At 44.0% G+C, this 244,901-nt stretch overlaps 1 protein-coding gene across 1 annotated transcript; it reads right to left on the bottom strand.

Moving 5' to 3' along the window:
* Positions 1–5,983: 5,983 nt before the first annotated feature.
* LRIG1 (leucine rich repeats and immunoglobulin like domains 1) lies at positions 5,984–128,526 on the bottom strand. The gene is made up of 19 exons (XM_033141261.1): positions 127,720–128,526; positions 72,873–72,944; positions 65,203–65,277; positions 41,352–41,489; positions 39,278–39,421; positions 37,135–37,278; positions 36,113–36,256; positions 34,160–34,303; positions 31,751–31,831; positions 23,752–23,823; positions 20,325–20,396; positions 18,209–18,372; positions 14,402–14,719; positions 13,019–13,300; positions 11,817–12,236; positions 10,106–10,231; positions 8,932–9,075; positions 7,245–7,547; positions 5,984–6,221 (listed from the first exon to the last, which is right to left on the bottom strand). Exons 1-19 carry the CDS (start codon positions 127,932–127,934, stop codon positions 6,037–6,039), a joined length of 3,243 nt encoding a protein of 1,080 aa, XP_032997152.1. The 5' UTR covers positions 127,935–128,526; the 3' UTR covers positions 5,984–6,036.
* Between the last annotated feature and the right edge of the window lie 116,375 nt (positions 128,527–244,901).

Raw genomic sequence — 244,901 nt, 5'->3', positions numbered from 1 at the left:
CAAAGGACTTCCAACTGCCCAAAGGGGCTTTCTCCCCTCTGTGCTGGGTGTCCGCGTGTCAGGAGAACTGCATGCTGGGGGATTGTACCCAGGGCCGGATTTAGGTTTGATGAGGCCCTAAGCTACTGAAGGTCATGGATCCCTTTATATGTCCAGCTGTCCTTTGTCAACAACAATTTGTCACTGTTTTTTGTGTTGACTAAATGCTATATGGTAATTTATGGGCCTAATAGGTATCTAAAGCCATTTGCACATGTTGCCCTGCAACCAGTCCATGCAGAATATAGGCACCCTATATATAGAAATGAGCAAACCAGAGATATTTCAGGGAGCAGGCTAGCAGGTGGGGCCCATTGCTTACATCGTAGGAGCCTACACAACACAAAACACTGTTGCTGTATGTAAGTTTTATTTTGTTTTTTTATCTTATATTTTGTAAATGTACTTCCAGTGTTTTTTTTTTCCTTTAATTTTTTTGGGGGCCCCCAAGAGAGTGGGGCCCTAAGCTATAGCTCAGGGACGTCCAACTCCCAACAGTCTGCAATCTACTCACAGTATAGAAAAACTGGCAGTGATCTACCCATTGTCGTAAAAAGACTGGCAGTGATCTACCCAAAGTTGTGGAGCTTTTTTTTAGGAAGCCAAAGTTGGTGGGGTTTTTTTTTGCTTTTTTGTAAGGAGATTGCTGAGGGGCCAGAGATCAACCAGGAACACCCTGTGATCTACCAGTAGATCACAATCTACCTGTTGGACATGCCTGCTATAGCTTGTTTAGCTTATACCTAAATCCGGCACTATCGTACCACTTGCCAATTGAAATGCTTGCTTGGGCAGAACATTCATCAGCGTGTCTCATTGAATTCTAGCCACTTACGGAAAAGCAAATAGAAATAGCGCAGATTGAAGGGCAAAATGTTCACCAGTTCTTTAAAGTTTAATATTTAAACAGTCTTGGCAGAGAATGGAAAGAAACCATTGAAGAATCATTTTTGTCACCTGCCCTTATCACAAAGCAATGATCTAGATAACATTTGTGGCATGTTCTACCCAGGCAGGAGATAATCTGAAGTTCCAGAGTTCCTGGGAGACACACCGCTTCCCCACATTATATAGATACTTAAGTTGGAGACATTAACTACTAATTAAGTTTTCTGGTAGACACAATATTGTGCCAATAATCTCGCTCAGCAAAGCAGGATCAGATTTTTAGATGGAACGTTCAAGAACTGCTTTGTTGGCTCAGAGTAAAAGCTTGTCTATTCCAGCTTTCCAACAGCCCTCTCTCTGTGTCTCCTGGAAAACATCCTGTTTTGTTCTCATCGTCTGATGCTTGGATTTACGCTGCCTCTCAAACATGGAGGTTCTAGTCGGCTCTCATGGGCAACAGCCATAGAACTCTTCTTCAGAGCCATGTAATTTTTAGAACCCTGTGACTTAAGCCATGTTGTCAACCTCCCCCAGCCACCCTTTGAATTATGTCTATTACAAATATGTTAAGTGAGCCTGTGTTGGATTTCAGTGATATCTACTGAGGGTTCAAGCATGCCTGGATACCAAAAATATGAAAGAAGAGCTCCTTTTTCTCCAATTTGCTTCATGCCCATTTGAAGCCATGGCTGCTAGTTATTTTCAGTCAAGCATTTCCTGACCTGTTCCCAGTTGGGTATGTGCTTTGTATGTCCTTTGTATCAACACAAGCCTGATATGAGTTTCTCTTGCCTTGTCACTAATGCTTTAAATGTGTTGCGTGTGCCTGCAAATTCTCCTTTTGCTCACAGTTCACATTTTTTACAAACCTTTATCTTGAGACACCCCCCTCATTACATAGCAGTTCTTCTGCAAAACAAAACAAACAAACAAAAACAAAAAACCAAAGCCAATAATTTAGCAGTTTCTTTTGAAAGTATTCCCAAATACTAGAGGGTGCTAGAACAATGTTTCTGATTGCTCTTCATAGCAAGTGAACATTCAGCCCAGTTTAAGAGCTAACATGTCATGGTCTGGAAGCCAAAGTAGGCTTTGTAGGGTGGCTTAGAATAAGTGTTGGATCTTTCATGGAAGAGGCTGAAGGGGAAGCTCCAAGCTGGGAGCGAACTGGTGAAGAAGGTACAGTAGAACCTTGGTTGTTGAACATAATCTGTTCCGGAAGACCGTTCAACTTCTGAAACATTCGACAACCGAGGCGCAATGGGTGGTTGGCAGTGTCAATGGAGAAAATGGAGAAATGATCCTCGGAAGGCATTTGACTTCCGAGGCGCGTTCAAAAACAGAAGCATTCACTTCTGGGTTTTTGGCGTTCGGCTTCCAAGATGCTCGAAAATTGAGATTCCACTTTCATATGGTGAGAGAGAATGAGAGAAAGCTGAGTAGGGCATGCCACATAACACTATTGATGGTGGCAAAATTGCCCTATGGTGACAGAAAGAGGTGTTAGCAGAACCACCTAAAAACTTATCAATGATAATGAAAGTACAACCCTCTGCCTATTTGCTCTTAAGCAAGTTCCACTTTGGCTCAGTGGGACTTGTTCTCTGGTTAATTGTGTTTAGGATGGACTGCATGTTAAAGAGGAGTCTTGCAAATTCCACTCACATAGCAATGTGGCATTTTCTCTTAACCCCACCCACCCAACAATAATCACAGACCCTAATCTAAACAAAAACTATTGATATTATAAATGGGCGTTTATTAAAGTCACTTCAATGCCATTTGTTAGGACACTTCCAATATTTTTACAATGTACTTTGTCAATGTACAACATTGTACTAAAATTTTCTAATAAATAAATAACTTTGTACACAAAAGTAATACTTCCTCTTTCACAATGCCTCTCAGAAGCAGCAGATTCACATATTTAGTGGAAGTAACAATATTATTTAAACAGGTAACAGTATGCAAAAATACAATATTTGTCAAAATGTCAGCGTGGCAAGTGTGCTTTGCATTTCCGATGATACCTCTCTCCCCCCCCCCCCCATGCATCTCTCTATCAACTTAGCCTTTATCAGTCTACCTCTTCTTAGAAAACATATAACCTATTCCCTTTCTGTACCACCAAGAGGGAAAATGCAGTCTGATCCCCACCTCCATTGGCTACTCTTTTCCTTTTAAATTCACTGACTAGCTACAAGTTGGCACTTCACATAATTAGCCACCTACCAGAAAGTGCAAGTGAATCTACCAGCAGGAAGTGATAGAGACAGGTAGCTGGCTAAGTTATGCATTGCTTCAAAACGGCCAGCTTCAGATAAAAAAAGCAGATGGCAAAACTCGTCTCGAGTCTCTTGTTTTTGTTACCTTTCTCCTTACACTCCTGGGTTCTGGGGGTCCTTGCTTGACAAAACCCATCATCTCCTCCAGATGGGTTGGGTGGAAAGTAGGACCTCTTTTATTGGAGGTGCAAAATAGCCAGATGTTTGCAGGCACTACCCAGGCTTTAAGAGAGCAGTGTGTGCGTTTCACTGGCTTTTCCATTTCGTGGAAAGCCCACAACACGCACAAACCTATATATAGTAAAATACCCACAGAAGCTAGGTCACAAACATCTAGTTGCTTCCTCTGGGGCTGCAGTAGAATAGGGTAACCTAAGTAGAATGAAGCAACGTTAACACAGGGGTGAGGAGCAACTTGCATGTTAATCTGGCCTTGCAACGCCACCTTCAATGGTATTTGTTGTTGAAAGATGCTGGTGAAAGAAAATAATGCAGTGCCTTCGTTAGAACGGTGAACAATCTGAGCAAGGAAACACCGGAACCAATCCAAAGACTCTGTATGTTTAGAGCTAGCTGAAGCCCACACTTGTCTCCTGCCCCATAGGCAGAATTGGGCCCAGAATCCTTACGTAAGCGCCTACAATAATCTAAATGTTCTTGCTTCCCACGTTTGCTCCTCTGAAACTGGCCTTCAAGTCATGGCTACGAATAATAAAAAAGAGAAAACACAAAATGTCATTCTGCCCCTCTCCATCTTAAGTCACAACCTAAATGTAACTTTATATTAGCAGAGCCTGAACTACAGAACTTGGGGGTGGAGAGGAGACATTTTATTCACCTAGGTGAATAAGCATCAGGAGAAGCAGCAGCACTTCTACAGACAAAAAGAACGCTCTCTATATTTAAGTTTTGAGTAGAACTTTTTCCTGCGTGTTCACATTGTTTTTTATGTTTACTTTTTAATAGTGCTTTAGGTAAATGACAGCTCTCAAAGCAGTGTTAATTTAAAAATGAAAGCAGTAGCCTAGTGCGGTTGCATCCTTTAAAAAAAAAAAAGCCCTGGAGGAGCTTAAAAAAGACCATACAAAATTCAGAGAAGTTTCTTCAAAAGCAGAAAGAGCAACTAACTAAATCTAGATTCAAAGCCAGAATCCAGAAAAAGAAAACTGGGTCTTTGTGTGCAAATGGATTATTCTGCGTGTCAGATTACTGCGTAAGAAAGCAACCAGGCCTTTTGAAATATCCATAGACAGTGCTAAAATGCCAGAAGGGAAAAAAAAATAGCAGCTTTCAGAGCAAAATATGGTCTGCCAACCACTCCTCTTCTTCCTTATGCTTGTTTTAATGCTGTTCCACTAGTGCAGGCATAGGCAAACTCGGCCTTCCAAGTTTTTGGACTACAATTCCCATCATCCCTGACCACTGGTCCTGTTAGCTAGGGATCATGGGAGTTGTAGTCCCAAAACAGCTGGAGGGCAGAGTTTGCCTATGTCTGCACTAGTGCAATGAACAGTTTGCATTTAGATAGGCACACAAACGTTGCAATCCTGCAGAGGGAAAGGGCTGTAGCTTGGCGGCAGAGGATCTGTTTTGCTTATAAGAAGGACCCAGGTTCCATCCCTGGCATCTTCAGGTAGGGCTGGGAGTGACCCTTTTCTGAAGTGCCGGGAAGCCACTCCCAGTCAGTGTAAACAGGACTGAGCTAGGTCTGCCTCAGGTAGGAGGCAGCTGCTTACATTCCTCCAAGGCTGTGTGCATGCTAACATTTGTTTGAAGTCAATGGGATGTGTGTGTCTGCATCCCGGCATTTACAACAGGAGCTAGGATGTAGAAAGAACTTGCAGCCCTCTTCTCCCTTCACAAGCCCGATTGCACGGCATGGGAACCGCACCAAAGTACATCTGTTTAATAATGGTACCCACACTCTTGTCTAACTCCCTTTTGTTTCAAGGAACGTATTCTTCGGACGTTCCCGGGGCACTTTTGCACCACCTCTGCCTAAGCAATGCTAAAGCAACAGAGCTGAGTTTAATAAAACATCTGAGGCAACAATCCTGCACATTTACCTGGGAGCAAGCCCCACTGAACTCAGTAGGGCTTGCTTCTGAGTAGACAAAGGATTGTGCTGTAAGTGCAATATTTCTAAGGGGGTATTTCAACTAGCAAACCAATTCAGTACTTGCTATTAAAAGGGGGGGGGGGATTTCACAAACAAGGTCTTGTTCCAGTAAGAAAAATGTATGAGTCTGTTCTTTTTTCACCTAAGGCACCAGAATGATTGGGGAATTTAAAAACAACACAAAACAGAACACAGAAACCTAACAGCAACCTTCTAAGCGAGAAAAACCTTGTATGTTGTCATTGTATAAGTTCACTCAGTTCCATCATGCACCAAGGAATAAAATAACCTCTGTTAAAAGATATAATATATATAGATTTTTATATATGAAAACTCTTATGTACAATTTTGTTATCAAATACTTTTCACTTTACACAAGAACCTTTTGCATTTCTGTGCTTTGTAATGCAAGCCAGCGTGTGAGCCACAGATATTTCCAGGAAAGTTCTGACACTATGTACAAGCGGGTGCTGCGTTGATAAGACTTCGTTCCCCCACGCAAGCTTGCTTCTTATACCTCATCTTGTTTCCTGTCTTTCTCTCCCCCCCCCCCCAATTCTTCGAGGAGCTATCAGTTCAGAACTTGAGGTAGAAGTAGCCTAGATAATTTCGTGCAAAAAAAGAAATTCTGTAGGGGTGTGTGTGTGTGTGTTGCTCCATTTTAATTTGCACATAGCAGTTTTTCCTCAGTCTGTTGCAATCTTTTCAGTGGCTCAATTCATGAAGGGAGTCGCGTGACCTTGGCAAGTGTCCGTTGGAGAGAAGCGCCTGCTTGGCTTCACTCTCTGATAACGATAGTTCAGCAGTTCCTTTCAGATGCCTCAGTGAGCCTTCAGAAGGCAGTAGAAAGCCACAAGGTTCCAAAGATTTCGCTAAAGGCTGTGAAGAACCTGTTAAAAAAAAAAAAAACCCTCCACTGTTAGCTCTCTCACACACATTCAGTACACGCATCAGCACATCTAGACCTAAACCAAACTTAATTTAAAAGTAATTTTTAGTAACAAACGCCCGTAAATCTCTAGTTTAGACTTTTTGCCTCCACAACTATTTGCATTTGTTGGGAGCTGTAAGCAGAGATTCAGCTTCATCTCTCGGCTTTCACGTGATGCAGGATGGTTTGCCAATTTAGAACACGCCCCACAATTCCCTGCAAGTGTTTCCGGGAAGCGAGCTCCGTTCCAGACTGGATGCTAGACTCAAAAAGGCCACCCTCGGTTCAGAATGCACCCCAGGTTCTTTGGTGACGTTGCAGGGACGCAGCCACTGTCTTCTTATTTTAGGCACTTCTCTCCCGTGCCTCCCAACCAGCAATGTTCTGGATGCTCCTCCACCCCGCAAGATTCCAAGCTACAAGACTGGAGTGTCCTGGTTTTGTGTCATGTTATATTTCCACAAAAGGTCCAGTGGAAATGTATTTGGGGCTGCTTGCCTGCCGGCCTGCATGACTCCACAACCCAAGTTGTATATAGGAACGCGACTCTTAAAAGTGAATCGTTTGCAAGAGCAGTATGGGCGTATAAGAATTAAGCCTAAAGAACCATTACATCCATTTTCCAAAACCTTAACAGGTAGGTGCAATTTACTAGAGGAGGGGTAGAGAACCTGTGGGCTTTCCAGATGTTGCTGGATACCAGTTCCCATCAATTCTGATTACTGGCCATGCTGACTAGGGCTGGAGTTCAACAACATCTGGAGGGTCACAGGTGTTTCCATCCCTTTACTGGAGCACCTGGAAAAGTATCAATAGAATTGTAAAATTGGAAGAGACAATGAGGGTCATCTGGCCCAACCCCATGCAATGCAGGAACCTTTTTGCCCAACGTGGGTTTGAACCCACGACCCTGAGATTAGGAGTCTCGTGCTCTACCGACTGTAATAGCAGGCATGTCGAAGAGATTAAAACATGCACGCACCTTTGCTGTCCAGCTGAGGCAGTGTGCCTGGGCTAGCAGCTGGCATCCTGTCGTGATTACTGGGGTAGATGGTACTGCTGCCATCTGATTTTCTGCTGCTTGCGCTCCCGTTGCACTTTAGAGGACCTTGGCGGTTAGCAGCAGGTATGCTGTCCTGCCTGCTGGACTCTTTGCTTTTGGAAGCATTTGGAGGCACAGTCTCTGTAGGCAGAGGGCCATAGTCTGGATCCTTGGGGTAAATTGTGACGCTCATGCCGTCAGTGCTCCCACTGCAATCAGTACACACCACTGGCAAGCTGTAGCCTGGAGGGAGAAAAGGCAGGTGGTTATTGTTTTCTTTAAAGCAACAATGACTTTGAATTTTGGGGTAATGATGCTTCAGACAGAATAGGCAATGGTGGCTTCACTGACTGACTTGTCTTATTATATGCCCTTTCGTTCCTCACCATAGCTAGGTTTAGGCATATGCTGTAATTCTGAAAGCTAAGCTTCTTAGGATGCTAAATTACTTTCAACAAAAAGCAAGCCTCTACCCCTCATGATGGCAAATGCTATGAAGTTACTGCTCTAGTAAAATATCAGAAGCCGGGGCGGGGGGGGGGGGGAGTTACTGAGTAAAATTTGCACAGTTCAAAGACGGGATTCGCAATACTCTGGACGGTTTCTTGCCTCTCCTTTTAAATTACAAAGAATAAACCATGTGTTGCACTTAATTTTCAAAACAGCACATGTTGCAGAACCCAGCTTTTTGTGAAGCAAAATGTGGATGGCCTTAATGCAAATGCATCATCTCCATCACAGCACAAGAAAGGAAATAGATGCTGATTCAGGAACTTGGTTCTCTGGTGGTCAGATAAAAAAAGTAGAGGAAGGGCATGATGTGAAGCAGGGAAACACCAGTCCTCCACCTGCCCGCTGCTTTTCCACTGCTCCTCTTCTTTTGCTGATTTTTCCCCCTCAAGGGGGAATTAAATATATGCGTTTAGAAGAGAAGGGACTGCAAGAGGGGAAATTTGTACGCAGGATAAGTCTTAAGCACCCTGCCTCCTACCCACAACTGCTCTGCCCATTTCTGCCATTTTGCTGCTCTTCAGAGGAGACCTAAATCTTTGCCAATATATAATGCATGTTTACATTTTTATTTGTTTGCAGTTCAACTGTGACCTATTTATTAGGTAGACAATCACGGGCCGATACAACCTTGTGTGCTGTTGTGGACAGCAAACTTGAGAATTACACTTAAAGAGTTCGGCACAGCCCAGAATCTGATTATCCTTGCCAAGGAGAAGTGAGTCAATAAAAGGTATTATTGAGCCATTCTGGATTACAGCCTTTACAGAGACTCTCTCATGCCACTGTCACTGAAAGGGGCAGGACCCACAAATAGGCATGAGGAATAATCTTATATAGCTCCTTACTCATTTTGGTGAGTAACTCCCTAAACAATTCATGCTCTCTAGATTCTACCCAGCATTCACAACTGCTACTTGTGAATGAAGGTGGCATGAAAATCTAGTTGGAAACCAGGAAAAGTGGGGTTTTAAATGAAGTGTGTATATAACTGTTTCAATAAATATAAAAAAAAAATTCCCTGAATGTCTAAGAAAAGGCTGCTTTGATGTGCTGGTGGTCTTTATTAAAGTGAATTTTCCAAAATGCTTTCGCAGATTCATAATAGGTTCCATACCTGTCTTATCTACAACGAGTGCCCTGTCAGCTATATCATCTCCTTTCCAAACTTCTTTACTGTAACCTAAGCAGAGCTTTGGCTGCCGGTAAACAGGGTGAGCATCGACTTCTGCATCTCGTGCTGCATCGGTCTGGCAAACCCCTGGAACAAAATGACCAGATATACAAATACTTGCAGATAAGAAAGATAAATACATTAGCTGTCCAAATCTATGGAAAGGGGAAACCAGAGGTCAACAAAACTGGTGTGGCTCCCTCAGTTTGCCTTTGTGTCCATGGGCCGAGGAGAGGATAAGTGGACACCCATCCCTGCCAGCAAAGCTGCTGTCATTTTTCATCTGTATTATTTACAAATAGTGATCCTCTCTAATATGTATACAGTTATGACAAATCAATCCCAAACTCCTTTTAAAAAAAAAAAACTCCCCTATAAGTAGACATGCTGGACCTGCAAACGTTTCAGTGGAACTAAATTTTTCCAATCTAGGGTCCAACAGAATACTCAGGTGTGAACTCCCGAAAGGTCAGTTTGGTGCTGAAACATCTCCATGAACGCAGAGTGAAAGCTAGTGTAGCTGGGAACATCTGCTTAGGAAGTCATAGTTTGGTCATCTTTATCTGTAACCTGAATTGTATGTTTATAAAAATTATAGGAGCTCTTCGATGTCTATACTACTACTAATGAAGTATGTCTTACGTGCTCCAATAGTTCTTCATGCAGAAAAGTAGCAGTTTTGAGAAAGGTTTTTAGCCTAGCTCTGCCCTTGGTATGTAGCTAGCTCTCTATGTGCAGGAATGTTTGTCGTACGAGAACACCCCAAAATTCACCCCCCAACCTTAAGTCTGAAATGGGACAGTCCAGGAAGGACTTGACCATGTAATTTCAGTTGAATGCGCAGATAGTCCCTTAAGACTACAATTCTATACCCGTTTACCCGAGATTAAATTCAATTAAACTCAGTGGGCTAAGTGGACAGACATATATCATAGGGGTGACAAACTTTTGGCCCACAAAAAGTGGTTAGACTCCAGCTCCCATCAGCCTCAGTCAGCATGGCCAATGGTCAGGGATGATGGAAGCTGTAATCCAGCAAATACTTGTAGGACCTCCCTGCGTTATAAGAGAAGCAAAAGGAGTACAGTGTTGCCAGACAGCGGAGTTCCTTCCATACCATTGCTCTGTATGTGTCCATTGGGCTGCTGGCCATTTTCCACCCTGGCCACCGCTTCTTGCCGTTCTGAAAGTGTCCCTTGGGAAGACAGATAGCTTGGCACATCAGGTGGCACAATGGTTTCATCTGGAAATACAGGGAAAGGAGACAAAAGCGAAGGGCCAGCGTTAGAGCACCAGATTGGCGTTGAAACTAGAGAAAAGACTAGATCTGGACACTGTTTGTGCACTTGGTTACACTCCATCTTAGAACCAGGCTATTCAGGAGCCGTCTGATCAAGTCTGGGAGACAACATAGGAGGACTTATTTTGCTCTTTGAATGAAAATTTGCCCTTGGTCCTCTTTAGAGATTTAGTATCTGCAGAGAACAGTATTCTAGAAACATATCTGGTACCCTGGTGCTCCCCCAAATCACTTTTATGCTCACACTTTTTTGCTCTTGTTAAATCTTCCAGCTGTTCTCTGACTGAACAGATTCTAACATTTCATCACAGGGAATATCTCCAAGCTCCTCAGCCTAATTTTTTTTTTTTTACTCAGCAATATCAGCACAAGCTAAGTATAGGAAACTTGTTTTGTTTTCAAGCTTCCCATAGGAATCTGACTAGCCATTGCTGGGAAAAGGATGCTGGTCTGGCAATGCCTTTGGTCTGATTCAGTAAGAGTCTCGTGTTCTTAAGTCACTGAGATATTCCCACTACTTTAGTTCAAAAGAGGGCATGCAGTTAGCTTTACCTGCTGGCTCAATCATAGCCCACAAAAACAGCTGACGAGCACTCGGCGAATATGTCAGAGAACAAGATGTGTCTCCCTTCAAAACCTAGCAGGCCTTCTTATGTGGGGATCGTGTTTCAAGAGCTGGAGCTCTTGCCAGAGCCAAAAAGTTTTATTACAGATCATGCAGCCAGCACCTTATTTCTGCTGATTTCATTCTAGAGTGTACCAGCACAGTTCTAAAATGTGTGTCATGTGTCATTGTTTCTCAAGTGGCTCCTGGATGGTGCAGCCTTCACTTCTGAGAAGCACCTCCCTTTCGGTTGACAGGCATGGCCTCCAGGAAGAGCTCCCAGAAGGGCCTTGCCCGGCTAGCTGACAGCAACTTTCTGGCAGTGCTTGTATCTGAGCTGTTGCAACACTGCTTTTGAGTTTTCACTTGAGCAGCTTGTTTCCTTGGTACCATTTCAGGCAGGAACTTGACCGCAGCTGCAGTTGTGCCACAACTCCAAAAAGCTGGCAGATAAGAACTTTGCATGTTTTATCATTCGCGTTTGCTTTTTTGCATTTATGATGCTAATTTTTGTTGGTGTGCCACCCAGAAACCCAACAAGATTAAAAGAAGTCTGAGCATGCTTTAATAAACAAACAAACAAACTGGGTGTTCTGGAGGAGAGACAGACACCCAAGAACATTTAGGGAAATGCTGGGCGTTTAGCCAAACGACAGGTAAAAAAAAGTAAAAAAATGCTGGCAGTACAAGGGACTATGTTCTGGGTTTGCAAAATTCCTGGGCAGTATAAAGAGGCGTGAGAACCAGGACCCTGCCTGTAAACCATGCAAACGGTGAACAATTCCACTTGGGATACCTGGAAGCACTCTCTGTATCTGCAGTAAAGTAAGCCAGCTATGAATGCTGGCTACATGACAGGGGGGACTTCAAAAACTAGCCCCTTTCGATATGTTTCTGGTTACCAAAAAAAGATTCCTGGCCTACCTGTGTTTGTGACACTGTATTCTTCGCTCTTCTTCCTGGTTTGATAGATGATGCACACCCAAACCAGAGACGTCAACACAATGCTGCAGACCACAGCAATAATGATGATCCCAACGGTGGTGCCGTCTTTTCGGCAGCCAAGCAAGGGCAGCACGCTCACTTGGCTGTGCGCCCGTTCAGTCCCAACAGTGTTCGATATCTCACAGGTGTATTTCCCGGCATCTTCCATCACAACGTTCCGGACAATAAGCAGCTGTTTGCCTGGGGTAAAGTGATGCCTTTCAGTGACCAACAGAGAATGATCGCCCTTCAGCCATGTAATGCGTGGAGGGGGACTTCCTGTCGCTTTGCACTGCAGGACCACAGTTTCGCCCACAGATACAACACGATCTTCCAGTGGGTGAACCAAGCTCGGAGTCTCTGTAGGGATCCATAGAGAGAGATGTCAAGCCTACAGAAGATTCATGCTACGGGGCTAAGCCTCTCGACTTAACAGCACAGTTATGAAACGAAGGCTTTGGGCAACACGATGTTCTTTAAGAAACCTGAACTCACTCAGTTCTGGGCTGCCTTTCTGCCTTTCCTTGCAACAAATAGTAACGGCTGAGGTATACCTCTCAATAAACTCTCCATGGTAAGGAAAGAGAGTTTCCACTTTCCCCCAATAAATATTCAGCTACAGGTGTATGTGTGCGCATCTAAGTATATGCAAACATGACAGATTCAAAAAGGCTGCAATAATAGCACCACAACTCTCTTCCCACCTAGCCCCAAAATAAAATAAAAGCACGATACTATACATCAGCCAGGTTACAAGCCTAACAGCAGGGAACTGGCAGTGATATAGCAGCGGAAACGTCCGAGACTTCTGGTATTGTAACTTTCAGGCTTCTGGTGTATTGATACATGTCTCCAAGGTTCTATATTCCAAGGAAACCAAACTTGTTTTCTGATAAATACTGTCCAAAACCCCCAGGCCCCAGCCTACAAATTCTTATAACCCTATTTTATCATCCTCTGCCCATCCCAAACAGAGTTAACTTGGGTCCTCTCTGCTGTCACTATCTACGCCCATCCATCATTGACAATGGTGTCTTAAAACAACAGAACTTTGAACTTTCTAAAGGGACATCAATATAAAATTAGTGCATCTGCAATGAATTGCCCAGACTTCCCCTCCCAAAGGAAGGAAATTTCCTTACCTAGCACAGTCAGGGTAGCATTTGCTGACACAGAACCAGCAGAATTCTGAGCAGTGCAGCTGTAAATCCCCATATCCTCTATCTTCACGTCCGTGATGAAGAAGACATCATCGTCAGGCATGACGTGCATCCGGCGCTCGCGAGCTGCAGGGAAGTCAGTGCCTCCATCTTTCTGCCAAGCAATCTCTGGGGTTGGGTGACCTTCGGCAGCGCATTCCAACCGGGCTGTTGTCCCTGTCCGGGCTGCAATGTCATGGGGAGTTTTGAGGAACGACGGCAACACTGTGAGGGACAGGAAGAATGAGAGTAGCAAAGATTCTTGGAAGAACAGCAGCCATCATGCTTCCAATGTTAGAATTTAAAATCTATCCAGCGTCGTTGTTGGCACCTGTCTGTCTCTATTGAGAGACAATGGAGTGCGCCTCCGGGAATGGAGTCAAACCACCGCGTTAGCAGTGCCGAAGCAACCTCCCCAGGGCGCAAGCCCAGACAGTGTGTATGGTGGTCCTAGGCTGCCCAGATGCCCAAACCACCCTTTCAACGTCGGTGATGTAATCCAAAGAAAAGCAGAGCAATAGGTTTGGCACCAGCTTGGCTGTAGGAGTTGCCAGAAGGAGGCGTAAAAAGCCCCATCCAACCATCTTAGAGCCTCCACTCTGGATTTGTGTAGGGTTTGCCTTTTCTTCTCCCCAAAATATCCTGTAAGGCAGTGGAGGCTTAGGATCAGAGTTTTCCTTCTCCTAGATCAGCTACCTGCCCAGGATGACAAGCCTCTCTCCCCCCCCCTCCAGCATGTGCAGAAACCACCACCTTAACCATGGCACCCATTATCGGACTCATCTGCACAATCCACCAGAGCCTGTCTTTGGATGCAGGGGAAGTCCCTAACTCACTGAGGGTTTGGGACCCATCGGTTACCCTCATTTGGTTTAGCTGGCCAGTCGAAACTGCTCCTGGGGTGTGGTCACTGTTGCATGCTGACAACTTCTAGGAGTCATGGGTGAGAGCTGAGTGCAGGGTGGGGACCAAAGGTGAACAAGCTACCTCCAAAAGGAATACGACATGTAATACTTGTCAGGGAAGGATGCAAACTATGGTTTATAGAAGCATCCTGATGCATTTTGAGTCATTGCCATAGCTGTCAAGTTTTCCCTTTTCTTGTGAGGAATCCTATTCGGCATAATGGAATTTCCCTTAAAAAAAGGGAGAACTTGACAGCTATGGTCATTGCTCTTCTTCGGGGCATTAGTTTTTTAAACAAAGGCTGACCTGCCCTTTGGGCATGTGTGCTCTCCCTCTTTTTTGTCACCATGCTTTAAAATTAATCTCCAAAATTTTAGATGGTTATGTAATTTTAGCCCTAGCTATGAAATTCTTACTCACCATTCACTGTGAGCTGAGCTTTGTGAGAATAGGTAGAACCAAAATGGTTGGTGATGATGCACTGGTAGCACCCCTTGTGGTTGAAAGAGACATGGCGCAGGTGCAGAATGGTGGTGAACCACACCACACCATCTCTGGTCCGGACATGGGCAAAGTTCTCCATCTCGGCATGGTGCAGAATTTCATTGTCCTTCTTCCAGGCAAAGGTCATGGGGGAACTACTGCTGCTGACTGCCGAGCAGGTGAAGCGGATGCTCTTGCCAAGAACGGCCATTGTAGTTTCCGGCTCAACGATAATTTTGGGCTTGGGGAAATCCTCTGAGAAAAGAAAACAGAACGCCAAAGCATTTTCGGTTTAGAAAGATGCCGTGGCCACGGGGCATTCAAATTTCAACATACTTCCCAAGGTGTTAGGAGTCAGTTTTCCTATGCAGAAGAGCGCTAAGGAAAGCTGTTCTTTATCCAATTCCTGGCCGTACGATTCAAATGCAGCAAAATGCTCTACACCTATAAATAATACGAGCCTGGGCGGTTGCATATTTAGTGTTTTCCGATTGTAGTCTCACTTTATCGTAATTATAAACTGAACAATTCTCGGGTTTATGGAAACCTGTGGATTGCCTGTTTGCATAAATGAAGAAATAGGCAGCACCCAAAATACCAGAAGGAATACCAAAGCAAATCTTCCGAATGCAGGGCTGGTGCATGGAATAACCTGGCGTGAGCTAGATATAATACCAAATGGGAGACATATGGCAAAAAGGATTGCCATAAATCCTTTGGGTGAAAGGAGAAACCAATGATTTCTACTGACTTACAACTGAACCATCTGGCCAATTTATTTTAGGAAGGGGGCGGGGAAATTCCAAGGTATGCAGAATATATATATATATATATATATATATATATATATATGCACCACCTTATTTCCATCTTCCGTCAGCTGGTCCCTGAGAGATGCCCTCCAAGTGCTGCTACCACAGACTGACAATGTTAATTTGTTAAGAGTTACAGCAACTGTTGCAATTAATGTCACCAGTGACAAGTGCTGACAGGCAGGATAGCATCCTGGCACAAAGACGTCGGAGGAATGGCAGATGTAGCTGGTTGTCACCCTTCCAAGGCAAAGAGGCTTCTGCTCTTGAGGCCTGACATTGAGGGCTATTTGGTTTAGCAGAGTTCCAAGCAGCTTAATTTATTAGTCACACAAAAGGCATCTCTGATTTCAACGTGGAACGTTTCCCCCCACCCCAAAAAACACAGCCATTACCAATGGAATGGAGAAACTCAATGGGCAGATTAAATCTGAATGGGATTCAGTGGCGAAGAAAGAAAGAGGTTTGGAATGCCAACGTATTGCATTATTAAAGGCAGCCTGAGAGCAATTCCGAAAGATGGAGAAAGCACATGGTACAGTTTCCCCCTTCCTAAACAGTAGGAGTGTGGACTCCAGCGCTCTTCCAAGATAGCCAGCATTCAAGAATGATGGGTGTTGCAGTCCAATATTGATAGGAAAGGCCAGTTTTCCCACTCCAGCTGCATTACTTCAGATTGCAAGTGGCTCTGCTGCATAGTGTGTGTGTGTGTGGAGGAGGGGACCCCCCCCCAAAGGCTGGCATGTCAGAAGGAAAGCCTTTCATCTAGCCTTCTCCATGACATAATCGATCACACAGTATTTTTTGTGCGTCCGAGTTTGCCCCGTGGGAACAATACAAAAGAAAATAAGATTACAGAGCTCACAATGACGTCGGCGTCCAAATACCTGAACAGGTGTGATAAAAGGTGATTTTAAGATTCACCAACACCAGTGGAAGAAAAGCAACAAGCCACTCATGTGAAGGGATGCAGAAAACTGGCATAGGGCGTGCTCTCTTTCTTGTTGCCTTCACCCCTAACTGTTGAGAACAGCTGGACAATGGAAGAGACTACTCAGATAATTTGTGGAATCTCCATCCAAGGATTCAATTTTTTTTTTTCTTTTTTAAGGCATTGCTGGATGAAGACCCGCTGAAATGGTTTGACTTGGGAGCCAAGGGAGGCGGGGAAGCCTGCTACTGAAGAGGGAGCAGATTGGGTTACTCTCAAAATCCCTCTCTACTTCGTAATTGAATTAACATCAGTCTGGCAAGTCGGGGGCAGATCAGCTATGAAATGCAGCAAATGCCACACGCAGACAGGCAAATGGTCAGTACAGTTCAATATAGTAACACTGACTTGTAATAGAAGCCTCAGGTGGAGTGGAGAAAAAAACCTGCCTGCCCATTCACCCTCTGGCATGTGGTCCCAGCTTCTTAGACTCTCTTAACACTATTTCCCAATTTATCTTCTCCCTCTCTCTCCCCCAGCTCCCACCAGTTAGAGCAATCCTGGCTGTTGCTGCTGAGCCAGGCATTGTGCCAGAACTACGTCGGTCTGGGTTTGCCAGGGCTGAGAGCATAAGGCTGCCTGTATTGTTGAGAAGTGGAGATCTATATTAACCCACATTCTCCAACCTGGTTCCCTTCAAATGTTTTCGACTACCAACTGCTACCAGCCCGACCTAGCACAGCCGTGCTGTTCTTAGTCCAAAACATGTGGAGGACACCAGCTTGGGAAAGGCTATGGCAGGACCTTTGCTCTTGGGTTTGGGAAGCATAACAGTAACATCTCATTTACGTTCTTATTCATGGCTTGGTTTCCTAATCCAAGTGCTGCTGCAGAGAGTGACCTTAACTTCATGCAGTAAACAAGGTGGGGCCACAGCCATTGGTTGCTATGGGTGGGTAGAACTGTAGCATTATCTGAGCTGCTGCCTATGGATTTCCTAATCAGCTTTAATACACACGCACAGCTGGAGGATGAGATCATCTGAGCAGATGAGATGTTCCTGTGTTCTGAGCAGGTGTCTGTGTATTTGCGCCTATCTGATTGCAGAGTACAATATGGACATACTCCAACAAGGATGATGAATGGGGCTTTCAACAAAAGTGGAGAGATCCTCCTGAAGCTGCTATTCTCCATGCAAAGCTAGAAATGCCCAACAAATCGCAACAGCTTGAATTCTACTTCAGTAAACAAGCTGAACAGAGGGAAATGTTTCGGGGAGAACGCATGACCCGTTCGGTTTAAGAGCAGGAAAGTATGAACAACTGCGACTTTGGCTGTGGCTCTACGCTTTTAAACTATTCCATTTTAAAAGACAAAAAAACACCAAGCACGTGTGTATTCAGCTGTTCTCTATTTGCCACGCTGGTTCGCAATCTTTCCCTGAAGCAGCAGCAGCAGCAATGAAAAGGCTCAGAGAAGGACTATTCAGGAGAAAAGTGTTAACACGACGTCAGCTAGCTTGAGTGAACATTCCTCCTACAGACACATTGAAGGTCTACTTGTGCTGCTGAAAGGGTGGGGTGGGGGGTTGGGGATGAAGGTAGTGCAAAATAATAATTCCCAAAGCTGAAGAGACACGATGAAAATTGTATGCCCAGGCAATTGCTGTCCCATGAAAACTAGATTGAAATGGAGGAGACACTCGGGAATGCCTAAAGTCGCTCTCTACCACTTCTACCAAAAACTTCCCCATGTCTTATTAATGCCCCCCCCCCCTTTGGGAATCGCTGCTCCAGATACATGCTGCTACACACTGCCATTTTAAGTGCAGTTCTGATATAAACCCAGCTCTGCCCAGTGAAGAATTTAAATCCTATGTATGCCCCACTCCACTGCATACAGAAGAACAAGCTAGCTGGCCACAAAATATACAAACATTCCTGCGTCAGGGCTTGCCCTCCAAAGCAACCTCAAGATTACCAAGCTACGGCCAAGACTTACCACACACAAAACTTTCTGCAGCCACATCGAAAATGCTTCTGCCCTTTAATGACTCTGGGTGGGCGCAGGTAGCTTCCACAAACGGCTGCAGTTCCTTGTTGGTTAACCACTGCGGCAACCATTTCAGCTGACAATCACACAGGAAGCTCTCGCTGTTTATGCGGCTAGAGGGAAGCAAACAAAATGCAAAAGGGGGGGGGGAGTCTCCTGTGAAACTTGAAAGGGAATTTTAATGCGAACGGCAACCCAGATACTGACAAACGAAATAATAACGGCTGCTAATAGGGCAGCCTTCCTGTCTTATATATACAGTGGTACCTCGAGTTACAAATGCCTCAGGTTACAAATGCCTCAGGTTACAAACTCCGCTAACCTAGAAGAGTTACCTCAAGTTCAGAACTTTGCCCCAGGGTGAAAACGGAACTCGTGTGCTGGCGGTGCAGCAGCAGCAAGAGGCCCCATTAGCGAAAGCACGCCTCTAGTTAAGAACAGTTTCAGGTTAAGAACGGACCTCCGGAATGAATTAAGTACTTAACTAGAGGTACCACTGTACACTGATCCCAAAGAAATCCCAGGCAACAGAATGGTGGAGAGTGTCTGTTGGTGGTATAGTAGACAAAACGTTGGCCTTGAGCTGAGCATTCAGGGTGAAGAGCAGGGGAATTATATGAGACATTAATCTGACCCCGCACATGACCTTTATAATAGCTGCTTGCCTTGTCACCCAGGGTGAGTATTAATTCCCCGCAGGTGATCAACCCTTTTTTAAACCGGAGAAGGAATTGTTATTTGTTTCTTTCAGGTCATTCTGTGCTGCAAAGGACTACATTAGTATACGTGAACTAGGGGGGGGGGAAGGCTAATAGCTTTTAACTTGCTTGCTAGCCCCCTATGAGAGGCAATATCTATCTGTGTAAGGCAGATATACCATCTGTCTTAATAGAGAGTAAGCGCATTGTAAAAGTCCTTTGTGGGGAGGGAGGAAGCTATCACCACATCTTGTGGCCGCAAATTCTGAAAGCTACGTTGCTTCTTTTCAGGTCTAGGGACATGGCGACATGGCTACTGCTATTTCGTCAAATGGAAGCAAGCAATTACCAGAATATCATGATGAGCGCCTCTCTAAACTATGTTATAAGTGAAATGACATCTAATGGAAAAGTTCTTGGTTGGTACAATTCACAAGATCTTGGACAGGTACTTTGGCCACCTCCAGTACTTTGGCCACCTCATGAGAAGAGAAGACTCCCTGGAAAAGACCCTGATGTTGGGAAAGATGGAGGGCACAAGGAGAAGGGGACGACAAAGGATGAGATGGTTGGACAGTATTCTCGAAGCTACTAACATGAGTTTGGCCAAACTGCGGGAGGCAGTGAAGGATAGGCGTGCCTGGCGTGCGCTGGTCCATGGGGTCACGAAGAGTCGGACACGACTGAACGACTGAACAACAACAACAACGGACAGGTGCATGCACCTCTCCCCCACATGTTCACCTGGAAAGTGAGCTAATAAATTTAGATCCTGGACAACTAATATTGCTTGAACATATGGTAGAGCATAAAGCAGCATATTAACATTGGAAGGGGGGAGCCGTTTTGGAGATTATCATGAGACAGGATGTTTGCCAATGTACTAAACAAGATCCCACTGATGCAGCTGAAGTGTTAGATCTGCTAACATAATTTTCCCATCCCTGAGAATAAGTGGGCACATGGATCAAATTTGAAACCTGCTTATCACTGAAATGTCAGCATACCCGAAATGTAGTTATAAAAGGAGAGACTGGTTTGCCACCAGAAATGAAGTAAGTCACTGAATGCTCTGTAAGGCCTGGGAAAAGGAGCCTAGATTTCCTGAACGGAGATGGATAAGGGCACAGATGCAGCCCAATGAAAGGACTGCTGAGAAGATCCTGTTTCACTCGTTACTGAATGTGAGACGAGTCTCTGACATCTGCTCTAGTGTAAAAATAGCTTGTGGGGGTGGCAAGTGGAAAGCAGCAATAGTGGGAGCGTAGTTGGGGAGGGGGAGAGCAGCCGCTGGGGGGGGGGCGTGTCACAACAATGGCCCAAAGACTACAGGATAAATATTAACAGCCCCCCACCCCATTACTTACAGCTCCTTCAGATTCTTCAACTTAGCAAATGCATCCTCCTGAACAGAACGTATTGCATTATTTCCAAGGTTCCTACAGAAAATAAAGCATTAAAAGAAACCAATACATATAAGTGTTAACAGTTTTTTTCACTCAACCAGATTTCATGTCAGTTTCCTTCCTGTCAAATGGTTTATAGGTCTGCGTTCCTTCATAATATTTCTACCCCTACTATAAATCAGGCAAGTGAACTAGCATAAGTAAACAATATTTATCATGACAGGAATCAGGGGCTCTGAGCTTTGGACTCCTGCCTGGCCATGATGAGATCTGAGGTTTTTGTTTCTGTTTACAATTAAGTGTGGTTTAGCATTACATCTAAACCATGGTTTGTTGAAATAAGCCAATGTGATACATGACACAAAGATTAACCACAGTTTGTTGGGTTCAGACGTAATGCTAAACTGTGCTTAATAAAAAAACAACAACAACAACCCACAAACGTTTCCAATATCCATCTTATGGCTATAACCAGAAAAAGTGGGAGTGCGCAGTGTCTGGCTGTGGCTCATTCAAATCAGTGGCTTAGTGGCTATGTCTGCGAATAATACTAAACTCTGAGGATTATCCACTGTGAGTCTAAGGATCACGCCCCCGCCTCTTCTAGTATGGCTGAGCAATGGGAGTTCAGAAGCTCTCTTTTCCGTTTTAGACTAACTGCAACTTGCCACGACACATAAACCCAATAAACTTTGGTAAGTCTTAACTTTGGAAACAAAACGACTCCAAGCCATAGCGTATGAAGCAGTCTTGCTTTCACTAAAAATAGTTAAGTGTTTGGGGACTGGACATAATGCTATACAGTTGTACCTTGGAAGTCGAACGCCTTGCGAGATGAATGTTTTGGCTCCCGAATGCCGCAAACCCGGAAGTGATTGTTCCGGTTTGCGAACGTTCTTTGGAACCCTAACGTCCGTCGCAGCTTCCGCGGTTCGCGAACGTTTTGAAAGTCGAACTGACTTCTGGAATGGATTCTGTTCGACTTCTGAGGTACGACTGTATACTAATTGCTGTAATTAGTGTAACGGTATAAATCTTCTCATGGCCATGGCTGAAGGAGCATAGGAAAGGAGTGTGTGAACCCAAGGCCTAATCACAATGTTAATGACTTCTTGTGGATAGTCGTTTTAAGTGTGTGCAATCGTGTTGTTCCCGAGTCGTAAGTGTTCATTAAAACAGCTGGCATCTATAAGACGTCTTTAAGATTTTATCTGACCAACGGTTGAAAGGCTACATTTAAGATAAGAAGCTTATGTGGCCATCTAAAACTCTCCTTATTTGAAGAAGAACCCCGATGAATCTAACTCCTGATGAAATTTGGGGATAAGAAAAGGAAGAGCTTCTTCCACCGCATCACCCCCCCCCCACCAAAAAAAATCCAGCATCTGCTCAAAGAAACAGAGTGCTTGCCATTTTCAGTAAGAAAACCAGCTCTGCTGATGCCCAATTAAAGAAATCTTAAATTCACCATGACCTTTAGCGGCTGACTATTATGGTTATGCTGGGTTCTTCTCACTGTATGGTTTATACCTGCTTTAAATAAACACTGTGAAGGGAACTGATGTTTTAAATGTTACTAATATGACGAGTTGCATCCAAAACATTCTGTGCCGAAATGAAACTGTCTTCACTTTCCTCTCTCTGCAGCACCCTGTGCATCTTCAAAATTTGGCCTCAAAGATCTCTGCCTGTGCAACATTGGATTTCATTCTATATTTTAATGATGTGCGAGATACATAGTTTGCACACAGCTTTAGGAGGCATTTTTTACCTGAAAAGTAGTATGTAAGTCCATAAAACAATATATATTAGCGTTTGAATAAAAATAGTAATTCTGCCACAAAGGGGCACATTTAGTTTTGGCACAATCCAGCCCACTTTAGGTGTGCAGAGAAGATTTCCACTGTCTCTGTAGCAGGGATGGGGAGCCTGCGACTATCCAGCTGTCGGATTCCAACTCCCATCCATCCCAGTCAGCATGGCCAATGGTCAGGGATGGTAGCAGCTGGAGTCTGGCAACATCTGCCCTTTGTCTTTAGAAGGCAAAATTATTTTTGCGTTGTCACCCAAGGCATAACCGTAGACAAATTCTCTTTTATGCATAAGTGAACTAAAATAGTGCTTGCCACTTGCAATATTTTTAAGTACAGTAGAACCTCAGGTTACACTACCCTTGGGTAACGTAAACTTCAGGTTGCAAAAGCAGCAAACCCGTAAGTGTTTCGCCGCATGCGCATGCGCAGTCTACCCCCCCCCCCCCGCACATGCGTATAACAGTGATCCTCAGGTTGCGAAAACCTCGGGATCCGGCCAGACCTCCGGAACGGATCCCGTTCACAACCGGAGGTACCATGGTACTTGCATTAAATAATAAGTATATATTATATTATATTATATTATATTATATTATATTATATTATATTATATTATATTATATTATATTATATTATATTATATTATATTATATTATATTATATTATATTATATTATATTATATTATGTAAAAAAAATCTGCTCTCCAATTAACTGGGAACATTTTGGCTTTTTTTAGTTCAAACAACTTATTGCAAATTTGTCATGTTCCCAATGCCAGGAAACAGAGAGGATGGGAAGACAAAAATAGGGGGCAGGGGCTGAACTTTAGAAATGTTTCAAGCCTGCAATATGGCAGTGTAAGGATCCATTATGCAGACATGGAGGCAATGCAGAAGATCATGCCACCCAGTCAATGTTAGCAGCTGATACTGCTTGCCATATTGAGAGTTCATTTCAAACAGAGAGAGGTTGTCTGTCAAAGCAAAAGCAACACACATGTGCACCATTTCCTTGCTGCTGGTTGCCTTACAGCTTGCTTGGCTTCACTAGCAAAATAAACGGAGAGGGGCTCCTGTGGAACTTGTTTCCCCCACTCCCTCTTGCATTTTAAACACAGAGACCCAGGTGGAGAGGAAGAACGGAGCGAAGGATACTACCCCAGGACATTAGCAAAGGCAAAACGGAGCGTGAGAGAGCAAAGGGAATAATAACAGGTCACATTTCCCAGTAGGTTAGAATTTTTGCTGTGCCTCTTGTCTGAATAAATAAGATATACTCCATTGTGCATTGTTTTTTTAAAAAAATAAAATAAAATAAAGTAATAGCATGCAAATTGGCTATGTGTTCTATAACTTTCTTCCTGGCAGGGAGAAGAAGAAAAAAAAGAGTCAACGTTGGAGCTGACTTATAATGAGAAGGAAGCAGCTGGCTCTCACAAACGGACTGGCTTCTCAGCTTACAAAGATGCTATTAAATTGCTCGCAGGCCTCTCCAGCAGCCACTTCTGGCAGGCTTTCCCTTCTCCCACCCAGCCACTTCTCTTCAAAACTGCAAAGCATTGTGGGTTACTCACAGGTGTTCCAGGGCCTCCAAGCCTGAGAATGCGTCTTTGGCCACAGACTTGATCTTGTTTCCAAACAGAGTTCTGCAGTTTCAAAACACCCAGCGTCAGATAAGCAGTTGGGGGGGGGGGTGAATGGGGGAGGGAGAGAGAAAAGAGAGAGAGAAAAAAAGAAAATAAAATGAAAAGACCCCAATTAGCGTGGCTCTATCTGATGAAACATCCCCATGTAAGGCACTGGAAATACGATCTGTGCAGATTAAGGAAGCCGAAGTATGCGTACTCTCTCTCCCCCCCCCTTCCCTGAAATTAAATACTTTTATCTTTATTAGAACTTAATAGTGATGATAGCTTTACACAGGGCACGCTGTGCTGAATTAAGAAACGCAGGTTCGCTCGGGTTGCTGGGGAAAGGGGAGTCAGAATATGAGTTGACCTTCAGTTATCAGAAAGAACACGGTTTAAACGAGACACTGGACTCGCCTCATTTCACTCCTGATCTTTTCGCAGCTGGTAATAAATGGCTCGCAATAGAGACCCATATAATCCTGTGACTTCCTTGCCACACATCAGGTGGGCAGGGATGGGGAGAAGCCCTGAGAACCTTCTGAAGAAACAGCTAAAACCATCACAGCAGATTTAGATGATGCTCCAAGGGACAAGGTATCTTCCTCCTGCACACGTCCTCCTCATCCCTCTAGAGGCTATTTATTATGCACCTAAAACAAACTAGGCACTTTAGAGCATTAAAAGATCTAAGATGTCTTAGAGCAGTGTTTTTCAACCTTTTTTGGGCAAAGGCACACTTGTTTCATGAAAAAAATCACGAGGCACACCACCATTAGAAAATGTTGAAAAATTTAACTCTGTGCCTATATTGACTATATATAAAGTAATTCTCTTGAATAGGAATCAAATAAACAATTTTTTCCCACGGCACACCAGGCAACATCTCGCGGCACACTAGTGTGCCGCGGAACAGTGGTTGAAAAACACTGTCTTAGAGCAATGCCCGCTGCCTAATAAAGCCCTTTATTTTAGGTTTTTTATTTAACAAAATGTACTACACCTTTTAATTGTCAGCAAAATCTCTAAACAGTTGATAAAAGAGCTCCTTCTATGCTTCCCATCTGGTGGTAAATAACTGACCCTAACCATTCCACATGCTTTTCCCCCATGAAGAATTGCATGCAGTAATTACATATTTTAATTAAAGAGGGGACACCTCAATTTGTTTGGCAGCTGAATATGGATTTCTGTGACCACACGACACACAATGTATTTTTAGGTAGATCATTTCTCCCCCGCTTTATCCCCATTAGTTTGTTTCCAAATAAAAGCACTTGAGCCTGTGACTGAGCCAGGGTGGGAGCCTGCACTTTTTATATATAGAAAACTCATTTCTGGCTACCTGAGTCCAGGCCAAAGAGCCATGATGACCAAAAGGCTTGGTATTGCTAGCTTCTGCTGTTCAAAACATTGAGTCATTATATCCCCAAATCCATGTGACTTGGCAAGTCACAGTCCCATTGCAGCATATCATGTGGGTTTAGTTTTTAGCCTTCTAACTCTCTGCAATATGCTGCTGCCACATCCTCAACCATCCTCCGCAGCATGAGAGCTAGCAGGTCTACTTTAAAAGTAAAAGTAAAAGATACTCAAGTTACATTAAGTTCCAAGAAGAAGCGTTTGCTGCTCTGTTCCACCCTCCTCATACATACAGAAATGCAGTATGGAGGCATTAGAACTGGCCTGGTCATGAAATCAAATCTGGATTCCCACAATCTGGGAAACGCTTTAGGGACTTTCTTATATCGCTTGGTGTCTTAATAGCTGGGACTAAATTGGCACAGAGGTATCCTGTTATTTATATCTGATTTGTAGTGTTTTCCTTGGGTTGTTTTTTTTTAATGCAATGTAGCCTCATCCTGATTCCTGATGACAGAAGAGATTAAAATTCTACAATAAATCAACTCAGGAGTATTATATGATGAGTCCTGGAATGTTGATTGCATTTCAATTTTCACTAAGAGTATCCTGGTAACTCTCTACCCTGAATAAAGATGTGATGAAGCATGACAGCATGCCCAAGAATATGGAAGACTATGGGAGTCAGGAAGACACCCCACCTTGTGAATCTATGACTGGAGCAATGGATAGATTCTGGGACAGGAATTCACCTGTGGGTGAACGGAGAATGTCAAAGCTGTCTTCTTTAGATATGCTGCTCTGTCTTGCTAGATTTCTCACACAGTATTCTTAGTTGCTCATATTCAGAACCTATACGGCTTCTGGCATTACTTTATCAAGTCCTGTATCTAGAAGTGGTGAGCAAACAGGTGGGAAAGGTTATGCAGCTCTCTTATTTCGGAACAAATCTGCACATGTGGCCATGTCCTGAAAACTGGAGGCAACAGGCTGAATCCAAACTGAGGGTGGAATTCAATGTTGTGCAGTTAAGACTGTTCCACTGGGCAAGCAGAAATTCTTGTGCCGATGGTGCAATCTCCCATCTCCCCTCCCTGTGTGTTCCATGCCCTCCTTAAACCTGTTCTAGGGGTTCCTCCAACCCTCCAGAACAGATTTAGGTGGCATGGGGGAAGAGACACGAGTAGACCTCATTCTGTGGATGCAACCACTTGGTTGAATTCCACCACATGTGCCTAGCTTGGAACAGATGTGAGAGAAAAGTTACCCTACTAAAGATCTTCCAGTCTGTAAAACCGAGACCCCACTGTTGGAACTGATTCTGGAAATAAAACATTGGGCAGTGTCACCGCATAGCAATTCAGTTTCCATAAGCAAACTGCATGTGGACAGACAGCTCTACCTGGACAAACTAAACATGTGGTGCTACTTGCAAATGGCCTGTTGTTTCCAGAGCTGGGAACAGCTGGTGTAATTGTCTTTGTAGTTTATGTAAGCGACTCACACATGTGGCCACTTCCACAAAGAACACACCCTGCAACTTTCAGATACGCCTTTCCTTGGCACACTGCTTCTCAGCCACACCTAGCCAAAGCTAGTGGATCAGACGAGAAGCTGGCAAACAGTACGTAGGAAACGGCATCTTGGCTGCATGAACTAACTATCCCACATATGCCAACCCAAGCCTTGTCAATGCTTCAGCTCCCATGCTTCTTCTCGGTTTAGTCCTTAAAAGCAGCATTTGGGTAAAAAGCTCATACGTCTGTTCTCCAAGACAGGTATGCACGCTATACGTAACCCAGTACTGCATGCTCACAAAACTTCAAACGTGTGTCTCAAGAGGGAAAATAATAATTCCAAATATATATTTATAGGATGACCAGAAGAGAGGAGCTAATTGCGGCTTGAACTTTTGAGGGGCTTGGCAAAGATGTTTGGGGAACTCCCCCCCTAAACAGTTTAGGGTTAGCCTGTGCTCTTCCTGATCTACTGTTGAGATGTGATGGAATTAGGTCATGTCCTCACTTCAAATCATAAGAAATGGATTTAGTTGCCATGGTTCCCTCAACGGAGCACTGGGAACTGCAGAGGTGTGCGAAAGCCAAATTTCTGACAAGAGTATTCTGAGCACTTTTTCCTGAGTATTTCCAGGAGTTCCTCTATCATTGGGGACTGAAAAGGGAACCAACGCCTCTTTTCAAGTCATTATGGTAGCCTGAATAATTAGACTGCCTTCTGTCTCTTTTTGTAATATATGGACTGATCGTCTGACATTGCATAAAGCAGCGTTCCTAGTTGGACAAGTCCTTCCCACGTAGCTGACCTATTTTCTGCCAGCCCTGGATTTCAAGCTTTAATTCTGGTTGCATGTTGGCTGCTTGCTAGCTTCTGCTGCTTCTTCTGCTCCAAAAAAAGGTAAACACAATAGCTATCTCATGGGAAAGAAGGAAACTAGTCCACCTAGCCGACTATGTGGAAGGACCCTGTTGCCTGGCTGCAGTCCAAACAGAAATGTGGTAGTCCAAAGCATTATGTGACTCGACTCAGACTCTCCTTCTTTGCTCTCAAGCCTGAACTTTATGCAAGGCTTTCTCTGAACTTGGCTGAGCCCCTACTGCACAGCCCTGTGTGGCCTAGTTGAGAGGTTAGACTGCATCCTCAGCTCAATACCAGATAAATGGAAGCTGGTTTTAGTTCCTCAGTGATGGCCGTCTCCTCCAGTGTGAGCCTGCCTTTTTATTGAGGTCATCATCCAAGGAACAGTATCTAATTACCAGGGACAGGAGCTTCTCAGTGGTGGCGCCCAAGTTGTAGAACAGCTTCCTGAGAGACAGTCACTTGGCACCATTCAGTTTGGCTCCCAAGTAAAAAAAATCTCTTATCTGGAGGACTTTTTAATGACAGGTAATTGAAGCAAAATAAAAAAATTCCTTCCAATAGCACCTTAGAGACCAACTAAGTCTAAGGTGCTACTGGAAGGATTTTTTTATTATTATTTTTTTTTACTATGGCAGACCAACACTGAAGGTTCTTCTGCTCTCCTTCAGAGTTTCCGATCGTTTGAATTTTAGTTCTTTCACTGTGTTCATAACATTATTTAAAAAAAATTAAATGAAAAACAAGATTTGCATTTCTTATGCTCGTTTTGGCCTGCTTTTCACTTGCCTTCTATTAAGAAGAGAGGTGGGTCTTTTGAATACGAAGTCTCAATAATCAGTAGGGGTGAGCAGAATTGTCTCTCACTCTTCTTCCAAGGCACTGTTGTAATGCAGGGCCCGCTTCCTCCCCCCCCCCCCCAGTGTGAAGGGCCTCATCCATAATGTAGGGAAGGCTAGCGACTTGGCCTGCCCCTTTCTCCCCGTTTAACACCTCCGATATGCTGAACAAGGCACTACAGGGCTCCTTGAGAAACCCTTTCAGAAGCTTATCCACAACAGATCAAAAGGGGAGCAGCTTTTAAAGCAATCTCCAAAGTGCTGAGGTAATTATTAATTCATTCGAAGGTTTCCTCCTAAGTGTCTGCCTACCCCATGCCTCCCCCTTATGCTAATCCATTTGGTTGACAGTTTAAACACAGGACCCTGCCTGACGGAAAAATAATGCTTCTCATACACCCAAGTTAATCTTTGATGACTTTTTAATGAATAGCTGCAAATAACCCACCAATAATCTAAGAATTGCGGTCTAAAATAAGTAGTGAGCCAAAGAGTGTGTGCGTGTTTCTTAAACTATACCACTTGACACCACGGACTCCTCTGAGCTTATCAGCTGCTGACAATTCACTGAAATCTTAAAATACTGTACTGCACATACATCAAAAGAGGGGGCAGGAAGAAGTGGGGTATGTGATTTTACTGGCATGGCTACGTAGCATAGCTACGGCTATGCATTTTCCCACAGAAGGAGAAAATGCCAAAGTCCGTTTATGGAGTTGGCAAAACCTGGGTTCTATGGCCTTTTGTGGTTGCTTGGCAACTGTTTTAAAGGGTTCCAACAACTTCCAATTTGTAGTGAGGGAATAAAGTCACCCAAACCTTTTAGCAACGGCAATACTTATTTCTAACGAAGTGTGCCAAGCTCTAGACTGTTCCAATGGGGTCTAAACCCTCTGAAGTAGGAAGCTGGTAGCTAGTTCACCAACCACCTCAGGCCCAGCTGCTAGGTTGCCACTGCAAGCCTCCCTTGCTTGTATGCAGGATGTGTGGGTTTTGGGACAAAAGGATGGAGAATTTTATCATATGTGGTGGACATGCGATAAGGTTAAAATGTTTTGGGAATTAATTTATAATGAACCAAAGAAGATGTTTAAATACACTTTCCCCAAAAAGCCAGAGGCTTTTTTGCTGGGCTTGATGGGTGATGAAATTGCTAAAAGGGACCAAAGATTGTTTATGTATGCAATAACTGCAGCGAGGATACTTCTTGCCCAAAAGTGGAAATTGCAGGAGTTACCAACGATTGAAGAGTGGCAGACGAAGATGATGGAGTATGCGAAGCTTGCAAAACTGACCGGCAAGGTCAGAAACCAGGACGATTCGAGGTTTCAAAGAGATTGGAGTAAATTTGTGGATTATTTAAGATTGAACCGAGGAAGTTTGAAAACACTAGTAGGGTTGGAATAATCCTTTGACAAAGCTTAATAGATAAAACGATGAACTGCGCGATAGGATTGGACTAGAAAACCTGCTGACGAGAGGGAGGGGAGTCACAGCTCAGCAGAGCAAAGATTTAAGTATGTATGTTTGTAGAAGTTTTATTAGATGTAATTTGTAACTAATTGGAACGTAATAAAATTGTTTATAAAATACAAAAACAAAGTCTTTTCGGTTCACTACCTGATCTTGGGTGAAACTCAACCTGTCCAGCCTCTTGCCACAGGCCCATCCTGCAACCATTTCAGAAGCTACTTCCTACCTACACATGAGGCCCTGTAAAACAGGACCATTGTTTTGGAGTCTCCATGTTGTCCTGGGGCTGTGCTGCTTTAAGAAGCACCTGAGCCTCACTCTGTTGCTACAGTACAATTCAAGAATCTTCCTATAAACTGACCCATTGCCTGCCTACTCCATAGCTGGAAGAATGGGTTAAGCAGTGGGAGTGATCCCTCTTCTTGCACTCTTTACCATCCTTATGTTACGGGGGGGGGGGGGGTGTTGTTGTTTGTTACTATTGCATGGTTTTGTTTTGTTTTATATTGTAAGCCACCCTGTGATCCTCAGATGAAGGGAGGTGTATAAATTTAATAAATAATAATTAACAATAATAATCTCAACACAAAGGAGAGGCTTGTGGCTTGCCCTGGATTCGGAACTGCAACATGAAAAAGAAAGAAAGAGAAAACTATTCATCCACTACCGTGTTGAGATTTCCACTAGCAAGCATGGGTGGAGTTGATACTGAATTTCACCATATCCTGGGCTTTGCTGTGGTGACATGGGCAGGGCAGTCATCAACACAGGGGTATTTGGGTTTTTTTTAATCCCACCTACCCTAAAGCTAGGACGCAGGTGGCGCTGTGGGTTAAACCACAGAGCCTAGGGCTTGCTGATCAGAAGGTCGGCGGTTTGAATCACCGTGACGGGGTGAGCTCCCATTGCTCGGTCCCTGCTCCTGCCCACCTAGCAGTTCGAAAGCACGTCAAAGTGCAAGTAGATAAATAGGTACCACTCCAGCAGGAAGGTAAACGGCGTTTCCGTGCGCAGCTCTGGTTCACCAGAAGCGGCTTAGTCATGCTGGCCACATGACCCGGAAGCTGTACGCCGGTTCCCTCGGCCAGTAACGTGAGATGAGCACCGCGACCCCAGAGTCGGACATGACTGGACCTAAGGGTCAGGGGTCCCTTTACCTTTTACCCTAAAGCTAAAAGGAGGGAAATGCTTTTCACTGGAGCTGGTGTAAAGTCAATGAGGGCATGGCCATAGAAGAGAGGAGCACAATTGTAACATGTCCTAAACCTCTTCAATCTATACTGCATACTGCAGAGGATGCAACGTAAGGATGCATCTCCCATGTGCTGCCGTGTTCCACTTACAAATACACCCATTTCAACAGTACAGGGCAGCTATACAGCCGGAAGTGATCCACCAGCGTATCCGAAACTTCTGCCAAACCCTATAGCCTCTTTACTAAGGGATCTCAAGTGTAGTGTTGTGCCTACAGTCTACAACCCAAGTACATTTCTGATAAAATCGGCACTGAACACTGAAAACAGAATTTCCACAAAGTCTACAGCATTCTCAGGTTTTTAGCACACTGGCAGAAGCTGAACAGCAGGAAATTAGAAATTTGGTAAGCGTATAAAGAGATATTGGGTTTTGTAACCAATTTACAGTTCAAGGTTGATATGAATAAAAGAACCGCGTGCAATTCTAAGAATCCCCAAATCATTCAGAGAAACGAAACCGTGACAAAGACATATGCTGCACAATGAAAACAGTTAATGAGCACCCAGGAACTACGTGCAACACGATCTTCAACAGATTCTTCCCCTTCTCCCCTTCCAGTGCTAAAAGATATGCTATGTGGTGTTCAACGCAAGAATAAAAAAGAACTGTACAAAAATAAAACGTCTTAAGACACTCACAGCATGCTTAAGTTTCCCAGCCCTGTAAAGGCCCCGCTGATGTCTTCTATTGTGCCTGAAATCTCGTTATGGTCCAGATCCCTGGAGAGAAGATGACAAAAGAAAACCTGCAATCAATTTCGCAGTTTGTGAGCAAAATGTTAAAAGAGCCTAAGGGTAACCTGTAGGAAGAATTTACCAAACGGCTCTTCTTTTGTCCCCAAGGCATAAGACTTTTATCAGGACAGCCCAGTACTTGCAGAAAAAGCAAAAATTAACCTTAGCTGGATAGGTCTAGCCTCTTCCATATCGTTTTATTTAATAATAATTTAAAAATTCCAAAGTGAAGCTGCTTCTTCCTGTCTCTCTGTGCTTCAAATAGATTTTGCTTTCTCTCCTTCTGGTGCCCAAGTTGGGTCCCCCCCCCGCCGCCGCCGCCCTTTCTTTTCTTTTTTCTTTTTTTTGCTGTCAGAGCAACAAAGGACTGGGGCTTTATTCCAAATTAGACAAAAATTAGGAAGAGAACAATCAAAGCCACAATCACTATGCCAGAACTGGCACGGAGATTGCATCCCAAGCATCAGGGTGTTTGCTGGGTGTGTCGACATAGATGTGGCTATTGGAAAGAATTCTGTGCAGATAGAAGCCAAAAGAATAAATAAATGATGTAATCAACGCACCTGGCTAGCGTATAAACAGTGGTGAAACAGTGAGAGGGAAAGAAGCAGCGCCTAAGCAAATATGGCAACGTCTTTAAAAAAAGTTCACTCAGTGAGAGACCTGGTTACATCAGCACAATTAGCAGCAAACTTTTATTTCTTTGAGCCACATTATCTTTGGTTCTACACGTGCCACAAAGGCAGTTTTACTCCAATCAAGTGTCCTCCCTATTCCCTCTACTTCTCTTTTTGAAAATTTATCTTTGGAGGAGTGGGAAAAGGCGCACTCTGGTAATGCCACATTGGCTAAGGACATTTTGGGAACCTTGCACATGAGTGAGATTTCTGCAGCAAACTTTTTTAGTTAGTTGGTTGGTTGGTTGGCCTCTACATTGCATTTTCTATAAAAGGAGAGAGAGAGAGAGAGAGAGAGAGAGAGAGAAGACATGGCTTGTTGCTATGCTGGTTCTTCCAAAGGAACCTGAAATGTCTTTTAATGCCAAGGGATGAAAAGTTTTTTGGGGGGGCCTACTTTCACACACAAAGTATAGGGATTCAGTATTCCGGCCCAGTTTTCCTTGCATTCAACTTTGCTTTCTCCCAGCCCCTGTTGCCAATTTCCTATTCTTTCTGGCTGGCTGGCCCTGAATGCACACTGCCTTGTTAATCATTCTGCTGTGAGGTCCCTGGGCCTGACCTCTATTTGAATAGCTTCGCATTTCAGCAGTTTCACACCCACCAAAGGCTTGTCAACAATAGGCCGTAATTAAAGCATGCCCGGCTCTTTTTCACCAGGTGCAGGACCCAATGGGCCTTCTTCTTGATTCAATTAGAACTTGCTCTCCCACCCTCGCTTTCTCTCTGGGCAGTGGACACAAAAGGCGACCCACGAATTAGCTGCAATCCAAAACAGCTTTTGTTTTTGTTTTTGCTTTGGGAAAGCCTTTGGTCCTTTTCGGTGCCAGCTGCCTAGGAGAAGGGCCTTTCTGAAAGCATGCATGGGACCAAAAAGTGGTTCTCAGAAAAGGCAAAGGAACATAAAGCGCTTCCTCCCTCTGCTCAATAAAAGGAATAGATGGCTGCACAGCGCGGTAGCTAAGGAGGGAAGTTCTTGCTTCCTTTCAAATAAGCCAGCGCCTCAACAAAGCTTAGAAAATATTATAATAATAATAATAACAACAACAACAACAACAACAACAACAACAACAGCAATGAGTGTTGTTCATTTGTCTCAAATAAAATGTGTCTGTGTTTCCTTTTGAAAAAAAGAAAATTAATCCCATTGATGCTGGCCACAGTGCAAAACCATGCCGGAAAACTGGCACGAAGTATTTCATGACACTGGGGGATTAATAATTATGCGTGCATAATCACAAGGCATTAAAAGCCAAGATAAATTGTGGGAAAGAAGCGGCCACACCATCGCTAGCTCCTATATATTCCAGCTGAGAATGAAGTATTCCATCAAAGACAGTAGTAGCGTAACAGGGTGTTTTGTTTTGTTTTTAATTTTTTAGTCACACTAAGCATGGGAAACTGGAAAGGGGACCCTTGCTCTCAGGCAGGAAAGCTGTACCAGAGACAAGTAATCTCCCATGCTACACCAAGCGGGCTTCAGATCAATGGCAATCCTCACTATTTACGCTTTGGCTTTGTGTCTTATTGAAACAGAAAAGAAGAAAAAGGACGCAAGCAAATATGAGAAGCAGTCCCTTTTGTTGCCCCAGGGGCCGATCTAACGGGGCAGAAAAAGTAAAACTGAAACACGTACAGAAGTCGCAAGCTTTTGAGTCCTTTGAACGCTCCCTCGGCAATGTGACTGATGTAGTTGTGGCTCAGCTGAAGTATCTGCAGGCCCCCCAGGTCTGCCAAGCTGCCCTCATCCAGCCTGGTTAGGTTGTTAAACGACAAGGACCTGAAAACAAGAAGCAGAATATTAGTGTAAGTTCTCATTTGTTTCTTTCCCACAGGCTCCACTCTGCTTCGCAGCACCTCTGTTCCGACAAGAATGGTCATGTAAATGATATCATCAACACTGCGGGGGAAAGGGTCCAAACTAACTCAAATAGGCAAAGTGTATCGCAACGGGGTCTTCCTTGGGGATGGCCCCACAAGAAATCAATCTGTTCTGGGGTTAAGAAGGCTCTCTTGTAGCCTCAAAGAGCTACATTTTCACTTAGGCCTTGGATGTATAATATAAGCTAGGGTCATACACTGGTGCTGCAAACAATGAGACCAACTGGGTTTTGCTGCTAGTCTTAAGGCTTTCCTTAAGCAGGAGGGGGACCTTTACATTTTGAGAGCAACATCTTATTTCTACAAAGCAACATAAGGAGCATTTTATTTTCATGAGCACGCTTTTACTTCGGAGTGTATTATTATTATTAAAAATAATCTTGCCTACTTCTAGATCTCTGCATTTCTCTTGCAGATTTGCCCCTCACCACCACTGGCGTGAAGAGAGAGAAAAAAAGTGTCTTGGGTGTGCATGAAAGTTAACAGCATATGCCAAAGCCTAAGTCAAAACAGACACATTTTTAAGTACTCAGAGTGTCATTCCTTGGCAAATAAGCTGTCTGTCTTTTGTAAGCATGAGCAAAGGCAGCAGTGGTGCAACGAAGAACACTGGTAGAAATTCAGGAGAGATTAATGGCTTTCAAGAAGGCATGGGACAACATACGTTTGGTTCCTAAAGAGGCTGAATTATGAAGAAATGGCAGCCAGTCAAAATTATTTCTTCACCTGCGATGAAAGAATGTTTCAAAGGGTGGGCAGGGGGAAGGGAGAAAAATAAATCCAATGCCAGCAGGTAATGCTAAACTTGATTTTTTTCGGGGGGGGGGGGACCCTTCCCTTTGATATTCTGCATAGGTGTTTCCTGTCAGAACTGGCAGAGGCATGTTTCTTTCCTGACGTCATCTGGAGATAGCCAAGAGCAAACTTCAGAATATCCATCATTATAGCTGTAGCCAACTGGAAAGATGCATGTGCCTAGCACACATTCTAACACTGCTTTCTCCACTCCTTCTGCATAACTGAAATGCAGCCAGAGCAGTGGACAAGGCAGCAGGTTCCTAAGCCAGGGGGAGATTTATTTAAAATATTTATATACTGCCTTTTTATCCAAAATTTCAAGGCGGTTAAAAATAAAATAAAAGGACAAGCAAAACCATTTTTTTAAAAAATCAGCAGACAATGAAAATTAAAAGGCAGAGATTTTAAAATACTTAAGGTGGTTTTTGTCTGGCAATTCAAGGACAGCAAAATTGGTGTCGGGCATACCACCTTGTAGAACGCCTGTCACACCATAAAGACATTTGCTAAAACAGCTATCATTTCTGATGAAGGGAACATATGGAGAAAGGCATCCGTTGATGATCTTCGAGTGCAAGCAGCATGGCATGGGAGACGGAAGCCCTTCACCTTCTTGAGTCCCAAACCATTTGGCACCAGCCCTTTGAACTGGGCCCAGAAATGAACAGGCAGTCAGTGAACTTCTTTCAATACTGGTGGGGCATGATGTGCCAGTCAAAACTATGGCTGCTGCCCGCATTCTGCACTAAATGAAGTTTCAGAAATGTTTTCACAGGCAGCCCAACACATACAGCGCACTGCAGGAATCCAAACAGGACATTACGAGAGCATGGACAAAAAGTGCTTTTGCCCATTAATAGCTGCTACTCTTTACGGCCGCCCGTTAGCAACTTCAGGAGAGACGACTCACAGTTCATTCAGCTTCTGGCAGAAGCGCCATCCAGCCGGGTTGATATGGGAAATCAAGTTGTTACGGAGATGGAAATGCTGGAGAGACCCAAGTCCATACAGGGAGCCGCTGTTCACCTCTGTGAGGGCGTTGTATTCCAGATTCCTGGAAGCACGGCCAGTTTAAATATATTACACACCGGTTCACATCTCACATACATGTACTTAAAGAAACAAAAAACGACCCATGTACAAAATGCCATATTTATTTTTTTAAAAAGACTCTTAATCCCCACCCCCCCACTCCGCCAGCCCACAATACCTCTTAAGACCAAGAACATGCCACCTTGGTCTTCCCCAAAGTCAGCTGCCAGCTGCCAGCTTTAATGTGCCATTATTTGGGTTTGGTCCCGGGTGTACAGTAATCTCCCATTAATGCCCTCCTTTCTAGGCTAATAGCTCAATCTCAGGCAGGTGCATTCAGAAGTAAGTTTCACTGTGTTCAATGGGCATGCATGCAAAAGCTTGTAGCTTTGGAGTAAAAGTCATAGAATAATAGAATCTTACGAGTTGGAATGGACCCAAGGGTGATCTAGTCCAACCCCCTGCAACCCAGGAATCTCAGCTAAAGCATCCATGACAGATGGCCATTCAACCTCTGCTTAAAAATCTCCAAGGAAGGAGAGTCCACCACCTCTTATGGGAGTCTGTTCTACTGCTGAACAGCTCTTACTGTCAGAAAGTTTTTCCGAATGTTTAGTCGGAATCTCCTTTCTTGCAACTTGAAGCCATGGTTTCAAGTCCTGCCCTCCAGAGCAGGAGAAAACAAGCACGCTCCCTGTCCCATGCAACAGTCCTTAAGATATTTGAAGATTGCTATCCTATCTTTGTAGGCAGAGGTGTACTTTGGCTATCAAGTCAAAGTGCATCTCTACAAAAGCCTTAGTGAAACCAATGCTATTGTAAGTTGCACGCCAGAATTACCCACCAGGCATCTGCAGCACATGCCTAGAACCTATTAGTAATAACCATCTTTTAACTTACAGAACTTGCATTTTGGCCAGACCCCAGAAAGCGCCATCGGTCAGCTTGCTTATGTTGTTTCGCTGGAGCTTCAGAACTTCTAATCTGTCCAGCCCTTGAAACGTCAGGCCATCTATCAGACGAATGCGATTCCGGTTCAGCTCCCTAAAATTGCCAACAGCACAGAACGGTGTTAAAAGACCATTGTTTTCCAGTGGGTTGAGGATGGGGAAACAAGAACCAAAAACCTCTGCTGCTTTTAACACGCGTCGTTTGAAGGACATGAAACGAAAAGTGCCTATACCTTGGATCTGAAGCATTGTATCCAAGTGCAAGGTATACACAGCCCTTTGATGAACAGAAGAGACTTCTGGGTCCAAATCTATCGAGACCAAGACCACTCTCCACATTACTTTGAGCTTTTGTATTAAGAGTCTCTGGACAGCTACAGAAATTATTTAATTGAGGTTGCCCAGAGAACAATATTTAATGTGCAACTATGAATCTAGCATGGGACGCAGGTGGTGCTGTGGGTTAAACCACAGAGCCTAGGGCTTGCTGATCAGAAGGTTGGCAGTTCAAATCCCCGTGACTGGGTGAGCTCCCGTTGTTCGGTCACAGCTCCTGCCCACCTAGCAGTTTGAAAGCATGTCAAAGAGCAAGTACATAAATAGGTACCACTCCGGCAGGAAGGTAAACACCGTTTCTGTGTGCTGCTCTGGTTCGCCAGAAGCGGCTTTGTCATGCTGGCCACATAACCAGGAAGCTGTACGCCGGCTCCCTCGGCCATTAACGTGAGATGAGCACTGCAACCCCAGAGTCACACACGACTGGACCTAATGGTCAGGGGTCCCTTTACCTTTATGAATCTAGCAGAAGAGGCTGGTGAAGGGGCACTGCTGATGAGGTGGCCTTCTGAGCAGTGAGCATTGCTGCTGGTTCTTGAAAAAGGGGTGGGAAGTAGCGAGCAATGGGGTGGCAGAAGAGTCAGGTTGGCTCCATCCCCAAGCCCTCTCCTTCTCAGGAACCAGCAGTAACGTTCACCTGTGTTCAAAAGGCAGGTGAACAATGCTGCCCCACCTGTGCTGCCCTACGGATCACTACTGCTACATACAGTAGCCCCTCTATAGCTGCACAGCATTAGAAGCTGTGTTGTTATCTTCGAATGCCCTAAAAATATTCAAAGAAGAAAGGTTATCACAGAGGGAAAATGAACTCCAACCCCTTTGTCTGCACAGGATTTGCAGTGAAGGAAGTAGGAATCTTCTATGAATTCACTGTTTGCACAGGTCACCAGTTACTTTCACCAGAGGGAAGTGCCTGACCGAAATCCTACTTGTTAGCTTGTTTAAAATTTAAAAGAGATTTCACAAGTTGTTTTGTCTCTTCATATAAAAATCTCCATTTTTTAAATTTTTAATGTCAATTGAAATCGCATACTAAATGGTACGCGATCCAGCCTTTGAGTCTGGTTCCAAACATCTAGAAAGCAGCAAGCAAATGTTGAAGCCAAAGGTCAATTATCTGCGCACAAAGCACCTTCGCAGATGCAGATGTGTATTTGTGATCAAATGCAGCCCACGCTACGCTCTGGGCTGCACAAACAACGATGTGTGTGCTAACTCATCAAAAGCACCATTTTGCCCATCTAAATGTCAACCGCACACTTTAACAGCCTCCCCTGTTTTATTACCAAATAAAAGACCCATGTGTGGTCTTGAAAACAGGGTTTCGAGAAAGCCCTCTGACCTAATTCGCTTTCACTGCCCTCTTGTGAAACAAAGGGAGTAACAAAAAGGAGCGAGGAAAATAAATGCACCGGCTGGATTGACTAGTGCAGGGGTCTCCAATGTATGTTCTAGGTAATTAATGCAATTATTATTATTATTATTATTATTGCTCTTTTCAGATTACTCTCCAACAGGGCTTTTTCCTTCTTTCTTTTTTAAAAAAGAAGAAGTCAAGGCCATGCAGGACCACCAGGAAAAAAACCCAACCTATTCCTAATTTGCTTTATTAGGTGTCACCATAGGGCCATTAAAATATAGTTTATTCAACATTTTATGGACGTGAAGGAGGATTGCATTTGGTGGGCATGTCCTCAGGGAACGTTTGTCTCCATAAAGTTTGGTTGCCCATAATTAAACTGCACATTTCTACTCACAGTTGTGTTAGCATGGGCAGCTTGAATGCTTTAGCAGGAAGCTGGGTGATCCTGTTTTTACTCAGGCGAAGCGTTAGAAGGGATCGTGACAGGCTATCAAAAGCCTTGGTCTCCAGGATGCTGATTCTGTTGCTCCCCAGGTGCCTGTAATAATTCATCACAGAACATTTAAACGGCTATGTCAGAGGTATTGGCTGTTCACTCTTTATCTGAGTGGCTGGTGACATTAGACACATCGTTTTTATTTTATTTTTTATTTTTTTAAAATCCAATGTTCCCCCCCCCCCTCCACAGACAAGCCAAGCCAATTTTTCCATTAGCACAATTTAGACAGCTGATGATAAAGAGATCCCCGGAGGTACCGTAGCACCTCTAACCTCCCGGAGGAATCAGTAGCTGACACATCCCATGTCAGAAGTGAAGGGGTACAGAGCAAACATATACTATAGCCTAGCAGGAAGAGTGCAATTATTGGAATTTAGCATCTATGTTCAATTCGACTTAAATACTGGCTCATACTACATACTGTTAGCTTCAGTTCTTGGATGCGTTTTTGTTTTTTGTTTTAATAGGACCCAATGTCCATCAAACAGAGCCAAGTGCAAAACGAGGGCTTGCAGGATGGCAGAGCAAGGTGCAAAAGGCTGACTCAGGAGGAACAGTCAATTACCTGTATAAACACTGACAACTGGGAAACACTGGCCTGTGAGCACTCCGGTTGGAGAATAGCCTTTACCAAAGGTGTCATGGACTTTGAAGACGCTCGAACTCAGGACGAAAGGGAGAAATGTGCTAAGAAGAAGGCACATTTGGAAAACCCTCATCATGACCAACTTCTGCCCAGAAACCTATGTGGAAGGACGTGCGGATCCAGAACTGGCCTTCACAGTCACTTACGGACTCTTTGTTAAGAACGCGTTCATGGAAGACAATCTTACTCAGCTACGAGTGATCGCCAAAGAAGAAGAAGAAGTAACCCATCAACTGGGATAACTAGGATAAACAAGTATAAATCTCCATCTGATTTGCTACACATCAGGTGATTCAAATAGCCTAGCCTGTATGTGTGTAAGGAGATGTGGGGAGAGAACAGCCTTTTGTTGTTGCTATTGCTGAACAACTGACAATCGGAATCCCTAGGAATTCACCCAGTAATCTAACCAGTGGTATTTCAATCTATGTTCTGTCCACCCCTACTCAATTTCAATAATGCATAGTGAAAAGTGCAAGATACAGTATTCTTAGCACTCAGTTTCATTTCACAGCATTAAACGTTGTACCTCTTGAGGGTCACATGAAGCAATGTTTACAAAAATATGTCTTTACCAGTACAAACGTTTGCCTCTGAGCTTCTGCTGCAGACCATTTTGTAGAAAATAAAAATCAGAAAACCGCCGCACATCAACGTTCAGTATAGTTCAGTTGTGACATAATCCAAGCCAGAAGTCACAATTTGTCTTGCTCCTTTCTTTATAAAAACAGACATTTACAACCGTGCACAACCCTGCAGCACGAACATTTTCATAATATGCGATGCAGTAAAAAGAGAGCAGAGAAGTTCTGATTAAAGATCCCATACAAGTAATTGGCACTTGGCCTCTCTCTTAGATTTTCATTAGCTATTCAGGGGTGCACAATCAAGCTTCTGTGGCTCATTCTCTTCCCCAACCTCTGCCCTCCACTGCCCCCCAACCCTGTTCTCTTTGCTACAGCAAGTGGGAATAAGAGAATGCAGCAGCCTAAGGACCAAAGACCCCTGCCATGGATTACTACTGTGTTCAGCTTTCTTGCTTCTTCATCTGACTGTTTAAAACTGTCAGAAGAGAGCAAGCAAAAGGAACAACAAGGAGTTTTTTCAACCCGCGTCATATGTAATGTGATCACTTAAAGAACTGAGATAATATGCACACACATGCACACTCACACAAAAGGACAAGCAACACCCAGCTGGTTTATAATCCATCCCTGTAATCCAATTTTAAAAGAAATGGGTTTTAAAAGTCAGCCTTTGGTGTATAAACAGATACTTTCCCATAAAATGTTTAAATAAAAACTTGGGGGGGGGGGGACTTACAGATCCTTTATATGAAGCCCCACTGGAAAACAGCCACTTCGGATTTCCGTGATGTTATTCGAGCTCAGATCTAACGTTCCCAGGGCAATATAGGGCTCCAGTTGGCTTGCTTCAATGCTGGAGATCTTGTTGCGATTCCTACAATACAGAAAGGAGGAGAATCTGACATAATCCACTTTTCCCTCCCTTGTGTTAAAAATAAGTACCAGCATCTAATAAACAAGTCTCTCCTAACTTGTTTGGCTCCAGGATGGCATGCAGTACGTTTTATGGAGACAATTAGATTAGGTTTTTTAAAAAAGGTATGAGAATACCTTTTATTAGACAGGCATATCAGACAAGCTTTCAAGTTACACAGGGCAGTTCACCAGGCAGAATAGGAGGAAGACTTCAAAGCTATTCGTTTAGATGTAATACAAAAACAAGGCCATATGAGAGGCCTCCTACCTACAAGCTGGGGAAGGGTGAGATATATAGTCAAACAAAGCAAAGTAATGTAAATTCTTTTCAGTCACTTCCGCTGTATAAAACTATGCATTGCCCAAATGGAATGACACAAGGCAGGTGTGTGTGTGTGTAAGTAAAACAGACTGGAAGTTTGCAACATATGAGCCAACGGTCTTTAACTCCATCCTCATCAATGTGTGGTTACCTGCATTTGACAGAAGCACCAGAGTTAGTCTAAACTGACTCTGTGTTGATCGGAGTAGGAATGAGTAGTGTGAAGAAACAGTACCGATACAAGGGGGCAGGGCTCCACAGAAGAATCTTATTTTGTCACCACTGTTGGATAAGCCACTTTCATCAACCTGATTTGGCTACACTATAGGGATCTAGGACCATTTAAGTAAAATCAGCCAACCATACTCGAGCGCCATTTCTGGCCATAAGCACACAAAGCAGACCCATAGGCAGTTGGGACCCACTGCAGTGTCACCCTCTGTCCTAGGTGGGCCTCAACAGCTTCCCCCACTCCCACCAAGCTCAACAACTGACCTAGTTATACTAAATGTGAGGTGGGTTTTCTGTGGTTATTGTTTAGAGAAGATGGAGCTGTTAATTAATTTGCAGACTGGGGTAAGGAAATCAGTCAAGACTACAACCATGCTAGTTTGGGTGAAGCCCAAACTACATTGATTTCTATCTTGTCACTGGCCCACCTACTTGCCGTTTAGAGCCTATTCAAGTTGCACCATCAGTTGTCATCGTAGGGGAGAGCAGGTAGGGTGCGGCAAACAAACACCCAACCTTCCTGGCCTCTGCAACACCATACCTTTTCCCACAGAGTTCAATGTGACTCAGTCTCAGCTAAGAGAGCCTTAGTGAGTCTTGCACTTTCTTGGGAGAAGGGGAATACAAATGACATGCAGACACCATCCTCCAAATCTCCTTATATCAATGTACTTATTTTAAGGTGTTACATTATTGTTCACAATTTTAAGCAGATGGCATAGTAAAACAAAAGATAAGGAATTGTGTGCATGCGCTAGAGGTGGAGTGAGAAATGACAGAGCAAAACAGGTGGGGCTACTTCAAAAGGATCATGGCTTTTCTAGGAATACTGGAGTATCCCTTAAGAGAAGCTAAGGTTACACCTTAATCCCAGTGGGTAGGCCGGGATGCTAAACGTCTTCATGATTTTTTATTGATAAATCTTTTCAGCAGCCTTTTCCACAAGTACAAGTGGGAGGGGGAAGACTTTCCTTCCACAGGGTGAAGGCTATTTTTGGTTTGCCATGAGGAGAACGGGGAGGCAGGGGGAAATTGCATGGTTGGCCTTCATCTGGTATCGGCTTTCAGTATTGGCCTGGCTTTGTTAATTTAGGGAGTTGGGGGTGGTGGTGGAAGGAAGCCTTAATACAGCAAAAACCCCATTAAGGCACCACCTGCTATAAGCATCAAAACCGAAAGGAAGCTTCAAACGAAAGGGGAGCTCTGCACCTCCCTTTTCATTCTATTAATATTCAGATATGTACATGCGGAAGGAGAACAATTAAACCACCTAGAAATGCCTTCTACCAGAGGACACGCAAGGTCTCGTGTTATAAAGGGCTGCCAAACCATGACTGGAGATCTAGATCAAAAAGAGGTCACATGGGATGAATCAAGCACTGCTGCTAGGAATGGGCTTTCTGGCTTTCGGTCTCTAAGCAGTCGCTTGCTTAGTCACAGCCAGTTTCAACTTCTACATTCTATAAAAACCATCCAGATCATCCTTGCATCCCAACAACATGCTAACCGAGATAAAAGAAGGGTGCAAGAAAGAATTCAGGATTTATGACCATACTGGGAGAGGTTTTTTGATCACGGTTATGGTTTGGTGCATTAAAAATGCCCTACCAATGCTCTGCTTATGTTTCACAAATATAATGGATGTAAGTTAGAGACGCTATTCCGAAACCCAAGCCCACCTTGGAAAATGGGCATGGAGGAAAACAGGTGAGGGAAAGGTAGAGATGAGAAGTTGTGCTGCAAAATGTTTGAAAGAAACTGTTAATAATTGGGAGGAGGAGGAGAAGAAGAAGAAGAAGAAGAAGAAGAAGAAGAAGAAGAAGAAGAAGAAGAAGAAGAAGAGGAAGAAGCCAGTCATTTCTCTGAGCCCAGACTGGTTCCAACACATCAGTCTGTGAATAAAGGGACCTCTGACAGTTAAGTCCAGTCGCAAACGACTCTGGGGTTGCGGCGCTCATCTTGCTTTACAGGCTGAGGGAGCTGGCGTTTGTCCGCAGACAGTTTTTCCGGGTCATGTGGCCAGCATAACTAAGCCGCTTCTGGCACAACGGAACACCGACACCAGAGCAGCGCACGGAATCGCTGTTTACCTTCCCGCCAGAGTGGTACCTACTGGTACTTGCATTTTTTGGCATGCTTTCAAACTGCTAGGTTGGCAGGAGCTGGGACAGAGCAACAGGCGCTCACCCCGTCGTGGGGATTCGAACCGCTGACCTTCCGAGAGGCAAGCCCTAGGCTCAGTGGTTTAGACCACAGCGCCACCCGCGTCCCCAGTCTGTGCATACTTCCTAAGTAATGTTCAAACCTGGATCTACCAGTCTATCTTAATTGATCAGCATGCAGAGAGGCATATTCAGCTAAGGAAACACATGACAGCTCCCTACTGCACCAACATTCAGCACCGAACCATTTCAGTCCATTTGATGTCAGATGTGTATGGTACTACAGCTGGATATCCAGGGAATCAAAGTCAGCTCCTCAGCCTCTATAGGCTCTGGTTGATGAAACATCAAACAGGGACCATCATCTGAGGGAAAGCTTTTCAACAAAGCCCGTTCAAGTTTTGAAAGCAGAAGCGTCACCGAGGTGCACACTCTCTTTTTCCTCTGCATGGTCTCCAATCCATACTTGAGGGTGGTCACACATGAGGCACTCTAGGTGGATCAATATGGGAGCTGCAGTTCAGCAACATCTGGAGACCACCGCGTTGGCTATCCCCTAGTTTAAGGATACAGATCTGTATATTCTACCAGCTGCAATAGTGGGCCAATGTAATATATATGCTTCCCACTGATCTGCATTAAAAAAACCAACCACCTACAAACAATGTTCCTTGCCCCACACTGCAAGCCTCTGCTGAACCTTTAAGAGTGTAACGCTCCAGAAAGAAAACTGCAGTCTCTTTAAGTATGTTCTTCAGGCAGGAAGTGAGTATCCGTAAAAGCAGCCCCCACTTTGAGCTCCGAGGCCACCAAATCACTAGTTCCCAAGGGAAAGCTTGGCAGATTCTCAAGCCCCATTGCAGAGAGGCTGTTTGTTCAGGTGGAACTCAGATACATAACAAGAGCAGGCCAGGGGCTGGATATGCACTCCTGACATGCTTGGGTCAGCCGCTATGAAACTCAACATACGCTGCGCACACCAGTTTCTTAATTAGCTACAGCACTGGCCCTGGAGCGAGATGGGCGATACACTTGCTTTGTAACAAAAGGGAGAGAAGCAGGCCAGCTCCTACCCTAATCTCCTATCCATAGGAACCATTCCTTTCTGTAAGGCGGGGAAAGAACAGTCCGTAAATACAGCCTACACAGCAGTACAAATGCGACCGTAGTAGATGTTAAGGGGTGAGGCTTAAACCAACTGAACTCTACCAGAAAAGATTTTCCACCCACCTCATTGTTTAGCACTGCCTCATAACCAGGGGCAGGGAACGTTTTTCATCCCAAGGCCCATGTTTCCTTCCAGGAGTTTGGGCAGGCTCCGAGGCAAAAGTGGGTGGGGCTCATCCAACCCGCAGATGACACCAAATTGGGAAGGGTAGATAATGCCGCAGAAGAGAGAACCAAGATTCAAGATTGCCTTAACGGATTGCAGACCTGGGCCCAAACTCACAAAATGAATTTCGATAGAGACAGATGTAAGGTTCTGCACTTAGGTAGGAAGAACCAGGTGCACAAATATAAGATTTTGGGGGGGGGGAAGCACCTGGCTTACAAGTAGTACATGCGATAAGGATCCAGGGGTACTGGCGAATCACATGAATCAACAGTGTGATGCACTATGCACATTTTTGCCTCCGTACCGTAGATTAGGATATACACACACTCTCACATGTATTGCTCTCTAGCCTATCTCCAGGCAGCCAGCAGGCATTATCAGAGTCCTAGGGTTGTGGTTTTACTGTGGCATGGTGGGCTCTAATCCAGTGTTTTTCAACCACTGTTCCACGGCACACTAGTGTGCCGCGAGATGTTGCCTGGTGTGCCGTGGGAAAAATTGTGTTTATTTGATTCCTATTCAAGAGAATTACTTTATATATAGTCAATATAGGCACAGAGTTAATTTTTTTAACATTTTCTAATGGTGGTGTGCCTCGTGATTTTTTTCATAAAACAAGTGTGCCCTTGCCCAAAAAAGGTTGAAAAATACTGCTCTAATCCACAAAAGCATGTGCATCGTTTGTTTTTTTTATGGTGCCACAAGAGTCTTTGCTACAGAGTGATACCAGAACAGCTTGTGGAGGACTGCTGAACACTGTTTGCTTACGTGAGTATCACCTTCGTGCTACAGCTTCACCGCCAACCACCTGCATTTCACAGCACAGGAAAAATCAATAAGTTTTGCATAAGTGGGAATTCCAACTATCAATGCTAGGCAGAGCGAAAGTCCACAGCAGGAACAAGGGAGTGGGTGGCGACAGGACACCAACAGGCACTAACAGGAGGTGGAAAATTAGGTCAATGAACTGATAGCTTGGGACATTTCATACTTCGGTTTACTTCCTGGCACAACAGGATCCTCCTGCAAGTTAGAAGAAATGAGCCGCAACAAACTCCCTGCAAGCCTGTAGAACAGTGTTTTTCAACCACTGTTCCGCGGCACACTAGTGTGCCGCGAGATGTTGCCTGGTGTGCCGTGGGAAAAATTTGTTTATTTGATTCCTATTCAAGAGAATTACTTTATATATAGTCAATATAGGCACAGAGTTAAATTTTTTAACATTTTCTAATGGTGGTGTGCCTCGTGATTTTTTTCATGAAACAAGTGTGCCTTTGCCCAAAAAAGGTTGAAAAACACTGCTGTAGAAGGCTGAGCTGGCTCAATGGACAAGCAGTTCTGTACATTCGGATCAAGATGACAAGACAAACCAAGATTCAGGTAAACTGAAAGCAAATCCTTTGCCTGGAAGTAAATCCCTCCAGCTTGAGCACATAGCAATAAACCCAGGTTTAGGGCCAGGTGTGAATATGGCTACTGATTTCTCTGGCATAGCTCTTCTGCATTGAACCTTTGTTATTCCTATTTTAGAATTCAGGAGCCGAGGCAAACCTTGAGTTTGCAAACTGAGCAAGGGTCCCCCTGTTGAAGAAAACAGATTTGAGCCATCAACCACAATCTTCCGTTTGGCCCACAGGTGGGGTTCAACAAGGCAAACCTGGCAAAAGACACCACGCCAAAATCCTATCTTCTAGTCAGGCTACCTTCCCCGGGTGCCTGTCAGCAACTGCACAGCAATGACAGCGCCCAATTAAGCATGATGAGTTTCCAGCGTTTCCTCTCTTGACTTTGACAAGAGTAAACAAAAGCTCGTTTCTATTTCTAGGTCGCTGTATCTCAGGCAGCCTCCATTAGGGGGACTCCTGGCTATTTAGTAAGTGTGTGAGCACATGCACGCACACATATGCTCATTGATTACCTCATTCCTGGGTTACATCACTTTAGCCTTCGCACCGCAAGCCAAACAAGCTACACAGGAAGCCTCAGGTGTCCATCTCATGGGCCGGCAGCCCAAATGTTTTTCCAGAGTCCATGTGTGGCAAGCCACCACACAGGAGCCTACACATTGATTCCGTTCACATCCCTACCTGCCTTGCAAGCCTCATCTGACCAACATGAAATTCACACTCTGTTTGAACAGCTGCTCATAACCGTGATTTAAAAAAATAAAACAAAAATCCTACTCTGATTTGTGCCAACCATCCCTAGCCTTGGTGACTAGAGGCTAGAGCAGGGCATCAGATTGGGCATCTTCTTCTCCCCTGCCCTCTTGGTTCAATGTGCAGATTCAGGGCCCTGACTCCAGACAACCCCCAGGGCCGCCTCCCTAAACTACAGTTCTGCCATTAGATTCCACCAAACTTAGGTTTACACATTTTTATATCAAAGCATAATAGCTGGTGGTCTGAGACCCTATAACAGGCACGGCCAAACTTGGCCCTCCAGATGTTCTGGGACTACAATTCCCATCATCCCTAACCACTGGTCCTGTTAGCTAGAGACGATTGGAGTTGTAGTCCCAAAACATCTGGAGGGCCGAGTTTGGCCATGCCTGCCCTATAGAATCATAGAATTGTAGAGGGTCATCTGGTCCAACCCCCTGCAATGCAAGAATCTTTTTGCCCCATGCAGGGCTCAAATCAAGAGTCTCATGCTCTAGCAACTGAGCTACAGAAGGGAGGCTGGTATTGATCAAGGGCAAAGTCAAACTGTGGAACTCACTCCACCAGGAGGCAGAGAAGGCCACCAACTTGGATGTCTTTAAAAGAAGATTAGACAAATCCATGGGGGTAAAGGCTATTGATGGCTACTAGCCATGATGGTTGTGCTCCACTTCCACAATGCTTCTGAACACCAGTTACAGGAATCCATGGGAGAGGAGTGTGCTCTTGTGCTTATGCTCTGCTTCTTGTCTTCCCAGAGGAATTTGGTTGGCCACCATGAGAACAGGATACTGGACTAGATGGGCAATTGGCCGGATCCACTAGGCTATACTTATGTTCTTTGCATAGAGAAAATCCCACTAGACACCTCTCTCCATAGTTTATGAGCATTGCACGAAATGCATGTCAGAAAGCCAATATGCAGTGCCAATGAACAAAAAATCCAGTTGAATGAACTATGTTCTTCTTCCAATTAATGTCACCTTAAGGTTGCAAAGTTCTATGCCTGTTTACCTGGGAGTAAGCACTATTGAACTTCACAGGTCTTACTTCTGAGAAAGCACCCTTAACTCAAATAATTACCATTTTTGCTTGTTTATTTGCTTGGCCGTACCTGCTTCCTCCCTTGAAATGGCACCACGAAACCTGAACTGACCTGAAGGCAGGAAAAGGCTTGATTCAAAAGGTACAGTATTATTCTCAGTGCTGAAGAATTGTATCGGCTCCGATGCTTTTGAAGGATTTAGTACAACCTGAAATCTCCAAGGTAAGGCCTAGCAAGCTTCAAGTCAGTGACGGTGGCCTGATGACTGGCTTTTCAGAGAAGAAAAGTCAGATAGCTTTCAGTTGTGAACCAAAACTACCCCCCCTTTTTTGTATGCATATATCTCTCTCATCATGAACCTGTGGAGTTTGGGGGACACACACACACACACACACACTTCTTTAAACCTGTTTGGTCCAATAAAAATATATAGTTATTCCAACAAATATTCACATTTTTATTTATAGCTACAACGTTGTGGGTGAGGCCGCTTTCATTGTGCATCTTATTGAGAAGCTGATACAGGTCCACTTGTGACCCAAGAGGGCAGAAAGTGCTTTCTGAAGGGACTGCTTGCAATATATTTCTCTGACAGGTGAACCATGATATGCTTAAGGTGCAGATCCCAAGCTAAGCTATGGGGCTAATTCAGAAGTTGGCAAATCTTAGCTGACTGCACATGTGAACACTCCTTCACTCTCTTTCACCTCTCAAAGATGTACTGTTAGAAGGCAGTTAATGGACATACCATGCTCTGGCCAGCAGATACAGGGAGACGAGGAGGAAGAGGGATGGGAAGTATCTGGTACACTTACATTAGGTCTTCTCCGCTAAGGCTGCAAACCCCCTCCAACATACATCAGATAAAAATAGTGTCGTTCCCCCCATGCCGCTGCCTCCAAGGCAGGGACACAGAGGCCAAATTAAGGAAGCCAGAGCCAAGAAGTTCTTAGGGGCATTCAAGTGACCCGGATCTCGTTTTCATACAAACAGGAAGTGATGCTTTTGGGGTGGGGGAGGAGGGAGAGGGAGGCATAGAGCTAAGAAATGTGTTAAGAGAGACACATGGATCTGAACTCCCAGCAGCACGCTGAAACACTGTACTGAAGGGAAATTGGGATCTCCGTGTCACCGTGATGGCGAGAGGGTTTTGGAGACGGTCCTGGGATTTTTAGGGCAGTTGGACAGTACAAGGCTGCAATCCTGAACATTTGCACTGCAATCCTTGAGGTTTTTTTAGCTAAGACAGCAGCCTCTCCAGTGGAGCTTACACCTTTGTAAACATGTCCAGCCGTGCATCCTTAATGGGGCAGATCCAGTACACATTTTCCTCTCTCGGTTGATCACCGTTGAGCTTCTTTTTGAGCAGCTGCTTGTAGGCTTCCCTGCTGAAATCAGATAGACAGGGTGGGGCTTCTAAAGGGCAGCCCTTCACAGGCAAAAGGAATCTCTGTGTAAGCAACTCATAACCTCCAGGGATTTAATCAAGTGTCTCAACTGCTCAATCACCATTTCTCTAGACAAAACTAGATTTCATGTAAGGAGGGGGGGGGGGCTGATCAAAAGAAAAAAGCTAAAACAAAAACAAGACTCCGTTCCCCACAGGCCCCACCCTGACTCTAGCTACATTCAGCTGAAGATACGGCATTTGGGGGCTATCCCAGTTTAGAACTGAAAAGCAAAGTTTTGGGGGAGATTGCTTCTGCTTTTGGATCCTAGAAGAGGCACTATTCTATGAGCTTGAGACAAAACGCTTAGACAACTTTTACACACCAGTTTCCCCCCCCCCCCTTTAATATATCATACAAGAGTGAGCCAAATTTGGTACATGTCACTGTGCTGGAATCTCAAGCTCTTTCCAAAGTAGGAACTCTGCAAGCTCTAGGAACAATTATGCACTACTCAGTCTAACAGGATATTGGCTCTTCTTTCTTGGATTGCTGTGGATAGAGGCTCTTATTACATAATCAGGCATGCAGACTCATATCCAGAGCCTACTTTGGGACTGGGGGCTGGGAGGGTGAAACTCTACACAGACAAAATCTAGCGTGAATATTTGCAGGGCTTTCTTGCTTGGCCAGACAGAATGTAGCTATGTTAAAAGAACAGGCATTTTTGAAGCCGGAAGTGAAATCTATTGGGTATGCTAGATAAATGGGGTACGCTAGATATTCTAATCTCAGGCAAACTTATTCTCTCTTTTTTTGCTATAATCACCACACAATTTAATGTGCTTGGAATGTACAGTTAGACTCAGAGAGGTCAGCAAACGAACAGAACTGAATGGATAACGATGAAAGCAAAACTTTTCTAGCTTATTTCTGACATACCACCAGATCAGAGGTAATACACTGGGTTATTAGGAACTGGGCAGCAGAAGCCTAGTTCCAAAGACAATGGAGCACGACTGGAAATGGAGAGGCCTAGCCAAAATACTGCACCAGATGCCCAACTTGATTTTGTAAGAAAGGTGTTGCCAAACTAAGCACAAGTTCAGAGAGCAGGAAACATGGTTAAGAAGAGATGGGTATTCTGCTGCGGAAGAGAAGTCTGCGGCACAATTTAGGAGAGCAAGTGTAGAACGGAGAGAAGATTTAGATTTTCTACCTCAGTGAGAAGGACTCTACTAAGCTAAGATGTAGGGCAGCCTTCCCCACCCTGGTGCCCTGCAGATGTTTTAAGACCGTACGTCTCCAACTCGAGGTTGACGAGGCTATCACAGCTGTTGCTGTCATGCTGGACTCCAACTGAGGATGACTAAAGGAGGACGACATGCGGTGTCTGGGCGAGAGCAAATTCTTCCAATGAGACACTTGTTTTATCAATTTCCATTAGTGCTGCAAAGGCAAGAGCCTTTTTCAATAAGGAAACATATTTCTATGTACATCACCCTTAGTCCACTCCCTGCAACCTGGATAGGGTTGGGTCACGGGGTAGTTCCTTGCTGGTTTCCATTTTGTTATGCTAATGTTATGCTACATATATTGTTCTGCAAATTGCCATTCTAGGATTGATAATGTGCCTTATTGGCACTATTAAGTATAAACCAAAAACTAATATGTGAAAGTGGGTCCTGTGCTGCTGGTTGGGAGAGTCATGAGTTGGGTCTCGGGTCTGTTAACAGTTGAAGACCACTGTTTTAGACTACAGCTCCCATCATCCCTGATTGTTGGGCCATACTGATTATGGCTGATGGGAGTTGCAGTCCAAAGACATGTGAAAGGTGCGAAGTTGGGAACGGCTGGTGACTTTGCCACCATTTCTATGGCAGATATAGTGATTAACCTCAGATGCAAGTCACCCAAAACAAGGGTGCCAGGTAGAGTCTCCTTATCTTGGTTTAGATCAAAATCAATCAAAGGATACCTTTTTCTTTTTAATTGCCGATCCTCCTTGAAGGAAGGGGACTGCATGGCCATCTTTAAAAATATTAACTTTCAAAGATTTTGCCTAGTCTCCTGAATACTGTTCTGACTACTATGGATACGAATGCAGGTAAGAATAGGCTGGGGGGGGGGAGTGGGGAAAGAGATTTACCTCCATGTTTGCAGCTTTGTTAATACTATCTCAATCACTTTAGGCTTCTGTTAACACTTTCATGACATACAAGATAAAACGTGGCTAGGTGATCAGCTATAGCATGGAGCCTGCTCACAGACTGTTGAAAGGCCTTATCAATGAGAGTGTTGTCAGAAAAACTGCAAGACAGCATAGCAAGTGAATAGGCCATCTTTGCTGAGTTTTCTACAGCCCTGCTGAGTGCATTCAAACTTGGGGAGAAAACACACATTCTTTTTGGAGCAGAACAGTCCCATTGCCATAGAAAATGGGTTAAATGACCCACGAGTAACATTCCTTTATAAAACTAACATCCTTCCATCGCCTGTGCAAAAACAGGCTCCAGAAATCTTTTAAGCGAGTTTAGAACTGGGAGAAAACAATCACTAACCATACAGTCCAGATCTATACAACAGAAGGTCCCCAACTTGGGACTTTTGCAAAAGCTTCAGAAGGCATGAACCAGCAGCCCAATCCTGCAGAAATCTCTCTGAAACAGCTACACAAGATTACTTCTTTAGCTGCTGCCATTGCGAAAAGGAAATGTATTAATTGCTATATGGCCATATTTGGGGGGGGGGGGAGAGAGAGAGAGAAGGGGAGGCTAGCGTTTATTCATCATGACCACACAGAATACTTTCCACATACACTCAAGCAAACAGTCACACTCTTTCACAAAACCGTTGTAATGTAAGACATGGGTTTGCAATAAATGGGCAGGCATAACTGTGGCTTACTCTTAAAAATAATAAAAAGAGTTTCTACTGCTGCTTCTATGTACTTTGACTTTTTAGAATCTTACATACTAACAGAGAAGTCATTCTCTCGAGTGCTTAACCTTATGCAGCCAAAACGGCACTGTCCGCTCAGAGGAGTGAGGTATCAGCCAGATTGGCAGAACTCCAAAAATTGCAGAAGTACAAAATGTTAGGGGAGGGGGGAACCTTAAGTGTGTATTAGGCAGGAGAGAGAGAGAGAGAGAGGGAGCCCAGGGAACATTGTGCATACAGATTTAGAGAAGCCGCCCGGTTTCTGATTTGATCCTGGAATGTCCCGCTTTTCCTTAGGATGCCACTATTTACATTGGAAAAATGTTGGGAGGGTATGGAGTTATCCGACTCCAGAGCTGTCTGGAGACAATCCTGTACAGGGAAGTTTTTTTTATTAATGTTTATGTTTTTTATATATGTTGGAAGCTGCCCAGAGTGGGGTATAAACAGTAAAATTATCGTTATGGGACATCCCTATTTTCATCAGAGAAATGTTGGAGGGTATGAGTATAGTCACTGGACAAAAACTGCTGACTGTTGGAAGCAGTGTGTGTGTGTTCCAGGGAGGGGTGCAAAGAAGGAAAAGGAATGGCGTATCCTGGAAAGGGGCATGGGTGGGTGCTGCACCTTGACACAAAGCACTCTACACTGCAATTCCCACTTGTTTATTCACAACTTGCCAGTCCTTCCACACCTTAAATATTTTGTACCTTCAACGTGGAGTCAGGGGGAAATGTTTTATTTTATTTTCCTAGTGTATAATTCAACATGCACATCATGTTTTCTTTCAGCCACTTTCACCCTATCAGTACGTATCTCTCACCAATAGCATTATGGACGGGCTTCAGTGGGGAAGGTGGCCAGGGGGTGGGGGACGACGACGAAAGATCCTATGTACGGGCATGAGATTATCACTTCTCTACTTCACATTCACAGCCTGCACTTCCAACTTTTTCTGACGCTGCAAAACTTCACGTTTCACAGATCACCTCATGGTATTTACATCACACTGAGCTAAACGCCAAGCCACACTTGCTTTCCCACAATCCAACTTCTACTGGGTAATATTGTTGTCGTTTTCAGCAACATCACCATTATGGGACCAGGGCCTTAATTTCAAGGAAGGAAGGAAGGAAGGAAGGAAGGAAGGAAAGAAAGAAAGAAAGAAAGAAAGAAAGAAAGAAAGAAAGAAAGAAAGAAATAAATGGGGGGGAATCCCATCTCCACAGCTTTAAAATAATATCAGAAGAGGGTGATGGATGGGGGTGAAAAAGTCTATACTTCAAAATACATGCACCTCTACAACAGTTAAATACTCAAGTTTCTTACTGAACAATTTGCTTTAGACGTCTCCAAAGAACAAGGTAGTATTAAAGAATGAAACAAACAAGATACCCAGTTTAGAAATGACAGCAGGTCAAAATGGTTTCAAAGATTTAAATGAAACAAGTAAACTGGAGACCACATCAAACGGCACCTTTGTTTTCTTTTAGGAGTGGGGCCCGATAGATGGGCTACTGACAAGAAAGTTGCATACAGGGGACCAAGTGGTGAGGCAAGAGATAGTTTGGCTTTCTTCTCAGGGTGTGTGGCATGTGTGTGTGTGTGTGTGTGTGTGTGTGTGTGTGAGAGAGAGAGAGAGAGAGAGAGAGAGAGAGAGAGAGAGAGAGAGAAGTGACCTTTTTATTGTCCGTATGAGTAGGGCAAGATGATTTATACACTAGCAAAACGGGTGGTCATTATAAGGGATGGCAATGTGTGGAGGACAGGCCTCTATATTGAAAGACAGACCCCCATCAGGGGCAGCGGGTTCTCCCAACCAGATAGATGTGCTTTACTTTTTCCAATTATAAGTGAACTGCAGCCATTCAAGTTACGTAGGATGAAAAGGAGGACCCAAGACCACCACGGCTGAAGTTTGGGGCCTAGATCTGTGTGCCCCTGATGGCATTCTTGGGTCACACTAGAGTGGGCCAGAGAGTGTTGAGAACTAGGACATTGACAAAGGCAGGTAAATACTTTTCCAAGAATGCCGCTATTCCATTTTCACTGTGTAAACAAACCTCTCTCTGCTCTCTATATACTTTGAAGTAGATGCACGACGCAGCTTGGCTGCAGACAGGAAGGAACAAGTCCCATAAGAATTCTTTATCAATACACAGCACCTGAAGGTGTTTTTCTTTTTTTTATTAAAATATTGGCCATGGAAAAGCAAGGACTGTGCGCCTTGAAATTATTATCATTATTAGTCTTATTTCGCCCAGAGCAATCTGAAATAACATGGAGCTGCGAGAAAATTCTCACCTCCAGTACGCTAAGCGACAACACACCTTTGTTATAAAATTCAACAGCTATTTACATTTGAAATCCACCCAGACTATGAGCGAGCTACAGAGGAATTCTCTTTGCAGCGCTTTGTCCTAGCTGATATTTATATTAGATTAGACAATCTCCTGGCAGGTAGAAAGATTGCTCTGTGTTGCTACAAGCCAAGCATGAGGCTGCTTTGCAATCAGATATTACGAGTTGCAAACCAACCCAGTATCAATTCTTCACTTGGCACAGATATTTCCATATGCAAAAAAGAAAGAAAGAAAAAAGAGCCCATAAAACCAAGTTGTGCAATGAAACAATTTGCAGGGAAAGAACCAAGTACTGTATGCCACCATAAGCTCAATGAAGAAAAAGGTGGGATATAAATGCAACAAACAAACACAAACTGCTTATTGGGCTTTAAAATCCCAGGAATTTTAGGGGCCTTTCAGTTTTAAGATTCTAATTCTATAGCCTCGGGGATTTAAATTTATACACTGCTTTTTCACTCTATGGAGGCTACCAAATGCAATATTCTTCACAGAACATAGGAAGGTGCCTTATAGCAAGACAGACCATTGGTCCATCTAGTTCAGTATTGTCAACACTGACTGGCAGCCGCTTTCTGGAGTTTCAGACAGTACTTAATTTGGTGGGACGAGTGTGTATCCCACATGAGCTTACCTAACCACTACATTTGGTCATCAGAGTCCCTGGATCCCTGCCACCATCTATAATTAGATAAGTAATGACTTAAGAGTTAAGACCTTTTCAGCTGTGCTTATGGAATACCCTCTCCATGGAAGCTGGCCTGGCAGCAACTGTGATGTCATTCCAAATCCAGGCAAACAGATTTCCATTTGCCCAGTTCTTTAATAGGTAATATCAATTTTATCTGCTTGGCTGGATTTTTATACTGTTGTTATTCTGCTTTCCCCCAATGACTTAGCTTGGGCATTGTGAACCTTGGGCCCTCTGGATGTTGCCAAACTACAACTTCCACCCCCCTTGGCCTTTGGCCATGCTTGCTGGGAGTTGTAGTTTGGCAGCATCTGGAGGGCCAAATGTTCCCCACACCTGGCTTGATTTAAAAAAAGATAGATATACAGGTGGGTTAGTCAGGAAAGTACAAATACATTCTTGGTGTTCTCTCTGAGAGGAAGAGCTCCTGCTTCTGGGAATATTCCAAAACCTTGGAAAAATCTGGAAGCATTACAAGTCATGGGGTGGGGTTAATCTGTTAATGGATTTCAATTATCTATTTTATTATGTAGCATACAGGGGAATATAGGAGCTGTTGGAATCAGGCAGGCTCAGCATCTAAATCTGTGTTTCTCAGACTTGGGTCTCTAGCTGTTTTTGGACTACAGTTCCCATCAACCCTGTCCACTGGTCCTGCTCGCTAAGGATGATGGGAGTTGTAGTCCAAAAACAGCTGGAGGCCCAAGTTTGGGAAACACAAGACTAAATAAATAAAGCACTGCCAGCATACCATTGGCTGGTGAGTAATAATGATGATTTGTGATGTCACCGTTGGCATAGAAACCATGTGCCCACAGGAGTGAAAATGCTATCAGGCCAGTATTAAGAGCATGGGCATCTGAGAGAGCAGGCAAACATCTCGTGTCTGGCTGGGTCATCAAACCTGCTCAACTAAAAAGAGCAACTCTGTACAGCCCTGGGCAAGGTTGTCTAGTGAAGCTGCTGCAAATATGTCTCACAGCTCCACTGGAACAACGGCTGCTCCTGAGAGCTCATCCCAGTCCAACAGGGCTGTACCAGAACAGGCCACGAGTAGTTCTGTTGCAAGTGACAACATGAACCAGACAGACGACCAACCAATGGATCAACTGTCACTATCCGTCACAAAGCTGTCCTTACGCACGGCTAAAGACGACGCCTCCGAGACAGCGACTGACGACTTACCAGACAAACAAAACGGATCGGGTGACTCCTTCTCGGAAGGCCAAACATCAACTTCGCCGGCAAACGGCGAACAGTTAACTGACTCTGAAGTAATTGTGGGCAACCAGAATGCAGACGACAGCCCCGTGAACAAGGAGCTGCAGGCTATTCTCCAGTGGATGGTGGCTTCTCATCTCAATGTGCCCAACCTGACCTTCATTAATGAAAATGACAATGAACTTGCTAAGCTCCCGCTGCTGGCTGAGAAAGCAGGCAAGAAGGCGTACACGGTGGGAGACATTCTCCAAGAGGTAAAGAAGTACTTTGTGCAACAGCAAATGGAGCCCACGGTGGGAACTGCACCATCATGCGGACTTCTGGACTGGCTGCTTGCCAATTTGTAATAGGTCAAGCCTCCCCATGCCCCCTTGTCTTTCTGTTGCCTTAACCAAGCCCCTTAACCAAGCCCAGGTGCCCAAACCATGCTGTTACAAGAGCAGCAGATGACATCCTCCGAGCGCCATTGGAAAGCCACAATGCACTGAACTGAATTTGTCGCTACAATGGTAGCCGGGCAAGATCATCAATTAAAAACCAAAAAAAAAAAAAAAAAAAGCGCTAAAAAGCGAGATGTGGAGCCAGGCTATTTTATTGAAACTTTCAGACACCACTTGATATGTAACAGGCTGAATTACCACACCCGACAGCTGCAACGGAGAGGAGCTGATTTATTTGATGGTAGAGCTAGTGTGCTGTAAACTAGCGATGGGAAGGCTCCACTCAAAAATACATATTAGTACTTATTTAAGTGTTCTTGGGAAATGGAGAGAGAAAAGGTCTCAAGTTTATCCAAGGTTTTCCGAGAAAGCTAAAACAAACCCCTCAACCTTCTTCCCAAGCACTTCCAAAGAAAGGAAAATGGGTTATTTACGATTTGATGGTGTGTGTGAAACAGTGACAGGGAGACCAGGGCAGGTTTTTCTAGCTTCTCTTTAACAGGAAAAGATGCTCTTGACCATGCTCAAGACCATCATTTCATGACAGGGAGCATGGGATCTTTAGTTTCTTATGCATCCCAAACAGAATTGGGAAGCAGAAAAAGCTGCACATTCCATGTTCCTTGCAATTTACTAATCACACTTGTGGTTAAAACAGCAAATTTCATGCAATTTATCTGTGGGTTTATTTAAATGTGGGTTGCAAAGTTCTGTCTTGTAGAAATAGTCATTGCAAAGTTCTGTCTTGGAGAAATAGCCATTTTTTATTTTTTATTTTTGCCAAAGGGAAGAGGGGTTCAATAAGCTCTCCTGCTGAAAGAAATGGGATGACTGTGGATTGGATGGATCAAGCCCACAATGAAGTAAACAGTTCACAGTCAGTTGTACACCAGGTTAGATCTGCCTAGATTCCCCCCTGGACTTTTTCTTTCTTAACTAGACAAGACAAGTTGTTTAGGTTAGCCTTCAGTGTACCACACCTAAGCACCTGTGCTACGCATGAAACCTTAGAGATCAGCCATTAAACCTGCCGTTTAAAATCATTCATAGGCTCCATCTCTTCCCCAAGATCCTTCTAAATAAAAAGTGGAGTTGGCAGATTTCAAACAAACAACCTTTTTCTCTAGGCTAATCAAACTGGATTCCTTCAATCTTCCTTCCTAGGATTTGGACTTAGGCTTTCAGCCCTAGGTCACTGATCAGGGATGATCGGAGTTGTGGTCCACAGCATCTAGAGCGCACCATGTTTGCTACCTCTGCCCTGGATCTTTCCCCACATGGGCTCTCCCACGATACTGATACTTGCACAGAGCCTGGAAGCTCTGTTTAAAAAGTCTTTGTATACAAGAAAGCTTCACACCCATGTATTTTGAAATACCAATGGCAGAACAGATTGTTTACCTCCCATTATTACTTCTCTGGTTAAACTGCAGCTTAATGTGAAAGCACCTCTACCAGGCATAGGCAACCTTCGGCCCTCCACATGTTTTGGCCTACAACTCCCATGATCCCTAGCTAACAGGAGCAGTGGTCAGGGATGATGGGAACTGTAGTCCAAAACATCTGGAGGGCCGAAGGTTGCCTATGCCTGACCTCTACACTAACAAGTCTGCAAAGATGACTCATGTTTTACAAGAGAGAGCTATGCTCTGTTTGGCAGCTGAGCAGCCCTATTGATCTCACTCTGGCATTGAACACTTTGCAGAGCACCGCTGTGTTCTTTACGAATTAGCTAATCCTGTTTTCCACTCTTTTGGTCAAAAACAAAACAAACTTGGAAACACTCTTAACTCTGCTTGCGACTTCTTCCTATCCAGTGCTTTCTCTTAGCAGGATCGTAATGCTGGAGGAGCTCAAGAATGTAGGATTTCAACTGGCAAGCTGTTGGGTGTTTTGGGTCATAAAATGCCTTTGTGTTTGATGACTGCAGTAAAAAAAAAGTCGCCGGTTTATTACAACTAGCTAGATTCTCTATTCCAACCCTACTACAAAAGCAATGAACGCCAATGTTAAACTTATCCATGTTTCTCTGGCGACTGCTGTTGAGGGTGAAAAGGAGATGTGGGGAAGGGCGAAGAAGTCACCATTGGCTACAGCTCCCTGGTATGTGGCTCCTACCTAGTGGAAAGCAGGTCTTCAAAGTGTTTACCATTACATACATGCATAGCAAACACACCTGCCGTGCGAAACATCAGTCAGCCTCCCAATAGGTGAAACAATGCAAATAAGATAGGTAAGAGTCTTTTCCAAAGATTGTGGGTTGTGCTAAAAAATAATAATCTTCTGTTACATGGTTTTTGGGGACTTGGGTGTGGCAGGGTGGAAACTAGCATTAATTCAATGAACATAGCAAGTTCTCACCTTTGTTTTCCTCCTGACTGGGGAAAAATGGACAGGGAGCTAGCATTCAACTCCAGAGACATACGATAAAAACAACAACACATCACTACTATTGTCATTGTTATCATCATCATCATCATCATCATCATCATGGAAACTTAAGCCATAATAAAGAATTGAGAGTCTGCAACTTTTAAAAGTAACTATCAACTGGAAGAGACTCTTGAGAGTCCCATGGACTGCAAGAAGATCAAACCTATCCATTCTGAAGGGAATCAACCCTGAGTGCTCACTGGAAGGACAGATCCTGAAGCTGAGGCTCCAATACTTTGGCCACCTCATGAGAAAAGAAGACTCCCTGGAAAAGACGCTGATGTTGGGAAAGATGGAGGGCACAAGGAGAAGAGTACGAGATGGTTGGACAGTGGTCTCGAAGCTACCAACATGAGTCTGACCAAACTGCGGGAGGCAGTGGAAGACAGGAGTGCCTGGCGTGCTCTGGTCCATGGGGTCACGAAGAGTCGGACATGACTAAACAACAACAACAACAACAACCAACTTATCTAAAAGATCTCATTATTTCCCCCCAATTTACAACATGGAGGAAACGCAGCAATAGATGCCTTGATTTAACAATGGCAGAAGGAAGACAAAGAGAACAATGGGGAACAGATAAAGGAAAAGACAGCGACAGTGTCACCCATAATAATATCAAAACTGTTGGCATAACCACAAAAGCAGAAGGGGAAAGATTGGTAAAAGCGTGGAGACACTCTGGATGCAGACTTAGGTAGGGAAGGGCATGGCTTTCTCATCAGCAGCCCCCTCTCTTTTCCATCCTGCGACCACCCTAACAGATTCTACCCCTTGCCGCAGGTACCATACAGCAGCAACTCCTATTCCTCTGCTCGCAAGACTTTTCTTCAGATGCAAGTGTCCTTGTAACAAATGGTTTTTACACTCCTGGGAGACAAAATGGTTTATGTATGTGTGTGCTGAGGAACAGCAGATTGACTACTTTGCATCACCTTTACATCTGATAGCCACACAAAAGATTCAAAACGGGTTCATTTAACTTGTCAGATCACAGTCTGAGCACCTCTGGGCCATTCTTCATTTTACAAGGCTCTAGGCCACGTATACCAGATACTCCCCATTCAGGCCAGCCTGCAGCTTTTCCTCCTGCTCTCACTCCCAGCACTTCAATTAGGCTTCCAAAAAGTGCTATTTAAGTCAATAGGGTGATTTTTAAGCCAACTGGCCAAGGCTTGATATCATGGGGTAATACAACTGGGGGAAGAAAGATTGACATTTTGCTTCACAACTGCCGCACACCAATGCCGAGAACACCACCACCACCCCACATTTAGGTTTGGGGAAAGGGCCTACTGGTGCCAATAGGAGGGGTTCCCCCCCAAGCCTAAATCCCGCCCTCTTCAAATATACACACAGCATTTAGACTTAGGAAAGACCCCTCCTATGGGCTCTAAAAAGAGGTTAAAAAAAAAACCAAGCAAAAAGCCTTAATTGCACCAGCGAGGAGAATGTGTGAGCATGTGTCACTGTGCATAATTGTGTACAAGTCCCCATGGGTGAGCATCTGTGCGTGTCAAGTGTGTCTCTGTGTGTACTGAGAGCATGTGACTGTGTGTGTCTGACTTCAGCCCCTCCTGCAATGCAGACTCCACCAGCTTTCAACCAGGGAAATGTGGCGCTCTCTATCCCACATCCAGGGTGCAGTGAAAGGTTTCCCAGTCCTTCTCTGGGCCTTATTTTGGTTTCTGAGTCTGGAAGCTAGATTCTGGTGCTCAGCATTCTACCATCACTGCCAACAGTATTGGAAATGCAGAGTCCACCGGGACCCTTAATAAAAGACCTGGGGAGTTAAAAATACTAGATGATGGAACAATAAACGTAGCAGAGGGAATTCCACAGCTACACATTCTCTGAAAACAGCTGTAAATAACTCCCACATGTTCTCTTCTGTGGACTATGGTTAAATAAAATTGCTGCGAGAGAAGAATGAGAAAAATGCTCCTCCCTGTGTAACTTTAGAATTAGTACAGATGGCTATCAGAATCTGGTTCCTACACTTTGAGTTTCCTGGGGTAGAACAGTGACTGTGTAGCATTAGCAGTTGTTAGCATTTAAATGTCTTCACAGGCCTGACTTTGGTTAACTCAGATACAAATTGTTTTCTTCTGTTCCATGAAAACCCTCCCCAACTGTTTGCTGGTGTCGGAGATGAACCGCTTTGGCAATGTTTTCAAAGCAGAAAGGAAGAAATATAAAAATCTGCTCCCCAGTGAATAATTAAACTTTATGCTAAGTCTCAAAACATTGCAGCACAGATGCATGTGGTATGCCTGGCTGCAGTAGCAACACCTGACTTTCAGCAGCAAATTGAACATGAAAAGTTGCTATATACAAGACAAGTTGCAGGATCATCAAAATCAGGCCAGAAAATACAACAGCCCCCCCCCCACCCAAACCCAATCTTTTATCTGAGGAAGCAGTATGGGCAGTGGTGGTGGTGGGAGTTTAGCTGGAAGTGTGTGGGGTTTTAATTTATTTGTATTTCACATCCAAGTCTGGAAAAAAAGTCTCAAAATTCACAAACAACACATGCAATAGCTGAGTACTAATCAGAAAAGCAAAGGGTTGGCCGGTTGTGCCTTGCACGGGTTGGGAACCAAATCAATCCCAATGAGCACCTGAACAGAAAATTTAAATAATGTAGATTGGGGGGGGGGTTCCCCTAAACTGTGGTCTGTATACTATCCATGGTCTGCGGCACGTCTGGATTTGTGGTTGAAGACAACACCTCCATCACATTAAATATTCACATTGATTTTTTTAAATTGTATTTGTCTTCCTTCTTTTATTCCTTACATGGCATCTTATTGTATTACAATTTGAATTATATAGAATTACAACTGTAAGCCCATCAAGTGGTCCGCCAAGACCCACAGCAATTTCCAAGTAGTTTGGGAAGTTTGGGAACCACTGATGTAGATAATAAATCACTGCCACTGAAGAATAAAAGGTAGTTTAAGCATTCACTCTGGTGACAGCAAAACTTTAAACTCTGCAAAAAATATATATGGAGAAATAAAGCCGGAGACATCTGAGCCTTCCTCTGGTTTGCCCTTCAGCGGTGGCATATTGGGGCAGGCGGTGGGGGGAGCAGCAAAATACGCTCAAAATAATGGACCCTTAAGCATCTAGATTTGACTTTGTTTTCTTTGAAATATGAACTATTTGGGGAGGAAGGGGGAGGAAGACATGATCGCAGCTGCCAATTTTGACCTGAAAGATGGAACTCTGCAGCTTTCCATATTTTAGCACAGTCTTAATGGAAAAGTAGGAATGCAGCCAATTTGTCTTGCTCTCTTATGTACTCCATGTAATTTGTGGGGGATTAAACAAATATATCAAGGTCACTTCACTTCAGTCAGAAGCGCACAATATTTCACAGGCTGTAGGAAGCCTTAAGCTAGGACAGCCCAGCACTGGAAATGTCTAACTAGGACTAAAGTTGACAGCGGTGGCTAAATGTGAGGGAGCTTAGCAACGATGCTGACAAACTGTGCCCTTGTGCAACTATCTTATTAAGAGCCCCCCCCCCCTTTTTAATAACAGTGTTCACTTTCACGCCTACTGATTGATTTCATGTTGTGTTGCAGGAGATATCTCAGCACTATAAACAAATGCGCTAGACCACAGGCAATACAACAACAGTTAAACCCAGGTTTCCTCAACTTCGACCATCCAGATCTTTTTTGGCCTGCAATTCCCATGATCCCTAGCTAGCAGAACCAGTGGTCAGGGATGATGGGAACTGTAGTCCAAAAACAGCAGTCTCAAAACATCTGGAGGGCCGAGGTTGAGGAAGCCTGGTTAAACCTAACGGCGGAACCATGGCATCACAAAGTAAACATGAGAACAAGCGGTGATGCAGCAACAACACTTGGTCATCTCTTGGGAGGGGTGTGTGGATGTGAACAGGCCTATGCCTCAGTCATGTGACACACAACAGTGGGTAACATGGCCAAGTCTAGGTCTAAGTTCCATACCACGTTGAGTATACAGTCTGGGCTTGATGGACACCATGTATACTGCACGTTCCACTCCAATATCATATTCTCTCCCAAGACCTTGGATGCCTCCTTTGAGGAACTGAATAACAACAGCCACTAACCAAGTATGAAAATGACTGGGCTCAACTGCAACCTTCAATCAATATAGGGGGCAAATGGAAGCAACATCAACTTTATATTTCTGAAGCTTGTTGTCCTGCTTGCTATGAATTTGGGCACCCTGAAGATATCGTAACCCAAATTCTTCACGGCGGTTCCCGAGAAAAAGGAGCAAGCTTTCATCTATGTTTCTCTAAAGTGGACACCATTTTGACTCAAGATGGTGGACATAGCCTTTCAAGACTGCACTAATGGTAACCACCCATTTCAAAACCGCACAAGTTCTTTGGGTTTCTTAGAATTCCTGAGCATCGTCGGGTACAATAAAATCTGGAAGTGCACAATGAAGGGCAGGAATACGATTAGGGTGGCAGCAGCAATGAATCTATGGAAATGTGTTTTATTGAGGTCCAAAGTTGATACTGCTTATCTTTCTTCAGTCACATATAGGTGAGAAAAGCTCTGAGGGAAATGTCAGAGCTCTCCCTTTAGATCAGGGATGGGGAACAGATAACCCTCCTATATGCTGTTTAACTCCAGCTCCCATTGGCCCTACCCATCATGTCAATGGTTAGGGTTCATGGGGGTTGGCCCAACAGCAGTGTTTGGCCTTTCCATCAGCCCCATTAAGCATGGATGATGGGAGTCAAAGTTCAGCAACATCTGGAGGGCCACACCTGTTCAACAGCATGTTTAAGAGGCAGGAACATAGGGATGGGAAACGTACATTGAATCCAGAGTGCTCTAGAAACTTCCAGCTTTCTACGCACGCACCCTGCACAGATTCCTGAAAGAAAGACTCTATCAACAGGCATGTTAAACTGAGACTTACAGGTACAGAGAAGTTATGTGGGCTGAAGCTGCTCCCAGGGATGGAATGGCTGTCAGTTCATTGTTATTCAGATACCTGGAAGAAACAAAGAACAATAATTTTAAAACAAAAAAGCAAAATGGTACCTATGCCAGCCTTTGAGAAAAACAAATTACAAAATCTCATCAGGCCAACACATTTATTATTATTTATTAAAATTGCATACCGCCCTTCATCCGAAGAGCCGTGTGTGTCTGTGTGTGTGTGTGTGTGTGTGTGTGTGTCGCATCATAAAAATTCAAAATGCAAACACAAAATACGTAAAAATAATAAAATCAAAAGAAAGAAACAAAGAACCTTCCTCCCACATACACATTTAAAAGGCCATATAATGTTTAATCTACCCAAGGCCTGGTTGAAGAGAAAGGTTTTGGCCTGGTGCCTAAAGATATGTAACAAATGTATTTTAATATTTGTTGGAAGCCACCCAGAGCGGCCGGGGAGACCCAGCCAGATGGGCGAGGTACAAATAATAAATTATTATTATTGTTATTGTTATTGTTGTTGTTGTTGTTATTATTATCATCATCATCATCATCATTATCATTATGGCACCAGACAAGCCTCCCTAGGGAGAGCATTCCAGAAACAGGAAGCCACCACAGAAAAGGTCCGTTCTCGTGTTGCCACCCTCCAAGACCTCTCGTGGAGGTGGCAACCAAGATGTCATAAAATAACACACAAGTTTTTGAGTACACAGAAATCATTGCATGTTTACATAACGAGCTAGGAGCCTTCTAGATTAGGTTCATGGGCTATCTAGTCCAGTATCCAGGGGCCAATCAGATGCCTGTGGACCAGATGCACGGAAAGGTGGAGCTGAGCACAGCAGCCCTCTCCACTGGTGTCCAGAAACATTACTGCTTCTGACCATGAAGGCAGAACACAGCCTTGCCCTCCAATCCTCTTCTAAAGTCATCCGAGTTGGCAGAAATCACTGCCTCTTGTGGGAGCAAATTCCACAGCTTAACTATACGCTCCGTGAAGAAGTACTGTCTTTTATCTCTCCCAGAGGCGGTCGTCCAACAGTGCAACCAAGGCCAATTATGCGCTATCTGAAGAAGTACTTTTAGATGTCCTGAATCTTCCAACATGCAGCTTCATAGGATGTCCACGAGTTCTGAAGTTATGTGGAAAGGGGGGGAGGGACTTCTCTCTCTCCACATGCCTCATTTTATACACCTCTACCAAATCTCATCTTACTCACCTTCTCTCTAAACAAAAAAGCCCCAAGTGCTCTAACATTTCCTCACAGGGGAGTTGTTTACCCTCTAGTCTGGATGAAGGGATTCAGAGAACCTTTTGCGCACTATTATACACTATTGGTCGCAACTGCCCTGATGTGAATTTAAAAACAAGCAGCTCTGAAACGAGGTGTGCCCATTTGGCGAGCCTCAGATAGTCGTTTTGCTGTAAGGATGAAGCTCGTTTTCGGCTGTCATCATCAACAACAACCTGCATTACCTTGAAGCCTTGATTATTTGCAGAAAACTATTCGTTCGGCGCTTCCTGTATCTTTGCAACTTTCCAGCCAAGTCTCTGCCAAGAACACTTGTAACAGAAACCCAGCTGCACATTCCATGCCTACTTCAGTTATTGCTAAGACATATTTATGGAACGGCAGCACATGCCAGGTCCCCATCAAGGGTGGCCAAACTGCAGATCACGAGACACATTCAGCTCCCGGAGCTCCTGTTCCCGTATTATGCATGCAACCTTTCCTGTTTTTTAAAAGGAGGGGAGAATTGCAACCCCATATGGCATCTTACTCGTGAGCTTAATCAAAGGGGGAGTTACACACAGCCAAGAATGTGTTTGAGTAGTAGTCACAAACTCTTGTGGTATCTGACAGAAAATTCGGGTGGAGGTGGCTGGGGAGGGGGCTGTATGACTAACTATTGGTGTACAGGGGTACCTCGGGTTACAAACACCTTGGGTTACAAACACTTTGGGTTACAGACTCCGCTAACCCAGAAGTAGTACCTCGGGCTAATAACTTTACCTCAGGATGAGAATAGAAACCGCGCACCGGCGGCAGCAGGAGGCCCCATTAGCTAAAGTAGTACCTCAGGTTAAGAATGGTTTCAGGTTAAGAATGGACTTCCGGAATGAATTAAGTTCGTAACCAGAGGTACCACTGTACGTTGGAAGGCAAAAGAGATCAGAGAACCATGCAGTCTAGCAATCTTCTCCGCATGGCCTTTCCACACGTGGAGGAGTTCTTGTGCCCCCCCCTTCAAGTGTTATCCCATTAGCAGGGTTCTGAACCAGCCCTGCCACTTGGCAGAATGAAAGCAACCTGCTTTGGGAGGCACCATGGGGGGGGGGGAGACAGATGAAATCTGGAACTGGTGTCTGAATGGGAAGGGAGGGTTATGCCTGATCGCAGAAAGCAAAGTGTCTTGGGCCTACGCCAGCTGCATACAGTCAGTGTTGCTCTGCCTGCACCCCGTAAACACGCAATTTGAGACACTGACTTGAGCAACTTGAGTGTCAAGAGTCTTCATGTTTAAAGTGCTCAACTATGACGCAAGCAGGCCCCTCCCTTTAAAAGCCCCCTTGGTTTCAACAGGAGAGTTTGAAGCACAAGCTTAACTTTACCGTCGGGAGAAAAAATCCACAGGGCTTAACACTGCACATGAGCCAAAGTCAGTCAATTTGAAGGTTGCAATCCAAAGCTCGGTTTTTCCTGGGAGGAAGCCCCATTGAACTAGCAGTACTTACTTCTGAGTAAACATGCACAGGATTCCAGTGCAAATCCTGCTTATTTCAAAGGGAAATGGGCATGTAAAGCGATCGTGACTTTTTAAACGCTTCATTTCGGCTGTTACTCATCGCTCTAGTTGCAAGGGACGTAGGCTTCAAAGTATACAGGGCAATAACTGGTGAAATCTTAGGAACCCAGGAGAGGGAAGGGACCAGTGTGGTGAGCCACTGTGGTGTAGCGGTTAAGCATTTCGGGCTAGAACCTGGGAGACCAGAGTTCTAATCCCCACACAGCTATGAAGCTCTCTGGGTGACCTTGGGCCAGTCCCTCACTCTCAGCCCAACTTACCTCACAAGGTTGTTGTGAGGATGAAATGGGGGAAAAGAAGAACCATGAATGACACTTGGAACTTCTTGGATGAAAGGTGGAATATACGTGTAATAAAATAAACAAACAAACTAGAGTTCAGGGTGTCCATCACATATTTTGCGCTCTAGGTCCCATCGTCCCCTGAATACGCTGGCTGGTGATTAGGGGAGTTATGAGTCTAGAACATCTAGACAAGACCAGGTTGGGGAAGGCAGCCTGCTCCAACTGGTGGCAGCACTCTGGGATCTCAGGGAGAAGAAATGACATGGGACCTTCTGGATGCAAGACACATGCCCTTGTACAAAAACAAACTACAGTCATACAGTACCTTGGAAGTCGAACGGAATCTGTTCCGGAAGTCCATTCGACTTCCAAAACATTCGGAAACCCAAGCGGAGCTTCTGATTAGCTGCAGGAGTTTCCTGCAGCCAATGAGAAGCCGTGGAACGTCCCTGTCGGATGTTTGGCTTCCAAAAAAAAGTTTGGGAACCGGAACACTCACTTCCGGGTTTTGATCGTTCAGGAGCTGAAAAGTACGAGTTCAACAGCCAAAGTACAACTGTAATATGTTTGAAATATGCTTATTTGCCATTGGAATCTATTTGTCTCAATCAGGAATCCTTTTTGTACAGGCTTCCACATTCAGAAGCAAATCTTCATGCAAAGCTGTATCTCCTTGTCTTTAGGTAAAAGGCTGAAATAAGCTATATATTTAAAAATCCTGTTAAGAAAATAAACTTCTGGAAATGATTTGAATACATTTGCATTCAAACAAAGGCAAACTAGGATTATGTAAGGGGTGTGTGTGGAATGACTGAATGAATATGCAACTCTTTTCTAAAGGGGTGTGTGTGTGTGTGTGTGTGCACAGAATTTGTTAAGACAGAAGCTTCACAACTTGTCATTCCATTGCTACGCTACCAGACAGAAGAGAACATCCGTCTCAGTGGCACAGGATTTAAATTCTGTCAGTGAGTAGAGTGAAAGCTGATCTGGGTCACATAGCATGCTCTGTTCTTGGTTTAAAAACCCCTTGTTTGTGTGTCGAATTAGTCAATTAATTACCATAATAACAGTTGCTTGTCTGGCAGCCTGAAAATTGCCTAAATTTCCTGGCCTTCACCCTCAGACCAGCAATTAAGGAGAGCCGTGGTGGGGAATCAGAGGAAATATTTTGACTTTCTGCCTCAGAATGCTTAGAGCTTCTAATTCTAACAAGGAAATGCCTATTTGGTTCTCATTTATTTACCCTTTAGGTTTTCAGATCAGCATAGCTTAAAAGTTGTTTGTTTGGATTTATGGCTCATGATAGCCTAAAAGCTCTAGGGAGATAAGTCTGAAGAAAGAGAAAATGAAGGCCTCATGTAAACAAATTTCAAGTCTCTTTCCTCCTAATCTCTTTAAGACAAGCCTGTCCAGGTGCTTAGAAAGTTGAGGCAATTTAAATCTGTTTTAGTATTTTAACTATCCTACGGTTGAAAGTGTGGTTGTGATTTTTTCTTTATTTTTATTTTTGATCTTTATGTAAACCGCTTTGAGGGTTTTTTAAACAATCAAGCGGCGTGTAAATTTTATGAAATGAACAAACAAACAAACAAACAAACAAACAAACAAAAAACTCCCTCAGAAGCTTGGTGCTTAAAAATAAACAAATAAAAAAATCCTTCAGAAACTTAGCACTCAAAAATCCTGCTTGGGATATCAAAATGGGCTTGTGCTAATGCGAACCAAGTCTTCTAAGTCAAGGAAACTGCCCCAAGGACCGCCACAGGTTTGAAAACCCTGGGAATAGTGCACAGTGTCCTGAACCATGTAACTAATTTTCAGTAATTGCTCAAATAATGTTTTAAAGACATTGTTGCTTCAATCCAGCTCTCCCTTGCAGGTGTATGCATTATACATTCTGTGCATGAAGCATAATTAAACTATAGAATTCAATCCGACAAGAGTCAGTAATGGCCAGCGACTCGGGTGGCTTTTAAATAAAGAGGATTAAACGATTTTACTGAGGTGGAGGTTATCGATGGCTATGTTCTACCTCCGCTGCCAGAGGTAGTAGGACTCTTAATACAGGTTACTAGAAATCACAAATGGGAAGAGAGTGATGTTGCACTAAGGCTCTACTTGCGGGCCTTGGCCACTGCGAGACCAGTGTGGCTAACTAGATGGCCCAGCGCCCTGATGCAGCTCCTCTGGCCATATAGACGCCCTTGTCTGTGAAAAGGATCAACTGTGCACAAAGGGGCACATACACACACAAAAATCAAAATATATGGGGAACCTTGTTTGCGGAGGAGCTCCATGTGAGCACTGCAGCACATATGGTGCTTTTGACTGGCACAAACGGCTGCATTCGTGGAGGCTACAGAAGTGGAGAGGATTTTAGTTGCGTCTGACAAACAGGATGGTGGTGCAGGGCATGGGGGGGGGGGGTCGGTCTGTAGTTTTGTCAGAACTTGGCAATCTCCCATATATCCTAGAGCTTGGGCCACAAAAACGAACAGTCTCAAGACTCCGGTTGTTATTTTACTTTGTTCCAACAAGACGTTTTGTTGTAAAGTGTGTTGGGTAAGTGGCTTTGGCATCTGGTCTCCAATGTCCCTTAAAAAAAAAACCCAAACACACATGTGCAAGCAGGCAAAAGGTGACCACTAGCCGTCTGGTTGGAAGCTGTCTTCTCTAGCCCCTTTGATCGCACTCCTCTGTGCGGTAAAGAAGGGGAGGTGGGAGTGCCACTCAGTATAAAATATTTACAGCCCAGTTGCCAGGCTAATGTCATGCTGAAATGGATCCTGCTCAAAAATAGCACAGTTCTCTTGAGGATTCGCTGAAAGGCACTTAGATTTATTTATTTATTTTTACTCACTCTCTTTTTTTGTAAAAAGAGAAATGTTTGGGAAAGAAGCTTTACTCAATTTGCTACTCATTTCTTTAAAAAATTGATAGCAGAAAATCAAATCTCTCTCTCTCTCTCTCTATATATATATATATGAACAAGCATGTTTTTTCTGATCTATGAACAGAACACTGTGCTTCCTTACACTAGAACCCCATATACATAGTACAGGGGTACTATGGCAAAGACAATTACCTCCACATTCAGGTGACACACACCTGGTCCTGCAGCTTCCTATGCTGCACATCAATGGCTGTCATAACTTGGCTTGCGCCCCTCCGGAAACTGTTGGGACTTCCAACTCCCATCTGCCTCACCCAGAAAGGCCAATGGTCTGGGATGATGGGAGCTGTAGCCCATCAACATCTGCAGGGATGCAGGTTCCCCATCCCTACGTAAGTGATCCTAAAGGTGACAGGGGAGAGACGGCAAGAGCTCAACATGCGGGTGTTGAATTTAAGTGGCCTCCCTGGGTCATGCGCAGTGTGTCTATGGTGGTTTGGCAGCACCTCTCCGAAGTTTCAGGCAGGAGGTTTTTAAGCAGAGGTTTGGATGGCCATCTGTCATAGATGCTTCACTTGAGATTCCTGCATTGCAGGGGGCTGGACTAGATGACCGTCAGGGTTCCTTCCAACTTTACAATCCTACGATTCTATGACATTCCCAGACCTACTTGGGGCTGTCAGGGATTGAACCTGAAACCTTCTGCATATAACAACAACAACAACAACAACAACAACAACAACAACAACAACAATTTATTATTTATACCCCGCCCATCTGGCTGGGTTTCCCCAGCCACTCTGGGCGGCTTCCAACAAAATATTAAAATACAATAGTCTATTAAACATTAAAAGCTTCCCTAAACAGGGCTGCCTTCAGGTGTCTTCTAAAAGTCTGCATGCAAGGCAATTGATCTACCACTGAGCTACAGCCCTTCCTTACATAAACCTAATGCCTTTTTCGCAGCCTTCCACCTGAATATAAGCTACAGTAAGAGAAATGGACCAAGATCCGGTATGGGAATAAACTTTTACAAGCAAACTTAACATTTCGCTTTTCTTTCCTGGCTTCCACTACCACAAACTGGTGCCAAAGCTACTAAACCCAAAATCTCCACCTTGTCTCGCAGACGAGCAAACAGAAGGTGGGAGGAGAACGAGTTAATAATTTTGTAGTACAGTACACTACTCCTTTGTTTCCCCGAGAGATTCGGGGGTGGGGGGGAGGTTAGCATCAGATGTCACAGCTGAGCCCATTCCGCCTTGCCAGATGAAAGTGTATCCACACAGCCAGGTGTGGTTACCTGAACTACTCTGGCTAATTCCAACTATGAAATGCACAGGCAGAGTGGGGAAGAGATAAAAGGAGGCAGACAAAACATCAATGATTTCCAATAAATGTATTGCGGTTTAATTGAGATGTTGTGTTCCGCTAATTGACTGCTTAATTAAAAAAGAAAAAGCACACAGGTAGAGTATGAAAGAAGAACAATGGCTCAGATTTAATCTGCTGATGCAAGCTAGCAATACAATGAAAGCATGTCATGGGAAAAGTATACATTTTGCTACTGCCATCCCAGCCAGAATCGAAGTGAAGGCCGGGGGGGGGGGGGGGAGAGAAGCCAAGATTAAAGTCCTTTCTGAAGGAAATACTTACACTTCCCGTAGGTTTGGCAGGTTAGAGAAATCAGAAGGATCAATCTCCGTCAACTTGTTGTGGCTCAGGTTTCTGTTAAAAATAAAGAGACAGTCGAATCAGCATACCTGGAAGTCACTTCACTCAGCAAAATGTGGGAATCTTAATTATTAAGGGCTTGCACAGCAAGGTTAGTTAGCAGTGTTTTATATACGGGCATTTACCTGTGAGTGCACGGAGAAGGGAAATGCACTCTCTGCTCACCAGATTGGTCCTTCTACAGAACAGGTGGAGAAGCAGGCTCTGTTATTTGAAACCGGTTCAATACCCAGCCACCTAAACCTAAGCCTAACATTTTAAAAAGTCTTTATGGCTCTCTCCAAAAAGATGCTCAAGTCTCTCACCGAAGGGAGCATGATCATGCAACTGTGAAGCTGCCAAGAGCATAACAACATAAGAAGATAGCTCAGTCGTAGAGCATCCGTCTTGCAAGCATAAGGTCCCGGGTTCAATCCCCGGTATCTCTGGGTAAGTCAGGAAATGTACCCAACTCTGGAAAGCTCTGGAAAGTTTGTGTCGACGATACAGACCAGTGCTCTTACTCAATATATGGCAGCTTCCTATGTTCCTAAGAGTCCTGCCTAGAGCTGATAAAATTGTCCTTCTAGTCCAGCAACTTACTACCAAAAGTGGGCATCCTAAAGCTTTTAGGAGGCTCAAGCAGGTCTTTGCCTCCCACACTAGTAACTGGTATTGAAAGGCTGACTTCCTCTGAATGAAATTCCATTTAGCTATCATGGCAGATAGCCCTTGATAGACGTATTTGTGGACTGTTTACCTATTGCCCTGTATGACAATGGGATCAACCCAGAGCAAGACCTTCGGGGAAGATCTTAAAATTCAGCCTTTGGTGAAGGACTTTGTCGAAAGCTTACAAGAAGTCCACAAATATGTCTACCAGATCACCCCTTCCTATTGAGAAGAACTCCAAAAGGTTGGAGAGGCAGGGATTGCCTTTGCAAAAGCCATGTGGATTCTTTCCCAGATGTTGTTTCTTCTATGTACTTCAAAATTCTTGTTTTAATAGTGCTTTCCATCATTTACCCAGGACAGACATCAGACAAAACAGGCTTGCAATTTCCAGGCTCTCTGCAAATCCCTTTTTTAAATTTTGTGTTACATTGGCAACTTTCTAGCACTCCATCATGGAGACCAATTTTTGTGATGGCCGCATATTTTTGTTAGAACATCAGCTATTTCCCATCTGCGTTCCTTAAGAATTGTTGACCTGGTGATAAGTCCATTTAACTTCAGGTCATATCTCCAGCAGGGAGGGGGGAGTCGGCCAAGCATCTATCAAACTTCTACCACAATGAAGACCAAAGACAAAGGTGTAAACTACATGATTTCACTGTCAGAGCATAGTATGCAGGAGATACTGAAAGAGTGTCATCATCTACCTTAAAGACAGCAGGCATACAGGAAAAGAGTCTCATTAGTATGCTGGCACCAACCAGAATTTTGCTATCTATCTATCTTAAAAGCTGCACAATCATGACATGACTGAGACAAAGATTGAGCCACTCTTAATTTCAACACTATAATGAATTTCAACTGTAACGGGCTTGGGCACAGGTGAAGGGTGCTAATGTTAGCTCTGAAAGACCACCGTGCATGCAGGTCAGTCTATGAATCAAGGATTCTATGTCTGTAATTACTTAGAAGTGAATTCCCCCTGTGTCCAGTGCTGCTTACTCAAAGATAAGTGTTTAATACAAGCATTTGACTCAAAGGATAGCCAACGTGGTTCCCTTCCAGATGATCTTGGGCTCCATCTCCCACCTCCCAGCCAGCATGGCAAATAGTGAAAGATGATGGGAGTTGTAGTCCAACAGCATCTGGAAGCTACCACACAAACTACTCCTGCAACTTGCTGTGCCACCTACTAGAATTCATATCCAAGGTTAATTCCCCCCCCCCTACCTCAACTAACTTGGTCAGCCATAACAAAAGCTAGAGGTCAGATTTCCAAAGGAAAGGCTTTTAATTCCACCAGGCAAAGAGTGGTTGCTATCTCTCCCCCCCCCCCCCCCCGCAGTCAGTCCCTTTTCTCCACCTTCTACTACCTTTTCGTCTGGCCAGTGACAGCATAACTTCAGATTTTCTGTTAAGTGTGACATGCTGAGCCAGTCTTATTCCCCCTGGTATGAAACAATAAATCCTTGTAGACTAGGGCAGCAGGAAAAAGAGAGAGCAGCAAGGATGATTGAAAGCAAGGTTAAGGGATAAGCAACTAGCTTCAGAATTAGGTATCTTCAGAACTGATAAACTTAAGTTATTTTGCAAAATGTTGATCCACCAGAATGAAATTTAAAGTAGACTGCAGTGTAATACTGCATTATGCCTTCTGGTTACAACTCCCAACTTCACCCTGCATTTCTGCCTTCTGATGACAACTTATCAAGTGCAGGAAACAAACATGCATATCTTGCATTATTTAAAAAATATATAATATCCCAGGTGCCCAACAGTGGGTGCTGCTGCTGCTGTTTTAGATCACCTTGCAATGGAAATCCATTACACCAGCATTAATGCCAGAAGCTGGCTCAAGGCACGGTGGGGAAGGGGATTTACGTATGTCATTTTCCCCACCCCCCATCCCATCCATACTTCTTGTAAAGGACGTTTCCTCTCCAGGCCGGAAGCAGGTAGCACTATTATGGCCCGCAGGATCAGGCCAAAGACCCCTCTAGTCCAGCATTCTGTTCTCACAGTGGCTAACCAGACGTATATGGGGAGACCCCAAAAGGACTTGAGTGCAACAGCACTTTCCCCAGCAACTGGTTTATAAAGCCATAGTACCTGTGACAGTGGAGGTAGAACACAGACACCATGGGTAGCAGAATTCAGAGAAATTTCTATATGTAACAAAAGATACCCGATTACTAATGCTCTCCAAGGTGCTTTGAAACCTAAATCAATACATCCCAAGAAATGAGAGTGAACAAAAAACCGCAATTTTTCCAGATTACGATGACAAAGAATGCCTTCCTCAAATGCATATGCACAAACCACAAAGTCAAGTCTGAGCTCGTCAGTGAGACAAAGAGGGAAATGGGCAGGTAAGGGAGCATATCAGCCCCGGAGTCAATAATTCTCCCCAAAAGAATGCACAACATGAGCACAGAGTGAGACACACTTGTGTAAGTAATAGCAGATGTTCCAAGAGTTGCAGTTTCATTCATATGTCTCACAGATCTGAATGACTTCATTAAGCTCCAAGGTTATAAAAGAAACAGAAATGTTTGTTTGTTCCCATAAAAAAGGTGGAGGGGCTTCTTATATTCATTTGCCTACTTATATATTACTAAAATTAGATGTCCTGATCTCAGTCAGAGCACTCTGTGTAGGGGGAATAACAATCCTAAAGCAAAGCAGTAAAAATCATCAAACTAAGCCTCCCAGACGCAGGTTCTAGCCTGTAAAATGGGAATAAAATAGTGGCATGGCTGAAAAGGATTCTTGGAAGAAAAAGACTGTCATATCTTTCTGCAGAATTTCTACATAAAATTATGCCAATAACAGAGGAGCTAATTCTAGATGCCCTGTATTCCTATGAGTAATTACAGTATGAGATGAATTTATCTCTTTTATTTTTCATTTGAAGACAACCAGGAAGTCAATACAGCATGTAGACACAAACAAATCTCAAATCTTGTATTTCTTGTACAAAATGCATGGATCCATAAAGTCATAGTTCTATTGGGTTTTGTGTTGTTTTTTTAACTCAACAAGTTGAAGGTTTCATCAGATTAGCTCACAGACATGTACCCGTCATTGCTAATTCAGCAAACTTTATCCAAAACTTTTTGGCACCTTTTCCTAACAGAAGAGAGACAGCAAAAGGGGAGGGGGGGGAACTCTAGGAATGTCTGTAAATGCCAAACGCAGCTTTCATTAAACACTTTGTCAGCCTTTGTCCTAACGCAACTTTTCACCGTTTCACACACAAAAGGAACCAAAGGGCCCTTGAACAATCAAAATCTCGCAATAGAAATTCCTCTGGCTAATCTGTTGAAAGATAGCTGCCTAGTCTGCAGCTTTACTGAATAGGCACCCCACCCAACCCCAAAAAACAATCTCCTGCAGATGCTTTAAGCATGGCAAAACAGAGCACTGTGCACACATGGCTGGATCTGAATGGAACAAGGGAGGGGAAGTCGCTGAGTTGCTTATGAACAGACAAGTGCATAGTGGAAAGCCAACAAGAACCCCTTCTTGGAAAAGCTTTTTTTCCAAACAGACTGCGGCTGAACATTGAGCCTATTAAACCAGTATACAGATTCTGAGAGGCCAGATATGAATTCCCTTTCCCACTCCCTACTGCAGGGTAAAATCGGAAAAGGGGAAGCTGTAAGGAAAGCGAGTGTGCCTTTTGTAAAAATAATAATAATAATTTTTTAAAAAAATCTGTAGCATACAGTAGTCGAACAAGCTACCCTCAAAAAGTTTCCTAAAATGATTCTATGTGCAGCATTTAAGACAGATCTGCTCATGGGGAGAAGTTACCTAAATTGGCCAAATCAGAATTGTTGGAAATTGCAGGGTAACAAGAAAAGAATTGGTGCTCCATACATTTTAGACCCTAACATTGGTAAGAAGTTACATCACGTAATCAGGTACATGAAATACCAAGGCTGATGAAAGTTCGCCTTAGAAAATAAACTTGCTGTTTTCCCTCTTCCCACAATATCCTGCAATGCACTTTCCTGCGGTTTCCTGCATTTCTACTAGCCAGCTCCGTGCTTAAACGCTAATCCCACAATAAACAGTTGCACACTGATTACAAGGGAAAAAAGGACTCGGTGCAAAACTGGAGTCTCCTTTTTTTGTATTAAACATGTAACTATGGATCCAAGCATAGAAGAGGGCAGTGAGATGGCACTGGCTGCCTCATCCCTCGGCAGCTGCACACTGAGCACAAAATAAAGAATAAAAAAACTGATCAGCATCTGATCCAACCCAGCAGAGGTCCTGTCATTCTTAAACTGGTTCAGGAACTTTGGGACTGGAGAACAATAAATTCTATGGATAAAATGACTTCCTCCAGTCCAGTCCAGTGGAATGAATCCACAACCAGAGCTTCTGAAAGCCTGTGTTGAAGTAGAGTTAAAGCTTCACTTTTTACTAACAAAATATCCCTGAATATGTGGATAGGAAGCAAGAAGGAGGTTTCAATTCCGCCCACTGTCCTGTTTCATATAGTCCTTTTTCCAGTATCCTACAGGATCTCTACCCCCCCTTTTCCATATCTGATTCATTTTTTCTTCCACTTGTTGTTGTTGTTCAGTCGTTCAGTCGTGTCCGACTCTTTGTGACCCCATGGACCAGAGCACACCAGGCACGCCTATCCTTCACTGCCTCTCGCAGTTTGGCCAAACTCATGGTAGTAGCTTCAAGAACACTGTCCAACCATCTCATCCTCTGTCATCCCCTTCTCCTTGTGCCCTCCATCTTTACCATCATCAGGGTCTTTTCCAGGGAGTCTTCTCTTCTCATGAGGTGGCCAAAGTACTGGAGCCTCAACTTCAGGATCTGTCCTTCTAGTGAGCACTCAGGGCTGATTTCTTTAAGAATGGATAGGTTTGATCTTCTTGCAGTCCATGGGACTCTCAAGAGTCTCCTCCAGCACCACAATTCAAAAGCATCAATTCTTCAGCGATCAGCCTTCTTTATGGTCCAGCTCTCACTTCCGTACATTACTACTGGGAAAACCATAGCTTTAACTATATGGACCTTTGTCTTCCACTTACCAGAGGATGAAAAAGCTAAGTGTTTGGGATTGTATTCTTCAGACAGCACATAATTCATGTATGGAACTTACTGCCACAAGACGGTAACCACAGATGGTCACCAAAACATAGATTAGACTTAGGGCAGATCCACACCTTACATTTAAAGCACATTCCAATGTAGCTTGCCCTACCACCCCCAAGCTACAATTCCTAGGAAGTCTTAAGAAACTAGTTCCCTGGCGTCTTTGGGGGAAAGATGTACCAGTACTTTAAACGTATTTTGAGTGTACTTTAAATGTATGGTGCGGATCGGCCCAAATTCCTGAAGGATAAGGCCTCAATGATTACTTGTCACAATAGCTAAAAGGCTGCTGGACTAAATTGACCTTAGGTCTGGTCTGGCAGAGCTTGGATAGAGGAAGCTGTCTTATACACACTTAGACCATTGGTCTATCTAGCTCCATGGGTCCATCTTGTCAACACTGACTGACAACAGGTCTTCAGAATTTCAAAAGGGAGTCTCTTTCCAGCCCTACCTACTTGGAGATGCCAGGGACATGGGTGGTGCTGTGGTCTAAACCACTGAGCCTCTTGGACTTGCAGATCAGAAGGTCGGTGGTCTGAATTCCCCACAATGGAGTGAGCTCCCGTTGCTCTGTCCCAGCTCCTGCCAACCTAGCAGTCTGAAAGCACACCAGTGCAAGTAGATAAATAGGTACTGCTGTGGCGGGAAGGCAAACGGCATTTCTGTGCATTCTGGTTTCCGTTGTGGTGTTCCATTGCACCAGAAGCAGTTTAGTCATGCTGGCCACATGACTTGAAAAGCTGCCTGTGGACAAACGCCGGCTCCCTCGGCCTGAAAGCGAGATGAGCACCGCAACCCCACAGTCGCATTTGACTGGACTTAACCATCTAGGGGTCCTTTACCTTTTACCTTTACCTGCTAGGGATTGAACCTGGGACCTGCATACCACAAGCAGGTACTCTCCCACTGAACACAGCTTACTCAGTCGCTTGCTACCTTGATGCTTTGTCACTAGGGCTCAGACACTCTATCTGTCAGGATTCATGAAAATTGTGTGGTTTTGTGTGTAGGTAGGTAGAATTTTGTATAGGAGCAAGTAAGGTTTGTAGAAGGAACAAGTGAAACCCACTGAAGCACAGGTGCATCTTTAGAACAAAATGCCTTATGATTCTGCACTCCAAGGGGACAAAGCAAGACCAAAGAGGGAAGGCTTACAGACAAACCTAAGAAAAAGTAGGTATGGAATTATACTACGAGAACTTCCACCTCCTGTTTTGCTCACAATAAAACAGCCCAAAACACAGGCTGCCATTAACTGCAAGCTACAAAAGACATCTCATCAGGACGCCACGCTCCTCTGCTTCAGAAACCAGAGCAGAGTCAAAGACTCCATTGTGCGGCAAACAGAGGCATACATTTGCCCGTTCTTAATTGCAGCAAATAAAGTGAAAAACTGCTAGTTCTGTTAATCTGCATTGCCTAAAGAAAATGATTTCTATTCACCCCAGTGATGACTGGCAAGCAGGATGAGGAACTTGCGGGGGGAGGGGGGTTATCAGCAAAGCTAATAAAGGAATGCCCATTCAGAAACCTCCCTGCTGCATGCCCATTCAGTTTGCAAAGCACACAGCAACCTGAATCTGTTGCAGCTCTGTTCCAAAAGGTAAGGCACAATGCTGATAATATCTGTCAGAAGGCTGCTTTCCACCACGAACCTCTAAATGAAAAAGAAATTTGCCAGATTAACCACTATTGCATCATAAATAGTGACACAGTTCAGGAGGGTAAAGGGGGAGGGGAGGGGAGCTGAACCATTTTGGTTTTGATTGTGCAGAAGCTACCCCCATAGACAGGACGTCTGATCCTTATGTTAAAAACAAACCAAGATATCCAAACCAACAACCAACCCCACAAGAGCAAAATGAAGCCACCTATTTTGCAAATAAATTTATTTCACAAAGCATAGTTTAATCGTTACAACACTGCACAACACTGGCAAGTCAGAATAAAGCTATTGTCTTGAGTTAGAACTGTGGCCCCAGCCAAAGTTTTCTCCAGTCACTGATTATGGACTTCTGTGAAAGTGAAACCACAAAGCAATCAATCATTATTACCCTTTTCGAGAGCAGGCACTGTACTTATTAGGAGTGTTTATTCATCTTTCTGGGAGCGACTCTCTCTTTCTGGTCTTAGTTAGCTATTAATACAGAAAGGTCTCGCCTGTGCCCCCCTCCCCTCCGCAAAAAAATAAGAAGAGTGGAATGAAAAAAACTCACAAAATAAGACTGATTAAAATTCACAACACTTATGGGGGGGAGGTATTTGAAAACAAGATTTGGGGAAACAGCTTGCTGAAGTTTTACAACTATAAATATACTGTCTTGTTCTCAGCTTGATTGGCAGCTGTGATAATCTTCAGAGGCCCTTCTCATCTCTGCAGGCAAAGCAGCTAGTGACAAGGTTGCTTCAGTGGTGGCTTCCTAGCTATGGAACTCCCTCCCAATGGAGTTCTTCCTATTACCAACAGCATCGGACGAAGGCTGCCAAGTTCACCATGGCTTTTTGCAGAGGATTTATGACTTGGGCTGTAATTTTTAGGAGCTTAGCTTGTGTTAGCATTGCTGTTAGCAAATGGCACTGCTTTGATTTGCGTTTCCAATACAGATTGCATCCGTTTAAGGTGGGAGTCCCTGAAATTTGTAACACCTGCACCTTTAATATGGTGCTTTTTATTCTTACTGAAAACACCTTATAATTCACCCTTCTCTGAGGCATCCAGGTAAGAGTTTATGTACACTTTGCTGGAGAAATGGCTAACCTTTTTAGCTCTGAGAGCTGCATTGCCTTGAATCAAATCCTCTGGGGGCCGCATGCCAAAGCTTCTGCCAAGGACAGGATATCAGATAAAGTCCCATATATTACCAAGGAAGTGACTGACTTTTTTTATATAAAAAAATGTTATGCACTTGAAAGCTCAGCTGATTGCCAGCATTAAAGCATGAACTAAACTGGAAATGCAGCACTTTTTGTTGCTTTTCTTCCTTATTATTTGTGGTCTATTATTTCAACCTGAACAGATCTTATGGCCGTAATAAAAGACGGGCTGACTGTGATTGACTTGCTCTTTGTCGCTGCGTTCTCATGGCTTCATCCTTTTGCTTTGACTTCTCTCAGCTTATTAGCCTGTCACTTTGCGGCAGAACCGCTTTAAATCAATAAGTACCGGTTGATGACTTGACTTTTGTTTGTTTATGTGTGCCAATCCAGGCAATTTCTCATTTGGAGCGTGTCACTCTTTCTATTTATTTAAGACTTCCTACCCCAATTTCTTTAGCCAAAGAAGGCACCCAGAGCAGCTTACGAAGATTAGCAGGAAGACAGTCTAGGCCTACACTCTAAAAGACACAAACACGGGAGGAAAAAAGGAAGAGGAGGAAGGGGGGAAAGCAAGCTCAGGGATCAGTTCTTAAAGCGGCTGTTCTTATGATGACCAGCTAGGGTAGAAACAGATCAGATACTGTAATGCAAGGGCAGCCACTAAGCAACAGGTTCAGAGATGGCCAAAGGCAGCTGGTCTCTCACCCAAGGAAACAGAATAGGCCCGATTTTCATCTCTCCCTCTATTCTGCAACCTAATCCAGGCTTTGTTGTGGTGTATGATGGTGAAATTTAAAAGGTTTTAATGGGACACCTGTGGGCCTGCAGCAATGTTGTCCAATGCCTCATGGTGAGCCATAAACCACAGCTTACCATGGACAAGGCCCTGTGTACTTGCATGCTGCCAAATCACTCTCTATTCCCTCTCTGGAGTCAGAAGCAATAACCACAAGCCTGGCCTTGCTTTGGGATGTGAACCAGCACTGGCGGTTTGTTTCCCCCCAAAAAAACAAACCATGAGCGGTAGGTAAACCAAGGACAAACCATGGTTGTGACTTGTTTTGTCACAATCAAACCATGAGGTTCACAAGCCATGGTAAGCCCAGGCTCTTGGATTTGTTGCTCTTGCTTCCAAAGGCATGGACACAGCAGTTGTTGAGTACTGAGGAGAAATGAGACAAAAAGTACCTGCAGCATATATGACAATGTTTTAAAACTCTACTTTGCTCCTCTTCATGGTGATCCACACCATGAAGGTCTCATCTACTTACCTAACCATCTGAATATTTCGACCCCACTTGAGAATCCCAGGAGGAGTACCCAGAGTGGCCAATAATTAAAAACATAAACTAAATGTTAGTAACTAATGCAGACCAATGCAGAAGAAGTAACTTTAAACATCACAGGCAGGGTGCATAATGCCTGTATCAGTGAAAGCTAGCTTAAATTAACACCAAAGATAGCACTATACTAGTGCATTCTTCAGTACCAATTCAGACAGGCCTGAACCCCAGCATAGCCCTGGGCCCCATTTGCAGTATTCATTTAAAGCAGCATTATTACACTGTAAACTGTCATGGCTACCTGCAAAGAATCTGGGAAATATGGTTTGTTAAAAGTGCCGAGAGAGTTGTTGGGCAACTTCTACTCCCCTCACAGAACTACGATTCCCAGAAGTTGCTGGGAAGGAGGATTAACCATTAGACCACTCTGGAAACTATAGCTCTATGAGAGGAGAGCAGGGGCCTTTTAAGCATGGGTAGGCAAACTAAGGCCCGGGGGCCACATCCGGCCCAATCGCCTTCTAAATTTGGCCCACAGGCGGTCCGGGAATCAGCGTGTTTTTACATGAACAGAATGTGCGCTTTTATTTAAAATGCATCTCTGGGTCATTTGTGGGGCCTGCCTGGTGTTTTTACATGAGTAGAATGTGTGCTTTTATTTAAAATGCATCTCTGGGTCATTTGTGGGGCATAGGAATTCATTCATTCCTATATATATATATATATTATATATAGAGAGAGAGAGAGAGTGTGTGTGTGTGTGTGTCCGGGCCCCCCACAAGGGACAGTGGATCAACCCCCTGCTGAAAAAGTTTGCTGACCCCTGCACTACCCAGAGTTCTTCTTTGGCAGGAAGGCATGACGGTTTAAAGAGGTATGATACTGCTTTAAATGTATAGCGCAGCTGGGGCCCTGGTCTGTAAACTCTCTCCTTCCCACCCCCATCCAGGCATGCCACAAACCATTAGTCCCTGTTGCATTTGTGGTACAGATTGGCCACTCATGATTTACGCTGAAAACCACATACCATAATAAACGGCACATGGGGAGGTACAAGGTTTTAATCCCAGTCTCAAAAAAGACACAGTCTTGTTTTTCTTCTGGTTTTGTTTTTTCCATTCCCTCTCCTTAAATGATGCTCTCTCTCTCTCTCTCTTGCAATTATGAACAGGACTTTGATGACCAAACATGTTTGTTGTGATTTTCTCTTATTAAGAAACGAAACCCTAATATTGGCAAGTTTTAAATGGAGGTGTACAGCTTCTACAACCATATACCTTGTCTCCTTTTCAGAAATCGGAGCCCAATAATGTAGTCACAGTTGTGGTGGGTTTTTATTACTAATAAAGCACCAGGCAATTTAAAGGATCCTGAAAATTTGCACTTGTAAGGAACCTTACTAATTTCATCCCCCCGATGGTCCCCCAGAAAGCCTTGGGTTAAAAAAAAAAACTGCTAGAAGTAGAAAGCTCCATGAAGAGATAGAGTTACACTAGAAAAAGAATTTTCTCAATATGTATACTAATAAATTTTGAGCTTTCTGTTCTTTACCTTCCTAAGGGTCCTGGAACTACCAATGTGACTTTTTCCCAGTTGCTGTTTTTCCAAAGGGGATTTATATATTTCCATTTACTCATTTATCCTTAGGGGGCTTTTCATCATATATCTTATGTTTATGAGCCTATGTGCAATATAATGAACAACGTCTGCATTAATCAACTTCATTCTTTGCATTCTGGGAGTTAGGTAACAGATTAGATAGATAGATAGATAGATAGGACTACTGTAACCTGTAACACAATGTAGATAGGGCATCCCTCGCGACTTGTCCAGAAGGCTGAGACCAGGTTGCTGAGTGGAGAACCTGCACACACACACACACACACACATTACTCTTGAGCTGAGGGAACTACACTGGCTGCCAATGATCTACTAGGCCATGTTCCAGGTCTTGTTATTGACATACAGAGCCCTGAGCAACTTGAGACCAAGGGATCTGAAAGCCCAACTCCCCCTATTCAGACCTGCTCAACCACTTATGGATGATCAGGGGGAAAGTCTGTTGTGATTTTATGCCCTACAAACTATTGTATGGCAGTGACCCAGAAGTAGAGTTTTCCATGGTCCCCCTGGCAGCTGGGAAAACCCTTTCCTCCCCAATTAATGAAACTTTTATCTGTTTCAGGTGTCTCCTGAAAACATATATATTTTGCTGAACCCTAAAGCTGTGGTGCTGTGGTCTAAACCACAGAGACTAGGGCTTGCCGATCTAAAGGTTGGCAGTTCGAATCCCCGCAACGGGGTGAGCTCCCGTTGCTCGGTCCCTGCTCTTGCCAACCTACCGTCGTAGCAGTTCGAAAGCATGTCAAAGTGCAAGTAGATAAATAGGTACAGTTCCAACGGGAAGGTAAACGGCGTTTCCGTGCACTGCTCTGGTTCACCAGAAGCAGCTTAGTCATGCTGGCCACATGACCTAGAAGCTGTACACCACCTGCTCCCTCAGCCAATAAAGCAAGTTGAGCACCGCAACCCCAGAGTCATCCGTGACTGGACCCAATAGTCAGGGGTCCCTTTACCTATTTAAAGCTGGTTTTCAGTACCTCTGTTGCTGCATTTTATTATTTTAAATGCCAGTATAAAACCAGGATACCTGGTTATGTTATGTTTCATTATATATCACACAGATACTTAACAGCCAAAAGTCTATAGATTTCTTTAAAAAAAAAAATACACACACTCAGAAGAACTCCATCTAATATTCTGAACACCAGTTCCCCTGAATAAAATAATCATCCCACATACTCTTTAATCACTATTGTTCAGACCAATCATTTTGTGGAATTATCACTTCCCACTCCTTTTAAAAAAAGAGTAGCAATACCACCGCACACAAAACCAGCATAAGTTAGCTGCGTAAGCTACTGGAAAAAACCATGAGCTGAGCTTGCGTACTCATCTCTGTAGTCATATCTCATGTAACACAATGAAAAACTTGCCGTCTCGAAAGGCAAGTTTTCCTGAATCACAATCTTTCCTTTTTATTACCAGCTATTTAACATTTCATTTTAGCCCAAACTAATTTGTAGAGAATTTTGTGCCTTTGCTTCCTTCAAAGTACTGTGTTTAAAAAAAAAATCCTGGCAGCACATCAGCATAAGATAAATCAAGTTAAAACAGGATCCATTTAGCAGATCAGAAGTTGAATACTGGCTTGGAAACCTAAAATAGGAATGCAAGGGCTTCCCCTCTTCCCCAGCCCTTTCTATATTGAGTCATCCATTTATTTTAAAAATGTCAAACCTGATATATAGCAATATAGATACTACCTAGATATACCTTGAGGGATCTCGACACCTGTGTGTGGGTGTATATATCACAAGCATAAATTAGTTAACAGATCGTTTGTCATTGCAGCTGTTCTCTGATATCTGATCAGGACTGGGTAGTTTAAAATAAGTATTAAAAAATCAGCAGGATGTTAGACCCCAGATTTCATGGGAGATAGCCACAGCAGCACAAAATTTTAATACTGTGTGGGAAGATAATATAGGAATTCTAGTCTGGATCTGTTTTTAGGAGTCCCTTGGAACACACGTCTCATTTTCGACACAGGTGAGATATACTTGTACAACTAGATGTGAAGCTAGACATGAGAAATGGGGTGGGTGGGAAAGAAATGCACATGGTGGTTTCTCAACTAACCGCATAGGTTGTATCCAATGTGACTCATGCTTGGCGAAGACCCACTGAAATTAACAGACATGACTAGTATAATTTCAGTGGGCCTACTCTAAGCAGAACTTAGTTGGATACAACCCTAAGTCTCCAGAATGACAAAGGGTGCTAACATCAGTTCAAAACCACACAATGCAGCTATGCCTACAGTCTCCTCTGGCACACCACGTTTTGAACATGCAGCTCAATGGTCAATCGCCTTCCACACAGAAGGTCCCCGTTTTGAACCCTGGCATCTCCAGGTGGGACTGGGAAAGACTCCTGCCTGAAACCCTGGTGTGCAGGGAACACTGGGCTAGATGGACCATTGCCTAAGTTCCCAAATGAACAGGACCTCAAATGGCCCAGATTGCAATGCAGGCGGAACAGCTAGCTTATGGGGCTGCCCAACCTTGTTCTCATGAAAGAAATCTGTGCTGCTCAAAAACCTGCCCACATTTTCAGGCAACTGGGAAACCATAAAGGCAAATTCAAATCTTTATTTGAGAGCAACTAGCAGCCAGTGCTAGAGGGACGCAGGTAGCGCTGTGGTCTAAACCACAGAGCCTAGGGCTTGTCGATCAGAAGGTCGGTGGTTCGAATCCCCGCAACAGGGTGAGCTCCCGTTGCTCGGTCCCAGCTCCTGCCCACCTAGCAGTTCGAAAGCATGTCAAAGTGCAAGTAGATAAATAGGTACCGCTCCGACGGGAAGGTAAACGGCGTTTCTGTGCACTGCTCTGGTTCGCCAGAAGTGGCTTAGTCATGCTGGCCACATGACCCAGATGCTGTCTGTGGACAAACGCCGGCTCCCTCGGCCTATAGAGCGAGATGAGCACTGCAACCCCAGAGTCGTCCGCGACTGGACCTAATGGTCAAGGGTACCTTTACCTTTAAGCAGCCAGTGCTATAACAACGCACTTAAAAAAAATTATTGGGCCTCCTTTTCAAGTTCCTTCATTCATATGAAGCCAATGGAGAACCCATTCAATCAAGCATGAGAACTGTCTTGTATGTCTCTCGAGCTGCAATTTGGAGCTGCAAAATCTGATCTGCACATAACACAGAATGAGATGGAAGGACTCTGGAGGCAGATCTGTAAACTTACATTCGTATTTCAACTAGAGTGACATATTTTTGAAAGCTCTGTCATTTCCAAACATCCACAGGTTCACCTGCCAGTAACCCTGCTGCACCTTGGTGAGCAGGACAACCAGCAACCATACAGACCCTTAACCTGCATGTCTTATTTCCACTGCATTTTTCAAGCAGCTAAGAAGCAGTAGGTTTTCCTTTTAAGCAGCGGAAGACTTCTGCCTTTACTTACCTTCTCCATATCCTGCACAGGGGAAGGGTTTGGTGGCAATCATAAATAATGGGATGTATGCAGTAGTGCTTTTTTTTTTCTTTAAAAAATGCTTAGGGGTACTCTCGTTTTGGCTCAAGAAAATCACCATTTTATAGTTCAAATTGGGGGAAATAAATACAGTAAATGGACAAAAGTACAAAGATTCACAAAATGCTTAAGGGTATGTGTACCCCTGCGCCCCCCCCCCAAGAAAAAAGCACTGGTTGTATGTATCCAATGAAGTTGTTCTGTTAGCACGAGGACATCTGCCTGCGCAACAGGACTTCCTCACCTTGCACCTCCCCCACCCCCAAATAAATCTATTCTGGGGGTCCCCACTTCTGTCTGGATTTTGAGGGGCGAGAGAGGAGAGGAAGTCCTTTTGTGCAAGCAGAAGTAAGTCCTTGCACTAACAGGATGACCTCATCAGCTACAATCCAATGTCTGGCTACCAACACAAGGAGGTTTCTTATGGTGACCTATATTGACATTTCATTTCCAGCTTGCTACATATGGCAAATCTACGAAAAATAAAACCTACGAGTTTTTACTTTGTTTCTAGCTTTTAGTTGTTTACCTTCTCTTTAGGAGCTTTTGCCTTGCAAGGTCTCTGAAACTGATGTTTTTTTTCAGCAGTTTGTACAAAAACAAGCCCTTCGAGAGGACACTTAAGCTGAGACGCATTGGGCTAATTTAACAATAAACATCCATCCTTTCCAGCATGTTTCACATATATTTAAATGAAACAGAGAAATGTATTACTAGCAACTTTAGACGTTTTAATTAAAAACAAAAACAAAAAAATCTATCCAAGTATATGGCTCATTTTAACAGTCCTCTGGAGAACTGTGCTATTGCGACAGAGGGAACACTTACTTAACGTCACAGTCTTTTCAAATTAATATCCAGAAGGAAAACACAAGGGCCTTGGCGACAAAAGTGATGTAACCAACTCATTAAGCAAATACGCACACAATGGTAACTTGGCACCCAAACGTTACATGCAAAAACAACTTCACATGTCAGGTGCCATAAACACCACAGCCTAGCAGGCGTTTAGCAGCAATCTATAAGGGATGGATGGTCCCATTTATTAATACACCCATTTTGTTGACATGGTGTAGGGATCATAGCTTTACCGCCTCCTTTGGAAAGTGGACACTGATTTAACTCTTACTGCCTTCCTGATTTCAACACACACAACACAGCCTTCTGCCACATCCCTAGACTCTGAAAGATGACGTCTTCTCAACAAGAGTATAAGGCAGCGCCATTCCAGCCACCTCCCACCCAGTGTTAGAAACTCAGATGTATAAGCTAGGCACCAAATGGCTCCTTTAACCTAGGTTATAGTCACCAAAACATTATGTCTACTTGCCATTTTGGGGTATGATAGCTCTAAAGTCCTTTTTTTTATACAAACGATGGACTGACTGTGATTGATTCTCAGTTAAACATCTGGCTAGTTCGGAGGACAACATTGAGCTAGGTTAAGGGCTTTGAGAACTTAAAGAAGAAAAGATTCACGTAGGAAGCCGTGTTGGTCTGACGCAGTCGAAATAAAAAAATTAAAAAATTGTCCAGTAGCAACTTATAAACCAACTAAGTTTGTTCTGCGTATAAGCTTTCGTGTGCATGCACACTTCTTCTGGTATCTGATCCAAGGACATATATATATATACTGGCCTATTCCGACCTCTTAATTTTTCTTTTTCTTTCTGCTCCTGTTCAAGCTGTACAGAAAAAGCAATCTGGTTCCAGAAATTCATTCCGATTGTGCAGATAAAACATAACTGATAGAATTCTACAGGATGGGGTATTGGTGTGTGAAAACAGTCAAGATCCAATGATCCCCAGATGGTGGAGATGGCAGGTGCCATCCTAGCTCCCAGGCATCTTCACTTTGTCGCAAGTGGTCGAAAGCCAGGTGCAAAATGTGCCTGGCTAATTTCGAACACTTCTCCCACCGCACTCGCACCCAAACCCCAATCCTCTAAGTGGCTGGTGGGGAAATGTGTGAATGTAGCTCCTGAGAGAAGCAGAGACAAATGGCAGCTCAGACACTTCCCTCCACTTTCCATGGTGGAAGAAAGGGGCAAAAGCTTGCCAATTCCACCATGCAAAGATTGTCACTGCTTGGGAATAAGTGTCTGATCTGGGCCCCAATTGAAAAGCGTCCAGGTTCCAGCATTTAAATGCTCTCAAAATTTGAACTTCTGAGAGGTGACTCGTTTCAAAGCTCACCCTTGACATTTCTAGGTGAGCCATCTGTTTGAGCGCTACTTTCAGTCAGAAGGAGGAAAGCGTGGAGCAGCAAGCAACTCATGCATTTATATATAGGGAGCAGCCTCCTCCAAAGTGGGGGCTTTGTGCTCCCAAGAGCTTTTGGAGTGTTTGTTTTCTGCAGCACATGGTTTGGAAATGACCGATTTAATCAGTATACGCAATGTGTGGCAAATCAATTGCAAGCTGGAAATGAAATGTCAATATAGGTCGCTATGATGCTCCTGGCATCGTGAACTGTTTTATCATATACGAACAGGAGCGTTGTTTCGCTTTTTTAACTGTCTTCAAATTAAAAAGGCTGTTTCTCACGGCGACGCACGCTGACATTTCATTTCCAGCTTGCTTTGTGTGGCACCTTGCACTAAAGCGCACCTTGCACTGCACATCTGTGCCACAGCAAGCAAGAAAAAAGGAACTGACCCTACCATTCAACTCTAGCTGACCAGGCTGCTAACCAAAAACTTTAAACGTACACCAACTGCAAGCAAGCCCATTTACTCTACATTTACAAGCCCGTTTACTCGACAAGCCCTTGCAAGGGTATTTAAGCCTCACTCCCCAACACCAACATTAAAGCGGGGGGGGGGGGACTTTTGAAATCAAAACTAAGGGTGCATTTCAAGAAGCCAGAAAACCTCTGGGATGATGCTGAGAACGCTGCTGAGAACGCTTCACAGGACAAGAGCATTTTGCAGTCGTTCTCCAGGCTTGTAGAAGGCAGTGCACAAGGTGGGAAGAGCAGGTGCCATTGGTCCTGCTGAGGATGTTTATTAATATATCTTTTCCTTTCCCTCCCACCCCATCCTCACCAGAGCAACCAGCCCAGCACCAAGGGCATGCAGCACACAATTCCCAGCTATCTGGAACGAAAGCTACAGGCCCATTTCCTGGCAAATCCCACAAACCCAAAGCAACACCTCCAGCTCCAGCTCCTGCAAGGCAGTAACAACAGGTTTCCAACTGCAATTAGTTATCTCAGCCCAGATGCCTGTATCTTAACTGTCGGGCATTCAGGAATCTATCAGCGTCCCCCGCTTGACCGCCTCCTCCCCGCACTCCCTGGGCCTCGCTTCTTGCCTCCACGAAGCTCAGACAGACAGCAGGCCCTTCACACCTCCCTACTGTAAAGCTGTCCAGAGCAATTACCCTACTTCAGCGCAGATAGGCCTGAGAACACACAGCAGTCTAATTTATAGCTGGTGCAGCCACAACAGGAACAGCAGGCTGGCCCCGGGGGCAGAGGTGGTGGGGAGGGGGGGACATGAAAGCTGCCGGAGAAGTGTGGCAATGTGGAGAAGACACAGAGGCCTGCACAGCCTTGCTTGCTGAGCTGAAAGAGAGCAAGGCGTGCAAAGGAAGGTCCTCCTCTGACTGTCCATTTCTCCCCAACGCTCCCAGCCCCACGGTTACTCTGGCATGTTCCCAAACACGGTGTAGTGACTTTAGGGTGTCGCCACAGAACTGATTCCCAACAGTCTTGGGGCACCGTAAAGACCAACGGGCGCATTACAAAATAAAAGCTTTTCGTCAACCACCACCCACTTTCCTCAGATTTCCCTCTAACGAAGTGGGCTTGATTCCAGGAAAACTTGCACCACAGCAAAATCCGTCAAGTCTTTAAAGGCGCCTCAAGGATCTTTGCCGTTATTGCTGCAAGAGACTATCATGACTAGCCCTCCGGAGATTCCTAGCAACCGTGCCAAGTTTGAGCAGGGAGGAAACGGATTTCTCACCTAACACCCCCACCACTGGGCCACTTCACACATTAAAGATGCACACCTGGGTTGTTTAAGTATCATCCTGAAAGTTGTGTGACGTGTAGGTACACTCATCAGGGAGTGTATCCCTGCTGAGTGTATACTTGGGCACAAACCCAGGTTTGGCTTAACGTGTGAATTGGACCAAAGTTTTCAACAGTTTCTCAACTTCAGTGCAGGATCTTCACCTATGTGGAGTCAAAGATCAGAATTCTTCCATTCTGAAGGCTAATTTCTGCAAGTTTACTGCACCTCAGAATATATGGTGAAAATGAAGCAATTCCTTCATAATTTGAAGGATTATATAGTCATCTGTAGGCAGGTGTTAAGGTAAAGGTAAAGGGACCCCTGACCATCAGGTCTGGTCATGTCAGACTCTGGGGTTGCAGCGCTCATCTCGCTCTATAGGCCAAGGGAGCCGGAGTTTGTCTGCAGACAGCTTCCGGGTCATGTGGCCAGCATGACAAAGCCGCTTCTGGTGAACCAGAGCAGCGCACGGAAACGCTGTTTACCTTCCCGCCAGAGCGGTATCTATTTATCTACTTGCACTTTGATGTGCTTTCGAACTGCTAGGTGGGCAGGAGCTGGGACCAAGCAACGGGAGCTCACCCCGTGGCAGGGATTCGAACCACCAACCTTCTGATCAGCAAGCCTTAGACTCTGTGGTTTAACCCACAGGTGTTACTTTCCATTTAAAGATAGAAGTAGTTAGGGAAGAACAGGTTGGACTCACAGGAAGCTGGAAAGGGCAAAAGAGCAGGCACTTGTACAGTCGTACCTTGGTTTAAGAACAGTCCGGTTTAAGAACGATTTGGTTTACAAACTCCACTGTATAATGTAGCAGAGGAAGGTTTGCAGAACAAACATGCAAACCCCTCTCTCTAGTCAGCAGAGCATGAATGGGGAACTCAGGAGTCTGAAACACCATTCCCAGCATCCCCAGCCACCATAGCCAATGGCCAATGATGATGGAAACCACAGTCCAAAACATCAGGAAGGCCACAGGTTTCCCATCCCTGCATTAACATCTCTTTTCAAAAGATCCCATTGCATTTGACATATTAAGAAAGCATACATTTCACAGAGAGTGGGCTCTTAGGAATCCTGTGGACAAATTGGCTTCCATACCAAAAGCCAAACTGATTGTGCGATAGCACAACCCACACAGCAGAAAATTAAGGTTTGACGGACACTGGCAATCTTTCAATCTACACCTACTGTAGACTCAACAATTTATTCATCAATTTAAAGAATTTTCATGCCACTCTTGAGAAAAAGGAAGGCTCCCAGGTTGGTGGCTCATGGATAGGCAGGGGTAGAATCTATAAAAGATACAGCACAAAAGGAAGAGGGGACTGAGAGGGAGGAGGATATATGCAAACTGAAGTGCAAGATCTTCCAATGACTAGGTGGGGAAGAAAAACTGAGGAAGAGGAGAAGTAAGGAGCTGCTGGGCTCTCAGCGGAAGTGGCTCTGCGTCCCTTCTGCCTTCTGCTGCAGCCTGATTTAATGGCGGATGCCAGGTAACAACAAATGGGACAGGATCAGCTGACAGTTGTTCAACACCGTCAAGTTAAGACTGGTTGTTCAGTGAGCATCCTAACAGAAAAATAATCGCAACTCAAAAATTGCCTCATTTCTAATCTTGATTTGCATTGGCCATTTTTAATGCTAAGGCACAGCAGGCGGATTCAGATGTTATGTGAATTCAGACACCGTTTTGAAAGTCACTGAATTCTCACATCCGCAATCACATCTCTCATACCTTACCACAAAAGAAAATGCCAAATAGCTCATGAAAGGCTATCAGACATGGACACCCTTATCCTCAACTCCAGAGCACAGATATTTTTCAAGACTCTGAAACAGGAAATCTCTATGGGAGGGTGAGAAAGGAATCAACCTGAGCCTTTTGAAGTCCAAGAAGAATTCCCTCCACCTTTTGTGGGGGGGGGGTGAGAGACACACCAACACCACCATTTCTTCATGGCAGCTTAAGAAGAATATTTGTTAAAAAGTATGTGTTACCCAGTAAGAAATCGAAGTTCACATATTTAGGAGAGAAGTTATGTCCATATTGGGTAACAGACACCGCAGCTCTATTACATAAACGGATTTATATTAAGCCATTTTGTAGATATTCCAGGCTGATTCTGGTCTACCTGATATTTCCAGACAAGCCTCTGAAGACAGAAAAGAATCCTGTCTGCATATTACAGCCGCACAGTAAAAATACTTCAAGGTGATCCAAACCAGATGTACCATTTATGTACCAGGTAGAGAGGCCTATGCATGGTTTTTTTGGGTTATTTATATATAACCCACAATACTATGGCCTCCTAGGCCCAGCGCAGCACTGAGAGGATTTGCACCCAGGTTTAGATCTCAGGTACACAATAAATTGCCACTGGGTCTCAACAGAACTGTCTACCAGCACAGTTGGATGTGCTCAGCTTTGGCTCCCTAGAGCAGAAGCCGAGACATCAAAGAGGGCTGTGTGTCACTCCACTTGTGCAATAAACTCCTTTCACCAAGATCACTTCACACTTTGCAGAGTGCAAAGTTCGCCACACTGATATTGTTGGCTCTCCCACTTGCTGGCTCCTGGCAACCACCGCCTCTGCTTGGCTGTTCATTAATGCGCAATCCGTACATTAAAGGCTTTGCTCTGTGGTTCTAGACAGGGAGATGTGTGCGAGTGTTTTAATGGGTTTATCCCCACTGGTGGTGGTTCTGTGTGAGACAAAGAACACCTTTTCTGGCTTTGTTGAGAGAAGCAATCTCATAAAAATCATGGGCACCAGCACATACCATTTAAAACAGCAAACTCGCAAAGATTTCACCCAGAATTTCAATCTCCACACCCTGACAAAAGATTTTACCGCACAGTCTGCAGCGATGTGCCATGTCCCATGCTGCTCTTGCCCACTTTGACAGGAGATTTAAATTTCTTTAGAACCATTCACAACCATGTAATGCCATGACATTTGTTACACTATCTATTGGGAACAGGGTCCATAGATGAAAGCAGAAAATGCAGCAGATCGCTTGTTCAGTTCAGTCTCACGAGCAGGAAAATTAAGAAACAACTCGTCCACCAGTCCAGAAAACTCCAAAGAACCACAGGCATACTGAGGCTATTTTCCACTTGAAAAGTGATCCGTATTCCATTACACCTTGAGAACAGCAAGTGGTGTTTTTCAAAGGTTGGTACTGATAACCAAAGAGCCATAAATTTTTCAGCAATAAAACAGGAGTTCCACAAGGACACATTATGGCCTGCTGAAGTTGAGTAAGGATGCGGGATGGAGACTGGCATACATGAAATGTCAAACTATACATAGCTTCTCAAGTCTTGGCGGGAAAACAGGAATTTACACTACAGTACAGCACTTTTAAAGAAATATATTTTAAAGCGGGGGGAAATCATAAAGGGAGCTTTTGACTCATTTGACCCATTTACACTTTGCATGTTCAGAGCATTCTACATACATTCATATACAGCATTTCAGTAGCTGCATAGGATGGAGCAGTCCTGTATTACAGAATGGGAGCAGAAGTGGATTTAAGGGAGCATGACTGGTTCGTCCACACTGGGCACCAATCCAGAGAGCACTGCAGAGAGCGCTGCAACAATGACAAAAGATGGAAGGGGAGAGGCGAAGAGGCGCCAAATTTTGGTGTCGCACACGGCACCACTGAAATTTTGAAGCCCAGAGTCCACCACTGAGGGGAGACCAATAAGGCAGCCATTTTGGCTAAGGCAAAAACCACCCAGCCAGAGTTCACAGCACAAGTGTTCTCACAGAAGGCGCATCTTGAAAGTTGCCCTGCTATCACTTTACATTACAAACTCTGTACAATTATTATTATTATTATTATTATTATTAAGCCTCATCATGTTATTCTCATTCTGCTGAAAGCAACCATCACTCTCCATCCTGATCACTCCCTTTCGAATCTCCAAGGAGGCAAGCAAGCAAGCAAGGGAGGGAAAACAGCAAAGACCAGGGACTCGGCTAGATTGGTAAAGAAAAGGTGATTTATACGCGTTGTATATGCAATACTCCTGCCAACCTAGCAGTTCGAAAGCACGTTGATAAAAGCAAGTAAATCAACAGGTACCACTCCAGTGGGAAGGTAAATGGCATTTCCGTGCGCTGCTCTGGTTTCGCCAGAAGCGGCTTAGTCATGCTGGCCACATGATCCGGAAGCTGTCTGCAGACAAACGCCAGCTCCCTCAGCCAGTAAAGCGAGATGAGCGCCGCAACCCCAGAGTCGTCCGCGACTGGAATTTATGGTCAGGGGTCCCTTTACCTTTTTTATAGACGATATAACATTGTGCCACCAGATGGTGATGTGGAGTCCCATTTTTTCTCTACCTGTTTTCCCTGTTTAAATTTACAACCCTTTAAAAACTGAAACGCTTATTTGATGTGTCTAGATCCAGACCTAGACTCTATTTCAGCATTGGCTGGATCCATTTCCACTGCTTAAAATTTTGTTTCCATTTGTCCATCAGCAGGACCAGCTCCAAACCATAAGCCCCTTCACCTTTGCTTTCTAAGGATTAGCCCACCTTTCCTTTTCTATGCTATCAAGAGACTGATTGAGATGCCAGCCTTCTGTGGATGACTGAAATAAGCTCTCTGGGGTAACACTTTTGCCCTGATACCCATGTCAGTGAATATCCCACACAATCTGAAGAAAACATCTGAAGGTAGCCCTGTTTAGGGAAATTTTTAATATGTGACATTTTAATGTATTTTAATCTTTGTTGGAAGCCTCCCAGAGTGGCTGGGGAAACCCAGCCGGATGGGTGGGGTACTACTACTACTACTACTAATAATAATAATAATAATAATAATCATCTCAGGACTCTTTCCTTAAAGCTATTGTTGGCAGCCATCTAACTTGAAAGACACAGGAGTCTTTCACTTGCCTGAGCAGAGAGTAGGCCTATGGAGGTCCTGGGCTGCCCAGACAACAAGACCCCCCTCTCGGCTGCACTGATTCGGCCTAAAGAAAAGCAGAGCAATACATTTGCCACCAGCTTGGCTGAGGGAGTTTCCAGAAGGAGGTGTACAAGGCATCAATCCAAGACCCCGTTCCGGATTTGTGTAGGGTTGAGACTCCTTAAAGCTACAGTTTAATGGTAATGACCTTCCCCGTAATATGCAATGTCAAAGAGGGTTTTGCAAGGGTGAGTGTGAAACCAGCACCCATGAAATCGCCCAAATCCACACCTGACCACGTGCTTCCATCTCACACACATCCCCCACCTGACACTCCGCTTTCTGACTCAACGGACAGTTCCACTTTTGGGCATTTGTGTTACAAAGAGTCCTTGAAGCGCCCATTCTCTTGACCCGAATAGATTAAACACAGCACTTTGTGCGGCTCTCTTGGCATCCTAGTCTCTGCTTTTTTAAAAAAACCAAAAGTGTCCACTTCCTTTACACTTCCACTTCACTTTTCATCTTTTGGGGGCTCCGTGATGACCTTCACAGCACAAACACATTATGAACCTTTTCCATCTCTCTAGGGGGGAAAACAACACCACGATCTGTTCAACATCTGGCGATGTGAATGGAGAGATTACATTAGATCAGCTAGCCAAACATGCACGTGCAGCACAGGGTCAGGGGGGGGGGACAGCGCTTAAACCCCCCAAAAGTATGCTTTATATTTATAAATGATTTACTGGTTTTAGCTCCTAACATGGACAATGGGTTCACTCTTTGCTCCAAACAATCAAGAGACAAATTACTCCCCACACTGCTCTGCAGCAGCAATAGCAAGGAAGGACAGAAGGTAAGAGAGAAAGTGGAGGCACTAAATGGCTCTGGGGCCAGATCTAATTTGCACATTAGTTACATGAGGGCCACCACACTGGAACACTTCATCTATGGTAGGATTGTTGTGAAACCGCAGTCTCAAACGAAGCCCACAATCAAATATGTGGAAATAGAAATCATTAGGTCCAAAACTAGGTTGGGGAGGGGGATCTAATCTATGCTAGACCGGTTTCAAAACCATCCTAACACTAGAACTTGTGGACCTCCAATGAAGCTGAACGTTGGAAGGTTCAGGACAGAAGAAAGACAGGACATGGTTAAACTACGGAACTCACTTCCACAGGAGGCAGTGATGTCCGCCAACCAGAAGAGGACTGGACAACTTCATGGTGGATAAAGTTATCAATAGCTAGTAGCCGTTATGGAAATGTTCTGCCTCCACAGTCAGAGGGAGCAATGCTTCTGAGTATCAGTTGCTGGAAACCCCAGGAGGAGAGAGTGTGTTCCTGTGCTTGGGTCCTGTTTTGAGGATTTCCCACAGTCACTGGGGTGCCCCACTGTGAAAACCAGATGCTGGACTAGATGGGCCATGGGCTCTTCTTACGTTTCAAGATAAAACCCTGAATCAGTACATGAAGAATCAAGTATGTGGATACAGAAATAATTAGATTCCAAACAATTAAAGTGGGAGTGTCTTGTTTAACATGCTTATTTGTGTTAGCTTGAACAGATGCAGGTAGGTAGCCGTGTTGGTCTGCCATAGTCAAAACAAAAAATTAAAAAAAAATTCCTTCCAGTAGCACCTTAGAGACCCACTAAGTTTGTTCTTGGTATGAGCTTTCTGAAGAAGTGTGCATGCACAAGAAAACTCATACCAGGAACAAACTTAGTTGGTCTCTTAAGATGCTACTGGAAGGATTTTTTTTAATTTTTAATTTTGTTTCTACATACAGATGTTCATTCATCGGTAACCTGTGGCTCAGATGGAGGCTAACACACAGGTTAAGAAGTCTTTAAGCAGATCTTGGATCCTTGCACTAAGCTAAGTTCAGTACATGTATATGTAACTCATATACTGCTTAACACTGGACCATTGCAAAGTGTGCAGGTCCAATTTATGTGTACACATGTCACAAGACTACAGCAGATATTGTATACTTGACAATTAGTACGCAAATGGGTGAACATGCACCAATAAAAACACAGAGCCAAGGCAGTAAGAAAATCATCTGTGGCATTTATATTTTAGGGCCCCTTATTTGAAGATGCAGCTATCAACCAAAGTACCATTTTAGTTAATTTTTGTAAGCCGTCTTCTTCTCCAGTTGCCATCAACCCCAGCCAGCATGCCCAATGGTTGGGGACTTTAGAAACTGGGGTTTAACGATAGTAGCATCCAGACAACCGCTGGTACCCCATCCCTGACTTAGATGTTCTTAATATCACAAATGTATCTTGCAGACTAAAATGACAAAGGCAACTCATAACTTAAGACTCTCAGTGTTCTCAGCACAATTTATCTCAACAGCTTCAGATGTTTCGCTACCATATGCACAAAATATGTGAATATACCCAAGGCTTTAACGTGTGTGTGTGTGTGTGTGTGTGTGTGTGTGTGTCTTTAACAGGACTTTTTAAAATATGAGATTCCTAACTCTACAAATGGTTACCAGATGCAAAGGAATTTGTAAGTGATTCATCTATCATGCTGATGAGTGCATAGACAATGAAATCTGGGTGCAGGCAATTTCAGAAAGTATCTCTCCTTTTTGAGGAGGGGGATGTGCGATGGGTGGGAAGAAAGGAAAGGAAAAGCCAGGCTGATTGGCTCAGCTGAACAAACGTTTGTTTTCAATTATATTTCAGATTCCTCTAACAATAACTGTGTGGCGTCTGGCACCAACTCATCACAGCTTTTGAAGTGGTTCTCGGCTTTTAACAGAAAGGGAAGGGAAGAGGCAGAGGGGAGTCAATCAGCAATTTCAGCTTTTTAAGCTTCAACTTTTCCCACAAAACAAACATTAAGAACAGAAGGCAAACTTCCTAGCGAAAGATGTATATATACAAAAAAAAAAAGAGAGAATGAGAATTATTTGTTTTGTGAGGAGTATTTAAGCTAGGTTCAGATTACAGGAACAAGCTGCTTGACCTTTTTTTTTTTAAAAGGTCTGCTGGAATATATAGACCAAAAAGCTGACCCTGAACTTCAGTCTGTGCAGGTACGTCCTACAAAGGGTGCAGAGGACTTATCTATCGTATCACCATTCAAAATTATTCTGAGATCATCAGAAGGGAGAAGGGAGATCAAGCTAACCCCCTCTCTCCGCCCTCCCCCCAGACAACTATTCACCTGTGCATTTATTTATTTATTTAATAAACTTATTTCCACCCCACCTTTGTGGGCAAGTTCTTACAAGGCATTTTACAACTGGACAAGCAGAATAAAGGTATCAGATTAAAATTATTATCTGAAATTAAAATGATTATCTGAAGAAGTGTACATGCACACGAAAGCTCATACCAAGAACAAACTTAGTTGGTCTCTAAGGTGCTACTGGAAGGGAATTTATTTATTTTTTATTTTGTTTAGATTAAAAACATGCATTGAGGAGGTCAGCAGTAAGAACCTGAGAAGATCCTTGCTGGAGCACACCAAAGGCCTACCTCAGTTGGCTAAGCCACAGCTTACATACGCCAAACCCACAAAATAAATTAAATTTGCCAAATCTATTTTAGATAAAGCCCCCTCCCACCGGAGGTAGAGGGAAAAGTTAGCTAGGTACTACCCTCTATTTTCCCACAGGGGATGCTAAAGAAACACATACTCATAGAACAACCAAGCAGCAGCTGCACTTTTAATGTGCAGTAAAACAATTCTACAAAAAGGATGCAATATAGACTAGACTCCCCAATGCAAAACCTTGGTAAAAAAAAATGGTGGGGGGAGGGGGAGACATCCTTCAGTTTACATACACCTCAGGTACCGTTATTGTGAGTGTGGCAATGTGATTAAAAGGATCCTTCAACAGTTGATACTCAGGTTTAATCTGAACCCTGGAATCTGCTTTCAATATAATTAATAATAATAATATTTATTTATTTATTTATACATACATACATACATACATACATACATACCCGGCCCATCTGGCTGGGTTTCCCCAGCCACTCTGGGCAGCTTCCAACAAAATATTAAAATACAAAAGTCCATCAAACATTAAAAGCTTTCCTAAACAGGGCTGCCTTCAGGTGTCTTCTAAAAGTCTGGTAGTTGTTTTTCTCTTTGACATCTGGTGGGACGGCGTTCCACAGGGTGGGTGCCACTACTGAGAAGCCCCTCTGCCTGGTTCCCTGTAACTTGGCTTCTCGAAGTAAGGGAACCTCCAGGAGGCCCTCAGCGCTGGACCTCAGTGTCCGGGCAGAATGATGGGGGTGAAGACGCTCCTTCAGGTATACTGGACCAAGGCCGTTTAGGGCTTTAAAGGTCAGCACCAACACTTTGAATTGTGCCCGGAAACATATTGGGAGCCAATGTAGGTCTTTCAAGACCGGTGTATGTGGTCTCGGCGGCCGCTCCCAGTCACCAGTCTAGCTGCCGCATTCTGGATTTGTTGTAGTTTCCGGGTCACCTTCAGAGGTAGCCCCACATAGAGCGCATTGCAGTAATCCAAGCAAGAGATAACTAGAGCATGCACCACTCTAGTGAGACAGTCCGCGGGCAGGTAGGGTCTCAGCCTGCGTACCAGATGGAGCGATAAACAGCAGCGCTGGACACAGAATTAACCTGTGCCTCCATGGACAGCTGTGAGTCCAAAATGACTCCCAGGCTGCACACCTGGTCCTTCAGGGGCACAGTTACCCCATTCAGGACCAGGGAGTCCTCCACACTTACCCACCTCCTGTCCCCCAAGAACAGTACTTCCGTCTTGTCAGGATTCAACCTCAATGTGTTAGCCGCCATCCATCCTCCAACTGCCTCCAGACACTCACACAGGACCTTCACCGCCTTCACTGGTTCTGATTTGGAAGAGAGGTAAAGCTGGGTATCATGCACATACTGATGAACACCCAACCCAAACCCCCTGATGATCTCTCCCAGCGGCTGCATGTACAGTAGATGTTAAAAAGCATGGGGGAGAGGATAGAACCCTGAGGCACCCCACAAGTGAGAGCCCAGGGGTCTGAACACTCACCCCCCACCACCACTTTCTGAACACAGCCCAGGAGGAAGGAGCGGAACCACTGTATAACAGTGCCCCCAGCTCCCAGTCCCTCTAGACGGTCCAAAAGGATGTTATGGTCGATGGTATCAAAAGCCGCTGAGAGATGCAAGAACATACAATATGAAACATTGATCCAGGAGAAGCGCCTCGCACCCTAACACAGATGTTTTAGGCCTGAAGTACAGTCTATGCTTGGCATACATGCATATGTGTGTACATGCACATAAAACACAAGAAGCTGACAGTTTGTTCACCTTGACTTGAAACATCTAAATCCAGCCTGCAGCTCTGTGTAGGAAGAGGAAGCGCAGTTCCGTACACGATGTGACTTTTAAGAGGAGGCAAAATTACCCAGTAGTAAAAGTTTAAAAGGGAGGGATTTTTTCTATTCTTGGTTTTGGAGTTGTTCTCTATAGACAAGAGATCTAACCAGCAAATGTGCTGCTGTGCTGCTCTTCCAAAACAAACACATTACATGATGGGGGTAAGTCATGTTCCTGCGTTACAGCTGACATGCTCCAGTAGCCACAAAGCCACCCAAACAAGTGGAGGCAAAGGAATTCTGCCCTGGAAGTCTGGAAAAATAAACAAATCCCACACAAGATGAGGGAAATGTTCAGAGGAAATCTGGGACACAGCAGACCATAACATTCACCAAGCAGCATTTCAGAGCACATTTCAAACCCGTTTTGGAAAAGAAAGGACTTCATCACATGATGGGACCCGACACCCCACCCCACCCTTCGCCTGTCCAATTTCCCCTCTGGGAAAACAAGCCGTGAAGGAAACTGCGACTCTAAGAACTCACACCAGTGCCACAGTATTCTTTCACAACCCAATCCTAAGCACACCTACTTCATAGGATCATTTTTAGGATAGCGCCTGGGTATGTTTGAACCACGAACTTGCACAGGAGAAAGCAGAGATTCAGGAGCATGGAAGCCTTCTTTCATGCATGGGGTGGGGGGTGGGGGGAAGGATGCAAAATGTGAAGGGAGACTGGGTACCCTGGCCCTAACCCCAATATTACCACTCGTGCTCCACCCCAGATCAAGAGGAACCAACTCTGCTGCCTGCCCACAAGCCTTCTTCTGAGGGCATGGAGAGAGCTTGAGTCATTAAACCTTCCTCTACTTCCATTTCTGAATAAAAACCAATGACAGGACACCTTTAGGGCCAAACTAGGCATGAAATTAAACGGGTGATTGCATTTCATATGCAGATGTGGTTTTTTAAAATGAAAACAGCATCTGGTAGGTATGGGCATAAGAGAGAGAATAATAGGCAAGATCTTTCTACCCCTGTTGCAATTCTGAGGAAAATCCCTCACCTGAACCTTCTAATGCCAAAACCAGGAAATCCCCAATTAGCATTCAGTTTCACCTTCTACTGCAATCCAGATAATAACAACATGCATGCACTCAGCAGACACCATTTCCATTTTTAAATGCCTTGCCTCTCCAAGTGCAGACGTGGCACTTGTTGTGTGTCGTTTGGCCCTTAATCTCTCAATGACTACAGGGCGTTCCAGTGGCGCATTGAGACAAAAGGCAGTTTCGATACACTGTGTGGGTTGCACATTCAATCCCCTTCCCTTAAACAGCTGCTAAACACTCAAGGAATCTTCTACATTTGGATTCTGTAGGATGTTGAACATGCCTCTAAGTAAGGTAAAGGGGACCCCTGACCCTTAGGTCCAGTCGTGGAAGACTCTGGGGTTGCAGTGCTCATCTCGCTTTACTGGCCGAGGGAGCTGGCATACAGCTTCCGGGTCATGTAACCAGCATGACAAAGCTGCTTCTGGCGAACCAGAGCAGCGCACGGAAATGCTGTTTACCTTCCCGCCGGAGTGGTACCTATTTATCTATTTGCACTTCGTGCTTTTGAACTGCTAGGTTGGCAGGAGCTAGGACAAAACAACGGGAGCTCACCCCGTCACGGGGATTCGAACCGCTGACCTTCTGATCAGCAAGCCCTAGGCTCTGTGGTTTAACCCACAGCGCCACCCACGTCTCATATGCCTCTAAGTACTACTCCTTAACCATTTAGGCTCCACCTCCTTTTTCTGCTTTCCTTGGTCCTTTTCTCCCCAAGCTGTGGGGCTAGGACAGAAGGCAAGGAAGGTATTGCTTTAGTTAAATAAATTGTTTAAATTTTTATTAAAGAAAAGATTATTTTTCTCCTTCCAATAAAGTACAGCAGAAAAGTTGTCCAAATATAAACAGTTAACTCATTAAACCTCACAACAATTTCATAATTATCTGTCTATGTATTTCTAATAGTATAACCAAATAAAAAAACGTAAAAAAATGTCCAGTAGCACCTTAGAGACCAACTAAGTTTGTTCTGGGTATAAGCTTTCGTGTGTATGCACACTTCAAAAAAAAGTGTGCATGCACATGAAAGCTTATACCAAGAACAAACTTAGTTGGTCTCTAAGGTGCTACTGGAAGGAATTTTTTTATTTTGTTTCGACTACGGCAGACCAACAAAGCTACCTACCTGAATCTATAACCAAATCAGTAATTTTCGATATAACTGTAAAAACTACTCTGAAAATTTATTATTCCAAAATTGAAACCTTTCTCTGATTGTAAATATTAAGATTATACCAGCAAAAATGAGTTTTTCTGTAAAAAAAAATGATTTAAATCAAGTCTTACTGACTAGTGATTTAAATTGTGATTTAAATCGATTTGATTTAAATCAAATCCACCCTGAGTCCTACTGAAATTGATGAAAATTAAGGCTAAACATTTGTTTATTGGGGAGGGGGATGCTCACATTTATTTATTTATTTATCTATCTATCTATCTTTCATAAACCACTTGTTTGAAACCAATTATCCAGGTGGTATACAAGTTCCATTTGATAAAACATGACTCGACTACACAAACCAATTAAAACAAATTTACATTTCAAAAAATCCACAGGATTGCAAAGATATTATTCACCAGACCATGCAGACTGCTACACGCTATATTAAATAAATTGCAAGGGGACAACGCAAGTCATGAAAACAATGAAGACAGATGTTTCTGAAGTGGCAAGAGGTCAGAAGGATCCAGGAAGCCATAGAGGAAGCCACAGGAAAAATTATTAGACCAAGCAACTTCCACACTGCACTTCCATGAATTCAGAGGCAGAAGGGGACGTGTACCAACTTTCCCTGTAGTAAAATATATGTGTCTCTTTAGCCAATTAACATTCCACCTTTACACAGCCCAGTGGCAGTGCTTTCTTTGCATTTTGACAAGCTGAAGTGTTTTAACCAAGCACAGGGCCAGTTCCTAGAGCACTGGCAAAATATTCTTCCACAAGATCTATGCATTGGTGGCAAGGAAGGGGGAAGAATAGGAATAATGCCCTCAAATCCATCTTAGGTTCATGTATCCCACACTAAGCCAGAAACTTTTTCTAAACAACCAAGAGGGACAGCCGAAACAAATGGCTTATTAAAAACCCACACAAAATGCATATTGCTAAACCAATGAAGTCATCTATTGAGAACTGTTCATAAAAGATAAACACCGATGCAGCTGGCTGAAGTTTTTCCGGCATCTTCTCCTGTCAGCCTCGCAAAAAGGGGGAGGGAAAAGCAGCCAGCCTGTTCAAAAGCTTCACATGGACAACACACAAAAGCTTGCCTGCTCAACACCAACACTTCTTGCTTAACAAAATAAAATAAAAAATTCCTTCCAGTAGCACCTTAGAGACCAACTAAGTTTGTTATTGGTATGAGCTTTCGTGTGCATGCACACTTCTTCAGATACACTGAAACGGAAGTCACCAGACCCTTAAATATAGTGAGGGAGTGGGGAGGGGTATTACTCAGAAGGGTGGTGGGAATGGGTGATCAGCTGATAGGTGTGGAAAACCTGTTGAGGACTGTGAACAACTGCAATTTTTACAGGGTCTTACAGGGAAAGGCAAGGGGTGAGATGGCTAAAGATAGCTTTGTCATGTATAATGAGATAAGAATCCAATGTCTTTGTTCAGACCAGATTTCTCCATGGTTTTAAGTTTGGCGATTAGTTGCAATTCAGCCACTTCTCTTTCCAGTCTATTTCTGAAATTCCTTTGTATTAAGACAGCTACTTTGAGATCTTGTATAGAATGTCCTGGGAGATTGAAGTGTTCTTCTACTGGTTTCTCTGTCTTGTGATTCCTGATATCAGATTTATGTCCATTTATCCTTTGGCGTAGGGATTGACCTGTTTGTCCAATATAGAGAGCTGAAGGGCACTGTTGGCATTTGATTGCATACACAATGTTGGAAGATGAGCAATTAAATAGTCCTGAGATGGTATGTTTGATGTTGTTGGGGCCAGTAATGGTGTTGTCAGGGTTTATGTGGCAGCAAAGTTGGCATCTGGGTTTATTGCAGGCTCTGCTACCAGTGTCCATGTTGAGTCCTGTGGTTGTATTATTGTGGGTGAGGAGTTGTTTAAGATTGGGTGGCTATCTGTAGGTGATGAAGGGTCTTAGTTAGAAGTCACCAGCCCACTGAACTTTTCCACAGTGCCAGCAAAACATCAAGCATATTGGAGAAGTCCCGTAGTCTAATTAGGGTAGATTCTGTTTACACTCTAGAAATGGAACCCAAGTCCCTTCACACGTTACTCATGTGTAGGCCACGCTCAATGCAGACACGGGGGGAGGGGAGTAAGCTTAGACACATGGTGCTAAGGATGGACTCAGCAGCATGACCCAACTCCCTGGTCAATGCATGATGTCTCTCCATGCAAGTAATGTTTTGCACGCATAAGGTCAAAGCTTCATTCCAGACTGAGAAGTACCCATTTTCATTTTGGTGACACACTTTTGCCTAGAGGAAATGCCTGATTTTAGGCACGACGGCCTAAATCAGAGCTTTCCAAACTTTTAACGTTGGTGACACACTTTTTATAGACATGCATCATTTTGCGACACAGTAATTCAGTTTTAGTAGCAAACCAAGAGGTTAAACTAACCCCTTTCCAGCCCCGGAAGCAGCGCAGGGAGCATTCGTGCAACACACCTACACACTGCAGCCGACACGCTAATGTGTCACGACACAAAGTTTGGAAAGCTCTGCACTACATAAACACTGGAGAGCAGCTGCAAGTCAGCACAGCCCATATTGAGTCACATGGACCAATGGTGTGAATCAGTACAATCCACTTTACTGTGTCACCCATGTGCCAGGGAGCCTACACTGGAATACTATTACAGATGGTTCCTGGCGTGGCCTGTTTCAGTGCTGGAACCTTGGTCTGCATCTGTTGCTAGAGCCACTTCCTCATGTCATGGAGACAAATTTCCATTACCTCCTTAGCTCCGAAGGGCTGGGCACAGCTAGACTGTTCCTTCTCCCCAAGAGATGTAGCAGAACTCTGCTTCTTAAAATGGCTCGTTTTGCACCAGAATGGCCAATCCCTTGTCCTACAAGCAGACCAACGATGATACCCATCAGCAAAAGATGACAAATGTGCATATTGCAAAGTCTGCACCAGAACAAAGTCGTCAATGATCTTACATTGGGGTACAGAAACTGTAGCCTCCCCAAGTGCTGCTGGATTACAACTCCCACAATCTCTAACCATTGGCCACGGTGGTTGGGACTGATGGGAGTCGGTGGGCCACATGTTCCCCAGATGGGAGTCGGTGGGCAACATTTCCCAGAACTAAGCCCCCCTCCACCCCCAATACTATTTGCCCCTTGGGGAAAACAACCAGCACTGTTGCGTCATACAAACACCCACACATACGCATCTGCTTGTATTCAATAATTAAATATTTCCTCGATTTCATTCATGTTGGCCCTTATTTTTCCTTGAGGAAAACTGAACCAAGTTTCACCCCAGCTGCTTCCCACAACAGGTAGCGAGCCGAACCATTTGTGATCCTGCACAGTTCCCTCCTTCTCCCTGTGGCGCTAAGGTATGGGGGTCATGGGTTCAAGTGGCTTGAGGAATGTTCTGGCTTCAATTGAATCTCAGTGGTCCTCTGAAGAACAGCTACCAATGGCCAGGAGGTAATTTCCACCCCCTCTCCCCAACCAGGTGGCTGGAGGAATAGAAAACTGTGCCGATTTAATCAGCTTGACTGAAGTAAATGAAGTCTTAGAAGCAATGCCTCATCACCAGCAGTTAAAAAAAAGGAAGGCCGGCCTACGCGAACATCTGCACATTTCACTTCTGACAAGACATCCAGGGATGTTGAACTGGACTCAATGGTTCATTTGGCTAGAACTTTTTGTGTGTGTTTTAGCCGGTTCTTCTACGACAGCATTGCAAACAAAATTAAGTGCTCAAGGGGGAAAGTTTGGGATGCTACACAAGACCAGTCATGGTATAGATAGAATGTTTCTGAACTACAGCTCTTCTAAAAGAATAGATTTGTGTTTCTTACTTATTGCTGTCCCAAGGCACAATCCAGAGGAGATCTGTGATCCAAATTAGAAACTTTCCCTAATAAACCCCAACAACTTTAAATCCACTTGCTTATTTTTAAACTATATTTTCTGGTATTGGTAGAGAACATCCTTTTATTCTTTCAAGATTGGCTAGATATGAGTATCACAAACATATGAAAGGCTACAAAAAAAAAGAGTGTTTGGAAAAGTTTCAAAGATTATTATATATGTTTCGTTTACATCTTCAGAAACCTAACAACTCCTCAGCTATGGCCAGAACAAAATGAAATACAAATACCCATTGAGTCACAACCAATGACTTTTAAGGACACTAAAATATACTGCTGCGATAGCTGGTATCGACATTGTTTGGGGCTGTGTTTGAGTTGAGACCTGCTATCTTGCATAACTCTAAGGGAATAACAAAAAAGAAAGAGCGATAAACATGACCCAAATTACTTGCGGAAATACTGATCAAAGCACTGCGCCCTGGAGCATAACTGCAAAACCATCACCACAAGAAATGACTGGACCACAAGAAAGCAGTAGTGTGGGATGGTATCAAAGATTGCGGCGTTTCTTTTAAGCACACAAACACATACACACAAACTTAACATTGGACTTCCATAAAGCTATGTTATACCACGCTACACACATACAGAAGTCAGGGAACACTTATTCAAAAGAGCAATTTTGTCACTTCCAGTGTCACTTCGCGGTAAGAGAAAAACTGAAGTTTGGGGGTGCTCATAACCTCCAACTATTGTCACGGCATACAAGGGGGAGAACGGAATTCAGGCACACTAAACGGTGTACACAGATGTGACCACCAGCAGTGTTAGAAACTCAGATATGTCAGGCCATTGGAAAGTGAACCTGTGTAAGACACGCCAGCTTCCACTGGCTTAGGCTGTCTGGACAGTTTGCTTAATTCTACCCCAAAGCCAATTTTCTTTCTTTTTTCCCTTTGCCGGCCAACGAAACCAGCCTCTCCTACACATCCACGCACAGGGAGGGTGAAGCAGCCGTGTTTGGACAACTGGAAGACATTAAAGGGGTTGTATTTCACAGAGCCTCCAACCAGGCTGGTTTCTTATGATATCCGTTTTATACCCGCAGATAGTATTTGCAGGCTCACCAGTCCGCTGTGCCTTCCACAGTCTTGTCTCTTAAGCTGAGAAACGGGGGGGGGGGGGGGGGGCAAATTATGACTCTCCTTGCAACTGCTACCCTTGCATGTTAAAACAGGGGATAGAGGTTGATTATCTGTAATAACAGGCAGAATTTTAGCAACACCGACACGAACTAATAATAATAATAATAATAATAATAATAATAATAATAATAATAATTTTATTATTTGTACCCCGCCCATCTGGCCGGGTCCCCCCCAGTCACTCTGGGGGGAAGAGAATGAGATGCAAGGGGCTAGCGTGTGTGTTTTTTAATCCCCAATTAAAACAACAACAACACTTTGGCTCTGTAATTTAGCACACCCAAACATCTATGCACAACAGTTTGCTTCTCTAGTTTTTTCACTGCTACTAAAATGGTACAGCAATTTCATTGCTCTCATTTATCCTCAAACCTCTGTAACATGGGTAGCCAATAGCGAGTTTATGGCTAAAACTGTAATTTGAACCCAGTCCCAGTACTCTCCTCAGTCCTGGTGCAATATGCAAGACACTGGGCCCATGAACTGCTTTCGTAGCCCAACAGAATGCTCATATGGCATTGCAACCATGCACCTGGCTCAGTTTTCAATACTACATCTTGTGTTGGGGTAAACTGCTTGGTGCACAAACTGTTCTTCTCTTTGCTTGTACGAGGTGGTGACCAGATTGAAGGACATGGCCACAAACAGGCATTTATTTATTTTTACCATTCTCAGCAGAACAACGTAATATCCATTAGCAATTAACGACGGACCACTTTCTTCCCATCACTGAACCGTAGGTTACGTTTAGTACACCATGGGCCAGCAAAGAAGCTTGATTTGCATTTTATCTGAAGTGGCTCATTCAAAAATAGACCCGTTCCGTTTAAAGTTCAGTGTTTTATCACAACAGAGAACAACTCCTCCGGGCAACAAGTTTCACTAACCTCCTCTAATTCCTTGATTACACCAATGAGTTTACTTTTGGCCCCATTTCCTGCAAGAGGACCTCTTACCTATGCAATAGTAAGGCTAGCTAGATAAGGCGAAGCCAACACCTTTGTGGACCACAACTCTCATCAGCCTCAGCCACCATGGTCAGAGATTATAGCAGTTGCAGTCTAAAACAGCCTGGTGGCACCACAATGGCTACCCTCCCCCCCAAAAAAGTTCGCTGATAAAACCAATTACAGGTAGGTAGCCGTGTTGGTCTGCAATAGTCAAAACAAAATAAAATAAAAAATTCCTTCCAGTAGCACCTTAGAGACCAAATAAGTTTGTTCTTGGTATGAGCTTTCGTGTGCATGCACACTTCTTCAGATACCAAGATAACCTACAAAGGTTTTTAGCGGTATTCAGACCCTTCACAAATCCAACCCCCACACTGAGATGGCATGGGCAGTGATTGCAAGCCTGACCACAATAGACCCATAAGACTAATGCTGTTTCGTTTATCTTATTTCTCCATAGAGCAGCATTTCTCAACCTGGTTCCCCCAAGATATTTTGGACTACAATCTCCATTTTCCCCAACCACTCAGTATACTGGCTTGGGATGATAGGAATTGAAGTCCAAAGTATCTGGGGGGGTCACCAGGTTGGGGAAAAAACTGCCTTAGAATAGGGATGGCTAACCCACAGCCGTACAAATGTTTATCACCTCCTACCCCCATCAACCCAGTCAGCAGAGTCAATGGTCAGGAATGATGGGAGTTGTAGTCCAGCAACATCTGAAGGATTGGAGGTTCCTGCTAGAGCAGTGGTGGCCCAATTAGGCCCTCCAGCTGTTTGGGACTACAATTCCCATCATCCCTGACCACTGGTCCTGTTAGCTAGGGATGGTGGGAGTTGTAGTCCAACAACAGCTGGAGGGCCAACTTTGGCCACCACTGTGTTAGAGGGACTATGGAGATGCTGGTTGGAGACATGCCAATTCCAGAAAGGGGGGCAAAACCTATCAACGGATTCAGAGAACCAAGATTGTCACACGGCAATGGCAGTTACTGTATTAGCTTTTACAATTTGAGCAAACAGTGCTAGTTTGTCAATGAGTTAACATTCATCCCTTGCCTCTGGCACCCCCACCCCCCAAGTTCTGTTCGCCCTCTGTCAAATTTAGACTTCAAATCACTTGGGGACAAGAACCCACCCTCTCTTTCTCTCTCACGTTGCTCTGTAAGCAACATCAAAGAGATAAACTCATGATGATGGAGATTGCTAAAAATAAATGAGAGCAGTGCTAGTAACCAAGACATGAAAGCTAAATGGCACCTTAAACCTAGGTTCTGGGTGCAAAAACGGAATGTTTGGCGTGCATTTTTATAACAAGAATACAAAGCTGAAAATGAATGAACTGCAGCTAAAATATTATGCTCATTTTTCACATGGTCTAGTCCATGGGTAGGCAAACTAAGGCCCGGGGGCTGAATCCAGCCCCTTCTAAATCCGGCCCGCGGATGGTCCGGGAATCAGCGTATTTTCACATGAGTAGAATGTGTCCTTTTATTTAAAATGCATCTCTGGATTATTTGTGTGGCATAGGAATTTGTTCATTTCCCCCAAAAAAATATTAATCCGGCCCCCCACAAGGTCTGAGGGACAGTGGACTGGCCCCCCCTGCTGAAAAAGTTTGCTGACCCCTAGTCTAGTCCTTCCCCTGCCCGCCCCCCAAATATTCTTAAGAGGGTCTCTTCTCCAGTCTTGAGAGAGTAGCCAGAAGTGGAGAGGCAGAAAAAGGTCCCCCTTTCCTTCTACTCTGCAGTTTTAATCTGAAATCTTAGGCGCAGTACTGTGCCCAGAGCTCAGAAACTGCTCGCACTAATGAAATTCCATGTCGCAAAATGCGCCTAGAGCAATGGGAGTTTCGAACAACGAATGAGAGGTCTTGGACCTTTCAGTCACAGACCTTAAATACAACATTTTCACAGGAACTGCAACACTGGCAGGAGTTGCACATAATCTCAATCTATGGTGAAGTATCAATCCATGGTGGACCACTGTGCATGGAAGTCTGTTTCTATTAAACAGAAGGTATCGGTTGCACACCATTGTTAAAGCACCGTAGGATATAACATGAGTGGCAACCAACAGCACATCACTACCATTCCTAATAAAACAGAAACAGCCAATGCTTTCACCTCTCACTGGTGGTTTCCAACAACACTGTGCAAATGACCTACTTGGTTGTTTTTTGCTGATTCACGGTTACAATGCATTTGGTTTTGTTTTGTTCGATACGGCCTACACACCGTATGTATACTGAACAGTAATACAGTTCCAGCCCATGGTCATGTCACAAAAGGAAAGCGGAACTGGGGAGGAAGACAAAAGCAAGCACCGCAGCAGCTACTTTGGTTTGTAGACTGGGTACTTTTAATTCTTCTAAGGCATAAGAAGAGCTTTGCTGGGCTAGTCCAAAAGCCCACCTAGTCCAGCCTGATGTTCTCATAGTGGCCAACCAGATGCCTATTGGGAAGCCCACAAGCAGCGCATAATGTCCACAACAGCGCTAGTGCCTCACTTGTGCTCCCCAGAAACCGGTCCTGGAGGGAACAGGGACTTCACCTTTCCCCTCTTCCGCTGCACACTTCCCACATGCCTTCAAAACCTAATTCTGGGAGGTCAATTGGGAAGAGGTGCAGAAGAGAAGAGAAGCCAAAGTGGCGTTACAGAAGTCAAATTCCAATCAGCCAACACAATTCAGACCAAAGTTTTCAAAATTGTGAGTCACGACACGTTAAGTGTATCAGCTGCAGTGTGTAGGTGTGTCGCACGAACGGTCCCCGCGCTCTTCCCGGGGCTGGAAAGGGGTTAGTTTAACCCCTGGCTTGCTACTGAAACTGAATTACTGTGTCGCGAAACGATGCATGTCTATAAAAAGTGTGTCACCAACGTGAAAAGTTTGGAAAGCTCTGATTTAGGCCGCCATGCCTAAAATCAGGTATTTCCTCTAGCCAAAAGTTTGGCATCAGGACATTCAACTGGGATGACAGACAGTGTGGCATAGTGGTTTGAGCACCGAACTAAGACCTGCAAGAACAGGGTTCGAATCTCCACTCAGCCATGAAACTCACTGGGTGACCCTGGTCCAGCAGTGTCTCTCAACAAGGTTGTTAAGAGGATAAAATGGGGAGAAGAGAACCACCCATAGTGTCTTGAGCCACTTGGAGGAGCCCCTTGGGATACATAGAACTTTTTTAAAAAAATAATAATTTACTGACCACATGTTGAACCTAACTAATCTGAAATAACTGTGTCTACAAGAAATACTGTGGATTGTTTCAGAAGTGCAAGGAGGATTCATATCTCAACCTACAGAGAAGGTTGTTTTTCCTACCCCTGCAAATGTTCCCTACTGCCCCTTCCCCAACACTCTCTCCACCGCCCCCCCAAGCCCATTCATTCACCACCTTTCAAATTCCCCCCCCCCCCCTTTGTAAGTGGTTCTGACTATTAACACAGTTCTATTGAAGGTTGGCTCCCATTGTATGGGGGGGGGCTTGCGTTTCAAATTGCTGTCACCATGGGGAGGGAAAGCCAAGCGGGGCAATTAAAGACAACAAACAGCTTCTCTAGAGGAAGAGAGGCTTAAACTCTGGGGCGCTGAAGCCCTTCAGTCTAAAAGGCCCTTCAGAAAGCACCAACAAGAACTTTTCAGGCAGCAGCACAAACTGAGACAACAAAATTGAAATAGCAAAACAGTGCTGATTGAGCGCATATACACAGATAAAAGAAAAGGCTTTTGGCCTCAGCGTTAAGAAAGCTGAATTTACAAAAGCGTGATTTAAATACAAAGTGAAGGAGGCAGATGTACAATTGGACTTTGCCCAGAATGAAAACATCCAATAACCCAAATGGCATGCCTTTGCACATTTTGAATGGAAATGCATTCTGCTTTCAAAGAATGTTCCAGGGTGTTCTGGAGAACTCCATTTACTAAGCCCCCTCAGATGGCTTCAGCGGTTCCCTCCCACACTAACAATCCCTGGATAATAATAATAATAATATCCCACTGTTTTGGTATTGAAATATTGATATGCCTGTTATTACTCTGTCACTTCTCAGTGTATCTGAAGACGTGTGCATGCACACGAAAGCTCATACCAATAACAAACTTAGTTGGTCTCTAAGGTGCTACTGGAAGGAATTTTAGTATTTTGCTTCTCCTTGCGATATCTTAGACTTCATAACAGAAACGGTGGTATAAGATAGCATAAGAACACAACGAGAAATGTAAAATTTAAAAGGAAAAGTCACATACAGGTGGAGGGAAGTCGTTTTTACTCTATGTCATCTTAATTTGTATTGAGAAGGAGAAGGGGACGACAGAGGACGAGATGGTTGGACAGTGTTCTCGAAGCTACCAACGTGAGTCTGACCAAACTGCGGGAGGCAGTGGAAGACAGGAGTGCCTGGCGTGCTCTGGTCCATGGGGGTCACAAAGAGTCGGACACGACTAAACAACAACAATTTGTATTGATTATTCTATCTGATATGTTGATATTTGAAATTTGTTTTTGTTTTATTTTTGCAAAATAAAAATAAATAAATAAATTAGTAGTAGTAGTAGTAGTAGTAGTAATAATAATAATAATAATAATAATAATAATAATAATAATAATAATAATATCCCACCTTTCCCCCCAGAACCATGACTCGAGGTGGCTTGCAACAATTAAAACAAACACTGATAAAACTAAAAATGTAGTAGTTAGAGAGCAATGACAAGTGCCACAAATTATCACTACAACACTTGGGAAAACTACTGGTTGTGTGTGTATTGTGGACTGAATTACTGGGGAAGCTAAGTTAAAGGGCATACTGTAATATGGGACAACTCCTGAATGGCAAACAGGTTTTGAGGAGGGGGGGGGGGGAAGGCTCTCACACAGAAAACTAAAATAAAGACTTAAAAGTGCCATGGGAGGAATTCAATGCCGCGTGAGTGGACATCTGCTCACACAATGGGACTTCAGTTTCCTCTCATCTCCCCCTGCAGCCCCCCACCCACCCATGTGCCCCGCAAATTGGCTCCAGAGATACCCCAACACACCAGGAGAAGATTTCGAAGGCACACTGAGGACCAGGATAGGGGTGAAAGAAAGCAGAAGCCTGTTCCCTCGGCTCACAGCCAATGTTGGATATACAACCTTACGGCTTGAAATTTGCATTTATACAAATTTTCACGAACACATAAATGCGGATGCAACACTATACCTAGTGGGATATCGCCTGGCTACCATGAAAGGAATACTGCTGAGTATGTTTTACTTATCAGCATTCTCATTCAAATAATAGTGACATGTATACCTATTATTATGGATGCTTATTGAGCCACAGCTGCACACTTAAGCTGTAATCAAAACCAGACACCCTAGGAACAAGTTTAACTCACACAAGTTACCGATGTGTTCTTGTTTAATTAAACCCAGTGTCTGAAAGCTCTGAAGTGTGCCATGCTCAGTTTTCACTGCAATCTCTCAGAAAATTGAGGATTTGCAGAAATTCTAGTGTTCTCAGCACTTTATGTCGCCTCCTTGTGGGGGGGGGGGACCCCATACCCATTTTTTAAACTTCGCTGCCAGAAGATTAAAGGAAGATTAGTAGCAATTTGTAGCTGAAGATCAGAAGCAGGAGACCACTGCTGTGTGTTATGTGTCCTGCTGGTGGACTCCCCATAGGCATCTGGTTGGCCACTATGAGAACAGGATGCTCTGGACTAAATGAGCCTTTGGGTTGAACACAAAGGTAATATCTTCTACTCACTGGTGGTTACACCCAGCATTCATGCCTTCCCTCTAAAATCTGAAGCCACGGGGGTGTTCAAAGCTCTCCGAACGCAACTAAGGAAAAACAAAAACGGTTGTGTCTAACTAAATCATTGCACATCCAAAACAACGTCTGTGAGCAGTGCTCTGGCGATTCCCCCCAACCTTCTACAAAAGATTTGTGGGGCACTGCAGGTGATTCCTGGTGGGAGGAAATCCCACCCAATAATTTGGATGGTTGCAACTCCAAGTCAGCTTCAACAGTAGTGTGCTCTCTCTCCCCCCCCCCATGGCCCCAGAGGCGAAATTAAGGCCCCCAACTTTGAGGAAGGAAGAATCCTGTGAAAATCAGAAGCTGCTCCACTGAACTAAGAGCAGCATCCATCCAGTTACCGGTACATCAGGCATAGGCAAACTCTGCCCTCCAGATGTTTTGAGACTACAATTCCCATCACCCTTGACCACTGGTCCTGTTAGCTAGGGATGATGGGAGTTGTAGTCTCAAAGCATCTGGAGCACCGAGTTTGCCTATGCCTGAGTTACATCATCATCTGAGGGCCTTCATTGTGTGCCCCTCCATGAGAGATCTGGAGGATGGCAACCCGAGAACAGGCCTTTTCAGTAGTGGCTCCCCGCTTATGGATGCTCTCCCCAGGGTGGCTCACCTGGTACCTTTATTACATATCTTTAGGCACCAGGCAAAAACGTTTCTCTATAATCAGGCCTTAACATTCTAGGGCCTTTGGAATGTGTTTGTGGGAGGGGGGGGTTATTGGTTGATATTTGCTTTATTATGTATTTTGTGTTCTCATTTTGTATTATGTTTTGAACCACCCTGGGATCTTCGGACGAAGAGCAGTTCTGTATACAAATTTAATAAATAAAGTAATAAATAAATAATGGGCAAGCCCATAGCTCACTCACACAACAAGCCCACCACACAAATTCAGACATTGTGTGAATGGCTCCCATATGAACAACAAACAAAGTTCCCCCATGCTGGGGGGCAGGGGAGTCTGAAAGACCCAGAAGAGCTTAGTACCTCAGGGGGGGAAAGTGTGTGAATTCCATCTTAAGAACATGTCCTGAGGAAGCAAATCTCTTTGAACACAGTGGGGCTTTGCCCCTGAGTAAACATGTTTTTAGGGCCAGACTGCAAAGCCTTTCAACTGAGAAGAGGCAAGAATTTGCCAGTCGCAAAACACTACAAATTACGAAGAATATATGGCCGAGGCATTCTAATAGGAACAGAGCCAGATATGGAACAAGGGACAATAGGGGCGGCAGGTTCAGAGAGCCTGCTGAAGGGAGTTAGCTGATCAATGCTAAAATTAAAGAGGCGGGAAATGTTTTCAGTGGGAAGCTCGGATGAGAGTACAGAGGAGAACAGAAATCCTTATGCTCTCCCTCAGTCCTGCTGAGCTATGCGACAAGCTGGCCTTTGGAGATTACAGCTCATTCTCAGTTCCATTCCATTTGTTCAGCGATACTGAATAGGATTTAGGGGTATGAAGCCATAATGGCCAAGCTTGAGTGAGCTGCCTACACACACACACACACACACACACACACACTTCTTTACCAGGGTCAACTTTGGCATTTTGTTTTCCCTCAAGCCCCCCCTCCCCCCCCCCCCGCACACAACAAAAAAGAGACATTTTCCAATTTAGGGCTTGTAAAAGTATTTCATCAGGGGCACAAAGCAGACTGTCTAAGCACCTCCTGGCAGCTCCAGTTATCCTGAGCTTGGCTAATTACTAAGAAGTTCTTTAAAATGTTTTTGGAAAACTCCTCCATCTCCAAGAATACATGTCATGTCTCAATCAAGAGAAACTGCTAACAGAGTGTAATCCACAGAAGTCCACGCCATAATGATAAAATGTGCTTTTTTAAAGGTGCCCAAGACTGTTTCCGCTGCAAGAGACAAAGCATGAGGGACCCCCCCCCCAAAAAAAATTAACGTTCAGCAAGTGTCATTTGAAATTTTTATTCCAAACACACACACACACACCTGGAGAGCTGGAATCAAAGAGTCGTGAATTAGGCCAGGGGGTTCCAAAACTGTGGTCTGTGGATTTGTGGTTGAAGATGGGAAGCAGCAAACCCAAGGCATCGACATTTCATATTGACTTTTGTCTTTTTTTTATTGGTTCGTTTGCTTATTATATTTTATCTGAAGCTACTACAATTTGATTTCAAAGTGCGACACAATTAAATCCAACACCGAAGAAAAAATGAAGCAATAAAAATACAATTAAAAATCATATTGCATTTAGCGCAACACATTACGTTTGCTAAAACAGGCAGAAAAGAAAAATCATTAAGTGGTCTGCCAAGACCCTCATAAATTTTCAAGTGGTCTATGGGGGCAAAAGTTTGGGAATCACTGATTTAGGCTGAGCATTTAATGATATACTTTGTTGTTGACTGCTCTGTTCATTTCAATGAGTACTTCTATTTTGTGTGTTCATATCAGTCTGGAAGAATGTCAAGTTTTACTTGCTTAAGCAAAAAACAAAAACAAGCAAAAACTTCAACCCAAACTATCTAGTGGTTTACTAGCGATGTATTTAGTCAGCAGATAATCAACAGTTATATTTTTAAGGCAAAAATACATTAACTGCTTTCTATAGTTCATGCTTATCCTGACCTCCCCTCAAGGCATTCAAGCTTGCAACCATTTTATCTTCACAACATATCCCTGTAAGGTAGGGCGTGGTTGAGAGAACAGAGCTTTCTCACCCAAGATCTCATTTAAATATTTGTACACTGCTTTTCCATAGAGCTAAATTCAATGTCAGTTATATTCCTGGTAGATCCACTGAAATTAGTGTACTTATTTATTTCAGTCAGCCTACTCTGAATAAGCGGGGGTGGGGTGGGGATAATGACATAACCAGAAAGCAGAGATGTGGAATCTATCCTGATTTGCAGGGTCACAACAACCCCCTGCCCCGGGACTCTTGGCTGTTTTCAAAACAGTTTAGTGAGTTTCTTAGCTGAATTAGGATTTGAACCCAAGTCTCCTTAGTGTTAACACATTCACTACACCAAAAAACACACCACTTTAATCTGCAAAGAGCTTTTAAACAGTCCATAAACACCTTTCATGTGCTCACACCAATTCTGAACAGATTACAGTATACAGTTGGAAAAAGACTTAATGCATATGATTAGACAGCTCATATCTCGTTTTCTGACTTCAACAGGATAGGGATATTTTGTCTGTTTTAAGTTGACCACTGAGCAACACTCAGGAATGTAACATTTATTAACTGCATTCAGTTAACACGGAGGTGTAATATCTCTGGACACATGCATGAGTGTATATACACACACTTCTCGCACAAACATCAGCAGCTACAGGGATCACATCATTTCATCCATACTGCTTTAACTTTTCACAGGGGATCATTTTTTTCCAACAGGACTTAGGGGTCGGTTACACATCGCCACAATCTGATATCTCCAACAGAGATTAGGTAGGAGCCAATTTAATCGAGGTGGGAGATTTGCAAGGAACATGTAGAAAGGAGAAGCAATTTGGGCTGATAGCCTCAATTTTCTTTGCTCCTGCTCTGGATGACAATTTAGGAGGGCAATAAGAACATGGGCAGCCTGAAAATTATTGAGCATATAGAAGAATAAGCCTTGCTGAAGAAGAATCAACATGGCCTCAGCAAAGATCAAGTCTTGTCTCACTAATCTTGCAGTGCTTAGATGTGTCAACAAGTATGTGGAAACAATGATCCAGCATACAGTGGTACCTTTGGATGCGAACGGGATCCGTTCCGGAGCCCCATTCGCATCATGAGCAGTCCGTAACCCGCAGCACCGCTTCTGCGCACGCGCGGGTGACGATTTGGCACATCTGCGCATGCGTGGACCGCCGAACCCGGAAGTAACCTGTTCCGGTAATTCTGGGTTTGGTGCGTTTGTAACCCATGCCATTCGCATCCCGCAGCAAACGCAACACGAGGTACGACTGTACTTTACCTGAACTTTCAAAAAGCTTTTGCCTGAGCAAATAAAATAAAAAAGAGGTCAAGTCCTCTTATGAATCACTAACTGGAGGTAGGAATACATGGTCAGTTCTCTTAACAGAGGGAAGAAAGACATGGGGTTCTCCAAGCAACTGTATTGGGACCAGTGCTTGTTAACTTATCCATAAATGATACGGAGTTTGGGGTGAGCCAAGTTTGCCAGTGAAACCCAATTATTCAGGATGATAAAAGAAGGAATTGCAATGGGCTCCAAAATTGGAGAAATGGGCATTAAAATGGCAAATGCAGTCCAATGCCAGTATACAGCAGGGTAGATTTGATTTAAATCAAACTGATTTAAATCATGATTTAAATCACTAGTCAGTAAGGCTCAGGGCCGATTTAAATAAAAAAAATCCCATTTAAATAAAAAAAAATCCCATTTAAATTGGATTTTTTTATTTAAATCGGATTTTTTTATTTAAATCGGCCCTGATTTGATTTAAATCGTGATTTAAATCAGTTTGATTTAAATCAAATCCACCCTGCAGCAATGCACATTGTTTCTAAGGACACATATATACACTGATGGGATCAGAGCTCATGGCAACCGAACAGTAAATATATATCGGAGTCATGGTAGAAAACCTCAACCCAATGAATGGAAGCTGTGAAAAAAGTTCTCGTGGTAAAGATCATTTGGAAAGGATCTAATATAAAGCTCCCAGCACCTAAATGCCTTGAATATATTCATCTATGGTACAACCACACTTTGAATACAGCACTGCCTTTGGTTCCGGTCCCCACCTCTCAAAACAGGATGCTGTAGAGCTGGAAAAAGCCAACCATTATTTTGGCAGGGCTGGAGCAACTCCTTTATGAGGAAAGGTGTTCAGGGACTTTTAGTTTGGAGGGGCAGGTGAACGGGGTGGGGGAGAAGTGCGTACAAAATAATGCATGTGTGGAGAAAGCGGACAGTTTTCCTTCCTTTCCCAAGAACATGGATAGAGGGTTGTTGTTTTTTTCTCCTCATAATGTTAAAACCTGGAGTTGTTCAGCAAAAGTGAAGCAGTTCCTTCGCAAGGCACCTGAGTTAAAACGTACGGAATTTGCTACCACGAGCCAACTTCAAAAAGCAGAAAAGACAAATTCATGGAGGATAGGGCCCTCAACAGCTACTAGTCATGGCGGCTGCGATATCAGAGGCAAGCCATGCCACATCTGACCTGAATACCTGTTGCTGAGGAACAGCAACAGGAGACAAATTCTTCCCTCAGCTCCTGCTTGCAGTCTTCCCCAGAGGCAACTGGCTGGCCACTACGAGGAATGAGAATGCAGGACTGGAAGGCTGGGGCTCGTCTTATGTTTTAATCCCATGTGCACATAATCAGAAGTGTTGTTGTGAGGCCCATGAGGTGTGACCAAACTACCAACGGACCAGCTTCAAAATCTTTTCCACTGAGTCTCTCTCTTCCCTTTGTCCATTTTGGGGAAGAAGTTAAACTCTCACAGCAATTCTATCAACCTTAAGTGAGCAAGAGAAAGGGTTTTACAGCTTTAAATTTTAAAAAAGTGTGTGTGTGTCTGTGTGTCGGGGGGGGGGGGCTGCCAGGCCTGAAATTCCCATTTTGACGTTCTCCACACTTTGCACCTGGCATCTGTTGGCAGCAAGCGTTCAGTTTCCTATACTCTTGCAGTCATTATTTTTTCTTAACCGCGGATAATGTTCTCAAGTAAATCACACTTCAGACGTTTTATATCTTTTGTTGCCTATCTGAGCTTCAAAGCCAGGCACCAAGAAATTGTGGGCTGGGAAGGTGGGGGGGAGCCTCAGACTGCATGCTAGGTTTAAGATCTTCCACTACCTTGCAACACACACAAGCTGTGGCCTCTCCTCCCCAACCACACACAATGATACTCGGTTTTTCAAAACCACATGGGAGTTTGAGTGCAAAGCAAATTACACAGAGAGCAGTTAAAAGTTCAAATAAATAATCTTATATAATCACTGTCACACACCGCACTGAAAGGAGGACACTGTTCAGTCTCATGTGCAGAGTTCCAGTTCCCTGTCGGCTCTTTAAAAAAAAAAAAATACATTTCCCTGCACATGCTAGCGCCAGAGGTTACTGCATTATATTCCACGCCCGACAAGGCAAATCAATATGTATAATATGCACACACACACACACACACACACACACACAATCCTTAAACTCTCTAGGAGGTCTTGGCAACACCACAACAACCAAGCAAGTTCATAAGATATGATACTAACACTGAAACCGTTTGCTACTATTTACAAAACATAAAAACGTCCAAGTTAATTCTGTAGCTGTCACGAGCCTGCCGCGAGACTATTTGTTTAAAGTATTACTAGCAGCCTTTCAGGGATGGGGATGTTTTCTTGTATACATTTTAACTGCATTTATAGGAAATTTTATAGTGCTGATACACATCTCAAGCTGTTGCTATCTGCCCTCAGCTGAAGGGCAGGGTGGGTTAGAAATTCAGTAAATAAACAAAGCCAATCTTCCATTCACAAAGCGTGGACTTTCAAACAGTGAAACGCTGTGCTTGTTTACTCAGAAGTAATTCCCATCAAGTTTAATGGTGCCTGTTCCCTAGTAATTGATGTGCTTAGGGCTGCACAGGAGGGTTTAGGCTCTCAAGAACAGCCGTCCTTGAAAAGTTAAGAAGCATGGCCAAAAAAAGAAAGGGTGGGGGAAGATGCCCCTCTCCCAATTGTGCCAGGAGATTTTAAAGAAACCTACAGCTTAGATTCCCCATCCAAACATTGCCCCAAAGACCTAAACACGCACACACCCTGACTTACACAAGGAGTGAAAGCACTGAAGATGGGAAACTCTGGCCTGGTTACTTAAAAGTTTTCCTGGGGTATTTTGAAGCATGGGTGGGGTTGGGGGCACAAAGGAGATCGGGATCTACAGGTACACAGATCTACAGAAGAGTTAGAAGGGACCCGAGGATCATCTTGTCCAACCCCCTGCAATGCAGTGATATGCAGTTGTCTCCCATACAGGGATCAAATCAAACCTGCAACCATGGCATTATCTGCCCCACACTCTAATCAGCAGAGATCTGCAAGGGTTCCAGACTCACAAGTGTTGAGCAACAGCACAGAGCAAAATGACTTTTTCCCGCGCCTAAAATCAGGTTGCTGAAAACAAGAAAGCAAAGCAGGAACGGACCGCTGTGTAGAAGGACAATGCAATAAGCTGAGTTCTGGTACCAGTATTGGAAACGAGCTCCTAGGCTCTAAAATATGCTCAGAAAGGCACCCTGTTTCTCCTATCAGCATAAGTGGCCTCTTGCAAGTGTGAAAGGTGACAAGGATATGTTGCGATCTGCCACAACAAGAGGGAAAACAAAGCTCTAACGAAAATCTATTTGAGAGAAGGTAATGTTATGGCAAAATCTATCTCAGGGATGCGATACCACTGGCAGTGACTGGCTTTTAAAACAACTGAAATTGTTCAACTCAAGTTGGAAACAAAACAGATGAAAGATGCAGATTTACACAACTTTCTTCTTCTTCTTCTGGTCCTATCTTCTCCTCAGAGAAGTAAGAGTTCATATTTATCTTCTATCGGCTGAGGTGCTGGTGAAAATTCATAGAAAAAAAGAGAATTCAAACATATTGACTGATTTTTCAAGGGTAGCCATTGTGGTGCCTCCTCCCCACCCCCTTGTTGCTGTGAAATCTGGGCTACCATTCATCCCTGTTCAGTGTGCCAAAGATCAGGAAAGATGTATAGTCCAAAACGTCTGAAGAGCACCATGTCGGATACACCAGTTTAGTGTTTCACAGGCAATTCAGTTTTAGTCTTAGTCTTTTAGTCTTAGAAATCACAACACTTCATAATTCAATTTTTTTAAATAAATAAAAAAGCTCTTGTTACCTGATCTCATGGCACTACTTTCTAAAATGGCCAAGACCCAAAATTTACTAATTTCTAGTGAAGATTTCTAGCAACAAAACTAGCATTGGTACAGCCACATATCAATAGTTTTAGAATAAATCACATACAACTATTCTAAGGAAACAACATTCTGCGATTTTCTTTTTTTCTTTTTTAAGACTATGGCTTTTCATGGGTTTAGAGCTCACTTTTGTCAAAACGCATGGAAGGGACTCTAGAGAGTTCCTTGAATGCTTCGTGCATTCAACAAAGAGTACTCTAGCCCACAAAAGCATAAACTTCAATCAGTAAGTTGGTCTTCTCTTCAAGATGCTACAGGATTCTTGACCGGTATTGCTCCAACAGCTTGCACAGATATCCAGAGGAGTAAACAGAAGAGTTATAAATTGCTCTTGATACAGTACATAGTATGGCAGCTACTAGTGTAGTCCCTAACTGTTACCCATATAGGAGTTACTATGAACATGGTATGAATACTGGGAGAAACAAAATCTAAGGAGCTTCACCCTTCATGTGGTACAATAAATATTACCACTCTAAAGCTTAATCAAATGAACATTCAATATTTAACACCAGTGCTGCAACTACTGTTAAAATGAAGCTGGCATATATTAAAAGCAAGAGAAGTGTCATCGAGATGTCCTCTTATGGTAGCATGAGCTGCCCTAAACCAAACAGCTTCTTAACTCTGTGCGTGCATGGACAGAGAAAGAAAACAGTGCAGGTTTCCAGATGTGAAATCCTTCCAAAAAAACAAGTATGGCGGATTATAGGAATTAGGGTAAAGTAATGATCATCTAGTAATCACATTTGTGCTTCACACACTCAAAAGATCAACAACTTGCAGCTCTGCAGCAGCAAAGTTTAAACATATGATATACTCCAGAGTTTCACACGTCTGTAAAGCATGGTTGTAAATAACTTAAGATAGCAATATAATTATGGTGGCGGTAAATAAATTGTACTCCAGAGGCTGACAGCTAAATTATAATGACATCAATCTGAATTAAACATTCACACTGACACAGCACTAAGCAGACCACAATTGAATGTTTATCTTCCCTATCTCAGAGGGAGAATTTAGCCTACATTACAACATAAGAAATGCAGAATTCTAGTCAAGGCTTTGAATTGAAGATAGGGATGTTAATAGTTCAGCTACCACTCTCTTTTCTGATACAAACAGAACCTATTAGCATCTTCAGGTCTCTTTCAGCATAAAACCCCTAATGGCACAATATTGCCCATCTTTAATTCCAGTCCTCCATATGTACAATGGCAGAAGCTTTGTAATATTTGGGTACACGATACATATACACAGATGTTTAGGCTGCTGCACAATGTGGTGGCCAATAAAATGAACTTATCCAAATTCTCATCCAGAGGCTACCTATATGTTTCATTCCAGATTTAAACATACCCTATTCCATAAAAACTAACGCTGACATTCTTGTACAATGTGTGTTAAACTACTCTAACATATTTAAGTAGAATACCATATTTGACTTGTGTCTACTTTTAACTCATGTTGCTCTTTGCTAAAAAAAAAAAAATCTTTAACCTGCAACACGCAGCAGCAACTGGAACATGGGAAGAATGAGTTTTCCTGGTACCATCTTAAAAACAGCAACAGTAATAATTTACATCTAAGAAGCCAATATAGCTATACGTTTTATGAATAACACCTATATACAGGTAACCTTTTACTACACTCCCACTTTCTGACTGGATCAAGTGTGATGGTATTATTAGGTTTCAAACCATAGGTTGTAATCTTAAACACATTTAGTTACACATTTAGTTTCAAGTAAAACTCCCTTTGCTGGAGTCAAAGGGAATAATCCCAAATGTGAAGATTTATCAGGATCTGAACGCAAGTGCGAATGAAAATCAGAAAGAGTCAGGCACCAACCACAGGCTCATTTATCCATATTTTAATACCTTAACCTCAAATTGGCCACACGGGTCCCAATTCTGAAGAAAACACGATTTAATCACTTAATAACTAATAAGAGGAGAGTCTTGTGAAACTGTTCTAACAGATAACAAGGGCCTAGTGTGCAGCAACCAGGGGCGATTGGCCTACATCTGCTAACCATTTTGACTTTTTTTTTTCCTCCCAAAGTTCATCATGTTAAGTTTTCCCCACTTTGGGGTGCAGCTATTAATTCCTTAGAAACACAAGGAAGTGGGTCGAACAAGTAGTAAGATTATTCTTTGTCCTGAAGAGGCAAACAGCAACCTTTTATTCACAGCTCCTCCAACTTTCACCACTGAGTTAGAGGTGAAACATGAGATATGTAATCTCACACAGAGCTGGAAGAAAGGGGGGGGGGTGAGTTTTCAAGAACTAGTTCTAAATGTCTGCAGGAAAGCATAGGCAATTTTTAAATTAAAAAACCCCACATATCTCAAATACTGAGATTATACACATAAACCCAACACCAATACACCACAGCAGCTGTTTACAGAGTGGTGATATACACCGTGATAGTTCTTGAGGATCTGTTTTACTCTTATAACACCCTTGGCAAGCCTTAACTACCTGATCTTGTGCATAATAAAGACTCTTAACAGTAAAATCCTATCAATGTTTACTTGAAAGGGCCTTACTTGCTACCGTGTGTCTGTGTCTGTGTGTGTTTTAAGAATGAAACCTTAGACTCCCAGTTCTTCAGTTCTCCATAGTCCTACATAGGTGTTTTAATCATCTAAGAAAGGGACTATTAGATCAAACTCTTATATCCCATGGCAAGAATAAATGCTTCACAAGTCAGATACAGTAAAAGTTCTTTTTTTTAAAAGAGTTCTGGAAAATCTTCAGCCTGTCATCCACTTTTATGTTCAGCTCCACGACTGATCTGATCCTTAGGAGCTAACCCCCGTGCCACACTACAGACATTTCTAAGCCTAAATGAAACTGAGTCTTATAGGGACATCTACACAGTAAACACAACCCGGCCTCTTCCCCACACCTTTGCAACAACACTGCCAACATCTTCAGAGACAACAATATTTTTAAAAACTGCAAGTTTGCAGACTGGTGTCCCAAAAAGCTTATCTGGTTAAGAAGGACCTGGAGGTCTCCCAGCCTGGGTGGCAAAGTTTCACAAACACACACAGACACACACCCCCCCAAAAAACCCTTTAAATGTTCAGAATTTGATGCTTTCCCTTTAAAAGGCAGAACATCTCATTCTGCAGAACATCCCTAACTACAAGGGGAATGAGCAGCCTCTATTCCCACCGGGATCTTTCCACAAGGATATGAGAACTCTCTACCCCCAAAGGGATCTCCCAGGAGTTAGTTGCTTGGCAACCGGTTACAATTAGATCTCTCAATAAAGGGAAAACGGAATATTACATTAATCACAGAATGCAGTGAAGAAAAGGGTTAGGAGCTGGCCTTCAGCAAAGACTTTGAAGGAGGTTGGGAGGTTTGACTGGGAAAGAAATTAACGGCACAAGAAAGCAGCATACTCCATTCAGAACTTTTGACTTCGCAGGCGGGAGACTTACAAATAGACTGCCCAGGTAGGCAGCACCTCGGGAACCTCTTCCAACCCCCGGTTGCTGCAGTCCACACGATCACCGCTACACGTGCAGTTCACGTCGCAGGCCTGCCGCTCCGAGCAGCAGCCGAACCCCATCAACGTTTGGGAAAGGATGAAGAAGGTCCAAAAGGCATCTGAAAAGAGCAGGGACCCCCACTTTCCCCATCCCGGCAGCGCCATTTTGTATCCTGGATGGAGGGGGGGGGGTAGGAATAAGAGGCCAGAAGCGCAGAGTTGGTGGTATCCCACCAACTAAAAAATAATAATGAAGTACTAAAGACAGAAAGGAAAAGTCAAGGAAGTGCCAACAACTCGTCACTGTCGTTCAGCCTAGATCTCTTTTGCACCAAGTCTCTAGGCCTCCAGCGACATTTACTAGTCAGACCATGGCAGCTCAAAGTGAGGCTGCAGCTGCAGCAGCTGCAACAGCAACTCCTGAAGTTTCTCCGGGGGCCGGTCTGGAGTTCGCTCGTCGGGGGGCCAGCAGCCCAGAACCGGCTCATCCAGAGAGCTGAATTTCAGTGCCACTAAAAGAGAGTGAGAGGAAGCGAGGCGGGATGGAGCCTCCCGAGCTCTTGGCACCAGCGCCAAACTTTAAAAGTCTTCCTCTTCCTTCTCAGCGATCGCCACTCGCGCAATAAATAAGGGTCCGGATCCTGCTGCTGGAAAAGGCAGGGGTGGCGCGGGGGGGGGGGGATAACAGAGTCCTGCGCCCCGTCCCACAGGCGGGCGCCTTGTTGCTGCTTCTGTTGCAAAGAAAAGAGGTCCCCCAGAAAAGTCCCTCCGCCTTCTTCTCCCTTTCCCCCCAGCTGCAGATTCCGCCTCGCCTCCGCTTCCCGGGAAGTGTCTCAGCGCTGCAAGGGGAGAGCCGGCGAGGAGGGCTGCATCGCTGGCTGCTCGAGCGGGCCGATTCCTTGCTCTCTCTCTCCCCTCTTCCTTTTCCCGGGGATCAGACACCTTTTCCCAGGAACCGGGATGGATAGGTGGGAGGGAAGCGGTGCTTTATCTCCGCCTCCGCAACTTTCTCCTCTTGGGCTTTTTCCCTGGCCGCCCCCCTCCTCTTTCTCCTCCCCCCTCCCGACACCTCCCACTCCCGCCTACCCTGAGCCAGCAGCCCTTAGCGCCCACACGGAGCGCTGCCAGCCGCGATCCTCTCGGGGCGCCCCCGAAGCCTGCCAGCCACCATCTCTCCCTCTCTTTCTCGCCTTCCCTTCCACTTTCCAGCGCCCTCCTCCCCGCACCGCAAGCGTCGCTTCCCCAACTCAAACCCACGTTGGGCACATTGCAACACGTTCCATCCCCTCCTCCTCCCCCCTCCTCCTCCTCTTCCAGCAACCCGCCTCTCGCTCTGCATTGGCTGCCCCGAGTTCCACGGCGCGCCCGCCCGCTTCCCGATTGGACAGGAGGCCCTCCCCTCTCCGCCCCACCACCCGCGCGCCGCCTTTCGGATACACAACGTTCCATTGAGGTTGGCAAGGCCGTCAATCAGAAGCGAGTAGGTCCCGCCTCCCTTTCCCACCCAAGGTGTGAAAGCGGGAGGCTCCCGCTTAGGCAGCAGCCGCGCGCGTCTTAAAGGGGAAGAGCGCGCGGGCGCGGGAGCTGGAAAGAGTCGCTCATTTTCTCCGCTTTTTTGCGTGCTGCTGCTGCCCGAGGATCTCCCTTCCTGGCCCTTCAGTGGGAAGAGCCGGGCTGCTAGTAGGAGGACCGCGCTCCCCCACCTCCCCACACACACTTCTAAGGCACTCCAAAAGCCTGTGTGGGGCAGCGATGCTAAGAGCCCAGCAAAGGCTGCGGCGCGACGCGCGCTCTGGGGCTGCTTTTGGAGCGAGCCGCAAGTTGCTCAGCAGAAGCGCGCAAGGGAAGAAGGGTTGCGCGGCAGCGGAGTGCAGTTGGCCAAGGGGCTGGGACCCCCTCCTAGCCTTGGCTAACCCGCTCCGCTCCCCGCTTCTGATTCCCCATTCCGGGGGTGCCAACTTGAATAAAATATTGGTGGGAGGGGATCCCGCATATTCGATCAAAGGATGCGATCAAATGAGTTGTGTTTTAATTTTGAAGGGCAGGATCATATAGGAATACAGGGAAGTAGATTTGAATAAAATATTCGGGGGGGGGCAGGTAAGCCCCGCCTGCATAATAGATCACATGACATGGCGCAAGCACACTACTTCAATGACAATGCTCATCAACTTTGGGGAACCCGACCCCCTCCAAACGTTTTGAAGACCCCCTTCTTGGCCCCTAGATGTTGGCTCCTATGCTCCATTCCTTCACTGTGCGCCTCCGAAGGTAGTAAGGGCTAGAGTGGGGGGGCAGAGGGGAAAATCAGTAGCGTATCTACACTTTTCTTTTTCTTCGGCATATTGTAACTAATGGTCCATTGCTCTTTCGTGTCACCCCAAATCTGAAGCATCCTCACTGTGCCTAACAAGTGGGCTGGCCCTGTTTTGTAGATGGAGTGGAAATGAGTTACCGGCCAGGTGGAAATGAGTTACCGGTAGGCGGAGAAGCAGGAAGTGGGTCTCGCCATACCAGACCTAGATGACCTAGGTACCTATGGCAGCAGGATCAATCTAAACTCCCTAATTGGTAGGACTTAGGCCAGGGGCTTGATGAGCAGATATTGATGGATGGCTGGGTAGATGGGCAGTCGTTACTATATGCTACTGTATAGAGATGACACTCTCAACACTCCATCACAGGTCAGTCACAACAAAAATGAGTTGTAGACATTGAGGTCTGGGTTGTCCCTATGTACCATTTAAAGAGAAGACAACACCCCTTGTGTTTTCCAATATGTGTTGGGCTCTGTGCCTGAGAATATTCATGCAATGGATGCATACAATGGGCATCAGATCAGCCTTAAGCACCATCTGGAGGAAATAAAGCTTCTTTTTCATTTCCCACTGCACATCTGATCCTGACAAGCACTTATGCACAGGCTGCAACCTTTTGCCCACAGAGAATCCCAATGAAATTACAATTAGGTTATACAATATACAGTCCTGTATTCGCTTCTCAGATCCGGCTCCACATATTACAGTGGTACCTCGAGTTAAGGACTTAATTCGTTCTGGAGGTCTGTTCTTAACCTGAAACTGTTCTTAACCTGAGGTACCACTTTAGCTAATGGGGCCTCCCGCTGCCGCCACACAATTTCTGTTCTCATCCTGAAGTAAAGTTCTTAACCAGAGGTACTATTTCTGGGTTAGCGGAGTCTGTAACCTGAAGCGTCTGTAACCCGAGGTACCACTGTACTGGCTTTTGTGCTAGCCCCATTCACAGTTATTTATCTATGTTTTTAATATACTGTATGGGCAAATGCCTGGCTTTTTAGCTCAAAGGCTGAAAGTTCCAGGTCGGGTTAGGATAGCCACCTAGAATTACCAGAATCTGTAGCCTCCACAGCCACCTGTGAAGAAGATATTCAACAGGCATGCAGCTTTCCCTGGCACAAATATGTTTTGATTTGAAGGGCTGCACCTGTTGAATTTCAGCACAGAGATCCCAGCACAAGGTTTTTTTTTCCTACTAGTGGTGCTGGTGATATTACTTTTTTTTTCCAAAAATGCTTTTAATTGCTTGTTCTTAGCAGTTTTAATTGATAATTTTAACAGCTTAGATGCTTTTGCTACAGCAGCAGCAGCAACAACAACAGCAACAATTTGATTATTTGTATGCTGCCCATCTGACATTTAAATCAGGTGTTATATACATTTTGTTAATTAAAAAAAAAAGTAGAGAGGGCATTTCTGCCTGTTCCGAAATGCAGCAGAAGTATTATCTTGGATTGTACTCATGCACACTGAGTCTTGAATGTGTGCACAGCAAAAGTAATGTCTCCCATGTAAAGTGACAGAGCTTCCTTGCTCAGCTGACACCTGCCAGATTCATGGTATCCAAAATCTGCATCAATACATCAGTGGTATTCAAGCAGCCTGCCTGCATTCAGGGCAGAAGTCATACTTAGGATGTGTAGCGAAAATGAGTAGAATTCTCCTACTCATTCATACTTAACATTTACTTGTGTATAAAAAATAAATACTGTAAAAAAAACAACAAAAAAACATTTACTTGTGTTACTAGCAGTCATTATCATCATTCTGGCAACCGAGTTTAAGGCACACATGTTTGGCTGATGAGCCCCAGCCATCAACTGAAAACCACTGGTGTCAAACACTGCTCCTGTCTTTTAAAACTTATTTTAACTTTTAAAAATTGCAAACCCATATGTCAAATTTCCTAATAGCTCCATTCAGTGAAATAATAACACTCTTATGATTTTGGCTCTGAAACCATCTTCAGTGGTTAGTTTGCCATGAATTGGGTGGAGCCCAGAGTATTTTTGTTTTTAAAAAAATCAGTGTTGTACTGAAAAAAGTCAGGGTGGCAAAAGGGTCTTGGCAAGGGACCCAGTCAAACATTAAGTAATGTCTACTCTTCATACCCACTTAGGGAAGTATGGCTACTCTGGCAACATTACCTCCCATTATTTTTAGGATAGAAATGAGGACGCTGATAATTTGGAGGGGTTTGTAGGAGGCTAAATGACCATTAGCAGCCAAGGAGCATAGAGTTGGAAACACATGCATTTCTAACTTAAAATGTGTCGATTTAAGCAAGTAAGCTGGTGCTCAGATACTGGATATGTGCAAAGTCAGGTGATTCTTTTTCCATCTCAAGACCTTGGCAAACAGTCAAGCAATCTGTCTTTGGTGCTAGTGTTTTACCTACGGGCCACACACACAGTGGAGGATGCTTCCAAGCCAAAACCAACAGCGAGTTTTCTGGGATTTTTTTGCCTTTTGCGCCGTGTGAAAGGCACTGCACCACCTGCGCTCCTAACCCGTCAGCGTCAAGACCATTTAATTGGCTGCCTCGTCCTCCCTGATGGTTTGGCCTCTGCTGCTTTGGCTTGTCCCCTCTGCATTTTTCTCAGGGGGCTTGGCTGGCAGGTTCTTGCCTGTGTATACTCAGGGTCTCACATTGACCGTATTATTTGGGATCAGGAAGGAGATGTTTTTTCTTCTTTCTTTTTTCACCCTCGGAATATATTGGCTGTCACACATAGCTTTTTCCAGAAAAAGCCAGGGAGGTCCAGTGGAAAGAGCATTAGATTTTGATTCAAGCTGCAATGTGGGTATTGGTTCTGTGGGTAGCTTTCGTTCAAGGTTTTCCACAGAAGAAGAAGAGGAAGAAGTGGGGGTGTCATAATGCCATCTGCTTTGCACAAGGTTCAATCCCCAGCAACTCCATGCAGGGCTGGGAACCCTGTCTGAAACCCTGGAGACAATACTGAGATAGATATAGCCTACTCAGGAAAACACTGTCCTGTTGTCAGAGTGGAAGTAAGATGCAACAACCAGGCCATCCAGCTTCCATAAATGGAAAGGAAAAGGCACCATCCTGTCCTGTGTCTCAGGAAGCAAAATCTTGGGCTGGCCCCATTCCTAATAATGAAAAACCTCGTTGGGGAGTTTTCTGTTTTCTTGGTACCACAATTTAAGAAGAATATTGACAAGCTAGAACATGTGCAGAGGAGAGTAACTAAGATGATTAGGGGTCTGGAAACCAAGCCTTATGAGGAACGGTTGAGGGATCTGGGTATGTTTAGCCTGGAAAAGAGGAGACTGAGAGGAGATACGATAGCAAGAAAATGACAGCAAGCTCATTTTCTCCTGCTCCAGGGGGGTAGGACCTGAACCTGTGGATCCAGTCGATTCAAGAATTCTAAGTAAACATCAGGAAGAACTTCCTGGAGGTAAGAGCTGTTTGAAAGTGGAACAGACTCCCTCAGGAGGTGGTAGACTCTCCTTCCTTGGAGGTTTTAAAGCAGATGTTGGATGGCCATCTGTCATGGATGCTTTAGTTGAGATTCCTGCGTTGCAGTGAGTTAGATCAGATGAACACCAGGGTCCCTTCCAACGGTGCAGTTCTATAATTCTATACAAGATTGCAAAATGAGGTACCACTCAACACATGAACCAATTAAGTACTGTAGAAATGTAAGAATTGTGTTCCTCCCCCCCCCCAATCTCTCATAGTTCAGGCATACTTTTCCTCCAAATTAAAAGCAAAGGCACTCTTAATTTTACACCCCAAATGTTTATTTATTCATCCTCAAAATAACAGCCCCTGTGTTTCTGTGTAAGGGTTCATGTACACCAGGGGTGGCCAACTCCCAAGAGACTGTGATCTACTTACAGAGTTAAAAACTGGCAGTGATCTACCCCCTTTTTTGGAGTTCAGGTCAAAGTTGTTGAGCTTTTTTGGGGAGAAGGAAAGCCCTGTTTTGGGGGGATGCAGGGCAACAACAAAAATTAGCTTTTTTTAGGGGAGTCAAAGTTGTTGATCTTCTTTGAGGGAGCCAGTGATCTACTAGTGATCTACCACAGATCCAGTGATCTACCGATAGATCACGATCTACCTGTTAGACGTGCCTGGTGTACACCATAGATGAAGTTCCTTTGGCCCATTACTGGATTACAATTCCCATAATTCCTGATGCCCCGACATCACCTTCAGAGTATTCTAACTCCAGATGGGCAACAAAGGATTGTTTCTTTAGCCTAGTCTCAGAAGATTGCTCAGGTTGTAGATCTTCCTCTTTTTACCCCACAATATCTGAATTCTGTTCCCATGACACACGACAAAAAGAGAGAGAGAGAGAGATGCTTATTGCATCAATGCATTGCATTGGCAGACTTACCGAGAAACCACTTAAAACAAATTACTTGGATTTTAGCTGCTTTAGTGCCACGGAAATCAATGGAATGAAGTTGGCACAGGTCCAAGGACTTTGGCGTGCCAAATGTAATTCCTATAAAGATGTCTAAATCTGAAAACTTCATTTCTGCGCTGTCAATGCTCCACATCACACCCAAATGCTATAACAGCAAGGGGGGGGGGACGACGACAAGGAAGCTTTACAGCTTTCTAAAAGCATATATGTCTCTGAAAACTAATGTTTCCTGATTTCTTAAGCGAATTTTAACTTTGTGTTATAGATCTGAACTTTAGAAACAAGCTTTCATTTCATTTCAAGTCCAATCAGCTTTAAATGAAATATGATGTACGAAATATCGAGCTTCCTTTTAGTTTTAGAAGATGTTGGTTCGTTTCATTCAAAAGGGGCTTAATGCCTGCCAGCCTTACCCAGTCATTTGTCTCTCAGGACATTTTTAAAATGTTGTAAAATCATCAAATAAAATAGCCTTTTAGCGCTATGATCCCCTTGCATCTTCTGTTTAAGACTCTTCCTTGGCTCCACGCTATATCAAGATCAGTCAATTGTTCCTTGCATTTAAGCTTCTCCATCTTAGACCCTAACCATTAGGCACTGTAATTTTAAAGCACAGCCACCACACATTTAAAGCACGTGGCTTCTCCCCACAAAAAATATCCTGGGAGCTGTTGTTTATCCTCCCACAAAACTACAATTCCTAGCACCCTTAACAAACTACATTTCCCAGAAAGCAGGTGGTGAGGTATTAGGCTGAGAGTGTCTGGAATACAGTCACCTAGTATCATGGCGAGTGGGAATTTGGGGTTCTCCAAGAATCAAATTAGCATGATTCCTAGTTATATTTCTATTTTACTATGGTACAGTGGTGCCCTGCAAGACGAAAATAATTCGTTCTACGAGTTTTTTCGTAGAGCGAATTTTTCGTCTACTGAAGCGGCAATGGAGCGTGGAGGTTTTCGCGCTAAAAATTTTTTTTTTGCGTCTTGCGAAGCAGCCCCATTGACTTTTTCGTCTTGCGGGGCAGCTTCCGCTAGACGAATGCCGTTCGTCTAGCGAGTTTTTCGTCTAGCGAGGCATTCGTCTAGCGGGGCACCACTGTATTTGTTTTTAAACTTAACAGCTGTAGATATTAATTTGCATATGCAACTTTTAAGAAATCGGTGCCTTGGCTTTTTGTTGATGCATTTCTTTCTCTCTCTCTCTCTCTCTCTCTCTCTCTTTACATATTTCCCTGCTTTTTTCTTTTAGCGATGCATGAGTAGCCACAACACCCAGAGGCTTTTGATAGGCTTGGGCTCCGTTCAGAAAACACAGCCACGAAAGATAATTGCAGGCCACATGCAGAATCTGTCGGGCAATAATTAACATGCTACCGTTATACTAATTGCTGCACTTGGACCTCTGTGTGTTTTAATTGGAGAGCAATTTGCCAACAGACAATTAAACTGTAATTCATATTTTATGTGTGTGTGACTTAGATAGGCAGTGCATCCCATCAGTAACGAGTGAGGCGTCTCGACACTAAATATATTTTAAATAATGATCGGCACATACTTTGAGCTTCAATAATTGGCAGGTCAAAAGTTTATAATTTACTATTAGAATTGGATCTACAAGAAGAAGAAGTAAAAGAAGTGATGGTAAAAATGGGCCCAAGACATCGGCCATACGATCTACTTGGACCAGTGGGAAAAACTTTGGCGAATAGACATTAGGTTCACTGCTTGTTACGAAATAAAAGAGAATTTTAAGAATGAACGTTCCCCACGTCAAATGGGGTGTGCACTTTGCGTGGTCGCGAGTAGCCCCTTTGGATCACGGTGCAGCTCCTGGCAGTTGGGTCTGGCACAGCCTTCCCAGGTTGGATACCTGTGGGCTCCACCTACTGCAGCAGCCGCCCAATCCTGGCTTGGGAGGTGTTGCCAGGGGGATTGGCCAGGTAGAAGGAGGGATTATTCAGTACACACAATAGAACTTGAGTCATATCTGGGAAGTGGCCGTTGGATTCAGAGCTTCCCCACCCTCCACTCCCTCAACTGACGTTCACGTTGCAGGTTAACCACCGTATTTTTCCACAGCCACACAGGCACGCAGGGGCTGCTATGTCAAGGTCGCTGTTGAAGGGCCGGAAAGGACTTTCCCTGCATTGGCAGGTTTCGCCTTTCCCGTAGCAATTCGTCACAACTTTGGCGATTGCAGGTCTTGGGCGGAATCCTTTAGTCATCTACTAAATTGGGGGCGGGGCGGTGACCCCCGCCCCCATTGCGGCATCGATAACAGGGTTCCCGTTAAAGGGGTCGCAGAGGGAGGCATTGACCATACGCCCAGAGGTCGTCACTGCCCTCCCCCTCCAGCGGCGGCGAACAGGGGGGTGGGCTATCTGCTTGAACATATGTTCTCCAGAGCTAGCCCATTCCCCACTCATGCTGGATAACCCTGAAATTACCCAGAACCCCGGCTGGGGGGGCTGGGAAGGATAAACGCCCAATGCCTGAGCCAAGGTCTCCCTACATCTGAATATTAATGGGCCAATTTAATCCCATAGAACAGGGGTCTGCAACCTTTAAGACAAAAAGAGCCACTTGGACCTGTTTCCGAAGAGAAAGAAAAACTGGGAGCTGCAAAACCATTGCGGCCCACAAAAATATAAACACCCAGAAGCTCATAGCACAATTTAGACAGGTAATGAAGAGCAGGTAATGAAGGCAAAATGGCAAAATATCACGAAACGCTCCCCCCCCCCAGCCAAACAACAAGCACTGTATTAAAGGAACCGTCTGAACGCCTGACGCTGCAGGGGCAAATCTAGAAGGGGAAATCCAACTCCCCAGAATACTTCCGCCCCATGAACAGCACAAATGCAACCCTAAAAGTTTAGCAAACTTATGCAAAAGCACACAGCATGCACACTGCCCCAATCACTATTGGCCAGCAGAGGGGCTGGGCAAGGCAGCTGAGAGGGGCTGAAGTCCCCCCTGCAGGCGCGGGAAAACATTACTTCAGAATGGATAAAACCCTTCTTTCAGTCCATGGGACTCCCGCTTCTAGGGGGGGCAGGGGGCTTCTGGGGGGGGGCCGCTGCCCCCTCCTGCCCCCCCGTCGGTACGCCCATGCTCGGGCCCCTTTTGCCACGCTGCTTAAGGGAAGTCTCCTGCGCGCCCCCGAAACAGAGCCCGGGACCGGTCGTCCCCTGAGCTTTTTCCCGCGCCCATCTCATCCCGTTGGGCCACGCTTAGCTGAACAGCCGGGCTTCTTTTTCCTTCCCAGACTGCCACGTGTCCTGGAGCCGGGCCCTTCCACTTTTTAAAAAGAGGGCTTCCCCCTCGCCCACCGCCCACTGCCCCTGGCCCAGCCCGCAGCTGCCTCCTTACCTCGGCGAGTCGTCGTGCTTCGTCGAATCGCAGCAGCCAGCAGCTCCACCAGCAGCAGCCAAACACAAGCGCCGGGACAGGCGCCAAGGAGGGAAGCTGCTGCGGTCTGCTGCTGCCCCTGCGCTGGCACGAAACAAGGCACGCATGAGCAGCACAGCCGCCAGCAAGGTAGAGAAGTGGGTGGGCGCAGGTGGGCCAGCAGCGCGGCGCAGCGCCCCCTACATTTCGGCGCTAAATGCACCGGCCCTGCCCGGAGCCGCAGCAAAGGTGCAAAAGAGCCGCATGCGGCTCCGGAGCCGCGGGTTACAGACCCCCGCCATAGAACGTTGTCACGTGTTGTTATTTCCCTCAGGGGCTGCCCGGGGTTCGGGAGAGTCCGCCTGCTTGTTGCCAGGAATGTTTTGCTCAGCTTCTATGTTTGCTGGTATGTACTAATGCTGGGGTCCTCTCAATGTGACTCCTGTGGGAACCTCCGACACCCGCTTGGTGCCTTCCCACACCCTATGTGCTTCTCAATTTAATTTCCTATATTTAAACTGAGGATTTGGGGGAGCTGTTCTCCGGCTTTTTCTGTTTCTCTCTATAAGTTTTAAGCTATTTTTCTAGCTGGGGAGGCCTACCACCCCACCCCACCCCACCCCGGTGAAATAGGTATTTTGTGGTGTCAGGAATAGTTTCACAGCTTTCCCAATGTGTCGCTGGAACCTAAAAGGTTAGCTAAGCAATGGAGAAATTTGGACAATTCAGCTATAGGTACATTGCTCGTTGCACTCTTGGAAAGGCGAACCCATCAGATTCATCTCTCTGATGGTCAAGCACAACCAGGTGGGGAAAAATATTACGTTTATGAACAGAGCAACCTCAGACAGGACTCCATCAGTGGCTACTTGCCACGAGGGATATGTTCTGCCTCCTCTGTCAGAAGCAGAATGCCTCTGGGTACCAGTTGCTGGAAATCACAGGTGGGCAAAATTTCCCACAGGCATCTGGTTTCCTACTGAGAGAACAGGATGCTGGACTAGATGGGCCACTGGCTTGATCCATCAGCTTCTTCTTATGTTCTACTTCAGTCTCATTGAGTTCAGGTAAGAGGGTATGGGGTTGGAGCCTATATCTCAACGTCAGGTTTGATCAAAGATGCACAAATCTGTGTCCATGATGTTAACAAATAGAGCTTACTGTGTCTTGAGACTACGTTGCATCTGTGTCAACATGCTAGGCACTTTTTATGTAAGGACTTGACTTAGCCAGAAAGGACTGAGCATGGCTCACTTCTTCTTTCAGTATCTGTGACCCCAATTGTGGAACAATTGAAGGCGCAACATTCTGTGACTGTTGGACTCCAGGCTCGGCATCATGACAATGGACAGGGATGGTGGGGGCTGTAGTCTGGCAACACCTAGGGGGTGCCACATTGGCTAGCCCTGCAGTTTATGATAGCTCTCTCTGATTGCATGAAAAGAACCAATTTGGTGCAATGGCTAGAGAGCTGCACTGGGACCAGGGAGACTTGGGATAAAGAGCTACAGTGGTACCTCGGTTTAAGAACAGTCCTGTTTACGAACGATTCGGTTAATGAACTCCGCAAAACCGGAAGCAGTGTCCTGGTTTGCGAACTTTACCTCAGCCTAAGAACGAAATCTGAACAGTAGAAGGGCACTGGCGGTGGGAGGCCTCAGGGAAAGCGCGCCTCGGTTTAAGAACGGTTTTGGTTTAAGAACAGACTTCCAGAACGGATTAAGTTCGTAAGCCGAGGTACCACTGTACACAACTTTTAGAAGACATCTGAAGGTATCTCTGTATCGGGAAGTTTTTAATGTTTTACGTTTTATTATGTTTTTATATGTGCTGGAAACTGCCCAGAGTGGCTGGCAGATGGGCGGAGTATAAATAATAAAATTATTATTATTATTATTATTATTATTATTATTATTATTAGGTTGAAATCCTTGCTCAACCAGCCCCGAGTTAACTGCCTTCAGTTATCCAGAACAAGACACAAGCAGAGAGCACAATTACCTCTGCCATGGACACTTAACCTGCAGGTGTACTGTATCCTGCAGCTACAGATGTTCGAGAAAGTCAAAGTGAAGCATGTTCCGACCTGCCAGAATAACTGAAGAGGAATCTCCAGCCATTTCAAGGCAGTAAATATGGCCTGCCACAACACAACATTGCCCTTCTCCCATCCAAGAAATGATTGGGAGCTAGTAAGCAGTTTGTGTTGCACCGGTGCAGAAATATACACTTGTTAAATTTGATGTTTGCCTTTTTTTCTTTTCGAGGGTTGCGGTCTCTTTGCTTATCTTGCAGAGAAAACCACCATAAAGCTCCAAAGAGAGATCCAGATTTCGCTAGTTAATTTCAGATTTGTTACTTGTGGGTTTGTATCTCACTTTTCGCCCCATGGCTAGCGGAAAAGGTGCTAGTCGGTGGTAAAACGTTAAGTCACTCCAGCCGCTAGGTGTTTTATGAAGACATCGTTTGCACAGCTCAAGTATAATTATACTTCAAGGTTTATAGTTAGTGTCAGTTTAATTGCTTTCACCTCTGGGCTGGGATGGAAGCTCCAAACATCCTAGCTCATGAGGAATGCATTAGACACAGTCATGAATGACAGGTCAAACGTGAAAGACGGAATTTAGAACTGATTTAGAGTACCTGCTACCTGTGGAATTAAGGGTGCTTCCTCCTAGTAAAAAAAGTGAAATTCTCCAAGGAGAAGGACAAAATTGAGCAGGCTTCGGAGACAGAGAGAGACAATTCATCCTTATACTGTTCCTCAGCATTTGAGTGTTTGTGAAAAGACTTTCCCTAGACTTATCTTGGAGAAAGTTCAGGATATCTTGCTTTAAAAATGAATTATGTTCAGAATGGAAAAAATGAAGTATATTTCACAGAATGCAGGCCTAACATATGGGGCAAAGGCCACTAACTTTGGCTTTTTAAAAAAAGTATTTTTTTTTTTTAAGGATGAGAGACATACATGCAGAGTTGATCTACCGAAGTCCACGATGGATATATGGAACATCCATTTTCAGGAGCAGAATATCTCTGAACACCCAAACTGATGTCTTGAAACATGGCACAGTTTTATCAGGTGAACTCACCCTCAGACAATGTTCCTGAACCTTTTGCAACCAGCAAGCAACAATATCAAATGTATGAAAGACAAAACAACAACAACAACAACAACAACAACGTATAAAGGGAAACACCAAAACATCAATAATAATAATAATAATAATAATAATAATAATAATAATAATAATAATTATTATTATTATTATTATTATTTTATTTGTACCCCGGCCAGATGGGCAGGGTACAAATAATAAAATTATTTTTTACTCTGGGCGGCTTCCAACAAATATTAAAATACATTAAAATATCACAGATTAAAAACTTCCCTAAACAAAAAGTCATATAATTGTTGACATCTGACAGGAGGGTGCTCCACCGGGCAGGCACCACTACCAATAAGGCCTTCTGTCTGGTTCCCTACAACTTCACTTCTTGCAATGAGGGAACTGCCAGAAGGCCCTTGGAGCTGGACCTCAGTGTCCAGGCTGAATGTTGGAGGTGAAGATGCTCCTTCAGGTAGACAAGATTACAAGAATCAAGGAGGGAGTAAGCTCGGTTCTTATAATGATTATTCTACATACCACTTTACTTACCTTTAGACCTCATTGGATTGGGGAAAATAAGTGAATAGCATTAAATACCCAGATCTCATAGTAGGGCAGGGATGGGGAACATGTAGACCTATAGATGTTGGGGTGCCAACTCCCACCAGCCCCAGCTAACATGACCAATGGTCACATTTTGGGGTGCATGGGTAGCCAGCAATGTATGGAAGGCCCGTTTTTCCCTATCTCCGCAGTAGGGCAATATTAGCTGGTGCCTTTTCTGCCACAATCTAAATTCCAATCCTCACCGAAACACCTGGTTGAGATTCGTGGAAAATATTAGTGGCACGGAGCAAAGGAAGATTGCTCTCCCCATCGCGCATCATATTTTGTGATTGCTCTGTGCCAAATCGAAAGTGAACTGCCTCCAACAGAACATGAGGCAAATATAAATAACTGGCTGATACAGTCCTCTAGCATCGAGCCTCATCAGTGGTGCATTAAGTGAATCTATTGGGCTGCTGCTTTGCTTCTTAAGCAGTTGTTGTACTGTTTCTATTGATTGAGTCTCCTGTTAAAAAATTAATTTAGCTGTTTAATTACTCGGTGCCATGCCTAATCCAGAGAGGTTCAAGACACCTGCTGAATACCTCAGTGGAGTCCTATTGAATCCCATTAATGCAAATCATGGCTTGAGGGCAACAGCAGCTTGGAGGCTCAAAATGTATCTTATGCTCTGAGTAGGAGTTGGAGTAGCACTGGTTCATGATTATGTTCTTTGTAAGCTACACTTCAGTTCTCTGCTGGGCCTGGGAAGCAGTGTGGTTAGAATGTTGGGCCAGGACCTTGGAGACCAGGGTTCAGATCCCCACGCAGCCATGAAACTCACAGGTGACCTTGGGCCAGTCACCATCTCTCAGCCTAACCTACCTCACAGGGTTGTTGTGATGATAAAATGAGGAAGGGGAAGAACCATGTACGCTACCTTGAGCTCCTTGGAGGAACGATGGGATATAAAGGTTATAATAAATGCATAAAATAAATGCACACCAAGCCGGGAAACTGGACTATCAGGAACAGCCCTCAAAATCATAACCTGAATGTTATATGTTCTTTAAATGAACTACCCTCCCAGCCTTTGTCAAGATTGCATCCTTGCATTATATTTGGGTTCAGAGTGATTCTGCTGCCCGCTTTCTTGAGACATGCAGCTGTAGGCGTGCTGAGTTGCACCCAAAATGGGGGGGGGGGCTTTGTGCATTCATGATGTCATGCACAACACCTCCCCCCAGTCGAGCCAGGCAGACTTGGTCCGCCATTCCCCACCCACCCACTGCCAGCTGCCTTACCTTGTGAAAGGGACATGTGGGGCGAAGACACTTCACCCTGCTTTGTCCCTGGCGATCCTCAAAAGGATGTGGCAGGGCCAAGCATCTTCATCCTGGCACGTCCTTTTGAGGGGGCCAGGCCCCTTCTTGAAAATATTGAGGGATCCCTGGCCCCTCGGCACCCTCCTAGACGGCTCTCCTGTGCAGCTGGGTGTTACGTGAGACACAGCCTTTTCTGCTCAAAGAGAACCTCCTCACCCACACCCACCAGGCAGTTAGTCTTCCAGTGAAGCTTTTTTAAGAAGAAAAATATTTTTGATGAGACAGGGTTAAAAACAAACAAACCCTGAAATGCGCGCGCGCACACACACACACACACACACACACAGCTTAAGTATTTGCATGTAACTTTATTTCCTCCTCCCTCGCCTTCTGAGTTGCTGCCCGTCCTGTTTCCTTTGTGGGGAAAACACAAGAGTCAACTGCTTCTTCCCACACACTGCACCTGGGCTGTTCGGCTCCCTGGTGTGGAGGAATGGATGGACGTGAGAGCCTTGGAACAACCGATTCCCCATCGAGTTGCTTGCAGCATCAAACCATCAGCTGCTTAGCCCATGTTCTCCCCTCCACCTGCGTGGGAAATGTAACTGGAGTGTTCCTGTCATCCTTCACATCCACACCAAAGAGTGGCGAAGCAGCAGCTGCGATTGGATACAGAATCATGGCATAAGGGCTAGAGACGGCATAGTAGCTTTTAACTGCCATTGCCAAAGAGCCCAATCCAACTGGGGGAAGGGAAAGCTTTGCCCAAGCCCCAAGACCTAGGGCTGCACACTGGGACCAGCCCTATCATTAGGCAGAATGAGCTGATCGCCGAAGAGCAGCATCCGCACCAGCTCCTTTTGGCCCTCTAGCTGTAGCCTTCTGTTCTGCAGCGGACTTTGGGCTCTAAAATTTCAGTGGTACCCTGTGTGACACTAAAATTTGGTGCCCCCGCCTCTCACGCTCCATTCTACATCATTGTTACAGCACCCCCTGTGGCGCCAGCAACCTGTGGGTGGGTGTCTAAGGTGCTGCCAAGTGGGGTCCAACTGAGGGCAACTTGTCCAGGACTCCCCACCCCAAATACACAGACAAACAAACTGGAGTGAGGTTGGAGTGATACAAACCATCACCTACTGGGGTGAAGACTCTAAAAGAAAAAGCTCTGTGTTCAAGAAGCCTCTTTGTCTAGAAACATAATATTTCCACAACTCTGTCTTATTTCTGGTGCATTTAATAGGCTTAAAGCACGTGATTTTTTTAATATTTTTTTTTAAGTGGCGACGTTAAGCCTGTTCCCTTTTGCACTGCAGCCAAAGTGCCAAACAATTTCTGGGAACATTTTTGAAAGCCTTGCCAAGTATTAAGGAGTGTGCTGCTGCTTCCTGATTGAAACAGGTACGTGGGCCTGTTTTAAGTGTTGGCTTGGATTTTATTTCTGTAGATGAAAGATTCCCTTCCGACGGCTTCAGCGCATAAACTGCCACAGTGTGATATCTCCTGTAGTCATACTGACCAACTAAGCAGGGGTTGGGTTGGGGTGGGTATTAATGCTATATTCTTCTTCCTTCTTAGGGATTTTCAGCAAACTGGTGTCAGACTGGATTTTGGGTGCTCTATGCAAGCTATTCAGATGATGTGCTCATACCCTCTCTGATGAAAATAGGAACATCCTATTCCATAATAATAATAATTTTATTATTTATACCCCGCCAATCTGACTGGGTTGCCTCAGCCACTCTGGGCGACTTCCAACATATGTAAAAGCATAATAAAACATTAAACATTTTTTAAAAAACTCCCCTATACAAGGCTGCCTTCAGATGTCTTCTAAAGGTTGTATAGTTACTTATTATCTCCCTGGCTCAGGGGATGCAGAATTCCATACCCCCCAACGTTTCTTTGATGAAAATAGGGATAGCCTAAGGAAAAACAGGACATTCTTGGATCAGATCAGAAACTGGGGTGGCTTCTGTAAATTCAGGACTGCCCCTGGAAAATAAGGACACTTGGAGGGTCTGTGCGCTCCCTCAAGCTCTGAGCCCTTTTAAAAAAACCAGGAAGTTGGGAACAATATTATTATTTAAATTTATTACACGCCCTTCACCCTAAGGTCCCAGGGAGGGTGGCAACCATTTAAAATACAGCATTAAAAACACTTTATAAACTTACACAATTAAAATTTACAACCACTCCCCCCAAATAGGGTGGTGGGCCCCCCTGAAGCTGAATTGGAGAACTGGGGGGCGGGGTCATCTGCACCATGCTTAAACATTTAGCATGAAATTTCAGCAGAAACCTCTCTAGGATCGCTCATATTGCTGAGGCTCTGTGAGGGGGAATTTGCAGGCGGTCTCTTAACAACTCTCAGCACCCTTAACAAACCACTGCTCATGTGCGTGGTGGTAGGGGAGCCATGACTGTTTAAAATGGTATGCCGTGAATGCGGCCAGACATAGGTTCATTAATTTCAATGAATCTACTCTGAGTAGAAGTTTAGTTGGCTACAACCCGCAGAGTTTTCAAATATAACTTTTCTTTCTTTCTTTCTTTCTTGGAGTAAAAAGACTTTCAACATGGGGGAAAAATCAAACTCACAAAAATCCAAGTTTGTCATTAGTCTAAGGCCCAAGGGCAGGAGACGTTGTTTAATTTGCTGCTTCCAAGTCCTTAAAACCATTTTTTCCCTAGGAAATATTGAGAGTGCTGGTTATTTTCTTGGTAGGGTTCCCCCCCTCAAATAAAAAGGGGATAAAACAAACAGCAGTTGAAATAAATGAGCACACCAGTTATGTGTATGAAAAAGTTCAGACCCCTAAAGCTATTGATTTCATAGTCTGAGACAGGTGAGTTCAAGCAGCTGGGAAAGTGGCAATCCCATTTGGATGGAATCCCAGCTTTTCTTTTCTTTTTCTTCTGCTTTAGTTGTTGTTCCCCAGGTGTGGGAGACTCAATGTCTTTGCCAAATCCAGTCAAACTTGTGGCTTGGGAATCTAAGGGAAAGGAAACAGAAGACCATCTGTATATTACGTGTCTTTTCCTGTTAAGAATCGAAAAGCTTTTGTCCGTCTGTCTGTCTGTCTATCTATCTATCCGTCTGTCTGTCTGTCTATCTATCTATCTATCTATCTATCTATCTATCTATCTATCTATCTATCTATCTATCTATCATCTATTCCAACAATTTATAGACCGCTTTTCACCGTGAGTGGTCACAAAGCACTTTCCAGATCAATAAAACAGGTCATCAGTCAAATAATAAAAGCATTTTAACCAAACACAAACCACATATAAAAGTCCATAAATAGACATTGTCCTCAATGATTAGGCTATTTCAGAACTGGGAAAACCTCATGTTACAATGGATCATGTCCTTCCTGCAGCCAGTGGTTGACAAACAATGCAACTTCAGAGCAGGGATGAGGAACCTTTCATTACCCAGATGTTGTTGGAAAACAACTGCTGGCAGCACAGCCTGTGGTCATGGATGATGGAAGTTGTGCTGCAACACAACATCTGGAAGGCCGCTGGTTACTCACCACTGCTTTAGGGTAGCCCTACCCCAGTCTGATAGCCTACAGATGTTTTGGACAGCTACAGCTCCCTTCAGCCCCAGCCAGGAGTCTAGTATAGTGAGGAGACGGATGTCCTATCAAGCTGGAAGAGGCACCAAAAGTGGGGCAAAGAGGAGTCCTTTGATCACACACGTTGATCTGTAGTTGCCGTGTGAAGGACTGGAGGCTGCTACAACACGGTGCACTGTCCAGTGAGCCAGTTCACAGGGCTGGAGGGTATTTGGCTAATGGGACACGAGGCTATTCCTCCTTCATAGCTCTGGAGATGACACTGAACAAGTGCAGCATCAAGGAGCTGTAACGCCTGCGGCTTCTGCATGGCTGTTTACCTCCCCGCTACCACTTCTGCCAGCTCAGATTTGGGTCCCCTGTGAATCCCTAGTCAAAACTGCAGTGGTTCCTCATATGGCACATATTTCTGCATTGTGTGTATTATATTTCCATATAATATTGTGTACATGTCCCTTATGCTAATAATTCTCACTCTGAGTAAACTGCCCTCCCCTTCCTTCAAATGCCTCATTAAAATCTCTTGATTTTTATTTTTATTTTGGTTCTTTATTCTTTCTCTTTAGATTAGTTTGGCTTTTATTGTATTCTATGTTGAAACATTTCGATATAAATATTTACCAAAAAAAATCTATTCTATGAGACTTTGTAAGGTGCTGGTCAGACTAATAGTAGTAGTAGTAGTAGTAGTAGTAGTAGTAGTAGTAATGCATTATTAGTCATTAGTTATTATTTGATTTATACTAATAATATCTTGTGTTTTTTTGTTTTTACCATTTGCACCACTTAAGCGGTTTTATGCTGTGATGTGGTCAATACATTTGTTTATTGTTCTTATTATTCTTATTATTAATTACTATTGTTTAACACATTAATATCCCACCCTTTCTCCAAGGCAGCAAACATGGTTCTTGCCAACCCCTTTTATCCTCTCAGCAAGGCTGTGACACATGTCAGGCTAAGGGAGAAGGGCTGGACCAAGGTCAACCGACTAGCTTTTGGCTGAGTGAAGATTTGAACTCAGGTCCCTCAACTTCTCATCTGGCATACCAACAATTGCCCCACACCCTTATTAATGATATACAGTGCTATCACAAGAGGATTGGATGGCTGACAAAAAAAAGATGCCAGCGACTACTGTAAATAAATTGGGGGGGGGGATGCATAAGGGAAATGACTGCTGGAGAGATACAAAGAGCGTCAATAGGTCTTGTAGTTGCATGTATAGTTCCAACAGGAAGTGGATAGATTGGTTACTACAAAACGTACCATCTGTAAGCAGATTCTTCTTACCCCTTGAGTTCTTTCCCAGGTGTGGGTCAAACATTGACCCATCCTGCAAACCAGGATGTCTGAAGGCATGCTTGAGGTCTTTCCCCTGCATTGATTGGCTTCCACTTACCAGTGTGTGTGTGTGTGTGTGTGTTTTTAAGCATCTGGTTCCTATTTGACCTAACAGATGTGTTTCCACTTCCAAAGCGTGCCCTGTGCATTCTTTCCTTAAATGAACGCTAACAAGGACAGTGCACTTTTAAGGTGTCTAGCCTCCTAAAATCATGAGAAATTAATAATTGGGGGGGGGGGAGAGATTGGCATTTGCGTATTTGGATTTCTGGCATGTCCAATCCTCTAAACACTAAAACGCCACCCAATTCAAAAGCCCAGTCTAAAGAAAAAGGTCTATGCTTACAAAACAGGGTCAAGCTGGGGCTTCAGTGATCCAGGAAGGGCAAAGCATCCACCAAGCACAGTTATCCACTCTTGCTCTCCAAACTTGGCACATGGATGAAGTAAAGGAGCATGCCCTTCTGAGATAGCTGATGCCTGTAAGCCAAGATATGGTCCTTATTTCAGAAAGTCCTAACACCATTCATGTTCATGGATGATGAAGGTACGGCAGCCTTGTTCAGACCATCCTCCATTCAGACAATGAAACCATGGAGGAGGCAGAATCCTCCTCGGGGATGGGAGAGAAATTAGATCTTGTTGCATTTTAATGCGAAGCTGCCTAATTCACACATCCCAAACCAATACATGGACAAAACAGCTGCAGGCTGCAGTCCTCTGCTTTCTTTTTGCAGGATTCCCATTGGTATTTCCTGGGCTGTGATTTCATCAGCTGGAGAATGGGTGGCTGCCTGAAAGATGCCTATAATGGACAGGTATCTTCATTTTGATGAAATGGCTAAGACATTGAGCTACAAAGGAGGGTCCTTGGTTTAGGAAATACGGTATAGGATCAATGGATACTGCCTCATACTGAGCCAGATCATTGGTCTTTCTAACTCAGTATTGTCTACACAGGCGGGCAGTGGCTCTCCAGGATTTCAGGTAGCTGAAATTTCTCAGCCATAGCTGGAGATGCTAGGGATCGAATCTGGGACCTGCCACAGATGCTCTACCACTGAGCTACGTCCCTTCCTTGAGAGGCTCGAATCTCACATCTGCCAGGAACTCAATGAAAACCCTTAGGGAAGCCGCACATTCTCAAGACTCAAACTCACCCACCCCATTTGCAGTATGTGGGATTATATTGCTGATTTCCCTACAGGGTGGGAGTAAAGTTTACCATTTGATAATGCTTGCAAAGGGCTTTGAACACTTGAAGCAGTGTAAATTTGGATGTGAGGATTATATTTCTGCTCTGAACACCGTCCTTGGACATCTTGGTCCAGTCTGGCCAATGAAAAGTGTGATGTTATCCTGACAGTACAGTCTGTAAGGTCTCTGCAAGAACAGCACAGAAAATGAACCAAACAGGCAAGTGACTCTACCTAAGAATGAACACAATTACTTACCTGGTTTCTGGCATGCCGGGGGGGGGGGGCTTTTGTTGTTGTTTATTTTTTAATTTCTTGTTATATTTAATTTGTGTCTTGTGACCTTATACAATAAGTACACCACTGAAAAACAAGTAGGAAATTATTTTTAAAACAAAACAAAACAAAAACTACGCTTTTTTACAGGGCTCTGCTTCTCAAAACAATACTTTCAGTTACTCCTGAAATCCTATCAGTGGCCAATATACATTCTACAGGACTGGTATAATGGGCTCTTGATGGGCTGTCAATCACGAAGTGGCATTTCTCACTCTATACAGTATTCAGTGGTAGTTGTACAAACAGGCTTACAAAGGCTCCCAAGGAAAAAGCCTTGAGGTTTCACAGGTGAGAGACAGGAAGCGAAGTGGACTCACCATGCAGCTTGCTTCCACAACCCAATGTAGGGTATCCTAGAGCCGCACATGAATTGTTAAAGGTAAAGGTAAAGGTAGCCATGACTGGACGCGGACGACTCGGGAGTTGTGTGCTCTTCTCGCTCTATAGGCCAAGGGAGCTGGCGTTTTGTCTGCAGACAGCTTCTGGGTCATGTGGCCAGCATGACTAAGCCACTTCTGGCGAACCAGAGCAGCGCACGGAAACGCCGTTTACCTTCCCACCGGAGCGGTACCTATTTATCTACTTGCACTTTGACATGCTTTCGAACTGCTAGGTGGGCAGGAGCAGGGACCGAGCAAAGGGAGCTTACCCCATCACCTGGATCAATTTTTTGTTTCGCCATCAACTACCAGCGCAAGTCACAATCTTGTAGCTGCTGTTGTCATCTGTTTAAACTGGGAAGCAGAGTGACATCATGGGCTTTGTGTGTGTGTGTGTGTGTGTTTTAAATGTAAAGAAATGAGGTAAAAGTTGTGAGATATTTTCACATTATTGTCAATCCTAATATAGCACAACTAAGTATATGACTGCAAAACTTCCCTGATAATCTCACGCATTTGAAAGGTTGGGTAACAGGGGCAATTAATCATCTTCGCTTCTTAACATGTCCGACACAAACCCTTACCAAGGAGAGCTCCTTTTAGAGACCAAGCAGTGGAATGCAAACAAAACTTCAAAGGCAGCCGGCCTCCTGTAACTTAGCAGAAGAACAAAGTTTTGTGGAAGGCTAGATCTTCCCCACTGTGCTACAATGGAGGCATCTGAAAGCAGCGTCTGTGGATGAACTTACAAAAAGTGGCAGAACGGCTCCTTGCAAATCAGATGTCAACGCACAACAGGCCTTAGATAACTCTTGACTATTGTGCTGAGGCAGCTTACTCCAAACAACCTGTTTTTTTTAAAAAAAGAAATCCTCCAACCAGGGCTCCCCCCCCCCAGCCAGAGCTCACCAGCACCTTGCAACTCACAAGGTGATCTTGGGCCAATTGCTAAAGCTCACTTCAACAGACTGAGAATCCCACCCTGTTTCCTGTATCCAAAGCAGCCCTGAAAACATAGAGGTTGCATCTTGAAGATCAGCACTGTACTTTAAAATTATCTGATGCCACAGGAGATCCAGTGGCAGCTTTCTGCAGCATATTCTTTCTCAAGCCCCGTTGTCCGCCCCCTCCCTCAACTTTGGCCTAGAGCTAAGCAGCACCAAGGGAGCAGTATGGGCAACAGGTTGGAGTGGGAAGGACTGAACATGGGGGAGGACCCACAGGCAACTCATCTTCCAATATTGGGGGGGGGGGTGTGGATTTAAAGCTACAGCGTTGCAGACTTGACAGACATGGTGGTTGTGGGATGTGTAGAGAATGGCTGCCTATCAGAAGAGGCAGGCCAGAGGAGATGTCAAACAGGGTGGTGTTTGGACCAATAAGCCCCTTCAGAAAAACAAAAAACAAAACAAAAAAACAATTCTCCCAACAAGTGCAGCTAGTTGAGGAAACCAGCTGTGTTTTCCTAGTTCATTATGCCGGAGTTTTAAACGTTCTTGCTCGGTTTGCCAACCGTTCTTTCTGAAGCGGGCCAGTTGCTTTCCAAGGTCCTTGAAGTGGTTTCCCCAGCTATTTGAACTCGGCTGATGACAATGCCTCATTATTGCCTGAGAAGCTGGATCCTGGGTTTCTATGCAAAAGATCCCGGCCTCCTCCTCCCAGCACATGTAAAGTCACTGCAGAAACTAGAACCAGATTTCTGAAAAGAAATGAGAAAAGGGGGGGGGGGTGAGTGTAGGAGGCAAAACAAAACAGGCCCTTTAAAGCTTGCAGTTCTCAAGTGTGAAGATGTGAGGAGAGGCTGTTCAAGAGGCATTGCTTCATCCTCTTCCCCACATTGTGATTCATTTGCTCCAATCCATCACTGATTTATCATGCTCATCTGCTGAGGGCCTTCAAAGACGACTGCGCATCTGCTGCAGCCATTCAGCCAGTGAGAAATAAAAGGGGAGGATGAACCAAGAAGAATGTGTCGCCAGTTCCATTAATGCCAGTTAATCTACGTGGAAAAAGGGGGGGGGGCAGAGAGAGAGAGAGAGAGAGAGAGAGAGAGAGAGAGAGAGAGAAGCTTGGTTAATAAGCACCAGAAAAAAGCGGCAACTCTCTGTTGGAATAAGCGGGGTTTGAGGGACTTTCGTGAGGGAACACATTTGGGAAGAAGCAAAGGCCAGCTTATTCAAGCAGTAACTCTCAAATGCCACCTCAGGGCAAGAGCTGTGCATTTATTTCAACAATTTATATGCCACTTAACACAGTAGGCTCTCAGCGGCGTACAATAAAGATAAAATTAACACTAATCAGGAAAAATAAAGCTTACATCAAAGCCCGCTGGAACGGAACATGAAGAAGTCTTCAACAGTGCCTTATGTATGTAACAAGCGATTGGAGAAGTGGAACATGCAGAATTTCTACCTTGATATTTACCACATGTTGTTGTGATGAGGAAACATAGGGTATTTCCTAAAGGCACCAGGAAGGATTTCAATAATAATAATAATAATAATAATAATAATAATAATAATAATAAATTTATTTATACCCCGCCCTCCCCAGCCAGGACCGGGCTCAGGGCGGCTAACATCAAAGTATGATACATTAAAAACATAAATCAAACAATTGATTAAAATACAGCTTAAAATCAAATTTGGAGCAGAATAAAATCATATGGCAACGCACAGATTATAACTATAGGGGATGGGAACATTGAGTGCTCACCAGGCCCAACTGTATGTAGCAAGCATTGGGGGAAGATGTACTTGTAGAATTTTAGCCTGGATATTTTATATCCCACCCCACCCCCCACAATGCCTCTCACCCTGTTTTGTGTCATTTGTGTGCCTATACATAGCCATTTTCTAACTAGAAGCCCTAGAAACTTCTACCACCTGGATTGCTCATTTTAATGGTGGGATGCGATTCAGCCAACTTACTCTTATTCATCCAGGGTCATAACTACAGCCCATAAATAAATAAATAAATAACTCACTCACACACACACACACACCTCCTTCCCTCTGTCTTTTTTGGTCCCTCACACAGCCATACTCCAACTATCATTTTCCAACTGACTCTGACAGGTTTCTACTGAGGATGTGCATGGAACACCCTTAGGAAATCCCCTTGACTAACATTGCCCACAAAAACACCTTTTTTCTTTTTTTAAAGGTACCGGCACATGTTCCCCTTGACCTAACACAATCACCTGCTTCTCAAAAATCACGAGGCAGTTTGAGAAATCTCCTCCCCGCCCAAACCACCTCAGCAAAAACCTGTGGGAGGAAAATGAGTGCTCTCTTTCAAATGGCTGAAGTCTCTAGTCAAAAATTAAACCCATTCAAAATAAGGTATCTCCAATCCTTTGCACCCCAGATGTGGCATGGACACTCTCAGACATACCTCCTACATAGCCAAGTTTCAAATCAGTCATTAGAATCCATTTCTAACTGCAATGTGTAGAACCTATTGCCTGATTTCTTATTAAAATGGCCAACTTACCCTTAACATAGGACCGCAACCACGGCCCTGTAGTCTAGTTAAATAGAACAAGGAAGGTTCCGGAATCACCCCAGCTGTCAGCCCTGAGATCCTCCACCTTCGCTGCCACTTCCTCCTGACAAGTGCATCCCTTCCACCACCAGGATGGCACTGTGTCTACCCACCCCCGTGTGCCACTGCTGCAAACCAGTATGACTTTGCCCCAGTTTATTATCTATTTCTTCCCACAAGACTGTCACATTTTCCAGGACTTGCTGCTCCTCTTTCTAATTATCTGAATGCTTTCCTCCCTAAGCGCATTGAGGTTTATTGTGTGCTTATAACACCCTTCCTCACCCCACCTGTGGTTTTATATTTTTCTAAATGTACAACAAACGCGGGGGGGGGGGGAGAGTAAACCAGGTTATCAGTGCTTTTCATTTTCTTTCTCCTAAATTTGGACGCGCTGCTTAAGTCCACGGATTGTTGTTAAATCTGTTGCGTTTGTTCTCTCCCCTCTTTCTTTCTTTTTTTCTTTAACTAGGAGTTAGGACATCAAAGGATGCACATGACTTCTGACTGGGCGTCTTAAGTTTATGGTTTTGTTGGCTTTTGATACCCCAGAGTGCTTTGCACTTTTTGCCTGCGTGCTGTTACCCTTATGTCTGGCAAAGCTCGCCTCTCCACATCCTTGCATGGGAGGCAGATGGGGACTGCAACGGTTGCTGCTGCTGCAAAAAGATCTGTGAGAGTTTCAAAGGCTGAATCATCTGATGGGAGTTGAAAGGTGTAAAGGAGAGGATGCAGTTGCTTCCCAACACAGATCTGAAACAAATCCTAGAACTGGACCAGCCTGTTCAGTTGGCTGGAACCGCAAGGATAATATTTTGGCCGTAGATCAAGAGCAAAAAGATATTAATGGGTGATAAATGTTCCCAGGCTACAGATGCCTACCCAGAATGCTCTCACAACTCACCCAGTGAGCTTCATGGTTTGAGCCCTGGCCTCTCAGGTCCTAGTCCAACACTTTAACCACTACACCACACTCTCATGTTGCGGCTGTTCCAGTAACACAGGATTTTGCTACAACCACAGTGACTTCAGGCCACTGCGAGAGTGCACCCTCTATCTCCAGGAAGAACATTATGGCATCCATTAGTCAGAGAAGGAGCAGCACGGAGTTGCTTCTTCCCTGCCTGCAAGAAAAAGAATCCTCTGTTGCAATCGCCACCTGTTCTAGAACGGCAGAAGCAAAGGGAAGCGCATACACTGGACTCTGAAGCCAGCCAGGGTACCAAGGATCACTAGGAGGCTGCACCCATTGCCTTCCAGGAAGAACATCAGGGCAAGGGAAAGACCAACCTGGCTCTATTCATTGGCCAGTGAAGGAGCAGCTGCTCCAGTGTTTGCTTTCCTCATTCCTCCCTGTGTGCTCACAAGTACTGTACAGTACTTGGAAAATGTTAGGTGCTTTATGAGAGAAGAGGAGGAGGAGGAGGAGGAGGAGGAGGAGGAGGAGGAGTTCTTCTAGAAAAGAGGTGCCGGAACTCACCATGAACACCTCCCTTGTTTTCTTATAATGGCAATGGTGCCTATCTGAGAGGTGCCAGAACTGAGTTCCAATGAGGAACTGGCCCTGATGATGATGATGATGGTGATGATAGGGGCACCCCAAACAAGTAGCCTTCTGTCTGTTTTCTCTGACTGCTAAATAATAAATATATCTTTGCAGTCTTCATGGAGCAAGCAAATGAAGGACTTCCTGTTTTGAGTAACAGGTAGGTAGCCGTGTTGGTATGCCATAGTCAAAACAAAATAAAAAAATATGAAAAATTCCTTCCAGTAGCACCTTAGAGACCAACTAAGTTTGTTCTTGGTATGAGCTTTCGTGTGCATGCACACTTCTTCAGATACCTTGCACACGAAAGCTCATACCAAGAACAAGTTGGTCTCTAAGGTGCTACTGGAAGGATTATTATTATTATTATTTTATTATTTTGTTTTGACTATGGCAGACCAACATGGCTACCTACCTGTAACTGGAAAGGTATCTGAAGAAGTGTGCATGCACACGAAAGCTCATACCAAGAACAAACTTAGTTGGTCTCTAAGGTGCTACTGGAAGGAATTTTTTATTCTGTTTTGAGTAATTATTTGTGTTCACACTTGACTCCTAATTTTCAAGTATGATTCATGTAAATCAGGGTGGGGGGAGTACTACAATAGCCTACTGCTGCCATCCCCAAACTCGACCCTCCAGCTGTTTTGGGACTACAACTCCCATCACCCCTAGCTAACAGGACCAGCGGTCAGGGATGATGGGAACTGTACTCTCAAAACAGCTGGAGGGCCGCGTTTAGGGATGCCTGGTCTACTGCCTAATGTGAAGTCTGGGGTGATACAACAAAGACTGGTAAAATTGTATTCTAAAAAGCAGATAAAAAATTCAGTATTGTAATAACATGATCCTCCAATCTAATATATCAGGGAACTCCTGGGCAAAAAGATGCATCTCAAGCAACTGATGTATGATACCTCATGTACGGCAAAGGGACGGGCATTCCATAGCTAGAGCAAGGACAATGGCAGAAAATGCCTGCCATGAGTTATCTGCCCCGTTTACTGGATGTGAACGACATCTGAAAACAAGAAAACCAAATGACTTCAGATACTAAAATAAAGCTCTGTTCAGATGAAGCTCAGTTCTTGCAAAATGAACCTGCAGTTGGATCCCTTTGCTTGGAATCATCTCCCAACTTTTAAACACTGAAATCTTGAATAAATGGAGCCTGCATAATACAATCTTTGTTTGAAATTTAGTTGTAAGCTGACGGTGAGCTGAGACTTCTAATAACAAACACCAAGTGTTTTGACATTTTTACCTTTTCCAAGTATTTATGTAAATATTTTGTTTAAGGGCTGCAGCATACGGTTAACATAGAACAGTCCACTTTTGAAAAAATATGGTACTTTTTTTTTTTTTTTTTGCTTTGGGAGATATTGTTTAATGAAAAGGTTAATTGTGTTTTACAAGGTCGTATGGCTGAAATGGATAAATAAAAGACCTGCCTGCTAGATTCTGTTTTGGAATGAGGTGAGGCAGAAAATTCCATACCCCTGCCAAATGCTGTCTCTTGCAGGCATGAATTTACTAGCGATTCTGCCTTCCTTTCTAAGGTGCCAAAACCAAGAACATTTCAATATTCTTTATTTTTAAAAAGTTACCAGAAATAGTTTTGCGTTAGTGGCTTATAGAGAGACCTTTTTCGCAACAAATGACTTTGAGAAGAAGAAACGCTTCTCTAGAAAGGCACTGGTGGAGTTGAAGAGATGCTGAAGGGTACCAAGATCATGCCCTCAACAGATCATTGTCTTCACTCACGTTGGTGTGGATTTGGAGAAGAAGATAGGACAATAAGTGAGAAGGAGAGGAACAAAGAACAAAAGAAGAGGCTTCTGGACCAAGCCAATGGTCTATACGATCCAGCTTTCCTGGAGATGCTACTTAAATGTGATACAAAGCAGCAGAACTTGGCTTTTTCAACCAAAAGCCATTAGGGGGCCATTCAGTTGTAAAGAAGCTGAAGCACGACTTCCATAAGGCCTAATTTTCCCATTCTGGCTTTTACTACGATGTTGCAGGTGAGAACCACACACACCGAGTCATTTGAGATTCATTGTGGAGATACCGTGTTTCCTCGAAAATAAGACACTGTCTTATATTTTTTCCCCCTCAAGAAAACACACTATAGCTTATTTTCGGGGGATGTCTTATTTTAACCGCTCCACGTCGATATGCTGCATAGCCACACCTATCCAGGTCGTCTTAAGGGAGGCGCCGCGTCACTATGGCTTATTTTCGGGGTATGGCTTATTTTCGGGGAAACACGGTAACCACCCAAACCAGCATTGTTCCTTGACTGACCAAACTAGAGCTGGGGGTTCTTTCTGGCTGCGACTCACCCCAGCCTCAACAAAAGCTAGGCCTGATGCGAAGTGACACTGCTCAGACTTCGTTCCCAAATGTGGAGAGGCTGACATCAAACACAGGTTAATTTTATTTATTTACTGTGTGTGTGTGTGTGTGTGTGTGTGTGTGTGTGTATACACACACACACACACACACACACATATATATATACATACAGAGAGAGAGAAATCTTCACAAGGCATGAAACCGAAATAAAATATGGGATAGCTCTTATATAAACATATCATTTAAAGCTCTGAAACAACTGGAGTAGTTAATATTAAAATAGCAAGCACATTAAAAAACCCAGCAATTAGCCCAATTAAACATGGTGTAATCAAAACAAACAAGTACCACAAATTTCTACAACCCAGTTAAAACCTTTCCGTAAAAGCAGATACATTTTCAAAGCCTGCTTAAAAAATATGTAGGGATGGGATGTTCTACAATTACGTTCATAACACGTTGTGACCTGCCCAAAGATTTATTGTTTATTTTCATTCATTCATTTATTTAATTTGTGTACCACCCTGTATACCCGTAGATCTCATGGCGGTTCACAACATAAAATCACACTACGAGAAACACAGAATACGTAATAAAAAACAAAAACAAAGCCAATCCAATAAGCCCCCCCCTTTATACAACACATTTTAAAAGGGTATGGGATGTTGATCAGGTCAACCAAAGGGCTGGTTGAAGAGGAACATTTTTCCTTGGTGCCTAAAGGTGTATAATGAAGGCGCCAGGCGAACCTCCCTGGGGAGAGCATTCCATAGATGGGAGCCACTGCAGAAAAGGCCCGTTCTCCTGTTGCCACCCTCCAGACTTCTCATGGAGAAGGCACACGAAGAATGGCCTCCCTCAGAGGATGATCTCAGGGTTTGGGTAGGTTCATATGGAGAGAGATGTTCCTTGGAGTATTGTGTTTCTGGGAAGATTAAGAACATAAGAAGATCCAGCTGGGTCTGGCCACTGGTCCATCTAGTTGAGCATCCTGTTCTCACAGAGGCAAAGAAGTGGGAAGCCTGCAAGCAGGACCTGAGGACAACACGATTTTCTTTGCCTGCAATAACCAGAAACTGGTATTCAATGATGCACCAATGATGAAGGCAGAACACAGCAATCATGGCCAGTAGCTACTAACAGCCTTCTGCATGGATTTGTCTAATCCTCTTGAGAAGCCAGCCAAGGTGGAATCTACACACATATAAAAAACATTCTGAAAATGCTTTTTTAAAAAGTGTTTTTAAAAATACACTGAATTTTGCATAAGGCTCACCACCACCATCTAGTGTCACATTGTATGTTGCACTTAAAACACACTTAAAGCATTTCATTTGCAGCTGAGTAGCTGAGTCCCAAGTTGGTGGCCATCACTACTTTTCAAAGGAGCAACTTCCACACTCTTAACTATGCACTGTGTGAAGAAGTACTTTCTTTTGTCCCAATTCTTCCAGTATTCATATTTATTAGATGTCCCTTAGTTCTAGTATTAGGGAAAATGAGATTGGGTAGAATATAAGCGTGCGTGCGGAGAGAGAGAGAGAAAGAGAGAGAGAGAGAGAGAGAGAGAGAGAGAGAGAGAGAGAGAGAGAGAGAGAGAGAGCTTTTTATATAATTCAGTTGGTGCTCTGTTTGGTCTTCTTTTTCATAGATCAGACAAACTGGAATCAAGCTAACTTATAAATAGCTCATTTTTGTCATTTAGAATAAGGGGAAGGCTAACCTAACAACTACCATTTAATTAATAAATTAAGGAACTACAGTTCTGGCACAACACAGAGAACTCTCTACAGTAGCAAGGGGGTGAACAACAGATATTAGGTTTTTCTGTTCTAATGTTGTTAAAACACAGGTGTTGTCAGAGCAAGGCTTTGGAGCAGAATTTCGGGGCTCTACACAACAGAAGGAACAGAAGGGGCCCCAGCATTGCAGGGCGAGCTTTCAACAAGTTGAAGTATGTGAAATAAAAAACACCAACATCTAAAGAGCTTCTATCAATCCCCGCCATAGGACCATTAAATCTAGGGTCTAAAACAGAGGTCAGCAACCTTTTTCAGCCGTGGGCCGGTCCACCGTCCCTCAGACCATGTGGTGGGCTGGACTATATTTTTTTGGGGGGGGGGATGAATGAATTCCTATGCCCCACAAATAAACCAGAGATGCATTTTAAATAAAAGGACACATTCTACTCCTGTAAAAACACACTGATTCCCGGACCGTCCACAGGCTGGATTTAGAAGGCAATTGGGCCACATCCGGCCCCCAGGCCTTAGGTTGCCTACCCCTGGTTTAAAAATACCTAACCACCTCATTCCTCTAAACCAAATCAAATTACCTTAAAACTACATTAAAAGGTTTAAGAGGAAAACTCAGTTCTCAAAATCAAACCAAAGACCAAGTGTGGGAAGAGAATTTGCACTGAATGGAGTGTACAGATGGTGGGCAGTGGGGGTAGGTTGGAGAGAAAAATGTGAATCTAAGCTTTTACATACCATATTCTTCCTGGCTTTCCTCATGCTACAGCGGACCATAACCTTAACCCTAACCCTAACCTTCACCAGCTCTCATTTTGCCAAAAGAATAGGCCAATTGTCTTGACTTCCCTTCTGCATGTCTTTGATTTTTGTTCACCAGAGTAGAAAAATAGGAGCACAAATTTCATTTACTGGCTCAGGACCCAGTTACTTGAGACAACTGCCGTATCTCTTACATAGCCAGCAGGTCACTGCATTCTGCAGCAGCGTTTCTCCTTAAAGCACCTCAAATATCGGAAGCTTGTGCCACACAGACACAGCAACTTGGAGCAGAGCATCCCCGTTGAGATACAACAGGCACAGAGTATGAGAACGTTCCAAAAAATTATTGATAGCATCATTGTTTTAGCAAATGTTTCCAGCCAGATTTTGTTTTGTTTTTTTAAAAAAACTGTCTTCAGTAGTTGTATTTGTACTGCTTTTTTAAAAAAACTATTTTTAGCTGGATTAATGCCATGTTTGTGAATCCTCTTGAGGCTCATGGAAAAAGTGGCTCACAAATTAATAAATAATAGCAAGACATAATTTGCTTACAATTAAATATTGCGTTTTTTTTTAAACAACAGCAACAACCCCCGAATTACTAGAACAGTAATAAAATTACAACAATGCAGAAAACTAAATGGCCATTGTAAAATTAAACAGTTTTAAAAAGCAATGGAAAAGGAAACTGCTCACAAGTAGGCTAACAGCCATGATGGCTACCATGTGCCTCTGCAGTCGGAGGCAGCAATGCTTCTTGAATACCAGTTTCTAGAAACCACAGGAGGGGAGATTCCTGCTTGCGAGTTTCCCACAGGCATCCCACAGGATGCCAGACTAGAAGGACCATTGGCCTGATCCAGCAGTCTCATGCTCTTAGGCACGGGTCGGCAACGTGCGGCCCATGGGCCAGATCTGGCCCACAAAGTCCATTTTACCAGCGCACAAGCCACCCCCGAACTGAACTGCCCGCTCAGTGCACCCCCCACGCACTGCGCTAAACCGGCGTGGTGCGGAAACTTGCCGAGCGGCGTCAGAAATCACGCCTGTGCATTCACAGATACCGGAAATTGCTTCTGCGTATGCTCAGACGCTGAAAATCACCTCTGCGCGGGCATGATTTTCGGCGTTTGGGCATGCGCAGATGTGATTTTTGGCACCGCGGACAGGTGTGATTTCTGGCGCGATTTCTGGTGTCGCGCTGGCCCAGCCCACAGATGATTTCCACAGGAGTGATACAGCCAATGGCCAGTAAGCTTGCCAACCCCTGCTCTTAGGCCAGATTCCCAAAGACTAGCTTGAAGAGATCAGTTTTAAGCTGCAACAGTAACATGATTTTGGCAAATCCCATGCCTGCCAAGGACATAATAGGAGCGAGGAGAATCCTGGCTCCTCCTGTGCACATGCAAAGCTTGCAAACCAGCAGCCCCATTTGCCACCTCAGATGGCTGACTCATAAGTAGATCTGCCTGATGAAAGAGCTCTAGCTTGCCATACCATGTATCCTTCAGCCAGGGCTGGATTTAGGTTTGATGAGGCCCTAAGCTACTGAAGGTAATGGGGCCCTTTATATGTCCAGCTGTCCTTTGTCAACAACAAATTGTCGCTGTTTCTTGTGTTGAATATATGCTGTATGGTAATTTATGGACCCAATAGATATCTAAAGCCATTTGCACATGTTGCCTTGCAACCAGTCCATGCAGAATGTAGGCACCCTATATCTAGAAATGAGCAAACCAGTGATATTTTAGGGAGCAGGCTAGCAGGCGGGGCCCATGACTTACATCATAGGAGTCTACACAACACAAAACACTGTTGCTGTATGTAGGTTTTATTTTATTTCTTTTTTATCTTATATTTTGGAAATGTACATCCATTGTTTTTCCCTTTAATTTTTTTGGGCCCCCCAATAGAGTGGGGCCCTAAGCTATAGCTCGTTTAGCTTATATGTAAATCTGGCACTGCCTTCAGCCCAGTGCTTTCCCCCACTCTATAGAAAAATAGGTGCCTGTACTCACATGAAGTTGTTACAGGATGTGTCACATGTTTTAACAATAATAACAACAAAAGAGGTCTCTGTAGTGCAGGCATCACCAAACTGCGGCCCTACAACTCCCATGATCCCTAGCTAACAGGACCAGTGGTCAGGGATCATGGGAATTGTAGTCCAAAACATTGGGAGGGCCGAAGTTTGGGGATGCCTGCTGTACTGCATACCCCTGAGTACCCCCAGAAAAAAGTACTGCTTCAGCTCTAGTCTGCCATTTCAAGTGGCATTGTTGCTTATGCATGGAAATGTGGACCTAGAAAGTTAGATCCTCTTTCGCAGCCTTCTTAATTTCAAGGTGCCCATACTTTCAAGGTGAAATGAATGCTGGCTGGGGCTGATGGGTGCTGGAGTTCAACAACATATTGAGGGTCACAGCCCTCCACTCAATCTAGCATATCTACTTGCAATGTGCTTCAGCCAGACTGCACTTATCTTCAGATCTTTGAGCAGAACCATGTGAGAAATTCAGTATCTGCTTTCAACAACAGCAACAAAATTGAATGGGAATCCCTGCCATGATCACAGCTTTTTCAAACACTACCCCCCTCCCTTACTAGACCACTTGGAAACACTAATTATAAATATTGAAGTGGTTCTAATATAAGCCTCTTATTCAAACAATTATTTTTCCCTCCGCTGTGTTTTTTTTTTAATGGAAGACAGGATGTCATTCTGCTAAATTTAAAGGGGGGTGTGTGTGTGTTAAAAGTCCAGCAATTTTGCAATAATGGATAAAGGCTTGCAGCTGAATTTACAAAGGCAGGTCATCCAGATGAAATAATTAAGATTCTGGGATATTTTCTCTCTTGGGAGGTGTGTGGGGAATAACTCCTGAAACTAACTGGTATCATTACAATTAATTGTGAAATGTTTTTGATAGGCAGAGTTCAAAGACATGTAATGATTAAAGTGTGTGTGTGATGGGGGGGAAAGTAATACTTCTGAGTGATAAGACTTCACAAATATTTTAAAATGGAGAGAGGTTGTTTAAGGATTCTTTTTGTTTTTAGTTTGTTTATGCTTTTCAATTTTATACATTTCAATAATTTTACAATCATTTTAACATTTTCAAAACTTGACTTCCTTCCCCCTCTTTCTGCGGTTGCTTAAATTTATTTTTAATATTTTCTGCATATCCAAATTAACTTAATCTGCTCATTTATTCATCTACTTTAAATATACACTCTTGTAAAACTGCAGGTTATTACAATAATCCTGCCAATGTTCTTATCTGTTTACAGTTTCTTCGTAAATATTCAATAAAGCATTTCCATTCTTTTATAAGAAGTTTGCTCTCTTGGTTTCTTATTTTTCCAGTAAGTTTCACCATTTCTGCGTATTCCATAAGTTTTTGTATCCATTCTTTTTTTTTTTGCTGGGACTTCTTCTTCTTTCCATTTTTGGGCTAGAAACATTCTTGAGAGTAACATTCTTGCCACTGTAGTTGCGTACATGAATACATTTATATACAGTTTGGGTAGTTCTGAACTACGGAACTGTTTAAGGCTTCTTTTAATCATATTTGCTTCCATAAAGTAATAGCCGTCAATAGTCCTTCTCTTCCATTAATTTGTCTAATTCTCTTTTAGACAAATTTGGTGGCCATCACTGCCTCCTATGCGACCGAGTTCCATAGTATCATGAAGTGCTGCATGAAGAAGTGTGTTTTTTTTAAAATCTGTCCTGGATCTCCTAATGTTCCGCTTCAAATATCTATATATGTTTTAAATCTATAAACGCTCCTGAAAGATGAGTGGCAGATGAAGATGGTGGACTTTGCAGAAGCAACGAAGCTGACAGAAAAAATCCAAAACCAGCACGATCAAGTATTCCAAAAGGATTGGAGTAAATTTATACGATATCTGAAAGATTATGGTAAGCAATGAACACCACTAGCAGGGTTGTCTGAAGAACTGTAATAAGAAATTTTCAGTCTTTCTATATTTATTTAAATTTCGAGCCATTCTGTAATGAGTGTAATTAGAATTGGAAAACGTATAAATTTCAGTGATATAAAGGTTAATTTCGAAAGCCATGAGGCGGGAGGGAAGGAAGTCAATAGGCTCTAAAGAGCCAGGGCGGTATAGTTGATAATGGTGATGTGAATGTACAATGTACAATGGAAAATAAATAAAAATTATATATATATTTTTAAAAAATCTATAGACGCTCCGAACGCTGCTCAAAAAACAAAACACCCCCCACAGCAGCATTTAAAACACACACACAAATTTAAAGCAATAATAAAAACAAAGAAGCTGCAATGATTCAGCTAAAAGGCTCCAGACAAGAGGAATGTGTTGGAGGTGCATTTATTTATAAAGGAGGGCAATGAGTTGTTTTGTGTGCTGGTGGCATTTTTTTTATTAGTTGCGGCAGAAGCAAAACATCGTTACAGGCTCTCCGTTCTATCACTGTGACTGCCATGCAAGATTCCTCACTGGCAAAAAAACAGCCCTGGGCTCAACTCCAGGCCCAGCTGGTCACTTGCAAGGGTCCTGAGAAGGTCAGATGCTCTACACAGCTGTGTGATTTCGTAGAAAGCAATGGTGAGCGTCAACATTCTGAGAGTGGCTCCTTTGCCAAAATGAACTCATTTCTGGCGGAGGACAATATTCCATCTTACAGAAAACGTGGGTTGCTACGCAAGCTGCAAGTGAACTCCAGAACTTCACCTTGGACCTTAGTAATGGAGCAAGCCAAGTTCTTTTCAATACCTGGCGGGAAGAGAGAATTGCTTAGGCCATTCAAGAATATTGGAGCACCTGAGAAAAGCCAGAAAGATTATTTGGTTGTCAGCAGTATAAACTGATGATAAAGAACATTGGTTGCGTGTGGAGATAAGGATTCTGACAACGGCGTTCCCCCCATGCGTGCTTCATATGTTAATTGTTGGAGGGGTATGGAAGGGAAGCGCAGTAACATTCACAGGTGGGAATGCAAGCCAAACTATAATATGAGCTATTTGTCCAAACTGCATCTGCATTGTGGTCGGAAGGAAACTGTTCCTTGAAAGCAGTACCAACAAGGAAATTCTCAACCTAACCAGCTGTAGTTGCACCATGGACCACATTCGGCCCATCCCAAAGCCATCTTTCTCAACTCAAGGCAACCTGCCCATCAACTGACATAGCCAGTGACATCAGCTGATGGAAGGTACCTTCTCCTTTAAGCAATAGAATTAAGGAGCCTGTACAAAGCAACCCATCATAGAATCATAGAGTTGGGATTTTCAGCTATGCAATGGTACTCCCCCCCCCTTGAGGTTCTCCCAACCTTCTGGGGCAGATTTGAGGAGGGCATGGGATGCACATGGAGGAAAGTTCCACTGTGTGAGTGAAATTCCTTAAGATGATGGGATGAGTTGCTTGGATACTGCCCAAGAAGGATAGCAGGGACAGGGAACACGCAGCCCTCCAGATGTCTTTGCACTAAAATTACTTTCATCCCTGACCGTTGGCCATTCTCGTTTGGGGCCGAGTCCAATAACATCTGGAGGGCCACAGGTTCCCCATCCCCAGAGTATAGTTTGTAAGCTTTTAGATAATGCACACATCTGTCTGGCAGGCACCGTCTTAGAAAATGAATTTGTGCGCGAGAGAGGAGAGCATGGTTATTTTAAGAAGGTGCTTGCTCTCTCCAGTTCTTAAAAGTACTTGTATTTATACAAACACACACAAATGATTGGGACACTTTTTTTCAGTCAATTAGTCAATTATACATTGCAGCCCGAGTATTTAGACTGTTGAAGTTCAAACAATGTAGTTGCCAGTTATAATATACCACTTTTGTTTTACATCTAGCAATAGAGTTTTGTGTATATATATATATATATATATATATATATATATATATATATATATATATATATATATATATATATCTATCTGTAGAAAAGCCGCTATGTGTGAATTATTGGTTCCTTAGGGGAAAGTTATTTTCTCTCCCCTCTGTATTTAGGAGCAGGGCACTGAATGAAGAACATGAAATGTGGAAGAGAAATATATAATATGATGAATACCTATAATAATGTACCTAGGGTGGAATTCAACATAGCACTAAGTGGGGCATATGCAGGGGGGGGATAAGTCCCACTCACAAAATGAGACTTAGTTCCCCTCTCCTCCCTTGTGTGTCCTCTGCATGCCCCTAAATCTGTTCTGGGTTTCCCCCCAACCCTCCAGAGCAGATTTAGGGGATGTGGGAGGGGGCATCTGGAGGAGGAGAGGGGTGAAAGTCCTGTTGCATGAGGGGACCCCATTCTGTGCACGCAACAGCTTATCTGAATCCAACCTATAAGAAAAATAAATGACCCCATGGCATGTGATATTTTTAGCTGAGGGCACTTTATCTGCTGTGTAAAAAAGCAGATTTTATTCTTTTTAACAATTATTTTTGCCCCAGATTCTGATTATTCTATCAAGCCCCAATCCACATACAACATGTACGTTGGCTGATTCCTCATCTGTCACTGATTGACAGATGAATATGCAAACGAAGCTCACTGCAAAGCACAGGGCAAGATCCAACAATGTTGTCCTCAGAGTAGACCCATGGAAATGAAGGAACAAGTTACTTAAGTCTATCAACTTCATTGGGTTCCATTCTGAGTATGACTTACAACAGTTAGAATCCACTGCCTCTGAGAGAAATTGTGTGATATTGAAACACTGCCTGTAGAGTTTCACCTGTTAGGACTCAAAGAAAGCCATCATGTGATGACGGGGTTAAAAGGATAAGCATGTATGTGCGAATGTGACCATAGTTAATGTCCCGTTGTTTTTGCTTTGGGGAGAGTTTGGGCACCTTTTGTGAAGGAGGGAGGGTAGCAGGAACTCCAAAATAGATTTTGAGCTAGTGGCTTAGATTGCCATATAAATAATGAAGAGATTCGAAAGTCTAAGCATTTCCAGATGTTGGAGCAGGTAATGGCTTTGAAACCCATGTTAAATAAGTGCTGGGTTTTTGACCTGCTGGAAAAATGTACTCTGGTGCGACACAAATGACACTGCTTTCAAAAATTATCCTATATTATCCTGGTGATGGTAACAACCTGAGGGCAGGCAACTTGATTAGCTTCCTGCTGGGATGACGAGTACATCCCAGTTACAGGTAGGTAGCCGTGTTGGTCTGCCATAGTCAAAACAAAATAAAAAATAAACAAATTCCTTCCAGTAGCACCTTAGAGACCAACTAAGTTTGTTCTTGGTATGAGCATCCGAAGAAGTGTGCGTGCAGACGAAAGCTCATACCAAGAACAAACTTAGTTGGTCTCTAAGGTGCTACTGGAAGGAATTTGTTTATTCTTTATTTTGTTTTGAGTACATCCCAGTTATTGTCTGTGATTTATGCCTGGAGTCACTGGGTGTAATCATTCCTACTTTGCAGGAGGTTGGGGGACTCCCCGCTCCTAGCAAGGTATGAAATGAAGGAGAAAACAAAGTTCTTCCAAGATTCAGCATCACTAAGTGGTACCCTGCTCTGACTAAGCATCATGATTCTCAAAGCAGGAATCTGTCACAAGCTTATCTTTCTCTCTGCCATTGAGAGGTGAAGCGGTGCAGAGCCTTCAGAACAACAAGCTGAACTCCTTTAGCCCACATTTCCAGCCAGTGCCATTTTAACAGCCTGTTGATCTCCCTGATGTTGCAGTTACTGCTAAAACATTTTTAGCCTACCTTTAAAAATAAAATGAGAAGTTACTAAAGGAATGGTGCAATAAATTTTGTTGTTGTTGTTGTTATTTTTTAAAGGCATGGTCAGGGGAATTGTTCCTTCCTCGTCTACATTGTTATATCACACCTACCTACTGTGGATAGGATGTAGCAGAAAGGACACACACACAAGCTCTCTCTATATCCCCGAATTGGAGAAAATTCGGCTGCAATTCTCCACGTCGCTTGAAATGGAAAAGCAAAGATTGGGAGGCATTAGGACCTGCCAACCTTGAAGCAGCTCAGGCTTTCAAGCAAGGGTCATATCAAGTCCTACCTACACCTACCAAAGACCCTATTATCAGAGAAAATAGGGATCAAACCTGCAGAGCTGCAGGAGGCTAGCCAGGTCCCCCCACCCCCCGGGTGAAGCCTCCACTGAAGCTCCCAGCCTGCATGTGTACAGAAATGTCCACGGGGTGTCTGTTCCATACTGGGTCTTTGACCCAGGTGAAACAAAGTCTGGTTTTGCCCCTGAAACCTGGCACCTGTTGTATACAAAGTAGGTGATGTACCACTAAACTCCCCAGCAACCAACTTCTATAAGCCCAGATGAGTCCTTGGTGGGGTTAGGATGATCTCATTTCTGCAAACTGTGTGGCAAAATCCACTGCCAGAGTTCTCTAATGCAAATGTGAAGTGTCTTTGCACGGTAGGTAAAAAAAAAAAAAAAGAATTCAGTGCATCTTTAAAAAGGTGGGTTGGCTTGTTCTCAGAGTACCCTTGTCTGCCACGAAGAAAAGCGACAAGTTGCGAGTGGGTAGTCTGGTGTTCAGAGGCTCTTCCCCAAGTACAAAATAATTCACAATGTGATGGATCGTTTGAAAATCAACTCTGAAAACTCAACTCCCCCATCTCACTTCTGTAATCCTTGGCCTGAGAAAGAGTTTCGAACTCTTCAGCAGTTGCATTCTTCTCACCAGCGTGTGAGACCATCCCATATGACATATGTGCTATTTGGGGCGATTGTTTGTCCAAATGAGGTGGCTCAAAGTAAAAAGGCCAACAGATCTGTCTTTTGTAACACTGTGAGCAGCCTGTTAAAATTAGCCGCCCAAACCGCAGTACATCTGTGCTGTCAGGTTTCCAAAAGCACTATCAGTACTGCAGATGAAAGCAACCCCACCACCACCCAAAATATTCTATTCCCCAGATGGGAAAAGCAGCAAAAGTTAAGCCTTTGGTTTTGGTGCTTAATAAACTGCAGTCTTTCCTTCTCCCTCCCGATGCCTTTTCTTTTCTTTTCCTTCTCCTCCTTCTCCTCCTTTGGTGGACAATAAGTTCTCGCTTAGTTTTGAATCTCAAACCAGTTATGTGGAGCACCACAGTGTGGTGTAGTGGTTAAGAGTGGTAGACTTGTAATCTGGTGAACTGGGTTCGCGTCTCCGCTCCTCCACATGCAGCTGCTGGGTGACCTCGGGCTAGTCACACTTCTTTGAAGTCTCTCAGCCCCACTCACCTCACAGAGTGTTTGTTGTGGGGGAGGAAGAGAAAGGAGAATGTTAGCCGCTTTGAGACTCCTTCGGGTAGTGATAAAGCGGGATATCAAATCCAAACTCTTCTTCTTCTTCTTCTCTTAAAATTTACAAGCAAATCACCGACACACTATCCAGAGCAGCAGAAAAGATCTGTCCAATAGGCATGTCTGTCTCAATAAATACACATGCATAGATGTAAACATCTGAATAGGATGGTTGTGTGTGTAAAATCCAACATGCGTAGGATTGGAAATAAGAACAGAATGTGCCTGTGCAGTTTACGATATGGGCATAGATAAGCAGGATTCTATAATAATAATAATAATAATAATAATAATAATAATAATAATAATTACCCCGCCCATCCCAGCCACTCTGGGAGGCTCCCAACAGAACACCAATAACAATAATAAAAAAGCAACAACATCAAACATTAAAAACTTCCCTTCTAAAAGTCGGACAATTGTTTATTTCCTTGACATCTGATGGGAGGGCGTTCCACAGCGCGGGCGCCACTACTGAGAAAGTCTTCTGTCTGGCTCCCTGTAACCTCACTTCTCGCAGTGAGGGAACTGCCAGAAGGCCTCAGTGTCCAGGCTGAACGATGGGGATGGAGATGCTCCTTCAGATATACTGGGCCAAGGCCATTTAGGGCTTTATAGCAGGGGTTGGCAATGTGCAGCCCATGGGCTGGATGCAGCCCACGAAGACTGTTTTACCGGCCTACAAGCTGCCCCTGAACTGAGCCGCCCACTCAGCGAGTCCCCCACACGCTGAGCTAAAACAGTGCGGTGTGGGGACTCGCCAAGTGGTGCCGGAAATTGCGTCTGCGCACGCTCAGTTACTGGAAATTGCGTCTGCGCATGTCCAGACGCCGAAAATCGCTTCTGCGCAAGTACAATTTTCGGCACCGCGGACATGCGCAGATGCGATTTCCGGCGTCACGCTGCACCAGTCTGGCCCACATACGATCTCCGTGGGAGTGATCCAGCCCATGGCCGGTAAACCTTGCCGACCCCTGCTTTAAAGCATCCATCCTAGTCAAACAATAAACTCATCTCTGGATTCTGGTCATAGGCTAGGTGACTTGGCAGAGGATCTGTAGGAAGACAGCAAGGCCCAGAGGATGGGAGAAAAGGTAGGTGGCCCTCAGTCAAATACACAAATCCCAACACACACACTTCAATTCAATCCAAATTATGCCACCTCAGTCTTCAAAAAAGCAGCAGCTAAAAGCTAAGAGGCCATCACAACAGACAAAGAGGCCAGGACCCCTCTAGTTTCTCTGTCATTTCAGCACTGTCTGTAGAAGCGGTTGTTTACTGCCTGCCTTAAAAATGATTGACTGTGATCCTGGACATATACTCCCTTGTGTGCCACAGACATTGGTGTTCTTTAACCATACTATCCAAACGAGAGAAGTAGTATGAAAGGAATAAATGGTGGCCAAGTGGATTAATAGAGCCAGTGTGGTATAGCAGCTAGATTGTCAGGATAGGATCCTGGGAGACAAGGGTTCAAATCCCCGCTCAGCCATGAAGCTCACTGGGTGTGACCTTGGGCCTCTCAGCCTAACCTACATCACAGGGGTGTTGTGGGGAACCATGTGCGCCACCTCGAGCACCTATGCAATAAATAATAAACAAAATAAACAATAAATAGCATTTTTCAGCTGTGAACCGAAATCTGTGCTTCGTATCGTAGCTCAATCACACACTCACATGGGCTCTACAAACAAAGAACGGGTCTAGTAATCACTTTGATCCTGGGACTGTTCTGTAGCTGAAAACATGGCTGAAATGTCACAGTCAGATTTGGAATGATTCAGCTCAAAATCACTACCTAGACATGGTATCCCATTTGGGGAGTGTGTGTCCTAATGCACTCTAGCCTTCAGAAAATACCAGTGAGAGACATAGCCATGAGCACTATGTTCTACTTCCATGGCTGGAGGCAGATGAACTCTGAATACCAGTTGCTGGGAATCACAACTGCAGAGAGTGCTACCTGCTCAGATCTTGCTTGTTGGCTTCCCATGGGCTTCCCTGGTTGACATCTGTAAGGACATAATGCTGGAGTAGATGGACTCTTCTTGTGACTGATATTTTCAAAGGCAAACACAGACATTCTAATGTCCTTGTTTCTACACAGGAATACAGCCAGAATACTTCCTTTTTCCTTCACTCCAAAGTGTCCTAGCAAATCACTGTAAGGCCTGGGGAAATTATTCAGATTTTTTTTTTCTGGAATCCTAGCTATGATGAAGGAATTGACTTGCCATAATCACCACAGGAGGAAGCCTTGGGTTTTTAGAGATCCGCCAGCTAACTGACTTCACGGGGGTAAACAGAGATAGCAATTGTAAAAGCAGTTGTAAAAGAATACGTATGTTGACAAGAGAGGCCAAACCGCATTGACCAAAAACAGAGAGAAGACAAACCCTCCACTCCAAGTATCTCCTTCTCCTCACCGCTTTTAGGGACCAATTGTTGTGTGTCATAAAAGCAGAGCACTTAAAAACCACCTGCATATTGCAGATGTGTCACTCACTATAAACACAGCAAGGGCTTTGTATTTATGGCATGTAAAGAAGGATGGAGATTGGAAATTAAGTTAATATGCCCCGTATTGCTCTGTTTGGATGGCATCTGTGCTAGGAGCACCACTTGGGAGAGTTGTCTGATGGAGGGTCCTACATTCCTCAAGACAGTAAGATATGAACAGTGAACCCTTGTGCTCAGGGACATCCCCCTGTCTGCTCGCCCATGCAGTCCAGTCATGGCCCTTGTGGAGCAAAGGTCCCTGAATACCGTGCTCTCTTTTTGGAATTTGGACCTAAATGTGAAAATTCTCTACCACACAATAAAAAGTGGCATTCCTTTGCCCTTTAGCACATCAGTCTTCCCTCGTGAATAGAGCCCCGAGTTCTTTGGCTTTTTCCATATGGAACAATTGATCCCTTCAGTTAATTTGCCAAGAGTAATCAGTTATTTCTGCTGGCTATAAATTTTAAACACCGCCAACCTCACCCCCCACCCCACCCCACCCCGCTTTAAAAAGAAAAAAAGCGGGAGGAAGGGAAGAAAGCAAAGCAATAAATGTGGGACAGCAATAAAGCACGCAGCTGTCAGAGCGGGGACGGCTGGTGTAGTTTAGCACCGCAGGGGGAGAAAAAGAAAGAAAGGAGCAGAACGAGCTCCGAAGCCATTTTCACCTGTCGGTTTCCCAGGCCCTGGGGTTCAGCTCTGAGAAGAAGGGACTTCTCAGTTGATTCTTCCACTGCCGTGAGGGTCATTGGGTGTAGCCTGTCCATTTTGTCCCGAGAAACCTTTGGGCTGTTAATGCAGCAGGATATACACTGAAGGAATGCCAGTAAATATCACACACACACACACACACACACACACACACCCTAGTTCAGGCAAAATACAGTTTCTTATCTCCTTGGTAGCAGCAAGTCAGCAAAATAGTATTAGGCTGGTAATTTGTTCTTCTTTGTAGAGGACAGTCGTAAAAACATACAAACGTAAGAAGAGTTTGTTGGATAAAGCCAAAATGACCTGCCCAGTCCAATGTCCTTTTCTCACAGTGACTGAACAGTTGTTGTTACATGTGGGTAGCCGTGTTGGTCTGCCATAGTCGAAACAAAATAGAAAATTCTTTCCAGTAGCACCTTAGAGACCAACTGAGTTTGTTCTTGGTATGAGCTTTCGTGTGCATGCACACTTCTTCAGATACACTGAAACAGAAGTCACCAGATCCTTAAATATATGAACAGTTGTTGTTGTTGTTGTTGTTTGAATTTATATACCTGGAGGTCTCTAGGTGATTCACAGAATATATCAACCTTAAAAACCAGTGTGTGTGTGTGTGTGTGTGTGTGTGTGTGTGTGAAAACAACAACCCAATAACACCCCCCCAGTGTTGCTCTTTCAATCCAGATCGAGGCATCCCTCTGTGGCTACTATATGAACAAGAATGGGAGATCTGATCAGGATTCCTTGTATCGCATCCTCCCTGGCTATGGTGTTATGAGCTTTTTCTGTGGAATGAATTGTTTGCTTAGGTTTACATCCCCGCTTTTGGGGGCAGTTTTAGAATCTGCTCGAACGTACACTGACCCTTATTTATTTATTTTAAATGGCAAACGGAACGGAACGTATTAACACGTCCATAACTCGATGCGCATATCCGGATGGCGAATTCGTACGTTTTGCTAGTGAGAAGCCCACAGGCAGGATTTGAGCACAAGAGACTTCTCCCCGACCTGTGCTTTCCAGCAACTGGCATTCAGGCAGAGCACAACCATCATGGCTAGTAGCCATGGGCAGCCCTCTCTTTGCAGCCCTCTGTTTGAAGGAGTTCTGGTCCAAGTCCAGTTTAAAGGTAACTGTCGCGGGCACTTCCGCCCTGTACAGCCACCCCCGGACGTTTCACAGTCTATGAGTGCTGCACCAACGACAAACGGTCCCCAGCTGCAACCCACCAGACTGCTAACTGGAACCTGCTTGCTTCATTTACCACAGGTGAGGATAATGTGAACCAAGAAGTTGTTTACTGGTTGCTGATGTTCAATAAAAGGTGTTCAATAAGCTTATAACGATGGTCCTATACCGGCCTATTACCTCTAAATGATACCGGCCTATTACCTCTAACAGTCAACTAAATAACAATAACAACACGTTTCACAATCTGTTTATCCTCTCTGCTAACTTCCACCAATGCTACACCTCAGACTCTTAAACTCCCAGCTCTCACTCCTGACTCACTCCTCAACTAACTCAACTGCTGGACTCCCTCAACTCCTCAACTCCCCCCTACTGACCACAGGGAGGGGTGTTTTATACCCAGGCTGCGCCCGCCCCTAAGGGTTCTAACTGTCACAAAATTTAACCCCTACCTGGCTTTGGGCTAGTTCTCCACAGTAATGGACAGTAAGAGGGGCCCCTGCAGTTGCCCATCCACAGATGGGCAGCCCAGCTGAACAGGCCCCAGGGAATGCAGAGGGGCTCGATTCCGGAGATCCCCAGGTACGGAATGCCCCTTGCCTGAAACCCTGGACAGCTGCTGCCAGTCTGTGCAGACAGTACTGAGCCAGGTGGGCAAATGGTCTGATGCAGTAGGACCTACAAGGCAGCTTCCTATGTTCCGCACTGTCCCTTGCTGGGAGGGAGAGGGGTTGAGGTGCAGGGAGCTCAGCACATGTGTTTGTGTGTGTGCGTGTGTGTGCTAGCATATGAAATTTTATGAAAATCGGTGTTCTCTGTAAAGAGAACATCTTTACATCTCTTGTAAAGAGAACATCTTTACATCTCTTGTAAAGATGTAAAGGCTTTCTGGGAAATGGTATATAATGAGTTAAAGAAAATGTTTAAAAATACTTTTGTTTAAAAAAACCCAGAAGCCTTTTTATTCCTATAGTGGGTGAAGTGATACCAAGGGAAGATAAAAGACTCTTTATGTATATGCAACAACCACGGCAAGAATTCTTTTAGCCCAAAAATGGAAACAGCAAGAAGTACCGACGAAAGAAGAGTGGCAGGTGAAGATGGTGGACTTTGCAGAAGCGGCAAAGCTGACAGGAAAAATCCAAAACCAGCACGATCAAGTATTCCAAAAGGATTGGAGTAAATTCATACGATATCTGAAAGATTATGGTAAGCAATTAACGTCACTAACAGGGTTGTCTGAAGACTTGTAATGAGAAATTTTCAATCTTTCTATATTTATTTCAATTTCGAGCCATTCTGTAATGAGTTTAATTAGAATTGGAAAACGTATAAATTGCAATGGTAAAAAGGTTAATTTCGAAAGCCATGAGGTGGGAGGGAAGAATATTGATAGGTTCTAAAGAGCCAGGGCAGTATAGTGGATAATGATGATGTGAATATACAATAGAAAATGGAAAATCAATAAAAATTAATTTAAAAAAGGGGGGGGGGAATTGGTGTTCTCTTTACTCCTCTTTTCTGTGGATATATATCTTCTGTTTTGGCCATGTCTATGCATCCATCCTAGCTGCTTCTGGGAACCAGGGTTCAGACTATTTGAGAACATTTCAGAGTCTTGACTATTTGATTCCGACACTGGGGGTGGGGTGGGGGGAAGAGAGAGCCACCCTTTTGTTTTCTGTCGTCAGGGTTGGCGTGAGTGGGAGAAAGAGTATGAGGAGAAGTGGGAGAAAGTGCAGTGGTTGAATAATGGGTGAAATGGCCGTGGGTTCTCTCTCTCTCTCTCCCCCCTCCCCGCCAGGATAAAAGCAGCACGATGGGTCTTTTCACAGCCATAGTCCAAACATGGATTCCTCAAGTCTCAGCACCGCCCGTCTGGAGTCAGTAGCACAAGGAGGCAACAAAAAGCAAATATTGAATGTTAGATTTCAATTGAACAGCAAACAACGGTCCCTTTTCTCTTTAACAAACATTTCAGGAGACTAAAATAAAGTAAAAACTGGAATGTCATGGTTACCCTGCTGCTGTTTACCTTTGCACATTTTTTCCTCTGTATGAAAGTCTCCCACTCTGCTGTTATATCTAATGACATTAAAAAAAAACAATCTTAAAATTTCTATAGGCCTCCTGCACTTTGGAACTCCCTGCCTATTGAAACCAAGCGGGCATCTTCACTGTACTCTTTTCGACACCTGCTAGAAACATTCCTGATTAGATAAGCCTGCTTAGAAAGTTGACATTTTAATTTGTTTCCGTATTTTAACTTCTGTATGTTTTAAAGTATGGTTGCACATTTTTCTTGATTTTGTTGTTTTATCTTTTTGTAAACCTCATTGGTGTCTCTCTCTCTCTCTCTCTCTCTCTCTCTCTCTGTGTGTGTGTGTGTGTGTGTGTTTACAATCAAGCGGTGTATAAATTTTATGAAATAAATAAATTATAGCAACAATTAATTTGCACCTATGCGTACACATGAATATATTTCATGCAAACCTTCTGCATCCTCTTGTGTTCTTTTTGGGGGTGTGCATGATCAATTCCCTCTCTCCCCTCCCCATCCTCCTCCCCCCACCCCCGGGCATAAGTGGTCACCCATTACAATCTATGCACAATCTATGCAAAAATCTGTAATATTATGGATTGTTTGAGCATCATGCAAGTCTGTGGTGGAGGTGCAAGTGATTTTGCATCTGCCTTGGGAATGTCACACAGACGTATCTTGTCTGCAGAATGCTCTTTCCGTACTCAGATCCAGCCCTCCTGGGCTGAAGCCAAAGCCAAAATGAACATAAATAGTACTGAACTCCTGAGTCACACCTAGAAATCCCCCTGCCAGCTCATTCTCTCTGTTCATGTGAATGCAGGCTAACATAGAGTAGCAACAGCCAGCCAGCACAGGTGCAGCTAGCAGGAAAATGTACTATAATATTTGAGCATTTGCAAGTCGACACACTCATCTCACACACTTCCAAGAGCAATTCTGTATTTTTAAAGCATAGAACTTTACAACTGTGAAAGAAGAGGGGTGGGGGAGCCCAGTCCTTTTGTTTCTTCTATAGTTTTTGAAGTTAATTGCTGCAAACAGGGTTTTCACTAATCTCAGGGAAAGGGCTGGGCAGCTTTCGAGAGGAAAAACCTTGATAAAAATTATTTCGGCTTACAAAGGAACTTTTATCAACTTCTGTTTCCTCCGGTGCTGCTGATATCTGACAAGGTGGGTGGGGATCTGGAACATGAAAGGCTTATCAAAAGGAAAGACAACTTAGGTTTGGGGTTGAATCCAAAGCACACTGAGCTTAACATAAAGACGCCCATTCATTTCGAGCAGCTTTATGTTACGCAAAATGGCTCCCACTTCCCAAGGGCAAATTGGAGAAGGGCATTGTTTTGTAATAGCTTTTTCCTTATGCTGTGTTCCATCTTGTGCTGTTGTACGCATAGTCGGATAAGTCAAGCATGGATGAGCTTGTATCAAAACTAAACTTGAAAGCGTTCTAGCGTTAGGCCTAGTTGCCTTACACGGCTCAGGACTGCAAAACCTCAAGGACCGCCTCTCCCTATATAAACCGACCTGGACTCTGCGTTCATCTTCTGAGGCCCTTCTTTGTGTACCTTCTGCACGAGAGGTCCAGAAGGTGGCAACACGAGAATGGACCTTTTCTGCAGTGGCTCCCCATTTGTGGAATGCCCTCCGCAGGGAGGTTCGCCTTCATATCTTTAGGTGACAGGTGAAAATGTTCCTCTTCAAACATTCATATGTTTGTGGAAGGGGGAGGGGTTAAATTTTGCTGTTTCTGTTTCAACTATTTATTTCTGCTTTTATCTCATGTTTTATCTCGTGAACTGCCCTGAGATCTTTTGATGAGGGGCGGTATATAAATCTAAATACAGTGGTGCCTCGCAAGACAAAATTAATTCGTTCCACAAGACTTTTCGTCTTGTGGAAATTTCGTCTTGCGAGGCACCATTTCCCATAGGAACGCATTAAAATTTAATTAATGCGTTCCTATGGGGAAAAAAGTCTGGGGGCCCCTCCCCACCGGCACCGGAGCCGCGCCACGCCGCGTTTTAAGGCTGCAGTGAGCAAACAGCAGCGCTGCTGTTCGCTCGCTGCAGCCTTAAAACGCGGCGCCGTGCGGCTCCGGTGCCGGCTTACAGTGGTACCTCGCCAGACGAATTTGTCTTGCGAAAAACAGCCAAAGATGAATTCGTCTCGCGAGTCAACTAAAAACTCGCAAAACCCTTTCGTTTTGCGAGTTTTTTGTTGTGCAAGGCATTCGTCTTGCGGGGTACCACTGTAAATAAAATAAAATAAAATAAAATCCGAAGGCATTCTAGAATCTGCTTAGCAACAAGACAAAGGCATTCCAGAATACAGCCCAGCATAACTCGAAGGCATTGTAAAATGGTTTAATCATGAGCCCCCATTGCAGTAAAGATAACGAGTGGGGGGGGGGAGAAAAGAATTATGCCCCCACTAATATCTCAAGGACCAAAACTTCAAGGCCTGAACGAAAGCTGCTGTTGGAATTTTATTTTGCTGTTCTCTCTCTCTATCTCTCCCCCCCCCCTCAAGCAGCAGATTTCAATGGAAAAATCTGGCTGCCAGTTCAGATATTAACATATGCTGTTTGCCTGACAGGACTCAATTCATTCAATATGATCAGCTCTTCTCTTTAAATGAGAGGAAAGGAGGTGTCAGGGCTCCGTGGTAGATCACCTGCTTTTCACATAGAAGATCCCAGGTTTGATTTCCGGCATCTCCATTTATTTTTATTTATTAATTTTTTTGAAATTTTCCAATTAAAAGCACAAATCATTACATGGTTAAATTTTTCATACTCCCCCCTCTCCCACCGAGGGGAGCAAAATATCTCACAGGAGTACATAAAATCATTTCGCGTTTAACCCTATACTTTACAAAAATCATTGCTTAATCCCAACCCCCTTCCTGGGCCAGGTATTCATACATCTTACAATTTCATCTTTTAAATTGACTTCCTCGGGTCCCTCCCTGCTGACTTCAAGGTAACACATAATTCCCAGTTTTCCTCTCATCTTCTAATCCAATTTAAACCACATTTCTTTCCTCCTTAACACTTTTATAAACATTAATATTCCACAATTAATTACTAACATTTTCTTCTCTACCTCAGCCTCATTATACTTCTGCACTTTCCTAATTCCTTAACCAATTTTAACTGTTCTAACCACATTCTCAAAACTACACCCCTTTTCTTACCCCCTTCCCTCCTTTCGGCCTAAAAAAAAATGGCTAATATTTTTAACCTTTTCCATTGTCGCAGTGTCCATATCCATTTGTCAAAACCACATAAGAGTAAAATACCATACAATAAGTCCAGTGTTTTTATCCAACCCCAACCCTTTCAAAGAACCCGGCCCAAAAGTCAAAAATTGCTGGTTCTTGTTCCTGTTTGTCTTCTTGCAGCCTTGTAGCATTCTCACAGTGAAGTGGCATAGCCCTAAGTAGTTGCACTTGTTTATCTTCCTCCTGAACCATGACTTTCGCATTGTCCATTTCTTTTTGCACACAGACTTCAACTGGTATTTCTTCTTTAAACTTTTCTTCTTCCTTTTGCTCTGGTATTAAATCCTCCAAACTGTCCTTAATCTCAGGTCCTTTATTCTGTGCAGTCACTTCCATTCTTTCAGCCAATTGTCCCAAGCACTCCATTCCCTTAGCTAACTGCTGCAAGAGTTCCAAAGTTTGTTTCTGAAATTCTGGCGACCATTTTCGCTTTGCCATGCTAAAGGTCAAAAAACAACTTTCCAGTCAAAACAACTTATTTCCTTTCTGTGTACAGCGCCATTTTGCTTTGTTCTTGCCAAGCTTTTCGAGACCCCCAGAAAGAAGGGGTATATATTTTCCAAACCAAATCCAATCAGATCGAATCTCAAGACCAAGTTCCCTTTTACAGGGAAAACAATTACAGACAATTTCTTTAATTGTCTGAAGTTATCTGAAGAAGTGTGCATGCACACGAAAGCTCATACCAGGAACAAACTCAGTTGGTCTCTAAGGTGCTACTAGAAAGAATTTTCGATTTTGTTTTGACTATGGCAGACCAACACGGCTACCCACCTGTAACTGAGACAATTTCTTTGTTTCAAAACTTTGACAGCAGCTTTGGTTACAATGTAACACTGTCTCATACTGTGTCAACTGTCAGGGACAGACCTCTGTTTTAAAAGTCCCTTCCAAGCCGAATTTTTTAAAAAATTTCTTTGATAAAATGGGTACTTACAGAGTCCAAATAAGTCCTTATCTTGGAGAAATTGGAGCACTCTTTCTGCCAGCAGCCGCTACTTCTCGCTGCGATGGTTGTGCTCTGCTCTACAGTGCTCCAGCCTTCAACCCCGCTCGATCACGGCAGCCCTTACTAGGGCTTACCAGCGAGTAGGGGAGGCTTTCCGAGCACCCGCTGGATCCACGCCTCCAGGGCTCTCTACCTGGAGTTTTTCAGGGGGTCGCAGCGCAGTTGCGACTCCCCCTGCCACCGCAACGGCGGAGAAACCTCAGAGCAGAGGTTTCTCCCGACTGTACAGCTTGGCACCCCAACCGGAAGTCCATTTAAAAGGGATGAACCCCTAACCGCACACCAAGACCAAGTCTCCGGAGAGATCAAGGACTGTTTGTGTGCTTGTGGTGGTGCATGCACTTGTGGCAATAGATGTCAGTGCAAAAACTGCAAAACATCCTGCAAATGCAAGCTGCGCAGAGTTGCTGTTCCTGTGGTCTAGTGGGCTGCAGCAGTGTGCCCAGGGCTGTATCTGCCGAGGTCTCCCTTCCACCAAATACAGCTGCTGCTAGTGAACCTCCTTTGGCTCTCTGAGTGCTGATCTGTATATTTGATTGCCAGCAAAAAGTGTAATTTAACTGTCCATTGATGTACAGTATTTGCCTATGTGTTCCTGTAGCTTTTAGATGTGCAAAGACTCTGGGTGGAAAGTAACAAAAGCTATGTGGAAAGTAATAAAAACTGTATGTGTGTAAGTAAAAACAAACAAACAAGAAACACACCTCCCCGTGGAACATCCTCCCTTCAGATGTCAAGGAAATAAACAAACTATCTGACTTTTACAAGACATCTGAAGGCAGCCGTGTTTAGGGAAGTTTTTAAGTTTTGATGTTTTATCGTGTTTTTACTATACTGAAAGCCAGCCAGATGGGTGGGGTATAAATAATAATAAAAATATTTTTATTATACTGACCTAGATTGACAAAGGGTCTGCTGATCAGGCAACTTCTAAGGTTTCCCAAAGTATTTTCAGGCAGCTGCTGAATTATGTGAAAGATTGTGTAGAAAGCAGTGATATAGAAATGGTCATTAATTTACTCCTTGCTCTGAACATTTCTATAACTTTCGGGGGGGGGGAGTATTGATAGTCAGTCCTCTCTTACTGCAGGGGACCCCTCCCCCCCCAAATGTGGGACACTGGTATCATCATGAAACTAGCTTAATGCATAAACGGAAGAAGAAATGATGTTTAAGGCAGGATTCAGGATAGTGTTTGCCCTTACTCTCTTTCTCCATTAACCTGAAAACCTGAAAAGAATTCTGGTTAGTTAGTTATGTGGAATGCTATCCAACTGACACAGACTAGTTCCACTGAAATTAGTGGACATGACTGATTTAAGTCCACTGATTTCAATAGGTCTTCTCTAAAAATCACCTAGCAGGACGAATATTATTACTGAAAGTTTGTACTAAATATCTTCTTCTTCTTCTTTGGTGATCACTTGTAGCCAAGTAAGATTGTCTTCCATAAAACCAGTGTTGAAGCAATGATTCCTCAACATCAACTTCGTTGGACTGTTCATGTTGTGAGGATGCCTGATGATCGTCTTCCAAAGCAACTACTCTATTCCAAACTTAAAAATGGAAAGCATAATACTAAATATTATCAGTGGTTGGCACAGAGGATTTTTTTTTGTTTACAAATGCGAATTTGTATACTAGATACAGCTATTCCTATAAATGTGAAATAATTATAAGTAAAGGGCAAAGGGACCCCTGACCATTAGGTCCAGTCGCAGACGACTCTGGGGTTGCAGTGCTCATCTCGCTTTATTGGCCGAAGGAGCCGGCGTACAGATTCCAGGTCATGTGGCCAGCTTGACTAAGCCGCTTCTGGCGAACCAGAGGAGTGCACGGAAACGCCATTTACCTTCCCGTCAGAATGGTACCTATTTATCTACTTGCACTTTGACGTGCTTTTGAACTGCTAGGTTGGCAGGAGCAGGGACTGAGCAACGGGAGCTCACCCCGTCGCGGGGATTCAAACCACTGACCTTCTGATCAGCAACCCCTAGGTTCTGTGGTTTAACCCACAGCGCCACCCGCGTCCCACAAAACAGTTATAGGTACTTATTAAAAATAGGTGATGGTTGATCGCAAAGGGGAGCTCTGTAAGCTTTTTATTTTTTTTTAAGCTCTGTAAGCTTTTTATTTTGCAATAAACCTTTTTTAAAGGCTTATTCCTTTAGTACTGGTGACCACTTTGAAACCAGTGCCCATTGGCTCCCCCCCCCGCAATGCGAATATCAGGAGTGCGTGGAATAACAATTGGGACTGTAAGAGGGGGGCAAGGATCTAAAGCTCCTCTCCCTACACACCATGAGGCTGATCTGGCTTAGAGCCCCCTCCTCCTCCCGAGTTGGTTATTTGCTAAAGAAACAGAAGGATATAGGAGCAGCCTGCTGGATCATCTAGTGCAGCATCTTATTCTCGTAGCAGCCAACCAGATGCAACAGCTGTTTCCACCAGCTGGCATTCAGAAGCATTACTGCCTCTGACAGTGGAGGGGGAACATAGCCATCAGACTTGGTCGCCATTGCTTACTAATGGTTAGGTGGAAATTCATCCATACAAGGGCACAGGGGCGTCTTAAGCCTATCTGGCGCCATGGTACAAGGATCCCTCCGGTGCCCCCCCATGCCCACTTTTCCCTCCGTGCGGGCAGCACCTGGAGGGTGGCTCCTCCGGCAGGGACGTCTCTGTTGTGTATTAATTCAAGGGTTATCATATCTGTATTACTATTGTCTGTATTCACATTAGGGGAAGTTAACTGCCTTCCTGTTCTAGAAGGAACAGCTACTATTGGTTGATTCAGGTTGCTGCATTTGGATCCTCAGTCTTATTGGTTCCCACCAAAAGGCAGCTTTTTGATTGCTTGATATTGTTCCCTCCAAAATGTATCCTTTCTAGCCAGTCTTCTGTTCCTATAAATGTAGCTACCCTCTCCTCAGTTCCCCAGTCTTGTTTGCCTGAATAAAGAGTGTTACATGAAGAAGCTGTCTCCTGCCTGCTATGTCAGAGTGCTGAAATCACTTGCTGAATCACTATCCCCACGCTGCAACAGTCTCCACCCCACCCTCTCCACACAGGATCCCGTTCCAGGTGTAAGGCTGGGCGCACGCCGGGCACGGAGAATAAGTGCTGGGACTGATCTCGGCTCGCGTTCTGCGTGGATCCCTTCCATGGGGACCCCTCGGGCTCCTTCCTGGCCGCCCTGTGCCCTCCTCCAGTCCTGTGCAGTGGCAGGCTGGAGAAGCAATCCGGCGACCAATTGCTGCATCGAGAGGAGGGGCGGCCGCTGGGGATTGCGCCCACCTCCTGGGCGGGGCGCACACACCAGATGGAGAAGGGCGGAGGGAGGGCTGATCACTGCGCACCCGGCTCGCCGCCACCAGTCACCTCCTCCTGCCTTCCCCCTGGCGGCGGGCAGGCTACCGCCCCTACCAAGCCGCCAACGTGGCCCCCGGACCTTTTCCCTGGCACTCTCCAGAATGTGGCACCGTGGTTCCCCGCGCCACTAGCCTCTATGGCTAAGACGCCCCTGCAAGGGCAAGCCATGTGACACCCGTGGCTGGTAGCTAGTTTGACTCTCATAAGCCCAACTATTTTCAGTTTGATGGAAGCAGATTGGGGGCTTGAAGAGACCACGTATCTCTGCATCATTCCCACCCCATCATTCTTGTCTCATCTTCAAGCTGTTGCGGTTGGTGCGGGGGTGGGGGGTGGTGCGGTGCCATGATCTAAGTAAGCCTTACTTCACGCTGCTGTCATGAGATAACAAACTGAAATGATGGACTGCGATAGTAGTGATAAACAGTTTGTCTGCAAATTCACGCAATGAGTAATGCAATCTATAACCATCTCGCCGTGTAGATGGATTCAGTTTGATTCCATTGCGTGGGTCATTTCGGATGACTTTGCAAATGTGTATATTATATATGTACACACACACGTAAAAACACAGAACTTCCACCACGTGCAGCATTAGAAAAAGCAAAAAGCTTACACATTCCAGTTGTTAAATGATGCAACATCCAGGTGGATATTTAATGGGCCATAGCAAATCTTGAATGACACGGCAGGCTCCATAAATAATTCCTTCAAACAGATAGAACAGAGCCCTTTTTATGAAGAGCTTTCTTCATGTGGCAGCCATATTTCTGCTTAGTATTTTTAGCGCTTCCCGAAGACGTGCACATGTGACTGGCTTACCGGGTTTGATTAATAAAACAAAGAGACTTAATCCAGACCACAGCAGCTCTGAACATTACACAGAGTGGCTTGTCTTAAAAAAAAAAATCACACGAGTCTGGCAGGATCAGACCAAAAGGGCTACCTAGAACAGCTTTCTCTTTATAACAGTGCCCAACCAGATGTCCTTCTGCAAGCTCAAATGCAGAGCATGCCATTCACCTCTTGTTTGTCCTCAGTACCTGGCGTTTCCAAGATAAATTATTCCTCTACATGGGTGTTCCAGTTATTTATTAATTTTCTTTGTTTATCACAACCATTAACACAGTGGTTTCCAAGCCATGTGATGGAACAGAGCCTCAAAAGTGGGGCATAGTGGGGAGGAGGTTGGCAGTAGGCTCAGGACTGGCCGAACAAGATTCCAACTAAACATCAGGAAAAACTTTCTGACAGTAAGAACTGTTGGACAGTGGAACGGTCTCCCTTGGAAAGGCTGTGGATTCTCCTTCCTTGGAGGTTTATAAGCAGAGGTTGGATGGTTAAGTGTCATGGATGCTTTGGTTGAGATTCCTGCATTGCAGGGGGTTGGACAAGATGGCCCCCGGGATCCCTTGTTGTTGTTGTTCAGTCGTGTCCGACTCTTCGTGACCCCATGGACCAGAGCACGCCAGGCACGCCTATCCTTCACTGCCTCCCGCAGTTTGGCCAAACTCATGTTAGTAGCTTCGAGAACACCGTCCAACCATCTCATCCTCTGTCGTCCCCTTCTCTGTCATCTTTCCCAACATCAGGGTCTTTTCCAGGGAGTCTTCTCTTCTCATGAGGTGGCCAAAGTACTGGGGCCTCAACTTCAGGATCTGTCCTTCTAGTGAGCACTCAGGGCCGATTTCCTTGAGAATGGAAAAGAAAGATGACTTTCAAAGGCCCCTTTTCTGTGTCCAGACTAAGATGGAGGCGCCCTCTCTTGGAACAAGAGAAAAGGTCTGCTCAGCAGCTGCACCCAAACTGTAAAATACCTTGACCTGTGGTGGCCATTTGCCCCCTTCCCCATGCCAACTTCTGTCTTAGGGGAAGACTTCTCTGTTCCAGCGAGTTTTTGTTTGCCTGGCAGACAATTGTTTTTATAGGGTTAACTTTGTATCTGCTGAGCTCCACTCCAATATTATTATTATTATTATTATTATTATTATTATTATCTGACAAATTTACAGATATTTGGTATATTGATAGCTATTAGCTATGATAGGGTTCCCCCCCCCCTTAGTTTAATTTTTATTTTATCTTTTGCGTTTCTTTTGTGACCTCACCGAGCATTGCTTAAGCATATACAACACATGAAACATGTAAGGGTGAAGTCCAAAGGTGTCCGCCTGCCAGTGAGTAGGACGCAAGCAATGTAATGAACTCTCCACCATCCCTTACAGATCCTCATATACCCTCAATATTGGCTCTAGTGCTTTGGGGAAGCAAATTTGGGGAAGACTTGGAGTCGGCAGGAGCTTGAAGAGGAAGCCCCATCACATGGCATTGGAAGTTGCCCCAACTCTTGCACTATTGCGCAGAACAGGTAATTTGTTCAGGTGCAGCTTTTATGGCTAGGGTGAGAAACAGCCTCTTCTCCACAACTGTTAGGGAGCCCCCTTTCCTGCTTTGTACCCAAAGTAGGCTTTGGGAAACACCCGAGCCCTAAATGCCTTTGAAAGGCACAGGGCTGGCTGCCAAATGATGGTGTGCTTAGGATCCAGGTATCATTTAACTATCACACAAAATGCCTTTGTGCGCTTATCCCACTTCTTTTCTTTCCGCCTATGAAGGCATTGCAAAACTGCACACGCAAAAAGTCCATCTCCTCAATCCCCAACATGTCTTCTTAAAGGCCTTTGTTGAAAGACTTTCCTGCAAAGGCTTCTGGAGAGAAGGGGGGGGGGGAAACCTGAGTGTACAATATATTGACATGTTGGCTCTCTTTCATGTTGTCGTTGGCACTCGGAGAGAAAGCTGTAGGAAGCATGGCTTTCCTTTATGAAAGCGCTGTTGACTTTCCCTTTCCAAATTGTGTTTACCTATTGACTAATACTGTAATCTAGTTCCTTGCTATAGTCCTTTTACTCACTGAATTGGCTGGTTGAATCCTTTCGTGCAAAAGCCCTTATCAAAACACTGTCATCTTATAAAATGGTGCAGGATTATCCAACACAGGGCTCAGTCAATGTTAGATCAAGGGTCCTTAATCTTTGTTACCTTTCCTGGGCCACAGGGGCGCCAGATCCAAGGGGCCAAGTCCAGAGGTGAGGTCCTTCTCCTCCTTCTCCTGCCGTGGAGGGGAGGGAGGGTCAAAGTAGCTTCCTGCTGGTGGTGTTGCCAAGAAGAGGTGTAGGAGAAGCTGGCAGCCATTGAAACCGTGTGGCTGCCATGTTTGGCTCTGTTCCCAGCTCCTCCCGACATCCCGTGTGTGACACTGGGATGTCCTGATGTCATGCGGGCAACGTTGCCCCTCCCCAATCGCCCTTGCAAGCTGGCACACCTCATACAAATGATGTTTTAAACCATTTTTTTTTATTGGAACGTTTCTGTGTCACCTTTCATGTGCAGTAACAAGGCAGTGTATGAAAAAAAGAACACAAAAGTACATTGTAATGACAAATTGAGAATAAAATGGCTGCTGATAGGTCAAGTATGAAGAACCTTTGCCCTTCCAGATGTTGCTACATTTCCCATCATCCCTGGCCATTGGCCATGCTTGCTAGGGTGGAGGGAGTTGTAGTCCAGCAACATCTGGAGGGGAAAAGGTTCCCCACACTTGTGCTAGGTCAGCAGCAAATATGCTGCAAAGAAGTCAACTGGTATTAGTGGGGTGTGTGTGTCATGGCTTTCCTCCCAACTAATGCTGGAAATGATTTCTATGTGGGAACTCATAGCCACTGGTATTATGATGCTGGTATTTGGTTGGGGGAAGACAGACTCCTTTCATAGGCACCTATGCGAGATTTCTTCCCAGTGCAAGGGCCAGCTTCCAAGGAGGAATTTCATGCCTGCTCTGTTCCCATTAATTATCAGTTCTCCCGGTGATGCTGTTTGCATTTTTAAGAAAAAATCTAAATCTGTTTGGAGCTGTTAGGAGGCACCCCTATTCTCCTCACTGAGCTACGGTTCTCAGAATTGGTGGGGAAGGATGGAATGTTAAGCCACTCCGGGAATTTCAACAATAGAATTGTAGAGCAAAAAGGGACCACAGGGGTAGTCTAGTCCAACCCTCTACCATACAGGAATGTTTTTGCCCAGTGTGGAGCTCGAACCCATGACCCTGAGATTAAGTATCTCACGCTCTACCGACTGAGCTATAGCTCTTAGAGGGAAATAAGGGTCTCCTTTTAAACACAGGGTCCCTTACCTTAATTTTGAAGAGGCACAATATCTGGATAACTGTACCATATATGCTTTCTGAATATCAGAATCAGTTTTCAGGCTCTGGTTTTGGTGAAACGCTCTCCATGTATCCTTGCACAAAGCTGGCACAATGAAGAGGGCAGATTTGGTGGAAGGCAACTGCACAGAGGTAAAGAACCAAGCCTCTGAATCGCCTGTTGTTGTAAAGCACTATGGGCGAATGCACTGAACAGCGGTTGAATAAATCACGCGCAAATTATGCTGGAAGTGGTGCAAACAGGTGCTAAAGGGGACTTAGCAGCTGTCACTCAGGCAGTGCAGTGTGGAGAAGAACCAAGAGGAGTCATAATTGGAGTGAACTTTCCACTACATCTTTGGACCGCAGGAGTGAGAATGAGATCATGCTCTATGGCTCCCCTAAAACTGTTAATCCTCCCAACCTCCCAGGATGCTTAATCTCGCCTACATATTACTCCTGCCGTCCCCACTGATGTCAACCAAGCCAAAGCTTGACTCACCCCACGGCTGACCTAGCTGTTCTTTGTTACAAGCGGCATGCGTCGGATACTGAAAGCTACATTTCCTAGAAACTCAAATCCGAGGCGAAATGCTAACAGCAGAACCGCAGTGTGACACCCCTACTATGTGCAGCTGCATGACCTAATGCAGAATTTATTACAAATCTTTCTGTGCTGTCATGAAAGTATGACCTCCCTTCTAACCTTCTGGGACAGCCTTTCCCAACCTGGTGCCCTCCATGTAATTTTGGGCTAAAGGCAGCCGCAGCTGATGGGAGTTGTAGCTGGGAATATATTGAGGGCGCCAGGTTGGGGAAAGCTGGTTTGGGGCTAGGGTCTCTGAGCAGTGGTCAGCCAGTGCTGCTGAGATACTTGGAAGCAGGGCATGGAGACAACACACCTCCCCTATGATTCGTTCCCTGCTCCTGATTTTTAGAGGTCGAATTAACTTATGGGAGCTGCAACTAAAACGTTGCAGTGCAGAGTGGTCTTGTTCGGTGTTTCGGCAAGCCAGCCATGCCCCACTCCCAATGGCCAGCCACTCCCAATTCTGCAGCCACTGAGCATGCCCAATCCTGTTTTGGACTGGAATTGTTTGGGACAGTGTTTGGGAGGTTTCCTGCCCTGGGGTTCACCCCCCTAAATGCTTGCATGGTACTTCTGCAAATCTCAGAATTCCCTCAAGTCTATTGATTAGAACGTAAGACAAGGCTGCTGGTTCAAGGAAAACGACTCATCTAGTCCAGCATCTTGTTTTCACAGTGGTCAACCAGAGGACTATGGGAAGCCTGCAAGCAGGACCTGAGCACAGCAGCACTCTCCACAATTGTGATTCCCTTAGGGTTGCCATACGTCTGCAGCATTGTCTGGGCAAAAATTGCCAGAATGCCTGGGAAAATCTGGACGATGGCAGCCCATGTCAGCAGCGTTGTTTTTGCAGATGATCCATAAAAATAGCTCAAAAAACAGCAAGATCTGCCCAAAAAGCTCAACAACTTTGGGCAAAACTAAAAATACTGCCTCTAATGGTGGAGGCAAGTGCAGCTATGATGGACGGTAGCCTAACCCTCCATGAATTTCACTCATCCTCTCTTAAAACCATCCAGATTGGAGGACATACCTACCTTCTTAGGATGATGTCTTTCTGACACACCTGAACGCCAGAAAGAAAAGGAATGATTATATGTAATCTCTCTTTGGGATTCAAACCCTTTTTACTTTATTTTTTATTTTATTTAACAGGATTTATATACCCCTTAATCATCAAAACCTCTAAGCAGATTTTACATAACATGTGACACATGCAGGTTCAATTCATTCATTCATTCATTCATTCATTCATTCATTCATTCATAAGAAGAAGAGTTTGGATTTGATATCCCGCTTTATCACTTCCCGAAGGAGTCTCAAAGCGGCTAACATTCTCCTTTCCCTTCCTCCCCCACAACAAACACTCTGTGTGGTGAGTGGGGCTGAGAAACTTCAGAGAAGTGTGACTAGCCCAAGGTCACCCAGCAGCTGCAGGTGGAGGAGCGGAGACACGAACCCGGTTCCCCAGATTATGAGTCTACCACTCTTAACCACTACACCACACTGGCTCTCCTTTCAGAACTCTGTGAAAGCGGTGTGAGCTCTTTCAAGTGTGCAAGCTCATCTTAGGCTTTCTGAAAGAATGAAAGAAGAGTAAGCAGCTGTTTGTGGGACCGTACTTTTCACACGTAGGCGATACTCTTATTGACACAGGTGTGCCTGCCCTGCCTGTATTGGCACAGGGCTGCACCGGATCTCTTAGTTACTTTCTCTCTCTCTCTCTCTCTCTCTCTCTCTCTCTCTCTCTCTCTCTCTCTCTCTGCCACCAACTGTGCAGAGCTACTAGCTTAATGGTTTTGGCACAGTAGAGGTTCAGATGCACTTCATAAAATCCCCAGCCGTGCTTGGGCATCTGGATAAAGAAACACAAAACGTCTGAGAAAAACGGACATGGAGAAGAAACCCTATGGGGGGAAACGATAATCCCGCATGACAGTCTCCAACTGATTTTATTTTATTATAGACAACTGCATAATTATTTTAAAAAGCAATTTGCATCCTGTTCTCATATGGGGCTCACAGTGGTCTATCATTCGGGGGGAACTGGTCAGATATACACCTGCTTAGCTTCAGCCATCATCAGCTGCTCCAGGACTATTTTATAGGCCCTGACAACTGTGTGTGTGTGTGTGTGTGTGTGTGTGAAATCTAAAGACCATCCAGCCATTTATGACCATATGATTTCAAACTGGAGAGTATGGTTTAAGGCTCTCGCAGAAATCAGTGGGAATTAAAAGTGCTTAACTTTGGGAGGACTGTGCACGAATATAATTTTTTAACAACGACCTGTTGGTTGACATCTGTCAGGAGACATCAGGAGACAATGGAGGAAACTGCTGGAGAATTATAGCGCCTTATGTGGCTGCAGAGATCAATATGGGAGAGCCAAGCACCCACTGCAATTTAAATAAATAAAACCTACATACCGGTAATCTTATGGTTCCATATGACCTAAAAGTGGATTTCTGCTTCTCAGCCATTGGGCTGCACCAGGTTTGTTTGTTTGTTTGTTTGTTTTTAAACAAGCTGGTTAATTAACCAAACCTCAGTTTGAGAGTCACCTTCGATTCTTATAGCCCTGACCCTTCTAATTTCTGTTCTTTCAGTCCTCCATCTGAGAAAAGAATTGGTGCCACCAGTTTTTCTGCATCACTCAACCAGCATGAAGGCCTTACAGCAGGCACTCCCAAACTTTTTTCCAAAGAGGGCCAGATTTGATGAAGTGAACATGTGTGAGGGCCGACCAATTTTACCCCAGGACACATACTGCCATGGGGTCCAGATTAAATTGACCGGCGGGCCAGATTAGGCCGCAAAACGGACTATGGACATGCCTGCCTTACAGTTATGTTCAAGGAAAGCAGGTCCAGGATGAGGTTTAAGGTTCTTCCTTATTGCAAAGTTAGCAGGGTGCTTTATTACTGAGTTTACAAAAACCCACCCTCCTTCTGTACACTAACCCAGAATGAAAATACCAGGGGGAATGTGCTGTGACCCTGTGACACCAATAGTGCTTTTGCATCACAGTGACTGGCTGGGAACAAGGAGTGCTCCAGTTCCTGTCCATATGGCTGCCTTTGACCTCTCTCCAGTACTGAACCCGATGACTCCTAAAGGAAACAGAAACAATGCTTTCTCAAGTCGACTCACCCTAATGCTTTCCATCCCCCAGATGAGGCTGACATCTGTGGTGGCAGTGCTGGCATCAAACTGAAAAAGAAGGCGCAAGTCTTCTTCAAAAGCTGCCAGCTTCAAATCTTTTTATAAAAATAATGACAGCAGGATGCCTCTGCTGTACAAAACAGAGGTGGAGTTCAGCTGACTAAACCTAATAGACAAATCCTGCATTATCCTCAAATATTCAGCGGGGAAACGACATTCCTTTTGGTTTAAATTCAGCCCCAGGATATCGTATTTTGATTGATGGCTTCCTCCCCCCACAACTGTTGGTAACATGGGTGCAGGGACCCCCAGCGCCGTTAACAGCTGGGACGAAAGGTCCACCCAATCACGAGGCAAGGGGATGGCTCTACTCCAAGATGGGAAAATCTGGGATAAAATGTCAAGGCAGAGAGAATGCCGGACAAATGCTTCTGTCATTTGTAGCAGCAAAGGAGAGGAGTGCTTCCAAAAGGCAGCATGCACATTTCACTTCTGTTTCCTTAAAGTGGTTGCATCGCCTTGCCTTGCCATGCAAGTGGAGCCAAGGGAACAGGATGATGATCAATGGAAGCTGCTTCATTGGGGCAGTGCCCCACCAACAGTGCCTCACCCCAGGTCTGATTCTTACATGCCACCAGTTCATGGAGTGCCATATTCCCTGTTGGCTTCTTCTTCCTTAGCCTCAGCGTTGCCTCTCAGAAGGGAGGAGGATGGGGACAAAACTGGAATTTGATGGCTTTGGCTCCAGTTAGAATCATAGAATTGCTCCAGTTAGAATCATAGAATAGCAGCATTGAAAGGGACCCTGAGGATCATCTAGTCCAAACCCCCTGCAATGCAGGAATATACAGCTGTCCCATACAGGGATTGAACCTGCAACCTTGGTATAATCAGCACCATGTTCTAACTGACTGAGCTATCCAGTGGTGCACTAACTGTTGGTCACCCTGTTTTCCTCCCTAACCAGTCCCAATGGGCGCCAGGCACCACTGAAGCTGATGGAGCAGGGGAGGGGGTTGGCTTTCCTCTTTAACCCCAAGCAGTACAAAGCCAGCCCCGAAGGAACAGAACATTTGCCTCTCTTTTACAACCCATTCAAGGGGTAGCAATGGGATTTGGTCCTTGGTTCAAAGCTAATCCCTGATTCCATTACCATATAGCTCAAACTGCTACACGGAGAAAACCACATCGGTGAAGGCTGCTCTTAACTTCTACTCACGAACTCTTGGGAGATGGGGCAAAGCTAAACATAGATTTACAGTGGTGCCTCGCAAGACGAAATTAATTCGTTCTGCAAGTCTTTTTATCTTGCAATAATTTTGTCTTGCGAGGCACAGTTTCCCATAGGAACGCATTAAAATTTAATTAATGCGTTCCTATGGGGGAAAAAGTCTGGGGGCGCCGGTCGGAAGGGGCGCCGGCCGGTCGCACCCGCCATCTTGGGTGGACTGCGCATGTCTGTACATGCGCATGTCCACCCAAGATGGCGGGTGCGATCGGCCAGTGCCCCTTCCGACTGGCACTGGACCGCACCGCGCCGTGTTTTAAGGCTGCAGCTTTAAAACGCGGCGCGGCGCGGCTCCAGCCAGCTTATAGTGGTACTGCGCAAGACGAATTCGTCTTGCGAAACACGGCCATAGACGATTTCGTCTCGCTAGTCAACTAAAAAATCGCAAAACCCTTTCATTTTGCGAGTTTTTCGTTGTGCGAGGCATTCGTCTTGCGGGGTACCACTGTAATTGCACAGCCTAGGGTGCATGCCAGTCCTTCCTTCCTTCCTTCCTTCCTTCCTTCCTTCCTTCCTTCCTTCCTTCCTTCCTTCCCAGATGGAGCCCCTGCCCCCATACTCCAATTTGCAGCAGGATAGCAGCACACAGGGGAAGGAGGTTTAATCCTTGCTTTCCCAGCTATGATCAGATTTGCACCCACCCCAACACTGCAATTAGCCTTAGCAAGGGAAATTCCCACCAGCACCAATAAGAACTATTGGACTGTACTATCCATTGCCAGTCCTACTCAGAGTAGACCTATTAAAATTAGTTTGTTTCAATGTGCCTACTTTGAGCAGAGCTGACTTGGGTGCAATCCTTCCCCTTAAGGGTAGTTGTATCATGGGAGCAATCTTCATCGGGAATATGGCTGTTGTGGGAAGGATGAGATCTTCAGTCCCGGTGTGCTGCTATTATTGAAGAAAAAGAAGAAGAAGAAGAAGAAAAACACTGGTATGCTTTGTAGTTGCACATTTAGCATAATGCGTAATGCACCTGTAGTGCATTGCTCTGAGGACAGAAGGTTGGAGTACCCATCTAGTGCCCCACCTGATTGGCAGTTATGCATACATTCTTCAAAACAGACTTTCAGATTATCAAAGTTTAGGCCATTTGCAAATGTCTTGGACATAGGCAGGTTCATTTTGGAAAAAAACTGCTGGAAAGCCTTTAAAACAAAACACCCTACCGCATAAGATCTGGTTCAAATCAGTTTAACTAGCATGAAGCACAAGACCACACAGAACGTCCAGCCATCAGAGAGGGAAATTCTGCTTTGCAGATAGGTCTTGGCTACTGCTTGGCAAATGCAATTTAAAGAAACACACACAGCCCCGTCATTATTTGAGGGCAAGTGCACTGGCACATTCTAAATTGCTACATAAATAATAAAAAGGCCATTACCTCCCTATTCTTTTCAGAAAGAGACACTTAACTATACATAGAGCACCAGCGAACAGAGAACCATTGTTTTGTTGATATATACAAACTCACTGTCTCTAAGGAGTAGACAGGCGCTGCACAAAGACTATTTAGTTACGTTAAGTTACTAGGCTACTATAAAACTCAACTGGAAGTTTAATCAACAACATCCCCCACCCCATCAAAGCTAAACTGCACTGCTTTAATTCATAGCATCTCTATTTCAGTCTTCATATGTCCCTTAACAATTCCCATTGTTAAGACAGATTGGATGAGGCAGGAGGGTCACTCGACATAGGAAAGGTTGGGCAGATTTTACATTTACCACAAAGTTTTCTCCACAGGAGTGAATGGTAACATGGACGTCCTTTTAGTGCCCTGCACTTTTGTTCTTTCAGGCAATCGGGTGCTGCTATTGCTGCTATTCTGGGAAGCATTTTGAGATGTTGTTTTGCTCAGTCAAAACAAAATAAAATAAAAAATTCCTTCCGGTAGCACCTTGTTGTTGTTGTTGTTCAGTTGTGTCCGACTCTTCGTGACCCCATGGACCAGAGCACGCCAGGCACGCCTATCCTTCACTGCCTCCCGCAGTTTGGCCAAACTCATGTTAGTAGCTTCGAGAACACTGTCCAACCATCTCATCCTCTGTCGTCCCCTTCTCCTTGTGCCCTCCATCTTTCCCAGCATCAGGGTCTTTTCCAGGGAGTCTCCTCTTCTCATGAGGTGGCCAAAGTACTGGAGCCTCAACTTCAGGATCTGTCCTTCTAGTGAGCACTCAGGGCCGATTTCCTTGAGAATGGATAGGTTTGATCTTCTTGCAGTCACGAAAGCTCATACCAAGAACAAACTTAGTTGGTCTCTAAGGTGCTGCTGGAAGGAATTTTTTATTTTATTTTGTTTTGACTATGGCAGACCAACATGGCTACACGCCTGTTTTGCTCAGTGTTATTGTTGCTCCACCCAGTTGTCTTTAGCCCCGCCCACCACTGATACGTAACCCCTCTGCCCTGACGGGAAGGAAAGATGTAGTGTTACCAGACAAGGGAAGTGATCTCACAGAGTTCTCTCTAGCAAGCTCAGCCGTATTTGCTGTGAATCCAAATTTCAAAACTCCGTGGGGGGAAAAGAAACTAAAAAAAGCCCAGTGCTCCAGTTTGGATGCCCGGTTGACCAATGTGGGCATCACCTTGCCTCCAATGTAGCTCGGCTGATTCCATTGAACTCTGCAGCCTGATCCCTGAAGTGTGAGAGCGGCAACCACGGCAATTAATCACAGCCTTCATGGTTTAAGCTTTGTGTTTGCAGATGGACAACGGAATGGGCCCCTGCATGACTGCCACGCAAGCGGCCAAATGGGAGTGGGTTGCTCTATTTCCTCTCCTGTGTTTTAACTTTCATTCCTGGCTCCATATGGCTGAAATGCCTCGAGGCTAGAAAAATATGAAAATCTGTTTGTTTCGAATACTTGACGTGGCTTTTTAAGGCAAGACTCCCAGCCCAGGTGCGATTCCCTTTCCACACACACCCTTTTGTTTACAATTCAAACACAGGTCAGAAAACATTCTGACGGCTGACACATTCTTCATATAATACAAATAGTCTTTTCTCCCTGGCCCTTTGGCGATTTTGGAGTTGTTCAGTATTTATTTCCTTAAAAAAAAAAAAAAACCAACCACCCCAAACAAAAAGAAGGGGAAGGGGAAAAAACCCCAGCTGGGGGAGGGGGGGAAGAATGGCAAAAAAGCAGAAATGAGTGATAGCTTGTGTGAAGTGCCACATACATTCCTGACATTCTGTCAAGTGTTTGGAGCTGCCAGACGTGATATATGCAGTTCACCTGTCAGCTTTTGATGGAAAATCAAATCTGTCACGCCGAGGTGTTTCGGCTGCGCAGGAGACCTTTCGCCTTTTCTTCCCCCTTGGGTCTCCCGCTGAGCATCCCAGGCCTTTGAAATATTTCCTGCTAAGGATCCCCTCGAGTCCTGTTTGCAGTTCAGCATTTTAACACCTGTGCTTGACAATGCAGCCAAGGGAACCCCTGCTTTCTTCTCTCCCCCTCCCCCCACTGAAACATGATCTCTGCAATCTATGTGATTAACAATCTCTGTGTTACCGATGGTTTACTCACTTCAAGTAGATCCGGGTCCATTCACATGAGACAAAATGTCTACATGGAAGAAGCACCTTGGTAGGAAACACCATGCAGCTCACACAATTGTCACATGTGATGATCGCACAGTGAGGCCATTGAATGTGTTCTTAGGGGGCTGACATGCTGTGTCCATTGGTGAGTTTCCTAGCATCTGAGGATGCAACAACAACAAAAACACACACATCATTGTGCCCAACGGTTTGCACATGCCCAATGGGATGACTGGGTAAAAGAAGAGACCACGTAAGGAGAGGTGTGTGTCCCCCCCCCCCAAAGTTAAGACACGTGCAAGTACTAATGCGGTTCCACTGCATGTTGAAAACTTTCTAAGTTTACCATGGCTTTTGCTGGCTGTTGTTGCCAGCTGTGGTGGGACATTAAGAATACTTTTGCTGTTTATATTTTGCTGTTTATAGTGGGTTTCCATTATGTTTTATGATAGTAGGAAGTTGCCTTATACAGAGCCTCCCTGGCTGTCAGTTGCCCAAGATCTATGGATGAAGGTCGGTATGCAAATTTAATAAATAAATAAAACAAAAAAAACCTGTTTTAATTCATAAATAAATATTTGCAAATGTCCTTTGGAAAGCCCCCTCTGTTTCAAAAGCAGTTTGCCATGTCACATGGAGAGCTGATGTCCAGGTAAACATGAAACCTAAAGACTTCTTTGCTGTACAGAACCAACTGCATAGTCCTCCAGAAGTTGCCACACGGATACTATCGCCACGAGCTCATTCACAAGCGGCACACACATTATTTCTTATGTGGAAGTGCCTGGATCTTTGCAGGAAGACAAGCAGAGCTTGAATTAGTAATTTCTGGTTCTAATTTGATGCTGATTGATCATGAAACTCTATATAAGCCATGTGGCAAAAAGGCCTACCGTCTTGTGCTGTTTGCAATTTCCAGCCGTCGTTTTGAACTATTTGTGCAAGTACACCAGTTCTGTACTTAAGGGACAGCCCAAGGTAGGCACTCGTCTTGGGTATCTTGTTAGTGCTTTAGTCAATCAACGTAAATCTCGGTGAAAGGATAGAAATTGCTCCTGTGTGTCCAAACAGCATAGTGGAGGCTCACTCAGACCTATAGAAAGCAAAGAGATGCTTTTGGCTTTTGGCTTTTTTTGCTCCAAGCTAGCGGCTTAGTCATTCTGGCCACATGACCTGGAAACTGTCTGCGGACGAGCGCCGGCTCCCTCGGCCAGGAAAGCGAGATGAGCGCCGCAACCACAAAGTCGTCCGCGACTGGACCTAATGGTCAGGGGTACCTTTACCTTTTTTTATTCCATGTGTTTGCTCAATACAGGATACAATGGGACACATCCAAAGTGTGTTTTTATTCATCAGGCTGGCTAATAGGAATAATGGAATACTTTGGCTAGAACAGGGCTGGTTTAGTTCACTCATTCAGTTTTTACACTGTTCTACTGCATTGCTCCTCGAAGCAATAAAATCAAAGATAATAATAAAATTACATCACAAAACATTGCCAAGGCAAGGATGAAAACCAGATTAAAAATTAAAAATTCAGCCAAAGGATCTCTGGGGCAAGATATTTATTATTATTATTTTAACTTGATTCCATCTGCTTTCAAAAACCCAATCAGGAAAATGCCTGATGAACGACATAGATTTGGTTAGCTGAAGTGGCTCAAGGTCAGGGGTGGAGAAGCTCTGGCCTATGGGCCAATCTGGGCCAACCAGAGGTCTGGGTTTGACCCACAAGGCCATGTCCCCCTAAACCACGCCCACCTGGTAATCAATCATTCGATGTCACTGGGGGCAGAATTCAATCCTGCTTGGTTTAGCTTTGCCATCACGTTCGCTATGGGGAATCTACTAGCGAAGTAGACCCCCTGCAGAAAGCAGGAGTGAACCCTCCACTCATCTGCTGGTGAGCAGAGCATTCAATCAGAAAATGAACCATGAATAAAATAAAATATGGATTCAGAAACAGAAGTATCTGCTGATACCCAGCGCACACCGATAAAGGACAGAAATGATAGCAAGCCTATATGCTAATATCAGACTAATTCTCTGAGGGATTCTTGGATCCTTTGGGATGCCAGCCTGCTAAATAAATAAATGCAACCACGTACTCCCGTAGTCCCATTGATTCCCATGAGAGTAGAGCACTCAGGGAAGTCGGCAAAACCAGCACCATAATTTGTAGTTCAGCTCAAGCTGTAATTGTGATCCAGTGCCTGGCATATGGAAGGCATTAGTAGCTTGTGCCTTTTTCTTGTGTTTTTAATAAAGATCCATGGTTATGCGATAATTTATCCCGACTGGGCTGCTATGCTAAGACAGGTAGTGTAAACGTATATAAGCAAAAGGGAGTCTTTTTAAATTTTAAAAGGAAACACCACACCTGACTATGAATACACCAGTAGGTATATTCTGTGTGCATTTGTCTCTCTTCTGCTTCCTCCTCCCCAACTCCACCCCCCACCCCTTTCCAGCTGCATTAGGGGGGAAAAATTGGACTTTCTTCTGTTATTGTTGATATTGGATCTATCTGGCAAAGGACCTGAAGTCTTCCCAAGCCGATGCTGTTTTCCTTTCAAAGAGAAAAGCAGACTATGATAAACAATAATTTTCATTGTAATCTTGTTCCTGGGAAATGTCTGGAGCCTTTTATGATGGCTGCCATCTAAGAAATCTGATGAATATTTAGAAGATTAAATGCTTAAAGGTATAACTACGAAGGTAAAACGGGAGAAAAAACCAAGTTAAGGGTTGAAGTATGAGCTGATCGGCCACATAAATCAGGCTGTGGATTTCACAAATGTTGTATGAAAGACTTGTGTCACACGCAATTTCCACCCTGATTTCATTGCGTCTTAAGCTCTAGAGAGGTACTTTTTTTTTTGTTTCTAAGAGGTCAGGCTGAAGGTAAGAACTCAAGGGTGATTTAGAATGCCTCTGCTAAAACCGAAGCTTTCTTTCCTGTCATTAGGACTCTGTGATCTCTTTCCACATCTCTAAGCAGGCTCTAGTCTAGAGGTGCTTCTGCTAAAATAAACTGTAGTACTTCTTCACAGTTACGCTATGGGATTTGTTGCCCCAAGATGCGATGGTGGCCACCAATTTAGAGAGCTTTAAAGTGGGTTTATTAGATAAATCCATGGAAGAAAACCAGTTTCTGAGGAACAGAGTGGCCATGTGTCTTATTTTTACAGAAGGTAGTCCTCAGTTTGAAGGTGTCCTCTATTTGAGGGCTGTCCAGCCCAAGCCTGGTTTAAAGATAAAGGAGAAATCGCCCACCAACAGTCAGCAGCGTCTATGCAGGGGCATAGCAGGGGGGGCGGTCCGCCCCGTGTTCCATAATGGAGTGGGTGACAAATTATCAAGGAACATTGGGGGGGGGAATTGAAAATATTTTTTTGAAAAAAAAAATTGAAAATGCCTGCTCCGAAGGTCTTATCTTACTATACTAGGTATTATATAGCTATATATGAAATTTCATGCATATTCGTCAATATCTTGACCCTCCTCCACCAAAACAGCTGTTCACTTGGCTGTTTTCCTATGTCATGAAGGCTGAAATTTCAGTTCAGAGAGCACTTACTGTTCCCAACCCTAATCCCGTGGAAAGCCATCTAATTAGACTTTAATTTGATTTTGAGGTGTTTTTAGGAGGTAATTTAATTATTGTTTGATTTTTATACCAATGTTGTGTATCTGATGTTAGCCACCCTGAGCCCGACTTCGGCTGGGGAGGGTGGGATATAAATAAAAGTTTTTTTATTATTATTACTTGTTATTATTCCTTTGTAAGAAAATATGAAATAATGCAAAACCTTTTTTGCGGTGTGTGTGTGTGTGGAATCAATGGGTGGGGCTTGACAAGAAATTTTCCGCACTGGGTACCACCTGACCTTCCTATGCCTCTGGAGGGGGGGGTGACAATTTTTTTTTTGCCCCCGGGTACCAATTTACCTTGCTACGCCCCTGCGTCTATGCTAAGTTAGCCACTTATGGTGAGATGTACCGCAGTTCTGTTTTAACTCTTTCTGATTTTCCACCTATAGATATAAATTAACATATTTAAATTTTATGCAGATTCCCACCCCATTTTGTCCTCTTCTTTTTAGGTCCTGCCAATCCTCATTTCTGGCATTGCATAACTGGCTAGGCTGCTGAAGAACAATGGCGGAAGAGGGTTTATCACCCTCCTGTCCTGCTAGTGGACTTTTCATGGATGTTAGGTTTTCTACTATGCAATACCGTACTCTCCCCACTTGTGACTACCAGCAGCTGGTATTTACACAGCCATCATGGCTAGTAGCCTTAGATGGACTTATCCTCCATAGATGTACCCAACCCTCTTTTTAAGCCATCTAACTTGGAGGCCGTCAGTGTCTCTTGGGGGAGCAAATTCAATAGTTTAACTGTGTGCCGTAGCTCCTTTAGTCTCTCCTGAATCTTCCAACATCCACCCAGTTTTTACATATAAACACCTTCCTGCCCTCTCACTCCTAACATTGCCCTCTGTACTGTGTTGCTCCCAATCAAAACAAACATCTCAAGAATGGAATTCAGATAGTGGTTGTTGCTGGTTTTTTCCACCCAAGTGCGAGTCCTTTTGCATCAGCATTCTCAAATATTACTGGTCTGCTTTCAGTGCAAATGCCAATAGGTAGTGTTTTGTTGTTGTTGTTCAGTCATTCAGTCGTGTCCGACTCTTCGTGACCCCATGGACCAGAGCACGCCAGGCACCTCTATCCTCCACTGCCTCCTGCAGTTTGGCCAAACTCATGCCACTCACTTCGAGAACATCATCCAACCATCTCATCCTCTGTCGTCCCCTTCTCCTTGTGCCCTCCATCTTTCCCAACATCCGGGTCTTTTCCAGGGAGTCTTCTCTTCTCATGAGGTGGCCAAAGTAGTGTTTAGCTCCAGTACAGTCTTGCCACTGGAGAGTGCTCTGTAGGAAAGTCCTTGAGGGAAGCAGCTGCAAAACAGATGGAAACTTGTGAGGTCGAACCATCCTACCCTTCACCTTGGATGAAATTCAGATCCAGCACAAAGAACGTTCTTTTCCTTTTCAACATAACCGTGCTATTTGGAGAATATACATATATGGCATATGTAGCAACATGATCTTTGCATCTGCATAAACTTTTCGGATACAGATATGATCGCAACTGAGAAAGATGAGATGAGTTGTTAGCTAGGTGCATATCAAAAAGGCACCTGTGTTACCTTTTAAAGAATTTAAAATTTAAGAATATCTTATCCTCATTCTCTCTATTTCCAGTGTTCAGGTGGGCAGTGCTGTTAACCTATGCAGCCTAGGCACCAGCCTAGGCACCAGTCTAACCTAACAGACACAAATCACAAAAAGTGAGGAGATACTGCAGGCTTTTCAGAAGTACAAAAAATAAAATAAAAACCTTCATAACATCTTGAAGGGAGGGGCAGTTGGTTTCTACCTGTCATCTTGGTTTGAGTTGGACAGGAGTGTCATGTAAGAAAGCACAGACTCGCCCTGCCTGCCTCCCACCTAGTCCTAAAAAAGTAGAAAATAAGCCACACAGGGTTAAGTTGGAGGTGGTGCTGGTGTAACTGTGTTTTTAAAGGCTGTGAAGCAGAAATCGAACAGGTAAAGACCTGTCTATTATGAAGAAAGCTGCCCCTGTTTAATTTCTGCCTGTTATGCAGTCCTTAATGCAGCCAAAGCTCTACACCACTGAGAAGAAGATTAGGTCTTGATAGATAAATTTAAAAGAATGTGACGGAACCTCTCACAAAACCAGTGATAGTGGCTTGATTAGATTTTAGGCTTGGTAAGCCAATCTAATTCCAAAAAAGGTGATCCAGGTTATGCCTATTTCTAGAAGAGCTTTCTTATGCCACAAGGCTGTAATGACTTCTAAACTGAGAACTTGATTACCGTACATTCACAACAAAATGTATGGCAATCTATTCATAGAATCGTACAATTGTAGAGTTGGAAGGGACCCCAAGCGCCGTCTTGTCCAAACCCCTGCAATGCAGGAATCTCAGATAAAGTATCCAAGACAGATGGCCATCCAACCTCTGCTTAAAAACCTCCAAGGAAGGAGAGTCCACAATCTCCCAAGGGAGACCGTTTCAATGTCAAATAGCACTTCCAGTCAGAAAGTTCTTCCTGATGTTCAGTCGGAATCTCCTTTCATGCAACTTGCTGTTTCTTACAATTTTGTCTTCCCCATCTTCCCCATTCTGATTAGAAATCTGGCCATTTATTTCATTTTTTAAATGTTGAAAATATTAAACGATTTATATATTTTATGCAACAACTTTTTCTTTTCTTTTTACCACTGTAGAAGAGGAAAACAAATCTTAAGAGGAACACCATTCAACAGAGTTAAAGTTGGACCAACGTTAAGATGTGCTTTGAATTATTAATTTGTTTTCAGTTTCTGAAGGTCAAAAGAGGCTGTGACGGGGAACGAAAATTTTATTTTTTTTAGCTACGATTTGAAGTCAAAATTAAACCCCGAGGCCCCAATCCTAGGGTTTACTGTGCCAACAAAATAAGTGCTTAGATTGGGGTGCTCTAACCACTGTAGGAATGCAACAGCACACAAGCCATGCTATTCCATCAGTACTACAAGCAGAGGTAGTGGCACAAATTTTCAAGCTCATTGGCATTGTAAAAAGCACATGAATTTAGCCACTGATGGGGGACATTGATTTATTGTTCTTGAACCTTGGCGTCAGTGCAGTTACACAGCAATGGGTTTGTACATTAATGATCTTTTCTGCCTTAGAAAGAATTTGGCAGGTCGGGGGGGGGGTGGAGTGGGTGTCAGGTGTCCCTGGAGCAGAAAAATCTTGTCTCTGTGATTTGATATATTGTGATGGACCCCAAAGTACTTTCACATGCAGGTTGGTGGGAATCGCATGCACACAAAAAGCACATAATTCACCTCACTTAATGCAGCTAGCACTTCTGTTAGTAATAATGATAAATTCTTCCATGACCCAACGAGTCTTTCCCAATACCCCCTGGAAGTTTTGTTACACTCTAACATGAACCAATCTCACTTTAAAGTAGCACAGAAGTTGCTCAGAGATTTATTTATTTTTTGGCCCAGTAGAATCCACAGGAATCTCTATTGTTGATTTAAATGGAAGCCAGCTTGGGACCTATGGCCTTCTTCTATGTGTAACCAGCCAAAATATCATTTAATGATGTTTAAAGGGCTGAAGGACTTTAAAAGTGGGGTTTAAGCTTGAGATGAGCCAAACCTATTCTTGTTTAATATTGGATTGAAATATTTAACACCCATCTTGAGGAGGAGCTCGTATGCAGAATACGAGAAGGATCAGCTTATAATAAAATTATATAAAGAAGGAGTGCTGAACTGGTGTCTGGAATCTCTTATGGGCTAGATAAGAGCTGATGTCCTCAAAATCAAACTCCACAAAGATGGAGGCTTTGTGAATGTTCAAGGAGCTAGCGCTCATCTTATTTCTAGATGGGGTTGCAGTCCCTGAAGGATTAGGTTCACACTTTGGGAATGTTATTAGATTAAGCTTTGCCTTTAGGCTCAACTGCAATCTCTTCTGGACAGGGACAGTTTGGCCATGACTATCCATGCTTTGGTAACCACCGGTTTAAGCTACTGCAATGTGTTGTATATGGAGTTGGCTGCCTTTGAAGATGTTCCAGAAACTACAATTAGTTCAAAACAGAGGTGTGCAGTGCAATGAGGTTTTTATTTTATTTTATTTTATAGTTTCATTTGGGATCTTTTTTTAAAAAATAAAATGATTTGATTGATTACGTAACCATTAAAAATATGTGTATTTCATTATACATACATACAAATCCTTTATTCGACCGATAGTCAGAAAGAAGAAAAACATTTCTCAATACAAAATTATAGAACTAAAAACATCAGAGGGATACACAATTAAAAATTAAAAATAGGACAGCACTAGTAAACGTCATACAGATAACCCACATCGAGACATTCGATTTTGCGCTTCCGACACTTGAGTGCCAGGAAGAGGAATTTAGCCACAGATAAGGCTATTTTCCCAGTGGGCTTATTCAGCAGATATGCTACCTGCCTTTCTCTTAAACGAGAGCTAAACTGAGATAAATATGGGGCTATGAGATACTGCCTTAAATCGTTATAAAAGGGACAACTCAGTAGAATGTGTTCTGTGGATTCTACCTCTCCTAAAGCACAATGGCACGTTCTCTGATCATATGGAACTCCTCTAAATCTTCCCCTCAAAACCGCTGAATCAAGAACGTTCAGTCTTGCCGCAGTGAGAAGTCTGCGGTATTCCACATAGTGGATATCCGCCAGGTAACAGGCTGGTGCAGCCCGATACACCTGCTCCCCCAGAAACATCCCAGGTTTCACGCGGGCTATGTCCTCGTGTCTGGCGATATCCCCCAATCTCTGAGCAATCACCGCTTTAGCGTGTTTATAAGTCATGGACTCTATATAGAGGGAGGACAGTCCGCACTTCTGCACTTCCTCCACCACCTCCCCTTCCCATGGTGATTTAAAATTATCCTTCAGTATCAGGGGGGCCAAACCCACCGGTCTAAAGCACAACTTGAGCCATAGCCATAATTTTGCCTTCAGGGCCACATACCTAAAGGCTTGGCAGCCGGTCTCTAGTCTCATGACCGCACCCGCAACGGAAGGGGGGATCCTGAGAATGGCCCTAAGGAATTGTGACTGGATAGATTCCAATCTTTCAAAGTCTCTACGTGAGCCCAAAGCAATGCCCACCAGTGATAGTGGAAGGACTTTCATTTGGAAGAGTCTCAGGGCAACTTCCACTGTTTGTGCCTGTTTCTTGGCATACAGGGATCTAATCAGCAAGGCTGCTTTAGATGCATTTGTGGCTATATATTCTCTGTGTGCCAAGAAAGACCCGTTTGATCGTACTACCTGGCCCAGGTATTTGAAGCAGCTAACCTGCTCTAGGGGAATACCATTAATCGACCACGAATGGAGTTTCGGTCGAGCAGCAAAGACCATTATTTTGGTCTTGGCATAATTAAGTTGGAGCTCATGTTGGATCTCGTATTCATGAAGTGCTCGAAGCATCCTCCTCAGCCCAATGGGGGAAATAGCTAAAAGGGCAGCATCGTCCGCATACAGGAGGACATTCAAAGCTCGGCCTGCTAATTTTGGAGGATGGAAAGCAGCATTGGCCATATGAGCCACTAGCGAGTTAATATAAAAATTGAACAGGGCAGGGGCAAGCAAACAGCCCTGTCTTACCCCCCTAGTGGTGGCAACCGGATTGGAAACTAACCCCTTATTATCTAACCTAATTCTCAAGAAGGTATTTGTATGCAGGTTGATAATCAGGAGAAGAAGACGGCGGTCGATAGATGTCGCTGCCAGTTTTGTCCATAGCTGGTTCCTGGGAATTTGGTCAAAGGCTTGCTTAAAGTCAATAAAGGCGACATGGAGAGCTTTTGGGCCTTTGCCAGCATACTTGTCTGCCAAATGGTTCAGGATTAGAATTTGGTCTGTTGTCGATCTTCCAGGGCGAAAACCCGCCTGTTCCTCTGCGATGATATTGTTGTTCTCCATCCAGGTCGTTAGTTTGTTGAGCAAGTATCTTGAGTAAATCTTCCCAATAACGTTCAGCAGGCTGATTGGCCTAAAGTTGGCCGGATCAGTGCGCGGACCTTTCTTGTGTATTAATACAATTAGCGCAGAATTCCAACTTGGGGGAAAATTTGCTGTTTTGTTAATATAAGTATAGAGTACTGCTAAGAGTGGGCACCACCAATCCTTGTTGGCTTTGATGGCATCAATGGATATAAGGTCATCTCCAGGTGCCTTGCCCGCCTTAAATTGGTCTATAAGTGTTTCCACTTCAGAGCAGGTAACTGGGTCCCACTCAGGCAAGGGGCCCAATTCTATCCTTCCTCCGCCAACAGCGTGGGCTGCATATAGGTCGGAAAAGAAACTTTCCCAGGTGTCGGCTGAAATTTGGGGTTCTATTCTTGTCAATGGTCTACCCAAATATTGGGAAATTAGGTGCCAAAAGGAGGAGGGATTTCTATTCTCCGCAGCTTTTAAAAGGTTATTCCAATTATTTCTTTCTGCCGCAAGCTTCTTTTCCTTTAATAATGCTTTATATCTTCTCTTGAGGTTCATAAGATGACTACTAGGCAGGGGATCATTTGATGCCCTATATGCCAAAAATTCATTATATAGACAGTTCTTGAAGTACCTGCATTCCTCATCAAACCATTTTTTATGAGAAAAACGGTTACTATTCGTTACCGGGGCCCGTGCCATGGTTGGTTTTAGCAGTTCTACTAAGTTCTCATATATTGGCAGTGGATCTTCTGCCTGGATAAGGGAGTCCCTTGTCACTTGAAGTTGGTCAGACCAAAGGAGTTCATTTATCCGTCGAGCCATTTTATCGGTCCATTTTAAGGCAGTAGGCCTCATCTGCAACTGATCGTTTGTTAAGTGCACACGGGAATACGTGACCAGTTCTCCAGCCAGGTTCAGGGAGAGTTCTAAGGGGAAATGATCACTTTCCAGTCTCGTTACCACCCTAAAGTTGGAAATTTTAGGGATCAAATCTAATGATGTCCAAATAAAATCAATGGTAGAGGCACGGGAACCTGACCAGAAAGTAAATTCAGCTGGGTAATCAGAGCTGAGAGCTCCATTTAGCAGGTAAAAATTAAGAGCCAACAAGGTTTGCCTGCATTTAAAGCCTGCATATGTGGCAACACTGTCTTTAAAATTCCTGGGTAAAAGATCTGTAGTTATAATGGGTAATGATGGGTACTTCTCATATTTAGTGAATAAGGATTTATCATTATAGGACAATCGGCCATTAAAATCTCCTGCGACCAGGAAGGTGGCTTCAGGATATTTCTCAAGGAGAGTTTCGAGTGTCAGTTGAATTTCCTTCCATCTCTGGTCGACCAGGTTTTTCTTGTAAACTGGGTACAGGTAAACATTGATCACCACAAACACTTCCTCTGCTATTTGTAGCTTTACTCCTAGCATGAATGGCGACTTAATATTGATTTGTTCTGCCTGGAGATTTATGGCCAAAGAGACAAAAATAGCCAACCCACCCTGCGGTCTACCAGGTGATAAAGGATCCTGCTTCGCACTCAGGTAGAAGCCCTTGTACCCTGATAAGAAGAAATCCTCACAAGCCCATGTCTCTTGCAGTAAAAGGATGCCGCTGCCTTTTATATAAGCGACAAAGGATGGATCCATCAACTTAGATTTAATACCAGCTACATTCCAGGATAAAAATGTAAGTGTCCTCATGGTCTCCCCTTCGGGTCATGCTGACCCTTGCGGAATCAGCGCAGAGGAATCCACCCGGGGATGCATGCTACGAGGAGGAGCAATAGGCTGAAAGAAAGAAGTAATTGTAGATTGCTTGCCAGTCAGATTCTGGGCGCCACTTGCCGCAGCAACAGTCAATGACTGGGGCTTATTTGTTGGTAACTGTGGGGATAGGTCTTGATGCATGTCACTTAATGACAGGTCCATAGAGTCTGCATTTAGGGTATGCTCTATAATTGAGGAAGATGGACCTTTTGGGTCTACGGTTGTTGAGGGGAACATACAATGCATGGCAGGTAGGGGGCATCCTTTTCGGTTTGCCTCCAAAAGGGCGTTCAACCTTGCCACTGCCTCAGAGTTTGACCAAAGGGCTGTCGAATCTCCCACTGTATCCTGAACTGACTTGGCATCCATACGAAGTGTGCAGCCATTTTGAGGATTAGAGATCATTACAGCAGGATTCACTTGGGCTTGTGTAGGCTGGTCAAGATTAGGGGAGGAGTTCGTCTTATTTATCTGAGCATGATCCTCTGAGTTACGGAGACAGAGTAGTAACTCATCCAATCTGTCTGTTATCTCTGCTCGTTCTGGTTTTGGCAGGTGGGAGAAAGATAAAAGTAGTTCATGTTCTATGGAGTTCTCCAGATGGGTGGCCTTTGTCAGTGGGGGAAGGGGGGCATCAGTCCAGCTGATTAGATCTGTGGCCAAAGAAGTTGAAATTGTGGTAGTTGGAGGGCCCTCAGGCTTGACTACTTTCTTTTTGAGCAAGCAATTAGGTAAAAGAGGGCAAATCTTAGTATTAGTAAAAACTCTTGTAGCAAAGATTCCGAAGTTAATTAAAGTGCTTCTTAAAGACATAATAAATGCAGGGAACTTTTTGGATTCAAAGGAGAGCAGGACTCTCTGCGTATGAGACCTGCTGCTTATGTGATCAATATATTTCAGATCAATGGAGCGAGGATTTACCCCCAAAAGTCCGGCTAGATGCCTCCTTGCATCGTTCTTGGAGTACCAGTTAATCACCTGGCCTCTGAAGGGGCAAACAGTTAGGCAGACTTTAGTAGCTTGCAGAAAAAGGTTATGAGAAGATATAGACAGTTGTTCTTCCTTGGTTTGTTCATTCTCATGTTTGCAGGTGGCCTGAGAAATTATGTGAGGTAAATCAGGTGCTCTGGGCATTTGTATAGTCCTATCCTCAGGTAAGGCATCTGGAGGACTGTCTTTACCTTTTAAGGATACAAGTGTAATAATCTTCTCTAGGGATCCTCGGATGTCTCTTATGAATTTAAAGATATAGTCCACTGTTTTGGCAACTAGGTCTAAAGTAGTCGAATGTTCAAATAATATATCAGAGAGGCAGCTTTCTCCTTCTCTAATGCAGTCTTTCGGTTGGATACCAGAGATTGTATCCTTTTTAGACCTTTTTGATTTAGTGGTGTTGTTGCTTGAGGGGTTAGTGAGCAATTTATCAGGGGATACTTTCAGCATAACATCCTCGTCAGTCATCTCTGCTAGCGGGGAGAAGGTGTTTGAGACTGGGATATTAAAAATATCCTTTGTTTTCCCAGGGAAAAATTCACTAATTTTCGTTTGCTTGGCAAGAGGCAGGCACAACAATTCCTCTATATCCTCTATATCCTCTGATTCTCTAGTACGTTTCCCAGTTCCTCTCCTCTTATCAGCAGGGCTGCGCGGTTGCTGAGTCATCTCTCTCTTCACACAATCGCCTCAAAGCTTCAAGGTCAGTAGATATCTCCCACAATAACGAAAGGAATCCCCCTAATTAGTAAACTAAAAATGCTAAAAAGTGCTATGGAGTGCCTAAATTTTATCCAGCTTCTATGCTCATTAAAACAGTCTTTAAAAGATAAAAACAGAGAGCTCACGCTGACTAGGTGCTGTTCGCCATCTTCGTATTTCATTATTCATTCAGTTAACTTCCATCCATTTACTTACTAACTTGTTTTGTGGCTCTTGTTTCCTTTGCCTTTTTTAGTTTTGGAGCTAATATGATGGAAGCAAGCTGCTATTTTATTTGCTCAGATGCCCTCGATGTTGCATTATTGTGGAGCCATCTGAGGGGAAAGAGTGCTCCTATACAGAAAAGGTGGCTGTGGGTTAAACCACAGAGCCTAGGGCTTGCTGATCAGAAGGTCGGCCGTTCGAATCCCTGCAACGGGGTGAGCTCCCATTGCGCGGTCTCTGCTCCTGCCAACCTAGCAGTTCGAAAGCACACATTGCAAGTAGATAAATAGGTGCCGCTCCAGCGGGAAGGTAAACAGCGTTTCCGTGCGCTGCTCTGGTTTGCCAGAAGCGGCTTTGTCATGCTGGCCACATGACCCAGAAGCTGTACGCCAGCTCCCTCGGCCAGTAACGCAAGATGAGTGCCGCAACCCCAGAGTCGGACACGACTGGACCTAATGGTCAGGGGTCCCTTTACCTTTACCTTTACCCTGGAATCTTGCAATGAAAAGCAGCACCACAGAATTCTATTAATAAACTAATTAATGAAATGAGTACATGCACATTAGTTTATTGAAGTTCATTACAGAATAAAAGAGACAGACCCATGTCCCTATATTACAATGGGGTGGGGATGGGGAAAACATTTCTAACAATGATCAAACAATGAACAGAATTTAGCACGCCATCTACTGAGAAGCCTGTTGCAGTGAATGGGAGCAGCCTGAGAACACAGTAGTAGGTAATCTTGAAAAATAATTTTGACGCTACTTTTGTTGGACTACGATGGTGTTGTTTGCTGTTAGTTCTGCTGCCAAAGCTTTTTTCTGCTGTTACTGGCAGTTGCTTTGTGGATTTTTATGAATTTCATGTGTTTTTGTTATAATGTAATGTTTTCCTACCTATGCTTATGTTCTTAAATATTTTGTTAGTTACCTGGGAGACCTTTTTTTGTGTGCAACAAGCAACATTAATACTGCTGCTGCTGCTGCTGCTGCTGGTGGTGGTAGTATTATTGGGCTGATACCATCCATTTATCCATTTCAGTAGGCATGGGCAAGAGAACTTCCTTGGAAATTATGTCTTCCATTTTTGAATATTCATAGGAATGTAGGAAGTTTTATGCGTTAGTCCATCCAGTTCTGCATTTCCTAACTTGGCACCCTTGATATGGTTTTGACAACAACAACTGCTGGCCAGGGATGATGGGAATCGAGTTGTAGTCAAAAACATCTCTAGGGCACCAGATCTAGCTTAGTATTTTCTGCACTGACTGGCAGCAGCTCTCCATAGGTTCAGACAAAGATCTCTCTGTTGTGTATTGATTCAAGGGTTATAATATCTGTATTACTATTGTACAGTATTCACATTAGGGGAAAGTAACTGCCTTCCTGTTCCAGAAGGAACAGCTACTATTGGTTCATTCAAGTTGCTGCATTTGGATCCTCAGTCTTATTGGTTCCCACCAAAAGGCAGCTTTGTGACTGCTTGAGATTGTTCCCTCCAAAATGTATCCTTTCTAGCCAGTCTTCTGTCCCTATAAATGTAGCTTCCCTCTCCTCAGTTCCCCAGTCTTGTTTGTCTGAATAAAGAGTGTTACATGAAGAAGCTGTCTCCTGCCTGTTATGTCAGAGCTGAAATCACTTGCTGAATCACGATCCCCACGTTACACAACACTCTCCCAGTCCTTCATTGAAATGCCAGGGATTGAATCTGGGAATTTTTATGTACCAGCTTGTGCTCTTCCATGGCCTGCCCCTTAAATTTTATTGATATGCCTACTTTATCAACTTGATATAAGCCCATTTCTTCTGCAAGAGCAGAAATAAAATATTCAGGTTGTTGAAAAAGAAAGTAGGAAAAAAGATTTCCGGTCCTCAGGCCACAAGATTATAAGCATTTATCTTTTAAAATGCTTGCCACTTTATGTTTTCTTTAAAAATTATAAAGGGTATACAGAAACGATTCAGAAATACCTTAATAAAAGGTGGACATACCTAGAGGGTTGTATCCAATGCTAGTTAGGGGTGCCATATTTCAAAAAGGGAAATTCTGGACGTATGGCAACCCTATGTTAGCCATACTCAGAGTAGACCCACTTAATGAAATGACTTGGCTAACCTAGGTGCATTAATTTCACTGGGTCTACTGCGAGTAAAACTTAGTTGGATATAACCAAAAATACAAATGTTAATAACAATACAGTATTTGCTATAGTTGTCAGTATGTGCCAGTTTATTGGTAAGGACCCAGGACTGCTTGGGCAAGCATAATACAGGCAGCACATGCTTTTATTTATAATGTTTAGGAGCATGAATGACAGGCTATAGAAAACCTGCTTGGGACAAACTGGAGATATTCATATCAGAGTTGATTTGCGGGGCAGGAACCAAGGTTTCCATTTGAAATAGCCTTTATCTTACTACAATATTGACATTAGGGTAGTATTTTCCTTTGATTAGGATGCAGCGTCAGAAGGAGCTGATACCGGCAAAAAGAGATAAATTATATCTTTTCAAAAGAAGCCGTCAAAGATTGCGCATTTAAAGAGACTCAGGTTTGTTTCTGAAAAAGAAAAAAGAAAAACCAAAAGTCTGACATTTGGCTTTCCAGTCAAAGCAGAGCAACAGATGTAAATTGGCCAAAGTACCAAACACACCCTACTCAAAGTCACATTCACTGACTTTGCTGACATTTTTTGCCTTTGAATTTGTGAGGGAATGGGGGATATTAAGGGGTGGGGGGGAGCAGACCATTTATTCTATGAAGGTGGCACATAATTTGAACTCTGACACTAAGGTTGTGGGTACCATAAGAAAGGAGAGCCAAGGCCTTGGAGCTGCCCAACATTTAGCACCTGGCCAGCAGGCACACACAGGTTACCTGGTCACAGTCTTAACCACTAAGGTGAGATGTATTGTGCTTCTTTTTAAATTACAGTAATTATTTCTAAATTTGCACCTATGCATAATCTGTTTGCATGTTTAAATTTTATGCAAACCTGTTGCATCTTCTTCAGGCCTCTGTTTTGGTGATGCATTTCCTTTGGGGGGGGCAACACGTGAAGTTCGATCATTGAGATCTTATGGAGGAGTGCCATTAGTGGTTAGTGCCCCAGTGTTTCGGAAGCTCAAATGGGCTGAACTAGAAGTCAGGGTGTTATGTACTGAGTTGAATAGGATCCAAAATGCAGCAGTCTGATTGGTCCTAGAACAATACGATTCAGAATGCAGCCGTCTGATTGGTCCTAGAACAATAGGATCCAGAATGCAGCAGTCTGGTTGGTCCGCAGGAGCCACCCAATCCAGCTCCAGGTGGAAGTGAATCCGCAACCCGATTGGCATACAGGAGTATCCTGGAATTAGCCAATCACGTGGGGCCCATTGTGTAAATAGTGTATATAAAGCAGACGTTTTGGGGAAACTGCATTCTCACTACTATGAGCTGAATAAAGAGCATGAAATTCACACTTGACTCCAAGTATATTTCACAGGGATTTTGTGTTTCTGGTCCCATGTTGTGGAATATTCCTCCCGTGGAGATTGAGCGTGCTTCACTACTTTATTATTGCCGACAAGCCTATCTGGTTGTTTATTCCCCTTTTGAAAATATAAGCCAGTCACTCTTGTGAGTATTTTTTTTATTGTTCCACGATGTTTTGTGCTGTTCACCGCCTTGAGTGGGCAGAAGGTAAATACTTGTATACAGTGGTACCTCAGGTTAAGAACTTAATTCGTTCTGGAGGTCCGTTCTTAACCTGAAACTGTTCTTAACCTGAAGCACCACTTTAGCTAATGGGGCCTCCCGCTGCCGCCAGAGCACAATTTCTGTTCTTATCCTGAAGCAAAGTTCTTAACCTGAAGCGTTATTTCTGGGTTAGCGGAGTAAGTAACCTGAAGTGTATGTAACCTGAAGCGTATGTAACCCGAGGTACCACTGTATATAAATTAGTGGCCACCCTAAGAAGAAGCCTTGGATGGACACCAAGAAACTGTGTTGCATACAAAAAGCAGCACCCCCCCCCCGCCAAACAATGAACAGACACCTTTTCTAAGAAAGGAAATCCCTATCCTGGGAAAACACACAGTTCTTGCTTGTTTGATGACTTTACTGTTGTGCGTATTCCGTTTCAACAGGAAGACATTTAATCAGGGACTGATATCAAGCAAGCAAGAAATCAGTGATTTCTAGAAAAAGAAAGGCGTGAGGAAAGATTAGACTGTTTTCGCTTTGGGGACAAAGGAACTCGTACAACACATGTGGGGTGTTTCACCAATAGTTGCTTATGTGGATCTTATGCCTATCTTATTAATGAGGTCCATATTTACTTGCATTCGTTATCACTTCTTTCCCATTCCATAGCTAACAGATATTGTCTAAGACACTTTAAAGTTATCCAGACCTCAAAAACACTAAAAAAAAGAACAAAAAAGAACTTTTGTTCAGTTATTTGGGAGTGGGGGAAAGAGAGAAGAAGAGGGTTTTTAAAAAGGACACATATTTTCCAAATGTCAAGGCACATGAATATGATTATTTCAGAAATTTATTATGATGATGATGAACCACCCTGAGATCTTGTGATGGAGAGCAGTATGTAAATCTAATAAATAAATAAATAAAATAAAAATAATTATTAACTTAACTTTTATACTGCCCTTCATTTGAGAATCATTAGGCAGTTTAGAATGTAATCATTTGATCTGAATTTTGAGAGCCTCTTTGGAGTTTTAGAAAGAAAAAATAATGTTTCTTAAAATAAATATAGTAAATATTCTAGAAGCCTATACTTAAAAATAAATAAATTCTACTACCGGAAAACCAAAATAAAATTATTCTGCTCAACCCAGATGCACAGATTTCATGTTCTTCAGACTGATTGTACATTTTGTTGACTTATATTAATATGTTCAGTTATTCATTCATGTAAAATGAGTGGGCAACTTTTTTCTCTCTAACATTCCTTTGTGGGGTTGACCCTGTCGGGAGGGGCACCCATACTGGAAGTTTATGGGGGCAGAACCAAAAGTGTGTGGGTACCCATTTCCTGTTTTTTTCCCCTGCCACCTGCTTCTTTCTCTCTCTCCCTTTCTGGTAACAGTTCTGCCCACCCCAATCTCCCCCTCTTCGTCCCTCCCCAGCAGGTTGCTGGGAATGGGAGAGTTTGCCCTTTCCATGGGGCTTTTAGAAATAAGTCCAAAACCACATGAAAATAGACTGGAGGCTGTAGGTTGCCTACCTCTGATATAAAACAGCGTTGAGGGATTTATTGTTATTTTCTGACAATCAAATGGTATATAAATTTTATATATCTATGACCCCCATGAGGATGCATAGCAGCATTGTGGCACCAGGCTCCTCGGTCTAGCTTCATTCATTTATCAATTTCATAAAAATTTATACACCGCTTGATTGTAAAAAAACACACACAAACAAACCCCAGAACCTCAAAACAGTTCACTAAGGAGTCCCTGACTGAAAAGCGCTTATGTTTGCCCTACTCAAGATATAAGTAAAATCTTTTTTGAGATTCCATATATCTAAATTCATGTAGGTAGCCATGTTAGTCTGATGCAGTAGAAATAAATAAATAAAATCAAAAATTGTCCAGTAGCACCTTAGAGACCAACTAAGTTTGTTCTGAGTATAAGCTTTTAAGTGTGCATGCACACAAAAGCTTATACCCAGAACAAACTTAGTTGGTCTCTAAGGTGCTACTGGACAATTTTTTTTATTTATTTCCACATATCTAAGTGAGTTTTCTGATGTTCAGCTCTTAAAGCATATGCATATCTCCTACTTATGTAGATTTCAGGATCAGGGCCTCTGTGTGTCAGGGTGCTGTCAGCGGCTACTGGCTGGATGCCCAGGAAATTATAAAGACCAGGGAAAGTTTCTTACAGTCCTTTTTTATTTCAGTCTTCACAGAGAGAGGCTATAGAACCCAGTCTCTTGGATAATGGCGTTGTCCTGAGTGAATCTCCACCCACTCCGTCTTTCCCACTTGCTCATTCATCATCACCATCATCTCCTCTACAAATGCCACTAAGTGCCCCCTGTCTTCAAGCTCTTTGCTCTCCTACTTTTAAGGCTCCCCAGGTTCTGGGAGATGGAGGGTCTAGAATGCTTTCTAATGACAAAGTGTCAGCCGGCTGCCGCTCTGGCTCTGCCTGCTCCCCCCCCCATTATTTCCCAATTTTCCCGCTCATCTGCCTCTGAGCTGTGACCTCCCACAAACCCCTGTTGTAAATTTCTACTGTCTTCCTCTTCCTCCTCCCTGGAAGGGTCAGGATGGGGAGGCAGTCTCCACCATTCCTCCTCTACACTGTGTGCAAATGGGTGGTGCTCGTAGGGAGATTTTTGGTGCTAGATCACCATACAAATAGAGCTGAAGGCTATGGGAACCAAGGAAAATGGAGGCAATTAATCACACCCACACCATACATTTGATGCGCTGCTATGCCACTTTAACAGTCATGGTTCCCCCCAAAGAATCCTGGGGAGCGTAATTTGTTAAGGGTGCTGAAAGTTGTTAAGAGGCCCCTATTCTTACAGAGGTACAATTACCAGAGTTCTTTGGGAAAGAAGGATTGACTGTTAAAGCATTCTGGTAATCGTAATTTGTGAGAACAGCGGTCTCCTGGCAACACTTAGCACCCTTAACAAACTGCACTTCCCAGGGCTCTTTGGGGGAATCCATAACTGTTGAAGAAGCGTTAACAGTGCTTCAAAGGTAAGGAGCGTCTCTCAATATCTCAATACCACCCCCTGCCATTTCCACATGCAAATCGACACCTGAGCAGTTGCAAGGATGGAGTTTGGGGCTGGACAATTGGTCTCAGTAGTGTAACAATGTGCTCTCAACTCTTATCACTATAGAGTTCTCACCACATTGACTTGGGATCTTGGTCATCATGTAATGGAATAATGTAATGAATCCCACCTTTTTTACAGTAGCAGAGGGGATTTATACATATGTCATCCTGAATGATTTACTGAAACATGCTAAGCACATCCAGTACATGGTTTGGCTAGTGTTACATATATATATATATATATATATATATATATATATATATATATATATATATATATATATGTATAATGCACTGAAAAAACATAATGCGTCAAGGTGAATCCCAGCTTTCATTTGCAGAAATTCTTGGGAATTTTCCTATTCACACTCTTAAAATTGAAACATCTGCTCCTCAGGATATTTATATCTAAAGGTTGGCAGGACAGGGAAGAACTTTCATACTTCTGGCCTGGAATAAATTAGTTGTTAGGAGGGGAAAAGGGCTCAGTTTTCTTCTCATTTTAGCAACTTTTCCACAATAAAGGTGGAATACATAAACATGACAGCCATCATAAAGTGAAAGCCTTTTTTTTTTTTTTTGGATGGGGTAGATGCTGGCAATATTTTCTATCTCTCTGAGGGGCTACAGAACAAGCTGGTTTATTCTGAGAAAGCTTTGATCTATTTAATCTCGAACCGCTTCACAGAGAGGTGGGAAAACCTTATTGGTCCTAAATATTACTCTGGGCTTTATAAAGGAAAGACTGCAATACACTTCACATTTAATGATGTGCAATGGTTACATCCTCTCGTTCCAAAAATTCACCTCATGGGTAGAATTACCCATAAAAGTCCATGCCGTTCATTACCTCCTCAGTATCCTGGGTTTATAAGTTGGTTTTGGAATGTGGTCTCATGGATTGGCCTGTCCTGTAGTTCAAAGCCTTTCTGTAGCTTTAACTTGGCTTGGCTATTTACATTGAATGCTTGCTAAACGGGCATCAATGTTATGAGAACCTGGAATATAATTCACACTCCTCTGCCAGTGTTGGGGCTAAAACTGGTGTGGCAAGTAGGAAAGCCCTTTAAAAAAATATCATTTTTCCTCAGAAAGTAGGCCTACTGTTGGGATTCACTGAACACAAGAGACAATCGCTGTTTGGAGGGGACAACCGGCCGTCAAGGTGATGGCTTTGGTGATTCTTTATCATGGCGTTTATGTCAGCTGAGATGAGTAAAAGCTTTTCTCCCAAGTTAAAAAGCTGGCAAGAAGAAATTTCCCTTAAAATTATCTTTCGGTGGCATTGAACCCCCCACACGCCTTGCAAAGATAAATCCCTTAAGCTCACCATTATGTTGGAAAGGCTGTGGAGAACGAGGTTCCCATTTTCATGTTTGGTGGGAGTGTACCATGGCCCATGCCTTTTGGGGAAAAGTTTTTAACCTGACCTCCAAAATCACTAAACAATCTATTCCTCCTAATTTGGCACTTGCCTTATTATCATTAGATTTGACCTCAAATTCTACCCTTAAATCTAAAAAATCATTTTCCTTCCTGTTCACAGCAGTTAGACTAGTTATTGCCCAATGATGGAAGGAAACTTCTTAAATACCAATAAAGGCTTGGGTTGATAACATCTGGAGCATTGCTCTATCAGAACGCCTCACATACCATCGGTGACTAATCAAAGGCATCTCCAGAAAGGATACCTTTGACACAATATGTTCTCCCCTTTTCTCTTTTATTGAAGAACAGGATGTTTTAATACCACCACCATCACAGAGGTGTCTATGGAAGGCATATGCTGATTGAAAAGGTATCTGTATTGTATGCTGTATTTGTATGTATCTGTATTTGTAACTGTATTGTAACTTTTGAATACATGTTGTTGTTGTTTAAAAAAAACTGGCAGGAAAGAACATATTGTTACATATCAACCCTATCTCCATGAACAGTGTGAAATTCCAGCGGTCCAGGTGATTACCCAGGGTTTGTGTTTCCTTTGGAAATGAGGCACAGCAGAGTCTGTGGTATATTTATAATATATGGTTTATTTACACATATATACAACCTTGGCCTACAATGGAGGGGTTCACAGCATTAGCACTACAAGAGGGTCTCTTGCTTCCCCCATAGACGCAACAGGCTTGGGTCTCAGAACAGAGAAATCAGCCATGCTCTCTGTCTCTTCGTTACAGCCTGTCGGTCAGACCACAAGATGCTCTTCGCTCTCCTCCTTCTTCCTTGTCGCCACTAACCCAGTGAAGCTGTTCTGCTCCAGCCTACATCATCCAAACAGAAATCCTAAACCCTTTTTGTCTCTGCTCACTAACACACATCTGGAAGAGGGGCTCCATTCCCCTTGCTCTCTGCAACTGAATGTCCTGATGGCGCATCTTTTGTTAGATTAACGACTTGGCTATCACCATGAGGTGATTACCTCACAAGAAAGCTGGCCGTTGTTATTTCCACCTTGAATCCCATGGGATCTGTGAGTTCAGTGTTTACAGTTTAACTCCCCGAACCTTGATTAAATTCTGACACAGGTAAGTAGCCGTGTTGGTCTGCCGTAGTCGAAACAAAAAATAAAAATAAATCCTTCCAGTAGTACCTTAGAGACCAACTAAGTTTGTTCTTGGTATGAGCTTACGTGTGCAAGCACACTTCTTCAGATAAATTCTGACACTTACTAAATCTAGAAATTATGGGTGCCTTGCGCCCACAAACTGGCACCCAAAGCTTATAACTATGTGAACGATCCCTTAGTGTAAGTTACAGTTGGAAGACTCTTGGTACCAGAAGGCTTCTGACAACTTATCAGTGATGGCTGATTACAACAACAACAACTAAAGACTCTTTCCCTAGGTGGTTGCAATTCTTTTGCAGGCTAAGGATTCAGGGGACAGCTCTGTGGAAATTTATGGGCCATTGCTCATCTGCTCATGAGAAGTCACGTTCCTTTTGAGAACATATTTTTCCTGCTGTCCATTCCTTTGTCTTATACAGCACAGATGTTGATGCCTTGAATTGTTAGCTGGCTGCTGACTGACAAGGCCACAAGGGAAAGGCAGGAGGTGAGCAGCTGCAATAATGAAAGTGGTGTGGCATGAGGTAATATCTTCCTGCCTGAAATGTGTCCTGTTTTCTTTTTCCCAAGGAAATCCTTGGGTTTTGTGGATGTGGCTTTCGAGTAGTCTTTGTTTGTACCCTGATTGAGTTTTGAAAAGGACTCCTGTTGTAGGGAATCTTCTTGTTGATGTCAATTACCGGTAACTTACATGTCAATATTTTAAAATTTTAAAAAATGGTCTATGTGGGGTCTGTACAAGTCATTTCCCTTCTTTTTCTTGAGAAAAACAAAAACAAAAAACCAAACCCTTTTGTGTGTGTGTATTTTGCATGACTCAAACATTTACCACATTGTGTTGTTCCTTTATCATTTTTGCACTTGAAATCCTGAGACTGGACCCATGTGCTGAAAAAATAATAACATTTTATTTTATTTTATTTTGGTTTACACCTCTAACCTATCTTGATTGAGGGCTATGGCAACAACCGTGCAACATTGAACAAACAAGGTTCCTTCCCCCCACCCTAGGCCCCAGACAGGCTTTAAGAATGGCCTTCAGAATTTGAATAAACTTCAGTTAAGGAAGTTACAGTTAATCCTTTCCCTCAAATACTTCCTCTAAAGCCTCAAGGGTGCATTTGCACAGGGGCTTATTCTCCACTGGGGCTGCCCACTTGGAACCTTGAACAGGAGCTGGAAATGCATGCGAAATCCATCCGGTTCACATTTTATACACTTTCTGAGCCAGTGAAGAAAATGCAGCTGGCCTTCAAAATTCACACTTCTCCTAATTTTGTAATGTCATCCTCCCCACCCCCTGCAATGTGCATACACAGAAGCAAATATCTGAGAACGATGTGCGCAAGCAGGCATACTAAAAAAAATGCTTTATATTATGGGAAATTGCTTGTGAAAATGTTGTGGTGGGGAAAAATGCATACTGAAATGAATATGTAAAAAGAAATTTGCAAGCGCATGAATTTTCATGCAGGTTATTTTTAAAACAGCAGCAGCAGCAGCAGCAACAACAACAACAACAACAACAAACTGATGAGAAAATGGAGCAAAATGAATCTGAGATTGGAAAAATAAGGAACCAGAATTGATGCATTCATCTATGCCTAAGAGGCGCACACCACACTGCAACATTATGTGGCAGACTCCGCTTGTAATGAAACAACAACATTGGTTGCTCTCCGTTGGCAAGTAATTTTTTTTTGGGGGGGGGGGCTAGTTCCAGTTTTGTGCATGTCTGATTCACAGTAGCAATTCAGGACTTGCTCTGCAATGAAACCTTCAACTTCCATTTTTAAAATGGAGCTCATTCTGCCCCCTCCCCCTTAAGCTATTTTACAGCCGCAGTGTTTATATGAGAGTGTGAGGGAGATAAATGACAAAACAGAGATGTGTGTTAAATGTCATTGAGCTGAAGAGCCAGGCATGTCAAGCGAGCCTGCTATGGAACTGCGATACTCAGGATGAGGCAGCACTTAAAGCATAAACTTTGCGGTGCATTCCCCCCCCCAAAAAAACCCCACTTACAGTAGGGACGGAATCCAAGACTCGTTGGAGTTGATGGGGTCAGACTGTAAAACAAGAACGAGCAAGCAATGACTCAGGCACAGAAACACATTGACCACCGTGCAACTGACAGCATTATGGAAACGGAAAGGACATAGCTAAAGGGAAACAAAAGGACGAGCCATAAAATCATCAGGAGGAAAATCTCCCTTCTGCTGTTTTACAAACAGTCTTTTTCTTTTTTCACTGTGCGCCAAGTTAAAAGTTCGTACAGCGAGTAGCGCCAGCATTAAATCCAGCTATGCATGGCAACCTTTTTTTTGCTATTTGTTTGTTTTAAAAGAAGCAGAAGATTTGGGACAGACCAAAGAAAGTACTTCGTCATGCGGTACATAGTTAAACTATGGAATTTGCTCCCACAAGATGTAGCGATGGTCACCATCTTGGATGGCTTTAGACAAATTCATAGAGAGTAATTTACTGCTATCGGCGGCTGCTAAACCCTGGTGGCTATGTTCTACCCTAGCCGTTGGAGGTAGTGCGCTTCTGTGAACTAGCTGTAGTGTAAGATGACAAGGATTTTACAACTGCAAGGCTGGCCCTCCTGTTAGGCAAAGTGAAGTGGCTACTTCAGGCAGCTGATTTTGAGCATCATAAAAGAGAAGCAAGTGGTTTGTTACTTAAAAAACCAACAACATTATATTTTTATAGGAGGGCTGGTGGAGAGGTGCTTGTAGTATCTTCCTCTTCAGGTGCCAACACAACAAGGATCACCTTGGTTCCTATTACAGTTGGGCGAATTGGTCCATTTTGGCTTCTCATTTTTCCAGCCTAGAGTTCTCTGCATTTCTACACTTTCTTAGAGAGACCCTCACAAGAACGTGCCAACATTTTAGTACACGTTTCTCCTAATATACACATTTTTATATGCCATTTCGCCTTCATTCCCGCAAGCAACTTCCACTAATATAATGGAATTTTACGTAATGTCTGCACCTGTGTTAGAATGGTTTTTCCGATGTTTTAATTCTTTCATCACTTGTTTGTTTGCTGCCCCTGGGCTACTTTGGGAGGAGGGGGAGGGATATGCATTTTAATAATAATGCATATTATTTTCACTATTATATGCATTTTAATGCACACTTTCTTCTAATATACTGCTTATCGGTTTTCAAATTATCAGACGGTATCTAAATGGTTTTAAATAAACAAACTAAGTTTTCCCTATATCTGTTGGCTGGAGGACTGCATTAAAAATTCGGAGATGTGGAAATTTTGAAACATTGGTGCATTTTTGGAAAGCTTGAATTAGGTAGTTCTGCAATAAAATGTGAACCAAACCAAATTTCTCCCCCATCCCTAGTAGCATGTGGAAAGGATGAGTGTGCAGAAGGAAAAGCTTGCATCAGCAGGACACTACATCAAACACTGCTGCTGGCCATGCCACCCTCTGCCATCTCCTGGAAAAACCCAGAAAAGTGGAAATGATCAGGGGTGAAGCTGTTGCAGGGATGAATTGCTGCTATCCAGTTCTGCCTTTCTTTCTTTCTTTCCTTGCTGCATGCCTCCAAAGGTTATGGGAGCCTCCACCTGTCCTGATCTTGTAGACTACTGTGACCTCAAAGTAAAAATTATATATAGTCTGTCATAATAAATGGCAGGTTCTTTGATTGTCATATATAGAATGGGGCTCTAATCCAGAATTTGGTGGGTCCTGTCAAATCTGTGCATGTTGTCTAGCTGCCCGTTTGTAAAAACCGCAAGTTTTTAGCCCTCATGGTGGAGATACAGGCATTCAGAGAGTTTTTACTAGCTGGGCAACCCATCTAAACCAAGTTAAAAGTTATGCAATCGCAAAGCTCTTTTGGAATCTGTGGTATTAAATAGGTCCGGCTAGGTACGGGAGTCAGACTATAAGGGCCTTAGAAACCAACTAAGTGGCAGGAAAGTGCCCTGTAGTGTTTGGTAGGGGTGGACCTGCAGGATTATCTGAAACCTCACTGTGCCCAGCTAACAGGGCAGCAAACCAGCTTTGATTTTGTTCCTCTTCTGCAAAGCCCTCTGTTGAGAGATGGATAAAGGCTTCTTTTCTTCCCAGTTGCATTGCATCTGAAATCCCAATCTGGCCTTTGGTAACAGGATATTAGTAGCTTCGTTGCCTCTGAAATGGAGGAATGCCGCTGCTGTTAATCCCATGTATGGTGATCACTTGCAGTACAGGTGTCTGATTTTCATTAAGATTGCAAATTGGACTGAATGCTTGATCTGATAACAAAGACATCATTGAAACCATGTGTCTTCCTTCAGAAACAGCGTGGTGTGTGTGTGTGTGTAAAACAAAGGGCCCTCCAGTGTGCATCCCCTTGTGCGTGTACACGGTATTGAATGCACCTTAATACTTTGGTCATGGGTGAATAAATAGCTTCTAAGGAATGCAAGGCCCAGACAAGCTCACTGCTGCTTTGGAAACAGTCTTTTGAGAGGAATAAGAGCTATGCTACATTTCCAGTTACTTGGTCAAGGAAGAGTGGAGCGAAAAGAGGAGCACATTCTCCAGTGAACTCCCATTCAACAAAGGATGTATTCAGCTACATGCTTGTGTTCGCTGCCGGACATGACGTGACAGATGTGTGCATTAAACAGGATCTTCTACTTTTTCTTTTCTTTTCTTTTCTTTTCTTTTCTTTTCTTTTCTTTTCTTTTCTTACAAAAAGAAGATTTAAAAGCAAGGATGGGGGTGTCAATTTGTACTGAGACCGCAGTGCCTGGGAAGGGAAAGTTTAACCTTTTCCTCTTGCAGCATATTCCTGATTTAACTCACCACTTTCTGAAACTGCTATTTGTAGGGTGGCTAGGAAAGCACTTCTTTAAATAAAAAAAAGTGGGTCTGCATCATCCAAAAAGAAAACAGAAGAGGATGCCAATTTGCATAAAATTTGCATATTTCTAGATGTAAATTTAGAGATAATTAGTATAATTTAAATAGAAATAATACGTCTCACTGTAGTGGAGGAGACACCAAGTCTGCTCACCAGCTGCTGCTAACTGTTGATAGGCAAGTTCAAAGCCCAGCCTTTTCTCCCCCTATCTTTAAACCAGACTTGGACTCTTAACTTCAGGGTCATGGGTTTGAGGCCCACGTTGGGCAGAAGATTCCTGCATTGCAGAGAGTTGGACTAGATGACCCTCATGCTCCAATCCAACTCTACAATTCTATGATTCCATATATTGTTTAGCCCTATGACTCAGTTCTGTAAGCTGCATGGGAGGCCATTTGTTTATATATATATATATATAAATTGTATTCAACTATATATACAATAAAAAACATGTAAATATTTAAAATCAGAGGTCACCAACTATTACAGAAGATGTTTTCTCAACTACCTGCATAAGGTTGGCAACATAGAAAAGTTTCCAGCTGACATTTAAAGGTTAAAAACAGGAGGTGCCTACATCTGCAGAGTATTCCACAGGACTGGGCTAGTGGCATTACAGGCTCAGTTTTATGTCTGCTGTCAGATGAGCCTCACCAATTTGGGTGATCTCAGTGATCAAGCTGATCAGGCAGTCCCTGGGGTACTTAAGTTGTTGAGAGCTTTGTAAATTAATACAAAGGCCTTGAACCTGCCTCGGTAATAGATGTGGAGCCAGGGGGTTCATTCCATGCCACTCCACGTTTCTTAGAATTACACAGGTAGTGCCAATGGTTGCATCTACATTGCTGGTTTCTGTTTCTACATAGCATCAAATTGGCCTCAGAAGCTGACACATACCCTGATCTCTCCAACCTCCAATATGCAGGGCTGAGAATGGCCCAGGATGTGGAATGTTTGGAAGTTTCTGACTCTCTAGCTCCAAACGCAGTACAGTAGTACCTCTACTTACGGACGCGATCCGCTCCGGGGTGCCTTTTGCACTCCGAAAAGTCTGTAAGTAGAGTGGCACTTCTGTGCATGCATGTGACAGAGTGCCCCTGCGCATGCGCGCAACGTGCAGATCGCTCATGCGCGAAGCGGCAAAGTGTTTACTTCTGGGTTTGCCCCGTTCATAACCTGAAAAAAAGCAACGTGAAGCAAACACAACTCGAGGTTTGGCTTGTAATCATGATTAGGCACAGCAACTAGTGAATCCACAAATGTGAGCATATTATGTATATTCGGTTTTTACCTTCACATCGAGTACTCCAGTTTCCTGCACCAAAACAGAAGTCGCTGTTTAGAAATATCAACTTGGCTCTAAAAAAGTTTAGTAAAAAAAAAAAAAAAGTTTGGCAGCTTGGAGCTTCTGTAGTGCAAAAAAAAGAAAGGAAGAAGGAAGGAAGGAAGGAAGGAAGGAAGGAAGGAAGGAAGGAAAGAAGGAAAGAAAGAAAGAAAGAAGGAAAAGAAAAAAGAGCGAGAGAAAGCCTGAAGGTGAAACCCGAATACAGTGTGGATCTGGCATGTATCACCAGTGGAGACCATGGACATCTTGCGGAAATAATTCACAAAAGATTTCAGTTGAAGTTCCTTCGAAATAAATGTGGCTTCTAGCTTGCATACCATTTGAGAAATAGGAACAACAGATCACCTAACCAAAAACGAGGAGATAGAAGAAATGATGTGTTCCCCAGCTCATCTGGACTTTGAATTGCACTTCGTATGAGTAGTAGGAGTTACATATTCTTTACTTTCTTTCTCACTGAGGGAATTAAATAAGATAATAGGCTACAGTGGTTTTCCAGCTCTGTTTCTATTGAATACCAATTCAGTAGAGGAATCTGTTATGTATTGAAGTTCTCACCTTGGCCACCAGGGGTGTGTGTATATAGTTATTCTGCTGCGGTTTTCACTCAGGTCAGCTTATGCAAATGAAGGATTAGAAACTGACACTCAGGGATTGGTTAGCTGCAGAATGTTGTTACTGTTACATTGTAGCTGAGCTCTATATAAGCTGGTGGCTGAGGCTTCCAGCTCAGTTCTGTTCCAGCCTGCAAATAAATAAGAGCTGTTTTGGAAATCGCTGTGTCGTCTGTTGTGTCCACCCACAACCTAACACTGGCGACGAGGATGGGATAATGGACATCAGAACACAGACAGCACACAGCCAGTCAGCGCAAGGGCAAATCACTGAGCTGAATCACTGAGCTGAATCACTGAGCTGAAACGCTGAGCGAAATCACTGAACAGAACCAACTCAGAGCTGAGAGGGCAGAGCAATTAAGTGGGCAGTGGTGCCTTGGAGTAGAGGACAGGGAGCTAGTTCACAAAAGGCACCTTGCCCAAATGTCCCACTCCAAAACAAACTGGATCCAGCATCTGGCCGAGAACATCTGACACCATAGTTAAGGCATCTGCACTGGCTGCCAGTGCAGGTACTGAGCCAGGTTCAAGGCCTGTATACTACTTATTCTAGGGTACTGCAGGGATCGCCTGAATATCCCAGCTCGATCACCGAGATCATCTGCAGGAGCATCGTTGGTCGTCCCTGGAGTTCATAGAATCACAGCATTCTAACAACAAGTAGAAAAAGAGCCTTTGCTCAGCCCTCTGGAATGCCCTGCCGAAAGGGCTCTGTCGGGATAACCAGTTTCTGGGATAACCAGTCGTCTGAGAGCCTGCTCCGGCTGGTTATGAGGCTCCGCTGGTTATGAGGGTTTCCTGAAGGTCGTGAGGAGTTTTCGGAAGTTGTAAAGGTCCGAAGAGGATAGGACAGGCAGCAAGAAGCAAAGCAAAAGGTGTGGCCGAAGAAGCAAGAAGAAGAGGCCAAATAAAAAGACTGCAGTCGTTGGTTTCAAGTGCACTCAATGCGAGCGAGCTCTCTGTCTCTTTGCTCGTCTCGTCGCCGAGCCAACAGGAGCAGGGCTATTTATTAGCAAATTATACAGTGTCATGAAATAGGCATTAACCAATAACAGCATTGCAATAGCGAGTGTTTCCGGGCGGGAAACAAGTCCTGTGACCGTTACCAGGAGGCTTCCTGGCGCGCTTTCAAGCAGGCGCGGAGGGATCCAGGCACCAATCTCCGGCCGGATCCTTTTTCTTTCCGTGCAGTAGCGCGGAAGGATAAATAAAGCGGCAAAAGTGTGGGAAATCCCAAAACGTATTCCCACAGGGCTCCTTCTTTGCCAACTATGAAATGCCTGCTGAGACCTTTTAGGCCCGCCCTACAAATGGTGAACATTTCCACAAATGTGGGGCGTATAGGCAGGTATCAGCATGCTTGCAGGCCTCATGCAGGCCTACTTGGATGATGAGTGCACTTACATGATCCTTACTGAGGAGTTTTAAGCCAGAACTTATATTAGAGAATCCCTGTTAACAGGATTGGCTTGGTTCAATTTCCAAAATGCCCACCTTTATTAGAACCAGAGGTCTGAAATAATTCACACGTCTTCTTTTTCGTGAGACCCGTTGTGTGATTGCAACCACCTCTTCGTTTCACCTGTCCCTGGCGTGGGAGTAAATGGCTGTTGCGACAGAGCAAAGTGTGTGTTTGTGTGTTTGTGTGTTTGTGTGTGTGTGTGTGTGTGTAGGGGGAGTTGCAGATGGGAGGCATGAGGGAAGCAGGTTGTAATCAGCATTTGTGATGCACTAGCAAAATTTCATGCATGACTGCTCTAAGAAACCAAAAAAACAAGATAAACAGGATTTGGTGAAAGGTTGCATGTGACACTGGCCACAGCATTGAGGAATATAACTGCATAACACCATGAAGGGTGGCGGTGGTGAGAGAATCTAGCACAGCTCATACCTTTCAACCTTTCCCTTTTCTTGCGAGGAATCCTGTTCAGAATAAGGGAATTTCCCTTAAAAAAAAGGGGAAAGTTGACAGCTATGGCACAGCTGCTCACTGTTTATGGGCAAGCCAACAGTGACAACTTTCTTTCTGCTACCAACTAGAAAGAACTTATAGTTTTAAGTTCCTTCTTTCCTTCTGAACAATCAGACAAATGTTCTGTTCCTTCCCAAACATTCTGAGCCCTGTTCACCTGCTGTACAACCTCAGAAGCCACCGACAAATAAACACGTAACCATTCCACCCCGCCCCCCTAAGTAATGCCTCCTGATTTATGGCTGGTGTTTATTAAATCTAATCTAAATGAAACCTGCCAGGATCGTTCTATCTGCACTGCGCTTCGCTCCCCCCCCCCCCCCCGGTGATAACCGCGCACAGCATGGAAATCTGATTTAGAACAAGATTACAGCAGCATAATCTCATTAACAATGACAAGCCCCACTGGCCCTTTCTCCTCCTTCTGTAGCCATCGCTCCTCCAGCTCCTCGGGAGCTGTGGAAAAATCATGGCTGTGACGATGAATTGAGAATTGCAGTGAAGCTTCAGCTCTGGTGTGACCATCCGCAGGCCTGTTTTTGAGAAGGTGGACTTTGTGCAAGTGGAAAAGCTTCAGCAGAGTGATTCAAGTTACCGGTAAGTTGCTCAAAGGGTTCCATTTTGAAAAATGAATGTGGCAAAGGAACCAATAACACATGTCTCTGAAATCCTGGAATGGCCAGGTGCAGATAAGAAGAATACACCTTGCAAAGTTCCTGGACTCTTTCAGAAATTTTTATGCCTCATACTTGTATGCAGTGCTTTTTTTCTATAAAAAAAAGTTTAGGGGTACTCTCATATTGACTCAAGAAAATCACCAATTTATAGTTCAAATCGGGGAAAATAAATACAGTAGATGGACAAAAGCACAAAGATTCACAAAATGTTCAGGGGTATGCGTACCCCTGCGTATCCCCAGAAAAAAGCACTGCTTGTATGATTAGCTACTCTGGCAGTTTCCATTAAACAAGGAGCTCTATTGGACTATTCAGCTAACCACGATGCTCTGGTAACGTGAAGCAGCTCTCCCTGATGTTATTGGTAGAAAATAATCACACCATGGACAAAATTTCCTTATCATGGCCAAATTATTCTGTTACTTGATATCATATAGGTGGTGTCTAATAAAATTACCAGTATTTGCCTTACTGAAGCCCAGCATCACTGGAAACTTTCCAATACCTGTACATGCATTCAGTGTGAAGCCTTGATTGCTCAATGCGTCCCGGAGTATGATAATCCCATCACAGCAGATTTGGGGGTTATCTGCAACACCAAACACATGCTTGGTTTTGTTGGCTGAAGCCACTTTGAAAGTGTTCCATTTTAGAACATGTCAATATGATGCAGGTGTACTGGGCACTTTGATCAAAAGAGGGGCCCGTAACCCCTGCAAAAAAAACATGCTATAAAGTCCAAGATGAAGTCCAGCTCCCCACAAACTTTCCTACAGCAGTGTAAGGGCAAGGGTGTCTCGACACGTACGCTGCAGAAGTTTCAGCAAAAATGAGAAAGGCATCAATTTTAAGTTGCATGCTGGTTTATGCGAATTGCAAACAATACTCCTGGGGAAGTTATCTAAAAGTTAGCTAAGCACTCTGGTGCCACCTACTGGATGGAAAAAAATAAATGTTTTTCAGACTTTCCAGCATTTACAGACATTCATTTGAGCAGGACGTAATAGACACATTGCTGAATAAGAAGATTGCAGAGCCAATCAGACACTCCTGCTGATGTGTTTGCACCATGCCAACTAACAGTTTCTTTTGGGTTGGTGGGTGTAAAACTAGCTCTAAATGTACTTTCAAACCCTTTGTTCTAAAAGCAGCGCCTTGGCAGGGTGGGTATGAATCATTCTGGCCCTTGGGTCACTGGGCCCCACACTGAATCTAGATTGGGAATGTCGGAACTTAAGATGTCTGCTGTTTCCTTCTGTTATTTCCCAATCTATGAATGTTCTCAAATATATCAAACATCTAGAATTGTCCCTTCCAAAGTAATCTGTGCCTGAGAAGATTGCGCTGAACACCCCCAGCACCTGAGAAAGCAGGAGCAAAACACAACGTACGCAGCAAGACTATTCCTTGCTTTATCAGTGATTTGATAAGGCTTAGCAAAGAGAGGGAGGCTATTGTGTGTTCCCAAATGCTCGCACTTGTTTAATTTTAAGGTTGCACTTCAGTTTTGTCCAAGGTTATCTTGGATAACACAGGTGTAAGAAGGGCCGTTTCAGTCTTTCCCCAGATATGCAGAAAGAGAGAGAAAGAAAGAAAGAAAGAAAACCAGACATGAGATGTTTTAACTTAGTTGACAGGTTGACAGAACAGAACTACCAATCTTGCAGAATGATGAATCGCCACGCCAAATAATACAAGCAAATAATTGTAAGCACCTACAAGGGAGGGGAGGGAAGCATTCTCCCTTGTGCTTCAGGTTTTTATTTATTTGTTTGTTAGTGGGTTAAATTTATATCCCACCTTCCCACAGCTGGCAGCAAGAATACAAAAAAACACAACAAAAGAGGAATACAAGACAGAGAGAAACAAGCACAGAGAGAAACAAGGTAAAAACAAGGTAAATAAAGCACTGATTAAAAACCATCAAATTAGCATCAATTATTGTAACACCTTTCCATCATCTTAGGGGCCAAACGCCTTTCTAAACAAATAATGGCACATTTGCCTGTCTGTGGAAGGTTCATCGTAAAGGCCTACATCTGTGGCCAGCTCACAACTCATACTGTCAGTGGCCATCTACCTCTGAATGCCAGTTGCAGGTGGGGAGAGTGAAGTTGTGCTCAAGCCCTGCTTGCAGACTTTCCATCAGCATCTGGTTGGCCACTGTGAGAACACAATGCTGGTCTAGATGGGACTTTGGCTTGATCCCGCAGTAGAGCTCTTCTCCTTCTCTTCTTACTGATTCCACACAACAGCTCTCAGGGGTTCCTCGGGGAGACAAAATTCTTTGAAAGGCTGGTTATTTATCAGTAGGTCTCTCCCCCTGCGTTGTAACCACAGTATTGTGTGTGCTTTCTCAGTTCAATGGACAACGTTGAGGCAGGACTGATTTGCCCAGTGCCGCCCCCTATCAACCATGTGGAAGCCCCAGAACGTGTCCCAGACTCCTCTATAATGCACAAGCATTCCAGGCAGACCACCTGGAGTTGAAGGAGATTGACAAGTCCTTTCCACAGGTGATTAAACGGGCTCTTGTACCAGGTATGTACGGGAAAGGCGCAACTCCCTTTGCCTAAAAAAAGGGAAAGAATGACTGTTTGGCAAGTGTTGATAACATTGACTTCTCCTATGAGTTGTTTTTTAAAGAACCACAGCAAATACTCTTGCAGCATCCTGACCTTAACCTTGAATCTATCCAAGAACATGATTTTAAACACAGAGAGCCTTGCCTTCTCTCTGCCTAAGAACTGATCTATCTGGAACAGGAGATAGTCAGAAATTTGACAGATAGATAGATAAGATAGATGATTAGATAGATAGATAGATATAGATAAACTATTGTTGTGACACCATATTCACATCCCCAAAAGAATATTCTGCTCTTTCCTAGCTTCAGATAAAAGACATATCTGTCAAACAATACTCTTCCAATTAAGTACCGGTAAATGAGTCAGGAAAGTGAATGCCTCTTGGGTGCTAGCAAGAGGCACAAGGCAGTTGGAGCCAGTCTGATATGTGCATGCCCAGTTCCGTCTCCATTTGGTGCCTACAACTCCACAGCTGTTCATTCTCTCAGGGCAAAATGACAAACCAAGTCCAGAGGTTGCTGGAGCAATGGCAGTGGCTTCCAGAAAGATGACAGTTTTAAACAATTTGTTCCTAATTGAAAAAGGTCACATGAGGCAAGCTTTACAGAAGTTTACATAACAAAGCACAATTCTGTTCAATAAAATGATTAATTTCTGTCATTACACATCAAACAAAAAGCACTTACAAAACATTATTGTCTCTGCTCACATTGCGTGGCAAGAGCGCTTCCCGAGTTTCATTTTCAGTCACTGCCTCTTTTGACAGAGACTTAATTCTCTGGCATTAATTCAGGCTAAGGAATTTGTGAATGAGACTGAGTAGGCTGGCTTCTAAAGCACGAGATATGTTGCACAAGCATTGTGGCAGGAAAAAGACAACAGCTCTTTAGAAGGCTCGGAGGGCTTTCCGGAGGACCAAGGCTGCAGAGAGAAAAATGCCCGAGGCAGACAAAGAAGCTATTGTCTGCCCTTTCATGAGATAACATGGCATTGTGAAAATGATGGATTGCAGTTCTCATGCCCTGTGGCCATATCCAGAATAGTATGTTGTGAATGTACTTGCAGGATTGCCCATGCTGTTGTGGGATAAACCATCTCAGTCTAAAATGTGTCTTGTCTCCACGAGAACAGCATGGTTGTGGCTGGCCCAGTGGCATGGACACATCTTGGCTTCTTGTGCTGCAGGCGAAGAAGCACTTAGTATGGACTACGTATCTGGAAAACCAGATAATGATCTGCTGTCATGCATAAAACAGGAAGGAAACCCTGCAGGTTGCACAGGGCATGCTGATCTTCAGCCAAGTGTGCAAGCAGAGTTAGATGTGTTGAATGGCACATCCAGACCCGGCCCAGCCTTCTCGTTGCCAAATATGGAAAAGCTAAGTTCTTAACCCCATTGAATAGCCCTTCTTTCCAGAAACTCCTGAATCTTCCCCCTTTCCCCATTGCACTTCCCCTGGCATGCCTTCTCTTCTGGGGCTAACAGGGCAGGGAAGTTTGCACACATACCAAGGGTGAGTGGCAATAAGTACTTTGAAAAAGTAAATGTGGGATTATTATTTTTTTTAAAAAAAAATTAATTGTCCAGTAGAGACCAACTAAGTTTGTTCTTAGTATAAACTTTAGTGTGCATGCACACTTCAGATACACTGAAACAGAAGTCACCAGACCCTTATATATAGTGGGAGGGTGGGGTGGGGTTTTTCTCAGGAGGATAGTAGGAGATGGGTGATTGACTCAATGGGTATGGTAAACCTGTTGATGACTGTTAACGACTGCAATCAGTCCTACAGGAAAAAGCAAGGGATAGTATGCATATGATTAGCATATGTAATGAGAAAAGGAATCCAATATTTCTATTAAGACCAGTCTCTCCATAGTTTTCAGTTTAGTGATAAGTTGTAATTCAGCAACTTCTCTTTCAAGTCTGTTTCTGAAATTCTTTTGTATTAAGATAGCTGCTTTGAGATCCTGTATCGAATGTCCTGGGAGACTGAAATGTTCTCCTACTGGCTTCTCTGTCTTGTGATTCCTGATGTCAGATTTATGTCCATTTATCCTTTGGCGTAGGGTTTGGCCTGTTTGTCTAATACAGAGAGCTGAAGGGCACTGCTGGCATTTGATGGGATACACAATGTTAGAAGATGAGCAATTAAATAGCCCTGAGATGGTATGTTTGATGTTGTTGGGTCCAGTGATGGTGTTGTCTGGGTGTATGTGGCAGCAAAGTTGGCATCTGGGTTTACAGTATTGCAGGATCTGGTACCAGTGTCACTGGACAATTTTTTAAAATTCTTTTTTATATTTCGACTGCATCAGACCAACATGGCTACCTACCTGAATCTAAATGTGGGATTGTGACTATTTGAACCATAGAGTTGGAAGACAACTCTTCCAAGCCTCTGATCAAAGCCACATACCTGACAGATGGACAACTTGAATACCTCCAGAGAAGGAATGCTGACCACCCCTAAGTGAAAAGCTGCTTCCTTAAAATGTCCACCCATTGTTTCTAGTCCTGCCCTCTGGAGCAACAGAGAACAAGCCTGCTCCATCGTCTGCATGATGGCCCTTCAGCTATCTGAAGGGCAGCTCTCATGCCTCCTCTTAATCTTAATGTAACATTTAAAATGTGACTTCCAAGGTGCAGCCTAAAATTCAAGACAGGTCAGGGTCTCTGCCCTGTGATTTCTCAGCTCATAGATTTCGCAGAATTGTCGAGTTGGAAGGGACCCAACGGGGGCATCTAGTCCAACCCCTGCAACGCAGGATCACAGCTCATGTTTCAGTGCACTTCTTCCTCTGGCTGCTCTCTTCTCCCTTTCCTCTCCCAACTGTCCCCTTGGCACTTTTCTTTTGAGAATTCTACCTGCAGTTCTCTTCCCTGGACTGTGGCACCTTTGGCTTCAGTGACGGCAGAAGGTGCATTTGGATGAAGGTGGCCGATGGCTGATTAGAGAGTAGAAAGCAGATTGAGGAGCAGGCCTATCATGAGCATCTGTCAATCTATCATCTATGTTTCCACCCAGCACAGATGGACAGATAGATCATTTGTGTTGCAGTTATGAAACCCTAAAAAAGAAAACAATGTTCCATTCTGCTCCAGAATCCTCAGGCTGTTTACAGTATCTCTCTTCTTAATGGCTTGGCTGGGAAGCCGACAAAACAAGTCATTAAACTGTTGGATTTAATGCCATTGTAGGGGTTGTATTTGAAAGCCACATCATGGTTAAAGAGAGAGAGAGAGTGAGAGAGATTGTATACAAGTGTATTATGATAAGAAAAACACTCAACTGTGCCACATTATCAAAATGGGCAACACAATACATTTTGACTCATTAAAATGAAGTAGGTGTGCATTGCCTTTGAAGTTCCTGAAGAGCAACTATTCTCGATAAGAGAGGCTCATTAAACTTTCGGGAAGCTGTTTGCGAACACAGGGTGCTAATCTACAGGAGATAAGGAGTGTAACCTTTCACTAAGGGCCTTTAAAAAAACCACACACAACCTACCTTGTCTCAAGCTTTCTCCTGTATTTCATCAAAGGCTTGATGAGGTGGGGGGGGGGGGAGGCAGCCGCTGTCTAATCTGTTAAAGAGGCCAATCTAATCTGTCATTATTAAACACTTTTATGGAGGAAAATGCTTGCAACACTATCCATCTCGCTATCTCAGAACATGGAAGCAGACAGAAAAAAATCTCCCCCAAAATGGCTAACAGTAAGCAATCTGTTTTCCTAACTACACAGTTTAGCTTGTGGTGCAAGAGGACGCAAGTAGAATAAATACAATTAATACCGCTCAGATTTCTTGCCGGGGGTGTGGAAGTTGTCAAGGAAATGTTGACTTGAATATTGTGTGGGGAGAATGGAGCTGAATGATAATGTGGGCCAGCTTTCCTTGCCTTTCTAACTTTCAAAGTCCAGTCTTTGGAATGTGGCTGTTCCTCACCAGGTGTAGCAGCTGGAGGTGCGTGCTGAATGTGTAGCTGACATTGGGTGCCATGGGAATCCTAGACCAAAGAAGCTCCCCTGGCTCCCAGTTGTGAGCAACTGGGCTTATTTTTTTTAGGGGCCCCAGTGCAGCTCCAACAGCTGGAGCAGCTGGCAAAGCTGTGCTTGTGAAATACTTCCATCTGTCCCTAGGCATGTTTCTAAGACCATATCTGCCTAATATCAGTTTTCTACTGCTTTGCTGTCATGGATTCTTCCCCCCAAAGAATCTTGAGAAACTGCAGTTTGAAGAGGGACTGTGATTTCTGTTAAAGATCACTGCCTTCCCTTACCTGCCCAGACAAGGATCCTTACTGGGCTCCCAGGGAAAAAGAAAATGACTATTAGATTATTTTAAGCCTGTAGGGTAGACGTCCAGCAGGGACATTTGTTCAGCATGAGAAAGGGCAAGCGTCCAGGTTTAGGGACAGAGTCATGTAACAGATGTGTGCTTTATACTGGAGGAGTAGCAATTGGCTGGGGTCCCCTATGTGTCCTCGTGTTATTTATGAAGCAGCCTATGGTTGTCATTAGTGTGTGTGTACTATACAAATTAATACACAGAACATTCAATAAAGCTGTCCATACATTGCAACCTGGGGAATGCATAAGCATTCTGCTAAACTCAAAAGGGCGAAAAGGTAGGTCATATGGAATTGAGATAGCGCAGTTTCAGATTATGGAGGTGAAAATAAACAACAGGGATTGTGCTGCATATTACAGTGGAATAAAGGTGCCGGAATGCTTATTTATTCATTTCAGGTGTGTGTGTGTGGGGGGGGAAGGAACCCTGTTTAACACCATTCCAAATAACCTTAACCTGAAATGAATTAACATAAAGATTGTGGTTAGGTTACATATATATCATGTCCTATCAGCACCCCCAGTGGATGGAAGGACTTTAAGAAAATGAGGCATAAAGGAAGATTTGTGGGCTCCCCTCTTCCCAAAGCATTCCCACATAAATTCCAAATGAGACCATATTTTCTGAATGCAGTAATTTCACTGCCGTTTCAACCAACCAATTAATTTTAGAAATAGAGGTATTTAGCCTTAGGGAATTCTTATCAGTGCTGCTATATTTATTAACTGTTCCACTGACATCCTGAAGGGATTTGTGGAGTGGGGGAAGCAGAAGTTCTCCTAAGATTATTACAAGGCACTGTTTTTATTTATTTTTTTATTTATTAAAAGCGGAGCGAAAATTGCGCAGGATATGAAAGATTTTACTAATCTGCAGTCAGTCGACCAGCCGCTGTTTATATTCTGGCGAAATCACACCCAGGGCCTTTTTATGCTCGCGTTATCATGTGTTATCTATGGCAAGGACTCTACATCTTGTTTTTGAAACAGGGAAATGTTTGAATTGTATTATCACACAGAAAAGTCCTTGGGAGGCTGTTACCATGAAAAGTGCAGCAAAGAAACACCAACCAAAGCAGGAATCATTATTATTATATTATTATCACTATTACGTCTAAGCCACCCATCATCAGAACCAGGGCAGGTTAGAACAATATAGAAACACTATAGATATAGATATAGATATAGATATAGATATAGATATAGATATAGATATAGATGATATAGATATATTGGTTATAACATGATAACACCAAGGTTGTAGGTTCGATCCCCATATGGGAAAGTTGCGTATTCCTGTGTTGCTGGGGTTGGACTGGATCAGGCACCCCCCAAACTCAGCCCTCCAGATGTTTTGGGGCTACAATTCCCATCATCCCTCATCACTGATCCTGTTAGCTAGGGATGATGGGAGTTGTAGTCCCAAAACATCTGGAGGGCCGAGTTTGGGGATGCCTGGACTAGATGATCCTCAGGATCCCTTCCAACTCTATGATTCCATTATTTCTATGATACAAACATACACACACCTATACCCAAGGTCAAACACCAGGGTAAGGAGGTGCGCCTTCAATATACAACAGAAACTGAACATGCCAGACACACCTCTGTGGCTAGGGAACTCCACAAGTTAGGGGGCTACCACAGAAAATGACCTCTGCGGGGCCACTGTGACCCACAGCCCCCAAATCCCAGGCTTTACCTTCTCTCCCTTGTGCTTTCCAGGGGAGGGCTCTGAATTGCATGGAAACAGCTCCTTGCATATGGGCAAGATCCACACATGGAAATCAGGGAGAGACATCATTATCATTGCTCCCTCGTCCCATATCTGTTGAGACTACCTGGTGAGAACACCAGCTGGAAAAGGTTTAGAGTAGAGGATGGCGAACCACCAGCATGCAATGCATAACTTTGGAACTCATTGCTACAGCAAATTGTGATGGCAACTAGCATAACCACTTTTTTTTAAAAAAAATAATGCATAAGACTTTAGATTGCCTGGTCAATTTCCCCTAACCTACAGACTCCCTTGAGTAATAGAATATCACTTACATCGCGATACTGTATAACTATTTACTGTGTAAGTGATATATCTATTCCCCAAGGAAATAGATACTGGTACTTCCCACCCACAAACGTATGTCCCCACTGTGGAAGGACGTGTGGATCCAGAATTGGCCTCCACTTATGGATACACTGTTAAGACCGTGTTCATGGGAAACAATCTTACCTGGCCACCAAAGAAGAAGAAATATCACTTATGCAGAGGTGTTCTCTCTATTACCTAAGGATAGAACTTCCACCTTCTGTTCCAATGCATTATAAACTTCTTAGATAAATGATAGATAGATAGATAGAGATATAGATAGATAGATATAGATACTTTATTGGATGCCATCCCACATTTACAGTCACATATATGCATTTATACATTTACAGCCCCACATACACATACATACCATCCATCACAACTCCCCTAGAGGCATATAATACACCTACGGATATCCTGGAAGACATGACTTTGGTGCCACTGGAGACAAAGTGCTGGACCGGACAGACCTTTGGTCTAATCCAGTGGCAATTCTTATGCTTCACTCAAACTTGAACGCAGGAACATAGGGAGATGTCAGACCACTGATCCCTCTAGCTCAGTATTGTCTACACTGACTGGCAGTAGCTGTTTTGCATTTCAAGCAGGGGACATTCCCAGCCCTACCTGAAGATGCTGTGGATTGAACCCGGGACCCTGTGCGTGCAAAGCAAGTGCTGTATCACTAAGCCTTTTCCTTCCTGAGCTCCCTTCACTTGCACTTCTCCAAGCACATGCCTCTATTAACAATATACTGTAAAGTACAATCATACTGTCTGTTTAGAACAGAGGTGGGGGTCATTTTTCAGCCTGAGAGTGAGACAGAGGAGTGGCCCAGCCTCCATGGACTAGTTTTGATAAGTGGGCATCGGATGTGGGGTTGGTGAGCATGGGTTTGGGGGAAATGGCCTTGTTGCTAGCCCTAATTATGCCTGTTTCTAGAGGTTCTCCACCTCTGGTTTAGATCACACATATGCACATGTGTGTGTACATGTGGCACTTAGGGATACAGCAACAAGAGCGTAACTTGGCATTTATAAATATTCCTTTCGTAATGTGAGAGCATTGCCCTCTAGTGTTTAGTTGGAGCTGTAACAGGCCTGTTGAGTTTAAACTCTCCAGAAAAGGTGACTTTGATAATCATTGTCTGTTTCCCTAGTTCCTTTCCAAATTGCCAGCATCATACACAGACACAAAGACACACCCTACCAGCTTCCAATGCATTCATATGAAATTAGAGCAATCCCAGCTGCCCTTTCAGGTTCTTTTGTGATATTGCCATTGCTTTCTCCCATCTAGGCTATCACTACACACAAGCACTTGTGTGTGTTGATGAAACAGAACAAAAAAAAAATATCAAGGCAATGTTGTGCATTGGTAGTTTGGAGAGAGAGAGAGAGAGAAAGAAAGAAAGAAAGAAAGAAAGAAAGAAAGAAAGAAAGAAAGAAAGAGGGAGAGGAGAGATGAGAGAGAAATATGTGACTGGAAGAACGGTACCGAAAGCTGCAAAACACACACCAATTCCAGAATTTCAGAAACTTGCCACACTGCAGCTGTCCTGATCCATGCTGATATCCACCACCAAGGAAAGCAAGGTAGGCCCAGGGTTCTGCAGCAGATACAAAGGCCAGGCCCTTGTACAAGAACCAAGATGCTAATTCAGGACCACAGTCAGCAACCAAGTACGTGAGGCAGAAAAGCAAGTTGTCATCTCAAGCGGATCTTGGGAGTAACTTGGTATAAGTTTTATCCTCCAGGCTAGGTGGTCAAAGCAAAAGACCCACCTGCTGTGCCTGGCTATTTAAAGGGCTGGTGCCCGCCCTGCCCCAGCTGTTGGCTCCTTCTCGGCAGCATAGTTTTAAGTTTCATGGGCTTCTTTGGCAAAAACACTTCAAGCCTTTTTCTGATCCTCCAAGGCGGGTGTGTGATCTACTTATTGGAATCTGGTTGCAGAAACTCTTTGGACTTTAGGGGCACCAGCTGATTCACATGGGAAGCATCAAGGAGCGGAGCCATCTCTTCCTTCTCAAACCTACCGTTGTAGAAGGACCCTTCCCAGGTTGAGGCCATGGCAGAAACCAATCTGTGAAGTAATAACCAAATAGAATGGGAAAGGGATGGCAAATCTGCTGCCTTTAGCTCTTGAGCCCACTGTGGTGTAGTGGTTAAAATGTTGAATTAGGGCTGGGGAGACCTGAGTTCAAATCCCCTCACAGCAACAAAGCTCACTGGGTGACTTTGGGCCAGCCACTTTCTGTATCTGTGAGCATAAAATGCTGAGGAGAAGAGCTATGGACACTTCTCCAAGTTCCTTAGAGGAAGGGCAATATCTATATTTGTGTATGTAATGAAGGGGGTGTATGGGGTGCTAGTACTTGTGGTGGGGGACACATGGTGCTCCTTCTGGGGTGGCTTGCCCACCTTTGGTTCTTACCCTGCACTCTGCTCCCATCTGTGGCTGCTAGAAGCTGTCAGCATGAGACAGCAGCCACACCCCAGGAAATGCCTTTGATTGGCCAGCTAAACCAGGTGAGGGTATCCAATAGGTCTCAATCCCTTGGGACTTCCCCTGCATGCGAAGACAGGCTCTGGTGAATTAAGTGGACGAGACCAATAGCGGGTCCAATGGCCAAGAAGGCAGTTTTTGCACGTGTTGTAGAGGGAAGTGAGGGGCAGGTGGGGCTCCTCAACTTGGGAAGGTAGCTTATCTAGAAGAAGAAAAATTCTGGCCCTAAACCTTCTCTGCCTTACAGGATACCTTCGGGAAAAGAAAAGGCTCACAAATCCAAAATGGAGTCCCCAAGACAGCTGGATGGCACTTTGTATGTCTCCTTCCGGCAACTCCTGCAGCCGAATGCTTCGTTCTGTTTTCCTTTGGACCACAACTGTGAAGCCGATAGGGGGTTCTTGTTGGCTGGACAGCCCAGAACCTCCATACACACTGCCCAGGCTTGCATCCCAGAGAAGTCACTTCAGTGCTGCTAATTTTGCATCAAAACAACAGTAGTTGCTGTGATTCTCCAGAGGTTTTGCTTCTCCCCTGGTGGTGCCCTTCGTTGTCTCTTGAGACAGGCGGATGCCAACAATATGTAATGAGATAATGGTATGACACAGTGCCAATGGGGGAGGGAAACTGTTCTTGTGGGAAAGAAATAACAAATGAATGATTCGTTCTGCAAGGAAACCTGGAATCGTATTGTTCCAAGGGAACAACATTTTTTCCAGCGGTGTCTTACTTAGTCGACTTAATGGATGCTGGCATTATGAGCACCGGAGGCAAGGCCTTGCCGCTGATATTATCTTAACATCTGGACACTTGATTTGCCCTGCAGTCTAGATTTACAAAGGGCTGCATCCAAATTGGCATCAGGCCCTGATCTGTTTTGTGACTTTCAATTGCCATTGTTCAGGTTGGTTGGGATCTGTGGCCGAAATAAAATGGAATCAAATATCTGCGGCAGCTAATCACATTCAATTCAATTGTATGACGGCAGCTTAGAGAAGGAATGTGTGCCCGAAGCAATAAGATATTGAAACAGATGAACAAACCTATTGTAGGCAAACCATAAATGGCCTGCAAAATAGTAGCCTGCAATGTTTACCCATTTTCCTCTATTTGATCTTCGCAATTGTGTCTCCTGATTTGCCTGCTTTTCAGGGGCAGGCAGCGTGACTGAACTGAATAAATTTATTGCAAGTGTCAGAATAAAGTTGGGGTTCTATAAAATAAAACTTCAACTGCAAAACGGCAATTGCCTCTTAACTAAAGGGTTGCTGTTTCTGGGAAATGGGAAACAATGCGGTACAAGGCTGCCAACAAACAACAACCTCAGAACCATCTGCTCCAAGTTTTTGGCCTGTTCAGGTATTCGCTAGTCACCTACAATATTTAGGCCACAAAGTGCCACAAAAAGAGCACAGGTGTACTGCAGCCAGATTCCTGCAGAGCAAGTGGTTCCTGTTGACCCAAGCATGTGAGTTAGAAACCTACTAAAGGAAAGACAAATAGGAACAACCAACCCAAGGTCTCTCTAGCTAATCAGAGCTTGGGACAAAAACTCCCCCCCCAAAATGTTTTTTGAATCTTGCAAAGGAAACCGTGTGTGTGTGTGTGTGTGTGTGTGTGTGTGTGTGTGTGTGTGTAGGACCATAGCTCAGTGGCATAGCACCTGCCTTGCACCCAAAAAGTCCCAGGTTCAATCCCTAGTGTCTCCAGGTAGGGCTGGCAAATGCTCCTGCCTAAATTCCTGGATAACCATGGCTGGTCAGCCTGTAGACCAGCCTGTAGACCATCCTAAGCAGGATGGACCAATCGCCTGACTCAGTATAAGGCAGTTTCCTTTGGTTGTATGTGCGCGCATGTGTGTGTGCCTGCCCAAAGTGCTATATTTTGGCAGTGGTTACTGATGTTCAAGAGGAAGAGTATTAACTCCATCTTGGACCCAGTTCCCAGAACTATCCTATTTTACATTTCATCACACTGTACTCCACAATATCACCAACCTTTTTACCAACAGAAGTTGGCATTTGTTTGTTTGTTTGTTAAATGTGTGCCGCTCCCTCTAGTTTAAAAAACCCAACAAATCTTGGGTGAAAGTACAAACTGGACATACAACTGTATCTTTTTATATTTGAATTCACACAAACCACAGTCCAGGCTGACCTTCTGTATCAAGATGCTTCTGTAGCGTGGAGCTAGGAGTGAACGTCTGACAGCCAAAGCTGAGTACTGAGCAGATGGAGAATGAGATCAGGCAAACAGCAGCTCTGAACCAAGGTTTGCCAGCTGTATGACTGGAAGCTCAAACCACGGTGTAGGATGCTTTATTTGGTTAGCACAAACCATGGTTTTGCAGTACACCTGAACTGAGCCATTGCTTGACTCTCTGCCTTGGGGAAGAAACCACCCTCTTGTTCTGAAGCGCTGGATGTGCTTTGCTTAGATCTGATCCCCCCCCCCGAACAATTATCAATTTCTTGCCTCAGTGTAAAGAAGGTCAGGTGTGAGCGAATAATAGTGTTTGAATTTAGCCTTGCTACAGGCACCATGCAGAAATGATTTATTGTCTCCTACGCCCCTTAAAAAGGATGTCTGACAATTGATAATGTAATGGAACAGTAATTAAGCATAAAGGAGGCTACTAAACAATTGATTGCCACTGTCAGGAAAGCATGATTAAATTAGATGCTTGGAGAGCTGAATCTGCCCACCTACAAGTTAATGATTAGTAATTAAAGTTACAGGCCATGGCCAGTCTCCTGCTGGTACTTCAGTTAGGAAACAAGCACAGGGAGTTGCTTAGGCTGATCGTTTTCAATAGCATGTCAGTGCCCAATTTTTGCTGGCCAGTACTGGGAAGACCAAGTGCTCTGAGGATTTGGCTCTGCAAAAACTGTCTGTGCTCCCAGCTCAGCAATTTTTCATAAAACCACCATATAAGCAACTCTGAGCAACCTAGGGGACGGGTGCAAAGCAGTACAATAAAGTACAGTGGACACTCGGGTTGCGAACGCGATCCATGCAGGAGGCGCGTTCGCAACCTGCAGCGTCCGCAACCTGCTCTGCTGCATCTGCGCATGCGTGTGACGCAATTCGGTGCTTCTGCGCAAAGCGCAATTTAGCGCTTCTGTGCATGCGCGAGTGCCAAAACCCGGAAGTAACCCGTTCCGTTACTTCCAGGTTCAGTGCGGTGCGCAACCCAAAATCGCGCAACCTGAAGCGGCCATAACCCGAGGTATGACTGTACATTGAGATCATCTTCTGAGGCCCTTCTTCATGTGCCTCCTCTTTGAGACGTCCGGAGGGTGGCAACACGAAAACGGGCCTTCTCTGCATTGGCTCCCCGTCTGTGGAATGCTCTCCCCAGGGAAGTTCACCTGGCGCCTTCATTATACACCTTTAGGCACCAGGCAAAAACATTCCTTTTTAACCAGGCCTTTGGTTGATTTGATTGACATCCTATCAGGGCCGTCTTTAGCATATGTGTCACCAGGATGCAGATTTAGTTTGGCTGCTGTTATGTACTGAATTGAATAGGATCCAAAATGCAGCAGTCTGATTGGTCCTAGAACAATAGGATTGAGATTCCAGCAGTCTGACTGGTCCCAGACCAATAGGATTGAGATTGCAGCAGTCTGATTGGTCCCAGAACAATAGGATTGAGATTGCAGCAGTCTGATTGGTCCGCAGGAGTCACCCAATCCAGCTCCAGGTGGAAGTGAATCCGCACTCCGATTGGCATACAGGAGTATCCCGGAATTAGCCAATCACGTGGGGCCCATTGTGTAAATAATGTATATAAAGCAAACGTTTTGGGGAAACTGCATTCCTCACTACTATGAGCTGAATAAAGAGCATGAAATTCACACTTGACTCCAAGTATATTTCAGGTAGTGAAAAGCGGGATATCAAATCCAAACTCCTCCTCCTCCTCCTCCTCCTCCTCCTCCTCCTCCTTCTTCTTCTTCTTCTTCTTCTCCCTGCCACTCCCAATGGGCATCAGCCATCACAATTTATTGAGCATTCATTCTTATTTGTTTGCTGGGAAGTTAGGCAATGTTTTATTAAACACAATTTACAGTGCATTTCCCTCACCCTTTGCTTATCACAGAACGTCTTCTTTTGTGTGTGTTTTTATTATGTATTTTGTGTTTTCGTTTTTTACTTTTATGTTGTGAACCGCCCTGTGATCTGCAGGTGAAGGGTAGTATATACTATATATATAATATTAATTAAATATAATAAACTAATCAATTCCGAATAGTTTGAAGGAGTGCATTTTTCCCCCTGTCCTGGACCTGTGTGTCCTAGAAGAGTTAAATCATTAAAAGATGACAGAGAGAATCTGTGATTTAAATTCGTCCTAAGAAATGTCAGGATTCTAATCATTAATGAGCAAAGGAATGCAATTAAGAGATGAATTATGTAACTGAGTGATATATTAAGTTTGATGATAATCAATTGGGGGGGGGGAGTTCATATATTGGAATAGCTGAGAATTATATTAATATTGGATTAAAGATCTAATGAGGAAATTAAAACAAGAATGGCTGTTGAAAAGCAACTATTCCAGATTTGTCTTTTTTAAAAAAATAACAAATTCATGGAAGCCTGACCTAGATTCATAAGATGTTATGTATGGATGAAATTTCTCTATGGATAGACATGAAAAGGGCAATAAAAATGGAATTGAGGCAGATGAAATGTGTGTGTTCTTAAGTTTTGGGCATGTGCTCTCAATTGGTAAAATTAGGTAACAGTTTTGGATCAAGTGCAGGCTGATTATATATATTTTCATGGGTTTGCAGGGGGGAAGATCCCATAAAATTCCTGGATGCCAGATGTTAGATTTAAAATGCAGGCTAAACCAGGAAATTGTGGGGGGGGGGCATCAAGGTGTAATTATGGGACAGTGACCAGCCATTGACCCTCTGCCCGAGCTCTGGTTAAATAGCAGAGCTAGGAGGAGGAAGGTTACAGGAGGCATGATTCAGCAACAGGAAAGCGTCCTTTTAAAAGTGAGGCTTGGGATAGTGGGGGAAAGGGGGGGTGAGCAGACAGATGGGGAAGAGTAGCTTGGGTTCTTGAGAAGAAGAAAGGAAGTGGGAAGAACTCTATGCGGCACTTGTTAGAGGAGGCTGCACTGAAAAGCCAGGGGCCATAACTTGCTGCTGCTTTGGACACAAGCTGGCTAAAGCTGTGAGAGAAGCAACAAGGGATGCTCTTGGGATGTAATGTTCTGCATCCCCCTCCACTGAAGCCTTCCAGGTGTAAATAAACCATATTTACACCTAAATTTACACCTAAATACCAGGTGTAAATAAACCATATTTCTTAGACACTAGTATCCACT

The sequence above is a fragment of the Lacerta agilis genome, chromosome 2 (genome assembly GCF_009819535.1).
Source record: "Lacerta agilis isolate rLacAgi1 chromosome 2, rLacAgi1.pri, whole genome shotgun sequence".
Taxonomy (NCBI): domain Eukaryota; kingdom Metazoa; phylum Chordata; class Lepidosauria; order Squamata; family Lacertidae; genus Lacerta; species Lacerta agilis.
Note: the sequence above shows the minus strand (reverse complement) of the source record. Positions and strands in the feature narration are given on the sequence as shown.

Bases quoted from the DNA above. Each gene is read 5' to 3' on its own strand.
- LRIG1 (XM_033141261.1), bottom strand. From the start codon at position 127,934: ATGGCGCTGCCGGGATGGGGAAAGTGGGGGTCCCTGCTCTTTTCAGAT. The intron at 23,824-31,750 runs GTGAGTGTCTTA...TTGAAACTGCAG, and splicing joins CTGGGAAACTTAAGCATGCT to AACTCTGTTTGGAAACAAGA. The intron at 13,301-14,401 runs GTGAGTAAGAAT...TGTCCCTCACAG, and splicing joins AGCTCAGCTCACAGTGAATG to TGTTGCCGTCGTTCCTCAAA.